Source organism: Enhydra lutris, unplaced genomic scaffold (assembly GCF_002288905.1).
Source record: "Enhydra lutris kenyoni isolate GAN:26980312 unplaced genomic scaffold, ASM228890v2 scaffoldscaffold49, whole genome shotgun sequence".
NCBI classification, from domain to species: Eukaryota; Metazoa; Chordata; class Mammalia; order Carnivora; family Mustelidae; genus Enhydra; species Enhydra lutris.
Genome location: NW_019154133.1, coordinates 11,739,058 through 12,027,415, shown reverse-complemented (window position 1 = coordinate 12,027,415; position 288,358 = coordinate 11,739,058). Strand labels below are relative to the sequence as shown.

At 38.5% G+C, this 288,358-nt stretch overlaps 1 protein-coding gene across 8 annotated transcripts; it reads right to left on the bottom strand.

Moving 5' to 3' along the window:
• Window positions 1-101,978: 101,978 nt before the first annotated feature.
• Window positions 101,979-273,171, bottom strand: LOC111156802 (EYA transcriptional coactivator and phosphatase 1). 8 transcript variants are annotated; one of them, XM_022517864.1, is made up of 18 exons: window positions 273,062-273,171; window positions 267,864-267,913; window positions 266,196-266,323; window positions 242,861-242,938; window positions 231,097-231,166; window positions 230,632-230,777; window positions 226,858-226,980; window positions 209,527-209,609; window positions 208,920-209,106; window positions 182,926-183,065; window positions 181,501-181,584; window positions 156,343-156,432; window positions 127,890-127,948; window positions 127,617-127,777; window positions 126,503-126,617; window positions 126,255-126,376; window positions 121,519-121,619; window positions 101,979-102,797 (listed from the first exon to the last, which is right to left on the bottom strand). In XM_022517864.1, the coding sequence occupies exons 3-18, from the start codon at window positions 266,317-266,319 to the stop codon at window positions 102,717-102,719; spliced, it is 1,764 nt and encodes a 587-aa protein (XP_022373572.1). In that variant the 5' UTR covers window positions 266,320-266,323; window positions 267,864-267,913; window positions 273,062-273,171; the 3' UTR covers window positions 101,979-102,716. The 8 variants fall into 8 exon arrangements, with proteins under 8 accessions (XP_022373572.1, XP_022373576.1, XP_022373580.1 ...); XM_022517868.1 differs by lacking the exon at window positions 273,062-273,171 and having other exon boundaries at window positions 226,858-226,995; window positions 267,864-267,907; XM_022517872.1 differs by lacking the exons at window positions 266,196-266,323; window positions 267,864-267,913; window positions 273,062-273,171 and adding exons at window positions 196,287-196,294; window positions 203,371-203,387 and having other exon boundaries at window positions 208,942-209,106; window positions 226,858-227,019; window positions 230,632-230,774; window positions 242,861-242,930.
• Window positions 273,172-288,358: the final 15,187 nt, after the last annotated feature.

The window sequence follows — 288,358 nt, the reverse complement described above, 5'->3', positions numbered from 1 at the left end:
TAAAAATGGATATCTTTGTCTTGTTTCTAATATTAGTGATTAATCACTCAGTCTTTTACCATTAAGTATTAGATTTGCTGTGGAGGTTTCTTTTGTAGATGTCCTTTATCAAGTTGAGGAAGTTTCCTTAGATTCCTAGTTTGAGTGTTGGAATATTGGATTTTGTCATGTTCTTTTTTTATGCAGGATTATATGCTTTGTCCTTTATTTTACTGATACGGCATGTTATATAGATTGACCTTCAAATGTTAAACAAATCTTGCATTCATGGGGTGAATGACACCCCTTGGTCATGATGTATAAATCTTTATTCCAGGTCTAGTTTGTTAGGCTTTAGTTAAGAATTTTGGCATCTATATTCATAAGAGATACTGGCTTTATTTTCTTCTTTTTGTGCATCTGATTTGGTAACTAGACTACATAAAGAACTCTTACAAAACTCAAGAGTGAAAGACTAAAATTAGGTGAAGGATCCAAATAGACATTTCCCCACACAAGATATACAGGTGGCTAGTAAGAATGTGAAGATGCTCTACCCATCCCCCCATCGTGGAAATGCAAATCAAGACCACAGTGAGACCACCCTTCATTCCCACTAGGATATCTAGAATCAAAAAATGTTGGCGAGAATGTGGTAAATATTCAGAAAGGCATTATAATAGCCCAAAACTGGAAACAACCTCAATTTCAGTTAACTGATGAATTGGGAGATGAAATGTACATGCACACATTGGAGTATTATTTCTCAATATAAAGGAATAAAGTACTCACATATACTACGAATTGGATGAACTTGGAAAACATTATTTTAAGTGCAAGAAACCAGTCACCAAAGACCACATATTATATGATTCCATTTATATAAAAGGTCCAGAATAGGTGAATGTATAGAGATAGAAATTAGACTAGTTTTTGCTTAGGGCTGCAAGATGGTGGATGGGGAGAGGGGCTGGGGGAGAGGATTGTGGGTAAATACAAAGTGATTGCTAACAGAGACAGCTCTTTTTGATTGACAGGGTTTTAGACTTGATTGTGGTGATGGTTGCATAACTCTGAATATATGAACATACTAAAAGACACTGGAGTGTATACCTTAAAGGGCTGAATTATCTCAGTAAAGTGGTTACGTATATATCTTTAAAAAAAGATTCTGTGAACTAGATATCTTGCCAAGTCCCTCACATGTTTTAATGACTACAGCAACCCTGCTAGAGGGGATTGTTATTACCCTCACTTTACACATCAGAAAACAGGCTTAGAGAGGTTAAGTAACTTGTCCCAGGTCACATACCTTGTAAATAACAGATTTGGGATTCAAAGCAGGAAGTGTGCTTGTAAAGCCCAAAGTTAACCACGGACCTCTCCTAGCTGAGAAGACATCTTATTTCAATTCAACTGACCTCTGTCTACCCCATTTTTTCCATCCTATGTCATATATTTTGTCTTAGCATAGGGAAAGAAAAATGGAGGCTAAAAGCTGTTTAAATAACGTGAGTAGCCTTATAAATTTGTACCTACTAAAGAAGAAACGGAATGATGGATTCTGGCAATTTAAGATGACAGTTCAACTCTCCATGTGTTTTTTCTGTATAGACACATTCTTCAAGAGAATTCACATCTATGAACATTAAAAAAAAAAAAAGACTGTGGGAGAGAAAAGCTAGTTTAAAAACACTGATTTGTGCTGCAATGAATTAAATCAGGGACATCGGCCCTGTTTAACTTTTCAAAAACTTTTTGCCATCTGGTTTTCAGTGTCCCCTTAACATAGTTTTCAGGCCATGAAATTCTGTACATCTTTATGAAGCTCAAGAATTGACCTTTGAGAGGGAAAAGTCTCATTTTATTATGCCGACACCACACATCATAACTCTTATTTTGCTCGGAGATCTCATTCAATGTCATCACCAACATGTGCAACAAGAGATACGTCATGTTTATGGCTAGAATATTCCTTTTACTTCCAGTTATACTTTTCCCATAAAATCTCTATTGAAAATAATCTCCATGCAGTCATTGAATGTTATTGCTTGGAACAGAAATGCTAAAACAATTTGCTTATTTAGGATCTTGAGTTTTTCCCAGCATTTTGAAGTGTCTCGATCTCTCATGAAATATCTTTTCAGCCAGAGCAGTAGTAATGTAAGTCTGTGGCTTTTCTTGTTGCATATTTTATGGGGTTGTGTTACCTCTATAATATATTTTGTATTCCTCCCATGTGTATCAGAGTAGGTAAATAATTCTATTTGGACTCTTTTCTTCCAAATATTTTATAGCTAAGATTGGCATTTTCTCAAGAGTTATTCATTAAAAAATAGAATAACTTTTGTGGATCAAAGGGTGGTAAAAGGCAGGATATATAGAACCCCCTCATCATACTAAGGTCCAAAAAATACTGGTACACATCTTAACAATTAGATTTCATTGGTCATCTATCTGTCTTCTTTTTCTGCATATGTAAGCCCCCTCTTGAACTGGGTAAGCAGGCTGGGAGGCAGACCTTGCCCCAGGAGGTCAAGAGCAGGAGAATCTGAAGGTCCCCAGAAAACTCTGAAGATCAAGTCTTGAAAACAAAATCCAAAGAGTTGGTAGGGGTGGGGAGGGGAAGGTTGCAGGGGAAGAAGCTATTAGAACTAGCAGGATGGGGGGAGAGGAAAGAATGATTTGGGTGATTTCCATAAATGCAGATGAAATGTGTAAACTTCGTACATGGGATCTGGTGCACTGAAATGAATATGGTATTGGAGTTAGGTCTAGCTAGATTCAAATCTTGCTTAGTAAGCTGGCTTGGATAAGTTATTTAACCTCTCTACTTTCTAACCAATGAGAATCCTTCTCACGTCAGTATCATTACAGTACCTGTCACTTTCCAAATGCCTGCAATATGCTAGATATTTTACATAGATAATCTTGTTTAATCGTCCGTACATTCCAATGAGGTATTTTTTGTTTTGCAGATGGGGGAAACAAGCTTTTGTTTTGCAGATGGGGGAGAAGTTAAGTAATTTGCTCAAGATTTTCTACAGCTGGAAAGTGATAGAGCCAGGATTTTTAATCCAGGCTTGTTGGACTCCAGAGCCCATTAGACTCCTGGATCAGAATGACCCGGAGCACATGTTATCAGGGGAATTCTAGACTCCACTGCAGACCTTCTGCATTAGCCTTTCTGGGATTAGGGCCCAGGAACATGCATTTGAATTCACCACTTAGGTGACTCTTATGCAGAGTCCTATGAAGAGTCTTATGTTCTATGTAAGAGTCCTCTACACTCCTGCTACTCAAGGTCTGTGGTTCAGGACCAGCAGCATCAGCCTCACCTGGGAACTAATTAGAAATGTTAATTCTCAGTCCCTACCCAAGCCCTGCTCAATTTGGATCTGCATTAAGTCTATCAAGTTCCAGAGGTGATTCAGGTACACATTAAGGTTTGGGAATGTCTCATCTATAGGGTTGTTGTGAGAATTGAAGGTAATAGATAGGAAGTGTCCATTAAATCACAGGTACCCAACAAATCCTCTTTGGTACCATTTTGGTTTTGATCAAGTAGAAGGTGGTGGTTTGGGAGGGCCCACAAGTGTAAGATTAGGGTAAACAACTGTATTGTTCTCCCCTTCCTTTGAGTTCTATGTCCAGTGTTGTTATGCTTTTCAGCTTCCCAGCATATTCTACCTAAACCCTTTTTTCTTGAAAGCACATCATGGTGGTTTTCTTCTACCAATATATCAAAAGGCTGTGTTGTTGTCCCTCCCTACCAACACTTCAGGCTGCGATCAGGAGATACGGGTTTGACTCTTGGCTTGACTATTATCGGTGACCTTGGGTTAACCTTTTTGAGTCATAATTGTATCAATTATAAAAAGAGGATAATGATGAAAATGATGTATTTTATCATTCTAAAACCTAAGAGTCCTCTCTGCCCCTAATATCGTTGGGTTACCAATTGGATAAGTAAGCAGAGGATAATAGAGAAAAAAGTATTAGAATCAATATTTTCTTTAAAATTTTAAACACTTCAAAATAAATAAATAAAATAAAATTTTAAACACTTCAATTCCATGAGTAAATTTCATGAAATTACCTATTGTGCTCCAGTGACAAAACTCTGCTTTTAGAAAGAGGATAGTGGCACCTGGGTGGCTCAGTGGGTTGCCTCTGCCTTCAGCTCAGGTCATGATCCCAGGGTCCTGGGATCGAGCCCCGCGTTGAGCTCTCTGCTTGGCAGGGAGCCTGCTTCCTCCTTTCTCTCTGCCTGCCTCTCTGCCTACTTGTGATCTCTGTCTGTCAAATAAATAAATAAAATCTTAAAAAAAAAAAAAAGAAAGAGGGTATACATAATCTATAATTAAAAAATGAATGTAAGTGTAAAATCTCAAAACTTTAAAATTTGCCAGGATCCTTAGGAAACCATGCAGTCCAAATTCTTGATATTTTTTTCTTTAATGCAACAAAAACAACTAAGTGTCTTTGAAAAACCATACCAAGCTGGTGAATTGATGTGCTTGATTTTAATTGGCATAATCGTCTTTGCAAAAAGTTATATTTCACGCTATGTTTCTTAAGTCAAAACATACCGCTCTTAATGAATGTTTAGTTCCCTACAGTACAATCTGTTCATTCATTAGTTCCAACATTTAACTGGCTAGAGCTAACAAGTCTATAGTGAAATTTGATTCCATCAGTTGCAGGAAGGGCATTTTGCGATCATTTTCTCTTGGAAGGATGTTAGGAAGTTCATTATTCTCAAAGGTGTGCGTGGCTGATGTTTTTGATGGCCTTTTCGGTGCCTTTTACAGGATGCTCTTGGCCCTGGGTGGACTGTGTGCTAGAGTGGATGCAGAGAGCATTTTGAGGAAGAGACTGGCCCAGTCTGGGGTCCCCAGTTCACTTCTCTGTGGAGAAAAGGGTTTTTTTTAAACCTCTGTTTCCTGTAATTTTTACACTTCACTTCCCCAAGAAGGCCTTTGTGGTCCCCCAGACTGGGATAACCTTCTTCTTTACATTCTCTCAGTACCCCCTACTTCCTCTCAGAATGGATTCATTGTAGTTTCTTGTGCTCAATTCTCTCTCATCACTGGGTTTGCAGGAGACATTTAGCAATATCTGGAGACACTTTTGCTTGTCACAACTGGTAAAGTTGCTACTGATTCATGGTAGATAGTGGTCAGGGATGCTGTCAACCCCTGCTTCCCCCCCCTCCCGGATGCACAGGACAGCCCCAACAAAGAGTTATCCAGCCCCAAATGTATAGAGCTACAGTTGAGAAACCCTGTTCTAGATTGTATGGTGGCCTCCTTGAGGACCATAGTGGTTAAGCCTGCCTTAGTCACCTCTGTTTTCCTAGCACATGAACAAACCTCCAGGAAATAAGAAGCTTCTAGTACTTGTTTGTTGAATTTTTTAACTCATTGCTTAAGTGAATGAATGGAGAAGGATAGCAACCTTTCATTGAGTACACTAAGTGCGAAAATATACAAATTTGCTTCCAGCTGCAAATATTGGTATCAGGAACTATTGTATCAAGTTTACTGCAGCACTCTGCTTTTTCAAGGTTTGGTTGGCAGAATTCATAATGGAGTATTTAAAAAGATAGGCAGTTTGTGCATTCCTACATATAAAAAAATTATCTTAAGTTTAAGTAAAATCATTGAGCTGTGAACCTGGACCACTATGGTCACTTCTCCACCTTCTGAGTTACTTAAATAAATTGTGAATTGGGATGTCCATTTCAGCCAACACTGTGAATCATTGTAGGACATGGCTCCATCAACTTGAATGTCCTGAAGGGGATCTTGTTGAAAATTTTGCTCATTACATCACTAGTTGCTCTCATTAGGGATTCACAGGATAAAGTATCCTTTGGCTTCTGCTGTAATTCTAACTTGTCTTTATCTTAGGAATATTACGAATTATAGAATTATTGTGTTTTGTTGGTGGCACTGGCTACTAAGAAGCTTAAATACAAATTTCTGGCTCATTTTTATCAAGCATGTAGGGCATCATGGTATGCTAATCTCACCCCTGATTGTCTTATTTATTTTATTTTATTTTTTCTTTTTTTAAAATATTTTTATTCCTTCTCCTCCCTTTCTTCCCTCATTCTTTTTCCCCTTTTTTCTTGTTCTTTCTAAATATGTTTTATAAGTAGTGTTCTTTCTCTTCAAAAAGGACATTTTGAGAAGTAACTAATTTAGTCTATAAATATTTGAGCGCTTATTTTATTATAACTATAGCTTTTTGACAATGAAATTTACAGCATGCCTAAGACACATAAAACTTTACCAAAATGGTCATCACAAATAATTGCAACCAGCATTTCTATAAAGTTAAGACCATGATACATTCATGGCATTCTGTACTAGCTGTTTCTGGACCCTAGTCCCAGAAAGCCCTCCAAGGGATGTCCTGCAGACATCTGAGAAGAGAAAAAATGAGGGGAGCAGTAGGTCTACAGTAATCAAATTGTCTCACAAGTAACACAACCAATTTCCTGTCAACTCAGCACATACCATGGTTTGCCACACATTTTAACTCCTTTCTAACCTTTTGAAGTTTTGTTGAATACAGCTGCTTTGGCTGTCCTGTCCTTACATTGTATGTGAATGTGCCTCTTGCCAGTATTTCAGGATTCTCCTTGCCTCTGATAAATAACAATAATAATTTAAAAATTACTATTGAAAAATAACAGATTTTTACTTCATCTTTTGTGTGTGTGTGTGTGTTTGAGAGAGCAAGTGAAGGGGGAGGATAAGCAGAGGGAGAAGGAAATAGAGGTGGAAGCAAGCTCCGGGCTAAGCGGGGAGCCTGATGCAGGACTTGAACCTGAGCCAAAGGCAACACTTAACCGACTGAGCCACCCTGGTGTCCCGAAAAATAACAGATTTATAAATGCAGCACATTCAGGGAGCCCGGGTGGCTTAGTCATTAAGCGTCTGCCTTCCTCTCAGGTCATGATCCCAGGGTCCTGGGATCAAGCCAGGCATGGGGGCTCAGCAGGAAGTCTGCTTCTCCCTCCCCCACTCCCCCTGCTTGTGTTCCCTCTCTTGCTATCTCTCTCTGTCAAATAAATAAATAAAATCTTTAAAAAAATTAAAATAAATGCAGCACATTCTTTGTAAAATTTGGGAATGGGCATGGGAAGGTGCAAGCAAAAAACAAACAAGTAAAAATCATTCACCAAATCACTGAGCTGTACCAACTACTATTATTCTGATAAATTCTTCCAACTGTTTTATCAGATGCTTGTGTAAGGACACCTGTTTTGTTGTTGTTGTTGTTGTTGCTTTTTGTTTTTAGTGGAAATGGAATAATTTACATGTTCCTTTGCAATATGGGTATTCTCTTGTCTGGTATTTTCTTTCCATGTCAGTGAACATCACTTCGGTCTACATTTTTGGTCTTGGTGACTGGATGGTATTCTGTTGTATGGATATGTCCCAGTTTATTAACCAATCCAACATAGCTAGACATTTGTTTCCATTGCAAATATTATTACGGGATTTGTGTAAGTACACATGTTTTTTAAACAGCTTGATTCTGTAATCTAAAGTCAAAACATTTAACAACTTTAATTGAAAATTTACTTGAGACAAAACACAGAATTAGTACCAAAACAGGCTGATACAACAGGGTAGCTTTATAATGTACATTTGTGTTAATAGTCAAATACTTCATATTTAGTTGGAGAAATAATTGTTTAAGGAAATCGAGGGAATTGAAGGAAATCAAACAATGTAGGTAGCCTAATTCATCTTTGTATATAGCTGTTTCTCTCTGGGCTAGGAGCATGAAGTAAATGCTAAGTCTTAATTTAGAGCAACATTAGCATCATAGCTTATAGACCAAGAATTTCAGATGGACGTTTTTCTTTTTAAAGTAGAATGTGGGGAAAATCTCTTCGAGATTGAATTTCAGTGAGCAAATTGATCAAAATTAATGTGCCACTTTCGGGGCATAACAACCCAATCTTCTTTCACATAAAAGAATTAGGAGGACTATTTTATTTTCACAAATAACCGAAAAAGAGGTAGAGATAAAAGAGATGGGGAGGGAAAAGACCGACAAATCCCTGTAGACATCCCTGATTTACAGGTGGGATTCAAAAGTGCCTGCTGTGTGAAAAAGGCACCATTATGAAGAAACTCTCCTCAAATTACTCAGTCAGAAAAAATAAAAAAGGACTCTGAGTCCACCCTTTCAGTATTGTCACACCGCCACCGCAAATTAAATTCATTCGGGTTGACTTCATGGTATGCATCACTTAAAAAACTTTCTCTTGCCTCTGCCTCCGCCCCTCAACCCCATGAACTGGTTGCCTTGGAAACGTGGGAAGAAGAAAGTAACCAATTCAAGTGCAGTATTCATAAACAGCATAGCTAAAATACAATAGAGGAACATTCCAGGTTACTCTGCTTCTATCTTGGTTTCAGGGTCTGTTTCCAGCTTTGCAACATTTGGTAACTATTTTACTTCTTACATTCCCATATGAAGAGTGAATAAGAACAGTAGGAATCAGAAAGTATTGTTTCAATGCTACATTAAGATTGGATTTTGACTGACACGTGGGTTAGCTGGAATGGGTTTTAGGACCAGGTGTTAAAAAAATTTCCCTATAGGACCAGGAGCTCAGGAAGGACCATTTCTACCCCATGCTGAGATTTGTAAGCAAAGGCTCTAGGAGGTTCCTCTTGTTGGAGCCTTTACTGCTATTGATTTGCAACAGGAGAGTGAGGTCAACATATGGGCCTCGTTCTGGAAGCTCTGAGTCATTCGGTCTGCCCTCTGCTGTACCTTTTCGACTTAAGTAGCATTTTTCCTGCAGTGTGGTGATTAGAACTGCATATCTTCACCTGAAAGTGAGTTCAGTGGTGCCTATGCAGGATATTAGAACAGTCCCCGCTGCTTACCTTCTCCATCCTGGTCATTACTCTCACAGAGAAGCTGGTGGCCTTGTAGAGTGCCTGCTCGTAGGGGCCTCAGGCGGATGTTCGCTGTTTTGGATGACACAGAAAGGCCTTGAGTGAACCAGGCATGCTGTGAAGGGGCTTAGCTGTCAGACTAATTTTTAAAAGGTCTTTCAGCACGCTATACTCCTTAAAGCAAGGCCCGTGGCTTTTGGAGAGGCTATCAAGCCGTTTCAGCTTGGCCAGACAGGAAAATCCATGTTCAATACAAGGAAAAGTCTGTCTTTCTGACCCGTAGTTGATTCAAGCTTTTCTTCAGTGAGCCTGAAATGTGGGGAAGTAGCCTGAAGGGAAGCGTTTGAAGACTGCGCTGTGTGTGTCTTTATACATATTGTGTGTGTGTGTGTGTGTGTGTGTGTGTGTGTGTGTGTGTTATCTGTCCTGGGGCCTGAGGGCAGGAGCGGGCCTTCCTGTGCCTCCCGGCTCCAGCTTCTGTTGGAGAGCAGGTACACAAAGCCTTCTTTAACTCGCCCTCCAGGAGCGGGGAGATGAAACGTGCCCGCTGATGGTTAACAGATCTGTCCCCTAAGACACCTCTCCTCAGAACTTGGCATTTGTTGACTCTGGGTGAAGCTTTTAGTATTTTCCGTCTGTGAGATTTGGCCCACTAGCCTTTCTGTTGGTTGTCCTATTCCCTAGCCAGAAATGTCAGTTCCCAGTTTGCTTTCTTCATCTGTTCATTAAGGCTTTTGCATATTTTTCTCTCTGATATCCCAGGAATTAGCGATGACATATGTCATTTTCATATCCTTGAACTTACTTCAGGGGAAGAAGGAAAAATCCTTAGCAATTCTCAGCTAGGTAAGTAAGGTAAGCAAATCTCCGTGAGGGTATTGTTTCTTTTGAACTGAGAGCAAGTGAAAATGGGTGAATTTATAGTATTGTTTAACTCACTGTACTCCTATTTATTATAGAAGTAAGAACCAGAGTGGTTGTTTATAAGCAAAATAAACCCACAAGGTTATTTCCAAAAAGCTCATTATAGGCAATAAGTTTATCCTTTAGCGGTTTTGTTAGAGGTAATAAAATTGGATGACGTGTGTTTCCTATCTCCTGCTCCCATCAGAGAATGACAGCTCTGTGGGGAATCTTCTTCCATCTGTTAGGGTAATGAGAAAAAAAGGAGTCAGTAGGGAGGCAGAAAGCGAAGAACAAGTCGCCTAGGCCATCAACAGGCAGGGAGATCACTTTGTGACGAGTTATAAATAAGTTGTGGTTCGGGAGAGTTGTCACAGTCTTACTTCTACTGGATGGTTAGGCAGCGTGTCCGTGATTGTTTTCCCAGATGTCTCTAACGGCTCTAAATCTCAGCCTTGGGTCCCAGGAGGACCCCTTTCCATAAGTGGTCCATTTTTGTGCCCCAGTCAGGTTGCCCGGTCTGTGGGTCTCCAGAGGCTTATATCCCATATCCCATAGATTCTCGTTTTCATATAAGAGTTTTCAAACAGTTGCATTCTCTCCAGGGGAGAGTGGACCAGGGTCTCACCAGAATCTTCCTTTGTGATTCGGAACCACAGAAGGACCTGAAATAGGCTTGTTTGGAACCCCACATTGTATGTTTCAAAATTTCCTCTGAGACCCGTCTTCAAAGAGACTATAGATCTCAAAATTGGATAGGGATCTGATTAGTGAAAATGTCCCGCTCTGCTGCCCGTTGCTGACTTCTCTGTGCAGTGGGATCTTAAAGAGGCACTCTGAGTGAGTTTTCTCCTTCAGTTTCATAACCTCTTGAGGTAGAAAGACTTTTACTATTTTTTTATTTTATTTATTTATTTACTTACTTATTGATAAGGGACTCATCCTGAAATGCAGACCCATGCTGCCCACTCCCTGCCTCCAACAATTACTTCAAATTTAACAAGAGCAAAACGAAACTCCTCCACTTTTCCCTAAATTTCCATTTCCTTCTCCTTTGTTTCCTGTCTTGCTTGATGGAATCCCTGCCCATCCGGCAAGAACGGTGAGTGGTGTGCAATCTTGTCCTACTTAGAAGCTATCAGATGTGCCTCCCCCAGTTTCCTGGATGCTGGCAGAAGACCCAAGTCTCCTGGGTCAGAGACAGTGGTCTGGCTTGCTCCTGGCTCAGCAAGCCGCATGAGCCTCGCGGTCCTGTAGCGTCCCCTTGCCTCCAGGGTCCCACAGAGGTGACGTGGAGCACCTCACTCTCTGTGCCTTGCTCTCCTCCTGACTTTTATCTTCCTTCTCCTTTGGCTTCCTGTCTGGCTGAAGAGCTCTACTCATCCTTTAAGGCTTGGCATCGTCGCTTGCCACCCATCTACCCATTCGACCGATTTTCCTTTCACAGGGATCCTAAGAAATTCCACCTGTTCCTTTACCAGTGCTTCTTGCACGACAAATGTTTATCCATTTGCCTTCTCATCCAGCTGGGAGCAGCGGGGGAACATGTCTGACATCTTTGTAGCCCTCACTGAGTGTGCTGGCAGGTGTCCAGTGGAGCTCCGTGTCGCCCAGAGAACTGCGCAGTTCACACCGGCCTTCCTCCACAGCACTTTCTCTCTTTAGAAAAATCAGTCCTTCTTTTCCTTCTAAAATGGTCTATAATGCTAATGAAGTCACCACATCTGTAGTGTCAGGAGTCACTCTGACATCACAGGACTACTCAATTGTGGGAGCAACTTTAGTTAGTTGAAAAAAGATGGCAAAATAACCATTACTCTGTGTGTGTGTGTGTGTGTGTGTGTGTGTGCGTGCGTGTGTGTACACACCTGGTATTAATTACCTGAGCTGATGCCAGGTAGAACGTCTATTTCTATTGCCCCAAAGAGAGAAATTAATCTCAACCTTTTACCTGGTTTCAGTTATTTTGCTTTTCTGTAAATAATATTGGAGAATGTACCCATTTTTATTATAAAGATTTAAAAGGGTAAGTTTGGAGTAACTGGTCTTTAATTGAGTTTGGGCTACTTTTTGAGAGATTTTGCAGCTGCCAAGAAGAGTACTTGGCAAACACATATACACAGAGATTTCAGAATAACATCCATCCCCATTTTTATTCCTTGAGCAGAATTCAAATTTGGTTAGGATTCTTTCCATTTCTGCCAATTCTAGAAATTCCCAAATCCTTTTGTTCTAACCTCATTGGGAAAACCATGTAACTACTTTGGCAATGAACTGATGACCAGTCCAGTATTCTGCCATATCTTTCAAATAGAAACACAAATCCCACCCACTGGAAGATTAATGAAGGAAAAGCATAAAACCACGCTAAATCCCGAACAATGGTGACTTTTATGAAATTGCTTTGGATTTCATAGAAATCTCCTACCAATCTGTTATTCATAAAGCATATTACCTGGGTTTTTACAGATACAATGACTCGGATGGTGTGTATTAGGCAGAGCATTTGAGTCAAGTTCCTGGAAAATTGCTTGACCACTATTAAAGCTTATTAAAACTAAGGTTTTGTTTTTAACCAAGAAAATGTATAAGAAATTGAATTTGTTTTATGCTTCACAGAGGGAGACATGAATATTAAAATCAATGCCTTGACAAAGGTACTACTTAAAAAGATAGTACAAAATCCTACATGGGTTGAATTTTGTTGAGTGTATGAACATTTTTAAGGTTTCCTTAATGAAAGACCATGCAATGAAGATAAATTTCAAACTTTGTCTGTTAGACTGAGTCTATGTGATATGGGTGCCAATTAATAAGAGGAAATTTAGGTTGCTCAGGTCTCTTCATGATGAACCTGATCATCTTTCTGATGATCTTTCTGATGAATCATAATTTGATTACGTTTTTTTTTGTTTTCCCTATACACAGATAAATAAACTGTATAAATTCTACCACACATCTTAGAAATATTAGCTTTTGCTGTGACCTGTGTTTCTCACCCTAAATCCTGTGAACAGTGTTTAAGTTTTTTAAAACAACTCTGTGAATGAGTAAGTGAAAGAAGGAACAAAGGGAAGGGCAGAAAGGGAAGGAGGGTTGCGTATGTCAGCTGGGAAACAGTCAAGACATTTTGCTTTTCTGAGTAGCATTCAGAAATATTTGATGTATGCTGTTTCTGGACTTTTCTTTGGTATTAAAAAAATAATTCCTCTGCTTTTACTCTTCTCTATTTTGAAAAGCCATATGTGTGTGTTGTAGAAAATTTGGCCAGTCTATAATGAAATTGACAAAATTGCAAATCTTTGCTTTATTTAAATTTAAAGAAAAGTATCTTTTTAACCTCAACATACATTCTAAGATCCTGGTTATCTCTGTTGACCCTGTCCTTGGAGACAGGTGTTCATAGCTTCAGGTTCCCTGTAGGTTTGTTTGTTTTCAGGCCCTGCCGAGAAGCTATTTTGAACATGTGCATTCTTAATCACCAGGGAGATTTACTTAGAGAACCTATAATGGATAAAAAGTGATCATGGCCATTTCTCAATTCAAAGATTCCTTTGATAGTGGATAAATAGTTTAATCCCAAACTATAAAGTTGATAGTACATTATCTTCTATGGTTCAAGTAATGGACTAAGTTTATTCCTTCTTTTATGTGTCTGTCTGCAAAATTTGCTGTCACATAAAGCCAGCTCAGTGGAAGACTGTTAACCCCCCTAAACATTTTAGCTGTAATTAAGCTGGTTACTTCTATATGTACGGTGCCATGGCTTAGAATGTGTGAGCAAAAAGGCTAGGATTTCCTCAGCTGTGGCCAGATGAGGGACTTAATAGAGCATCTAATCAGTTCCCATTTTGGTATAAGTATGGAATTCTCCATTAACAGTTTTAAATATTTAACCATTTATTATAATTAGAAACTTGGATACTACATAGATCCAGACCAAGAATGAAAGACATGCAAATGTCAAGGTACAACTTGGTTTATTTTTCTTTCTGCTTGTGTAATCACTCTTAGTGTCCAGTTTGGGTCCTACTTACAGTTCCTTGCCAGATACTTGGAGTTCTCAGGTTAACTACTACAGTGGAGTTTTGCAGCTGGTTGGCTTTTTTTTTTTTTTTTTTAAAGATTTTATTTATTTATTTGACAGAGAGAGATCACAAGTAGATGGAGAAGCAGGCAGAGAGAGAGGGAAGCAGGCTCCCTGCTAAGCAGAGAGCCCGATGTGGGACTCGTTCCCAGGACCCTGAGATCATGACCCGAGCCGAAGGCAGCGGCTTAACCCACTGAGCAACCCAGGTGCCCCTGCAGCTGGTTGGCTTTTTAATGCTACTTATTGCTGATCCCAGCTGATTGGTCTCTTTGTGGCTAAGAGAGAATTGCTCTCTATAACAATTAGTGTCTCCTCTCTGTCTTTTTCCCCTCCTGAAAGCTAAAAATATGGATGCCATGATTCTCCCCCTTTTAACCAATAACTACCCGCACTTAATTAGTGTGTTCTTCTAGCTTCCTCTTCCTTCTTCAGCAATATTCAATTAATGTTGAATAACTTATTCACATAGCTCCTGTAATTTTCTGATATCCCTTTTGTTTATTGAATCTTCTGTCTTTTTTTTTTTTTTTTGGATTTTTTTTTTTTTTTTTTTTTTTGCTTTAATCTGTCTTGTCTTTTTTAAAAATTATTTTTATTAACATATAATGTATTATTTGCCCCATGGGTACAGGTCTGTGAATCATCAGGCTTACATGTTTCAGAGCACTCACCATAGCACATATCTTCCCCAATGTCCATAACCCCACCACCCTATCCCTACTCCCCCACCCTGCAACAACCTTACCTTCAGTTTGTTTTGTGAGATTAAGAGTCTCTTATGGTTTGTCTCCTTCCCCAGTCCCATCTTGTTTCATTTTTTTCCTCCCCTATCTCCCACAACACCCCACCCTATCTCTCAAATTCCTCATATTAGAGAGATCATATGATAATTGTCTTTCTCTGATTGACTTGTTTTGCTCAGCATAATACCCTCTAGTTCCATCCATGTCATTGCAAGATTTCATTTCTTTTGATGGCTGCATAGTATTCCAGTGTGTGTGTGTATAATTACATCTTCTTTATCCATTCATCTGTTGATGGACATCTAGATTCTTTCCATAGTTTGGCTATTGTGGACATTGCTGCTATAAACATTCAGGTGCATGTGCCCCTTCGGATCAAGACATTTGTATCTTTAGGGTAAATACCCAGTAGTGTGATTGCTAGGTTGTAGGGTAGCTCTATTTTCAGCTTTCTGAGGAACCTCCATGCTGTTTTCCAGAATGGCTGCACCAGCTTGCATTCCCACCAATAGTGTAGGAGGGTTCCCCTTTCTCTGCATCCTTGCCAGCATCTGTCATTTCCTAACTTGTTAATTTCAGCCATTCTGACTGGTGTGAGGTAGTATCTAATTGTGGCTTTGATTTGTATTTCCCTGAAGTTGAGTGATGTGGAGCACTTTTTCATGTGTCTGTTGGCCACTTGGATGTCTTCTTTGCAGAAATGTCTGTTCATGTCTTCTGCCCATTTCTTGATTGGACTATTTGTTCTTTAGGGGTTGAGATTGATAAGTTCTTGATAGATTTTGGACACTAGCCCTTTATCTGATATGTCATTTGCAAATGTCTTCTCCCATTCTGTCAGTTGTCTTTTGGTTTTGTTGACTGTTTCCTTTGGTATGCAAAAGGAAAGCTTTTGATCTTGATGAAGTCCCAATAGTTCATTTTTGTCCTTGCTTCCCTTGCCTTTGGCTATGTTTCTAGGAAGAAGTTGCTGTGGCTGAGGTCAAAGAGGTTGCTGCCTGAGTTCACCTCAAGGATTTTGATGGATTCCTGTCTCACATTGAGGTCTTTCATCCTTTTGAGTCTGTTTATATGTGTGGTGTAAGGAAATGGTCCAGTTTCATTTTTCTGCATGTGGCTGTCCAATTTTCCCAACACCATTTGTTGAAGAGGCTGTCTTTTTTCCATTGGACATTCTTTCCTGCTTTGTTGAAGATTAGTAGACCATAGAGTTGAGGGTCTATTTCTGGGCTGTCTATTCTGTTCCATTGATCTATGTGTCTGTTTTTGTGCCAGTACCTTACTGTCTTGATGATGACAGCTTTGTAATAGAACTTGAAGTCTGGAATTGTGATGCCACCAACTTTGGCTTTTTTTTTTTTTTTTTAAACATTCCTCTGGCTATTTGGGGTCTTTTCTGGTTCCACACAAATTTTAGAATTATTTGTTCCATTTCTTTGAAAAAAAAAAAAAAGGATGGTATTTTGATAGGGATTGCATTAAATGTGTAGATTGCTTTAGGTAGCATAGACATTTTCACAATATTTGTTCTTCCAATCCATGAGCATGGAACATTTTTCCATTTCTTTGTGTCTTCCTCAATTTCTTTCATGAGTACTTTATAGTTTTCTGAGTACAGGTTCTTTGCCCCTTTGGTTAGGTTTATTCCAAGGTATCTTATGGTTTTGGGTGCAATTGTAAATGGGATTGACTCCTTAATTTCTCTTTATTCTATCTTGCTCTTGGTGTATAGAAATGCAACTGGTTTCCGTGCATTGATTTTTATATCCTGAAACTTTACTGGATTCCTGTATGAGTTCTAGCAGTTTGGGACTGGAGTCTTTTGGATTTTCCATATAAAGTATCATCTCATCTGCAAAGAGTGAGAGTTTGACTTCTTCTTTGCCAATTCAGATGTCTTTTATTTCTTTTTGTTGTCTGATTGCTAAGGCTAGGACTTCTAGTATTATGCAGTGGTGATAGTGGACAAACCTACTATGTTCCTGACCTTAGTGGAGAAGCTCTCAGTTTTTTCTCCATTGAGAATGATATTCGCTGTGGATTTTTCATAGATGGCTTTGATGGTATTGAGGTATGTACCCTCTAACCCTGCATTTTGAAGAGTTTTGATCAGGAAAGGATGCTGTACTTTGTCAAATGCTTTTTCAGCATCTATTGAGAGTATCATAAGTTTCTTGTTCTTTCTTTTATTAATGTATTGTATCACATTGATTGATTTTTGGATGTTGAACCAACTTTGCAGCCCAGGAATAAATCCCACTTGGTTGTGGTGAATAATCCCTTTAATGTACTGTTGGATTGTATTGGCTAGTATTTTGATGAGAATTTTTGCATCCATGTTCATCAAAGATATTGGTCTGTAATTCCCCTTTTTGGTGGAGTCTTTGGTTTTGGAATCAAGGTAATGCTGGCCTCATAAAATGAATTTGGAAGTTTTCCATTTCTATTTTTTGGAACAGTTTCAGGAGAATGGGTATTAATTCTTCTTTAAATGTTTGGTAGAATTCCCATGGGAAGCTGTCTGGCCCTGGGCTCTTGTTTGTCAGGAGATTTTTGATGACTGCTTCAATCTCCTTACTGGTTATGGCTTTGTTCAGGCTTTCTGTTTCTTTCTGATTTAGTTTTGGTAGTTTATATGTCTGTAGGAATGCATCCATTTCTTCCAGATTGTCAAATTTGCTGGCATGTAGTTGCTCATAGTATGTTCTTATAATTGTTTGTATTTCTTTGGTGTTGGTTGTGATCTCTCCTCTTTCATTCATGATTTTATTAATTTGGGTCCTTTCTCTTTTCTTTTTGATAAGTCTGGCCAGGGGTTTATCAATCTTATTAATTCTTTCAATGAACCAGCTCCTAGTTTCATTGATTTGTTCTATTGTTTTTTTGGTTTCTATTTCATTGATTTCTGCTCTGATCTTTATGATTTCTCTTTTCCTGCTGGGTTTAGGTTTTCTTTGCTGTTCTTTTCTACAGCTCCTTAAGGTGTAGGGTTAGGTTGTGTACCTGAGACCTTTCTTGTTTCTTGAGAAAGGCTTGTATTGCTATATATTTTCTTCTTAGGACCGCTGTTGCTGTGTCCCAAAGATTTTGAACTGTTGTGTTTTAATTTTCATTTGTTTCCATGAATTTTTTCAATTCTTCTTCAGTTTCATGGTTGACCCATTCATTCTTTAGTAGGATGCTCTTTATTGTCATGTATTTGAGTTCCTTCCAACTTTTCTTTTGTGTTTGAGTTCTAGTTTCAGAGCATTGTGGTCTGAAAATATGCAGGGAATGATCCCAATCTTTTGGTACTGGTTGAGACCTGATTTGTGACCCAGGATGTGATCTATTCTGGAGAATGTTCCATGTGCACTAGAGAAGAATGTGTATTCTGTTGCATTAGGATGGAATGTTCTGAATATATCTGTGATGTCCATCTGGTCCAGCATGTCATTTAAAGCCTTTATTTCCTTGTTGATCTTTTGCTTGGATGATCTGTCCATTTCAGTGAGGGGGTGTTAAAATTCCCTACTATTACGGTATTATTGCCAATGTGTTTCTTTGATTTTGTTATTAGTTGGTTTATATAGTTGGCTGCTCCCATGTTAGGGGCATAAATATTTAAAATTTTTAGATCTTTTGTTGGACAGACACTTTAAGTATGATATAGTGTCCTTCCTCATCTCTTAGTATAGTCTTTGGCTTAGAATCTTATTTATCTGATATAAGGATTGCCACCCCAGCTTTCTTTTGATGTCCATTAGCATGGTAAATTGTTTCCCTCCCCCTCACTTTAAATCTGGAGGTGTCTTTGGGTCTAAAATGAGTTTCTTATAGACAGCATATCAATGGGTCTTGTTTTTTTAATCCATTCTGATACCCTGTGTCTTTTGATTTGGGCATTTAGCCCATTTACATTCAGGGTAACTATGAAAGATATGAATTTAGTGCCATTGTATTGCCTGTAAGGTGACTGTTACTGTATATTGTCTCTGTTCCTTTCTGGTCTACTACTTTGAGGCTCTCTGTTTGCTTAGAGGACCCCTTTCAATATTTCCTGTAGAGCTGGTTTGGTGTTTGCAAATTCTTTTAGTTTTTGTTTTTCCTGGAAGCTTTTAATATCTCCTTCTATTTTCAATGATAGCCTAGCTGGATAGAGTATTCTTGGCTGCATATTCTTCTCATTTAGTGCTCTGAATATATCATGCCAGTCCTTTCTGGCCTACCAGGTCTCTATGGATAGATCTGCTGCCAATCTAGTATTTCTACCATTGTATATAACAGACCTCTTGTCCCAAGCTGCTCTCAGGATTTTCTCTTTGTCATTAAGACTTGTAAGTTTTACTATTGGTTGATGGGGTGTGGACCTATTTTTATTGATTTTGAGGGGGGTTCTCTGTGCCTCCTGGATTCTGATGCTTGTTCCCTTTGCCATATTAGGGAAATTCTCTACTATAATTTGCTCTAATATACCTTCTGCCTATCTCTCTATTTCTTCTTCCTCTGGGATCCCAATTATTCTAATATTGATTCATCTAATGGTATCATTTATCTCACAAATTCTCCCCTCATGGTCCAGTGGTTGTTTGTCTCTCTTTTGTTCAGCTTCTTTATTCTCCATTACTTAGTTTTCTATATCACTAATTCTCTCTTCTGTCTCATTGATCCTAGCAGTAAGAGCCTCCGTTATTGATTGCACCTCATTAATAGCTTTTTTAATTTCAACTTGGTTAGATTTTAGTTCTTTTATTTCTCCAGAAAGGGATTTTATTTCTCCAGAAAGGGATTCTCTAATATCTTCCATGCCTTTTTCAAGCCCAGCTAGCACCTTGATAATTGTCATTCTGAACTCTAGTTCTGACATATTACAAATGTCTGTATTGATTAGGTCCTTAGCTGTCAGTACTGCCTCTTGTTCTTTTTCTTTGTGGTGAATTTTTCCATCTTGTAATTTTATCCAGATAAGAATAAATGAATGAGAGAACAAAATACTAAAAGGGTGGCAAAGCCCCCCCCCCCCCCGCCAAATATATCCTAACCAAATCAGAAGAGACCCAAAACTGGGAGGAGAAGAAATGGAGGAAAAATAAAAAGTAAAAATATGTTATATCAGACTGGTGAATAGAACAGAGCCACCCACTTGATTTCCCAAAATTTTAAAGAAAGAAAAACTTATATATATTCAAAAATAAGGGTAAACATGATGAAGGGATGGAATATGACTGTTAAGACAAAAATTTTAAAAGATTGTAAAAAAAGAATTGTTAAGACAAGTTGGTTGGAAAAAGGAGGAGAAAATGTGATCAGGCTGGAGCTAGATTTAGGGTATATTTTGATCTATTAGAAGAAATTATATACCAAAATTTTAAAGAAGAAAAACTATATGTATACAAAAAACAAGGTGAAATACAATGAAGGGATAAAATTTGACTATAACAATGAAAATTTAAATTTTTTTTAAAAAAGATATTGATAAGGAAAAAATAGTTAAAATATGTTAAAAGAAGAAAGAGGAAAAGTTTAAAAAAATAGAATAAGAAAAAAATAAAATTAAAATAATTTAACTTTGCAAGGCTAAAGAATCATGGGGAAAAAGCCATGAATTCTATATGCTGTATACCCATAGCTCTGAAGTTTTGAATTTCTCATTGATCAGTGACCTTGGTCTTGGCTGGATGTACTTACTGATCTTCTGAGGGAGGGGTCTGTTTCAGTGATTCTCAAATGTTTTTGCCTGAGGCAGAATTGCATTGCTCTTGCCAGGGGCCTGGCTTAGTAATCTGCTCAGTTTCACTTTCGGTAGGTTTTGTTCCCTGAACGCTTTCCGTAGATCTTTGGAGGATGGAAATGAAAATGGTGGCCCCCAATCTCCAGCCTGGGGGAGCTGAGAGCTCAGGGTCCCACTCCTCAGTGCGCCTGCAGAGAAAAGCAGTCAATCCCTCCCAGCTCCCTGGTTTCTGGCCTCGCTCCATGCTCACCTGGCCTGCAACTGAGTGTTTCTATCTCTGGCGCACAGCCCCATTCGGAGTCTCCAAACCCAGCAGATTACAGCCATACACTCTGGTGCTGCTCCTCCTGAGGAGGAAGGAGACGGTCTCTCTGGATCTTCCACTTGTGGGGCCCGTGCTGGAATGGCCACTACCATGCCTCAGATCACGGTTTAAGGTAACCCTGACCTGAGAGCTCATTCCTCGGCTCCGTCTCTGCAGCTGGCTTCCCCGCTCTGGTATCTGACAGCTCTGCCACACTCAGACACCCTGGGTCTTTCTGTGATGCTGCGGTTCCTGAGATCACACTGTCCCTGTGAGGGTTCCACCCCTGCTTAGCCCCTGGAATGACGTCCCTCATTGGAGCAGACTTTTAAAAGTTCTGTTCTTGTGCCCCGCTGTTCCACCATTTACCCCTTCGGTTTATCTTCCGGTCATTTTGGATTCACTTCTCCACACATCCTACCTTACAGGAAGTGGTCAATTTTCTGTTCCTAGAATTGCTGCTCTTCTTCTCTTCTATCTCCTGTTGAGTTTGTAGGTGTTTGGAATGGTTTGATAACTATCTAGCTGAACTCCTGGGACCTAATGCTATTTTAGTTTCCTATTCCCCCACCATCTTGCTTCCTGTCCTTAATCTGTATTTCCAAAGGGACTTCTATCTATCTCTTCATCCACCCATCCCACTTGAAAATAATTTAAGGCAGGGCATCTAGGTGGCTGAGTTGGCTAGGCATCTGACTCTTGGTTTCAGTTCAGGTCATGATCTCAGGGTTGTGAGGTTGAGCCCAGGCTCAGGCTCGGTGCTGGGCATAGAGCCTCCTTAAGATTCTCTCCCTCCCTCTGCCCCTCCCTCCCCTACATACATGTCTCTCTCTCTCTCTCAAATATAAAAGAATTTAAGGCAGACTCTTAAGGGAGTATGACATTTTTATTCTGAAAGTTTTGAAATACAAGTTGAATTTAAATCAGATAGTAGCTTATTTATGATAAATTAACTACTTGCCTCATATTTTCAAGCAAAGTATGAAATGGGCTATTTAATGATTCAAAACATGAAAGTAACATCCTTGTAAAGAATGTTTTTCTGTTATTAGTAACAAATCTGATATTTTTTGAATCAATAGGGAAATGACTAGCAGCCAAACATAAAATATAACACTTTTGTTATGTAAATGACAGATTCAAACATTGGCCTTTGATATTTGAAGGAAGTAGAAATTACGAAGTTAAAAAAAAAAAGGATTTGAGATCAGTAGATCAGAGAATAAAGTGACTGAAGAGGGAAAATGACAGCAGAATGGGGATTATTGCAAAGACAAGTGACCTTTATAAAAGGAAAATTTCAGTTCTCAGAAAGAAAAAGAATTCAGGCCAGAGCAGCAGGAGCAGCAAAAAATGGATGTGTCAGACAATTGTACCTGGCATGTGGCAGCATAATAATGTTTAACCGTTCACTGTAAAAGTAAGCAAATACATCTGTCCTTGAAGAGCATATTGATTAAGTGAAGGTACATAGTACCACTTGAGCTGAGTAGCTGTTTTCTTCTCTAATCTTACCAACACTGCTTTAGAAAATTCTATTGAAGGGATGAGTGTAGATTTTGACAGGTTGGAAACTGCTACTTTGCTGGGAATTTTCGCAGCTCTACCTAACCAGTATATATCACTCGTTAAAGCACAGTGTGAATAGTTGTTTGGCACGGTTGATTAGTACCTTTAGAAGAATGCACAGTTTATTAAGAGGCATAATATATAAAATTTATAATCTACATGCACATGCATAATATATAAAAACACATATAGATTATTATCTAGGACATGTCTGTATTTTTACCTTCCAGAAGGTTCCTTGGGAATTGCATTTCAATAGTTCATTTATATTCAAAACAAAAGAACATTTACTTTTAGATAATACATATTTATCAGCTGTCATCAAGCTAGCATTTTTCCAATCTGTTTCTAATAGAGTGATCTTACCTACATGATACACCCTCCTTCCTTCCTTCACCCAGAGGCACCAACAGCTATGTGTTTAGGGGGAGAAGTCTGGAGGGGAAGATGAGGTGGTCCTGGGTGATTCATTTTTCCTGTTTCCAGTAACCCCAGATAATTTGCAGATCCAAAAGAGAGCCATTGGAGAAATGGAATCCATCTAATTACTGAGGCTGGTGCTATTCATCATTTCCTAGAACCATTTAATACAGCACCCAGAAAATTACCCATTTAATTATGACAGAAAAGTAACTCCAGGACACCTGGGTGGCTCAGTTGGTTAAGCAACTGCCTTTGGCTCAGGTCATGATCCTGGAGTCCTGGGATCAAGTCCCACATTGGGCTCCCTGCTTGGCAGTGAGTCTGCTTCTCCCTCTGACCTCTCTTCTCTCATGTTCTGTCTCTCAAATAAATAAATAAAATCTTTTTTAAAAAAAGGAAAGAAAAGTAACTCCATACCCTCTCTTTCTAGCCACTTTAGCCCTGGATTTTGTCACTGGCACAGTAGAACATAAAATCAGGTCATCTGAGGCACATGAAAAACAGCAACTCTTCCGTGAAGATGACTCTCCTTGTCACTTCTTGAAACTGACATTTTCTTAATCATAAGGAAACCTTAAAGATTTATGGCAGGCAACCCAAGTAAATGTGAAATGACAACAATATGAGTTAATTTTTTTCTATTTAATGTTGGTCCAAAATTATGTGAAAATTAATGGATTTAAAATCAAAATGCCTACAGACACAAGCTCTTCTTTGAGAGTCAGTAACTCTTGATTTGTCCTCAGATGCAATGTTCATTTTTGATCCCTGGGAGGAAAAAAAAAGGGGATTCTTACACCTTCCAAAGTTCTTGGCTCACTTCATTTGTGTATCATTGGCAAGTCTTCTTACTATAGTCTGTATATCCACCATTCTAATGTGCTTATGTTTACTTATATACCACGAATCGAAAAAATTTAGAATAAATTTCTGAAAGTTACCTGGTCAGAACATGTCTTCTTGAGAGCATGCTCATACTAGTGAAGGAAAGTAACCCTTAAACTTTGATTTTTTCATGCTAAAGGAAAGCCTAGACATATAAAAAATAACATTCTCTCCCCCCAGTTCTTGGTAAAGAGGAAACCAGTTGATTTGATTTCATAATTGACAATGGGTAAATATGTCACAAATGGGTAAAAACAACAGAGATGTCTAGAGTGGCATTAAAAACAATAGGTTTGGGTTTCACTGCAAGGTTTTCTTGCTATATATCTCACTAGGAAGTTGAAGGCACATGTGTGGAATGGGGGAAAGGAAAGTATTTTCCAAATCATAAGTTCAAATTTTTGAAAAACAATGAACAGAAGAAAAACTATGATTTGGGATTTACTTGGATTTTGCAATTTCCATCCTCAGATTTTTGCTGCATATTTTGCCATCCTGGCTACATCATGTTATTCAAGTCTGAATAGCTGGGACAGCTAACAATTCTGCTTGTACAGTAGAACTAGGGGAGAAGCCCAAGACACTCTGCCAGTTTCATGGACGTTAAAACAAGTTTGCCTATAAAATAAGAAACCATAACTAATTAACACCAGGCAGGTGGTCTCGATGGAAACTTAAAATCCCAACTGGGTCAGCAGGGAATACAGACTTGGCAGTTGACACTGAAGCTGAAGTGGTCCCCTCCGACTCGCCAAGCAAACCTTGAGCCAGCCGCACTTTGAGAAAGCTTCCTATGCCAGTCATTTCTGGGAAAACTGAGCCAAGGACAAATGACTGTAGATATTAAAATGAGTCTGATTATATTAGGGTTTCAGGGCCTCCACCCCTGCTCCCCTGCCCTGCACTCACACGGAGTTTTCTTAAATGCCAGTGTCATTTTGTGAGAGTTGAAATGGGACCAGAGTGGATGCTGGCCCCCATGCCTGGGTTAAGAGCAGAAGGACGGCCATAGGGAGGGGCAGACTAAGCTTTCAACAAAGGAGATGGTGTGAAGTTTTGCTGGAATGAGCTGGAGTTTAGCGGAGGAACTCTGTAGACCCCCCGTGACTGCCAGAGCAAAATCAGATACCAGACAGGATTGAGCTATCTGAGGAACAGCCAGGATAGCTCAAGTGTTGGGAGTGAAAAATAAGTTTTACGGCTACATGATTGGCAAGAGCAAGAAGCCTGAGTATGTAAGATGAAATAGAGAAATACAGAGAAAAGGGGGATGCTGGAGGTGTGATTTCTATCACGATGCTGGGTTAAGATGACTCAGCAATGCATCTCTGCTTTGCTTTCTTTTCCTCCCCGAAGGGACCCATAAAATGGCGGGATGTCCATCCTAGATGGGCCCTTAGAGATGCTCTTGTTCACGGCCCCTGTTTTATAGCTGAAGAAGCTGTGGCCTGGAGGGGAAGTGTCTCACCAAAGGCCACACAGTGAATTCTTTAGCAGAGCTGCCTGGAAATCTGAGTCTTGAGTCTTTCCATTTGTTGCCCTTTCCACCTCAAGACAAGCACAAGCTATTACTGATACTTATTCATTCACTTTATTTGCTTTTACAGTTCAAAGGCAAACAGATGTTCTGAAAACAAAACAACTAGAACCAGCGTAGCCTTGAAACAATGGATGGAGAATTCCACAGGAATGGATATTAATATGAAATTGTTAGTAACGGTTTTAAGTGGTCAGCACTATGTGAAACTGAGCATGGGCCTGGTGAAAAATGGCTCTTTTTCAGGAAGATTTTACTTGAAAAAATAATCAGCACACTTATTGGAGGAAGTAGAAAATACAAGACTGCTGAAAATAAGCATCACTTGTTTTCCTACTACTGAGAAATATCCGCTGCTAATGGTTTGATAGTTCTTTCCAGATTTTTTGAACGTACTGTGTCTTACAAAGATGTAGAAAAAAATAAAAATAAAAATTTAGATCATAACACACATAACTTTTTAAGATCAACTTTATTGGGTTGTAACTTATATAGAATACAGTAAACCCATTCTCAGGGAGTACTTTAATGAGGCTCTGGCAGGTGCAGTTAAAACCCCGTCAGCTCTTCCTGTCTCCAAGAACTCGCTGCCTGTCCTGCTGTGCCCAGCTGTGCTGTCCCCAGGATCCTTTATGTCTGCTATCTCTTGTCTCCCCCCATCTCCAGGCTCTGTCTGAATGTCTGTCCGTCTGTTTCTTTGGGTGACTGTCTTTTCTGTCCAGTCCTCCAGATTGTTAAAGTCTTCATGCTGGGAAGTCAATAACACCCCTTCACCCTCCTTTGTTTTAATCTGGATTTCTTCCTAGGTGGGTAGTATGGAGGGAGGACTGGGTGGAGAAGAAGAGGAAAGAGGCTTTATTATTTACAGCTGAAGAGGTTATGTAGGCATTTTGCTTATCGAAAGATACTTTTGTTCCTGAAGGGGAAGGCTGCCTCTCTATTGTACACACTATGAAAATAATTTAGAAATTTTCAATATGTAGTCTTTCCCTCCTAGAACCTGGCTTGTTTCACCATGGTTTTACTTCTGTAGTATCCACCCACCCACCTCCCAGAAGTAGCTACTTCTTATTTCCTTTTTCACTCCTACATTGCAGACTTACCATTGCCCTCTTCTGCAGCTTAACACCATTACAGGTGCCTGTCCAGTAATAACACTGATGAAGGTGCTGATATTCAGATCATAGTGCATATAACCTATCACATCACATAATTCCTTTAGCAACATGTGAAAGGTCCTCGCCATTCTCTTTTCAGAGTTGAGAATACTATAGCTGGTAAGAGCTATAAGTATTTCTTATTTTGTTGTTCATATGTTTGTATACATACTAAATAAGTATTTTTGTTTTCACTTTTTCTTGCCCCCTTACCATCTAATATAAAGCTTATTAATAGGGAACGTTATTGCACAGTATTTAAGTAACAGGATGTCATTGGAGAAGCGTGAACTTCAGCCAAGAACTTTGCATTCCCTTTTTGGGAAAGGGCTAATGCGTTGTCAGTTATGTGAAGTAGTTACATCATGGTAGGCAGAGGTATGACTGTTTCTTATTTGGAGATTAAGTATGACTTTATTTTTAAAAAGGATTTATTTATTTATTTTTAGAAAGAGAGAGTGCCTTAGCATGGGGGAGGGGCGGAAGGAGAGAGAGAATCTCAAGCAGGCTTCCACGCTCAGTGCGTGGAGCCTGATGTGGGACTTGATTTCACAACCCTGAAATCATGACCTGAGCCGAAACCAAGAGTTGAACGCTTAACTGACTGAGCCACCCAGGCACCCCTAAGTATGATTTTAAGAGATAGGGATAGGTGCCAAGTTGACAAGGGGTGGTCTGTGATGGTCTTTTGGTATGTCAGCTTGGCAAGGTTAAGTCCCCATTATTCAATCAAACATTAATCTGGGTGTTGTTGTGAAGGTGTTTTGTGGACGTGACTAAAGCCCCTAATCAGTTGACTTTATTAAGGCAGATTATTCTAGATAGTCTGGGAGGTGGGTGTCTAATTCAATCCGTCCAAAGGCTCTAAGAGCAGAGCTGAGGCCTCTTCAAAGGAGAGATTCTGCGTGTGGAGAGAGTGATAGCCCATGAGTAAGACTTCCAGGTTGCCTTGCTTATGTCTTGCCTGATGAATTTCAGACTTGCCTAGCCAGGTCCCATCATTGTTTCAGCCAATTTCTTGCAGTAAATTTCTTAATCTACATTTCCTACTGGTTCTGCATTTCCAGTGGAACTGTGATTGATTGATAAGAAAAGAAACTTCTCCACAGTCAGACAGCTAATAAGTACATAGCATTGCCTTGCTTCTTTCTGTCAGAATGCCTAAATGCCTTCCCTCTCACTTGGTCTTCTCCTCTCTAAGCCCTGTCTTAGATCTTGCTTCATGTCTTGCTTGACATTCACTCTTTGTTGAGATGTATATTGTTGATCACATGTTTGTTTTAAGTACTGATATCTTTCCAAATGGCTTTAGAGTTGTGCTTTTCACTTTAACCAATGACTAGTCAATGATTACTTTATTAATTTTTTGTGAATAATTTATTGCACCAAAGTAGAGAATATGGGGTTTTCAGAATCTTACTTCAAGTTAGTTACTAATGTGTGTGGAATTCAATTTGCTTTCCTTAATTTCACTGGAAATAACCATACATGTTTTTCTACCTTATGTGGTAAGACTTTTCATTGGACCTGGTTTCTTGAGGAAGTGTTCCTCAAATTCATTAGACTTATGGGGACTGTTTTAGAAGGGGGGAATTTGAGGCTTTCTTTGGAAAACTGTTGAGGAAGAGAGTTTTCACTGGAGGCTGGAAGGTTGAGTATTTAAATGATTATGAATCAATGCCTTCTCAGAGACAGTGTCCCCTCTTTGTAAGAAAGGCACCTCCTTTTTTTTTTTTTTAACACATTACATTTTTCATCTTGGAATGGGATTCATTGGTAATATAACCAACCACACGTTCAGCAACAACAACAACAGCAGCAGCAGCAGAAGCAGCAGCAGCAGCAGCAGCAGCAGTGTAATACCCTAAGTAGAATGTAGCTAAAACTAAAGTATAACAATTTATAATAATAAAAAAAACTCACTTCTTCCTGATTGTAAACATTTGGACATAGCTATGTGAGAGAATATAATAAAGGAGTCAAATGTTGGCCTCATCAGAGTCCCTGTCAACGGCTCAGCTACAGCTGTGGATGGGGTAGACCAGTTGTCCTGGTGGCTTAGATATTATGAGGAATCATGCAATTAGTGATGTGGTTTTCTGATGCCGTGAATAAATCTGGGTGGACTCAGAACAAAATGAATTAAAATTTTCTCTTGATGTGCATGGTGGTTGCATTTCAGGAAACATAAGGTATCTTAAGAGAGGACAAAAGTACTTTCTGTTTGTATGTAAAATTGAGTTAGGTTCCAGGCTCAGACAATTAAAATCGGTTTTTATAAGTGCCAGAGAGCAGAGAATTTCATTCACCCAGAACCCCTGAAAGCATGGTTAGCATGTGGCAAGCATTTTGTTAGTATCTGTATGAATGTATGAAAGTTTTTCATCTCTGTGAAATTAGGTAGGACATCTGAAAATCATGCAGGGTGAGGGACAATTATCTGTTGTATGAGACTACCCCAGACATTGTGTGATGGCTGTCATCCACTACCCTTGTTCACTGGAGCCAGTAGTGCTTCTGACTATTGCAAGAGCCCAAAAAGCTGCCACCACAAATTTCCAGATCGTCCCTTTGGGTGGCACTGTTGAGAGCCACAGAATTAAGTAACAATGTGGGTATCGTGTCTGTCTATCAGACGCCAGGGAAAACCCACTCATAGGAATGATGCCTTAGCAGTGGTAATGGGGCAGCCCTGTTAAAGGGACTGTCTGCTGTGAAGTATATGCACGATAACATAGATGGAGCTCTGAAGGAAATGGGAAGTTGGAAAAGTGGTGTGTGATGCAGGTCAGAGCTGTTGCCAGCTCACAAAGAACTTGGTGTGAATTAAAGAAAAGGGCCTCCTCTGGGCAGACCTGAGCTCTTCTTCTAAGAACTGTCTGGTAGCCGATGAGAGCCCGTGGAAGTCACATGTCCTGACAAGTGGAGTGCTTGCTTGGAAGTCAGGTGCCTCTCCTGACCTCTTGGCCCCAAGCACCTTTTGTCAGGACTCAACTTACACACACCCTTGCTAGGTTTCCACAGGAGACAGAAATCAGGGTTTAAGAGCAGAAGATAAATTGCTGGATGAGTGATTAGCTCAGTGTGGCCTAGGCAGCTTGACCTTATTCTGGGAAAGTTAATCATAGCCTTGGTTAGAGGACTTGTGAGTAGTAAAGAGACTGAGAAATGAGTAAAATGTATCTGTGAAAAGAGGATATATTTAGTGAATTCCATCAAGTTAAGGGAATCTCTTCCCTCTCTTTTGTGAGGTTAAAATGGATAAACTGGTGGCTTCTGGCAGGTGGGTTTCTTCATGGAGGTTTGGAACTTCAGTAATCAGTGCACCTTGGTGTCATGAAGTCTTGAGGTATTGTCAGAATTCTACTTAACTAACATGGACAGGGAAAGCTATTTATAGCTTTCTATGGTGTTTTATATTTTTGTGGGAAGAGATATTCTTGTTGACTATCCAGGAAATCAAAATCTCGGAATCAAAGAGCCTTTCTGGTGAGACTGGAACCAGAGAAGGTCTTGAAGGACATTTCCTTAATGTCACAATAGGACCCATTGACTTATCCTGCCTTATGCCAAAACATGAACTCTTTTGTCCCCAACTGCTCATACCCTCAAGATTGTCTTCCAACCTGACCTGGAAAGCACAGAGAAACATTGCCTCTTTCCTTCATCCCTGGTTTGTAAAGGTGCCACTTGGATTAGCCCCTTCATCTGAACTCTTCATTTCATTGTCAGTTTTTCATTTTCTCATGATTTTGTTCTTACTTCATAGCTGGCCCACAAAGAGACACCCCAGGACCACCTTATCCCAGATTTATGTGGGGTGGGCACATCAGTAAGGCTAGGCTAAGTCCTGCTGTGTAAAAATAACATTAGAAATCTCCATGGCTTAACAGAAGAAAGCTTTATTTCCCTTTTACATGATATTCCTTGCAGAGCCAGGCCAATTTTCCAGGGAGGTACTGGTTTAGCATTCTGGGCTACTTGAATCTTCTGGCAACTGCCTTTCCACATGTTCTCTGATCACCATGGCATGGGCAAGCGCTACACGTGTTTTGACCAAGCAATTTAATGCTTGGGCTCAGAAATATGATAATGTCCCTTCTGCTTACAATTAATTGTTTAGATTTGAGGAAGTGGTCCTCTTGTGTCCAGGAGAGGAGGCCCAGGTACGAATGAGCACTGGTAATGAAGTGATACCTACCATGTACTCCATAGTAGGTGTATCTGTCTGCTGGGGCCCCCATGACAAAGTATCACAGACTGTGTGACTTAAACAACAGAAACTAACTTTTCCCACAGTTCTTGAGTCTAGAAATCCAAGGTCAAGTTGTCATCAGGTTTATTTTCTCCTGAGACCTCATCATCTTTTTCCCAAGTTTCGAGGAGTCGCTGAATTTTGGAACTTTCCTTATTTGTACAAGGGAGGTTCCTTCATTAGGGTAATTGATGATGGCTGACTTAACCAAACCATACTAAAGGAATAAGCTGGATATAGACTCCGGTCATGTCCTCAAAGACTGTGGGTGGGTTTGGGCAGAAACTGAAGATTGGGGAATATCGTCTCTCCTGTCTTCCAACTGCTGTCACCAACACCAACAATCTTTTCGGATTTTCTTACGCATCTTTCTCCTGGTGTTCCCAAAGTGGGCTCATTCCTGTCCCTCTCTCACAAAGAGGTTTATTTTTTCCCTAGTGGTTCCCTTCACTATGGAATTTTCATACCACATATTACATATACATACATGTAAGTTTAGGTACTTCATACATATCTGTGGTTTATACAAAAAGTAAGTTTTTGTCATGCCCCAAGAAACAATTGTTGCTTCCTTTACTGCCCCTATTGAGAATGCATGTTCTAGGGTCAACTGAATGAAACAAAGCTTGTCCAGGAGTTGATCTAACTTAGTAAGTGAAACTGACAGCTCCATGCCTTTCTTCTGCATGCTTAGATGCCAGCCAGGCACGCAACACCATGGCCCTACTCTGGGGGATATATCATCCTGCAGTCAAATGCTCCCTTTTCCTTGACATATTTAGTGAAACAGAACAGGGATTTGTCATGGTCCAGGATGTCACAACCTCAGGTTTTGTAAAATTCCTTCTTCTGCAATCGATCAGCTTCATGTTCAAGAGTATGGTAGCCTCTGGCCCTTCAGGAATGGGGTCGTTTATATGAGGGGAATGGTCACAACCATTCTGGGCTTCATTTACATGGGCCTACTTTTGTTTTTCCTCCTAGTTTCCATCAGGAAGGACTCTTACTTTGTTTAACTAGCTTAGGCACCAATTCCAATACTAACTCTTCAACATCAAACGACCCCATCACCCAAACTATGGATAGTGAATGCTAAAGCTATGTGGGATTTTAAAAATATTTTCATCAGATTTCGTGTATTCATTTTCCTGAAGGAACTAATCTAGGAGTGAGGCTGCTTCTCCTTATTCTTTTTGCCTCAGTTTGTACCGGCTTCCTTACATACCATGACCTCATCAGAGAGCTTGCTGACCAGGGTCTTTATGGGTCTTTAACTATACTCTTAAGTTGTACCCATGTGAGTCATTTTACCAACAGACATCCTGTACTTGAAACTACCTTTGCAAATGCAAAGTTATGGGCTTTTAAAGATAGATGTTAATCTCTAATGTCATTACTCTTTCACCCCCCTCTATAAGCACAGGTTCTAACAGCATTTGGGTGTCCTAAAGGAGGCAACCTATTAGTCTAATAAGTGGTAGATCAGGTACAGGAACATTTTCTGAGGTCTGCCTAGATAGATATTCTTACTATGGGGGAAAACAGCCCCACATCCCGACCATTGCTGTTTGTGATGATATGTAGGATGCATGAGCTCTGGTTTGAATCCCTTAAGATTCAAGGGAGAATCTTATGTGAGACCGTAAGAATTACTTAATTTTGCTGTGCCTTAGTTTCCTCACCTAAAAATGTGGAAAGAATAGAAGCACTTTATATTGGTTGTTGTAAAAGTTAATGAGGTAACACATGTGAAGCATTTAAACTAGTGTCAGTACTTAAGTGCTTGATAAATGTTGGCAGCTCTTCCTACTGCTACTGTAATGATACTTCTGCTACGGTGCTGTTCTCCCCAAGCATTAGGAGTGCTGCTTCGTGTATGGGGAATGGAAAGAGTGTTTTGAGTACTTATTTTTCTCTCCTTTAACTGTGGCTGTAGCATTATAGACTCTGGATCCAACTCATCCAAGTAGACAAAACCATAACCCAGAAGCATATAGGTATTTGCCTCATTAAATTCTTGCTGTAATTTTGTTTTATTATTATATGGGGCTTTGATATCAGTGGTAGACTGATGGGTTTTGAAATTAGATTGGAAACTCCATTGTGTCTCATTCCTTCATCAGACATTTCCATGTACCATTAAAAGGACAGAGTAAGGTTGTCCACTCTCTTCAAGGAGCTTAAGATCTAAAGATGGGGTAATGCATGAATACAAATCATTTTAATGATAATAGTAGGCATTTGAAAATTTGCTCCTTGGCAGGCTATGTTGAGTACTTCTGTATTTGTTATGTAACTGAATTCTGAAAACAAGCCTATGGTGCAGGGAGACAGAGGTCCTAGAGTTTAAGGACTAAATAGAGTGAAGAATTGAACTTTAGTTCATCTGACTTCTGAGTTTGTCCCATTCCATGACACAATCCACAAGAGGGAGTCCCAAGGCTGTTTGGGGGTTCAGAGGAAGGAGAAGTCACCTCTAGCTGGTTTGCTAGTGGTACAGCTGTGCTTTTGAGGAAGCCTGGGATTGGTGGGTAGAATTTACATTGGAGAGAAGCATCCCGAATCAGAGGCCCAGAACAGAAATCTCAAACATAGGATGGGGCTGGGTATTTCCAAGGACCTGCATGGAATTTGTTTTGACCAAAACAAAGGATGGGTAGGAGAGATCCAATTGGAGACATCTGTCTTGTCCCAATTCTGGAAGGGCTTGAATACCAATTAGAGTTTTCATTTTTTTTTTTTTTAATGGGGCAGCCTGGGAGAGTAGAGAGATCCCCAGGATTCAAATTGGATAGATCTGCATGTGAATACTAAGATGACCTCTTATGAGTCACTTGGGAAAGATTGCTCAAACTCTCTGATCTTCAGTTCTCTCATTGATTACTTCAGTGAGGATTCATTCATGTTTATTTATTGAATGACTTCAGGGGGGCACCACCACCTGATATTATTGTGAGAATGACAATAATCAAGGCAAATTACTGAAACCCAGTAGTCAGTAAGTGGCAGCTATAATTATTTTTTTCTTTTTAAAGATTTATTTATTTATTTGAGAGAGACAAAGAGAGAGAGAGAGTCGGGGGGAAGGGCAGAGGGAGAGAGAAAGGGAGACTCTTAAGTAGATAGACTTCATGCTAAGCACCCAACACAGGGCTCCATCTCAAGACCCTGAGATCATGACCTGAGCCAAAACGAAGAGTCAGACACTTACCTTTGCCACCAAATGTTATATTGTTACATGTTATATTTGGTAAGGATGAGTCCTTGATGATGTCAGACAAGTGGGTAGCATGAACAGAGTCTGGTTTTTAGAATATTACTCTAGCTCATGTGTCTATGAGGAAGAGGAGATACTGCAAGTTGGGAGATCAGTAGAAAACCTCTGAGTAACACAAGGGAGAAAGAATGAGAACCTGAAGGAATGGTGCCTGGTGTAAGGCCGCTGACATGTTGGGGGCAGTGTCAGTGCTGTTGGCTGCCTATTAGTGACCAAATGTAAGTCCAGAAGCCCCTGTGTTATAGTGTATCGGGGTACCCCCAAATATTTTCTAAGTCCTTTTTAACCCATTGGATGTTTACAGAAGTAGTTTTGAGGCAGAATCTAGTTCTAGATGATTCTGACTTCTCAGGCATCAGATACTTCCACTTTAGCATTTTGCCTTGTATATATCATGGGATAGAGTTCCCACTAGGCTAATGAAACTTCAGCTGTATGGGGTTCTGCCAGCTCTGGGTTTTCTCCAGTGTAGTGGAAGCCACATAATGATCATGACTCATTGCTTATAGTTGGGGAAAATCATATGGCTATGTTAGAACCACTAATACATCAAAATTATGACCAAGAGGATCTCTGCCAAAAAAAGGTTTACCCTAGCACTTCACTGATTTCCAACCAAGCTACTATCTAGCCTGCCCCTTAGATGGACTATTTGTCATGCACAATTCCAAGTATCAGAGGGGAGACAGTATATTTGATCCCTGCCATATTATTAGTACTATCTATCAAGATTGCATATTTTTGATGAAAAGAATAAATTCTAAATAATTATTTAGTTTTCCCTTATCATTGCATCTGTGTTATTTATGTTGAGGCATTAGCCACTGCATTTCTCTTTGAGACTGGGTCAGGCCTCCCACACTTCAACTGTTTTGCTCATGACTCAGTCACACAGAGCTCGTTCTGCAAAAGCAAGGGGGAGGATTGTGGGACAGGCCGGGAGAGCTCTGTGTGCCCACATATGATGGGGGACAACTTTGCCAATGAGAAGTCAGGTTCTTTTCATGATGAGGCATGAAATACCAACAGCTGGAATTTTTGCTCTTAAGCCAACTAGGAAGGAGGTAAGGCATGTTAAGACAGTTTTTTTTTTTTCCTTTTTCTTTTTAAAAGCAAGACTGGGAATGTAGAAAAACAGCAGCCTGGATAAATAAAAAGAAAGAATAAACATATACCAGAAAATCAGGATCTTGCTAGAGCCCTGATTCAATGGCACTTGGATGCCTCTAGCTGAAACCATTCTGTATTATCCCAGACTTTGGGATCTGTAAAGGTAGCTAAAGGATTCCCTGAGTCCAAAGCTATGTGTTCAGTATCCCAAGCCCCTTGCCAGATCTCCTCCAGACCATTAATTTTTTTTTTAATTTTTATTTATTTTTTTAAAATTTTTTATTTCTTTTCAGTGTAACAGTATTCATTGTTTTTGCACCATACTCAGTGCTCCATGCAATCCATGCCCTCCCTAATACCCACCACCTGGTTCCCCCAACCTCCCACCCCCCCACCCCTTCAAAACCCTCAGGTTGTTTTTCAGAGTCCATAGTCTCTCATGGTTCACCTCCCCTTCCAATTTCCCTCAACTCCCTTCTCCTCTCCATCTCCCCTTGTCCTCCATGCTATTTGTTATGCTCCACAAGTAAGTGAAACCATATGATAATTGACTCTCTCTGCTTGACTTATTTCACTCAGCATAATCTCTTCCAGTCCCGTCCATGTAGCTACAAAAGTTGGGTATTCATCCTTTCTGATGGAGGCATAATACTCCATAGTGTAAATGGACCACATCTTCCTTATCCATTCGTCCGTTGAAGGGCATCTTGGTTCTTTCCACAGTTTGGCGACCGTGGCCATTGCTGCTATAAACATTGGGGTACAGATGGCCCTTCTTTTCACTACATCTGTATCTTTGGGGTAAATACCCAGTAGTGCAATTGCAGGGTCATAGGGAAGCTCTATTTTTAATTTCTTGAGGAATCTCCACACTGTTCTCCAAAGTGGCTGCACTAACTTGCATTCCCACCAACAGTGTAAGAGGGTTCCCCTTTCTCCACATCCTCTCCAACACATGTTGTTTCCTGTCTTGCTAATTTTGGCCATTCTAACTGGTGTAAGGTGGTATCTCAATGTGTTTTTAATTTGAATCTCCCTGATGGCTAGTGATGATGAACATTTTTTCATGTGTCTGATAGCCATTTGTATGTCTTCATTGGAGAAGTGTCTGTTCATATCTTCTGCCCATTTTTTGATATGATTGTCTGTTTTGTGTGTGTTGAGTTTGAGGAGTTCTTTATAGATCCTGGATATCAATCTTTTGTCTTTACTGTCATTTGCAAATATCTTCTCCCATTCTGTGGGTTGCCTCTTTGTTTGGTTGACTGTTTCCTTTGCTGTGCAGAAGCTTTTGATCTTGATGAAGTCCCAAAAGTTCATTTTCTCTTTTGTTTCCTTTGCCTTTGGAGACATATCTTGAAAGAAGTTGCTGTGGCTGATATCGAAGAGGTTACTGCCTATGTTCTCCTCTAGGATTCTGATGGATTCCTGTCTTATGTTGAGGTCTTTTATCCATTTCGAGTTTATCTTTGTGTACGGTGTAAGAGAATGGTCAAGTTTCATTCTTCTACATATAGCTGTCCAGTTTTCCCAGCACCATTTATTGAAGAAACTGTCTTTTTTCCACGGTATATTTTTTCCTGTTTTGTCGAAGATTATTTGACCATAGAGTTGAGAGTCCATATCTGGGCTCTCTACTCTGTTCCACTGGTCTATGTGTCTGTTTTTATGCCAGTACCATGCTGTCTTGGTGATCACAGCTTTGTAGTAAAGCTTGAAATCTGGTAACGTGATGCTGCCAGTTTTATTTTTGTTTTTTAAGATTTCCTTAGTGATTCGGGGTCTCTTCTGATTCCATACAAATTTTAGGATTATTTGCTCTAGTTCTTTGAAAAATACCGGTGGAATTTTAATCGGAATGGCATTAAAAGTATAGATTGGTCTAGGCAGTATAGACATTTTAACAATGTTTATTCTTCTGATCCAAGAGCATGGAATGGTCTTCCATCTTTTTGTGTCTTCTTCAATTTCTTTCATGAGTGTTCTGTAGTTCCTTGAGTACAGATCCTTTACCTCTTTGGTTAGGTTTATTCCCAGGTATCTTATGGTTCTTGGTGCTATAGTAAATGGAATGGATTCTCTAATTTCCCTTTCTGTATTTTCACTATTAATGTATAAGAAAGCCACTGATTTCTGTACATTGACTTTGTATCCTGCCATGTTACTGAATTGCTATATGAGTTCTAGTAGTTTGGGGGTGGAGTCTTTTGGGTTTTCCATATAAAGAATCATGTCATCTGCGAAGAGAGAAAGTTTGACTTCTTCCTTGCCAATTTGGATACCTTTTATTTCTCTTTGTTGTCTGAATGCTGTTGCTAGGACTTCTAATACTATGTTGAACCAGAGTGGTGAGAGTGGGCATCCTTGTCGTGTTCCTGATCTCAACAGCAAGGCTGCAAGCTTTTTCCCATTGAAGATGATATTTGCTGTGGGTCTTTCATAGATAGATTTGATGAAGTTCAGGAATGTTCCCTCTATCCCTATACTTTGAAGCGTTTTAATCAGGAACAGATGCTGGATTTTGTCAAATGCTTTTTCTGTGTCAATTGAGAGGACCATGTGGTTCTTCTCTCTTCTCTTATTGATTTATTCTATCACATTGATTGTTTTGTGAATGTTGAACCATCCTTGTAACCCAGGGATGAATTCCACCTGGTCATGGTGGATAATCTTTTTAATGTGCTGTTGGATCCTGTTTGCTAGGATCTTGTTGAGAATCTTAACATCCATATTCATCACTGATATTGGTCTGAAATTCTCTTTTTTGGTAGAGTCTTTGCCTGGTTTGGGGATCAGGGTAATGCTGGCTTCATAAAAAGAGTCTGGAAGGGACGCCTGGGTGGCTTCGTTGGTTGGACGACTGCTTTCGGCTCAGGTCATAATCCCAGAGTCCCGGGATCGAGTCCCGCATCAGGCTCCCAGCTCCATGGGGGGTCTGCTTCTCCCTCTGACCTTCTCCTTGCTCATGCTCTCTCGTACTGTCTCTCTCTCAAATAAATAAATAAAATCTTCAAAAAAAAAAAGAGTCTGGAAGTTTTCCTTCTGCTTCAATTTTTTGAAACAGCCTCAGGAGAATAGGTGTTATTTCTTCTTTGAAAGTTTGGTAGAATTTCCCAGGGAATCCATCAGGTCCTGGGCTCTTGTTTTTTGGGAGGTTTTTTTTTGTTTTTTTTTTTTTTAATAAACATATAATATATTTTTATCCCCAGGGGTACAGGTATGTCAATCGCCAGGTTTACACACTTCACAGCACTCACCATAGCACATACCTTCCCCAATGTCCATAACCCCCCCCCCCCCCTCCCCACCCCCCCCCCCCCATCAACCCTCAGTTTGTTTTGTGAGATTAAGAGTCACTATGGTTTGTCTCCCTCCCAATCCCATCTTGTTGCATTTACTCTTCTCCTACCCCCTTAACCCCCCATGCTGTATCTCCTCTCCCTCATATCAGGGAGATCATATGATAGTTGTCTTTCTCCGATTGACTTATTTCGCTAAGCATGATACCCTCTAGTTCCATCCACGTCGTCGCAAATGGCAAGATTTCATTTCTTTTGATGGCTGCATAGTATTCCATTGTGTATATATACCACATCTTCTTTATCCATTCGTCTGTTGATGGACATCTAGGTTCTTTCCATAGTTTGGCTATTGTAGACATTGCTGCTATAAACATTCGGGTGCACGCGCCCCTTCGGATCACTACGTTTGTATCTTTAGGGTAAATACCCAGCAGTGCAATTGCTGGGTCATAGGGTAGTTCTATTTTCAACATTTTGAGGAACCTCCATGCTCTTTTCCAGAGTGGTTGCACCAGCTTGCATTACCACCAACAGTGTAGGAGGGCTCCCCTTTCTCCGCATCCTTGCCAGCATCTGTCATTTCCTGACTTGTTAATTTTACCCATTCTGACTGGTGTGAGGTGATATCTCACTGTGGTTTTGATTTGTATTTCCCTGATGCCAAGTGATGTGGAGCACTTTTTCATGTGTCTGTTGGCCATCTGGATGTCTTCTTTGCAGAAGTGTCTGTTCATGTCCTCTGCCCATTTCTTGATTGGATTATTTGTTCTTTGGGTGTTGAGTTTGCTAAGTTCTTTATAGATTTTGGACACTAGCCCTTTATCTGATATGTCATTTGCAAATATCTTCTCCCATTCTGTCAGTTGTCTTTTGGTTTTGTTAACAGTTTCCTTTGCTGTGCAAAAGCTTTTGATCTTGCTGAAGTCCCAATAGTTCATTTTTGTCCTTGCTTCCCTTGCCTTTGGCGATGTTCCTAGGAAGATGTTGCTGCAGCTGAGGTTGAAGAGGTTGCTGCCTGTGTTCTCCTCAAGGATTTTGATGAATTCCTTTCTCACATTGAGGTCCTTCATCCATTTTTAGTCTATTTTTGTGTGTGGTGTAAGGAAATGATCCAATTTCATTTTTCTGCATGTGGCTGTCCAATTTTCCCAACACCATTTGTTGAAGAGGCTGTCTTTTTTCCATTGGACATGCTTTCCTGCTTTGTCGAAGATTAGTTGACCATAGAGTTGAGGGTCTATTTCTGGGCTCTCTATTCTGTTCCATTGATCTATGTGTCTGTTTTTGTGTCAGTACCATGCTGTCTTGATGATGACAGCTTTGTAATAGAGCTTGAAGTCCGGGATTGTGATGCCACCAACTTTGGCTTTCTTTTTCAATATTGCTTTGGCTATTCGAGGTCTTTTCTGGTTCCGTATAAATTTTAGGATTATTTGTTCCATTTCTTTGAAAAAAATGGATGGTACTTTGATAGGAATTGCGTTAAATGTGTAGATTGCTTTAGGTAGCATAGACATTTTCACAATATTTATTCTTCCAATCCAGGAGCATGGAACATTTTTCCATTTCTTTGTGTCTTCCTCAGTTTCTTTCATGAGTACTTTATAGTTTTCTGTGTATAGATTCTTAGTCTCTTTGGTTAGATTTATTCCTAGGTATCTTATAGTTGTGGGTGCAATTGTAAATGGGATTGACTCCTTAGTTTCTCTTTCTTCTGTCTTGTTGTTGCTGTAGAGAAATGCAACTGATTTCTGTGCATTGATTTTATATCCTGACACTTTACTGAATTCCTGTACAAGTTCTAGCAGTTTTGGAGTGGAGTCTTTTGGGTTTTCCACATATAGTATCATATCATCTGCGAAGAGTGATAGTTTGACTTCTTCTTTGCTGATTTGGATGCCTTTAATTTCCTTTTGTTGTCTGATTGCTGAGGCTAGGACTTCTAGTACTATGTTGAATAGCAGTGGTGATAACGGACATCCCTGCCGTGTTCCTGACCTCAGCGGAAAAGCTTTCAGTTTTTCTCCATTGAGAATGATATTTGCAGTGGGTTTTTCATAGATGGCTTTGATGATATTGAGGTATGTGCCCTCTATCCCTACACTTTGAAGAGTTTTGATCAGGAAGGGATGCTGTACTTTGTCAAATGCTTTTTCAGCATCTATCGAGAGGATCATATGGTTCTTGTTCTTTCTTTTATTAATGTGTTGTATCACATTGATTGATTTGCGGATGTTGAACCAATCTTGCAGCCCTGGAATAAATCCCACTTGGTCGTGGTGAATAATCCTTTTAATGTACCGTTGAATCCTATTGGCTAGTATTTTGGCGAGAATTTTTGCATCTGTGTTCATCAAGGATATTGGTCTGTAGTTCTCTTTTTTGATGGGATCCTTGTCTGGTTTTGGGATCAAGGTGATGCTGGCCTCATAAAATGAGTTTGGAAGTTTTCCTTCCATTTCTATTTTTTGGAACAGTTTCAGGAGAATAGGAATTAGTTCTTCTTTAAATGTTTGGTAGAATTCCCCCGGGAAGCCGTCTGGCCCTGGGCTTTTGTTTGTTTGGAGACTTTTGATGACTGTTTCAATCTCCTTACTGCTTATGTGTCTGTTGAGGCTTTCTATTTCTTCCTGGTTCAGTTGTGGTAGTTTATATGTCTCTAGGAATGCATCCATTTCTTCCAGATTGTCAAATTTGTTGGCATAGAGTTACTCATAGTATGTTCTTATAATTGTCTGTATTTCTTTGGTGTTCGTTGTGATCTCTCCTCTTTCATTCATGATTTTATTTATTTGGGTCCTTTCTCTTTTCTTTTTGATAAGTCTGACCAGGGGTTTATCAATCTTATTAATTCTTTCAAAGAACCAGCTTCTAGTTTTGTTGATTTCTTCTATTGTTTTTTTGGTTTCTATTTCATTGATTTCTGCTCTGATCTTTATGGTTTCTCTTCTCCTGCTGGGTTTAGGGTTTCTTTCTTGTTCTTTCTCCAGCTCCTTTAGGTGTAGGGTTAGGTTGTGTACCTGAGACCTTTCTTGTTTCTTGAGAAAGGCTTGTACCGTTATATATTTTCCTCTCTGGACTGCCTTTGTTGTGTCCCACAGATTTTGAACCGTTGTGTTTTCATTATCATTTGTTTCCATGAATTTTTTCAATTCTTCTTTAATTTCCTGGTTGACCCATTCATTCTTTAGAAGGATGCTGTTTAGTCTCTATGTATTTGGGTTCTTTCCAAATTTCCTCTTGTGATTGAGTTCTAGCTTCAGAGCATTGTGGTCTGAACATATGCAGGGAATGATTCCAATCTTTTGATAATGGTTGAGACCTGATTTAGGACCGAGGATGTGATCTATTCTGGAGAATGTTCCATGTGCACTAGAGAAGAATGTGTATTCTGTTGTTTTGGGATGAAATGTTCTGAATATATCTGTGATGTCCATCTGGTCCAGTGTGTCATTTAAGGCCTTTCTTTACTTGTTGATCTTTTGCTTGGATGATCTGTCCATTTCAGTGAGGGGAGTGTTAAAGTCCCTACTATTATTGTATTATTGTCGATGTGTTTCTTTGATTTTGTTATTAATTGGTTCATATAGTTGGCTGCTCCCACGTTAGGGGCATAGATATTTAAAATTGTTAGATCTTCTTGTTGGACAGTTCCTTTGAGTATGATATAGTGTCCTTCCTCATCTCTTATTATAGTCTTTGGCTTAAAATCTAATTGATCTGATATAAGGATTGCCACTCCTGCTGTCTTCTGATGTCCATTAGCATGGTAAATTCTTTTCCACCCCCTCACTTTAAATCTGGAGGTGTCTTTGGGTTTAAGATGAGTTTCTTGTAGGCAACATATAGATGGGTTTTGTTTTTTTATCCATTCTGATACCCTGTGTCTTTTGATTGGGGCATTTAGCCCATTAACATTCAGGGTAAGTATTGAGAGATATGAATTTAGTGCCATTGCATTGCCTGTAAGGTGACTGTTATTGTATATTGTCTCTGTTTCTTTCTGATCTACTACTTTTAGGGTGTCTCTTTGCTTAGAGGACCCCTTTCAATATTTCCTGTAGAGCTGGTTTGGTGTTTGCAAATTCTTTCAGTTTTTGTTTGTCCTGGAAGCTTTTAATCTCTCCTTCTGTTTTCAATGATAGCCTAGCTGGATATAGTATTCTTAGCTGCATGTTTTTCTCGTTTAGTACTCTGAATATATCATGCCAGCTCTTTCTGGCCTGCCAGGTCTCTGTGGATAAGTCTGCTCCCAATCTATTATTTTTAGACTTCTTTTCCCGGGCTGCTTTCAGGATCTTCTCTTTGTCATTAAGACTTGTAAATTTTACTATTAGGTGATGGGGTGTGGACCTATTCTTATTGATTTTGAGAGGGGTTCTCTGAACCTCCTGGATTTTGATGCTTGTTCCCTTTGCCATATTAGGGAAATTCTCTCCAATAATTCTCTACAACATACCTTCTGCTCCCCTCTCTGTTTCCTCTTCTTCTGGAATCGCAATTATTCTAATGTTGTTTTGTTTTATGGTGTCACTTATCTCTCGAATTCTCCCCTCGTGGTCCAGTAGCTGTTTGTCCCTCTTTTGCTCAGCTTCTTTATTCTCTGTCATTTGGTCTTCTATATCGCTAATTCTTTCTTCTACCTCATTTATCCTAGCAGTGAGAGCCTCCATTTTTTATTGCACCTCATTAATAGCTTTTTTTATTTCAACTTGGTTAGATTTTAGTTCTTTTATTTCTCCAGAAAGGGCTTTTATATCTCCCGAGAGGGTTTCTCTAATATCTTCCATGCCTTTTCCGAGCCCGGCTAGAACCTTGAGAATCGTCATTCTGAACTCTAGATCTGACATATTACCAATGTCTGTTGATTAGGTCCCTAACCTGCGGTACTGCCTCTTGTTCTTTTTTTTGTGGTGAATTTTTCCGCCTTGTCATTTTGTCCAGATAAGAGTATATGAAGGAGCAAGTAAAATACTAAAAGGGTGGCAACAACCCCAGGAAAATATGCTTTAACCAAATCAGAAGAGATCCCAAATCATGAGGGGGGAGAAAGGGGATAAAAAGGGGTTCAGAAAAAAAAAAAAAAAGAAAGAATTAAAAAAAGAAAACCAATAAAGAAAAAAAAAAAAAAAGAAAATATATATATATATTAGATAAACTAGTTAAAAAACGTTAAAAAAGAAAAGGGTAAAAGTTAAAAAAAATTAGCAGAAGAAAAAAAATTGAAAAAGAAAAAAAAATTAAATTAACTGCAAGGCTAAAGAATCATGGGGAGAAAGCCTTGAGTTCCGTGCTTTGCTTTCTCCTCCTCTGGAATTCCGCTGCTCTCCTTGGTATTGAAACTGCAGTCCTTGGTAGGTAAACTTGGTCCTGGCTGGGTTTCTTGTTGATCTTCTGGGGGAGGGGCCTGTTGTAGTGATTCTCAAGTGTCTTTGCCCCAGGCGGAGTTGCACCGCCCTTACCAGGGGCCGGGCTGAGTAATCCGCTCGGGTTTGTTTTCGGGAGCTTTTGTTCCCTGAGCACTTTCTGTAGAGCTCCGGAGGACGGGAATGAAGATGGCGGCCTCCCAGTCTCCGGCCCGGAGGAGCCGAGATCCTGGGGCCCCACTCCTCAGTGCGCCCTCAGAGAACAGCGCCCAATTACTCCCGTCACCCTGGCCTCTGGCCGCGCTCCGAGCCGACCGAGCCTGCGACCAGTTCAAGGCAACCCTGAGCTTAGAGCTCACTCCTCAGCTCTGTCTCTGTAGCCGGCTTCCCCGTTCTAGCACCTGTAAGCTCTGCGACACTCAGACACCCCCGATCCTTCTGTGACCCTGCGGGACCTGAGGCCACGCTGACCCTGCGTGGGCTTCACCCCAGTTTAGCCTCTGGAGTGATGTCCCTCAGCAGAACAGACTTTTAAAAGTCCTGATTTTGTGCTCCATTGCTCCGCCGCTTGCCGGGAGCCGGCCCCTCCCCCCGCGGTCTATCTACCCATTGCTTTGGATTCACTTCTCTGCCAGTCCTACCTTTCAGAAACCTTTCAGAAAGTGGTTGATTTTCTGTTTCTAGAGTTGCTGTTCTTCTCTTCGATCTCGATCTCCCATTGGATTTGTAGGTGTTTGCAATGTTTAGATAAGCTATCTAGCTGATCTCCCGCTATCTGAAGTAGTCTCAGCCTGCTACTTCTCCGCCATCTTGACTCCTCCCCACTTTTTGGGAGGTTTTTGATCACTGCTTCAATCTCGTTATTAGATATTGGTCTATTCAGGTTGTCAATTTCTTCCTGGTTCAATTTTGGGAGTTTATAGTTTTCCAGGAATGCATCCATTTCATCTAGGTTGCTTAGCTTATTGGCATAAAACTGTTGATAATAACTTCTGATGATTGTTTCTACTTCTTTGGTGTTAGTTGTGAGCTCTCCCTTTTCATTCATAATTTTATTAATTTGGGCTTTCTCTCTTTTCTTTTGGATTAGTGTGGCCAATGGTTTATCGATCTTATTGATTCTTTCAAAAAACAAGCTTCTAGTTTCATTGATACGTTCTACTGTATCTCTGGTTTCTACCTCATTGATCTCTGCTCTAATCTTATTTCTCTTCTTACGTGTGGAGTTGGTTTGATTTGTTGTTGATTCTCCAGTTCTTTAAGGTGTAGAGACAGCTGGTGTATTCTGGATTTTTCAATTTTTTTTTGAGGGAGGCTTGGATGGCTATGTATTTCCCCCTTAGGACTCCCTTTGCTGTATCCCATAGGTTTTGGACCGAAGTGTCTTCATTCTCATTGGTTTCCATGAATTGTTTAAGTTCTTCTTTGATCTCCTGGTTGATCCAAGCATTTTTAAGCAAGGTGGTCTTTAGCTTCCAGGTGTTTGAGTTTCTTTCGAACTTTTCCTTGTGATTGAGCTCCAGTTTCAAAGCATTGTGATCTGAGAATATGCAGCGAATAATCTCAGTCTTTTGGTATCAGTTGAGTCCTGATTTGTGACCCAGTATGTGGTCATTCTTGAGAAGGTTCCATGTGCACTTGAGAAGAATGAGTATTCTGTTGTTTTAGGGTGGAATGTTCTGTATATATCTATGAGTTCCAACTGGTCCAATGTGTCATTCAATGCTCTTGTTTCTTTTTTTTTTTTTTAATTTTTTATTTCTTTTCAGCGTAACAGTATTCATTGTTTTTGCACCACACCCAGTGCTCCATGCAATCCGTGCCCTCTCTAATACCCACCACCTGGTTCCCCCAACCTCCCACCCCCCACACCTTCAAAACCCTCAGGTTGTTTTTCAGAGTCCATAGTCTCTCATGGTTCACCTTCCCTTCCAATTTCCCTCAACTCCCTTCTCCTCTCCATCTCCCCTTGTCCTCCATGCTATTTGTTATGCTCCACAAGTAAGTGAAACCATATGATAATTGACTCTCTCTGCTCTTGTTTCTTTATTGATTTTCTGCTTCGATGATCTCAGACCATTACTTTTATCAACTGGTTTACTGTTGTATTGTCAATTCTGACTGCTATAATCACCACATGATACATATTAAGTGTTTAGTCAAAGGTTTCTAAGTGAAAAGTTTCAGTGCCTGGCCTCTTGTCTTGTTTCTCCTGACCAGACACTGTCCTCATATTTTGATCCAGCATTGAGTTCTCTAGTTTCTTTCTTTTGCTTTGGACCATTCTTTGATTCCTTATATTTCTTCTTCCTCTGACTCAAATCCCGTTATTCCAATGGCTTCCTTTGTTCTGCCTCTGCAATCTCTCTCTTATGGCTATGATATGTAGCTTGACACAGGGTATCCTCCATTTGCCTGCTCTCCATACCCCTCCACACATGTCTACCCAGCATATTTTCTCTGCCAGTGAGACCTGCTCTTCTTAGCCGCCCTATAGAGTGTGGTTATCTAACCCCTGGCGTTGGGCTTTCCCATCTAGCCCATCTCCACACTGGCCATGACCTGATTTGGCAATTACTTGAAAATCTGTGGAAGACAGTTGGAACTAGGGAGGTGGATGTCCAACCAATGTAAGATCTTTTGATGAACAAGATTTATCTGTCACTTCCAAATTAAAGAATATTTTAAATCCTTATTAAGATCTTCTCAGGACATGTGCTGTAGTTCCCTAGTAGCAAGTCCATCTTGGTAATCCACAATTTGTCTTCAGTGGACTGAAAAAGGGCAAGATCAGGATTAATACTGAGATCGAATTAAGGAGTTCCTATTCTTTTCCTCATTTCCCACAGTACCTGACTCCAAGCAGCAGAACAGTGTCCAAGGATAAATTTCAATCACTTTGGTGCTTCTTTTGTTTATTTCCTCAACTAAGTTTGAGTTTTTTTCCCCCTTGTACCATCTCTAAAACTGGCAAAGGATAGAGCATCCAATACTTCTCGCCCAGCCCCAGGATGACAGAGGAATCTGATTAATACTGCCCTTTGGATTGGTAACTAGAATCTGGAGAGTTAACCCAGCGTGGCAAAGGATAGGTGGAGTTTCATGCTTTGACCCAGCAATTGCACCCCTAATTGGGCACACAGTTGCACTTTCATGGCATTTAAACACTTTAAAGAGCTCGTACTCAAGACAGAAGGCCACTGTGTGTTTTCCTGAGGGTATAGCCAGGGACTAAAGAATGCAGGGGCTCTTTAAGCGTAATTAGGCATTTAATTGCATATATAGACTTCACCGATGGTTTTGCACATGCATGTGATTGTGATTCACTTGAAAGCACCCCACTGATGATAGTCTGTGTTCCATTTTTCTGCAAAGCAAATTAGGAAGGAAAATATTCAAAACATTTAATTCTTAAGTCCTATTTCTTTAGTTTCTTTTTAGTTATAACTTCTCTTCAAGTTTCTAGAGAGTTAAAACAACCACCACCACAGGGAATTCCACATCTGACTCTTATAAAGCACATAAAACAGAATGTACATAACTGTGGGTAGTTTGCAATTAGAGTGTAAGTATAGTACAAATGTGGTGTTTCTCATCTACCAATATTTCCCTTCTTCCTCTCTACCCAAATTTTCAGATTGAGAAATCAAGGCAGTGGAGTTAAATCTTTTGCCTAAGTCACTGAGTAGTAGAGACCAGTTGGGAATATAAATTGCCCTTGGCATCCTGTTCTTTTCTATCATCAAACCGAGAGCACAGTGTAACATGTTTAATTCCATTGTTCTATTGCACATTTAAGACAGTAAACAATGGATAACCTCTGAGACTTGGCTTATACAGAAATATGAACCTGGATATTTTGGTCTCATTTCTTTTTTGTACACAACTCCATGATGGCAGCACTGAAAAATTTTTAAAGATTTCGGAAATGGACTGGTCTATTTTCTTCATCCTTTCTGCCTTCCTATTTTGAGCATTTTGTAAGGATTTATCTTTTGGGGATTTTTTACTTTTAGTCCAATATATCTTCCATACTTTAAAATCGACACATTCCATTTACCAAAAGCCATTTGAGTCGAGCCTGCATTGCTATACCTACACCTCTTGCTGCTGCCTCTCCCTCCAGTTTTTCATAACTTGGCCATCTCTTGAACATGGATTTGGCTTAATCTGACTTTGGATTCTTGCTGTAGTCAAGAATGTGTCACCCAGAGTAGACATCAATGACTACAAAATCCTGAGAGGTGGTTAGAGAATGCCTGAACCACCGCCCTGGACCTAGAGCTATTTAGCCATTACTTCATGTTCATCTGTGGTGGATTTATTTTGGGTAGACAGCAAATGCTTATTGGTAATATTAAATGCTGATTTTTGAATCCCTCCTCACTAAGCAATAAGTAGAAACTCAACCAGATACAACAGGGTTTGTCAGGAAGTTCTTAATAGGAAGTATGTATGGGCCCATCTGGGTGGCACAGTCGGTTGAGAGTCCAACTCTTGGTTTTGGCTCAGGTGTGATCTCAGGGTCATGAGCTTGAGACCCACGGTGGGCTCTGTGCTCAGTGTGGAGTCTGTTTGAGTTCTTCTCTCTCTTGCCCTCTGACCCTCCTGCTTGAACTCTCTCTCTCTCTCTAAAATAAATAAATCTTCAAAAAAGGAAGTGTGTATAAGAATCACCAGGGCAGGGCAGGGAGCTTCTTCCAAATACAGAGGTCCAAGCCCAATGATTCAGAAATTGTAGTTTGGGGTCCAAGCACCTATAATTTTCAAAGCATTCCTTTGTGATTATGATGCTTTTGCTGTGAGGAATCAGAAGTCTGGGAGAATAGTCTCTGTTATGCTCCTTCCTGAAATAAGTTTCTCTTGCTATGATGTGTTGTTGGGAATTATGGATTTGGACAGTACAATTTATTAGAGGTTGTGTGAACCTGGGCAGTTTTCTCTGCCATGTTTTCAGCCCCACTGTCCTTACTTGTAAAAGGTGAGATGGTAATTGGGGCTGTTGAGGTGAAAAGAGGATCTTTGCAAAGGCCCTTAGCAGCATGTCCAGTATGTACCAGTCATGAGTCACTCTCATCATCATAGACCATATCTGTCATGATTCTGATGAACTTATGCCCCACACATCTTGTCCATGGCCACTTTGTGTTGGAGCAGTTAGTCTCCCATTGAGGTCCTTATTATATTTTGCCGAGAGGGGCTCTGCCCTGCTCCTAAAGTATAGTGTAAAATTCATAAAGAAGCGTAACTTCCCTCTGATAGCTTTGTGCAGTGCATGCTCCCTGCTTTTACTCTGCCCCAGGTCTCCTGTGTCTTTCTCCAACCCCAGCATTGTTTGGTCAGCCTACCTAGGAGGAGTAACTGACTAATGGGTCTGAGCCCAAAGTGGCTCCTCCCCCTGGGAAAAGGCATGGACGGGTTAAAACTTCCTGTGCAAGATGATTCTACCTGCCTCCTGGAGGGCAACAGAAGATGTCCATTTCAGGTCAACGAATACGCTGCTTTGCGTAGGTTTGGGCCTTACACTTTTCTTTCCCAGCTATAGAGTCCGTTCCTCTGGGCAGCCTTATCCTGTGCAGAGGTCTGGGAACAGAGACTGTGTGTGCCAGGCAGCCGTCTGGCACAGTCTTGTCTTATTTACCATTCTGGTTTAAATTGCCTTTCTTATGGACGGGTATTTGTATGTATAATAAATGGGAGCTGGCTAATTACGTGGTTCTTAGTAGGAATCAGGTCTCCTTTGGAACCAGCCCAGTCTCTGCCCACTATTTATAGCCTGCATATGTCCCAAATTTTCCAGTTCTGATTTCAAATATTCTACCCCACTGACTCTAGAAGTACACTTTATGCTTGTCAGACCACATGTCAATTTATGGTTTGAGAAATATAGTCACAGTATTATAACTGCCACCCTAAACACCACACTTTCTGACTGTCAGATTGGAATCCTGCCTTTAAAAAAAAAGTTGGACATACTTAGGAAGGGCAAAAAAAATTTTTTCTTCTAGTGTTCTTGGTAGGCAGTTGACTCTAAGCTTCACTTACAAACGGCAGATTTCAGATTAGAGCATGAGGTAACACTAAAGAGCTTGATGACCGTTGTCCTTCTTGAGACAGTGTCTTTCACATGGAACATTACCAAGAGATAGTAGCATAAGCAAATGGGTTGAATGATTATATAGAGATTTTCATATTGTCGTAAAACCACAGAACTCTGATCTGGATCTGCTGTGTTTCTTCCCAACTATAAATGAAGGGAGAAATGTATATGCTGTATCAAGGGAGAAAGAAGCAGATTTCTAGCACTGTTTGGTCTCTATTTTGTATTGGGCACTCTGATGGGTGCTTTATCTTCACCCTCCAAAGATCACGAGGGCACAGGCAGCAGAACCTTCTCGTCATGGATGGAAGAACTGAGACTCCCATTAAGGAGTTTGCTGAGGACAGTCAGGTGACAAGCTGTGTAGTTAGAATTAGAGCTCAGGGGGTGCCTGGGTGGCTCAGTCATTTAGCGTCTGTCTTCGGCTCAGGTCATGATCCCAGCGTCCTGAGATCGAGCTCTGCATCAGGCTCCCTGCTCAGCGGGAAGCCTGCCTCTCCCTCTGCCCGCTGCTACCCCTGCTTGTTCTCTCTCTCTCTGTCAAAAAAATAAATAAATTCTTAAAAAAAGAAAAAGGAATTAGAACTCAGGCCGATGGGACTATAGAGTCTTTTTATAAATTAGGGTTTCTCAAATTATTCTTCATTTTTCCCAGAATGGTAGATGAAATTTAGCTACAATAATTTCCCATCATTTCTAAGCTCCCGTCATTTAAGGGATACATGTAAATGTAACTATCATGCTAATCCCCACTCCCTAGCCTGTGTGTCCACGCTGGGGCAGATGTCTTGGGGGGAGGGTGTGTGTGTGTAGATGGAAGTATAGAGAGGCCATGTGGAGAGATTGCATTATGCAGTTCTGTGCCTCATTCAGAAGGAAACTCTCCAGTGTTCTGAGTGACTTGACTCAACCTTCAGGTTTCTTATTTCCAGTACAACCCAGCCCCAGCCAGTGGAACTGTTACTTCCACATGTTTCTGAAACCAAGGGATGGCTTCCTACATGATTTCTCCTGATCCCACGTAAGTCAACAGGTATCACTAATAGAGCCCAGTATATGATGGCAGTGGCTGGCTACAGACAAGTGAACGTCTTTTCAGATATGCCAACCTCTGTTCAGTCTGTGTGAAATGATCTCAATGAAATGCTTATAAACGTAAGGCTGTGGAATGCAGCTTCTGTAAGAGGAATGGCTCTAGAACTAGAACAGTACCAGATCCAAAGTTGATACTCCATGTTGGATTAAGGACTTCGTGGCTCTTCTCTAAAATTTCTTACAGTAAAGTCCACAGGCTTTCATACACTGGCAGATGTGAAGCCCAAGACCGAGGAGAATCTTGATTAATCTCCTGTTGGTAGCAAATAGAGGTGGTTCTGTTTTCAGAGGTCCCTGGGTGCTGCAGTGCATGCTGTCCATGCAGCCAAAATATACCAGCACCTGGCATGGTCCTTACATTGAACACGTAGAGGATGGGACAGCAGTGGAACATGGCTGACCAACAGCTATGAGTGTGAACTGGAATTCACTCTTGGTTATGGGATAGCCTCAAGTTGAAAAACTACTAAAAATATTATTTTAAAACTGATAGGTGATGGAGAGAAGGGACATGGGGGGATGTGCAAAATGGGTTAAGGGAAATGGGAAGGACAGGCTTCCAATTAGGGAATAAGTAATTCATAGGGCTGAAAGGAACGGCATAGGGAATGTAGTCAATGGTATTAGAATGGTGCTCTATGGTGACGAATGGTAGCTACACTTGTGGGGAGCATAGCCTAATGTACAGACTTGCTGAATCACTATGTTTTACACCTAAAACTGATGTAACCTTGTGTGTTAACTGTACTTCACTAAAAAAGAAAAAAAGAAAAGACACAGAGTTCTATAAATCAGTTAAAGTATTTTTTAGACTGCATTATTGAGGGAGCCAAGTTCAATAATACGTGGTCTTCATAGTTGCAATGATCACCCAGTGGATACTGCTGGCAGCATTGTTTTGTGAAGAATTTCCTACCACCTCCCCGTGAGGATGTACTGAAGTGGCTTCTTGGGAAAACACTGAAGGATTTCATGCTCATGACTTCTAAGCTGCTGGAACAATCTAAATAAAGTGAGTTACCATTAGATAATGCAGAATATTCTTGAAGAAACTGGGGCTGCATTGGATTCAGCTATTGTATCTTTTCATGTTAAAACTAAAAGTATTCCTGCCTCTGGGGAGGCAAAAGAAGAAGAATTTGAGCATAAAGTCGAATAGAATGACCTTCAATTAATCGGGTATAGTTGAGGAATTGCACTGTTTATTTTAGAGAAAAAAAAATCAGACAACTAGGGGCTCGCAGAAGTTGTTGTTTGCTGAACTGTAAGACAGATTATTTGAGAAAAAGAATCCTAAGTTCTTGCCTTTCAAATACGGCTGGAAATCCATAATCACGTTGAGAGCCCTTTCCAACACATGGTCCTGCGCTGGTAAACTGGGAGCCAGCTGCTGCACAAAATACCAAGTCTCCAGTCTCCACCAGGTAGTTCAAAGGCAACAGTAAAAAAAAAAAAAAAAAAAAAAAATGGGGTGGCATCCTATTTTTATTTACTCTGTATTTGGTCTGGCAAGATATATTTAAAAAATAGTTTTGCCAGAGTGAAAAGTGAGTTATTGTGGATTAACTCTTAATAGAAGCTAAGTAAGCTTTACCTTTACCTCCCGGAGAGGAGTGCCCGCCACTAGATGAAGACGTGATCATCTACCTTGGGTTGGCCTTGACAGCTGCTGAAGGGTAGACACCTTTTGGTTCTCTCTCCAGCGGTCTCACGTAGAGGCAGTCACAGGATGGAGTTCCCTCCTGCTGGTAAACCACTCTTCCATCTGGCAAAAAGGTTAGAGGGAAAGAAAGGGAGGTGGAGGATGGGCACCAAGGAGAGGGGTTATGTGCGTTCCAAGCTGCACCGTGCACTAGCTGATGTCATCCCTTCTAAAGGAGCAGAATCAGGAGCCCACCTCTGTATTATTCCGCAAACCACAAGTTTGGGTGTCAGGAAGGTAGATGAGCAAGGAATGAAAAAAGTGAATGTTTCAAGTGTTTCAAGGAACATTTGTTTTTTGTTTTAAAAGATTTTATTTATTTGACAGAGAGAGATCACAAGTAGGCAGAGAGGCAGGCAAAGAGAGCGAGGGGGAAGCAGGCTCCCCACCGAGCAGAGAGCCCGATGTGGGACTCGATCCCAGGACACCGAGATCATGATCTGAGCCGAAGGCAACGGCTTAACCCACTCAGTCACCCAGGCGCCCCTCAAGGAACATTTGTAAGCAACACTGATTTGATTCTGTAAGAAGGAACTAACACATACTTTAATGATGTTTCTGAATTTCCAGAAAACCTAACTTCCTATCACCTAATTTCCTTTTCCCTTCATAATGTTTTGAAGCTATCGGGTGGATATACAAATGACAAACTGTCCCAGACTGTATTTCCTTTTCCAAGTCTAATTCAATAATACATCGACTAAATGTGAAATTTATAAAATATATACCATGCTTGATGTTTCTGAACTTGAAACGTGGGCTTTTTGAGGAGGAATGCTATGTTAATGATCCAGTGGATTCTTTTTCAAATTATTAAACAAAAATGGATCTTCTCTTTTTAAGTAGGCCCCATGCCCAATGTGGGGCTTGATCTCATGACCCTGAGATCAAGAGTCACATGCTGTACCGACTGAACCAGCCAGGCCCCCTGACCCCTGCCCCAGGTTTTCTTGTCTGATCCCGAAATGCTAACTTCAGATTTAATACACCGTGTTATATTTGTAGCATCCAAAGGAGTTTGGTGGAAAAAAATCACTTAAGTTAGGTTATAGCCCAGCACAGTGCTTGGAATATAGTTGGCGCTCAATCGATGTTTTTAGAATGAATGAGTGAATAGCCAGGAGCATTTAGCGTTCATTTAAGGACTGAACACATCAATACTCCTGACACAGCTATGGAACTCAATCAACTGGTGGCCTGAGGGAACACTTTACCATTATAATTTGTTACTGATACAACTCATGAGGCAGATGCTCATTATAAGACAGAAAATTAATGAGGCCAAGGATCTCCATTTAATGCCTCTAGGGTCCAGTTATTTTTGTTCTGTTTCATGGCTGCATCTACAACCCATAACCTTTGCCAGCTGTCACACACTCGGGCATGCTCTTTGTCACACAGAGACCCAGTAAGGAGATCGTGGGGAGATTAGCTCAGAGCCATGGCCATTTAGGCAAAATAAAGTGAACGGCATGCACTCTCTAGAGAGGTCAGTTTCAACAGTTGAGCAAAGGAAGAACGGTACATTTTGTAGCCGACTGGACCTAGTGCTAGAACGTGGTGCAGTCCTGTGTGTACAGTGTCCTGGCATGGGTGGCGATGGACAACCTAGCCACAATCTGCTGAACATGGAGTCATTCCAAAGCACTGACTGTAGCGAAGGCTCAACCCACAGAATTCAAAGTGGAGTCCGGCACGTTACAACCACAGACGCCTTCCAGAAGCCCCCTTTTGCTAAACCTGTATATTTCAGATTATTCCAGCATTACCTAGCAACATTCTTTGAATAATAGACTAGTATATTTTCTCCCTGGCAAGTCTCACCTTGATCTGCATTATCATTTAGGCCCCATCTGAAAACACCATTCATTTAAATAAGCAATAGAGACTAAAATAAAATTCCATTCATACTTAACTCTCCAGTGTGGTTTGGAAATGCTTTCTTCTTCAGCCAGTCTTATGTTACATGCTGGATGGTCTTTTCTTTGACCACCTCATAAAAAAGGGCTCATAAATACTTTTCATGTGTTATTTAAACTAGCGGTACTCCCTAAGGCACTGTGCTCCCATTTTTTTTTTTTAATCCTTTGTGTATTTCTAAAGTATTTCTAAACCAGTAGCAGAGGTAAAAGCATACTCTAAGTTGAGAGGGCCATGTTCTGTCACTATCAGGCCACAAATTTCCTTTACTGATAAAAAGAATTTACTTCTCAGCAAAATGTTGCCTGATTTATATGCCTTCTTTCTAAAAATAATCCTTCGTGAGATGTAAGTGCCAGGGCTAAAATATATGTGTCTTTTCTTGATGCCTCTGAAGCTGGAATCGTGACTTCTCAGCACAAGAACTGTCTAGGACTTTCTGATAAACAAGAGCTTTATTTTCTCATAATGATCTGTTAACGTCTGAATAATGAGGCAAGGAAGACAGAAGAGTAGTTGCCTAGTGTATAGGCTTGTTATGCTGTGTGCCATGTGGTCTTGGCTAGGAGCGGAAATGGTGCTTCCATTCTTTCTAGCAAGTTAGGGTGGGGGTATGGCCGGCACTTCACGAGTGCCCTGACTCACATGTGTTTCTTCTCCTTAGAGTATCTCAGCTCTTTCTTATATTTTTGTTATGCTTGTCTGTCCCACTCTGAAATGAATTTGGCTGGCCTCTACTGCTGTATCCAGGTACCACGGTCCTCGTTTCAATTTAACATGAATCCACTGTTGTTCCCTATTCCCTACTTCATAGAATTATGACATGTATTAGGGTTAGGAGGGAACTGAGAGCTCATCTAGTCCTGCTTCCCTCTAAGTACAGAAATTCTTCCCTCAATATTCCACATGCATGCCCTTCAATATTGTTTCCATAATTTTAGGATCAAGTAGTTTTCAAGCTTGCAGGTTGTGTACTTGCTGCTCAAACTGGGAGAGAGTCTAAGCATGGACACATCTTCACTTACCTGCAAAGTTTATGAACTCGGTAGACTTTCTTATAAGTGTTATAACAAGTATTATCAATTCCTTATAACTGTGCTAGACTTCTTAAGGATTTGAAAAAATGTCAGTTCTAATGATTTGAACTCCTTATTTCTAATCATCCTCCTCCCATCCGTGTAGCATAATCCATAGGAAGAGCCAAGACTTCTCCAAAGTTCATGGACCCATATTTCCAACTGCCTCTCGGTAGTCCCTACCTGAATTAACTTAATATTCTTTTGTTCATTTAGCAAGTTCTTATGGAGCAGCAGCTATGTTCTCGGCATCATACTAGGCACGGTGGTACAGAGATGAAGCAAACAATACCCTTGCTCTCTTAGTTTGTATCTGATAGGGTGATTAATCATGGAGAAACATAGGACATGTCCTACAGGCTCTTCCATTGATGCATGCTTAAAAATAACCCCTCAGTTTACTTCCTCTAACTGAAGAACTAACTCTCCACCTCCTCAAATCCTTCATCCGTGGTTCTCAAAGCATGTTCTTCAGAATGGCCACAGTGTCTCCTGTGAACTTGTTAGAAATGCCAACTCTTGAGCCCCACTCACAGCTACTGAACAGAAACTTTGGTGGATGGGGCCCAGAAATCCTGTGTTTCAGTAAACCGTCTGGATGATTCTGAGGCTTGCTCACGTTTCAGAACTCCTATCTCCATGGAGGCACCGTCAAGCCTCCCAAATTAGAAACTCCATAGTTCTCTTGGTTCATTGGTCTTTGTTCTTCTTCCTCAGTCATGAAGCCTTGCCAATTCTCCTGAAGAAATTTCTTCTGCCAGGTTTTAAATTCAGATATTTCTTCTGCATTAAAATCTTCCAGGTTTTAAATGCATACCCTTATGTCTTGTCTGATGTAACTTCCTTACTGGTATCTCTTATCATCCTTTACTCTCCCATGTAATTGTCCTGCATACAGCCAACAGAGTTCTCTTCCTGTTAAAAATCTTGTCCTGCTGAAAAACAAAAGTAATCAAACAAACACGTAAAAATTCCCACTGGCTGTTTGTTGCCCTCTGGATAAAATCTAAACTGAGTGAAGGGCATAGGGCCTACAAGCTGAACGGAATTGATCTCACAGCCTTACCTGTGTACCTTGGTGCAGTTACTCACTGCTTTCCCCTGATCCCTGAAGACACTGTGGCACCATCAGCTTTCGTGATCATCTCTGCAAATAGCTCTTATGATTGTACAGCCACCCCATCCTCTCTTATCCTCACATTCCTGTCCCTGGCTTTTCAGCAGGCCAACTCCACTTACCTTTCAAAGACAAGACCAGATATCACCTCCTTTGGGAAGCCTTCCCTGACTTCCCCTGGGAGAGTTACTGGCTCTTGAAATTCCCCCCAGCACTTTGTTCCCACTGAGCCAGAGAGGCACCCCTCCCCATGGTACCCTGTTCGTTCCTCATGGAAAACACTTATGTTCAACATTCATTTTAATAACTGAGAATGTGAAACCCAGAGATTGTATGATTTGTTCAGGGTCACACAGCTACATAATGGCAGAGTCAAGAATTAACCAAGGTCTTCTGTCTACTAGTTCAGGAAAATATCCTCTGTGTTTACAAAATCCTTCTTGGTGTGTTTGGTGATCTGGGTAGTGGGCAATTTTTCTTTTCTTTAGACGTTACCAGTGAAATCCAGGAGATTCTTTATAATCCCACTTAAAGTGGGAGCCTTTGTTTTTGCTAAGTTGAGAGCTGGGGAAATTTGAGGATCATTTTATGCTGCTGAAGTCTCCTGCTGAATTCCCATACTATCAAGATTCTCTTACAACATCTGGCTGCTTTACAGGGCATTTCATGGAGCAAATCAATTAACATTTAAAAAGTCAGGGCTGAGAGAAAGAAATATTTGAATGTAGCACAATACTCTCCAAATTCCCTAAGAGATAGCTGATGACTGAATTGCACAAAGCTTTATAACTAGTCACTTCTGTATAATACAACTTACTCTTAACCATTTTATTTTCAAATTTGTATCAGGAGCACCAGATTCTTTGGCTCATGGGCAAGACATAAATAGGTATTATTTAATATGAATACCTTTTGCCTTGCTATTTATTTATCCTCTCTCTGACAGTAGGGTCTGAGACTAAGACTGTGGGTTGAGAAATTACATTTAGCCTCTAAGGCCCTGGGGGTGGGTCTTTCAAGATTTAGTCATTAGATTTGGGCGAAACCATGCAGGGAAACCATGCCATGGCTCCTGCAACGACTTGAGCTGTGCTTGAAGTACGGAAAACACAGAAGCTATTTCCACTTGTAAAATTAAGTTCTGGTAAATTCACTCCAAATCATTCAAGCTATTCTTAGGAGAGCCTCAATAGGAATATGCACGTGTGCTCACAAGTACACAGACACAGAATAGTGAGGTCATTCACTTTCCTCCATTTTGAACATGCCAACATCACAAGATGCTGATCTGGTGAAGGTGCCTAGAAGAGCTTTTGACACATAGTAGGCACTCAAAGCACAGACTGTCAAATAAACAAAAGTGTGATTAAAGAATAGTGTTGGTGCTGCCGTGATCATGGTAACCTAGTGGAATCACCATTTTACCAATTCTGTGCTATTTTGGAAAGCACCTAATTTCTCCAATTCAAAGAAATCCTTATCTCTAATAAGGTAGGAGAGCCCTTCTCTTGCAGGGCTGGTGTAGGAATTAAATGAAGAGATATTTACAAAGTGCCTCTATTATTCATTAGCAGGCCCGTGGAAACAAGCCTTTTTAACTTGGATCTGTTTCTTTGTGAAATGGGGCCAAAAATATCTGACTTATGTTAAGATCCAGTAAGTCATAAATACAAACACACTAAATTGCAAAGGTGGAATGTAAGTGGTGGAATGTAAAGGTGCTCTTATTCTCTGCCTTTGTTAAGGGTGTGGTCAAGCAAACGTCCTTCCTGGGGGGATCTTCCTTTGTTCCAAGCAAAGCAAAATGAGGATCTTCAAATAGAGTGACTTGGAGATCACAAGTTTCGTCCTGTTTTAATCACCTCTCAAACATAATCAAATGAATTTGCTAGTAAGTACCTTTTTAGAATAAAAGGGTCTTCTCTATCATTTAACTTCTAGGAAACAATACAGAGAGTAGGGAGCTGAGAAAGACTTGGTCGTCTCCAAGTATTCCATGAAATGGTGGGGGGAAGGATTGCCTTTCTTCTCTCTACTTGGAACATTTTTGGATCACATTCTTCATTTAGTTATTTACCGTGCTCCTTTCCCAGTCCACCCCAAGACCCTCCCCTTACACACACACGGGCTCACACACAGATATGGAAGTGATATTGGCTTCAGACTTTATTTCTCTTTCTCCCTTCCCTAAATCTTTTCCCATGCTATGGCTGGTAATGGGCTCTGATCTGTTGGAAATGGGAACAGAGCAATAACTCCAACACAGAGCCCCACAAGTTTGAAAAATCGAGCCAAGCTGCAAGATTTTCTAAACATTCCATCCCATTAATACCTTGTGGGCCTATGGGGACCTTCATCTAAGTCTCTCCAAACACTTGCCTGAGTTTGGTTAATCCTTAGTATAGCCATGGTGAAACATTCCCACATTCTGGAGGGGCTTCGAGTGAAGCCCCCACTCAGCCAGGAAGCTGCTTAGGAACCTGGGTGAGAAAAGGAAATGTCTACCCTGAGTTCTGTTGTCTCTCAGCACATACAGGCACACCCGGCAAATTCATGGAGCAGGACTTGGGGAGAAGACAAGGAAGTTTGTTTCAAAGCAAAATAAACTTTCAAATGGAACAAGAAACATATTGCTTTATTTTTCATAGCTGAAAGAGTCTCTATTTGCCAAACAGTGGAATCAAAAGAATCTGTCTATAATCAGCTGCTCTCTGTGGCCTCTGTCTGGAATTCTCCCCATGACCAAATTAATTATTAATAACGTTGTTCATTCAATAAACATTTACTGAACACATTCCAGGTACTGGCTTAGGTATTAGGAAAAAAACCCATAAATGTGGACAAAATAGTTCCCCTTGCCCTCAAGGAACTTGCTGTGTAATAACTGAGAGAAATAGACAAATTATTAAAATATTGAGGTAATATATATATACACAAGCATATATTTCTTTGTGAGCTCATTCTTCAACTTAAATGACTTCTTTTGGGAAGCTTCCCTGGATCTTTCTGTGCCTAAAATTACTCCTCTGAATTGCCCAGGCATTATATCTGTACTTCCCTTGAGCTTTTCTCTTCTTACCTTGCTTTATGGTTATGCATATCCATTATTTTCCTTCATAAGGTCTAAGTCTCTTGAGTGTAAAGTTTCTGACTTAGGTTCATATGCCAAGCACCTAGCACAGATAGGGCATTTACTAAGCATTAGTTGCATGAGTGAATAAAGAATGAACAAGTTAAAACTTGGCCAATAACCTAAGAGCTACTCTGCTTTACAACAGAGCACTTAAAATTTTTGTTCCATAAATATCAGTAGTTGCTAGTCAATTATGGAAAGGGAGGGAGGGAAGAGGAAGGAAAGAGGAAAGGAAGGAAGGCTAAGTATGTAGGATCTGAGCATTTGAAGGCAGTTCTTAACTATATTAATGAGAAAGTTAAATAAGTCAGTATAGGTGACCCTTACACAATGCAGGGAGTTGGAGCACTGACCCTCATACAGTCAAAACTCTATGTACAACTTTTGACTCCTCAAAAGCTTAACTCCTAATAACCTACTGTTGACCAGAAGCCTTACTGAAACATAAACAGTCAATGAACACATATTTTGTATGTTACATGTATTATACTATATTCTTACAATAAGGTAAGCTAGAAAAAAGAAAGATAAAATCATAAGGAAAAGAAAATTCACCGTATTGGACTGTTTATTAAAAAAATATATTTAAATGGACCAGTGTTTAAGCCCATGTTGTTCAAGGGTCAACAGTACAACTGTTTAAATTGGATTTTTGTTTTTCTAATTCATTTCAGTAGATAAATTGAACAACAATCCTGGATTCCTAAATCCTTCAAAGTTAAACTCTGTGTGTGTGCACACATGTGCGCATGCACGTGTGTGCGAGATTTCTATCGTTCTCTTGCTAATTTGACAAACTGAAAAAATAAAAGTTTATTCCCAATATTCTCCCCTGCTCTAAATGAGCATCTGGAAAGTGGGCTGGGACTACTTCCTATTGGTAAATCTTTGTGCTACATGAGTCCACCTGGATTTATGTAGCTATGGGGGAACATTTGTGTATAATAGATGAAAAGACACGAGGAACAGTGGACATCACAACGTTGTACATATGAAGCAGCAAAGCTGAGGCATGCATATAGAAATAGGTCTAAACAAAGATGCTGATTGCTGGGAATAACCAGCAGGATCCAGGCGGACAAATAAATATCTCCACCTAAGTGTGCAGGCGAAGATACAAATTAGCTACAGTAGAGGAAGCATGCTAGAGAGAGTGTCCGTTTATTTCTCTGGAGCTTCTCACCAGTCTGGGAGCATGCCTGCATGAAGCTTTGTCACCGAATGTTTGATTTTCCTTACATGGATGCAGGCACACATTCGGAACATAAAACTGTTGCCGCCTACTTTGCTGGCCCTTCTCCTCTTACTGGGCCAGGGAGCCGGCTTTGTAATAGATTTTTGGCATGGTGGACTCGGTACCAGATCGGGTAAGAGAGAGGGGCTGCTCTTTACTGCTGTGAGGAAGGTTGAAGCTACTTCATATACTACTGGGATTCCCTTTCAAGGAATATCTTGGACTAAACTGTCTTTTTCCTGATGGATCATGGTTTGGATCATCCTTTACCAAGGATATAATCGTGGGCTGTTAACATTTTTTGGACTTTGATTTGGCTGGTAACTACAAAGTCTTTGGGAACCTGTTTTCATTTAATTTCATTTCCTTTTTCCTGTTAAGTACATCATTGGGCTAGAGGAGAAGAGCCTCAGATTTTTGGAAGTCTTTGTGTTTTGTGCTTGCTGCTCGATTGAGTTTGGATACCACAAGAGAAAAGAAGTGAAATACACTCATGACTTTTGTGGTCCCCTCCACTGGAAAGCCAGAATCCACACCCTGACCTGCCTTAGGTGGTTAGCATGAACATGGAAACAATGGTCACTTAATACTATCACAATATTGCGTAAGTCATTTCTTTCCCTTCTAGAATATGGAGGGATACGTGAGAAGCAAAGAAAAATCTGTGACCCCACTACTCATATTTTCCGCAGGCTTCCAGTTACCCTTTCATCTGTACCAAACTATGAAGGGTGATGTTAAAAACTTGTGTGAGAATCTGGCAGAGTTTTGTATGTTAACATTGTCTCTGGTCTGGTTTCTAAAACCGTTCTGGCAATTTGGAAAACTCGCCAGCAAGGGCTGATGGTTCAACAGGAATAGTCCGTTTAATACTTAGTGGCCTTCTGTGGTTGGTTTGGTGTTGTTTTTAAAGAATACAAAACACGCACAGCAGGATTCTGACTTCCTCCTCTTTGACAAATGTGTTTGGCATCCATGTGACAAACAAATGAGTAGCATTTTTAGCAAACATGGGAGTTTATGTACAAGAGAAACATGATAAAAAGGAATGAAGTAAAGTCTTAGTGAAGTTCATTCTCAGACAACCTTGTGAATCTCATGGGCGATACCTTTCCCTTGCCACCAAACAACTGGTAAAATAGACTAATTTCATTTATTCACTCAGCTAACAAACATCTGTTGAACATCTCCTATGTAACAGCCCTATTCCTACACTGATATGGAAGTTAGCTGTCATGAAGCTTTTTCTAGTGAAATCCTTAGCTGTCATGAAGCTTTTTCTAGTGAAATCCTGGGCTAGCGAAGCAGTGCCCTTTTGAACAGAAATCTGTTATTGTCGCTAAGCTTCCTTTTCAAAACCCACCATGAAAATGCTCTAGAGTGATGTGGTTCTTTAAAAAGAAATTATGACAGTGCCATGGTTACTGGCATTTCTTTTATCCTCTTTAATTTTAAAGCTGAGCTTTTCCAGAATAGCTTCTGGAAGAGGTAGAATGCAACATGATGATAAAAACAACATGTTCAAGAGACAAGATGTGAAGAGTGGGTTTGTGCATGTGCCCGCATGACAGCAAACACACTTTTAAGGAAGGATTTATTGGTCCAGCCAGGTGTGGGCTTCCATTCCTTAATGGACCAGCTGGACCCCTCTTACCAAATCTTGGCTCCAAGAGTTTTTTACCCAATCAGTGGGCTTTGTTATACTGACACACCTGCTCCATGCAAAAAGCTTATAACTGGGAAGAAGTAGGGGGTTCAAAGTCAAGTGCACCACCTTCTACCTCTTGCCTTCTCTCAGTGCCCTTGATCACCATTATGTTCCCCATAGACCCTACATCAAATCATAACATAAAGACTTCTCAAACTCTCTAAGTATATGTAGACCATTAACAAAGGTGAAAACATCTGGTGTTGAATATCAGCACAAGTGCTCTATTTTGCTTTAGCTTGCCAGTGATCAGAATAATTAGCTTTGTAATTAGCTTCCCTCAGCATCCCCATCACCGTGCCCCCAAATTAATAAATATACCCACACATGCTCACAGTTTTTCCCTCTTTTTTCACCATGTGCTAGATATTGGGCCAGATTTGGTGTCCAGTGTACTTACCAACCAATCATGTCAGTGTTACCATGTGTTTAAGAAAGAATCTCTGGTATATAATGGGTTTTACTAAAATACCAATGAATAGTACCCATTGTTCCATAACACTGTTCAACAGAGATGAAAGCCAATGCCAAATTTTCACAGCCTATAGCCCAAGTCAATGTGATCACTAAGTCAAAGTTTTCAGTGCATCAGAACAGTCAACATCAAGCTTGTGTTAATGGCTTTTAACATCTAATTTCCCATCTTAATCATAGGGAAGCAAAGTCCTACCAGTTCTTCTCCATTAGAAAAAAAAAGTGTCTCCTCATACAAGGGAAGGGGAAGAATAATTAAAAGGAGGGGGAAAAAAACCCTTCTTTAAATAGCATACTATCTCTTTTTTCCTTATTGACAAGAAATTGGGTTTCCAGCTTATTAATCACCTTATAAATACAAAAGTTTCCTGGTTATTCTCTCTTGGTTGCAGAGTGTGACTTTGAAGTCAGCCTTACTGTTGAGTGGCTGGACATTGAACTAATGAGATTTTACTGTTTTGAACAGCTGGTCAAATTTGGAGGCCCCTTGAGCCCAAAGGCAACTGCTGATTTACAAGAATCCTGTAATCTATGCAGTCTTGGCTGATGCTTTTGTTGTTGATTTAGGCTGGAGCAAAGGTGTAGATTTTGTGATGCCATAAAAATGTCAAGCAATTGATTTGAGAATATGTAATACCTACAGGTAGCCCCTACTAGCAGCCAGCATCTTGTGTGGCTCATACTGAAGGATGTTTTAATAATATTTGGGTTTGGGGCACCTGGGTGGCTCAGTGGGTTAAAGCCTCTGCCTTAGGCTCAGGTCATGATCTCAGGGTCCTGGGATCGAGCCCCACATGGAGCCCCGCATCAGGCTCCCTGCTCAGCAGGGAGCCTGCTTCCCCCTCTCTCTCTGCCTGCCTCTCTGCCTACTTGTGATCTCTCTCTCTCTCTCTCTCTGTCAAATAAATAAATAAAATCTTAAAAAAAAAAAAAAAGAATGTTTAGGTTTTTCAATGTGGCAATGTGTTTTAGAGAGGGAGGGTTTGGATGAGTTGGCTGTTTACAGCTGGGTAGAGCCAAAAAGAAGCCTTTGGAAATCAGAACTCCTATTTGCACCTTCCCTCCATCCCTCCCTTCCTGGTTGTTAAGATTGTAAAGCAAATTCCAGGACTCAGATGGTGTTACCTCTATATCAATGCATATATAAAAAAAAAATAAATAAATAAATAAATAAAATAGAGACATTTCTTCAAAGCATTAACATAATAATCCTTTGGTATCCTCTAATATTCAGCCATCTTCATTTTTCTTATTATTTCAAAAGTCCCTTTTTCAGTTGGTTTGTTCACCTCAGGATCCAAATAAGGTCACAGTGATTGTTTGGTTGTTATATCTCTTAATCCAGAATAGTCTGTCCTGAAGTAAATACTTTTATCACCATTTAAGGACAAAAAAACTGAGGCTGAAGAGAACCCACAGGTCATGAGAGGAAATGATGTTCTCTCAGGATCCAAATCTGTCTCTACATTGCTTCCCTCTTTCTCCTAGCCAACTCATTCTTCCTGTTGAGGTTGGATTTATCTCCTCCAGGTATTTTCCTTTCTGCCTTACTGTTTTATTCTTCACGCAGCTTGGTAGAATTTCAGATCAGAATTAGGCTTGTATTGCATTCAATATTTATGTTTTTTTATGTTTGTTATTTACATTTGTAGCTTTTTCCGAATTATTTCAGAGCAATGAGTGGCAGAATCCCAGAAATTGTGCAATAAACTCTAGAGCCTGGAGGTGAGGTCCCACTGATGTCTTCGGTATTTTCCAGAATTCTCCCTAGTGCTCTATAATGAGAGTCCTTTGACTCTGTGTGAAAAGGGAAGGCTCCTGATAAGGAGATAAATAGGGCATGTTTATTCTCTATTCTTTTAAATGGCGGTAAGACTTCAGTTTCAAAGCCAGTAACCTCTCCAGGTGCACATCAGAGACAGAATTTTTAAATTGTGTTTTCAATAGTACAAATCCAGAAAACCTATCTTCTTTTTAGGTAGCAGTGAGAGTACAGAAGATTCCCATACTGGTCCCCTTGCCTTGGTGGGGCCATGAGATCAAAGCAAAACACGGGAAACATTTCACACATCCATAAAGACCTCTGCTTTACCTCTGTTCATCTGGCCCAGCATTCCATCTCTCCCAGAGGCGATCCTACCTGATCCTACCCTCGGCCTGGCCCTTGCATCCCGCTAAGAACAGGTGGTTTGTTTGAAACATACAAGGCCAAATTCTTTACTGTATGGTGGTTTAGCAAGTCTCTTTGCTGTCCCCAGGTCTTATACCTGTGGGGCTCTTTTCCTGGCAAATCCATTAAAATATACTAGCAAACGTGTCATTCTGTAATCCTTCCCTATATCCCTTAATCCAGACAACATCACTTGCCAGATAAATGTATAGAACATTGGACTAATTCACCTAACACAGTACGTAGCACAAAGCTGACATGTAGTGGATCAGAAGTTTAGTCTGTGAACCCCCTGAAATCATATGTAAAAGTTTGCAGGTATGTTTGCATTTGAGTTTGGGTTGGGGGTCAGAGTTCACATATTTCTTCAGATTTCAAAGAGGTCTATATCCCATAAAAGGTTGAGGCTTCCTGGCCTAGATGAAAGTGAATTCTCTTCCTGCACACCACCACCACTAGATGCTGGACTATTCCTTTGTGAGCTCTAGGAGTTTTGTTTGCCAAGAGAAGGGGCTGCAAAGGAGACGGTGCCTGGGCTGGCAGTATAAGGGCACTTTTGCTATCTTGGTTTACAAGGCCTCTTGGGTTAATTCTAGAAGAATCAAAGCAAGCGTTTCTTCTGTCTTTCCTGTGCTCTGCGGGCCAAGAGTTTCTTGTGCTAAAATAAACAACTGGCAGTTTCATTAGACTCTGCAGAAGGAAGGAAGAGGTTTATGTTTCATACCTTTTATATTATATAACAACATTACTATGCGAACTTCAATTCTTCAATCTGTTTAGTTTATTTAAACTTAAAAAAAATGGTACTAATGCTATAAATGGAATAAACCATGTCCAATTCTGAGCACTTACAATAAAGCATGCAGTCGGTAATACAGCCCCTGAAATAATAAACCACTTACCTATGATAGGCACGCGCACGTGTATGTGTGTGTGTGTGTGTGTGTGTGTGTGTGTGTGTGTATCACCTTTAGATTTTATTAAGCTACAGCTGGCTGGGCTGGGGGCTGGGGGACATTGGGAAGAGGTTCTACTTGTTTTAAACTGTAGGGAAAAAAACCCCCACACTTTATTTTGCATCTGTCCAACTTCTTATATAACCATGGAAATTATGATGTGTTTGTACCAGCCAGGCCTCAACTTTGTCTTACTTTACTGAGAAATTAGAAGTCTGATCATAAAGAAGACACTGTTTCTTTTCAGTCTTGTTCAGTTCCTAAAATATCTTGGTTCTTACCAGATGAGGAAGTATTTGATGCTCTGTAATCCTGATTCCTTCAGAGGCATTAATCGAATTCTATCCAGCATGTGATTCAAACTACATTCTGAGGGAATTACAAATATGAAATGATTACCCTTGGAATCCTTAAAGTTTAGTGGGGAAGATTAGTGGCTCCCAACACAGCATTTTGTTGTAATTATTGATTTGCATGTTGTTATTGTGGACTCTTTCAAAATCCCAGCAACATTTGTTGTTGTTGTTCTTGTTTTTATAGAAATAGAGAAATCCATCCTAAAATCCATGTGGAATCTCAAGGGGTCCCAAATTGCAAAGTAAACAAGCAAACAAAAGCTTGGGGGAAAAAAAGAACAAAATTGGAAGTCTTACACTTCCTGATTTCAAAACTCAATACAAAGCTAAAATAATCAAAATATAAAGACAGAAATCTTGACCAATGCAATAGAATAGAGAGCCCAAATAAACCCTCACATGTCCAGTGACTTTCAGGAGAGTTCTAAGATCTTTCAATGAAGAAAGTACAGTCTTTTTTAACAAATGGTGCTAGGGAAACCAGATATCCCCATTGCAAAAGAATGATGCTCGACCCTTACCTGACACCATATACAAAAATTAACTCAAAATAGGTAAAAAACTTAAATGTTAAGGCAAAAACTGTAAAACTCTCAGCAGAAAACTTATAGGAGGGAACAGCTTCATGATGTTGGACCTGGCAATGAGGCTATGTTTTATGTCCTCATAGAGAAGAACAGTCAAGTTGGGGGCTGGAGTCAGAGACCTGGGTTCAAATTCAAGACCATCACACTCTGCCTGTGTGATCTTAAGCACACCATCTATCCTTTCTAAGTGTCTGCTTTCTCATCTGTAAAAAGAGGATAGTAAGAGAATGATGGTGGGAATTACATAAATTCATGGACCTCAAGAACTTATACCAGAGCCTGGCATACAGCTTACTATGAGCCATTACTATCCATTCAGGGGCTGAGGGCAGGGGGTAACATAATAGTTCAGTAGGTAGGTTTTGGAGTCAGATTTTCTAGGTTCCAATCCTAGTTCTGCCCTTTACCACTTCTGTGACTTTGATTAAGTGCATTACATTTTTATAACTGAGGACCTTTTTCTTTTTTATTCTGAATGTTATCTTCTAAAGTTGTCAGGATGAAATGAAACAATCCCCTTACCCAACTCTTAGAAAAGTGGTTAGCAGCCCCTAGCGTTAGTTCCTACAGCTTCTATAGTGCTTGGTACAGCATCTGGCAAACAGTATGTGCTCTTATAATGAATTATCATGCCCCCCTAAACGAGGGTGTTTAGGAAGTGTGTTTAATGACATGGGTAAATCCTGTCAGGAAAAAAGAGATAAAAAGTTGAAAATGTGGGATGCCTGGGTGGCTCAGTTGATTAAGCACCTGCCTTTGGCTCATGGTCATGATTGCAGGGTCCTGGGATCAAGTCCTGCAAATGGCTCCTTACTCAGGGAGGAGTCTGATTCTCCCTCTGCCTGCAACTCCCCCTATTGTACACGCTCTCTCTCTCTCTCTCATTCTCTCTGACAATTAAATAAGATCTTTTTAAAAAAGTTGAATATGCAGTTTGATCTCAACTGTGTAAGAAGAAAGAATAAAAGGGTTAAAAAGAAATGAGTTAAAATATTAACAGGGCTCATGCCTTATATAGAAAAATCATGCAGAAGTTTATTGTTTCTTTCTATTTTTGTGTACTTCTCAAAGCTATCACCAGTACTTTTTCTAATGGATAATATTAAAATGCAGTTAAATAAGCTGGAAAGCCAAACAGTAGTCAATGTCGTCCACTGTCATTGGTATGCTGGCTTCCAGGTATGGCTAGTAATCACCAGTGCCAAGACTGTGGCCTCAAGGAGATGGGATGTGGATAATCCTGCTGTTGTGTTGGTGTGTGTGTGTGTGTATGTGTATCTTGTCTTCCAAGGATTTCATGATCTCCTTGAGGGCTTGGACTCTGTGCCAGCCAATCCTCCATGCGTTCCTTTTGTCTAGTTCAGGGTCTAACATAGTTAAGATCCCACAGTCTAGGTCTAACATAGTTAGACCCCATAGTTCAGGGTCTACAACATGAATAGAGATTCACTGACTGCATGGTGAAAAGTAAATGGTGTTGGTGATACAAAGAGGTTTCAAGCCAAGGCTGTGGTGGCAGGGGACTAGCCTGCCTGGGTGACCCAGTGCTTTTCCACCCCACAGACTGGAAAGATGTATGAGAAAGCAGGGATTACAGAAAGCTTCACCTCTTGAACAGGGCATGGCTCTCAAAATGCCTAGCTTCAGAGAAGAAATCACCTCTTTGCTGAAGACATGGTGTATGAGCTAAATCTTGCTAAACATAGTGATTAGAAAAATAAGGAAAATTTATTTAAAAAATTAAAATAGCTTTTAAGTTATTTAATTTTTTTAAAAAAATTTATTTACATGTAATGTATTATTTGCCTCAAGGGTACAGGTCTGTGAATCATCAGTCTTACACAATTCACAGCACTCACCATAGCACATACCCTCCCCAATGTCCATAACCAAGCCACCCTATCCCTCCCTCCTCCCTCCCAGCAACCCTCAGTTTGTTTCCTGTGATTAAGAGTCTCTTATGCTTTATCTCCCTCTGCAGTCCCCTCTTGTTTCATTTTTTCCTTTCCTACCACCCATGACCTCTCGCCCTGCCTCTCAAATTCCTCATATCAGAGAGATCATATGATAATTGTCTTTCTCTGATTGACTTATTTCGCTTAGCATAATACCCTCTAGTTCCATCCATGTCGTTGCAAATGGCAAGATTTCATTTCTTTTGATGGCTGCATAGTATTCTATTGTATGTATATATACCACATCTTCTTTGTCCATTCATCTGTTGATGGACATCTAGGTTCTTTCCATAGTTTGGCTATTGTGAACATTGCTGCTATAAACATTGGAGTGCATGTGCCCCTTTCATATCACTACATTTGTATCTTAAGTTAAATACCCAATAGTGCAATTGCTGGGTCATAGGGTAGATCTATTTTCAACTTTCAGGGGAGTCTCCATGCTGTTTTCCAGAGTGGCTGCACCAGCTTTCATTCAGATATACCATTTGCTCATTGGTAGCTTAAGAAAATAAAGACATAATCAAGAAGTTAAAATCCTTCAAAATTCCACCATTCATAGGTTATCACTGTATACACTGGTATATATTCATCCAATCTGTGCCTTGATTTTTTTTTTCCTTTGGACTAAATAATAATTTGTGGGCAGTTTTCTGTGACTAAACTATAGCACTACATCATTTCTTTAATGGCTGCACATTATTTCATTAAATAGATGCACTTTATTTATTTATTTATTTATTTTACTTAATTCTCTCTCATGTGCTCTCTATTAGAGATGGGATGGACAAAACAGACATGATTCCAATCCTCATAGAACTAAGGGGCTAGAGGGAACTTGAGGCAATTAACCAACACAAAGTATGCTAAACGTGATGTGGGGGGGGGGTTGAAGATTCTCCTGGAACACAGAGGCACAATGTCCCCTGCTTATTGGCACATTGAAGTATAATTTAGAGTACCTTCATATTTGTCATCAAACATTCACTTTTTTATTGAGGTATACTTCCCACATAACATTATTTTAGTTCCAGGTGCACAACATGATTTCATATTTATGTATATTGCAAATGATCATCACAATAGATCTGATTAACACTGATGCCATACAGGGTTAAAAAATTGTTTCTCTTGTGGTGAGAACTTGTAAGAACTCTTCTTTTTGCAACTTTCAAATGTTCAGTGCAGTATTGTTAACTGTAGTCCCCATGACTTAATTATTTTATAAAGGGAAATTTATACCTTTTGACCCCTTCACCCATTTTGCCTGTTCCTTATCCCCTGACTGTGACAACCACCAACTGTCAACCTATTCTCTGTATTTATGAGCTCAGGTTGTTTGTTTGTTTTTTTCTGTTTTTAGGTTCCATAGATAAGTGAGATCATATGATATTTCTGATTTATTTCACTTAGCATAATGTGCTCAAGGTCTAGCCATTTTGTTGCAATGGCAAGGTTTTATTCTTTATGGCTAAATAATACTCTATTATACATGTATAATATATTTTCTTTTTTAAAAGTTATTTTAGTTCCAGTTAGTTAATAAACAGTGTTATTTTAGTTTTAGGTGTACAATGTAGTGATTCAACACTTCCATATATCAGCCAGTGCTCATCAGGACAAGTGCCTCCTTAATACTCAACACGTATTTAACATACCCCCACCCACCTGATTTTTTTTATAGATATACTTAATTTTACTGCTTTTGTGCTTCTTCCTTTTCTTACTCCTTGTTATGTTCTTTCCACTCACAGAGTCCCTTTTAACATTCTTAGTAAGGCTAGTCTAGTGGTCATGAATTCTTTAAATTTTTCTTTGGGAAACTCTCTCTCTTTCAGTTTTGAATAATAGCCTTGCTGGAGAGAGTATTCTTGGCTGCAGATTTTTTTTCGTTTTAGCACTTTGAATATATCATGCCACTCCCTTCTGGCTTTCACAGTTTTTGCTGAAAAATCAGCTGATGATCTTATGGGGTTTCCCTTGTATACAACTGTTATCTTTTCTCTTTCTGCTTTTAAAATTATCTCTTTATGATTATTCTTTGTCATTTTAATTACTGTGTGTCTTGCTATGGAACTCCTTGGGTTAATTTTCTTGGGGGCTCTCTGTGCCTCTGGATCTGGATTTCTGTGTCCTTTAAATTAAGGAAGTTTTCATCTATTATTTCTTTAAGTAATTTTTCTGCCCTCTTTCCCTCTCTTCTCCTTTTGGGATCCCTATTATGCAAATATTTTTATGCTTGATGGTGTTGCTGAGTTCTCTTAATCTGTTCTCATTTTTAAGTTCTTTTTTCTTTCTCCTGTTCAGCTTGATTGCTTTCCATTACTCTGTTCTGCAAGTTATTGATCTGTTCTTCTACTTCCTCTAGGGTACTATTTATTCCCTCTAATTTCATTTTTTATTTCAGTGGTTGAGTTTTTTTAAATCTCTGATTGGTTCTATTTTATGTTTTCTATGTCTTTGTTGAGAATCTTGCTGAGATCCTCCACTCTTTTCTCAAGTCCAGTGAGTACCTTTATGACCATTAGTTTAAATTCTCTATCAGGGATATTACTTATCTCTGTTTTGTTTAGCTCTCTTGCTATTGCTTTTTTTTCCTGTTCTTTCATTCAGGACATATTCTTCTGTCTCCTCATTATGTCTAATTCTGTATCTGTTTTTATGTATTAGGAAAGTCAGCTATATCTCCTACTCTTGAAAGTAGTGACGTTGTATACAATACAAGAAGAGGTCTTGTATTGCCATGTAGTACAATCTCCCCTATTCCCTAGAACCTGGTGCTTCAGGGGTGAGACATGTGTGTCTCTCACGTATGTGTGTTGCATGTACCCTACTGTTGTGCCTAAGCCACATTTTCTCTTAGTCCAGTCATTTGCAATGGCTTTCTTTGCCATTCATTGTCAGGGTTCAGTCTTTATGTTGTTAATGGGCCAGTCTTGGGCCACCCAGGGGTTGAGTTGGGTCAGAGTTGGGGTCTTCCAGAGTTGCCGTTGCACTGAACTGCAGTTGCTCTCTCGGTGTTGTCCCGTGAGAGGCTTTTATTGATGGGCAGGGCCCACAGTCAGACCAAATGTCTTCTTAAAAGAAGCAGCACACTACTGATCCTGCATTTTAATGAGTGTATATGGCTATCTTCCCCTTTCCCCAGGCATGGGTCACTTTGAAGTGGTACCAGCCCCTGTTAGGAGTGTTTGCCCAATACCATGCTTGTGGTGTTGCTTTGGATGGACTTCTGTTGAGGGTGCTTTGGTGGGTGCATCCACAGGAGAACACAGGCCTGGGGCATGCATTATCAGCAAGGTTTGTGCTGGCTTACTACCGGAAGGGACCTAGAGCCCTTTTGAAGAACTGTTGAGGTTGGATTGACAGGAGAATGTGGAGGTGGGGTGCACTGTTTGTAAGGTTTGCACTACTCCACTGTGGAGGGGAATTGGAGCAGCTATGGAGAACTCCTGCCAAGGGTTCATAAGAGAAGGCAAGAGTGTAGGAGAGCATGGGGCAGAGTGCATTGTTAGCAAGCTAGGTGCAGTGTTCATGCTCATTCCTGCAAGAATGTGTGTATCCAGGCTAGAGGTTGGGGAAGGGAAGTAGATCCCCACCAATTCTTTTCTTCTTGGAGAAGTTTCCCTAAGATTCCTGCCTCTCCCTCCAGTTCATGTTCTGAGTTTAATAAATAAATCTCCTTCCCATATATTCTAGGCATTTTTCAGACTGCTACTTCTATGCTGTACCTTTGTGAAGTTGTTTGTTTTGTTGACTCTTTATGGCTGGGGGTTCAGTTTCCTATTGCCCTCCTGGCTCTCCCAGAGCTGAACGTGCTGATTTTTAAAGTTCCAGGTGTTGGGCCCCACTGATTGTAAGAATTCATGTAGTTAAGCCCCTCTGGTTTTCAAAACCAAATGCTATGGGGATCTGTCTCTTCAGTGAGGGTCCCCTGTGCCTGGCGTGCCTGGGTGGATTTTGCTCCTATCCCTTCTCTGTGGTTGCCATGTCCCTCACTCCCACAGTCAGTTTCAAGTATCTGTTTTGTTCCTGACCATGTCTCTGTCCTTCCTATCATTTTCTTTTTACTTTTTTTTTAAGATTTTATTTATTTGACAGAGAGAGATCACAAGTAGACAGAGAGGCAGGCAGAGAGAGAGAGGAGGAAGCAGGCTCTCTGCCGAGCAGAGACCCGGATGCAGGACTCGATCCCAGGACCCTGAGATCATGACCTGAGCCGAAGGCAGAGGTTTAACCCACTGAGCCACCCAGGTGCCCCTTCCTATCATTTTTAACGTGGGCTCTTCTCTACACTCAGCTGTGGAGAGTGTGTTCTGCCAGTTTTCAGGCTGCTTCTGGATCATTTATGTGTTGTGGGTGTTACTTAGATGTATCCATGGACTGATCCTCCTATTCCATTATCTTCCCAGGAAGTCTGTTACTTGTCTTTGTGATACTAGCCATTCTAACAGGTATGAGGTAATAGGGTTTTGATTTATGTATTTGTAATGATTGGTGATGTTGAGTACATTTTAATGTACCTATTAGCAATCTGTATGCCTTTTTTGGAAAAACCTCTTCTCATTTTTAAATCTGATTGCTTGCTTTTTGTTATTGAGTTGTATGAATTCTTTATAAACTTTTGATAGCAACTCTTTTATCAGATGTGATTTCATTTATTGTCTTTTATTCAGTAAGTTGTCTTTTCATTCTGTTGATGATTTCCTTTGGGCAGAAGCATTTTAGTTTGATGAAGTCCTGCATGTTTCTTATTTTGTTGCCTTTGTTTTTGGTGTCAAATCTAAAAAATCCTCAAGAGTGGTGTCAAGAAGCTTACAATCTGTTTTCTGCTAGGAATTTCATTGTTTTAGATCTTACATGCAGATCTTTAGTCAATTTTGAGTTAATTTTTGTGTATGATTTAAAGTAGTGATCCAGTTTCATTCTTTGCATGAAGCGGTCCAGTTGTCCCAACATTTATTGAAGGGAGTGTCCTTTCCTCATTGCATATTCTTGGCTCCTTTGTCATAAACTAATTGATCATATATGCATAGGTTTATGTGTGAGGTTTCAATTCTGTCTTATTGATCTATGGGTTTATTTTTATTCTGATACCATACTGTTTTGATTACCGTAATTTTGTAACTCAGTTGAAATCAAGGAACATGCTGTTTCCAGGTTTGTTCCTCTTTCTCTAGATTACTTCGGCTTTTCATGGTCTTTTGTGGTTCCATACAAATTCTGTATTATTTGTTCTAGTTCTGTGCAAAATGCTATTGGTATTTTGATAGCAATTGCATTGGATCTGTGAGGTGAAAAATTCTATTGATATTTTATTATTGATGGCACCGAATCTGTAGATGTCTTTGGGTACTGTGGACATTTTAACAATATTAATTCTTCCAATCCATGTGCATAAGATATCTTTTTTTTTAATAAACATATAATATATTTTTATCCCCAGGGGTACAGGTATGTCAATCGCCAGGTTTACACACTTCACAGCACTCACCATAGCACATACCCTCCCCAATGTCCATAACCCCACCCTCCTTCTCCCAACCCCCCTCCGCTGAGCAACCCTCAGTTTGTTTTGTGAGATTTAGAATCACTTATGGTTTGTCTCCCTCCCAATCCCATCTTGTTTCATTTACTCTTCTCCTACCCCACTTAATGCCCCATGTACCATCTCCACTTCCTCATATCAGGGAGATCATATGATAGTTGTCTTTTTCCGATTGACTTATTTCGCTAAGCATGATACCCTCTAGTTCCATCCTAGTCGTCGCAAATGGCAAGATTTCATTTCTTTTGATGGCTGCATAGTATTCCATTGTGTATATATACCACATCTTCTTTATCCATTCATCTGTTGATGGACATCAAGGTTCTTTCCATAGTTTGGTTATTGTGGACATTGCTGCTATAAACATTCGGGTGCACGTGCCCCTTCAGATCACTACGTTTGTATCTTTAGGGTAAATACCCAGTAGTGCAATTGCTGGGTCATAGGGTAGTTCTATTTTCAACATTTTGAGGAACCTCCATGCTGTTTTCCAGAGTGGTTGCACCAGCTTGCATTCCCACCAACAGTGTAGGAGGGCTCCCCTTTCTCTGCATCCTCGCCATAATCTGTCATTTCCTGACTTGTTAATTTTAGCCATTCTGACTGGTGTGAGGTGATATCTCATTGTGGTTTTGATTTGTATTTCCCTGATGCCGAGTGATATGGAGCACTTTCTCATGTGTCTGTTGGCCATCTGGATGTCTTCTTTGCAGAAATGTCTGTTCATGTCTTCTACCCATTTCTTGATTGGATTCTTTGTTCTTTGGGTGTTGAGTTTGCTAAGTTCTTTATAGATTTTGGACACTAGCCCTTTATCTGATATGTTGTTTGCAAGTATCTTCTCCCATTTGTCAGTTGTCTTTTGGTTTTGTTAACTGTTTCCTTTGCTGTGCAAAAGCTTTTGATCTTGATGAAATCCCAATAGTTCATTTTTTCCCTTGCTTCCCTTGCCTTTGACGATGTTCCTAGGAAGATGTTGCTGCGGCTGAGGTCGAAGAGGTTGCTGCCTGTGTTCTCCTCAAGGATTTTGATGAATTCCTTTCTCACATTGAGGTCCTTCATCCATTTTGAGTCTATTTTCATGTGTTGTGTAAGGAAATGGTCCAATTTCATTTTTCTGCACGTGGCTGTCCAATTTTCCCAACACCGTTTATTGAAGAGGCTGTCTTTTTTCCATTGGACATGCTTTCCTGCTTTGTCGAAGATTAGTTGACCATAGAGTTAAGGGTCTATTTCTGGGCTCTCTATTCTGTTCCATTGATCTATGTGTCTGTTTTTGTGCCAGTACCATGCTGTCTTGATGATGACAGCTTTGTAATAGAGCTTGAAGTCCGGGATTGTGATGCCACCAACTTTGGCTTTCTTTTTCAATATTCCTTTGGCTATTCGAGGTCTTTTCTGGTTCCATATAAATTTTAGGATTGTTTGTTCCATTTCTTTGAAAAAAATGGATGGTACTTCTATAGGAATTGCATTAAATGTGTAGATTGCTTTAGGTAGCATAGACATTTTCACAATATTTATTCTTCCAATCCAGGAGCATGGAACATTTTTCCATTTCTTTGTGTCTTCCTCAATTTCTTTCATGAGTACTTTATAGTTTTCTGTGTATAGATTCTTAGTCTCTTTGGTTAGATTTATTCCTAGGTATCTTATAGTTGTGGGTGCAATTGTAAATGGGATTGACTCCTTAGTTTCTCTTTCTTCTGTCTTGTTGTTGCTGTAGAGAAATGCAACTGATTTCTGTGCATTGATTTTATATCCTGACACTTTACTGAATTCCTCTACAAGTTCTAGTAGTTTTGGAGTGGAGTCTTTTGGGTTTTCCACATATAGTATCATATCATCTGCGAAGAGTGATAGTTTGATTTCTTCTTTGCTGATTTGGATGCCTTTAATTTCCTTTTGTTGTCTGATTGCTGAGGCTAGGACTTCTAGTACTATGTTGAATAGCAGTGGTGATAACGGACATCCCTGCCGTGTTCCTGACCTCAGCGGAAAAGCTTTCAGTTTTTCTCCATTGAGAATGATATTTGCGGTGGGTTTTTCATAGATGGCTTTGATGATATTGAGGTATGTGCCCTCTATCCCTACACTTTGAAGAGTTTTGATCAGGAAGGGATGCTTTACTTTGTCAAATGCTTTTTCAGCATCTATCGAGAGGATCATATGGTTCTTGTTCTTTCTTTTATTAATGTGTTGTATCACATTGATTGATTTGAGGATGTTGAACCAATCTTGCAGCCCTGGAATAAATCCCACTTGGTCGTGGTGAATAATCCTTTTAATGTACCGTTGAATCCTATTGGCTAGTATTTTGGCGAGAATTTTTGCATCTGTGTTCATCAAGGATATTGGTCTGTAGTTCTCTTTTTTGATGGGATCCTTGTCTGGTTTTGGGATCAAGGTGATGCTGGCCTCATAAAATGAGTTTGGAAGTTTTCCTTCCATTTCTATTTTTTTGGAACAGTTTCAGGAGAATAGGAATTAGTTCTTTAAATGTTTGGTAGAATTCCCCCGGGAAGCCGTCTGGCCCTGGGCTTTTGTTTGTTTGGAGATTTTTGATGACTGTTTCAATCTCCTTACTGGTTATGGGTCTGTTCAGGCTTTCTATTTCTTCCTGGTTCAGTTGAGGTAGTTTATATTTCTCTAGGAATGCATCCATTTCTTCCAGATTGTCAAATTTGTTGGCATAGAGTTACTCATAGTATGTTCTTAACATTGTCTGTATTTCTTTGGTGTTCGTTGTGATCTCTCCTCTTTCATTCATGATTTTATTTATTTGGGTCCTTTCTCTTTTCTTTTTGATAAGTCTGACCAGGGGTTTATCAATCTTATTAATTCTTTCAAAGAACCAGCTTCTAGTTTTGTTGATTTCTTCTATTGTTTTTTTGGTTTCTATTTCATTGATTTCTGCTCTGATCTTTATGGTTTCTCTTCTCCTGCTGGGTTTAGGGTTTCTTTCTTGTTCTTTCTCCAGCTCCTTTAGGTGTAGGGTTAGGTTGTGTACCTGAGACCTTTCTTGTTTCTTGAGAAAGGCTTGTACCGCTATATATTTTCCTCTCAGGACTACCTTTGTTGTGTCCCACAGATTTTGAACCGTTGTATTTTCATTATCATTTGTTTCCATGAATTTTTTCAATTCTTCTTTAATTTCCTGGTTGACCCATTCATTCTTTAGAAGGATGCTGTTTAGTCTCCATGTATTTGGGTTCTTTCCAAATTTCCTCTTGTGATTGAGATCTAGCTTCAGAGCATTGTGGTCTGAAAATATGCAGGGAATGATTCCAATCTTTTGATAATGGTTGAGACCTGATTTAGGACTGAGGATGTGATCTATTCTGGAGAATGTTCCATGCGCACTAGAGAAGAATGTGTATTCTGTTGCTTTGGGATGAAATGTTCTGAATATATCTGTGATGTCCATCTGGTCCAGTGTGTCATTTAAGGCTTTTCTTTCCTTGTTGATCTTTTGCTTGGATGATCTGTCCATTTCAGTGAGGGGAGTGTTAAATTCCCCTACTGTTATTGTATTATTGTCGATGTGTTTCTTTGATTTTGTTATTAATTGGTTTATATAGTTGGCTGCTCCCACGTTAGGGGCATAGATATTTAAAATTGTTAGATCTTCTTGTTGGGACAGATCCTTTGAGTATGATATAGTGTCCTTCCTCATCTCTTATTATAGTCGTTGGTTTAAAATCTAATTGATCTGATATAAGGATTGCCACTCCTGCTTTCTTCTGATGTCCATTAGCATGGTAAATTCTTTTCCACCCCCTCACCTTAAATCTGGAGGTGTCTTCGGGTTTAAAATGAGTTTCTTGTAGGCAACATATAGATGGGTTTTGTTTTTTTATCCATTCTGATACCCTGTGTCTTTTGATTGGGGCATTTAGCCCATTAACATTCAGGGTAAGTATTGAGAGATATGAATTTAGTGCCATTGTATTGCCTGTAAGGTGACTGTTGTTGTATATTGTCTCTGTTTCTTTCTGATCTACTACTTTTAGGGTGTCTCTTTGCTTAGAGGACCCCTTTCAATATTTCCTGTAGAGCTGGTTTGGTGTTTGCAAATTCTTTTAGTTTTTGTTTGTCCTAGAAGCTTTTAATCTCTCCTTCTATTTTCAATGATAGCCTAACTGGATAGAGCATTATTGGCTGCATGTTTTTCTCGTTTAGTACTCTGAATATATCATGCCAGCTCTTTCTGGCCTGCCAGGTCTCTGTGGATAAGTCTGCTGCCAATCTAATATTTTTACCACTGTATGTTACAGACTTCTTTTCCCGGGCTGCTTTCAGGATTTTCTCTTTGTCACTAAGACTTGTAAATTTTACTATTAGGTGACGGGGTGTGGACCTATTCTTATTGATTTTGAGGGGGATTCTCTGCACCTCCTGGATTTTGATGCTTTTTCCCTTTGCCATATTGGGGAAATTCTCTCCAATAATTCTCTCCAATATACTTTCTGCTCCCCTCTCTCTTTCTTCTTCTTCTGGAATCCGAATTATTCTAATGTTGTTTCATCTTATGGTGTCACTTATCTCTCGAATTCTGCCCTTGTGGTCCAGTAGCTGTTTGTCCCTCTTTTGCTCAGCTTCTTTATTCTCTGTCATTTGGTCTTCTATATCGCTAATTCTTTCTTCTACCTCATTTATCCTAGCAGTGAGAGCCTCCATTTTTGATTGCACCTCATTAATAGCTTTTTCGATTTCAACTTGGTTAGATTTTAGTTCTTTTATTTTTCCAGAAAGGGCTTTTATATCTCCCGAGAGGGTTTCTCTAATATCTTCCATGCCTTTTTCGAGCCCAGCTAGAACCTTGAGAATTGTCATTCTGAACTCTAGATCTGACATATTACCAATGTCTTTATTGATTAGGTCCCTAACCTGCGGTACTGCCTCTTGTTCTTTTTTTTTGTGGTGAAATTTTCCGCCTTGTCATTTTGTCCAGATAAGAGTATATGAAGGAGCAAGTAAAATACTAAAAGGGTGGCGACAACCCCAGGAAAATATGCTTTAACCAAATCAGAAGAGATCCCAAATTGTGAGGGGTGAGAAAAGGGATAAAAAGAGGTTCAGAAAGAAAAAAAAAAAAAAAGAAAGGAAAAAATTAAAAAAAGAAAACGAATAAAGAAAAAATATAAAAAAGAAAAAATATATATATATTAGATAAACTAGTTAAAAAACGTTAAAAAAGAAAAGGGTAAAATTTAAATTTAGCAGAAGAAGAGAAAAAAAATTTAAAAAGAAAAAAAAATTAACTGCAAGACTAAAGAATCATGGGGAGAAAGCCATGAGTTCCATGCTTTGCTTTCTCCTCCTCTGGAATTCAGCTGCTCTCCTTGGTATTGAAACTGCTCTCCTTGGTAGGTGAACTTGGTCCTGGCTGGATTTCTTGTTGATCTTCTGTGGGAGGGGCCTGTTGTAGTGATTCTCAAGTGTCTTTGCCGCAGGCGGACTTGTACCGCCCTTTCCAGGGGCTGGGCTGAGTAATACGCTCGGGTTGCTTTCAGGAGCTTTTGTTCCCTGAGCGCTTTCCGTAGAGTTCTGGAGGATGGGAATGAAAATGGCAGCCTCCCTGTCTCCGGCCCGGAGGAGCCGAGAGCCCCGGGTCCCACTCCTCAGTGCGCCCTCAGAGAATAGCGCCCAATTACTCCTGTCACCCTGGCCTCCAGGCCCGCTCCGAGCTGACCGAGCCTGCGACCGGTTCAAGGTAACCCCGAGCTGAGAGCTCACTCCTCGGCTCTGTCTCTGTAGCCGGCTTCCCCGTTCTAATACCTGCGAGCTCTGTGACACTCAGACACTCCCGATCCTTCTGTGACCCTGCGGGACCTGAGGCCACGCTGACCCTGCGTGGGCTTCACCCCAGTTTAGCCTCTGGAGTGATGTCCCTCAGCAGAACAGACTTTTAAAAGTCCTGATTTTGTGCTCCATTGCTCCGCCGCTTGCCGGGAGCCGGCCCCTCCCCCCGCGGTCTATCTACCCATCCCTTTGGATTCACTTCTCTGCCAGTCCTACCTTTCAGAAAGTGGTTGATTTTCTATTTCTAGGATTGCTGTTCTTCTTCTCTTCGATCTCCCGTTGGATTTGTAGGTGTTTGCAATCTTTAGATAAGCTATCTAGCTGATCTCCTGCTACCTGAAGTAGTCTCAGACTGCTACTTCTCCCCCATCTTGACTCCTCTGTGCATAGGATATCTTTTCACTTGTTTGTGCAACTCACATTTTATTTCATCAGTGTTTTATTGTTTTCAGAGTACAAGTCTTTCACCTTCTTGGTTAAGTTTATTTCTAGGTATTTTATTCTCTGTAGTACAATTGTGAGTGATTTTTTTTCTTAATTTCTCTTTCTGCTACTTCATTGTTAGTGTATTGAAATGCAAGAGATTTCTTCGTGTTAATTTTGTGTGCTGCAACTTTACTGAATTCATATATTACTTTTAAGAGTAATTATGCTGAGTCTTTAGGGTTTTTTGTGTATAATACATGTCATTTGCAAATAGTGTCTATTTTACTTCTTCCTTACCAATTTGGAGGCCTTTTATTTTTCTTGCCTGATTGCTATGGTTAGGACTTCTAATACTATGTTGAATAAAAGTGGTGGAAGTGGACATCCTTGCCTTGTTCCTGATCTTAGAAGAAAAGCTTTCAGTCTTTCACCATTAAGTATGATGTTAGCTGTTGGTTTATAGCTATAATATAACTTTTATTAAGTTGAATTATGTTTCCTATAAACGTACTTTGTTGAGAATTTTTATCATAAATGCTTTTTCTATATCTATTGAAATAATCCTATGGTTTTTTCCTTTATTTTGTTAATGTGGTATATTATATCTATGGGTTTGCTGATATTGGGCCATCTTTGCATCCCCTGTATAAAGTCCACTGGATTGTGGTGAATGTTCCTTTTTATGTATTAGTGAATGTTGTTTTATAATATTTTGTTGAGGACTTTTGCATCTATGTTTATCAGGAATATTGCCTCGTAGAGAGAGAGAGAGAGTGTGTGTGTGTGTGTGTGTGTATGTGTTTGCTTGCAGTGTCTTTATTTGATGTTGGTGTCAGGGTAATGCTGGCCTCATAAAATGTATTTCCATCTTCTATTGTTTAGAATAGTTTGAGGAGAATAGGCATTAACTGATCTTGAAATGTTTGCTAGAAATCACCTGTGAATCCATCCTGTCTTAGATATTTTTGGGAGATTCTCGATTACCAATTCAGTTTTGTTACTAATAATCCATCTGTTCAGATTTTCTATACCTGATTCAGTTTTGGAAGATTGCATGTTTCTAGAAGTTTATCCATTTCTTCTAGGTTGTCCAATTTGTTGGCATATCATTTTTCATAGTAGTGTCTAGTAATCCTTTGTGTTTCTGCAATGTCTGGTTACTTTGCTTTTTATTTCTGGTTTTATTTGTTTGGGTCCTCTCTCTTTTATTCTTGGTGAGAATAACTAAAGGTTTATCAATTTTGGTTATCTTTTCAAAGGACCAGTTATTGGTTTCATTGATCTTTTCTATTAATTTATTTCCACTCTGATTGTTATTTTTCTCTTCCTTATCCTAACTTTGGGTTTTGTTCTTTTTCTAGTTCTTTTCAATGTAAGGTAAGATTGTTCAAGACTTTTCTTGTTCCCTGAGGTATGCCTGTATTGTATTAATGTTCATCTTAAAACTGCTTTTGCTGTGTTCCAGGATTTTGGACATTTGTGTTTTCATTTTCATTCATTTCCATGTATTTTAAATTTTAATTTCTTTCTTGACCCATTTATTGTTTAGTGACATGTTGTTTAGCCTCCATGTGTTTGTGTTTTAACCATTATAATGGATTTCTATTGTCATACTAATGTGGTTGGAAAAGATGCTTGATATGATTTCAATCCTCTTAAATTTATAGAGTCTTGTTTTGTAGCCTAACTCATGATGTATCCTGGGGAATGTCTCATGTGCACTTGAAAGGAATATATATCCTATTGTTTTTGGATAGAATCTTCTGCATATATCTGTTAAATCCATCTGGTCTAATATGTCATTCAAAGCCAGTATTTCCTCATTGATTTTCTGTCTGGATGATCTTATCCATTGATATATATGTTTGATGTTAAAGTGTCCTACTATTATTGGATTACTCTCAATTTCTCTCTTTATGTCTGCTAATATTTGCTTATGTATTTAAGTGCTCCAATGTTAGGTGCATAGATATTTACAATTGTTATATCTTCTTGTTGAATTGGTATTTTTATCAATATATGATGCCCTTTTTTGTCTTTTGTTACAGTCTTTGTTTTAAAGTCTATTTTGTCTTTATATCAGACAAAAAAAGTCGGGGGTAATACTTATAGCGTATTACCCCCAAATTTTTTGTTTTCATTTGCATGGAATATCTTTTTCCATCCCTTTACTTTCCATTTGTGTGTATCTTTAAAGCTGCAGTGAATATCTTGTGAGCAGCATATAGATGGGTCTTGGTTGTTTGTTTTTTGTTTTTGCTTGTTTTCTTTTTTGTTTTTAATCCATTCCTTCACTTATGTCTTGATTGGAGTAATTAGACCATTCATTGTTAAGCAGATATTGATAGGTATTTAGTGACATTTTGTTCATCGATTTCTGATTGTTTTTGTAGTTCTTTGTTCCTTTTTCTCTTGTTCTCTTTCTTTGTGATTTGGGACTTTCTTCAATGTTGTCTGTTGCATTGTTTCTCTTTTTGTTTATCTATTACAGGTTTTGCTTTATAATTACTAAGAGTTTCATATATAACATCCCATCTTTTAAGTTGATGGTCACTTAAAACTGAGCACATACTAAAAAAACCTTCATATTTATTTTCCTATGTTTTGCATACATGTTGTCATAGTTTACATCTTTTTATTTTTGAGTCCCCTTATTTTTTATAGTTGATTTTTCTACTTTTGTCTTTAACCTTCATACTAATTTTATAAGTGATTGCTCTACTATGTTTATATTTACTCTTGCTCGTGAAATTTTGTCCTTTCATAATTTTTGTACTTCTAATTGTGGTCTCCCCCCCCCCCCTTAATAAATTCCTTTCAACATTCCTTGTAAGGTTGGTTTAGTGCTGGTGAACTCCTGTAACTTTTGTTTGTCTGGGAAATGCTCTCTCCTTTAATTTTGAATGATAATATTGTGCCACAGAATATTCTTAGTTGTAGTTTTGTTTTTGTTTGGTGTGTTTTGTTTTGTTTTCTTTCAGCACTTTGTGTATATCATGTCACTTTCTTATGGCCGGCAAAATTCTGCTGAAAAATCAGCTGATAATTTATGGGGTTTCCCTTGTATGTAAGTAGGTGCTTTTGTCTTGCTTCTTCTAGGATTATTTTTCTTTTATCTTTGACATCTTAATTTTTATTTGCCATATTATGGACCTCATGGGGTTTATCCTGTTTGGAACTCTGTGCTCCTTGAATCTGGACGTCTGTTTCCTTCCCCAGATTAGGGAAATTTTAGTTATTATTTATTCAAGTAAGTTTTCTGTCCCTGTCTTTCTTTCTTCTCCTTTTGAGAGCCCTATCATGCAAATGTTTGTTTGCTTCTACTTTTGAGACCCCTATCATGCAAATGATATTATCCTGGAAATCCTTTAAGTCTTTAACCTATCTTTTTCTTCTTTTTGTTAATAGTTCTTTTTTCTTTTGCTGTTCAGTGTGGATGCTCTTTTGATATATTTTTCATTTCATTTATTGTATTCTTTAACTCTGATCAGTTCTATTATATTTTCTGTCTCTTTGTTGAAATTCTCACTGAATTCATTCACTTCTCCCTCCAGTCTGGTTGGCATCTTTATGACCATTACATTGAACTCTTTGTCAGGTAGATTGGTCATCTCCATTCCATTTAGATCTTTTTCTGAGGTTTTGTCTTATTCTTTCCTTTTGAACATATCCTCTGTTTCCTCACTTTGCTTGACTCTGTGTTTGTTTCTATGAATTGGTTGGAACAGCTATTTCTCCTAACCTTAAAGGAATGGTATTGTGTATGGTCATCCCCTGTTGACTGTGTGTCCCTGGTAACTTGGGCTGGCTAAATGGAGTTGTGACTAGCATGGCTGTGAATCCCAGGACACTCAGTGCTGTGATTGCCTTGGTGATATGGTCTGAGCTGAAGCAAGTGTGAGTTGGGGTGGTCCCAGGGCTCTCCATGCAAGGGGTTCCCTTGTAGGACAGCTGAAGTTAAAGTGTGTAAAAGCTGGGTATCCTGGTGCTCTCTGTGTTGAGGTTTCTCTAGCAGAACAGCTGAAACTGAGGTGGGAACTAGCCAGGTCCCAGTACTACCTGAAATGAAGGCATCCTGAGATTACATCTGCAGGTGAAATGAGTGTAAACCAGGGAGGCTCAGGGGTCTCCATGCAGAGGGCACTCTGGCAGGACAGCTAAATCTGAAGTGTGTGTAAACTGGTGTGTCGTGTGGCATTTCATGGAGAGGGCACCGTGGCCATGCTTTTGGAGTTGAGTTAAGCACAGGCCAGGTGGTCTGGGGTTTTCTGTGCACAGAGTGCCCTGGCAGGGCAGCCAGAGTCAAAGCGCTCTGTGCCAGTGGTGCCCTGACAAATCATCTGGAGTGAAGATAATGTTTTCCTGGAGTGTTCTGAGGTGTTTTGCACCTTTGTTACCTTAGTGAAATAGCTAGAGCTATAATGAATGTTCACCAGTGGCGCTCCAGTGCCCATCATGTTTAGGCCACATTGGTGGGATTACCGGGCTGGTATATGCTAGGGTCCCTGGGCTCCCTGGGACAGCAGGTCAACTATGGTGCCTGGCACCCCATCCTGTCTGCTATCAAGTCTGAGGAGGAATGTAAGTTATGGTGCTTGTCAGCCACTCTGAGCCAGTGTGAGTTTCAGCAGCTCCTTCACTGTTTGGTGTAGTTCTAGGGCTGGATCCTTTATATTGTAGGTACTCTTTTAAACCGCAGCTTTATTTATTTATTCATTCATTCATTCATTCATTCATTTATTTTCTGTGCCCCAGAGTGTCCGGGGCTGGTATGGACTAGGGATCCAGGGCTTGCCAAGGTGTCATGTCAGCTATGGCACCTGGACCTTTTTCCTATCTGAGTTATCAAGGTGGAGGGGAATGTGGACCAAGGTGCTTGTCATCTCCTCTTACCTAGAGAGTGCTTGAGCAGCACTCCTATCATTTTCTGGAGTTCTAGGACTGGATCCTTTATATTCTAATTGCTCTATTGAAATTTTTTTATTTCCCCCCTGTGTACTAGGATGTTCAAGGTCAGTGTGGGCTAGAGGTCCAGGGCTCTCCAAGGCAGCAGGCTAGCTATAGCTTGTAGACACTGCTCCCATGTGGGCTGTCAATGTGGAGGGGGACCATAAACTGCGGAGTGTGCCTGCCCCTCCAACCCATGGAGAGTTTCAGTACCTCCCCTGCCATTTTGGAGGGTTCTAGGACATGTTTCTTTATATTCTAGTGGGCCATTTAGACCACAGCTTTTGTCTGTGCCCTAGGGCAGATGAATCTCTTTGTAGTTTCTCAGTATTATCCCTCCCCACTGTAGTTGGCAGCTTCGGGGGGGGGGGGGTCCCTTCATAACTGTGTCCCTATTTCTCTTGCCATTTTCTATCTGGTCTATCTTTCCTTGTGCAGAAGCTGTTTAGTCAGCCCCATAGTCCTTCTTCAGGAAGAACTGCTTTATAAATAGGTATAGAGTCGGTGTGTCCATGGAGGAGGTGAGTTCAGAGTCTTCCTACATTGCCATATTGGTTTGTTAACTGTTTTCTGGCTCTTTTGTAATTCTTCCGTCCATTTCTTCTGTGGCTCTCTTCCTTTGTGGTTTGAGGACTTTCTTTAGTGGTATGTCTAGATTCCATTCTCTTTCTCTTTTGTGTATCTTATATAAGTTTTTGTTTTGTGCTTACCATGATTCTTACATATAACAACTTATACTGATAACATTCTGTTTTAAATTGATAATAACTTAAGTATAAACACATTCTAAAGCTCTGTTTTTACTTTCCACCACCACATTGTATGTTTCTGATGTCACATTTTACCTATTTTCATCTTGTGTATCCCTGAATGAATTATTGTAATTATAGTTTTTTCAACTTCTGTCTTAAACTTTATGCTAGCTTTTGAAGTAATTAATGCACTGTCTTTACTATATATTTACCATTACCAGCAAGAGCTATACTTCCATAGGTTTTTGTTATTGTTGTTGTTACTTATTAGCACCCTTTCTTTTCAGTGTAAAGAAATTTCTTAACATTTCTTATAAGCCTGGTTTATTCGTGATGAATACTTTTAGCTTTTGCTTGTCTAGAAAACTCTCTCTCCTTCAGTTCTGAATAACTTTGACAGATAGAATATTATTGGTTGGAAGTTTTATTCTTTCAGTGCTTTGAATATATGGTGCTACTCTCTTCTGGACTACAAATTTTCTGCTGAAAATTCCGGTAGTCATATGGGGTTTCCCTTTTATGTAACAAGTTTTCTCTTGCTGCTTTTCAGATTCTTTCCTTTATTTTTTTTAAAGGCTCATTTATTTACTTCAAAGAGAGAGAGAGAGAGAGAGCATGAGGGAGAAAGGGAGAGGGTCTCAAGGATCCCAAGTAGATTCCATGCTGAGCGTGGAGTCTGATGCAGGGCTTGATGCCACGACCTCGAGATCACAACCTAAGCTGAAACTAAGAGTCAGACACTCGACCGACTGCACCACCCAGGTGCCACAATTCTCTCCTTTAATTTTTGACATTTTAAGTATAAGGTTTCTTGGTGTAGGCTTCTTTGAGTTTATCTTCTGTGGAATTCTCTGGGCTCTCTCCATTTGGATGTCTGTTTCCTATCCCAGGTTTGGAAAATTTCCACCATTACTTCTTTAAATGTTTCCTGCCCATTTCTCTATCTCTCTCTTCCTCTTCTGGGACCCCTGTAATATGAATGTTAATCTATTTGATGCTGTCCTGTAAGTCCCTTATGCTACTTTCACTTTTTTCATTTTTAAAAAATTTTTTGCTTCTCTGGTAATGAGGTTCATTGCCCTCTCTTCAAGTTTACTAATTCCTTTTTCCTGCTCCCTTTAGTATGCTATTTAACCCCTCTAGCATGTTTTTCAATGCAGTTTTTGTATTCTTCAGTTTTATGACTTCTATTTGGTACTTTTATTTCCTAGCTCTTTGTTGAAGTTTTCACTGTGTTCATCTATTCTTCTGAATTTGATGTGCATCTTTATGACTATTATTTTGTACTTTTTATCAAGTAAATTATTTATGTCCATTATCTTTCAAGATATTTTCCCCTGAGGTCTTATCTTCTTCCTTCATTTAAAACATATTCTTCTGCTTCTTCACTTTCCTTGACAATCTGTGTTGGATTTGTGCGTTAGATAAAAGAGCTATTTAGGGATGCCTGGGTGGCTCAGTTGGTTGGGCAGCTGCCTTCGGCTCAGGTCATGATCCCAGCGTCCTGGGATCGAGTCCTGCATCAGGCTCCTTGCTCATCAGGGAGCCTGCTTCTCCCTCTGCCTCTGCCTGCCATTCTGTCTGCCTGTGCTCACTCTCTCTCCCTCTCTCTCTCTGACAAATAAATAAATAAAATCTTTAAAAAAAAAAAAAGAGCTATTTATATCAGATGAAGCAGGGGTCTCATGTAGGAGTTATGCCTCATCATTTAACCCTGTACTAGCTTTTGGTTTCTCTCAAACCTCTACAACTGTCCAAGGAGCCTAGTGTTTTTCTCTTGTATTTTATTGAAGTATAGATCAGACACAATGTTACATTAGTACCACGTGTACATAATAGTGACTTGCCAACTCTATATGTTATGCTATGCTTGCCATAGTGTAACTACCATCGTTCATCATGCAACACTATTACAAACCAAAGTACAAAGACTGTACTTTTTATGCTGTACTTTTTATTTCCAAAACTTATTCATTCCATAACTGGAAGCCTGTACCTGCCATATCCCTTCATCCTATTTTGCCCATCATCCCCTCCTCTGGTAACAATCAGTTTGTTCTCTTGTATTCATGGGTCTGTTTCTGCTTTTTCAGTTATTTATTTGTTTTGTTTTTTTAAATTTTCCATATACATAAAATCATATGGTATTTGCCTTTCTTTGTCTGACTCGGTAGTGTTTGGTAGTATTAGTTTTGTAGTTATTTCTACCCTTCAATACATTTATTTTCATTAAGTATTTATTAAATACTTTCTTAAAAGATTTTATTTATTTATCTGACAGAGAGAGCACAAGCAGGGAGTGGCAGACAGAGGGAGCTCCCCACTAAGCAGGGACCCTGAAGCAGGGCTTGATCCCAGGACCCTGAGATCATGACCTGAGCCAAAGGCAGATATTTAACTGACTGAGCCAATAAGGTGCCCTATATTTATTAAATACTTAAAAACTTTAAAAAAATATTATGTGAAATAAGGAACATTGCTGTCTTTTATATTAAAGTAATTAAAGAAAAAATAGCTTAGTGGTTGAAGGTGTTCCAAGACCTATCAGTTTCCCAAAGGGGAGGACCTTAGTCAGCACCTAGATTCAGACCAATTGGAGCCAGACCCTCAGGAAGCAGCTTTAAAAGTTTTCAAGTAATACAGTCATTTGGAACCACAACTGTATGCTCTGCTGGCCACCAGAGCTGGGTGATCTGGAAGTGTCCCCTAAGAAGCAGATGCAAAAAGTGGGGCTCCCAATGAATGCATAAACTCCTCTCTGGGGACACCAATGAACCATAGTGAGGCAGCGGGAGAGCATAAAGATGGCATCCATCAGCCTGTTTCTTGAGAGCACTTTTTCTGTTGGCCCTCAGATATGTGCCAAATCTGAAACCCATCCTTCAGGCCAAAGCTCTAGGACAAGCAGATAGACCTTTTTCACAGAAAGACGGGGGGGTATTTTTAGTCTGCTCTCTGTGCAGTGCCCTGGGGGTGGCAGCCAAGACCTGTCTATCATGGTCCCATGGGATGCAGGAACACCAGCTCCCCCTTGTCACCAAAGCCAGACAATTAAAGGGCAGTGCAAAAACTGGGGCACCAGAAATAAAAGCCAGGGTACTAGATGTATATAAAAGCCCCCCTCTGGAAGATACTGGCACTCTGGAGCATAGCAGAGAGGGATTATGAAGATAGCAAAGATAGACACTTTCAGGTCTCTGGAAGGGATTTCAGTCAGCTCTTAGCTGTTTTAGTTGGAAGCCTGCACCTAGAGCTGAAGCTCTGCTGATAACCTAATAGTCCTCTTTTACATACAGACCAAAGTCCCAGGTTTGTTGCTTCTCAGTGTGCCCTAAGAATGGTAGCCATTTAAGAGTTCTTTTTCCATTGGTTACAGTTCTGTGGGCTCTAGGGCCCCACAAATGTAAGCCCCACTGGCCACCAGAGCCATGTGATGCAGAGGTGTCCTCTGATGGAGCACGGCAAGTAGAGAGTGCAAGTATGTCACTGGAACATGAAGTTGGTGCCTGCGAGCCATTAAACCTCTAGAATTGTGTTAAATTAGATGTCTGCCCGTTAGGGGGTAGCCAATGTGCCAATGAGCCTTTTTCACAGAAAGTCTGGCTACCTCTTGATCCCCCACATTTGCAGTAAGTGCTGGGGCTGGTGAGTCCACACACAAGTGCTTGAAGAGCCATTTCTTAGATTGTTGTGGCCTGTGGTTCTCATGGCCATGGGCCATGGGTGTAGTTAAAAGTTGGAGTGCCCGCTGTGAGATTTAAAGCATTTGCTGCTGCGTGAAAAGCTGTGGGTTTTGAGTTCTCCCAATTGTGGGCTCCCATATCAGGGATGAGGTTTATGGTAAGATTGTGTCCGTCTCTCCTACCTGCTTCAGTGTGGGTCCTCTCTCTCACCTGATACATAGGATTCACTTAGTTTTCAGGTTTTGTTAGAGGGAGTTGTTCCATACATAGCTATAGATTCAGTGTATTCATGGAAAGAAGTGAGTTCAGTATTCTCTTATATCATCATCTTACACCAGAACCCAAGCATTCATTTTTATGGTCTGGTCATGATTATTTCAACCAGGTATTCGTTTTTGCTCCTGTTTTGTCCCCAGTGACTAGCACAGCTTCTGGTGGATAAATAATGAACAATATTCTTCTGAATAAGTTCCTAGAAATGGAATTAGAGCAGATTTTAAAAATTGAGATCTAAGACACTAGCATGCTTAACATATAGAAGATATTAAAGAAAAATGAATCCGTTTTTTGGCAACATATAAAAGGACTTATTGATCAACAGTGTTAATTAATGCCACCTTCAACCTATCATTCTTTATATTTACCATATGATGGACTAGATACTCTAGTGGTATAAGAAATGAGGCATTATTCCTGCTCCAGGAAGCTTTAAAATGCTGGGTAGAGGGTTATGAAATATATATGTGAAAACTAACCATTGTTTTTCAAGGCAATAGGTAATACTAAATAAATGGCATCAAGATTATCTTCCTCCATAATTCAGAGGAGTGTGGCATGATTCAATTTAGTAGATAGTGTCAAACAGTTTTACAAAAAACCTGTTCTTATTTATACTTCCACTAGCACTATATACTGGTATTATCTTTTTTTTTTTTAAACTTCAATCATTATTAATTTGCATTTCTTTGACAGCCAGTGAAGTTGAGCAACTTTTCCTATGTTTATCAGTCGGTTGGATGTCCTCTTCATATGCACATTTTCTTATATTGGGATTTATTATCTTTTCCATATTGATTTACAGGAGTTTAAAAAAATAAATTATCTTTAAGAGTATTTTGCCAGATATCTATATTATAAATATTTTTCTCACTCTGGCTTGCCCTATTATTCTCTTAATGGTGTGTTTTGATGAGCAGAACATCTTAATTTTAATATAGTCCAATTAGTCATTTTAGAAATGGTTATTGCTTTTTGTGTCTTCTTACAAAACCTCTGTTTACCTGAGGGTCATCAAGATGTATTTTTCTAATGTATTTTTCATATGTATTTTTCTAATATCTTTATTATTTTACGTCTGAGCTCCAATCTTTCAGGATTTTATTTTTGTGTATGGTGACAAGTAGGGGGTCAAGAGTCATTCTTTTTCCAAAAGGTAATACAATTGATCAGCACCATTTATCAAAAAAGCTATTCTTAAAAAAAAAAAAAAGAAAGAAAAGAAAGCCATTCTTCTGTACTCTCATCCTTGACACCCATGATAGTGTATATTCTATTCCTTATACTTTTTTTTTTTGTCTAGTCTAGTGCCAATACAATATTGTCTAGTTTCTGTATCTCTGTGATTGGTTTTGACACCTGCTAGTATGTCTTCCTGCTCTATTTTAAGAAATTAGCTTGTGTTCTCTTTCTCTTCTAGTTCTTTGATTGTGGTTACGTTTAATCCACAGATCAATTTGAGAATTGGTATCCTTGCAATATCCAGTATTCTAATTCATGAACATATTATACCCTCCTATTTATTTAGGACTTCTTCAATTTCTGTCGACAATGTTTCTTGGTTCTTACATTTTAGTTGCAGTTAGTTAATATATAATTTGATGTTCATATTGTACTTAGATCAATGGTTTAAAAGTTGGTAAATACTAGAGTTACCTATAGAGTTTTTTAATAATACTGATTTCTAGACCCTATCACAGAACTACTGCATCAGGATTTCTGGAAGTAGGGTTCTTGGAGTCTAAAAAAGCCTTTTAGCTTCCACAACACTTTTGGTGGAAGTATAAAAATTGGTGCAATCTTTCTTTTTGCAGAATTGGGCAAATTTTATTGCATTTAAATAGTAACATCAATTGACCTTGCAACTATATATATCTAGGAATTTATATGAAATATTTGTGCAAATTTATAAATATATATAAAGGAATATTTATTATAGCATAGTTTGTAGAGGAAAAAATATAGCAAACTCCCTCAGTTTCTATCAATGAAAGAGGCATGCTTCTTACATGTAGTAGAGCAGTAGACAGCTATTGAAAGTGAAGGATTAAATCTGTAAGTACTGAAGTGGGAAGATATCTAAGTTAGTTAACATTTTTAAAAATCAAGAAGCAGAAAATTAAGTAAAATAAGCCAATATGGTTAAACATATTTATGCACACACACATTACACACAAACATACACACAAATAAAGATATTCACATGACTTTATTTTCTGGGAACCCAAAACTCAGCTGCTTTCTCTCATCTCTCTTCCCCCAAATCCTATAAATGATCAATGAATCAGAATCAAAGCGTATGGAGCCCAGGATCGTTCTAATGGAAATAGTTGGGGTTGTTGCCTGTGAAATATCCAATGTTGAAAGGTAGGAGCCCAGTGGGATGAATTTCTAATAGTTTGAGGGGAGTGATGGGAAGAATTGGTTGGTTCATTGCAAATTCATTTGACAACAGGTTTAGAACAAAAATCCTTTATTAAAATGACTTTTTCTATACTCTGTGACTAATGTTTATAATAAGAAGACATGACTTGGGTTACATAAACTCTTCTTTTTTTACTATGATAAAGTTTCTTAAGTATATAATTCAGTGGCAATAAGTGCATTTAAGATATTGTGCAACCATCACCACTATCCATCTCTAGATACTTTTCATCGTCCAAACAGAAATTCTGTATGCATTAAACAATAACAAAAATTTCCAAGTTCATTTTGGTATATAGCCAAGTTTGGGACCTGTGAATTATGTGACTTTCAAAAGTATGAGTTATTCTGTCACTTGAGCCCTTTTTCCTTTCAGCCTTCTCTGTGAGGTTGTCAGTTCTACCAATAACTTTCCCTAAGGCTCAGCTTCACCAACAATTCCTCCATGAAGTATTCCTAGACATTCCAGACAAATATTTCCCATTATTGGAATGTTTTAAACTGTGCCCATGGTCTTGTTTTGATCTGCCTACACAATTTTTAATTTTGATCCATAATTCATAAAGTTTAAAATTCTCACAACCAGCTTTTCCCAATATTAGTATTTCTGGCTTCTCTTGAAAACTGGAAAACCTGACACCCTGAGCCAGCATTCCTAGGTGGCAACAACTGTTCAGAGTTGAGAAGCAGCTGTCCTCTTTCTAGGGCCATGCACTTTTCCTCTGACACAATCCCCACCACTTCCTACTGCCTCCTCCCCTCTGAGGATGAATGCCTTTTGCTTGTTCTGATGTTTTTCTTACACTGTAGAAATATTTTTCTGAGATCCTGTCACTACCAAAAGAGGATCCCTATACTAGGTCTACATCAATTACTAATTTATATTACTTTCTGTCCCCTGTTGTCATTTGAGTTTGCAATTCTTGGTGAACTTAATCCTAGGCATTTATGTGCTTGGCACATCTCCCTTGCTGTTTTGTGAATTTCTCACGACATGCAGAAAGAATGCCATAAGTGGTTGTAAATGACTATCAGGTCTTCCAAAGTCATGCTTAATTTTTATTGTAATTTCTAGGCTCAATTTCTGAAAGTGTTTTAGACATTATTTGCTTTCTTCCTAGCTACCTTCTTTCTGTAATCCGTAGAACTCCTACCTGTTCTTCACATACAAATTAAATGTTAGATTTTGCTAGAAGTCTTTCCACAGTATGTCCCTCTTCCCTCTGTGTCTGAAGCCTTCAGCTCATCCCATGCCTCAGTGGTGAAGCTGAAATCACCCACTCGCCACCTTTATCCCCTCAGCACCTCTCAAGGCACAGAACCTGTCAGCACCTAGGAGAGGCCTGAGCACACAGTGGGTCTTCAGTACAAGTTGAGAGATTACATGTCAAAGGGAACTCTTTTTTGAGCCTCTCATTTTCTTTAAAGTCTGTTCATGTAAGGCTGTTTGGAACGGTCTGTTGTTTTTCCTGATTCCTGCATTTTCCTTTGTTTTTCATGGAACACATAGAACTGATTTCCTGTAAGGCTTTGCAAATAAATATCAAGGTCAAGGGCTGGAAGCATTTCTGGAGCTATCATGGCACCTCTTGATTCCACTGGGCCAAGAAATGCTTTCAACCCCAGAGGGCAGAAGTTTTTCAAAACAAGACTGTTCCAGTAAGGGCGTGTGCTTCCTCCATCAACTCCTTCTCCCCCCTGCTTGCATTTTAATGACTTTGGGAAGAATGGAAATTCTGCAAAACCTTTCGTATTTTTGAACCACTAAGTAGGCTAGGTGATGGGGCCTGTGGTGGTTTCTCAGTGAGAGGTTTGTACAGACAGGAACATGCAGAGGTGGTGAAAGAGGCCCTTTCTGAAGAACCAGTGGTGGGAGCATTGCCTCCTCCTGCTCGACCCCCTCCTCCTTCCTCTTCCTTCCCAGGGGTTGTCTGGACTTAAGTTCATGGGGACTTTGATCCCTGTGACAGCGGGTGGCTTCTGGCCAGGCCTCCTGCGCTTCAGGGCTAGAGCAAGTTCAGGGGGAATCTGTTCAGTGGTTTAGTCTTTTTCATTGTCCGCGTTGACACAACCAACCTTCTCACTTATTTTGTCCACATTCTTAGTCTCAGTGTTTCTTCTCTTTATTTCTTTTCATTTCCTTCTCTTCAACACTTTGCTGTTTGTCTGAGGTGGGCGGCCTCTGTGCTTATAAACAAGAAAGTGCAAGGGACATAGTCAAAGGAATTTTGTATTAGGAATCTTGGGATAGCCCCTGGGTGCTTGGTTCATCTCAAAGGGTGCAGCATCCCCTAATAGGAGGTGTGAGGGGTGAGCATTTGTGGGGACCCATGTCCTCCTAGAGATGCTACAAAAGCCATGCAGGTACTGCTGAACTTGGGCCTGGGTACCCCCCCCCCACCTCCAGATCATGTTTTTAGAAAGTGGATAAAGGGACTTCATAGGGAGGCTTTAACTTCCTTGTAATCTCCTTTAGTCAGACAGACATCTTTCTCCTATCTGCAATGGAAAAAGTGATATTTTCTCAATTTCATGTAAAGGGCTTCAGCCTGATTACTACACTTTCTGGATCCATCAGGGAAACCAGGTTGTTCTGCTTACCCTCAATAGTAACTGTAACATACACACACACACACACACACACACACACACACACACACACACACTCAGCTACATACAGACAGTCCCTGATTTACAATGTTTCAAATTACTATTTTTCAACTTTATGATGTGCAAAAGCAGTATGCATTCAGTAGAAACTATGCTTTGAGTTTTGAATTTGGACCTTTTCCTGGGCGAGAGATGTACAGTGTGATACTCCCTCACGATGCTGGGCAATGGTGGCAAACTGCAGCTCTCAGTCAGCCGTGCAGTCATGAGGGTTGACAACCAGTATGTTTACGACCGTTCTGTACGCATATAACCATTCTGTGTTTTACTTTCAGGACACCGTTCAGTAAATTACTTGAGATATTCAATACTTTATTATAAAATAGGCTTGTGTTAGATGATTTTGCCCAACTGTCAGCTAATATAAGTGTTCTGAGCAGTAAGCTATGATGTTCAGAAGATTTCATTTATTAAATGTATTTTTGATTTATAATAATTTCAACTTAGGATGGGTTTATTGGCATGTAATCACATTATAAGTCAAGGAAGATCTGTGGAAAGATGGTTCCAAAGAGAAAAGCCTCCTAGTTCTGAGTTAGAAGATTTAGAATGAACCAAACCCTTCCCAACCAGACCCTTTCTGGTGTTGGGTGTCAAATGGAGGTGGGTAGTAAAAGGGTTGTGGAAGCCCACCTTATCCACTCATGACTAGCTCTGCCTCTGGGAAATCTACTATGTTGGTTCCATATTTCTGTCTTCAGGGCTGGCATGGGACAGACCCTCATTACATTTCATTTGGACTATCGCACTCACCCCCCACTGTCTTTCAGCCTGTGGTTACTACATTTCTCTTATTAATCAAGGGAAGGCCTGAGTTTAGGAGCCCATCAGCATCTTTTCTTTTTTCCATTTAGGCCAACAAAAATATCAGCTCTTCAGTGTGACTTCTCCTGTCTCCTCAGCCAACATCCACTGGTATACCCTCTGGGCTTCCATCATACATTAAAATTATTTGCAACCTTTGCCCCTCTCCCCTCGCTCCCCACCTCCCCACCCTGATTGCAAGTGTTCTACAATCTAGTGAGGTTCTCATCACAGTCTGCCTTTTTATCATGTATCTCTGTGTCCTCACTACATGGCCAGCCCTCTGGGGATACCCCTGAAATCCAGCAGAATTTTTAGTCATAGTAAGAACTCCCCAGGTGTTGAATTGGAGTCATAAGGATTTCAGAAATATAGGCAAGGCCAACTGGGAATCAGAATGGATTGGAAAGGAAAAACCAAGAGCTGGAAAATGCACTTCCCAAATTGCCTGGATCTGCCAGGAGGTGAGTACAGTGGAGGTCACTCTTACATACACCTGATTGTCATGAAACAGTGACTTCTTACCTTGGCTATTGCATAAGCTCTACTCAAGACAAATCAGAGTCTCTGAGGTAGGGTTCAAGCATTACTATTTTTCAAAGCACCTAGGTGATTTCAATGGGCAGCTAATTGAAAATTACTGACATAAGGAAATTAGAGCTTGCAGAGAACTCCTTTCTTTTATGGAGTTAACCAAGAGGTCCCTGTTGAGTCCTGCCACACCGCACATAGAGGGAGGAAGTTAGTGGGTGTGAGTTGATAGCACTAACATGGAAAACATCAGGTAGTTTATCTCCTTTTACACCTTGTACACACTCCATTGTCTGTGGGCCTTGGAGCTTTATGTCAAGCGAAGACAGAAGATGGGACAGGCCTTGGAGTGCTTGTAGCAGAAGCAGGACTCCCAACTTCAGCTGACTGGAGGAAATCCACTTTCAGGGTTGTCAGCCTAGCCATCATCCCCATGCAGAAAACTCCCCAAGTCAAACCAGCCCACAAAACCAGAACAGAACCACCATGCAATTGTGCAGTCACACACTCAGTAACTCTGGGCATGTCTTGTTCCCCCACTGGAGAGTTCTCTTCGAAGGGCTTTCCTCTGGCAGAGCATCCGTTTTTCTTCTGTTGCCAATAAAAATCCCCGGGGCTGTTCTTTCTCCTTCGCTTCCTTCTATTGCTTCTGACAGAGTTTGCCAGTGAGCTGAGGTCAGGATTTCCTTTTTACAAACAACCTGCTTTCAGTCAGTGGGGCCAAAGGTTTCCTAAATTACAAACCCTTTCATTTCTTCTGCCACAAGTTATCCTGTCAGTTTGTATAATTGCACAGAATAGAGAGAAATGGAAACATTCTGAGACACAGAGAGAAGTGCTTTTACCAACTCTATCCTTTTGGGTTGTCAAAAAACTCTCCTAAATGGGATGGACAGGACTATTCCAGTGGAATCTTTCAGAGCTGCATGTTGTATGAGTAAGTTCCAGTGTCTGGAAGGAAATTTCTCACAGGTCTTAAATGAACACACAATGTCTGTGGCATCATCTCCACATTCTGTTAAGCAAATGACCTCCTTTATAGTCATTTGAATTGGGAAACACCCATGTCAGATTCAAGTATTTTTTAAAAACAAATTTTGCAAGTTATTGCTAAAAGTTGACATTTGTAAATACCAATTAGAAGATAAATTTTAAGTCAATCTCTGAAAAGATGACATGGAATTGAGGGTGCTTGCTAAGGTTTTTAAAAAAAGACATCATTAGGAAATTGTACTAACTGGGTGGACAGGACACTGAATATGCCTTAAAAACCGAGAGGGGCTCTCTAAGTTCACCCTGGTATGCAGTGATAGAGCAGGGAGGCAAAGCCAATGTTTGCTGCCCTTGGAGCTCTTGATCTTTCCATGATTCTGTGTTGTATCCAAGAGTTGGTTGGGGTCGTGACTCTGCCTTATTTGGCTGTGACCCCTGGCAAAGCATTTAACCCAAGTTTTGTAATCTCTAAATTAAAAGGGGCTCAACTAAGCACTATTTAGACAGAACATTTTAAGTCTCCTAGAGAATCACTGCCACAGTGAAAGTTTCCAGGCTGTGTGTGTTAATGCAGGAGCCTGAGCGAAATTTCTGTTCCTATTGCACTAAGCCTGAAATTTACTCTGAGATGAAGGACAGGTAAAGCCTGTGCCCCTCTCCTCTTCTGGTCACTTCCACCCTCACTCAGTGGACTACTCATGTAGTCCATGGCTTTCCTTTTCTTCTCTCCTTCCCTTGCCACATTCTGTCCAATCAAGGCTTCTTTCATATTCACCTTCTCTCCCCTCTCCTCAGACCAACCCTAGCCTTCAGATCTTGGTTTAGAGGTCAGTTCCTGGAGGGAAGCGTTCCCCTACCTGCCTATGCTGCCTATGCCAGCCCCACTTCACATCCATCCCTACTGCTCACAGAAGCCTGTTTTATCATTGTAACTGATCCCTTTTTAAATTACCATCTGAATGCTTGAGGTCAGGGACAGGACCGGTTCTTTTCACCTTGTTTTTTTGTTTTTTTTCTTTTTTTGGTTTTGGTTTTGGGTTTTTTTTTTTTTTTTTTTTTTTACTAAACCAGAATAAGGCAATGTCTTGATAAATGGTCTGTGCCATCAAGGACCTGGCTCTGCCCCATTAAGCTAGTAACTTGTTGTCCTACCTCTTTTCTTGCTCTTTGACATCCCATTCTCCACCCAGCAGCCAGGGTCATTATGTCAGAGTGTGTCAGATTTGTTTAAACCCTCAATGGTCTCCCATTCCATTTAGAATAATATCCAAATCCCTTGCCAACACTTCAAGGCTTCAAGGTCTCCCTCCTTTTCCAAAGTCATCTCTTCTTGGACCCATGGGCATGATTTTTCACACCTAGAACACAATAAATAGAAGCCTTCTTCTCTGAGGACCTTTGCCTGTATTCTGTGCCCCTGATCTTCACATGCTTCTTATTTCTCAGCAGTTGATTTCAGTTCATACATGATGGTTCTGTCCATCCTTTCCAAGGAAACTTATGCCCTGTCACTTATATTCCCTGTCCCAATTTTCCAGCATGAGTGTTTCGAGTATTTCATTCATTCTTTCATGTCTTGTATATTCCTACCTATGTTAGTGTAAAACCCCATCCTCAGGGGCAGGGACCTTCCTTAGCACCTAGGACAATGCCTCCCATAGTGGGGGCTCAGAGAATCTTTATGGAAGGCAACAGTATGAACTCCAATGAGACTATAGACATTAAGTGGGAGAAGGTCAGGAGAGGGGACTAATGCTGGGTGCCATGATGGGAAAGAAGGCTCCAAAGAAGAATCCTGCACTGAGAGTGGAGGATGTCATTGATGGAAATAGGAATGCTCTGAAAACAGGTGAGGCAGGGATGCTTATAGGTGGTTTGGTCCATGAAAGAGTCCAGTTAATGTGCACTGAAGGTTTGTTCATAGCAGTAATGAGAGATTATGGTGGGAAGAAAGTAGATACTATACTTGGAAACTTGGGAATGCCAAGTAGAAAAATTTGGGCTCTAATCAGTGGTCAAAGGGAAACCCTTTACATATATTAGTCAGGTAGTATCATGTTAGAAGTGTTGCTTTAAAAAATTATCTTTTGAGGATATAACCTCCATTTTGCCCATTTTCCTTATTTTCTTTACCTGAGACTTAAAAATCCTTCCACTCCCCATCCTTGCCCGTCTCTGAAGACTTTATCCAAACTTTTTTACTCTCAGGCTGTCCAAACATGCTCACGCACTTCATCACTCAAGCCACTTGCCTGGGTGTGTACCTGTGAAAAACGAACATCGTGGTCCTGATAAATAAGGCCTATAACCACATGTTTGATTTTTCATGTGTTTGTGTGTATGAATGTTGTTTCTAAGGTTGAATCCCAAGAGGAAGCAAGTTGTACTGTTTTATAGCTCCCTGTCAGTGACTAATCTGGCCAAATTTTAGAGGTAAGTGTTGTGGATGTTCTTTATAGATAGAACTGCTTTACTTTGCTATCCCTATGGTATTTGAGTGGCTAAATCGATGCTCTGTCATCCAAGATTCTTGATGCTGAATTCTGTTCTATGGTAAATTTGAGTGAGGGTCCAGTTTATATAGTTTTAAAGGAAGTGTAGAGCCCTTCTGTTCATCTGTTCTTTCAGTGATCAAAGAAACAGATGTTACCCTTCTGGTTTAGTCTCCTCAAGGACTGATAAAGCCATTATTACTACAATTACTTCATACCACTTCCTTTTGTTGGACCAGAAGCATGCTAATGCAACCAAGATCCTATTTCTCACAAACGAGAGATAAGAAAATGTATTCAAGGAGATTACAGTACTTCACAAATCAATTTTATTAATTTAAACACAAAATTAATGAAGAAAAATTCTGTACACAATTGTGGACACAACACACCTTTATACAGTAAAGCCAGGATAAACTTTGCTTTCCAATCTGCAGAGTACAAAAACATAAAATGAAAAGGCTAAAAAATTGTCTTCTGTTTGCTTCAAGCAAAAAAAGAAAAAAAATACCCAAATTCGATTTTTAAGCAATTTGGAAAACTCACAACTAATTTTAGCAGCAACATGAAACTTCAGGAAAAGATAAGAGCAGCTCTTTAGCTACTTTGGGTTAAAGCTGGTGTTTTTTTTTTTTTCTCAATGTAATATTAAAATTCATCCAAAAAGTAATTTCATAACAATGGAAGGTTTTAGATGAAAACTAGTGCCCAAACGCATCACTTTTAGAGAGACTGTCTTATGGCATAACAAAGGTGACGATTTTTATTCCCCAGATTTATGCTTTATAGATAATGCAGGTGAGGAATAACCTTGGTGATGATTCTTGGGCCATGTCCACTGCCTGCAATGAACTTTCCAGGGAGGGTGGGATTGAGGGAAAGGTGTGGAGGAAAACAGAGGGAACTATCAAAAAGTTTTGCTCATTTCCAGATAGGTGATAATGCCTTCCTTTATCTAAGCAAGAAAATACAGACCCTATAATCTGAGCACACAAAACTTGGCTAGTCTCCAATTCATGAATCATTTTATTAATAAAATATATCTAATAATCTACATTCTTTCTGTGGGAAGAAGCATTTGCATAATCATTTTTTTCAAGTAGTTACATATAATACATTAGTGTTGAAACTGCAAAAGTGAGGTTGTAAGAGGACTGTTTTTTGTTTTTTTTTTTTTTTTTCAGATTATTTAAGACACTGCTGTATTTTACCAAGGTCCTCCTAACAGCATTAAAAAAAGAAGAAAAAACTGATGGGAAAAATAATTTGGAAAACAAATTTCTATTAACATCCATGCTTTTGGTCTTGACAACATTATCTAAAAACAAAAAAACAAAAAAAAACCTCCATTATCTACATATTTATACCCAGTACTTCGATAAGGCACTGCACAGGACTTTCTGCACACATGGCCTCATACTTCACTATCAAGGCATCGCTACCTTTCAATATCATTTTCTAAACAATATGTAAAAGAATCATCCATTATTACAAATTTACACCCAAAATTCTCTGTACATGATTGTCTCAGTGATGTACATATTATACGTTTAAATTAGACATACTTTAAACTACTTTGCAATGTGCTAAGATTCAAAGTACTTGCTGTGTCATGAGGCAAAGGCCTTTAATCGCTTATTATGATGCTACTGTCTCTTCAGTTACTGGATGTCAAAAAAGTCTGGTTGAGTGAATTGTATGGTGCTGGAATCATACCTCAATTAAAGCTGTTTTTAAAAAGTCTGTTCATAAATAAGTAGAGATGTACAGATTACCCTGGGTATGAGACACCAAAAAAGTAAACTTTCTTTCCAAGAAGATCCCCTCCCTGGTATTCGGGAAACACATTTCAGTCTTTGTTGTGCAATCAAGTTTGCTGTATTGGAAAAGCTAATGTTTATGTCACATTGAAGATGTGAACAATGGAAGCGTCTGCAGGTCCTTTCTTCACAGGTTTGAACCATGTAGTTACTGTGGCAAAGACACATCACACCATACTAGAACATTCTCATGGCTTCTTCTCATGGGATTCACAGTACTAGAGTCAACAGCTGGTCTGAAGAGATTGATGTGGTCCTTCATTTACCACAAGGGCAGAGGTGAAGACCGCCGGCAGCTGTGCGTCCACATGGTGAAATCGCGACATTGGGTACTCCAGCGCTGACACAGGCCTCAGGCCTGCTGGATTTGTTCCTGGTCACAGGCAGTTGTGCGGTTCCAAAGTGCTAGGTGGCTGTTACAGGTACTCCAGTTCCAAGGCATGATGGAGGGCCATGAGGTCCGAGTGACTGGAGATCCTCCAGAAGGGCATGGCGTGCTGTGAAAGGGGCAGACACACGGTGAGGACAGGCCATGCTCCCAGCACGAAGCCTTAACCCTGCTTTTGAAATTCGCTACAACGCTCATCCCTTTTTCTCAGCATTGTGAGAACTGCCAGGGAAGAGCTTAACATCACATCTGTTTGAAACAAAAATTCAAACTTAATCCTCCCCGAAGACTACTGGACCGCATTTTAAAATATAATCTGGAGTCTGCTTCTTTTAAGAAAGTGATGGATATCTCTGAAGTCAATCTGTACTGTGACTTGAATGCCAATTCCAAACTGTACATAAAACACAACAGCTATGAAGGAAACTGTCAAACACGGTTGCCTTTCAAAATATGGATCCAGTGGATTTACAATGCTATAAGTTTAAGCAGTTTTCCTTATATGGTAGCATTTTACATTTTTCAAAACTTAATTTTGCTCATGTAAGAAGCAGCTTTTTTTCATTTACTTCCATTAGGCATTCTTCACATTGACCTTATAATGGCTTTACCATATGGGAAAACTTTAAATGACAATTGAACGGTTTTTCTAGTAGTTGTTTTAAAAAAATCAGCCTAAAAATCTAGTTTAAATGATGAGACTCTTTGTAAAACACCTGAATCAGTCAGCGATAAGAAAAACAGGAAAAGAAGAGAGATGACCTCATCCCTGAAGGATGAAAACATGATTATAAACTCTTACTGCTCAAAGCTCTACAGTAAGTACTTACGCATCAGCAAAATCTTTTTTCAAATAAAGGAAAGGTAATCCTTGTTTTTCAGAAGACAACATTCTACTTAGCCCATAGAAAAACTGCTTTTTAAAACAACAATAAAAGAAATAGTGTGAAGGCCTGACTATACTTTGCAATTACGGTGCAAAAGGATTTACAATCAGACGAAAAGAAGAATTTGTCATGGAAGCAAGCAGAGGAACATGAGAGTTTTGGGTGGGGGGGCTTATCTGTACCTAAAAGTGGAAGCCAGTAACTCTTTTGATGTAGATCACAGAACTGTTGTATTCTGAGAATGCGAACTATTAAGTTATTAACAATGCCTTTGTCTCAAGCAATCTACTAAAAGCATATAGCACAGTCCACTATCAGTTGACCTTTCTGGACTCCCTATCTTTCAATAGTCCAGCATTGAGTCCCAGAAGACCTCTTTCCAAAGTTTTAGGATGGATCTACTTGTCAACTTTTGACTAGAAAAACAGACTGGACTCCTTTGCATTCATTCACTCCTTTTCCGCATCTGCAGGGATGGTGCAGTCTGTGGGTGAGATGTGGAAACGCACAACAGTCACGAACCTTTATCTGTGTGTCACAAAAGGACTAGGAGGAGCCAGTTCCTCTGGCCTGGGAAGCTGGGGGAAATTCCTGGTAAGAGGAGGTAACGGTGAAGCTATGTTATGAAAGGATGACCATTCAGAAGAGCACCTGAAGGCTGCATGTGTTCGGGGCAGAGAAGGAAAGGGAATTCCATTGTTAAGATACTGGCCATATCTGTGAGAAAGACATGATTGGCTGCAGGAGCCACATGGAGCAGGGCCTACAAGGAGGTCATTGATGATAATGATAGCGGTAATTTAGGGAGTATTTTGTCAGGCACTATCCTAAGCACTTTATATAGAGTCTCAGATTCAAGCCTCTCCATAACTTCAGGGATAGATACGTATTACCATCATGGTGTCACTGAAGAAAAAACTGAGTCTTGGAGGAGGAGCGGAGAGGTTTGAATAACAGCTGGTATGGAGTGAACACTTGATTCACATCAGGCCAGGTCTGAAGCTTAAGCCCAGAGGCTGTAATGCCTCCTGACTCTTCTCAATGGGTTTTTAATCCAGCAGTATAAATTATCAGCACTATAGTATATAGCTTGAAACACAAACACTCCCTTCCCATGTTCTGGTGAGTGAGGGACACTGAGAAATTATAGGTCAGATCTGAAAAATGTTAACACAGAAAGCTTTTTTTTTGTTATTAGAATAAAAGTCTGTGTACTGTAAAATATTTGTATAATGTAGAACTTGTTTTATAGGGAAAAGCAAATCATTTCTAATCCTACTATCCAGATAACCTCCATAAATCTTTTTCTATATCTTTTATATGTGCACGCTCATATTTGAAATTGTGTATATGAATAGTATGTACCATTTAGCAACTTGCTCATTTTTACTAAATTTCAAGTCCATGTTTGACACATCATTTTTAAGGAAAATTATTCATTATTTTAAAAGTTTTCAAGTGTTCAACTATATACATGCATGCATATATATATATATATATATATATATATATATATATAGCATTCTTATATATTTAACCATCTATTTTAATATCCTTTTATTTTTAATTGTGTATTTTTCTTATTTGCTTTATTTTCTCTAATGTGTCAGAGATTTGTTATCCTTCCCCAAAGCTGTTTCTCATGAACAACTGAACAAAAGTTGCTGTACAGTCATTCTGTTGCTCTGTTATTTCAGGATATGGCAGAGAATGCTTAAGGCTCTTCAGATAGCTATCCAGAAACTAACAGGACAGCTACCTTCATAAATATACATCAAAATATATCACTTGTAAGAATGGATGCCTTTTTTTTTTTTTTTTTTTTTTACAAAGTAAGTTCAGCCAAATTCTTTTGCATGTTGATTATCTGAAGTTAGATAGGTTTCCCATTGACAACAAAACACATTTGAGAGCCATTGGTGTACTCAGCCATATGTACTGTAGAATGGCAGAGAAATTGGAAAGGGAACTGAAAAAGATCCAACTAATTTCTTGGGTACATGTTAAACATTAGGGATTTAATTCCGTAGTAAACAAAGTCCTACAATGGTTATGTGTCTTATCTTCACAGTTCTGGGAGTTGATTGAGCACAGGTAATAGAAATTGTTTTAAACCATCCTCAAAACAGGTTATGGAAAGGCGAGGTTATTCACAAAGAGCCCTGGAGTGGCTTGTTCACAGAAATAGTAATAGCTTCTTCCTCCTATAGAGTATTATTAAGAACCACTGATCAAGTAGCACCCTGAAACAAATTCAAGTGATGAAATATGTCTGTGGTATATTACAGACACAACTCATTACAAGACAGTGATGATGGGGTCATTCATTTGAGCCAAAGTGCAAAAAGCTCCACAGTAATACTGGCAAACCTTAGGTATATATGAAAGGGAAGAGGTACTCTCTGGAAGCATCCCTATACAAGGACAGCAACTTCATCCTCAGTACTATTTCATAACATGAAGCCTAATGATCTCTGTTAGAATCAGCAGTTTCAGTCTCACAAAACTCACTGGGCTTCTACTTTAAGAAAAGCGTATTTAATATTAAGTGAGTCTTTATAAGCAGACTGAATCCAGGGGAGAGGAAACTCAAACTCATGTTCACAAATAATTAGAACTAATATTACAAATGCTTTCCCTAATTCACCACAAACTGATGCAAAGAGTTTATGAATGTACAAGAGCTTCCCAGCACAACTGGGTGCAAGAAAACAATTTTTTTCCATGTCAGTATTAAAACCTGGAACACATATTTCTTATATGAAGTCAGAGAGCTAAGGTGGCAAAAGAAAAGCAGGTGCCAGGATGAGGAGAACTAGGTTATGCTCTCAACTCTGACATTAGATATAGGATTTTGAATTATGAGAGTTTTCCTGAGCCCCAGTTTATTTATCTGTAACATGAAGGTTTAGGGGAAATGACTCAAGGTTGCTTCTAGGTTTAATAAAGTCTTTGACTTGAATATTGTATCTACTACAGATGTATAAAATAATCTGCATGACCTATGACACCACTGACAAGAACCAGCAGGCAAGAAAAAAGAGGCATTAGAATTGAAAAGGACAAAAAACTATTTGCAGATGACATGATTTTATATAGAAAACCCTAAAGACTCCATACAAAAGAAATGGTAGCTAACCAACAAATTCAGTAAAGTTGCAGGATACAAAATTAACATACAAAAATCCATAGTATTTCTATGCACTAATACCAAATGACCTGTAAAAAATAAGTTAGGAATTAATTTAACCAAGGAAAATAGCTACACTAAAAAACAGAAGTCATGAATGAAAGAAACTGAATATATAACAAAAGGAAAGGTATCTCATGTTCATGGATTAGAAGAATTAATACTGCTTAAATGTCCATGATACCCAAAGCCACCCACAGATTCAGTGCAATCCCTACCATGATTTCAGTGGCATTTTTTAGAGAAGTAGAAAAAACAAATGTAAAATTTATATGGAATTGCAAATAACCCCAAATGGACAGAGCAATCCTGAGAAAGAAAGTGGGAAACATCACATTTCCTGATTTCAAGGTATATTTCTAGCATAAAAACAGACACATAGATTAATGGAACAGAATCAACCACCCAGAAATAAAACACATGTATATGGTCACATAATATTTGACAATGGAGCCAAGAATACTCAGTGGAGAAAAGGCAAGGTCTCTTCAATAAATGGTCCTGAGAAAATCGGCTGCAAACATTTAAAGACTTAAATGTAAGACCAGAAATCAGAAAACTCCTAGAAAAAAACATCAAAAAATTCCTTGACATGGATCTTGATAATGATTTTTTTTTTTGGACATGACACCTAAAGCATAAGCAAAAAAACAAGTGGATTGCATTGAAAATATACTTCTGCATAGCAAAAGAAATGGTCAACAAAATGGAAAGACTAAAGAATGAAATCTAAAGAATGGGGAAAAATAATATTCGTAAACCATTTATTGGATAAGGAATTAATGTCGAAAATATATAACAAACCCATACAAATCAGTAGTGAAACAACAAATAACCTGATTAAAAATGGGCAGGGAGCCTAAATAAACATTTCTCCAAAGAAGATATACAGACAGCCAAAAGATACATGAAAAGATGTTCAACATCACTAATCTGGGAATTGCAAAACCACAATCTCATGTGTGTGAGGACAGCCATTATCGAAAGGACAAGAAGTAAAGTGCTGGTGAGACTGTGGAGAAAAGGGAACCCTTGAGTATTGCTGGTGGGAATGTAAAAAGAAAAAAGAATTACCCTATGATCCAGCAATTCCACTTCTCGGTATATATCCAAAGGAAATGAAAACATTGTTGAAGAGATATCTGTACCCTTATGTTCATTACAGCACTATTCATAATAGCCAAGACATGGAGACAACCTGTGTCCACTGATGAATGAATAGATAAAAGATTTATGGCATCTATATATGATGGACTATTATTCAACCATAAGATAGAAAATCTTAACATTCACAACAACATTGATAGACCTTATGCCAAGTAAAACAAGCCAGTGAAAGATAAATACTGTATGATCTCACTTATAGGTATCTTAAAACAAACAAACAAACCCAAAAACCCAGACCCCAAACTCACAGGAAAAAAAAAAAGATCAAATTTGTGGTTACCAGACACAGGGAGCGGGAGAATTAGATGAAGGTAAATGAAAGATATAAAGTTCTGGTTGTAAGAAAAATAACACTGCTTTATAGTATGTTTAAAATTTAGGAGTAGATTCTAAGACTGCTCAGTGTAAGGAAAAACATTTTTAAAAAACATTTTTTTTTGTAGCTATGATGATAGTTGTTAACTAAACCTATTACTTATTGTGGCAATCACTTCACAATATATGTAACCAAAATTGTTATGCTGTACACCTTCTCAAATTTATATAGTGATGTCTACCAATTATATCTCAATAAAACAAAAAATCAATGAATGCATTCAGAGTGAGGAGAACTCGGTTATAAGCTGGAGAGGGTAAGTGGGCCTGCACTGAATTTGAAGAATGGGCAAAGCTGGTTAGCTAGATAGGAAAGAGATGGGACTCCAAGTCAGGAGATCGTATATAATAAGGCTGATAGGTGGGATGAACAGAGCATTTTGTGACGTGATGGGGCTGGGATGGTATGCTAAAAATAAAGACTAGTAAGGAAGGAGCTTTTTCCAGGTAGAAGCATTTGGAATATCTACCCAGGAAGGATGGATTGGAGGTGTGGCTGCCCAGTAATAGAGAAATTATGCCAAGGGATAGTGGAAATGGAATGTGTACAATGGATAGGAGCCACGTGAAGAAACAATAACATGTCTTGGTGATGGGTTGGAGGAGGAGAATACCAGGCAAATTTAAGGGGCAAACTGAATTACTTTATTAGCTGATATTCAGATGGGATGACTTAGGATGCCTAAATGGAGTTACTCCATCAGGTAATGAGAGCCATGGGACTAAAAACAGAGCTAACCACAAATATAAACAGAAAAGATAGCTGAAACTGATGAGTATATTATTAGTTTATCAGATTAGGCATATATTGAGAGAAATAGATACTGAAGCCAATATCTTGGAAAGTAGCACACATTTTTGGGTTATTAGGACCAAAATATTCCGTAATGGGAAAATGACACATCCTTCCTGCCCCTCTTGTCCACATGTGCAACTTTCCAAATCCCTCTATTTTTCCTCCTCATCTAGTATTTTGTATTTATCCTTTCTAGATATACATAAAATTACTAACATAAAAAAAGCTGGGTGCATGAATACTCACATGTAAAATGAATTTTGCTGAAGAATATATTAATAAAATGTTAAAAACCACAAAAGGATATAACCTTTGGCTCAGGTACTGTACTTCTAGGAATTTATACCACAGACACACTTGCCCATGCATGAATCACATGAAGACCATTCACTACAGAACTGTTTGTAATAGTAAATATGGGAAACCACCTAAATATTCACCCCAAGGGACTCATTGAAGTGTAGCACATCCAAGTAATAGAATGCCAGTGCTGCCATTTAAAAGAATTAGAGATACAGAACTCCATGCACTGATATGGAATGACTGCCAGAATATATTGTAAAAACAAACAAACAAAAAAACAGGTACAGAAAAAAGTTTATAGTTACAATTTGTATGGGAAAAAATGAACATAGCTTTGCTTTCGTATTATGTCAGGAAAATTTGCATATGGATGTACAAATACTTCCCAAATTATAAATAAAAAGATCTTGGAAGATGGATTATTCTAAAACTTCAGCATGAAATTTATTGCACAGCATTGCTCTTTTATTATTTGCATATCTGGTCCTACTCTAGACCGAAGTGAATTCTTTAAGAACAAAGATGAAATCCAATTCAAGATCTGGCATATATAATGTTCTCATTAAGAACTAAGTGAAATGGCTTTAGAATAATAAAATTCTCTGTACTTGGTGTTAGTAATCCCCATATCTCAAAATCTATGAGAAAAAATTTCATTAAAAATATTATTATTATCATTTATTTTTTTTTTATAAAAGCAGCTCTCATTTTTCTCAGTAAGCTTGGAATTGAGCATTATTAATCAGGTTCTCCATTTCATCTTGGATTTCAGCAAATTTTGGAGTTCACATTTAAAATGGACATATTTTGTTTGTCTAGTATGGATGGCAATGCAGGAAGACCCTGAACCTACCTCCTCCATGAACACACTAAGTAGGCACTTATTTAGTAATATCTTCTGAAGAATTGTGAGCTGACTGAACAGCTTCTTCACAACCAAAGACAGACTACAAAGAGAATGGCAAGAGAAACAGAGTCATGAACCCTCCCTTCCAGTGCTGCGAATCACAGCAGGGTGGGATAGTACCAAGAAACCCTGAACACATTTGTCTGTCCTGGGGCACAAAAGCTGCAGGTTAAAGGGCAATTAGGATATAAAGGATCTAGCTCTAGAACTCCACCAAACAGTGAGAATGCTGCTGAAAAATCTCTCTGCAGTGGAGGGGTGGGCAAGTGTCATGCTTTATGTTCCCTTTCTACCTTGATAGCCTGGACAGAAGCAGGGGCTGGGCAATAGAACTGACCCACTCCCTCAGTGAGCACATAGCCCACTGGAGCCCCAACTGTCCCACAAAGGTGACCTGATGGCAGTATACCCATGTTCTCTATAGCTCCAGTCATCTTGCCAAGGTGACACAAGCACAAAGCAAAACAAAACACTCCAGGCCTGTACCACTTTTGTTGTAGATGACTTTCCAGGGCACCCTGAGAAGCCATGGCCCATGCCTACCTTGGCCACAGCCACCCTGCCATGGCACTTCTACATAAAATATTCTGAGATACACTGGCTTACATCCACTTCAGCTATCCTGCCATGGTGCTCTCTGCACGAAGAGCACCAGGGCAACCCCAGCACTGAGTAATAACCAAGACCATGCCAGCCATAGCTCCAGCATCTCAGCCAAAGTCACCAGGCATACACAGTCTACATAGAGGATGACCATACATAGGACCATTCCTTCGAGTTTAGGAGAAATTGCTGTTGTGCTTAATTCATATAAACAAACACAGAAAGTCAAGCAAAATAAGGAGACAGGATTATGTTTCAAAAGAAAGAACAAGTTAAAACCTCAGAACACAAACTAACTGAAATAGAGATAAGCAATCTATCTGATAAAGAGTTCAAAGTAATGGTCATAAAGATGCTCACTGGACTGAAGAGTGGATGAACTCAGAATTTCAACAAGAAGAAAATATAACAAAGAATCGAAGTTGGAGAATATAATAACTGAAATGAAAAATATACTAGAGGGAATTAGCAGCAGATTAGAGGATGCAGAAGAAGAGGACAGTGATCTGGAAGACAGGATAATGGAAAGCACCCAAGCTGCATAGCAAAAAGAAATTAAAAAAAAAAAAAATGAGGATAGGCTGAAGGATCTCTTAGACAACATCAAGCAAACAAACATTTGCATTATAGAGGTACCAGAAAGAAAAGAGTGAGAGAAAGCAGCAGAAAACTTTCCTAATCTGGGGAAAGAAAAATCCAGGTTAAAGAGGTGTAGAGAATTCCACACAAATGAATCCAATGAGGTCTACACCATGACACATAATAATTAAAATGACAAAGTTTAAAGATAAAAAAGAGAAGTTTTTAAAAGCAGCAAGAGAGAAGCAATTAGTTATATATAATGGAAACCCCATAAAGCTACAGGCTAATTTTTAAGCAGAAACTCGGCAGGCTAGAAGAAAGCGGCATGATCTATTCAAAGAGCTAAAAGGAAAAAACCTATAACCAAGAATACTGGGCAAGATTATTATTTGGAGTTGAAGGACCAATAGACTTTCCCAGACAAACAAAAGTTAAAGGAGTTCATCGCCACAAAACTGGCCTTATAAGAAATGTTAGAATCTTTAAGTGGAAGCAAAAGGCCATAATTAGAAGAAAATTATGAAAGGACAAAATTTCACAAGTAAAAGTAAACATACAGTAAAGGTAGTAGAAAAGTCCTTTATAAATCTAATATGAAGGTTAAAGACAAAGGTAATAAAACCAAGTATACATATAAAATTAGTTAAGGGAACTCACAAAATAAAAAGATGTAAACTATGGCAACATGCACCTAAAACATAGAAGTTAAAATGAAGTTCTTTTACTATGTGTTTGATTTTAAGTGACTATCAATTTAATATAGGCTGCTATATACTTAGGATAGTATATATAAACCTCATGGCAACCACAAACCAAAACCCAGTAATAGATACTTAAGAAAAAAAAGAGAAAGAGAGCCAAATGTAACATTAAAGAATCCATTAATCATAAAGAAAGAGAGCAAGAGAAGAACACAGGAACAGAGAAGAACTACAAACACAACAGAAATCAATGAACAAAATAGCAGTAAGTACATACCTGTCAATAATTATTTTAAATGGTCCAAATGCTCCAATCAAAAGACACAGGGTGAAGGAATGGATTAAAAAACAAGACTCATCTATGTGTTGTCTACAAGAGACTCACTTCAGATCTAAAGACACATACAGGTTGAAAGTAAAGGGATGGAAAAAGATATTCCATGCCAATGGACAGAGATAAAAAAGCTGGGGTAGCAATGCTTATATCAGACAAAAATAGACTTTAAAACAAAGACTGTAGGGGCGCCTGGGTGGCTCAGTGGGTTAAGCCGCTGCCTTCGGCTCAGGTCATGATCTCAGAGTCCTGGGATCGAGCCCCGCATCGGGCTCTCTGCTGTCTAGGGGAGCCTGCTTCCTCCTCTCTCTCTGCCTGCCTCTCTGCCTGCTTGTGATCTCTCTGTCAAAAAAAAAAAAAAAAACTTAAAAAAAAAAAAAAAAAAAAAAACAAAGACTGTAAAAGAGACAAAGAAGGGCATTACATAGTGATAAAGAGATCAATCCAAGAGGAGGATATAATAATTGTAAATATCTATGCATCCAACATTAGAGTCCTAAATACATAACACAACTATTAACAGACACAAAAGGAAAAAAATGACAGAAATACAGTAAGTATAAAGGGCTTTAACATCCCCTTTACATGAATGGGTAGATCATCCAGACAGAAAATCAACAGGGCTCTGAATGACACATTAGACTCAATGGAGTTAATAGATAGAAGTTAATATATGGAGTTAAACCACAGAATACAAATTCTTTTCAAGTGTACTTGATATGTTCTCCTGAATAGTTCACAAGCTGGGCCGCAAAACAAGTCTCAATAAATTTAAGAAGATTGGGGCACCTGGTTGGCTCAGTGGGTTAAGCCTCTGCCTTTGGCTCAGGTCATGGTCTCAGGGTCCTGGGATTAAGCTCCACATTGGGCTCTCTGCTCAACAGGGAGCCTGCTTCCCCCTCCCCCTCTGTCTGCCTCTCTGCCTACTTGTGATTTCTCTGCCAAATAAATAAATAAATAAATAAAATCCTTAAAAAAATAAAAATAAAAAAAATAAATTTAAGAAGATCAAAATCATTTCAAGTATCATTTCAGACCACAATGGTATAAAACTAAAATCAATTAAAAAAAACTGGAAAAAACACGATGTGGAGGCTAATGGGTCAACAAAGAAATTAAAGAGGAAATAAAAAATACATACAGACAACTGAAAATAAAAACACAAAGGTCCAAAATCTCTAGGACCCAGTGAAAGCAGTTTCAAGAGGGAAATTTATAGTGATCCAGGCCTACTTCAAGAAACAAGGAAAATCTCAAAAAAATAATCCAACCTTACACTTAAAGAATTACAAAACACAGTGTGTGGATGGAAGGAAATAATAAAGTTCATAGTGGAAATAAGTAAAATAGACTTAAAAAAAATAGAAAGGATCAATGAAACCAAGAGCTGGATCTTGGAAAAGTTAAACAAAACTGATAAACCTTTAGTCAGACTCATCAAGAAAAAAAAGAGGACTTCCATAAAATCAGAAATGAAAGAAGAGAACAACATACACCATAAATACAAGGTATTATTAGAGGCTACAATGAAAAATCATATGCCAACAAATTGGACAATGAAGAAGAAAGGGATAAATTCCTAGAAATGTATAATCTAAAAATAATTAGGAAAAAACAGAAAATCTAAACAGACCAATTACTAGTAATGAAATAGAGTCAGTAATCAAAAATTTCCAACAAATAAATGTTCAGGATCAGATGGATTTATAGGTGAATTCTGTTAAACGTTTATGTGCTGCTAAAGTGAGTAGTCTATCAAACATTTAAAGAAAAGTTAATACCTGTTCTTCTGAAAGTACTTCCAGCAATAGAGGAAGAAAAATTTCCAAATACATTCTATAGGACCAGCAAGCACTACCCTGTTACCAAAACCAGGCAAAGACACTATTTAAAAACAAAAACAAACAAAACAAAACAAAACAAAAAAACCAACTACAGACCAATATCCCTGATGAACACAAATGCAAAAATCCTCAGCAAAAATTAGCAAATCACATTCAACAATACATCAAAAGGATCTTTCACCATGATCAAGTATGATTTATTCTGTGGATGCAAGGATGCTTCAATTTCTGGAAATCAAACTGATACACCACCCTAACAAAATCAAGGATAAAAATTATCTCAATTTGCAATCTCAATAGAAGCAGAAAAAGCATCTGACAAAATCCATCATACTTTCATGATAAAAACTCAACAAAGTGGATTCAGAGGAATATACCTCCATATAACAAAGGCCATATATGATAAACCCATAGCAAACATCACACTACATTACGGAAGACTGGGAGCTTTTCCTCTAAGATCAGGACCAAGACAAGATAGCCATTCTTATCTATCTTATTCAATGTAGAAAAATTAGAAATAAGAGATAAATAGACTAAAATAGAAGTCCTAGCTGCAGCAATGAGATAAGAAATAAAAGCCATCCAACTGGTAAAGAAAAAGTAAACTGTCACTATTTGCAGATGACATGATACTAATATAGGAAACCTTAAAGACCCATGCAAAAGAGTATTTGAACTCATAATGAGGTAGCAAAAAGAAATCAAGAAAACAATTCTATTTATAATTGCATCAAAAAGGATAAAATACCTAGGAGTAAACTTAAGATGATGAGTGAACTATACCTGAAAACTATAAAACATTGATGAAAGAAATTAAAGATGACACAAATGAAAAGACATTCTATGCTCATGGATTCAAAGAATCAATACTGTTAAAATTCCCATACTACCCCAAGCGATCTACAGATTCAGTGCAACCAATATTGAAATACCAATAGTATTTTTTCGCAGAACAAGAACAAATGGGGATGCCTGGGTGGCTCAGTCAGTTAAGCATCTGCCTTCAGCTCAGGTCATGATCCCAGGGTCCTGGGATTGAGTCCCACATAGGGCTCCCTGCTCAGCGGGGAGTCTGCTTCTCCCTCTCCCTCTACTCTCTCTCTCATGAACTCTCTAATAAATAAATAAAATCTTAAAAAAACAAACAAAAAGAACTAGAACAAAAGGTACTAAACTTTGTATGAAACCACAAAAGACCCTGACCAACCAAAGTAATCTTGAGAAAGAAGAACAAAGCTGGAGGTATCACAGTCTTAGATTTCAAGGTATGCTATAAAACCTGTAGTAATCAAAATAATATGGTGCTGGCACAAAAACACACAGATAAATGGAACAAAATAGCCCAGAAATAAACCCATATGCATATGGTCAATTAATCTACAACACAGGAGTCAAGAATATATAGTAGGGAAAAGGCAGTCTCTTCAATAAATGGTGCTAGGGAGATTGGACCATTATATGTAAAAGAATAAAACTAGACCGCTTTCTTATACCGTATACAAAAATAAACTCAAAATGGATGCACAACTTGAATGTGAGACCTGAAACCATCACAGTCCTGGAAAAAAACATAGGTGGTAATATCTCTGACATGGGCTTTAGCAACATTTTGCTAGATGATGTCTCCTAAGGCAAAGGATACAAAAGCAAAAACTATTTGGACCACCCCAAAATAAAAAGCTTTTAGAACCATCAACAAAATGAAAAGGGAACCACCTGTATGAGAGAAGATATTTGCAAATGACATATCTGATAAGCAGTTGCTATCCAAAATATATGAAGAATTTATATAAGCCAACACCAGAAAAACAAATAATCTGATTAAAAAGTGGGCAGAGGACCTGTATATACATTTTTCCAAAGAGGACCTACAGATGACAATTAGACACAGCAAAAGATGCTTAGCACATCACTAATCATCAGGGAAACGCAAATGAAAACCCCAATGATCTGTTACCTTATAACAATTAGAATGGCTAGTATCAAAAAGATAAGAAATAAGCGTTGGTGAGAATGTAGAGGAAAAGAAACCCTCATGCACTGTTGGTGGGAATGTAAATTGCTGCAACCACTGTGGAAAACAGTATGGAGGTACCTTAAAAAAAAAAAATTAAAAATACAAAATGCCATATGATCCAATAATTCCACTACATTTACCATAGAAAACAAAAACACTAATTCAAAAAGGTATCTGCATCCTTAAGTTTATTGCAGCATTATTTCCAAAAGCCAGGATATGGAAGCAACCTGTGTCCACTGATAGCTGAATGGATAAAGAAGATGTGGTGTATATATATATACGAATATTAATTCAGCCACAGAAAAAGTGAGATCTTACCATTTGTGGCAACATGGACAGACCTAGAAGGTATAAGTGCAATAAGTCAGAGAAAGACAAATGCCATATGATTTCACTTATGTGTAGAATCTAAAAAACAAAACCTATAAACGAACAAACAAAAAAGCTGAAACAGGCCCATAAATTCAGAGAATATACTGGTTGAGAGAGGTGATAAGGGTCGGGGGGATGGGCAGAATAGATGAAGCACAGTGACAGGTCTGGAAGTTATGGAATGAATAAGTCATGGTGATCAAAAGCACAGCAAGGGGATATAATCAGTGGTATTGTAATAGTGTTGTATGGTGACAGATGGTAGCTATCCTTGTAAGGAGCACAGTACAGAGCTGTGGAATAACTGTGCTGTACATCCGAACCTAATGTAACAGAGTGTGTCAGCTATACTTAAAAATATACATACATACTTACAAACATACATACATACATAAAATGGACATTTATTGATGAAGCCTTTGCCATTATACAGAATAATGGATGCCTGTCACTTTCTCCCTGGTATTCACCAGCAACCTATTTCAAGTAAGTTTAGTTTGGTTGTGGAGTTCTAAAACAAGGCCACTTTTATCCAAGAATCGAAAATTGCTACTGGTATGCAGAAGACGATCACTTACATTTTGACTTTTAAAAATTCTATATATGCCTATCGTTGTCATGCAAAGGATGCTGTATTAGGGAAACATGGAATCCTATGCTAAAAAAGAAAGCTTGGCAGATCTTGACAACAGAAGACCCAGGTCAGAGAAAGTTATCCATATGGCTCGTCTCACATTCTCTGCAGTCTTTCTAGGAACAAAGAGGTGCTTGCAGAAAACTCTTTCATGCAATCTTTTTGGAAGAAAGTTGTTCTTTTAAATAAACAAATGTATTTTCAACTTTTTCTCTTTGATGGGATATGTTTTAATGATATGAATTATAGAATTAGATAAAATTACTAAAAGCCCCAGGACTATACTGGCAAAGAGAACAAAGATGACAAAATAGACTTCAATTGACCATAACGAAACAGATGACTGGCAGAATACTTACTGGTTTCATTTCTGAGCTTGAAAAAAGTAACTACCTCAAGCAAAAGAACATTATTTAGAGAGATGAAAGACATCTCTACAGGGAAAAAGAAAGAATGTTCTATTAGATTTTTAAAAGGACTTAGGAAACTAGGAGAGACAAGCTAAATGGTTAAAATTGACTTAGAAAAACTGCAAAATGTTTTGATTTTGCAAAGCATTTTAGCGTTCAAACTTGCAGAACTTGACTGGTTCACTATTTTATTTAATAATCGAAAATGCTCACAAACGGTATTAGAATCAATGATTTATTTTTTACAATTTTAATGATGAATGTAAACTTAGGAGGAAGAGAACACTTAAATAGTACTATCTGCCTCCCAAAAGGAAAGAAGCAAATATTGTACACTTTATTCTAATAATTTTTTTAAAAAGCATGAAATTCTTTTTTTTTTTTTTTCAAATCGAATAATATTTAGGATATGTAAATCAAGTTTATAATTTAAAGGAACTATGTGCTTCATCTCATGGATATAATTAGCCTCAAATCCTAGTTTGGCTACTTCTAAGTTATGTGGTCTTGGCCAAATTATTCACCTTTCTGCTCCTTGGTTTTCTCATATATAAAGTGGGTTGAAGAACTCATTCCTCATAGAATTACGATAAGGATTTAATGAGATAATGGATAGGAAGGGCCTAAAAGAGAGTGTGGAATATAATTAAGGGGTTTATCATTGTAATAATTCTTCTTTCTCACCATTATGATTATTAATCTTTTGACAGCATGGATAACCATCTCTTAATTTATTTCTTTAGCTTGAATTTTTATATAGTTTTTAAAATGGGATATTGCTAAGTAGTATTCTTTTCCCCCTAAATTAAGCATTTTCCCTAAGTTAAATATTCTCTTATTTCTCTGCGGAAGACAACTTAGACTCTTCTATTGTGAATTATTAGTTTCCTGTTGTTTAACTCATGCACAGAATACTGCTATTTAAATACTAGCTGACCTAACAAGGTTAGACAGAATATAAGACAGGAATGGTCACTTTGTCATTGTGGATGATAGACTGATGACATCTGAATTTTTTGTGAGATTATCAGGAATCTGAACTTTCTGAAAAATCTGTACGTTGTATACACACACATAAACAGTCTTATAACTCCTGCTCACATTTTTGTCAGAGTCCCCACACGGGTAAGACTCAAGGTGCAAAGAGTTTGTAACATATACTACTGGATCCTTACAACATATACTCATCCCACAACATCAAACCAGAGAGCTGAAGCTAAGAATACTCATTCCAGTCAAAAAATTCACCATTCTGCCAAGAGAACAAATACTCTTAGCCCCATTACCACTTCCAGTTCTAATATCAAACCAAGAATTCCTTTACTTTTTCCATGTTATGTTCACCCCTGACGAACATCTAAGAAACCTGCTTCTCTGAAAGGTTTAGGAAGTGACTTACCCATAGCAAGAAGCCTTGCTAGGGCCCAAAGGATTCCTGGCATAATAAGTCATCACTTTTATAAGCATCCTTCTGCCTACCACAAGCTGGAAAGCTGTATTTTGGCAACTTTCTCCTGAAGCTCAACTTTTTGGTGACTACTAGAGGGAGGATGACCAGCCAAGCGGGCAGAGTCACATCTTTGCCCCTGGGCTGTAGGGGCATAAGATGTGGCTCTTCATTTCTATGCTGTTCAAAGCGTGCACGTCTATCCCACTAGCCAGTAGGGGGTCCTGTCTAGGAAAGGCATGGAGGATTCCAGAGGCTTTTCCCAGGAAGAAGACTTGAGTCTGGATTCCCGTTAAACATCCTCTTTAACCGGGGCTGAGTTTTAGGTATTCTGATTTAGTCTGGGAAAAATTTCACTTTATGGAAATAGCCCAAAGGGCTGACAGATGTACCTAATGATCATGGTGGTTGCTCCCTGGTAAAGTTGGAATGTCAGAACTCGGGGTTGTATGTAGCAAATGCAGCTTTGCATCAGCCTCTATTGGATCTGAAGTGTGTGTGGGTTTCCGACCACACCGATCCCACTTGGGGAAGCATGTAATTCTGGGCACATTGTGTATCAATGGGTATAAGTGACATATTATTTATAAAATTAGGGTCTGTTTCTCTGCTTTTATTAGAATTCAGAGACCCTGAAGGTGAATTAAATCATCTTTAGGCTCTCTAAGAAGGCTGGCCACGTCTCGTGCTGAATGCTGAATCTATGTTCTGGTAACTTTATGGGTCACTTCTGTTATATACTAGAATACTCCAGAAGAGCTGAATTGTTGCATCCTTCATGGAAATCTGCAGTGGTTTCTGTGAGTCAGTATGTGGGGAAAGGAAGGGAAAATAATTCTATTGGGTAACCTTATAAAATACTTAAAGCTCTTCAATTTAAAAGATATTTAGAGAGTATGACCGTGCTAAGATTTAGGGAGTAGTAAAAAAAAACAAAAACAAAACAACAAAACTGAAAACAAAGTCTCAAATGACAAACTAAGCAAAATAAGATTCCTACCTCTTGAGCTTAACTTTTACTGCTGAAACAGGCATATCCACAAATAATTAATAACAGTTTTAACACTTATTGTACACTTTATAAGTACCGGGCTCTGTTATATGTTTTACATCTTAAAAAAATGTAATTCTTAAAATAGCCCAATGAGCTAGATGCTGTTATTACTGCTATTTATAGATAAGGAAAGAGAAAGAGGAGGGATCCATAGCTTGTAGCTTGTTCAAAGTCACAGAACTGGTAAGCAGTGGAGCTATAATTCAAACCTGGGCCGCCTGCTCAAACAGCAAGCTATTTACAACTTCTCCAATTAAAGTGTGAGTGAGTACTATAATTAAGCTCTTATAAACAAGGGAAATAGAAGAGGTGGTATAGGCACTGGATTTTGAAAAATAAGTAAGACACTGACAGTAGGGTATTAGGGAAAAGAACATTCTAAGCAGAGGTGACAGCTGGGAGGGGTTGCTGGGCATGGCTGGAGAGATTGCAATGCCAAGTGCTGGGGTGAGAAAGATGGTCCAGGTAGGCTGTGTCTATCTAGACCGTGAAGATCCTGAGTGGTTCCGGAGGGAAGAAATGTGGTCCCTTTCTCCTCCCCTCTTTTGAGATGCAATAAAATATGCTAATGAGCAAGCTTTTGCTGAGGGAAATGGCAGAAGGACACTTGCAGGGATGCAGAAGAAAGGGTGTTTGATGGGCATACTGGGAGTCAAGGGACTCACCGTTGGCTCTGCCCCCTGCTTCTTTTCCAGGTCTCCCAAGGGAGGCGAGAGGTTGACCTTGTGATACAAAGAAGGCACTCTACTCTACCGCGGCAAACAGTTTGGCAAACCAGCTCTGACCAACTGGTAGAGTCTTTCTGAGGTGATATTTAGAAGGTTCTTAGGCTGAATTCAGGCTCAGGTAGGTTTTAATCACTTGGCAATGTCTGCCATGGGGCAGAATAGGACATGCTCACATGAGCACAGCAAATGTGTTATCTCTGTTCTGGATGATGGCTACAGCATGAGACCTTCCTTTCTGCTCAAAAGTCTACGTTCTGTGAAGACCAGCCATCCATGACCTTTGAGTTTGCACACGGCACTCTTAAAAAAGACCATATTTGTTTAATTGTACTCTTTCCTTTTTCATTACTTACAGTTCTGAACACATTTCTGATTTGTTTCAGAGAAATGGAACTTGTTTAAATGATCTAGCAATGAGCATTCTGAAGACAAAAAATTAAATGGTACGAGATGCGCTATCGAGGAACACTGACCTTTTTTGCTCCTTGTTCTTCTTCCACACCATCTCCTATAACGACGTACACCACTTTTCTTCCAAACCTTTGAATTATCCTTTCAAAACAGCTTTCCTTTCCTAATACATAAAAATAAATTATAAAAGTGTAAAGTTTGGGTAACTCAGTGCTATAGCGCTTGAACTTTTTATACAAAATACTTCCTTTACGCTTCTGATTCAACTCTATCCTACTTGTACAAACTGGAAAAGAGTGCTTATAGATGCCATTTGGGTAGAATGTGGAACAAGGTAAATTATAAATTGTAAATTATCCATGTGGTGACTTGTCCCTTGGAAATTGTCGACTTTATTTTTTATTTTTTAAAGCTTATATTTTTATTTATTTTTGCGAGGGAGAGAGAGAGAGCATGTGTATGTGAGCATGAGCAGGGGGGTTGGGGGGTAGGGGGGCAGAGGGAGAAGCAGGCTTCCTGCTGAGCAGAGAGTCTGATTTGGGTCTCCATCCCAGGACCCTGGGATCATGACCTGAGCTGAAGGCAGATGCTTAACTAACTGAGCCACCGAGAAATTGTCAATTTTAATATTCTTTTCCCAATGGCTCATTTATTACAAAGTAGGATCTAGTCGATCATAGTATAGCATTTGGGAAAAAAAATAATGTTTTGCAGCTGTACTTTTTTTTCCTACCAGCTGAGACTTAATGAAGGCATGTAATTCTGGCATGCCTTCTGAACTTTATTTAAAAAATGTTTCACGATATACCAAACTCTGAAAATAATATCTGATCCCAAGTCTATTGGGAATGAAAGAAACTGACTGGTTTTGTTATAGCAGGAGAAATCAAACAGTGGAATCCCTTTATTCGTTCGTTTTCCAGTTGGGAGTCTATCTGAATGAAAGACCACCGCCCCCAGCCCCCGCCAAACCTAATGTGTTTACTTGGAATTTTCTGGTAAAACTGTTTCTGAAATAAATGTCAGGTAATTTGGGGCACTCCAGAAAGATCACACCTGCCCTACTCAGGCATCTAATGTCCAATAAAGCACCTTCCTAGAGGAAAAATGGGATAAAGGTAACAGAATACCTTTATCTAATCTTTCCCAAGTCAAGACTTGGGTTTGGGCTCTCTGGGGGCCCATCCCTACAGTTAACACAGCCACTGTTGCTCCTTTAGAGAAAAAACTGCTGTTCCAAGTCCTGGGCTGCCAACAGGACCATTTTAATGGACAATGGGATAGTTTATAGTTTTCAAATGTAAATGACTGAGCAGGCCGCATCTCTTTCAAATAAGGATCAGATATACTCACGAACAAATTGCTTGTTTGCTTAAACAAATGTCTGCTTTATATTTGTATTTTGCACTAAAATCTCTGGTTTGCATCTGACAGAATGAAATCTGGCCAGCCTTATTCAAAGGATGTAATTTCAATGCTTCTTTAGATGCCCACTAAACTGTGAAATATTAAATCACTTTAAGAAACAAATACAAAGGGTAGTTTCCACTGTAAAAATATACAATCAAAAATTCAGATGTCATGAAAGTTTTTTCCTCCTTAGAGGGAAATGTTAATGTGTTTTTGCCAAGTTTCCCTTTCATGGGAAAAGGAAGGTAAACTCAATGTTATTTAAAGGTGAGGCTGTGGTGGACAAAAAAATTTCTCACCTATATCCTATCTTCTATAGGCTTCACTGTAAAGTCTGGGTCACATAGATTCTTCCATAATAAAGACTGAGAAACTGAAGCTGACTTTTAGAAGCTAATGAGAGATCCTACACGAAATTTTCATTTTGATGAATCCATTTTATCTGGAAGAACATCATAGCCTTGCTAAAAACGAGATACCAGTTATCTCCTTCAATTACTGCCACTTGCCTAATAGGAAAGTTCCTGGGTTTTCTGCATCGACTCCCAAATTATATCTCATTTGATGGCAAAATTAGCAAAACTATAGGAGTTTTAATCTATACTTTTCTTCTTATTATTTTTTATTTTTTGAGAGCAAGAGAGTACATGCCTGAGGGGGGGAGGGGCCAAAGGAGAAGAAGAGGGAAAGAGAGAATCTTAAACAGGCTCCATGCCTGGCCCAGAGCCCAATATGGGGCTTGATCCTGGGACATTGGGGTCATGACCTGTGCCAAAGTCGAGTCGGACACTTAACTGATTGAGCCACCACCAAGGTGACCCATTTACTTTTATTAAAAATACCATAGAAAATTGGTTCTACCTCTGGTTTTGAGGTAATTTCTACCACCTTTTTTAATCCTCATTTTTAATTCTGTATTGATAAAAATTAAAGTTCAGTATCATAAAATACCCATTAACAATACCTATTATACACTTAATTGTTATAATTTTCTATTATCTTAATATTTTCAAATTATTTAAATTTTTTGGGATTAAAGTTCAATGCTCATGACATGTAATACACTACTTGTTCTTTCCTTCTGGGGAGTTAAGCACTATCCCTTCCATTCTATAAACTTTTTTGGAAATTGTTCTTTCATGTGCTGATAAATGTTTACCATGGACTCCTGTTTATAAAACACAATATGATTCCTCTTTATTGTTATGGATAACATAAATATCTCACTTAATGTAAACAGTTATTTTTACGGACTTGAGAACATATAAAATCTGGTTATATTGGGCTACCAGGAATTCTATTTGGAACATTCTTTTCTCTTAGTCTCTTTTCTTTTCTTTTTAAAAAATTTTATTTATTTGAGAGAGAGAGAGAGAGAGAGGTGTCGGGGAGGATCAGAGGGAGAAGCCGACTCCCATTCAGCAGGACTCTATCCTAAGACTCTAGGATCATGACCTGAGCCAAAAAAAAGGCAAACGCTTAACTGACTGAGCCACCCAGGTGTCCCATTCCTTTCTAAATATTTTCTAGCATTCTGTTCTTAGTGCTTCTCAGGAGGCATCAGTCATTCTCCAACTCCAGCTATTCCAACTTGACAGGGCTATGTGAATATCAGAGGGTCTTCACACTCAACATTGATAAAATCTAACTCTTATCTTTCCCATGACACCTGATTTTCCCCATCAGTTAAATGTGGAAGTACTGACCCAGTATTTAAGAAAAACCTCTGTCAATCTTCTTCAGAATAAACAACCGTTTGCTCATCCATTTTATTGAACAGACATTTACTGAGCACCTAGTATGTGCTGGGCACTATAGCCACAATGACGAGCAACACAGACAGAACCAGATATCAAGGATATTACAGTCTGATAGGAAAGTCAGACTATGAACAAATAATTATAAAAGTAATTCTTTAGCAAATATTTAGTAAATGCTTTTAAAAAATAGTATTGAAAGTATACAAGTGTAGTTAGATGGAGACTAGAATTCTATTTTTGCCCTTTTTTCTTTACACAGAATTGAGCAGCCAGAAACAATCTTCTTCCCACCTACTAGGATCCTCATCCCCCTTCCCCAGGACTCACTAAAATAATATCTCATTAGGATGATAAACAAGGCCACATACATCTAGACCTAAGTCTCTACCTTTCCAGCTTCAGCTTCCATGACCCAGGATGTCTTTCAGTCCTTCAGCAGGGAACGTGTTTTAATGTCTCCGTCCCTTTGCTCTCACTAGCCCATCTGCCTATTAACTCTTATGTATACCTCTATACCCAGCTCAAATGCCATTTCTTCCTTTTCGTGTTCACTTTATGCTTTCTGCCTCCTCCTGGGTGGGAATGAATGTTTCCTCGTTCAAGAGCACATTCAGGCATTTAGTGGTAGAGAGCTCCCTAGGTTACAGAAAGGAGTATGCCCTGGAATCAGACCTAGCTTGACCCTTACCTTTACCAGCTGTTAACTTGGACAATTAAGTCTCTGAGATTTAGTGTCCTCATTTGTAAAATGGAAAGGTTATGAAGATTGATTTTAGTATGTAAGATGCTTAGTATAGTTCTGGACATCTGCTAAATATGTGGTAACTGCTCATTTACATACTTCTTTGTCATGTTATAGTTATTTAGATGTCTGCTTCTCCCACTAGATGGTGAATCAAATTTCACACCAGTCATCTTTCTCCAACTATGATTACTTCTTTCAAACACTTAATTTTTTTTGGTATCCCTATAACAAAAATGAGAACTTGATTGTTTATACACGTTGAATTAAAATAAAGAAAAAAAAAAGATGGTTCCAGTGATAATAATTTAAAGAAAGCTATTAGAATTGTTTCATTTATACTTTGTAAATCTCCATATTACTATTTGTCTTAGCTTATTAGATATTTTTGGTGATGTTATCTAAAACACAAATAAGGTAATAATCCAGAACTGATGCTCAAGTGACAGTGGCTAAAGTGCATAGTATTTTTTTTTTTTAAGATTTTATTTATTTATTTGAGAGAGAGAAAACATGAGAGGGGAGATGTTGGAGGGAAAAGCAGACTCCCTGCAGAGCAGGGAGCCCAATGTGGGACTCAGTCCTGGGACTCCAGGGTCATGACGTGAACCGAAGGCAGTTGCTTAACCAACAGAGCCACTTAGGCGCCCTAAAATGCATAGGTCTTAACGTTAACCAGTAGAGTAATATTTTTTGAATTAAGCTGCATGGCTTATGATTTATATTTCTTTTGATGTCCAAACCCAATTCCAACAACAAAATTAGATTGTTCCTCTAGTTTTCTGACACCTAGTATAATGAAAAAAGTCCCATTTTCTTTTACACATTCACTTCTACTTGCCCGAAGAGAAAGAGACAGGTATAAAACAAAACGAAAGCAGCTCACCTATTTTTGTTGCACTGTAAATATTTTCTATTGGAAATACAATCCCTAATCCATATAACAGGACTTTTGCCAACGCTGGGATAAGTTGAGTAGTTGTGACTAAAATATTCACACAATTCGTCCTGTGAGAACCAAAAAGAAGAAAAAAAAAAAAGAAAACTGATGAAAATGAATCTCCAAAATGAACAAATATGAGCAAAGGCTGCTTTCCAGCAAAAGCATCATGGAGGGACTTGGGGACAGCCTACCGGGAGTGAATGAGCGTGAGTGCTTTCAGGGCCAGTGTCAACCAGGAGTCCGTCAGGGCTTCAATCTCGGCCCTCAGCTGTAGCCAGGCTTCCCTCTTGGCTGGACCAAGCAGGCCTGTGGATTTAAAAGCACATGAATTCCTTCGTTACCAGTGTGTCTGGCCAACTTTATAAATAATAAACATTTAATACTACTCCTGATATCATCCTCAAGCTTTATAGCATATCAGATAATTTTTCACATATTAGCATCCATTTGACAAATATTTATTTAGTACTGTAGGAAACATCTGTTGATTTTGCATTCCTTGCATCCTGGTTATAGAAGTCATCTCCTCTTTTTGAGGGGCCTGCTCCCACCATTCCTCAATCCTGAAGCCTGGATAGAGCCAACCCTACCCTCTGGCTCCCAGGGCAGGTGTATGATCGCAGCTTGGCCAGAGCGAGTCAGTCTTGGAACTTTTCCTGAATCTACTGGGAAAGGTATTTTTCTACGCCGCCAAGGTGCTAAACTCACAGAATATAAACTTGGATCTGTCAATGGTTGGGCACCTATACCACCTTACGGGAGGGACTGATCCAGAATAACTCCCACGCAAAGGAAAGCCTAGGCAGGATATTCTGGATGTCATCTTTTTAAGCATGTGGATTCAGTCATGCTGGAAACCAAGACACCCCCAAACTTTTCATTATTAAGTCAACATATTCCCTTGTAAGCTAAAGCTATTTTGAAACACAGTTGAATGAGCTTTACAGTCCATCTCAAGTGTTTTAGCCAAAGGTGGTTAATCCCACATCTCCTTGGAAGGACAAATGAGTATCAGAAAGGTCAAGAAACTGACTCTAGGTCCCACACACTACAAAGTAATGGAGCCAGGACTAGATTAGGCTAGCCAGGGTGGCTGGTTCAAGTTCAATATTCCTGTCACTAAATCACAACCGAATAATCACGGGTCAGATGAAACCATTCTAAAAAAGCTATGACATTAAAAAAACAAAAACAAAACAAAAAACAACAAAAAAAAACCCATGATGTGTAAGTGTGTGTGGTACTTGGAGAATTTTTCCTCGACTATCTCAGTAACCTGGTAAGATACTGGGGGTAGTTACTTGCCTCCAACGTTATTTTTGTAGGTATTGTAGATCTCTTTTACCCGTCTGTAGCGGAAAGCCAATTTTCTCATCCAGTCTACGCCACCTCGCACACCGGTTGCCAAGCATAAATTAGCACTGGTGGCTGCAGCAGGAAAGCCATCTGTTCCAAAGTTATATGTGCTATTTAGATGCAAGAAAAGCCCAATGTTAACCAAACAGAAAGTTCATCTTCATTAGCTGAGCCATTAAACTATAAATTGGAGAAAATCACTTCACATTTCAACATGCTCACCTTAGGTCTTGCCCATTATCATCTGAAGACACATCATCTATATGAACTTGGTCACATTCCTAAAATGCAATTAAAATGAGACAGGTTCATTCTCGAGGAGCATCTTCTTTTTTTGTTAGTTTTGTTTTTTTTTTTTTGAACAATCACACACAACTGTTTAACCTACCCCCCCAACTTTAATTGGACTATTTTTCCACAATGTCAATCAGTAGGGGTCAGTCTTGTGAAGTTGATATTTTTACCTACTCCAGTCCCTCTTTTAACATAAAAAATGAGCAATGTCATTAAGGACTACTGTTATTCAGCTTCAGAGAACACATTTTTGTGTTCAGAAAGGAAAGTGATTGAAAACAATTAGCATATGTGTTCCATAAACCTCAGGTACCTGAAGACATCACGCTGCTCAAAGCGGATTCAGTCAGTGCCCAGGCATAACTGAAACCAGACATTTCAGTAAATGTAACATGCTAGAAAAATTAAACCTGATGCTAACTGCCAATGAAATTATGACCTCTGATTGCTGTTGAGCCACACACCAACAGAGCCTGAGGCCAGTGGGCTGAGGAGCCCAGACGAAAAAATCTGTTACTCGTTTGCCATTGATTTGAGAGATGTGAGTTTTATTCTTTGTGTGTGTGTGTGTATGGGTGTAGGAGGAAGAAAGCATGGGAGGCTTCAAAACCCAAATAAAAACAATCAAACCATGGAGTGTTTTTTACTTTTTTTTCTTTAACTGTTTCACTATTATATATTCCTTTTAAGTGTTGGATTTATGGATTTATTATAGAATGAGGTTGTGGGAACAGACCTGATTTTTAAATCCCCAAACCAAAAACTGTTCAGAAGAGGAAGCTCTGATTTTTGAATACAGCTCTGTGAGACTGAGCTGATGATTATGCACCTGTTTGCATATGAGCACCCCAACATCCCACTGCGATATCCCCAGCCCGGAGCACAGATGTGTAAGGAGCAGACAGGTAAACATTTGTTGAACGAATGACAGCATACTAATCTGGAGACACACAACTAGGTCTCCTACCGATAGACAAGGCACCCACACCTGGTGTGCTTTAATATTTCAGTCATGATTCTCTGCAGACAGGCTCCGAACACCCCAGAGCCCTTCATCGTACTTATTTTTGTTAAAAGTTTGAGTTTAAAAATATTATTAAAAGATTTCCAGGTATGTACCCTGTATTTTAAAAGTTTCTCTTGACTAAAGTGCTGTTGTATTTCCTGTATAATTTTGTAAAATCTAGTCTGTCTAGTGGTCAACATACAATTTGTAAAAGAGACAACAGACATAAAGCACCACAGTAATACAAGGTGTATTTTTATGTTGCGGGTTCCTTCTGAACAAATTTTTTTCTCTCCACGGATTTGTGAGGAAGGGAGCAAGAGATAGAAGGGGAAAGAAACTCAAACCAGCTGTTGCTTAACAGAATTAAAATCGTGACCCCCCAACCTCTTCTCTAAAGCATCTACTTTCCAGGCAACCGCCTCCCAGCAAGCAGCAAGTTCCAAGGAGGAAAAGACTTTGACCTTGTAACCCTCCCCTGCTCTCCTGAGGTCCATAACCTCAGATAAGAAAGAGGAAAAGCCAGTCTAGGAGGCCGCACATGTGGGCTATGAATTTAACGTTTTAAAAAACAGGTCATTCCTGGAAAACATGTTAGAGGACTTCTCAGAGTTATTAATTTAATCACACTTCAGAAGATGAATGGTAGCTGTGTTTCCTCAACAAGGTACTTATCCCGGGTTTAAAGAGTGACTAAATCATGAGTGTAGACATTTCTGCCACTTATCTAGTCAGAAATACATTTTTCATGTTGTTGGTAAACAACTCTTTTGGGAGGCATGGTGAGTGTACAAAACAGATGAGAAAACTAAGACAAACCAAAAAAAGTGTACTGCAAACCACCCCCAAACAAAGACAAAGACAAAAACAAAACAGAAAAACTCAAAAAGCCAGAGCGCAGCCGTGGAAATTTTCTCTCTTTGGGGAGAAACAGGAGGTGCAAAGTGAGGAAGTCCAAGAGGAAAAGCTATGTTCAAAAAGGGTTTAATTTGATGAATCACACCAAAGCTGACTTACAAGTTACTCAGTTAACTCTAGGGGTGGGGAGAATTCCTTGAGAAGGCAGGGTGTTAAGAGGCTTTTCTTAAATGAATGCAGTTGTAAATCTCCATGACTAACAGAGAAGCCAGTTATCTTCCAGTGCTGTTAATGACTCCATTGTTGCTATTGTCCTCTCACATCCTGTATTTGTTTTCTCCCAGAGCTTTATCCAAGTCTTTTTGTTCCCAGGGCTGAGGCCCTCCTTTGAAGGACGGTTCAGGATCTCTGTTAGCTCTAATTGAGTGTCAACAACTTCGAGCTTCTACCTGCAGACCCCACTCACTTCTCAGAGATCTGATCAATTCTGGTGTGTTGGCAACAAAGAAATCGTCATTCTTCATCAGGAGAGGTGTTTTGTAGAATGATTTTCAGGAAAATAGATGCAACCATCAGGAGCATTTTTTAAAGGGCCTAATTAGCACCCCAGGAATAGAAGGTTTAGAAACCATGAAAATGTCCAAGTACAATATGTTTTCAGAACTGTCCGTGTCATTTAATGACAGAAAACTATTATGCTGCACGAACTTTGGGTAGATAAGATACATACTAAAGGTCTATTCACTGAGTCTTGGTGTGAGCTTCTACATCTTAGTAAAACTGTCTCAGGAAATAGGTTTTATTTTGATGAGAAACTATATTACTATTTTGATGTTTGCCTATTAACATTTTTAATTCCTCAAAGAACAGAGAATATGAAAATACAGAAGTATCTCGATACATGTGGAACGTGTAAACCTTTCTAAGAAGTGCATCTATTCTCAAATTAGAAACTGCAGTTCCCCGCATCCTGACATCTGAAATTCTCCATCCACTGGGATGAGTCTCTCCTTCCCCACTTTTCTTCGGAAACTATCTTTTGCTTGTCCTCTTAAGAGCCTAATTTTAGGTTTTCATGTTTGCTTTCCGAACTTTGTTGTTTTAGTGTCTAAATCTGTTTTAAACTCAGAAAATCAGATAATTGAAGGAGGGGAGCAGGCGTTCTGGACTTACTGAAACAACATGGCAAAATTTAAAGCCCCCTGGTTGAATCTATAGACATAGAAAACAAGAATGAAAGCTTCCCATATTTCTAGGCATCAAGACATAGTCCTAAAAACCCTATTTTGCTGCTTAATAAACAGAGTTTAGAACATGTAGAATGCCATGGGGAAAGGAAGTTTTTCTTCCAAAAAGACTGAATATGTTGAAGATGTATTTTTGAAATAAACCACCAAAAAGTCCACGACAGGGTTTTTAGGGCATTGAAGTCATTACTGAGCCAAGTCTTTGGCTAGCATTCCCATGTCTCAGGCCCACCATGGCCAGGTCAGCCAGTCTAGCAGGTTTTATGCATTAATATGCCCTGTTGAGATTGGAGATGCCCCAGGTAGCCCTGCTGTGTCTGGGGATCTGGCTGGGGTCCTCATCTGGGGAGAAAGTACTGCTTCTCAGGACGCCTGGTAGATTCCACACTCAATACACAACTGAGCTGGCTAATGGGTGCCTTAGCTTAGAAAAGTAGTCATTTATTCATTCACGTGTCCTCTTATTTATTAAGAACTTATTATCCAGAACTATGTTCTGGATGCTAATGATGCAACATTTAACAGACAAAAACCCTTACCATCTAGGTAACATTCTAGTCAGGCCAAACAAGAAAATACGCAAAATGTGTAATATGTTAGATGCTGATAACTGCTAAGGTGAAAAAACAGAGCAGGCAAGGGAATGATGCAATGCTGTGTGAGGTCTGGGGAATGGCTCTGCAGGCCAAGGATCGAGCAGGTTCAAGGGTCCTGAGGCAGGAGAACCCTATGTGCTGGAGGATGAAGCAGGAAGGAGGCACTAGGAGGAGATCAGCCATCAGTTGGGAAGAGTTATAAGGGCTCGCAGGTGACCTCAAGGCGCTGGTTTAGGGAGTAGCATCCAGTTTCCAGCCCCTGCCCTCAAGGCACATACAGTTTAGTCAGAAAGAGAGAAGTTAATTAACTCCACGTGAGATAAATTACAATGGGAGTAGATGCTCCCAACTGCCTTGAGGAGCATTTAAAGGAACATCCTCCTGCTGAATGGCTGAATTCTATTTAGTCTAAAAGAGCTTCCAGGTCTGAAAAACTTCAATTGTGTTTTGCTAGATTGGGGAGGGACAGCACCGCCCACCGTTTATCCTCGGTGCTTTTGTGATGAAAGCAATCAAGAGATCAACAGCAGACTCAGACTGGAGATGGTTCACAGTCCGTGAAGCTGTGGTAACCGAAACAAAACACAGCTTTTTGATCCCAGACTGTGGACGCCAGACCGCGACTTATGGTGGTGGTGAGGAGGGGGTGGGGGAAGGTGGCAGTTGTTGGGCAAGCCGGGGGAAGGTGGCAGTTGTTGGGCAAGCCGTCCTTCCCTCTAGGAAATAGCCCAGACTTCTTTCGCAGACATGCAGGGAACTCTATGGAGTTAGCAAGCAGGTCCCCTTCCCTTACTGGCTGGTTTTTGTTACCCTCTCAGTAACAGATTTGAAATTTGCTACGGCAGCTGGCAAGGGATCAAGAGGCGGGAAAAAGAGTTATTTTTTGATAATGGCTTTTCAAAGGGAGGTCAAAATCAGCAATTTTGATACAGATAATTTTGATACAGAGCATACAGAGCTCTGTATCAAGTCAGTGATGGAGAAATATATAATTAACAGTTTTATTTCATCATTTTGCATATACACTCACATAACACAAATTCTCAGAAAGAGTCAGGGCCAGTGCTAGGCCAAGTTGTGATTATCCTTCACGAGGAGAATTTTACAATTAATTACCAAATTTAGATTACTGCTAAAGCAACTGGAGGTTGGCCTCTCCCTTTTCGGAAATCCTAAAGCACCAGGGATATAACAGCTATTGATGGCACTTGATTAAATATCCTATTTTGACACTTGGTATCCCTTGAAGAGTATATTCCTTCCTCCCCAAAGGGGTGGCAAACTACTCAATAAGTCATTTCTTACACTTCTGTGGAGATCTTGTGGAGGCAGGCACACAGTTTCTCTCCCTCACAGACATTCCTCCTTCTTGTTGAGCTGAGTTAGGGTCACCAATTTATGGTCAAAGTGGATTAGTATGTAATGGTATAACCCATTTCGCAGATACAAAACATGAAGACTCAGAAAAGTTAAATAGGTTAAAGTGCCAAGACACTTTGCCTTTGACCCCTAACTCATGGTCTCTTCCCTCACCCATTTCACAGGACGCCCACAGCTGCCGCTATCTAGATCCTTTGTGGCTTGTGAGTCGTTTGGAGCCCAGGAGACTTCAGGTACAAAACATATCCTCCCCTCCTGCTGTGCCCAGCGTCTGTCACCACGGCCCTCTCTCCCAGCCTTGAGCTCAGATGGGAGTCTTCCATCCATCTCGCAGTGCGCCCTCCAATTCCTGGCCCTTCAGAGGGAAATCATCCTGGAAGGAGAGCCACTGTGGTCACCAGGACTTTGCCGGGGTGGAGGGTACAGAGCACAACTGTGGGTGGTGAGAGCATAGGTGTTAGAATGACTTTGACATAGCGTGTCCTAAGGAGGAGGCTGGAAGCCCAGGAAGAAGGATCTGGCCAGACAGATGGCAACAATCAGAGGCGCAGTGTTGAGCCCACAGGTGCAAGACCTGTGTAGAACCTCTGTTCCACATGACAGGATTCTATGATCATCTCACCAATAAACACCACAAACCAAATGACCAGAGTTTTACCTTCGCCCGTCTTCCCTTTAGGTTCCAAGGCCTGTGCTTTGCAGAGGAGTAAAATAAATAAAATTAACCAGCTTTAGTTACTACTGGCCCTCCGCTAGCAGACATCTAAGCGCTTACGGGCTGGATCTCAAATGCTCACATGGATGGCTAGGGAAAATTGCCAACACATGGAGCAGCTGAATACCAGCCCTGGTGTTGGGAGTATGAAGAAAGCCACATGGGGTACGATCTCATAGCCAGGCGGCAAAGGCACATTCCCTCTCAGAACTCTGGCTGCACTGTTATTCTGCCTTTTTGGTCCTTTCTGTCATTATTTTTGGCACTGCAACTCAAGCTGACCTTTTTCTGATCCATCATCATCTCTGGCCTTCCAGGGCCGGGCCACAGACATGTTCTTTTGGACCAAGCCCCAGGAATAACTCCGATTTTGTACGGGGGCTCATATGCAAAATATTAAGTTATGGCAGAATTTTTCTGCAAATATTTATTCTGCTTTGATACCATAGTGGTTGTACTTCTCCTCCAAGCCTTTCACTTGTGCCATAATTATGTAAAAAAAAACCCATACCATTCAAGTTAGTTTAGGAAAATTAATAAAAAGAATTAAGACAGTTACAATGGGGCTTATTATCTATGCCAAGCAGTGATGTAATCGCGAGCCTGTTCAGGAACTATACCTCTGAACACGACACTAGAAACATAAACTCCAAGTATACCTAAAGTCTTTGAAGAAACAGAGACTCTAAGAAGACTTTGAGGTAGACTGCGTGTTATGAAAGAGAACAATATAAAAATGTTACAAACACATCTTTGGAGAAGTTGAGTTACACAAGCCCAAATTCTGCCGACCGGGGCTCCATTCGCTCCATTTTCCAAATTTACCAGGAGGAAACGAACACCATACCACCAACTAATTGTTTCAATACCTTCCTTTACAAAGTAAAAATGAAAGGAAAAAGAGAGTCACTAGAGAATGAGCTATTTTCATTGTGTCCGTATATCAGTGTGCCCACGGAGACCAGCTGGAGCTAGCCGAAGCAGAGGAAATGATCAGGGGTCCTCCGTCCCCTCCTGTCATCAAGCAATTACGTCTACTGTGCCCACCTCCCCACTGAACAATATAGATACTCGCTCAATACCTTAGACATCCACAAGTGACAAAAAGAAGTTTTCCTCTTATTTCCCTACACGAAAATATTTAATTATACGGAGTACATAGTATGTCCAGTACTTTAGAGACAAACATACAAATTGTCTGAATGCTTTGACAAGTGATCAGCAGTGCTTTAAAAAGAAAAAGGTTGGGGGAGGGATGAGACAGCCCCCTTTGGGTCTACCCACATTATCCTTCCTCTCACAGAAAGTCTAAATTATACAGATGGCATTACAAGGTGATCAGTATTTGAGGGACAGAGGTATAGGGAGTAATTTTCAGAGTGGCTTTTGGAGATAGAACTCCTGACTTCCTCTATATTTTTATAATTTCTCTGGGAAAATAAGGTTAAATGGATCATCCTAGAGATCCTCTGTGATTCAGAAGTTGAGGGGGAAGAGGTGGTCCAGAAACAAACCGACCTGATGGCAGAGATGTGAAGAATGCTGCTTCTAATTCACTGACAATTAGAATGAGTTTGTTAGTCTCTGTAGTTAAGAAATTCTGTCTACGAGTTAGTCAATTTGCAAAAGCCAGGTTTTTACTTGTACATTTCTTTCTGTAACAGGGAGACCGTCCAGTCAATGTACTATGTTTTTCTGCTTACTGATGTGGAATAATATGATTGCAATGTGTTTTCTAAGGGTGTGTCAAAGCCCTCACTGCACTTTCAAACAGACATCCTGAAGACCTTACGTGCTACTGTGCCCTTGTGTTTGCCATCGACGACTGGATGCAAGCTTGTGGCCCGGCCAAGTGCAAACGGAGTGTGCCATTCGCAGCCCTGCAGCCCCACACATGGCTGGCCAGGACCCGTCATGCCTTGTGGCCCTCCCGTTTCCCTTGCTTTCCCACCGCAACACTTTCTTGCAAAAGAAAAGGGTGCATGGCTAAGGCACAGGAGTCTTTTGAAATTGGCCTCATTCTGTTTGACAATTTCGGGAAATGCAAGTTATTGAACTAGAACATACCTGGACAAATTCATCGTTAAGTTCTCACTCTAGATTATCCACTCAGCACAGCATAGGTGTCAATGTATAGTCTAAGTCAGTATCTAAATATCTCTATTTGTTCTGAAAGGCAGAGGGCACAGCCATAGCAGCCAATGGGGAAAAAAGACAGAATTTCAAATCTCAGAAATCAGTAAGAGGCACTCTAACATCTGTTTTTGAGATTTGGTCATAAGGTGCAACTTGCAGAGACATACGTGGCTTTTAATTCCTGTGTCTTACTTACAAAAACAGTATTTTAATATATTTAATTTTACAATATCCTGTTGAGGTTATCAGAATGAGAGAGAGATTTTACTAGTATCATGTTTACATTTGCTAGGAGACCTAGGTACTCGTATTTGAAACTCAAGATTTGAATTACAACAGCTTCAACAAAGGTTTAAGAAGACATTAGCAGTTTCAGTCTGATTCTGTTGAGAGGAATATTCGTAAAATATTTAGAGAATAAAATCTTTACTGAAAATACCTGAAGACGGCATATTAAAGCAAAAGATAAACAGAAGCGCTAAGTCATCTATTTGTACACAAAATTATGATAACTACTTCAGATCGCACATAAAAATTTACAGGAAGCTCAGGCTTACTGTTAATAAAGAAGAAAGTTTCAAAATGTTACATATTTTTGCATTAATTTCTTTTAAAATCTTACAAATAAGATGTCATCATAATACCACTTAGCACACTGCCCCAAGAATCCCAAAGGAATTACATGAAGACAGTTCCTTTCTAGTGAGTAAGTACAGTGTTAATAAATACGTCAACTTCACTCGGCTTGGAGTTCCTTCTTTCTCACTATGAATACCTTCTTTACCCCATGATTAGATTAAATATATTTGTCTTTATTCACACTCTCAACATTAGGATGAGAAAAAGAAAGAAATGAAAATAAAACAAGTTTTTTAAAAACAAAATGGACTTACTTAAAATTGCTCAACACCAAATTAATGGGTTAATTTAATTGGTAATTTTGGCATATATTACATGTGATCTAATGATATCAGTATATCATTTCTTTCCTTTTGAAAAAGTTAAGGGAGTACCTTCTATCTAAGGCCATAAAATCCATCTTTTATTGTTTAAGTTATGTTCAGTGCATTCTATACCCCTACGTGGTATTCTACACAAGAGGCATAAGCCCAAATATATAGCTTCATTTATGATCCAACTACTGTCGGAAGATATGGCATTTTACAAGTTTGTGTAGGACCCTGTGAAAATGTTGCAGACCTTCAAAGACAAAATAGGGCAGTAGCATTAGTGGTTGATAATACGTCAAACTGCATTATACAATTTTATCCTAAAACTATTGTACATATTTATAATAGTACCATGTGATTTTTCATGTGTTAAAAGATTCAAGGCAGACTTAACATACAAAATATTTCAAAACTTAAAAAAAAAACAGCATGTATGTAATATAAATGTCATCCTTTTGAATGGTGAGTCGGAACTACTTTTAAGAATAAGCCTTTGATTTACTGCTGAACTGATTTCTCAGTGTTCAATGGGTTTGCTCATCGTTTGGCAAACATAATTTGTCACCGGCAACAGTGTTCTGTATGACTCCTATGGCCTTTCTTTTAGATTTATTATTCCTGCTGAGAGCATCTACTGAAGAAGAATTTTTCATACTGACACCAACTCTCATCTTGCTGTGAATAATCACATTCTCATAAAAATCATGCCTTTTACTACAACCTTGCTGCCAGAAACATGGAAAAATATTCCAACCAGGAGCCCTTTTATCCTTTTCTGCAATCACTTTCTTACAGCCCTCACTGCCATTTGAGGAAAATGAATCCCATACCAATTTATTCACAAAGCATTTAACTGGAAGTTTTAATTTACACAGGATATTTCTGTTGTGATCACAAATAAAACAAGGAGCTAAAGTTGTGATATTAAATAGGTCATGTTTGAAGAGAGTTTTTTCCCCCTGGAGAAATTTTTAATCTGAAATTAAATATCTGCAAGAAATATTAGTTCTAGTTTATCACTATTCCATGCCTAACAGTTCACCTTCATTTAACTGCAAACCACACCTCAATATAATTTTTAAAGAGATATTTGAAAGTCATTTTTTTAGGTGACTCCTTTCTGCAAGGATGGGGAGTCAAACTCGAATTTAAAGGAGCTTATGTATTAATTTAACTTCTATCATACAGCCAGATAATTTTATAATAGTAAAAAATCCTCAGTTTTCTATAGGAGAATGTGTAGCTCAGAATAATATCCTTAGTTAATAAGTTGATGAAAAGGGGCGCCTGGGTGGCTCAGTGGGTTAGAGCCTCTGCCTTCAGCTCCGGTCAGGATCTCGGGGTCCCGGGATCGAGACTGCGTCCGGCTCTCTGCTCAGCAGGGAGCCTGCTTCCCCCTCTCTCTCTCTGCCTGCCTCTCTGCCTACTTGTGATCTCTGTCTGTCAAATAAATAAAATCTTTAAAAAATAATAAGTTGATGAAAAATCTGCAAGCTCATTTCTTCTGTTATTCCTGACTCTAGAAAGAAATATGCAGAACCAGATACAGGCACTTAAAAAAAGGGTTTTGTGAGCTCCTGGAAGGTTCCATGTCCCCTTTCATATCAGCCCCTCATGAGGAAGTGAGGATTTCTGAAAGGGCACTTTCTTACTCAAAAAATTCTCTAAGTATTATCATCTGAAATCTGCACCCCAAAATCATTCCCTTTGCGTCTTCTTTTATAAGACAAAGACTTCAAATGAAAGTAAATTATTGGGGCGCCTGGGTGGCTCAGGGGGTTAAAGCCTCTGCCTTCAGCTCAGGTCATGATTCCAGGGTCCTGGGATTGAACCCCACATCAGGCTCTCTGCTCCGCAGGGAGCCTGCTTCCTCCTCTCTGCCTGCCTCTCCGCCTACTTGTGATCTCTGTCAAATTAATAAATATTTTTTTTAAAAAGTAAATTATCTAAGCTCTATTATTTTGGTGTGAACTATTCTACCATAGATTTCCTCCACCCTGGAAAGCTCTGGTGTGCCCCAAACCAGTGGGTGTCAATGGGGGTAGGGGAGAAGGAGTGGGTGCCCGAAAGGAAGACTAGGGGAAAATTTCCTCCTTACTCATATTCTCCCTAGCAAACCACCCCTTTTGCCATGAATATTTAAAATGACAGATAATCATGATTTGGTTGTTAATTATAAATTTGGTTGCTTATATTATTTAGGAAAATACTATATTATACGCCACTAATAAAGGATTTATGTTACATACGTTGTATGTTAACTGTAGAACTATAGGACACCAATTCTGTATTCTTTTATTCGGTTTGTCATGCATTCAACTACTAATGACTGACTGCCTATTTATATACCAGGCACCAAGCACACAAAAAATAAATCAGATACAGATATCACCAGGAAGGTTGATGAATCTGACAGGGTGAAAGAGAGAGGGCACAGGTGAGTGTCACTATAATTTTCTCTCAGGGAAGGAACAAGAATTCTTATAAAGCTATGAGAGTGTCAAACTGAATTTATCCGCTGCTAGTCCTTCTTTCAACCTTCACCTTCGGATACATTTTTCTCAAAGTAGGTTTTGCTCTATCCAAATATAAAATTTCCGACATGGAGTGTAAGTTTCTTGGAAGCAGGCAATACATTTCGCTTTCTTTTCTGTCTCTGCCTTTTAACCAGATAGTGATCAATATGTACTTTGGAAAAATCAAGCTGGAACCAATCTATTCTGAGGCAGCTGGGCATCTGAGGGCCTCTATGATGAGCCTTCACCTTGCCTATCCAATGCCATGTCCATCTGTGTACCCCTCACATCCCACTGCGACCCTGTGTGTTTCTGCCAGGCTAGTCCCAGATAGTTGTGTCTTATTTGCCACCAGCCCGCCTTCCCTCTCCTTTCTCTCCTGTTCAAAAAAATTCCTCTGTTAAACTTGTGGTTGCCTTTTGTTTTCCCCCCCAACCCCTGATGTATGCTCTGTAAGCCCCTGTCTGAAATAACATTAGTGACAAACACTGAGAACCTACTATGTGTTAGGCACAGTATTACATGTGATTTCCAATCGTCCCCAAAATACACTTGCTGGATAAGGGAATGAAGACTGAAACAGGTAAGTAATCCAGCAGATAATAAACTCTTTGAAGGAAGAGAGAACTTCTTCTCATGGGTCTTTTTCTCCCTATTTATTTTCTAAACAGGACCCTACTTCTCTTTTGACGCAGACCAAACATACAGATGGTACAGAATGAAACCCTTCTGATCATCAGACAGAACTGAGTTATGACAGAATTGAGGACCAAGCCAGAAGGGAAGTGATAATGTTGCTGCCTTAGGTCACAGAAGTGTTAGAAAGCAGTCTTAGGAGAAGACATTTATTTTGTCTGATCATAATACGTACTCATGTAGAAAATTCATGCAAACCTAAAAAAGCATATGAAAGAAAGAAACTTTAATCCCATCCTTCAGAAGTAACGTTAAATTCATCCTTCCTGCCCTCCTTCTACTGACTTAACTGTCCAAAGTTCCTCACAATCTTCACAAGGCTTATACTGTCAGAGGGGGAGATACACCCAAAAAGCAGGTCAAACCAGACATGTGTTATAGCTACTGTCTCCTCCACTCAGCAATATGGAATAAAGATCTTTTTATATTAATCATCTGTGTTATCTTTTAAATTATTCTAATATTCCATGTTGTGTATGTTTCATATTTCTTTTAACCAAACAATGACTGATCATTTCCAATATTTTTTTTGGACTATCAGTGTTTGTAGAGCAACAACTATCAGTTCTCCTTATAATTCTTTTTTTTTTTTTAAGATTTTATTTATTTATTTGACGGAGAGAGACAGAGAGACACAGTGAGAGAGGGAACACAAGCAGGGGGAGTTGGAGAGGGAGAGGCAGGCTTCCTGCTGAGCAGGGAGGCCGATGTGGGGCTCAATTCCAGGACCCTGGGATCATGACCTGAGCCAGAGGCAGACGCTTAACAACTGAGCCACCCAGGCACTCCTCTCCTTATAATTCTATTTTAAGCATCTAAAATCATATTTGGTGCATAGCACAGTCATTGTTTAATAAGTGTTTTAGTGGCCACTGTGAAGAACCTACTTTGACGGGTTTATGGCATGTATATATATCCTTAGGCAATATTATATTTTCCTCAACTGATATCTTTTATCACTCAGAGCGTTGTTCACGATACACCTTCTGCTTAGACCACTCTTCTCCAAAACCCACCCCATGCAGCTCTGCGGGTCCCTGTTGATCCTTCGATGGTAGTTTGAGTGTCAGCCTCACCTTTCTGCACACCCACGCTCCATGCCCCTCTTACCCTGTCTTCCACAATGCTAAGCTCCTTGAGAATGGGACTACCTTCATCTTGTTTGCCATTATCACTAAAAATAGTTCCACAAAACCAATTCATTTCTTGCCTCAACTTAAATATTAAGTCTTCCAATATTCTCTTAGATTTGGGGAGAGCCCCTCTTGTCAGTCTCTGTAAGGCCTTCGGCCAATGAGGAGTGACTTCTGCTTATGACCATTTTAACAGGTACGTGATCATAAGTAGAAGGAAATATTCAGGGGCGCCTGGGTGGCTCAGTGGGTTAAGCCTCTGCCTTCGGCTCCAGTCATGATCCCAGCATCCTGGGATGGAGCCCCGCATCGGCATCGGGCTCTCTGCTCAGCAGGGAGCCTGCTTCCTTTCTTCTCTCTCTGCCTGACTCTCTGTCTACTTGTGACCTCTGTCTGTCAAATAAATAAATAAAGTCTTTAAAAAAAAAAGAAATATTCATTTTTGCCCTTTAGAATTCAAGTGATTTTTGTTACATTTTAAGACAAGTAAATGTTATAATTCCTACTTGAAACAGAGAAAATGTTCATAGTTCACCATCTCTCTACAGGTTCTTATTATGTACTTGCAAAACACTATCTTTCAACTGTTAATTTTCCAAGCTACTGATTTTTTTTTGCTTGACTCATCCCAAGTCCAGTAGAGTGGAGATATGTGTTTAAGACCAACAATTCCCACTAGCTGAAGAGATACCTTGGACATAAGAGCTCCCTTGAACTTTCTGACAGAATGCCAGAATGCCAATACCAGGAGATAAATCTTAGTCAATTATTTTTGAGGAGGCGAACAAATTTGCAAAATAATGAGGATGAAAACAGGATCCTCTCCCCTGCTCCCAACCCTCCACCTGTCCCACAAAGGAGTAGCACACAATTAAGAGCGAGAAGAATCCAGGATTTAGAAAGCGTTTCCTTAGAAATGCTGTTCTCATAGAGGCTCTATTGTAACTGCACTGAAACAGGAGAAGTCTCCAGGGACTGCAACTTAGACACATTTTGGGGAAGTTGAAGTCACAAGGTTTTCTCCCGAACTAGTCAATCTAAAAGAAAAGAAAAATTCCTTTCTGTACTAAGCAAACTTCCTACGAAGGTAACTGAGTAAAATCTGATTTTACAAAATAGTGACTCGCTCCCAGACTGAAGATTAGCGAGCACCTGTCAAAATCAAGACTTTAAATGAAAAGCCTGTCATATGTGACACCAACAGGTCCGTTTCACAGGATTTTTAAATAAACTGACAGCCATCCAGCCAGCTCTGGGAAAGGTGAAGTAGTACTTCCACTCAAAAGAGGATGGTACTCCTGTTTATTGACCGCGCTCCCCCCAGGGGGTCCTCACTGCTCCGTGTCCCTTGGCCACCTCTGAGGCTTGTTGGGTTGACTGTGTGAAGGTCGCACATGAGTCAGAAGCAAAGGCGAAACTCCAGTCTCTCCATCCCTGAAGCATCCCCTCTTTCCTCAGAGCCCCCCCACCCTCCGCAGCTTCATCTTCAGAATAAAGAGACGGCGGCCAAACCAGGAAGACCCTTTGTTTCAAGGGCAGCTTAACCATGATGGTGCTAGCGGGACCCCTCTTGCCTTACAAGAGTCATTCATTCCATTTTTCCAAATCAGGAATCTCCAACACACGCTTGGAGCCTATGTTTCCAAACGAACATTTCACAGAGGGACCCCTGCTCTGAGATAACTTTTCTTTTTTATCCAGTACATTCCTTCCTGGGAAATCTTAACTACTTTCAAGGGTGATGACTTCCAGCTCAGCTGTCTTTTCCAAGCCTCAGACCTGTACGCGGTACTGTGTGCGGATTCCATCTGTCTGTCCAACCCGTGCTTCAAGTCCAACACCTCAAAACCAAATTTGCCACCTTCCTTCCCAAGCCAACTAACTGTCCTGTGGTTTTATACCTAATTACTGAAGCCAGAAAGTAACCTTCTTGCTTCCCTACCCCCTATGTTGAATACATTCCCCACTTTTTCCAAACTAGTTTCTGAGCTTTCACATCTGGCCCCTACTCTGTTTCTGCAGGGAAACTGGTGATTTCTCATTTAGATTACCGACACCTTTGACCTCATGATGCAAAGCACATCCTTGGTCATGCTAGACATTCTTTAACGATCACTGTTCACCATTGGCATTCGTGTCAGCAGAGTCTACAGAGCCTTTCATGACTGGGTTCGAGTCCCCGTCTCTACCCTCTGACCTCACAACTGCCACTCGCGCACTGTGCTTCATACCTACTAAGCTGGGTTGCTAAACGCCATGCCCTCTCATGTCAAAGACCCCTTCTTGGGAAGCCATTTCTCTGACACTCACAGTCTTGCCACCACCTCTCCCTCAACGTGAGTGACCCACCCTGCCTTTGGGACTCTAAAGAATAATGTCCTTACGTGTCCCCATCCCTGGGGAGATCATTCTGTGATATAACTGGGCTTTTGCTTTTCTGTCATCACAGAGCATCCAGGCTCCTTGAGGGCTGCAAATATATTTCATCTCTTCTCCTCTATGCCTCATAGACTGTCCAGAATGGAGGAAGCATGCGTGCGCTTATAGCACATCGGCTCTCTTTCTCTGTAATACAGGGGCTGCAAAAGCAACATTTCTCTCTATTCAACAGCAGGGATTTAAAACCACACATCTGTCCACCTGCTGACTGCCTGCCTCTCTGTTTATCTACCTACCACTGCTCTCCCAACTTGCTCAGAACAGATTTTAGATTGTTTGAGTAGCTACCGTTCAGAAGACATGGCGGAAAGCAAAGCTTTCAAAGACTACATCAGAGAAAATGCTATTATTGGGCTCTGCTACTACCTCCTCTATGTTGCTGACAAGCAACTGTCAGCTTGTAAGACACAGCTACCGAGGTTTAGCGCAAGGAGAGCTGTGGCAGGAAACTCCTGCTTCGACCCCAGCTTTCCCAAAGTGGCTCTGGGCAAAAATCCCTTCACTTCAATTGCCCACAAGATAAGCCAGAGATGCTTAGATGGAGTTCACAGGGCTGAGGGAGCATCAAAGTCAATGCTTTCTGACGGATGGGAGGAGTTTCTCTAAGTCCTGCTGCCCTCCAGTCTTCCCTACTCGACCAAGGGTGGACCAGCAGCCTGAGCCCAACAGTGCAGCCCCACTGTTGTGAGGGGGTGCCCCCAGGGAGGGGCTGCTCTGCGTGGCCAGGAGACTCCACACCCAGCAAGGCTCTGCTCCACACTGTGGGCTACCAGCAAGCTCCATGAGCCCTCCTTCAGAACACAGGGCCGGAATTGGACAAGGAACGGAAAACTTATCCACATAAGCGAAGACACACGTGTCTTCTTGACACGAAGCCAGCATCCTCATTTTCTATGAAGGAGCAGCACAGTGTGATGGAAGCCAGACACAGTAGCTATTTAACTGCTAACAGTGAATCTCCTGTCATGGAACTGGGGGCGGGGGGCGGGGTGTGGATGAGGAGCGAGCCGGAGAAGTACCGTGTGATGTGATGTGCCTGGAACGAGTTGCATTTGCAAATTAAACACTGGCAGATGTTGCTGTTGCTTCTGGTGGGATTACTCTTGGAGTTCTACATGGGAATTTTGGCAGCAACCCAGCTACGATCTCATTCCCTAACCCCTCAGGTCACCCCTCTTCTTCCTCTATAGCTCTACTATCCAGGGTTCTCGACATGTAGAAGATGCCCATAAGCAATAATAGCAGCTTAGACCTCATCAGCGCTTCCTGTGGGCCAGTGCTGGTTCTATGCCCTTAGCAGTACGGAAGCACTGAATCTTCTCATGAGCCACGTACTCTCATTATCCGATTTTACAAACAGGAAACTGAGGCACAGAGGCATTCCTCCATGAATGAGTGAATTCACGAGTTCAAGTGCTGGTACCTTAGCGCTATAAGATAACAAACCACATAAATACTGGACTTTGAGTCAAGTTGGAATAGGTGATTCATTGATTATAATTCAATCACTTGCTAATTATAAGAAATAGTAACTAAAGAAAATAAAAAATAAGACTTGCTGGGCAATTCATGGTAGTATTATAGCACTGTTCAGAAATAAGTCTTTTTATTATAGAAATTATTTTTGTAACATTTTTAATGTAGAAAATCTTTAGTCTTTCTTTTCACATGTTAAAACTTAACCTGGAACCATACTGTATGTGATTTTATATCATACTTCTTCCATGTATATTGTATTTTGGCATTAGAATTTTGAAAATAGGATTTTTAAGAAAAGGCTATCAACAAGTAACATCTTGGACAATCTCAATTGTTTTTAAGACTGTGATTAACCATTTACTTGTAAAAAGATAACATGGGCAAATTATAAAAGCAGGGATGCTGGGGCACCTGAGTGGCTCAGTTGGTTAGGCGTCTGACTCTTGATTGTGACACAGGTCATGACCTCAGGGTCTCTCCCTCTCCCCGCTCCCCACCCACCCACCCCATGCTTACATGAGTGCTCTCTCTCTCAAATAAATAAATATAAAAGCAGGAGTGCTCATTATAGACTATCAATTTGAAAATTTTGGAAAACATTTAAGAAACAAGAGCCTTCTATGTACCAATTCCTGTGTTAGAAGCTTAGGATTCAGGTGGCCAAGCCATGGTCTCTGCCATTAAGGGCCTATCTAGTAGGGAACAGAGAACAGTAGACAGAAAATCGTAATAATAGAGTGCTAAGGGTTGTTATAGTGAGAACAGCCTCATCTTACCACTGCCGAACTCCCAGCTGCCAGGCAGCATCTGGACCTGTCAACCCTCCCTTTCTTCTTATCTTGTGTTCCAAATGCCATCCAACTTCTCTTCTACCCAAGAAATTCACTCGTGCCGTTGTTCTCTCTCCTTGTCATACCATGTATCTTTTCCTTTCTACTGAATCATTTCCACTGGCATCCAACATGCCTAAATATCTTACACTGAAAAACTACACAGTCTCCCTCGATCCTCTGATCCCCTCCACACACCACACACACCACCCCATCTCTTTGTATTCTATTCCTGTGGAAACTCTCAATCCTTCTTGTCTTTACTTTGTCAACCCTCATGCTCTCCTCAAATCACTCTAATTGGGCTCTGTCTTCCTGCTTCATGGAAATGGTCTTATCAGACTCATTAACCACCAAGATTCTTGCCAAATCCAACAGTCTCTTCTCTGTTCTCAACCTGCTCAACATTGGTGGGTTCGACACAGTGCATCACTCCCTTGTTCCTGAAGTGCTATTCTCTAGACTTCTGTGGCACCCCATACTTTTCCACCTACTTCACTACCTATCCCTTAACACTCTCTCTTGAAAGTTCTTCTTTCTTGGTCTTACTTCTGCTTATTAGAGTGTCTAATACTCAACCTTAGGCCCTCTTCTCAACTGGTACTCTTTCCCATATAAGACACTTTTATGACTTCTAAAACTGTATCTCCAAATTTGCTTCTCTCCTCTGAGAGCCAAACCTATATATGCGCGCACGTGTGTGTGTGTGTGTGTGTGTGTGTGTATAATCTCTTGACGTGGATGTTGAGTATGTATCTCAAACTTAATATGCTCAATCCAGATACTTGAGTACAACTCCTTCCACACCCTCATCACCTCAAACCCACTCTTTCTTATCTCAGATAATCCACCCCCATCTAGTTGCTCAGGTCAAAACCAAGTGGTCATCCTCGACTCAGCTTTCTTTCTCCTCCCACCTCTGATCCCTTCTGCAAATCCTGCCAGTGCTTCCTCCAAGTTATACTGTACATCCTACAACTTCTAACCATGTCCAGGACTGCTACAATCTCAGCTCAAAGCTCCCTGGCTGGTTCAACAGTCTCCTAATTGGTTTCAGTCTTGCCTTATTCCTCAAATGATCATCAGACTGACCTTTTAAGACTATGAACACTGATCTATCATTATCGTGCTTAAAATTCTCCAATGGCTTCCTACTGAAATTAGAAAAACAATCCAACTTCTTCACTACAGTCTATGAGAACCTTCATGATCTGGACTTTGTCACTGTCCCCCCATTCACTCTGTTGTAGCCACACAGATCTTGTTTATTTCTTGAAGGAGTGAAACACACTTCCACTTTAGGCCCTTTGCACTTGCCATTCCCTTTCCAGAATGTTTTTCTGTAGTTGCACCAGCTTCCCTCCCAACCTCCTGGTTTCTTCACAAATATCCTCTCCTCAGGGATACCATTTCCTGAACATCTCAGCTAAAGATGCCCTCCTTTAGCTGATCTACTCTAATCCAGTTACTCTTTTTCTTTATACCACTTATTTCTACATGAAATGATTTCATTTACATAGTTTTTATCTCCTTCTTCCCCTCCAGAGTGCAATTCCACAAGAATAACCTTGACTCAATCATCACTATATTCTCAGCATCTAGAACTGTGTCTGACACTTAATGGTTGCTTGATAAGTATGTATTAACTATTGAATAAAGGACAGAAGCAACAAGATATAAAGAGATTACAAAATGCTGTGAGCATTTCAGTTTTGGAGCGTCAGAGAGAAACGGCATTTGTGATCCCATCATCCAGACTGGCGACTTTTAATATATTTACCTCTAGTTATCTTTCAATGTCATATACATTAAAATAGGATCATATAGTATGATTTATTTTGCAGACTCATTTTTCAGCTTGAAGTTTATTATGGTAGCTTTTAAAAATATTTTTTTCCTCCAGTATTTTTAATATGCCATAATTTTAAAAAAAAAATTAACAAACTTTTATTTCTTAGAGAAGTAATAGATTCCCCCAAAAATGGACAGTGATTTTTCCATATGTGCCCTGGCTGCATGCATGCATAACTTCCCCTACTATGGACATCTTACATCAGGGTGTTACATCTGAAATAATCGATGAATCTACACTGACACATCATCACTGCCCATAGTCCGTTGTTTACAGTAGAGCTTACTCTTGGTGGTGTACATTCTATGGGTTTTGACAAATGCATAATGTTGTATATCCACCATTGTAGCATCACACAGAATAGTTGCACTACCTAAAAAATCGTCTGAGCTCCACCTACTAATCCCTTCCTCCCTCCAACAAATGGCAACCAACTTTTTTCTTTTTACGATCTCCATAGTTTTGTCTCTTCTAAAATGTCCTATAGTTGGAATCACATGGTATGTAGCCTTTTCAGATAATAATGCTGTACATTTTAACATTACGTATACACTGCATTATAGAGCCTACTTTTTAAACTTGAAATGGACCATGAATATTTTCTCTGTATTTAATGTAGTCTTAAAACAATTTTCAATGCAGAGGTATTATCATTTATTTCATTATTAATCTATTTTTGGATATTAAAAACATTTCTGTATTTAAGAGGTAGAAAAAAACCACCATGGGGAGATACAGAGTGGGGTGAGTAGACTCCTAGAAAGCACCAGTCCTGCATTAGAATCTGTCACTCAGTAGCTGTATGAGCTTAGGCAAGTTTTGGTTTAATCCCCCAAACTTCATTAAGCTTCTCCATCAAATGGAGATAATGCTGGTGTTTCTATTAGAGAAACCTCAGGGTATGAAGTGGAATAATGTATGCAAAGCATTAGGACAAGTGGTCATTGAATGCTTATCACTACTGTATGTTATCTGTCTACAACTCTCCTTTCTTAGAATACAAGCTAAAAGTACAATTACCAAGCCAAAAAAAAAAAATCACATTAAGCTACTGAATACATATTATCAAACTGCTTTTCTGAAAACTTGTACCAATTTATATTCTTATCAGTAATGTACACAAGTTTTTATCTTACTGCAATGCAGACCATTTTATTGATTTAAAATCTTTGCTGATATAATGGGCAACAGGCCGAACACTTACTCTCTGACATTTCTAATTACCAAAAGTGAACCTTAACATTTTTCCTTTTTGTGTGTGGATGATTTGAATGTTTTTCTCTTGCGAATGATCTGTTCAACGTTCTTTGCTCATTTCTTCCATTGAGATATTTCTTTCTTAGTTTTTCTGAGTTGACATATTAATTCCTTATTTTATCAATTAAAAAGTTTATCTTTTATTTAATGTTTTCAAAAACAGTATTTGTTTTCTACCCTGATTATAAAAGAAATAAGCATATTTTATAGGAAATTTGGAATATACAGAGAAGCACAAATAAAAATAATAATCCCCCAAGTCGCAAATATAATCAATGTTAAAATTCTAGGCTGTATCTTTCCATATATTTTTTTGTTCTTCCATTTATTTTGCATTCAATATATATTGACTGAGTGCCTTCTATTGGGTCAGATTCTCTGCTAGAAAAATAGCTGTTGAATATATTATACATAGGACATATAATTTTTTTTTAACAGAATTGACAGCAAACTGTATGTGTGGGTCTATTCCTTAAAACAGTACTTTTTAAAAATGAACATTTTTGAAAAAAATATATACAGCTTGATGAATTTCATGAATGGAATACCCATGTAACCAGCATCTGGGTCCAGAAACAACTTATTTCTACATTTCATAATTCAGAAATGTTTACTATTATAAATTATAATTATATTTATATATTATAGTTATATATAATATATAATTATATATAATTATAAAATATAATTATATATTTATAGATTATACTTCTATATTATATATTATAAATTATAAATATAAATATTGTTATTATAAACATTTGCCTTTATCTCTGATAAAAGTAAAAAGTCTAGATACAAAATGTGTGCAATTTTTTAGGGTCTTGACGCTTATCATCAAACAGCTACTCAAAAATTTACTTCCTGTAAGCAATGTGAGATCTTTTTTGATCTATCTATACTTTCTCTTTTATTCTTTTACATTTTAACTCTTTAATTGACTTGTTTCTGCATACAAGTTGAATAATTGATTCCTTCACCATTAGTTTGCTTGGATTAATTTAAAACACACAGAAGTTTTCTAGAAGTTGGGGCGATGCCTGTGCGATCTTTTCTCCCCATAGTTAGTCCAATGCCACTGTAGGCCAACACAAATCTTCAAATCATTGTAGAATTATAAAATATTTAATATTCGGGTGAGCTGGATGCTATTACTTTTTGTCAAAAACTTCTGGTTATTTTTTGCCTATTTATCCTTTCAAATGGACTTTAGGGACAATTTTACAAATTATTAGAATATGTTACAAAAAAGAAAAGGAAAGGAAGACACTTTTATTCAAATCTTCCTTTAGATCTCTCAGTAAGATGTCAAAGTTTTATTCATTTATTTCTTACAAATACTTCTTGCATAGGTTACTCCTTATTTCCCCTTTTTTTTGTTTTGGTGTTACAGTGACTGCTGCTACTTTAAAATTACAATTAAAAGTTTTGCATGTCTGGCTATAATAGAAGAAAGTTACACATTTTTAAATTTAATTCTATAATCATTCACTTTTTTGAAGTGCATTATAAATTCTAAGACTATTCCAGTAGGTTCCCTTCAGTTTTCTATGTATATCAAATTTTCTGCAAAAACAATCATTCCCATCACTTTCATTTTAATAGTTATAGCTCACATCTTATTGTGCCTCAAATTCCTAAAATAATGCTGAATAATAGTGCTGAGAGAGGGCATTTTTATTTTTTTCCTTTTGTAATGACAATGTGCCTCTTTCATTGCTAAGTACAATGTTGGCTGTCATGGTAGGGTTAGTATCTTTTATTATGTTAAACAGTTACATATAGTTTGACTCCTAACTTTCTGATGAAATTCAGAATTAAAGAAGCCCTTGACTATATTTTTTTTTATTTCTCTTTCTTATTTTAGATGAAAGACGACAGAATCTTGTAAGAAATGATGAAACAGGAAGAATACTTCAAATGACTCATTAGTAATAATAATAAAATATGGACATTGCTTCTTTTCAGCCACCAATTACATCATCAAATTCAGTATTCATTTATTATGTCTAATAATCATTCATTACTTGAAAACTGTAGTTTGCCCTCTACACTGAGAGTTTTGCTGTTACTCTTGGCAACTAAGGAAATGGAGAAGGCCAAACAACTTACATTAAAACAGAGGAAGGCCAAGTCAACTCTATTGTCTTCCATGGGGAAGGAAGTAGGAATTGCTATTCTATTCTGAGATTACAGGTTAAGAATGCAGTCTAGGGATGCCTGGGTGGCTCACTTGGTTAAGCAGCTGCCTTCAGCTCAGGTCATGATCCCAGCATCCTGGGATCGAGTCCCACATCAGGCTCCTTGCTCGGCAGGGAGCCTGCTTCTCCCTCTGCCTCTGCCTACCACTCTGCCTGTGTTCAAGCTCTAACAAATAAATAAATAAAATCTTAAAAAAAAAGAAAAAAAAGAATTCAGTCTAATTCATTTAAGGGTCAAAAGGTAGAAGGAAATATTTGGGGTGTTATGAAACATGCTACTAGGAGTTTAAAAAAGGTGATACTACTGGTTTGCTTAATTCATAAGGAGAAAATAAGTATAAAAAAGTCTATGTACAGAGCTGAAAACAAGTGGCATATTTGTGTATGTGTATATGTGCCTGGGTTCATTTACATTTGGAGTATAATATTAATGTGTGCACACATTTTCATATAGGTGCTCTTGGCTTGTGGAAGGGACTGGAAGCAGAAAACAGCTCTAGCCCTTCGTGAAATGTCCTCTTCTGCAAGCACCCATGAAACCCTTTCTGTGGCAGCAGACAACCAGGGTTTTCAGCATCCACCAGAAAAGCTGGACTCTGGGACTGAGAGTTTCTTCCTACGTATAGAGAATAAGGCACTTTCTAGGTGCCTTATTTTTTCAATTCAAATCAACTTCTGAATTAGCTTAAATCTTTACATTCTTGGAAACGTAAGCATTAGATCACTACAGAATGCACCACTTGAAATTGAAGTTACCGAGCATTGGCAAGGCTGATACTTTGAAGATAGATTTTTCTTTCCTAGCTAAAAATAAATTTACAAACAACATATATTAAAATAATTTTATTAAACTCCAATGTTTGGAGTAACAAAATACTACTAGAATTTTAAAGGCTGAATTAAACCAAGAGGCAAACTAATTTTTTTGCTTCATAAGGAAAATCATAACAGGGGCGTCTAAGCACCTGCTTTTGGCTCGAGTCATGATCTCAGGGTCTTGGGATTGAGCCCCATGTCAGGCTCCCTGCTCAGTGGGGGAGTCTGCTTCTCCCTCTCCCTCTGCCCCTGCTCTTGCTCTCTCTCTTTCTAATAAATAAATGAATAAAGTAAATAAATAAAATCTTAAATAAATAAAATAATAAATTATAAATTATAATAGATTATAAATAAATTAAATAAAATCTTAAATAAAAAAATCTTAAATAAATAAAAAATAAAATCTTTGGGGGAAAAAAAGAAGAAAGAAAGAAAAAAGAAAAATCATTACAGCTCCCTTCCTTTAAACCATGGCAACATTTAGAGAACTATCCAACTCCCTTCCATGGCCTCTGACTCACCAAACGCAGGCTAGCCTCTACCGACACCAGAACCTCCTATCCCAAGCTTTTTCTTAGTGGAAAAGGTGAAAACAAGGTGCTACCAATAGCAGGTGCTTAAAAATCAGGTCTGGGACAGGAATCTATACATCGAAGACTGAAGAAAGGACTGAAATATTTATGTAAATCCTAACACGAAGGAATCCTCTGGTCTGTCCCCACCGTCCCCACAACACATGAGGAGAAGGAGAAGGCTCCAACATAGCTTCACACTTAACCAGGTGAATGTGATGTGTCCAACACCTGCACAGGAAGAAGGAAGGGTGGGGAGCATTCCTGCCACTTTCCAACCCTGATCCTTGCAGCTGGGGAGTGTGGACTGAGACCAGAGCCTCTTGAGGCCCACCACGCCAACACCACCAGTTGGCATGGCAACCCTCATGCCAGCGAAAAGATACTACCTGACACCACACAGAGAAAATTCCACATAAGCTTGCACCTTATTTTTACTTACTTCTTTCTACCTTGATGTAATATTTGCCTTAACTGTGGACAAATCTAGCAGGAGAACTGACCAACAGCAAGTTAAACTGAAACATTATAGTACACGGAAGGCCTTTCCTCACTCTGCAAGTTGCCTTTCAGTAAAAAATCCAACAAAAAGAACCCTTTCTCCATTCACTCAGAAAGAGTCATACTTTACTAAAGAAGCTGAGGGGGAGAAAAACCACCTCTAGTTCCATACTGTCATTCATAAAAAATGATTTCCATATAAGCATCATCGTACTGCACGTGGAGACCTTTTGGTAAAATGATACGCAGGACGTTAGTCAGACTTAGAAATAGGAAAGGCAGAAGTACACTATGGAACTGAAGTCTAAACCCTTCTCTGGTGGGGGAAGATATTATTTCCTTTGATAATTATGTCTCCCTGTCACTCCTGTTCCTGAACATGTCAAATATTTCTAATGATACAAAAAACCTCCAAATTTCTTCTTTTCATTACCCCCCGAGTGTCAGCACAACTAATTTAAATCGTGATTGCTTTTATTAAAAAATATTACTAAACAATAGGTGACAAAACTTTGAGAACCAAAAATGATTAACTTTGTTTAAAAAAAAATTATAGTATTTCTAAATTATTTTAAAAAGATATCCTAAATTTTCTAAATAATATCTTAATAACAATTTTAAGCATATAATACAAGACAATACAAGAGCTGTTCCGGAAAGCCTCTCACGTAGTGTGCTTCATTATTCAGACTCTCTTACAAGCCAGAACTGTGAATTAACCAAATTATACAGAGGGGTTGCTGGCAAAAAGTTAACATTTAAAAAAAAAAATGAGGCCAAATGTCAACAATTGGAGTTCAGAAATCACACTTTAAGCTAACCAATACATCATTAATCTCCTTGAAATTACTTATATCAGAGGTCTTAGAAAGCTAAAAACATGTAATTTAAATATATTAAAATATCCATGCCTCCCACCGCAGCACATTGCTTATTAGAGTGTGAAATCAAGCATTACCGCACCATTTCTGCCTGATGAGATAATTTTGGTTTCCTTGGGAATCTAATGCCAATACATTCATTTTTCCCAGGAAATAATTTTGCTTTTTATTTTGAAAGAAACTAATATTTGCAATGACCAGTCCCAGGTTTGTTGAATCAGAAAAATATAAAATGAAAGATTGGAAGAAGCATAAGAACCAATTTATTTTTAAAATATAGTGCAAACCTGGAGCAAGTAAACAATTTTCAAAGGCAGAGGCTCAATGGATATTTCATTTTGCTGAACCTTTATATTATTCTTAAGTAAAGTAACTTAAAATCAACTTTTGTAAGATTGTCAGCCTAAATAATGTTTCTACCATTGATTTTTGTATTTGGTTTATTCCCTTCTCTATTTTACATAAAGAAGAGTCCTTATACCAAGAACAGAATCAGATATTTTAATGACCGCATAGAACCCCGGACTTCTTCCTTTTCTTTTTGTTTTAATCTGGGCTTATGGAAAAACTATATCCCCTACATCCCTAAGCTAGAACTTTCAATATGTATTTTTCATGTATTTGTCTGAGCACTATTTCCAGACACTCTCTGTATATAGTTCACTGTGAATAATGTCCTTAAATAAATAAAAATCCAACTATATTGTATCAAAACCAAGTTTGGAAGTTTTTTGGTCTATATTATACAGAATTATTACTTTGCCCAACTTCTCACTTTTCACCACATAGTTTTGGCACTGCATAGATGGAGCTTTGATATTTTTAAGAAGGTAGAATTTAAAAGCAATAGCAAATTACTGCTAATTTCTTCTTGATGGGTGCTATTAACACCTATTAACATCAATAAGAGTAACAAGGTTATACCCAAGACAAAATATCAGCTTGGTCTGAATCATTAGAAACAAATGGAAACTTGGGGAAGGAATTTTAACATACTAGTAAAATATGGAATTTTTTGTGTTGTTATGAAGCGAATCACAGCCGTAAATCAGAAACAGCTTTTGAAAATAAGAATGATTATTAAGCTCTCCTAAAGGCAACTCTGAACTTGTCACTCACTTGGAATATTTCTACCCTAAAAAACAGTAATGCCTTACATGTAATTTCCTTAAGAAAAGCAAACACTTTAAAATGCAAAAAAAAAAAAAAAAATTTTGTATTTTATCCTAAGTGTAAAAATAAATATTTCACTAAGGAATGGGGAAAAAAAACGAAGCACATTTAAATAATTTTATTGCACTGGAAGTTGCCAATTCGTCTATGAGTAGTTTCATTGCAGATGAAAAGAAATCAAAATACAGGACAGATGTTGAACAAACCGCATTTAAGTTCTGTCACACACTGGCATTTTTCAAATGATTTTGGCTCATCTATTAAATAAGGTGTGTTTTGCTTGATTTTGAAAAGGGAAACATCAGGAAATATTTAAAGACCAATGGCCACCAATTAACTTTGATCAGTAAAAGTTCTATTTGAATCTTTCAGATTCTTCTCCTGTCTGAAATAACATACATTTATAAAATCTACCCAAACAACAACTTGATGATTAATGCCTGTTGGCAGGCCTACCACAAACTTACTTAACAGCAGGATTTAAATAAACAACTGTCTCTATTAAGAAAAGAGTGAAGCGTAGTGATTGTTGTGTGTTCTCATAATGGAGATAGGAGAAACAATATTCATTATTCTTAAGAATGCTGCTAATTGAGATCATCATATTTGACAGTGCCCATGACATAATTAATTAACCATCTTACAAAAGTTTCCCCCCAAAAATATAACGGGCAAATAAAATCATCAGCAGTTTGACCTAAGAAATCCCAGCAAGTCTAAGAGCAGAAACCTGGCTGAAATGATATACAACTGGGCCAGGCAGAAAGACAAGCAGCTGACCCAATAGGATGAAAGTCTGATGCGGACAGTGGATGCCACCATCACAGCTTTAAGGGATTCGGAAGGGAGCCCATCCCAACAGTAATTATGAAGCTGAGGAATTGGTAGCCTCTGATATCAACACAGTTTAATATTTAAAATTCTTGACATCAAATTTGAATCCTTACCAAGGGTCATGAGGAATCTAACCTCGAAAGGCAACAGTCAAAATAAAGAAGCCAAACATATTACCATATAATCAATAATCAATTTATCTCATAATTCTAGTTATAGATTCATAAAACAATATCTCATTGATATTTCAAGGCCACTTATCAATTTTCAGACATGCACCATGAAGTGTGTATATAAAATAATCAGAACTTACTTCTAAGTCATTGAAAAACAGATGTGTGTCTGCCAAGTTGAAAATCATTTCTTCCATTCGCAGTCCAAGGGAAACTGATGTAGGTGGATCCTAAAAGAAGAATTTTTCAGGTCAAGTATATCCTTCAGGTTCATGGACTACACTGTCACAGTAAGAGGGAACCAGTGCCAAGAAGGGCTGAGAGTAAGAGAGTCATCAGGAGATCGGGGCTCCAGCTGCTCTTGGTCTACGTGATCCAAACTTCAGCATGCAAACTTCAGTGACTTATTTAACAAGTGACCCAAATGTTGTTGGTACTTTGCATAATGAAGAAATAATCTGCTGCTTAAACTATTACAAAGATATAACACCTAGAGTTACGTAGACATACAAAGTAGAGGAAATTTAGTTTCATGTGCCTGTTTCAGGAGCAAGAAATTCAGTGACTGGAGAAGACATTGTTTATATTATGCCACAATCCATTAAGAGTATCTAAAAGCATTGCCACAAATACCAGAAAACAGATACAATGTAGATTAATTTCAGAGGGGTAATAAATACTACTTCTATTTCAGATGATAATTATCATTATTTCTTATTTATTCAGACCGTCTGCCAATTTTGAGTATACTCAAAGGAAGTGATGGCCACTTCTGACCACCTGGCACCATGCCCAGCCCGGGGAGCTGATCCTGACATTCATGTGACACTATCCCATTAACAAACAGCCAGTCCCATACACAAAGGGGAATACCAGCACTCTGAAATGGCTTCCATCCAAAACTTCAAGCCTTGGACACTAGGGATGAGCAGTCTGTCTCATCTACCCCATATCCTGATGACATTTACTGACACTAGATAAACTCAGGGGCTATGGAAATATTTGCAGTTTTTATGGTATTACTGTATTGGTAATGTATCAAATCCAGGAAACAACATGGTTCGTGGTGCAGACCCTGCATAATTAGTGAGGAAGGAAAAAATGTCCATAAAGGACACAAAGATATAATGTGAGTTTCTGAAGGTTTTTACCAACATCCTAACAACAATATTGGCTTTTACAAGTATGACATTTTAAATATTTCCAAACAATGATTTCTGAATACTATCTTATTATTTCAGCAGACCTTTGGAATAAATATAGATAGAATCCACCTGTATCATCGTCGAATTAGGGAAGTTGTAACTGGATAAATTATGCCTTCACATGTCACCTACTTGTTGGTGTACTCTCTCGTGTATCTACATTGTCCTACATAAACCTTGTATGCTTTGTGTATCGTCTTCTGAGCACACTGTCTTCATTCCAAAACTCAAGACTGGTCTGTGTCCTGCCCCCTACTCCCCACGTATTTATAATCTATCAAGCCCTTGAGTATTGATCTCAAGTACCATCTCCTCATGGACTTTGGGAAAGAGCAGGACGTGCTAGAAGAAGAGACCTGGACCCAGGCTCCAGGCTTGACCTTTCCTCTCTCACTTTGGTGTCCTTACTTCCTTCATCCTTAGTTTGCTCATCTAATAAGTCAGATGGCTAACTGACAAGCACTTTATTCTCATGTGCAATTAAAACAAAATTTCTCATCTCTTAATTGGGCACAACCATACCTATTCCTACACCTTGAAGAGAGCAGGGGCCTGGGACGGAGGGATGGGGGCGGAGACTCATGGCTATCAGGGCCAATCGGCTGGCTAGGGAGGAGGAGTCAACACGGCCCCTGCACCGCCCACTTCGCCAGCAGGGCTCACACCCGGCCAGCAAGTCAATGGTCTATCTTTTAGGAGTCCCTCCTTTGGAACTCCTGAAAGATAGATAGCGTTTGGGGAAGTAGAGCAGGATGACATTGCTAGTCTCAATTCCTGCCTTGTCTAGGCCTTCTCTTCTCACTGACAGTGAGGAAGAGACAGGGAACACAGTGTTGCCAAAAGTCAGGGATTAGATTGGCAAAGGGGCAAAGAAAAACACCCCAGGGTTTATAACAGGGCAGAGAGGGAAGAAAGACAAACTGAATGTTCAAGAGCTGGGTAGAGAAGGACAAATAACACTGTCCTCAGATTTCCTGTTTGATGAGTTTAAATTATTGCTGTTTGGGGCTCCTGGGTGGCTCAGTGGGTTAAGCCTCGGCCTTCCGCTCAGGTCATGATCTGAAGGTCCTGGGATCGAGCCCCGCATCCGGCTCTCTGCTCAGCAGGGAGCCTGTTTCCCCTTCTCTCTCTGCCTGCCTGCCTCTCTGCCTACTTGTGATCTCTCTCTCTCGCTCTCAAATAAATAAATAAAATCTTTAAAAAAAATAAAGTATCCCTGTTTAATACCACCTTAAAATCCATGCAATTTTGTAGATTGCAGAAGAATTAAAAATAGTTCACAAGTAAAGAAAAACTTTCACTGAATCTCAGTTTTATAGGAAATTGCTCACTCACTCAGATTCCAAATCAGTAAAGTGTGCTGGAAAAAGCAATTGCTCAAATATACCCTAGAGCAGAACTAACCAGTAGAAGTTCAAACAGCTGTTTCTAAAACAAAACACCTGACTAAGGTGTTTACTTCCTCTAGCTCAGGCCAATAAAAATACACTGACTTGCCTCATAACCATGTCAATGAATCTTTTTATGTGGCCAGGTGGAAGAGACTCACCACATTTATTTAATTGCCAATTTTGGAATTTATGTGCCATGGTATTGTTACTTTTGAAAAAGTATGATTTCTCCTTGGTAAGGTTGCTTACTTATACCACCATCAAAAGAATTACTCCATTGTTTGTTAATATATAGCATACTTTAACTTTACTTCATAAATTATAGTAATGACTTGCTAGTTGGAATACTAATAAATTTTAAAGGCTTGTTCAGACTTGTGGTCAAATACAACACAGATGTTGGCCTTATTTACCTTTTCATGTTTTTCTCCTTTGTTATTAGCTGTCCTTCCTTCACATTTTTTATACCTGCCGCTCCTCTGTATTGTTATGAACCATTTACTACACCAAAAAAACAGTTTGACAGTGAACTGGAATGAGAGATTTTTAGAATAGGAAGGGGTTCTAGTTGAGAATACAGTTTCTCAAACATTTTAAAATCACATTCCATGTTCAAAAATACATTTTCCATGATGGTCTAGTATTCTCTCTCTCCTTCTTTCTTCCTCTCCCTCTGTCTCTCCCACAAAAAGAGCCGAAATGAAGATCTGTCAAAACAAGACTTTACCCACTATGCAGAGTGCACTCTGATAATTTTCCATTTCGTGGCCCACTCATGTATCAGGACCCACAGTTTGAAAAGAAGAGATCTGGAGTATACCCCCTTGTGATTTTTAGAGACAGGGAAATGGAGTTGTAGCAGTGATCTGATCTGCTCCTGGTACAGGGCTGACTGGCTGGCAGAGTGCATGGGGCGCCTCGCCCACAGTCGTTTACCTAAGAGGAAACTAGCAGAAGAGCAAACAGATAACCGTGTTCACAGGTTTGCTTACACTGGAGTGCTCATATTGAGGTGAAATTTATTTTATAAAAATCTTTTAATACCTTCAGATTTTTCGACTATATCTGATACAAGTCAAATGTGACAAAAGCCAACAGTGAACAGTTAATAAATTAGTCATAGCTTGATGGCTTATTTTGGCATATTTAAAGGAAGAAAAAACCCACATTTTTTAGACCAAAACTGAGACATTAAAATCACCACGTCTTTGGCTTAATCTTACTTTTCTTGTGCTTTGCAATAACAAATTCCAGAGCAACAGTTATAAAATGGATGCTTTTATAAAACCATTTTTTTTGTTATATCACTTTTGAAAAATTATTTAGAACTTTGCCTCCACTTCAAAGAAACATGTCATTTAAGTAAACCTTGGGGCCAAATGTTCCCATTTTTTTTTTTTCCCCCAGAACTTGACCCTCTGGGGCTCTTGTCACTGTTGTTCAATATCTTCTTGACATTTCTCCTTCCTGGTACCTATAACATCATCACTATTTTTTGAAGTTATCTTTCTAGAATCTGAGTACCCATCATCAATCCCTTAAATGATATGGGCCCCTGGGACTGTTTTATCCATTCCTCACTGTTGGGGTCTGCCTTACAGACCCCAACACACTCATGGCTTCAACAATCACCCCGCTCCCTTCTACTAAATCTTTGATCTCAACTCGTATCAGTTACCTGTGGGTCATTTCTAGCTGGATGTCCCATATAGCATCTGAAACTCAGTGTGCTGCATGTTGGATTCATCATAGTTTCTCTGGAAACCTACTGTTTTCCTTCTTTAGGAGAATGGCAACCTACCAGCCCCAAACCTTGGCATGCTTTTAAAGAGCCTCTCTTTACCCCACATCAAATCAATCATGACATCTTGCCATTTGGATCCGGAATTCGTGCCTTTCTTGTACTCCCTACTCTCCAACACTCCCCCTCCCCACATCCCAGCCATGTGCCTCCTCTGTGGATATCTGCAATAGTCTCTTTTCCTGGGTTCTATGCCCAGGCTCTCACTATGACAATGTCACTCTCCCATCAATTTTAGAAAACATCCAAACACTTCAATAAGTACTAAAGGCCCATAAATGTCAGACTCTTACTTACCTCCCTAACATGTGACCAATTTATAGTTTTTCAAACTATTTATCTTGAAATCTTTTCTTCAAAAGTTGACTAAGCAGAGGCCTTATATGAAAGAGGAGGGTCTTTCAGACATCCATTGACAAATGAATGGATAAAGAAAATGGATAAAGAAAATGGATAAACACACACACACACACACACACACACACACACACACACACAGTGGAATATTACTTAGCCATCAAAAAGAACGAAATCTTACCATTTGCAATGACATGGATGGAACTAGAGGGTATTATGCTAATTGAAATAAGTCAGTCAGAGAAAGACAAATGTCATATGATTTCATTCATATGTGGAGTTTAAGAAACAAAACATATCATAGGGGAAGGGAAGGGAAAATAAAATAAGAGCAAAACAGAGAAGGAGGAAACCTAAGAGACTAACTATAGGAACAAACTGAGGGTTGCTGGAGGGGAAGGTGGTGGGGGACCAGGTAACTGGGTGATGGGCATTATGGAGGGCACTTGAAGTAATGAGCACTGGGTATTATTTGTAACTGATGAATCACTAAATTCTATCCTTAAAAGTAGCAATACACTATATGTTAATTAAGTTGAATTAAAATTTAAAAACAAAAAAAGAGAAGGAGCTCTGATGGACATTCGTACCAAAGCCCTTAAAAAAAATTAGGGCAAACCATCAGTTTCCATTGTTTACCCACACTAGTATGATGAGGTCATCGCCCCTTCATCAGCTAAGAGTCTCATCCCTGACTTTTCTCAGCCTGGCTGCACTGGGTACCATAGCTGCGTGTGCTCTTGTCTAAGGAGGGCAGGGCCATATCCTTATATCCTTATCTCTATATCCTTGGGATCTAGCACAATATGCCTGGCACAGAGATTTCCCAAAGTTTGGGGGAATAATAAATGAATGAAAAGCAATATAGAGAGTATTTCAAATAATTACAATGACAAAAATTAAATTTGTTCTTTAGTTAATTGTTAGCATTCAATATTGGTAAAGAAAATTCCTAGATACCTAGCTTAGGAAAAGAAAAACAAAAACCCAGACATCTGAGTCCTAAAATGATTCTATCTAAATAATATAGTATTAAACATATTAGGAATGCCTGATTAATTTGTAGTACCTGATGAAAGAGCAGCCCATTCTTAGAACAGCTGCTTATAAAGCCTTTCTTATCCGCTTCATGTGGTAGATAAGATTAGCGTAAGATCAGCATGCAATTCTTTATTTTTTAAATTCAGTATTGGTATGCATCACAACATTCTACAAAATATATTCTTACGTGCTCTGCAATTCAGTTCCCTAGTAAAAATTGAATAATACAGTGAAGAGGCTCAAAAAGAGAAAATACAGTGAGATACTTTATCTTTTTTCCTGGTTTACCAAGAAATAGTGTCAATTTACTATAGCTCTTATGCCCAGGACATCCTATGAGCGGAAACCTTCTTCTCAAGCTGTTCTTACCAAAGCAAAACAGACAGCCTCCAACATCCCATATACACACAGAGAACTGAAATTTAACTCAGCTCCTAAATTATTTTGATAGGATATTAAATTGCAAATGTCTGCTTAAAGTCATGAAAATAAAGTGAAGGAACTTGTTGCAATGTGAGGTTACCCCTGGCTATTGCATGTTAAGTCAAAGACGATTATGTCTCCTGAATGGAAAGCAGCATTTAGCTGAAAAATTAAATAACAGTGAAATCTGCTGAGGACAGACCCAGGCCTAAAACGACTGTTTTGCCTTCATCCTTTATCAAGTGATCTTTAATTATCTCACTGCCTCAAGATCTTGTTCTCCTGTTTCTGGGACACAGAAAGCCCACAGAAACTCAAGTTGTTGTCATCCTATGCTGAAATCACCGGCAGCATCCCTGGTCCATTGTCATTTTTTTCTGTTTCTTGATTTTTTTTTTCAGCTTGATCACTGTTAGTTATACTAGATGTTCATGTCATGAAAATGCTTGAAAGGTAAAAAAAGAAATTCTAGGCAAAATTAATACGCAGAAAGGCTGAAATGCCGTTAAATTCAGCCTTTACAGAGATTTGTGTCTGTTAGTCTTGAATTCACATGTTGAAAATCTATGATCTGTTTTGAATAAAGGAAAAGAGTAAATACATGTGGGTATTGGGCTTTCAGAAGACTATGATACAGCCTCTTGTCACCCTGTTTTCAAAGATGAGCTATGGCATTTGATAAATTATCAGGGCCATTAAATATGCAATCATTGCAATTTAGAAATTTGATGTTACTGAGATTCAGGCAGATGAAGACACTGTTGCTCCTGCAAGGCTGTTCCATATGCTTCTACGTGTCAGTCAAGGAATTCTCTTAGGATGGCTGGTATTGAAATTGCCTTGTCCACAGTACTGATGATATAGTCACCCAGCTGATCTCCTGACTGAACGAGGTCTAATACTAACTAGGTCTAACACAAGGCATTCTCCAGGCAACTCTTTCATGACATGACACAGAAATTAAAGGAGTTTCTTCTAAAAATAATTGTGTTCATAACCTGTGGGCAAAAAACTCTTGCATGAAAGTGCAGAAGTGCATCAGAAATGCACACTCTCATAATGGTCATACCACAAGCTTTGCAGTTACAGAGTTTAGACTGGGATTCTGAACTTTGTCATTGACTAGCTATGTGGTGGTCAAGGTCAGTTACTTCACCTCTGAGCCTTAGGTCCTTCCTCAATAAAATGGGAATAAAACCAGTGTGTGTTAAAGGTTAAATTTGGTAATTTAAAATTCTGAACATAGTGCCTGCAGGAAGCTGCTGTCAGTGTTACTATTCCTGGTAGTGGTGGTGGTATTTCTACCATTCCTATCACTACTACACCAATAGCTGTAGGTCAATCCAGACATGGGACTCCACATTCCACTACAAAAAGATCATTAACATTCTAAATTCAAATTGGATGTGAAGTTCAGGCTATTTAATGATAAGGGTAACCATAAATTCCCCATGCCAGTATTTTTGAGATGACCATGTTTTTAAGAGCATAGTCATCAGTGAAGCTGATTTGCATAGAAGCTAAACTTTTAACACCCAGTGTTATAACTCCCAGGAGTGTCTACATTTTATTCTCACAAAAATAGCAACCAAGCTGTTTGGTACAAAGCTGGTTCTTATCACTAGGAGAGATGACCCAACCCTAGGAAACCAGCAATATGTTTCATATACTGAAGATCAAGAAGTTGAGTAGGAGGTAGTGTCATTCAGATAGGGTCAAGGCACCACACCAATTAAGCTGAAAATTACAGGTGTTCTTTAAAAACAAAACAAAACAAAACAAAAAACACATGTCACTTTCATAGCCAAGCAGTGTGATCTTGAGTTAGTCACAAATACCTCTTAGCCTATGCCATTAATCATTAAAAAGTCAGACTTTGTGAATAGGCAGGTAAGCATAGCCCAAATCTATCATTTAAAGCCAGTTAGTGAATGACTTGGGAGAACACATCTTGGCAAAAATCTTAACCCTGCCCAAGTTTCAAAAAACCAAGTGGCTATGGTGATGTATGGCAATAATCGGTAATTACTGAGGTATATTACAAATTTAGTACCTTCAATGTATATAGTCCCTGAAAATGTTCAGTGCTCACAAAATGCTGCTATACTCCAGCATTTCAGGAATAACATAATATCTTAGAGAGTTCTTGCTTGTGGTAGGGTTAAAGGATAAATTGTGGAAGCACTTTAAGAATATCAACACGACATATCATTATTAGCTACCATAGTAAGAAAGAAAAGTAGGGTCTTCTAGTATCAGTTCTTCCACAAATAGTAACTCTGATTGAATCAATCATCTGACTGACTACTGGGAAAACGAGAACTCCACGATGTGGGCATTCTTTCCCTAATGTAAATAGTTAATTACTTCCAAGTCAAGATAACATTGTATACACATTATACATAAACCTCTGTTAAATATTATTCTTACACTACGATTAGCAAGGAAACCACCTGCAGAGAAAATGCCTAAGGCTAAACTCAAGCCTTCTGGAGGACAGTAGGATTTACTTTTAAAATTAGCTGCCAAATGCCAAGCACATCTACAGATTAATCACATTCGTTCACTGGCTTGAAACTATGTTTGATAAACTAAAATTCACCATGCTACTGAAAAGATTAAATAAAGAAATGTAGCACCTGCCAGATTACTCAACATGAGCCACTGAGATTATCTCTCCGTTCACTAGAAGTGACCAGGAAGATTTAATCAAGCATCTTCAGTAATACTGGAGAGCTATTCAAGAAGAGATATTTGAGAAAATCTCAAAATTAAGTAAGTGGTTTAGATTCACCTCCAAACTTGGCCTCACCAAAAATAGTTACAATCTAGGTATTTGCAACAAGAACTGTTAATCATTTTATTTCTCACAGTGGATCTGCATTTACTAGCTGAATTAATGAACTTATATTTTAACCCCCACCCCCACAACTCTTGAGTTTCTTCCTTCCTAACCACCTGTCTTTGAGCCAAGAAGAAAGGATATACAGGATAAGTAAGAACATCCTATAATGGATTGCTAAAGGGGACTGTCTAACCAGAATGCTGAAGTTTTAAAAATGACAGCAACCAGACATTATACACCTCTTACTAGAAAGATATACCCTTCTATGAAGTCTTCACCTTCCTACCTCCAACAAAACAAATAAACAAACAAATAAATAAATAAAAGGATCTAGCTCCTGTATTTGTAGGAAGTACAGGGGACAAGAAATATGTGACAAAGGGACACAATGGGGATTTAATGAAGAAAATCTAGACTCCTAGGAAGTGTACAGGACCAATGGTCTGGTTACTTCAACAAAAATGCACAAGGCGAAAAAAAAAAAAGATTGAGTGAGACTCCATAGATTAAAAGACACTTGAGAGACATACAGTAAACTGTTAAAAATTATAAAACCACTGGAGAAAAGACTTTACAAACTAGTAAGAGAAGATAGAAGAAAACCATCTCAGTACAGTAAAGACCATATATGAAAGCCTACAGGTAACAGCATAGTCAATGGTGAAAGCCTGAATGCTTTTCCTCTATGATCAAGAAAAAGACAAGAATGCCCCACTTTTGCACTTCTGCTTCATGGAATACTGGAAATCCTAGCCAATGCAGTTAGGTAACAAAGAAAAAGAAAGAAAAAATCATTCAAATGGGAAAGGAAGAAGTAAAATTATCTGTTTACAAAGGACACAATCTTATATGTAGAAAACTCTAAAGATTCCACACACATACACAAAAATCTGTTTCATTTCTATATACTTCTATATACTAACAATGAACAATCCAGAAAAGAAATGAAGAAAATAATTCAATTAACAATAACACAAAAGGAATAAAACTTAGAAATAAACATAACCAAGTAGGCAAAAAGCTTATACACTAAAAACTACCAAAATGTTGCTTAAATCAAAGAAGGCACAAATAAGTGGAAAGACATTCAATGGGAAGACCTAATATAAAGATGTTAAAAGTACCCGAAGTGGTTTGTAGATTTCATTCAACGTCCATCAAATTCTCGATGGATTTTTTTTGCAAAAATAGAAAAATCCATTATAAAATTCATATGGAGTCTCAAGGGACTCTGAGTAGCCAAAACAATCTTGAAAAAGAACAAGGTTGGGTCTCATATTTTCTGGCTTCAAAACTTATTACAAACCACAGTAATCAAAACAGTGTGGTACTGACATAAAGAAAGAGATACAGACCAATGGAATATAACAGGGTCCAGAAATAAACTCTTATGCATATGGTCAAATGATTTTCACCAGGGGTACCAAGACCATTCAATGAGAAAATGATAGTCTTTTCAACAAAACTGGGTACTGGGGAAATGGGGATATCCAAATGCAAAAAGAACAAAGATGGATTACTACCTTATGCCATATACAAAAATTAACTCAAAGTGGACCAAAGACCTTAATTTAAGAAAGTATAATACTTTTGCAGGAAAAGCTTCATGACACTGGGTTTGACAGTAACTTCTTAGATATTACACCAAAAGCAGAAGCAATAACAGAAAAAAAAAAACCCAGATAAATGAGACTATATCTGAAAACTTCTGTGGGTGAAAGAACCCAGTTAGCAGAATAAAAAGGCAACCTATGGGATGGGAGAAAGTATTTATAACTCATGTATCTGGTAAGAGGTTAATATTCAGGATATATAAAGAACTCCAACAACTCAACAACAACAAAACAATTCGATTTAAAAAATGGGCAAAAGACCTCAACAGGTATTCATTCCTTCAAAGAAGACATATGAAAAATCAATAAGCAAATGAGAAGATGCTCAATATCACTAATAATTAGGGAAACATGAATCAAAATCACAATAAGATGCCACTTCACACTCATTAGGATGGCTACTATCAAAACAGGGGGAAGAAAAAAAAAACAGAAAATAACAAGTGTTGATGAGCAAATGGAGAAAATGGAATATATTTACATTGTTCATGAGAACATAAGATGGTACAGCAGCTATGTAAAATAGTATGGTATGGTAGTTTCTCAAAAAATTAGGCATAGATTATTATGTGATCTAGCAATTCTACTTCTGCATATATACTGAAAGCAGGGTCTTAAAGATATTTGCATTTTAAAACCTTTAATTGGGGACACCTGGGTGGCTCAGTTGGTTAAGCGGCTGCCTTCGGATCAGGTCATGATCCCAGCGTCCTGGGATCGAGTCCCACATCGGGCTCCTTGCTCATCAGGGAGCCTGCTTCTCCCTCTGCCTCTGCCTGCCATTCTGTCTGCCTGTGCTTGCTCTCTCTCTCTCTCTCTCTCTCTCTGACAAATAAATAAATAAAATCTTTAAAAAAAAATAAAATAAAACCTTTAATTGAAGTATAGTTGACATATTAGTTTCAGGTGAAAAAAAAAATACAAAAGAGAAAAAGCTATTTGTACACCCATACACACCTTATTCACAATGGCTAAAATGTACAAGCAACTTAAGAAGTGCCAGTGATGGATGGATAACCAAAATGGGATATATCTCTATAACGGCATATTTTATTCAGCCTTAAAAAGGAAGGGAATTTTGACACTTGCACACAACATGAATGAACCTTGAAGACATTATGCTAAGTGAAATAAGTCATTCAGAAAAAGACGAATTCTGTATGGTTTTACATGTATGAGGTATTTAAAGTGTTAAAATCATAGAGATAGAAAGCAGAATGGTGGTTGCCAGGAGCTAGGGGCAGGAGAGTAGGAGGAGGTGTTTAATGTATAGACTTTCCGTTTTGCAAGGTGAAAAGAGTTATGGAGATGGCTTGTACAACAATGTGAATAGATCTACTACTACTGAGCTATACATTTAAAAATGATGAAGGGGGTGCCTGGGTGGTTCAGTCGGTTAAGCACCTGACTCTTGGTTTTGGCTCAGGTCATGACCTCGGGGTTTTGACACTGAGCCCCGAGTTGGGCTCTGGGCTCAACAGGGAGTCTGCTGGAGATTCTTTCCCTCTTCTTCTCCCTCTGCCCCTGCCTCTCTGTCTCTCTCCAAAATAAATAAGTAAATCTTTAAAAAATGCTTTAAAAATGACCAAGAAGGTAGAGTTTACATGGTATGTACTTTATCACAACTTAACATAAAAATGAATTAGAATTAAAGAAATGTACCTGTTAATTATTCATTGAATAACAAAGAAATTACTATTAATTTGCTAGATAACTAAAGTACTGGGTACCATCTACTATTTCTATTCTAAAAAATTCTTTTAATGGAGTCTTAAATATATACTAGAAATATACACAAATGAAATAATATATCTGGGATCTGCTTTCAAAAATAATCATAGGACAGAGCAGGGCAGTGGAGGGATGTGGTGAGAGGCAGATACAGGAAGATTCACTAGGATTTGACATTGTTAGTTTAGAAAGGTTACAATGAGTTTCATTATACTATCCCATCTCCTTTTCTATATGTTTAGAAGTCAGTATAATAATTTTTTTTTAATATAGAAAAAATACTCACTAAGATAAGACTGGTTGCATTTTGGTGATGAAACTATGGCTATTTAATTTGAAAACTTACAGCACACTCAAGCCATATTATAAAACGTCAAAAAATTTTTTTAAAAGTCAAAATTACAAAAGCCTGGCAGAGTTCCTCAGCCTATCACCATTTATTGTAAAGAAGGCACTAGGCCTTGCTTGGTAATCCTTACCCAGGCTTAAGTGAGCTTTAGAATATACACAAGAATCTATGTCAGACACTGCTTTGCCTGTATTAACTCTCCTAATTTTTATCACATGGGATGTTCGCTTCCAGAAAACCAGGGGAACTTCTACATTTATAATTGAAGCCACAGGACCTCCGTCTCATGCACTGAGGAATGACGGTATCACATTGCAATGCTGATCGGCTGCGAAGGAGAATTCCCAGTGTAATTTAAGAATAGCGGTAACCCTAGAAGCATCTCATTTAGGGCCTCTGGCATTTATGTTTTGGTTGTACGGCTCCCGTGGATCCTGATTTTTTTTTTTTTTTCTCATCCACAAGACTAGTGTTATCATTTGACATCCTATTATTGGCTATTTCTAACTAGTTAAGTGATTATTGCTACTGGAAGAGAATGCCTGTCATGAATAACACAAGGAGACTTGTTTCTTTTGTAATATTGTTATTCCTTTGGAGATCTTGTGGTTTCATTCTTTGTGGATTTCTAGTGGCATTCCTTCAGAACAGTCGTGCCCCAGGGAAAGACTACTGTTGAAGAGTTACCCCTTCTCTCCCAGCAGCCCCCTTTATTAATTTATAAGCTCCCTGAAAGCAGGAATTGTGGCTAGCACCACTATATATACAAATATATACTAATTACAAATATATACTATATATACACATTTGTTCCATATATATATATATATATATATATATATACACACACACTATATATATATACACTATATAATATATATATACACAATATATTATATATACAAATACATATTATAAATATATTTGCTTAAGAAATTATGGAAGACTGACGAATAACTTATTAGTGTCAGGCCAGGAAACAAATAGTGTCTCAGGCGGGAGAAGGGTGGGTAATCAGGTGTGTGTCTTGGGTACTATAGCCTGTGTAACATAGGAAATTTTGTGTGTGCAACTTGAGAAGGGTGCCATTTGCTAGTACAATTTTCTGAATTATTTCATGGATGTTTTCAGTGATCATTACCCACAGCTAAACTACTGCCAGAAGGATAAGGTACTAAGTGCCTCCTATTATGACAAATTCTTTTGACAGAGTCTTAAATCTGGGGTAGTCCCAGCATGGAGACCACACGGTATTAGCAGGGCACCTTAGCCAATAGGGACGTCACGGTGAATTCCTCTAGGTCCCCACTGGTGGGGGGCAGTCGGTAATTTCTTACATGACTTTTGCTTTCTTCCAGTGACCAGGTGGAAGTTCATGCTTCTCAGTTTTTTTTTTGCCCATTTATGTTGAGAAATTTTGTAGTTGCAACTGCATTGCTAATTCCATTATTTGTATATATTTGGTTGGTTGTTTTTTTTTTCTTTTTAAGATTTACTTGAGAGAGAGTGCATGTGTGCGTGCACAGGGGGAGCAGCAGAGGGAGAGGGAGAGAGAATCTTAAGCAGTCTCCCTACTGAGCACAGAGCCTGATATGGGGTTCAATCTCACGACCGTGAGATCGTGACCTGAGCCAAAACCACGACTTGGATGCTCAACTGACTGAGCCACCCAGGCGCCTCTGTATATGATACTTGATCTTAACTATCTTTTAAGTAAGTGCTGCAAAAAATATTTGAAGGGTCATATGCACTCATCCTCAAGTCTCACTCCCTAGCTTCAAATGGCAATTTAATCTATTTTTAATGTCAAACATGAATCACCCCCCACAAGCCCACCCCCCACAGGCAGAACTGAGCCTGATTTAAAATTATTTTCTTAACCCATTTTCACTTACTGTCTCAAAAATTCTACTTCTCTGTGTGTCTCAGAGTGTCCATGGTCCTTTAAGCCTCAAAACAGATAGTTTAAGGAAAACCTATTTATCTTTGCTTGGGTTTTTAGAACAGGAGCTAGAATGTTTCTCTGAGTGTAAAAATAAAAAAACTTTCTTCTTTCTCTAGAAATCTTAAAACTAGCCATTCAACTAACCATAAAAATATCTTCCTTTTATGTAATTGTATTAAAAGATACCTCCCTAGATTTTTAGTTTTGGCTTAAAAATGTCACAAGTGCCAAATATTACATCAGATCATGTATAGTCCAAAGAGAGTAACAATCTCATTTCAGTTTTACTATAAGAACAATAAAAAATAGTGCCAAATATTAATAAGGATGTAAGTTTTCTTTTTTGCTTAGATATACCAGTAAAGCATTAACAGAAAAAATTGTTCTTATTTAAAAAAAAATTTTTTTAAAGTATGTTCTACACCCAGTGTGGGGCTTGAACTCATGACCCTGAGATCAAGAATCACATGCCCTACTGACTGAGCTAGCCAAGCACCCAAAACTGTTACTATTTAAAATGTAACTCTGGTTCCTACTGACATACCCTGGGGCATTTGCCTTTCTATTCCTTTCCTTTTACTATCTTATTTTTCTAAACTGAAAAGCAGAAAAAATAATGGTAAGATAAACCAAGCAAGCACAAAAGTCAATAGACATTTGTCCGATTTAAATTCTTTAAAGTTGAAACCTTTAAGAAATATTTTAATACCCAAGTCATTGTTCCAATTTTTAAAATTTTTTAAAAGATTCTCTTTGTCTATTATTTGAGAGAGAGAGAGAGAGCTTGAGAGGAGTGAGGTCAGTGGGAGAAGCAGACTCCCTGTCAAGCAGGGAGCCCAATGTGGGACTCGATCCGGGGTCAGACCTGAGGATCATGACCTGAGCGGAAGGCAGTTGCTTAACTAACAGAGCTACCCAGGCGCCCCACCAATCTTATTTTTTTTTTAAAGATTTTATTTATGTAAAATAAATAAGTGGGTGAGGGAGGAGGGAGGGAGAGAATCTCCAGCTGACTCCACACCGAGCTTCAAGTCCACCACAGGGCTTGATCTCAGGACCCTGAGATCACAAACTGAACTGAAACCAAGAGTCTGACACTTAACCGAGCCACCCAGGCACCCCTATTGTTCCAATTTTAGATAGTCACAGCATTCTGAATTAGTAATTGGGTTCTACAAAGTACCTATGGTGTTGGGGATTTATTTTTCTGAAAGTTAAAATATATATAAACACATATATATATCACATATATGTTATATATGTGTATTTACATGTGTGTATATATATATATATAAAACTTTTAAATTTTTATGTATTCTATTTTCAGTTTATAAGCACATTTTAAATATATGCTAAATGTCTTCTGTGTCTCTCTTTTTTGAATGTGTGCCCCATTATATCTATGAGATCAAATCTATACCAACTCTTAGCAATTGCTATTCTGCTTTGGATCAAAAATAGAATACATCATATTTAAGAAAATGCTGTTTAAAGAAATAATCTTAGGCTAGAAAGAGTTACTAGAAGATGGTTCAACTATTTCAAAAGCACAACTAGTTCTTCAGGATATGGTACTTGGATTTTGAATTTGTAGAACGAAGGATACGGTTCCTAAACCATATCTGCCCTGATCCTATGTGGGCAGCTAAGCCTCCCTTGGCAAGCAATCATTCCGTTGTAGTGGCCCAGTGAGGTGTGATGATAACAGTGTGGACAGGTTTAGGAGGATTTGTTGGTCAATGGGAAAATCTTGTAAAGTATGCTCAAGTTGACAACACAGCTTTGGGAAGCACCATCCAGATGAACACAAAAATACCTGCTTGGGACCCCTTCAACAAGTCCTTATTTAGAATGCTAAGCTTGCAGCCACAAACAAGGCCTGGATGTCATTTAAAATAAATTCTCATTCAGGATCTTTTGTTTGGGGGAAAAGAAGCTGAAAAACAGGAATGGGCACTCTGAGTACAGGAGGGACCTATTTTCCCAGCCCCATGCTGGCTGCTCACAAGGGAAGGATTAAAGAGAAGATTAGGAAAATTAACTTCCTTATCTGAGAAGAGAAAAAAAAATTATGCAAAAATGTTATTTCTTTCAAAAAAAAAAAAAAATCACTGAAAGTGTTATGTAAGTGGTCTATATAACCTGTGAGACCCAAAGTTTCCACAGTTTTCTTTCCACCTGTCTAAAGTCATCAATACCATCAATGGAATATTAACTTCTTGCAATTTTAGAAGCTCCTATCACTGAACAGCTGGCATAAAATGCCACGTTTTAGGAGCTGGGTGTAGTTCTGAAGCCAATGAAGGAATAATCTGGATTATCATGAGAGAGTATATACATGTGAAAAATAAACCATGCTTGAACTACTGACTGAATGATTAAAAAAGAACAAAACAAAACCAAACCCAAACTTGTGGTGGGGCTAATCAGGTCATTTCTACTGATTAGATATGTGACACCCAACTGCTTTAATTTTCTCCTTAAGAGACTCCCTTTCAACATCGTGAAAATAATACCCACGCGGAAAGTAAGAAAAAGAACTTCACCATTCCAAAGATTAATTTTGATTGTGGAGAAAGCCCAGTGAATCCCAAACATAGGACAACTGCCAAGAAATGGTACAAAGTGGGAGGAAAAAGAAGAAAACCAGAGCAGACCCAGCCAAATTGGCCTGGACACATAAGGACCCACACAGAGCCAGCAAAAGCCTCAAGAGCTAATCCAATCAAAAGACCTATCTAGATTTCATCTGTAACCACTCTCCTATCTCTCTCTTTCCTCGTGTTACAGCCATTTTCTTAGGCCTTTATTATTTCCTACCAGGAGAACTGTGATGATCTACTCTGCTATCAGGCTAGTCTTCCAAATTGTGTAATTCCATCAGGTCCCTCCGCTGTTTTTATACTGTCCGTGGCATCCCCACTCCTACAGCACAAAATCTTGGCACTCAGTGCTCCCTGCCGTCCTCCTTTGGGGGCAATGGACCCATCACAAGACTAGATTATGTTCCTGCTGTTGTCAGTTAATAGATGTGCTCCCTGAAGCTGATCATTTAATTTTTCTGAGACCCAGTTTTCCCACTAGAAAAAAAGAAGAAACCAGCTGGATAATAAATGTGAGATAGGTGTGTAAACTCTACAAGCTCAACAAAGGTACGGTATTTTTATCGCCATTTCAATACATTATGTGCTGCTCATCTTCTGCCGGTCCAGTCCTCTAGATGTATTTTACAGATCGATCTCCAGCCATTTGGCCTATGGTTTCCCTAAATGGTTATCTTTTGCTTCCACCTCTCCCTCTCTGCTACCTGCAACAACAAAATACTGCCTCTCTGATTGTCCACCCCCCTCTCAGAATCCCCAAGGAAGCAAGAGCTCTTATTGATGGAATGCCTCTAACTATTTTTCTAGTTGGTTTATACTGTTCTCCCAGCAGTGCTGTGATTGCTTTCATTTTGTAGATGGGAAGATTAAGACAGCAAGTGAGACTCGGAGAAACAAGGAGGCTATCCTACGGCCACAGAATGAGGGAAGTCCAAGGCTGGTGGGGGCAGGTCAGTGTTGTGTGTGGAAAGCTGTGATCTGTGCTCATTCACTGTGTTCCCTTTCACAGGTCTGCAGGAAAATAAGGCCACATTCAATAAGGTAGCAGGAATACACATTTCACCGCCCGCCACTTATGAGGAAGGGGCTGGCAGTGAAAGGGAGAGAACAACTGTCAAGATAAGGACAAAGAAATAAATGGAGGAGGATCTTTCAGCTGGACAGCCCTCTGACAGTCAAAAACACTATCTTTTTGAAACAAAAAACTAAAAGCCTTTTGTTTGGAGAGTTTGGATTGTAGGTCATTCCACAGTATCTAAAAGTTCTGCTTGGAACCATGAATTATTTCATCATTTCGGTCTAACCCAGCATTGATATCCAAAGAAGAAAGTAATAAAATCAGGAAACCATGCTCTGGGATTGAAATGGCCACTGGTTACTCTGCTGCACACCTGTCACATTGCCTTTGGGCGCTGCTCTGCTGTGGTGAAAAGTGTGTTTTGGGTTTCACTCATTTATCGAATAGTTCTTCACTGAGAACCATGGTTGCTATGGCCACCTGTCCACCCAAACTCACTCTCTGTTTTTTCCCCGGCACACAGCTGGGCCATTTCTGCTTTCCCAGCCTCCTTTGTCCCGGGCCATGTAAGCAGAAGTGTGTGCCCCTTCTAAGCCTGGTTTGTGTAGCCTTCTGTTCTAGCTCCCCCTGCTTTTTCACTCTGTGGGTTAGAAAGCTGATGACAGTGATCACAGAATCCTAAGAGCTAGACGGTGAGATGGCACAACCATGATCTGTGTGACCAAACCTTACCTAAACCAAGTAACCTGGAAGATCCACTCGAGACCACTAAGAAAGAGACAAATTTCTATTGTCATGACATATCGGGCCTATTTGTTACAGCTGCTGCACCTACCCTAACATATTCATGTGCTGGCTTGTGCTTCAGTGGGGACCCAGACACAGACACATGATACCTGCACTGAGTTTACAATCTAGTTGGCCACAGTGTGTATCATTGAACTGTCCTGATGTCCCAAGGGCAGGAGCAAAATGAAGCACCACCAAGTTCAGAGCACGATCTAGAGTAGAGGCTGGCATGTTTTTTTTCTAAAGGGAGAGACAAAGATATGAGGCTTCGCAGTTCATAGGAAGTCTCTGACACATATTCTCTTTCTTCTCCCTCTCCTTTTTCACGATCCTTTAAAAATTTAAATAACGTTCATAGCTTGAAAGCCCAACAAAAACAAGCCACAAACCAGATATGGCCTATGGAATACAGTCTGTCAATTCCTGGCCTAGACCCTTAGTCTTGATTTTTAAAACCCAATGGAAGAAAAATACTTCCTGATGGATGAAATTTATGTGAAACTCAAATTTAGGAATTACAAGTAAACTTTTACCAGAATACAGATACATTTATTCATTTGCCTATTGTCTGTGGCTGTTTTGCACTCCTAGGGCAGAGGTGAGCAGTTATGAAGGCATATGGCCCATAAAACCTTCATTTTTGGTAAAGGGTCAGCTAATAAATATTTCCCAGCCTCTGGTTCGGAGCTTCCTAAAGAGAGATTATTCTGTTTAAGTAACCAGATACTCTACAACCCAAGGAGGACATTGTGTGTCTGCTACTTTGGTGCTATGCCAAGAATTCGGCATCTATACCAGCCACCCCAAAAGAAGATCATCCCTCAAAAGATTTTGTTGGAGTTTAGTGTTTCTCTCTGAAACACTAAAGGTAAGGGTAAGAACAGCAACCTATACTGGTTAACAGGCATGTTCGAATGAAATTGGCTCTCTCAATTGCTGTCAATTTTTTCTCTACTCAATGTCCTAAATGATTAGTCAACGCTCACTAGGGAGGGCTTAGTTGATTTAAATTCACACTGGTGACTAGCAACCTTCTAAAAGTCTGGCGCATTATAAAACAAATGTTTAGAGAGCGGATACATGACCAATCAGTGACACATGCTGTTTTCATTATAGGGTTATTGTTATTAATAAGACATAGTGCCAGGCTCTTTTGATTCAGGATACAACTTAGATCTTTCTTCTCCTGGCTTTACCAAAATATATTTGACACAATTGAATTCTCAAAACAATTTGGCAAGTCAAGTCGCCAATTTTATAGATGAAGAAACTGGACGTGAATAAACAATTTACTCAGGGTCAAAGAACTGAAAAGTCCGAGCTTGGGTTTGAGTCTAGATCTATATGAATTCAATTCTGATGCTTTCTATCTCATGATAGGTGGATCTCCATTGGTACTTCATAAACTTAAAGACCATACGACATATTACTCCCTGGCCACTACGTCCCAGATTCAAGGTTGTGTTTTGTTGGTTGTTTTGTGTTTTTTTGATAGTCAAGGTTCGATCACACTAAAACAAAATTAGTGTTTAATTTATGTCAGACATTTGGTCTCTAACCCTTTGAGTTTCCTTATCTGTAGAAGGGGCTTGGTAATAGCAATTTCAGAGCACTAATGTTGAATCAAATGAGTATTGGGTACATAGGAAATTCTTAATAAGTAGGGCCTATAGTTAAAAATGTTATGTTTTATGTTATCTCAAGTGTTCATGTTTAAGTTTTTGTGTAAAATGAGGAGTGAGGCTCAATATCTTTAGGACCATTTCTAGCCCAAATCCATGAGACACAGGTGTTAAACAACAATAAAAATAAGGTATTGAAACAATGAAGCCATTGGCTATAGGTATCGTGGGGAGTCCTCCCACAAGAAGGGAACCAGGCTTGTGACATCAGCCCAATACTTACTTGGAATATAAGTTTGGGGTATATGATTTGATATTAACAGGATTATATTGTCTAATTTAACAAGGGCATTCAATGGAAAAAAGATCATGATTTGTTTTCTTCAAAACTGGGGGATATGGATTAGTTTGAAAGCAACTTTTAAAAATGCATTAAACAAAAAAAGCTAGGATAGACATGATTAACAACAATCTAATTTATGGTAACACACCCATGGACTTCATTTTCATGCTAATATGTTCTTTCTTTTCTCTTCCCTAGCCAGACCTGTCATGTACCTAGCATCCTTTTTGTTCCCATCACCTTTGTTATAAAACACTTCCTTATAATGCCCAACATGCCTGCTTCCCACAGCTAGGATTACATGGAAGGTGGGACATTCTCAAACTTTTTTGTACATATTGCTGTAACATGCCCTAATTTTGCATTATATCAACCAGATCCTGTATCCCCTTACTGAATGGCCTACTCATTGAGTTGCCTAAGCTACTGTGACTAAGCTACTTCTCAAGTATCTGGTTCCCATAGAGACAGAACAGCTATCACATTGTCAGGCATTCATTTCTTTATATGCCTGTAGAGTAAGGCCCAACCACATGCTCCCTTAACAATGCTCAGAGACACCACCAAAACTATGCTCCGAGAAAAAAGGCTTGCCCTTCAACTGCTTTAAGACTTCTCTCCTTAGTGAAAGGAATGAAAGGGAGGAAAGGTGTTCGGATCAGCTTGGCTATTATTATTGTTTGGAAGAATCCTTGTTGAACCACGTATTTTTACAAGGCGTGATTATCAGATTTGAGAGCAAATTCTTCCTGACTCTAAAGTTCTCTAATAAAAAGAACATTAAGCAAGCCTCCTTGCATGCTGCAGGCTACAGTTCAACATCCTCAGCAATGTGTCTTTAGAAGGGATGCCTCGTGACATTGAGACAACAGGTGTTCAGTGCAAAAGAGGTGTTCGCAAACGTTGAGTATGAAATCATACTAAGAGTGTCTGAGGACCTTCTGATTCAGAGCTGTGTACTGCTGACGCTAAACCTGTCATCTGAAGACCTGTCCATTCCCACATGTCCCAGGCTCACCTTCCAACCACCTTCTTGCCTGGTCCAAGTAGATGTCTTCCTCATCTCAACAAATACACAACTAGCTTCCCAGCTGCTTAGGACAAAAACCTGGGAATGTTTTTTTCACTCCCCTCTGTTACTGCCCACCAGTACAAGCCAAGTCCTTTACAAATCCTATTTTTCTACTTCCAATACAATCCAAAAGCCAGTGAGTTCTCTCCATCTCTACTGCTAGTACATCGGGTCACCCCAATACCTCCTTTCAGTTCCCCAACCCTCTTTCCCCATCATTGTTCTCCACACACAGCCAAAATAATTTGAAAATCTAAATCAGATCTTGTCATGTCCTCCCTTGAAGTCCTTCAGTAAATTCTTCTGGGATGTGCAATGAGATTAACCCTCTTGACATGCTGTGTACTTGCCCTCATCCTACCACACATCCTGACTCTGCATCTTCATCGCTGAGCTCAGCCACACTTGCCTCTAACATCAAACCGTTTCCTCCTTCTGTGCTCACTGCTTTCTCTGCTTAGAACTCTCTTTCTCCTGATGGCCACATTATCAACCAGCCTCTTTTATTCTGACCCTGGTTCAAAGTCATACTCAGGAAGACCTTCCCCAAACATGCCTTCCAAGGTTACTTTCTTCCCAACCCCTGCCAACTTATAAGTGAATGGTTAACTTACATTTAAATATTTCAGATCACCCATAATAAAGAATATATATACATTTGGTTTTGAAAATTATAGGAGATAAAACTTTTTATCATATGCTCTAGGATGAGAAAACTAAACAAAGTAACAAAATACTATTTGATAAAACCTCAAAATACTGATGGCTGATACTTTTAAAAATAAAATTTGTGGTACTTGTAATGCTTTGTTTAGATATTGTTGAGGGTCTGGATGAAAAACCCTAAGCTGCCAGTGGTTTCTAGGTTAGGTGTGAATTCCATGTGAAAACCAATGATTTATGGCCTGGGATTGACACAAGGTCATTAGGTCATGGGGATGCTCACCACCTCACCCAAAGTTGGTCCCTTTCAGTGGTGAACAGAGCCCTGATCAAGACAGCTCTCTTTGCATCAATCTCGCCCTTAATGAGAAAGCTTTCAAAGATTCGACACTTTCTGGATGGTTTTCAAATGCTGGTGTTCTAAATGCATGCTCATTTCAATGCTTTCTTCCTTAAGAGTTAGTTGTAGGGACATTAAAATTGTTTGATTAAGAAGATCTTCAGGGTTCTTCCTACTAATGATACATTGATATTTCAGCTACTAATCCTTAGTTTGTTAAGTAGTAGTCTCGTGGAAATACTAGTAATAATATTCATAGAAATACTAGTAATTGTATTCATAGAAGGAGGAAGACCAAAACATGCCACAGCTAATATTTATCGAATCCTTATTATGTGCTAGTCACAGCGTAGAGACTTTCTTTGAATGATTGAGTCTATGGCTTTATTTTTTTTTCTTAATAATAATCATACTGTACTTTTGTTCACTGTCTCCTTCTCATAGAAAATCTAACAATAAGATAGGGCATTTTGTGCTTTACAGATAACTTATTTCTGAATAGAAATTCAAAGGGTGGAATATTCCAGAATATGTTTGTTCTTACAAATGTGCATTTTTTTCCAGCCTTTTTTTGGGGTGGGGGGTTAGGTATCTTCAGGGTTAAGATAAGGAAAGCTGCATTGTGAAGCTCAACTGATAATTCCTCAACTTTCACTGACAAAGTATACCTACATGGCAGCATTCAATATGTATGTATCGAAAGAATGGGTGCCTGGATAAAATCTGTATCGAGAGAATATGTTTTATGGGTATCAATTTTAACATTTAGTTGTGATAAACACCTGGAGTCACCAAGACACAGAATTCACATCCTAAGGCTCTGAACCAATGGCTTCAATGATGTTAGACTTGTAAAATGATTTCAAGTTTAAAAAAATGAAAAATACCATATTCACAGGATAACTTCAGAAATTACCTATCACCACTTTAAACAACACAGTTTTTGTGTAGGAAAAGTTTATGAAACCACCAAGGAATAAATCAAAAAGATTTTCTCAGGTTTTTGAGAAGCCCAAAAGCAGAACATGGAGGCTGAACTTCTACTCATAAAAGGTAGTCTCTGGGGCGCCTGGCTGGCTCAGTGGGTTAATAAGCCTCTGCCTTCGGCTCAGGTCATGATCTCAGGGTCCTGGGATCGAGTCCCGCATCGGGCTCTCTGCTTGTCAGGGAGCCTGCTTTCTCCTCTCTCTCTCCCTCTCTCTCTGTCTGCCTCTCTGCCTACTTGTGATCTCTCTCTGTCAAATAAATAAAATATTTAAAAAAAAAAAAAAAAAGGTAGTCTCTAATATCCTTTCTTTCTTCCTTCCTTCCTTCCTTTCTCCTTCCTTCCATCCTTCCTTCCTTCCTCTCTTATCTATCTATCTATCCATCCATCCATCCATCTCACAGAGAGAGAGAGAGAGAGACAGTGAGAGAGGAACACAAGCAGGGAGAGTGGGAGAGGGAGAAGCAGACTTCCTTCTGAGCAGGGAGCCTGATGCAGGGCTCAGTCCTAGGACCCTGGGATCATGACCTGAGCTGAAGGCAGATGCCCAACAACTGAGCCACTCAGGCACCCCTGTAAAGTTCTTTTTTATATACCACACCAAGGTAAGTATTGTAACAACAGTATTTGTCCAATTGCCATTCAGAGGCCCAATCTTACATACCATTCACGTAATTTAGCCTCATGACAAAGGGATTTATAAAGACATTCATAATGTGTGTTTTGAAAGTAAAATACTAAAACTGCTAATCACTGAAGACAAGAACATGTAAAATACTTGCTCCACTGAATATATTATGAATAATAAAAGTAAAAGAATGGTGCAAATAAAAAAAACAAAAATTGTTCTATGTCTCTCTATATTTTATTTTTTCATCCTAGAACAGTATCCAAACACTTTTATTCATTAGGGTCTGAAATCAGAATAAATTTAATTGCATAAACTTTTTCTCATTTTTAAGGACCTAAAAAAACTCCTTTTGTTCATTTATATATTTTTGCCTTACATATATATTGGACTCTATCAATAAATTAAGACGTTCCCCTTTCATACTTTAGATTTATTATTTAAAGTTAAACCACATTCCCATCTGGACAAAAAACTCAGTTCCAGGCATATTTATTCTAAAGAAATTAAAAACTGATGTCTCTTGGTACTCACCCTCCCATATCTGTTGGCATAGGACCCAGTGAGCAAGGAATGGAAAACGATGATTGTCTCATCCAAGTCCCAGATGAACACCCTCTACAAAGGAAGAACCAAATCAATACGTCTTTCCCTTGGTTGAGAAACCTGTTATTCAGTGAACTTCAACATAAATAAGCACTCTTAAAATAGAAGACAGAAGAAAAACCTGAATTTACTGTGTTTTTAAAATACAACTGTTCCAAAGAGCATCCTCTAGCTTTTCTCCAGAGTATAGCATTAGGTGAGATATAAGAGAATAATCATATTAGTGACATCAATACAAACATGGGCAAGAAATAATAATATATGTCCTTTCTACTTCTGAAGTATATTCTTAGTTTACTCTTCTGAAAAAATGAACAATGAGCTAAAACTAGTCTGTTTATAACTTCTTGAGACAGAGAGAGGCCAATGAATTAAAACTCATACATTTTTCTTACCTCTTCTGCTTATTAAGAAGCATTAAAATAGTGAATCTTATGTTTGATTTTCATCAAGCCAAGTATTAAAAAACTACACCTAAAACCTAAACTTCACATCAACTATTCACCTTATGCTACCTTTGGACTGTTATCACATGGATGGGTTATGTATGACTCCTGTCTGGTTTTCTTCAGACTGCAGACAGTTAACAACTTAAGCAGACACATCACACAGGCTCTTGACACACTCAGGGTATTTGGAATCAGATTTACAGGAATTCACTTCAAAAACACCTTCGAGATACCACAGAAGCCTCCCAAGCCTACTTGTCTTCTTCCCCTTTCCACTCATACCAATATATATTCAGACACATGGGTTCTGCTGGGAAATTTCCATCTTTTCAGCCAAAATAATCATGTTTTCCACCATCAGATTTCACTGGGCAAAATGCAGAAACTAATTGCAGTGGATTCAAGGCTATGAAATCTACCCTTCAAGGTTTTATTTAATCCCTCCTGCTTTTGAACTCCACCAAAACAGGTCTCATAAGGTTCAGTTATGAACCATTCAGTTTAGAACATCCCAGGTTTTCCTTTCTCAATATATATGAGTGTGTCTTTAATTTTCAAAGTGGATTTTAGTAAGTCTTTTTAGTATGACACTTAATTAAAATGACAATGATATAGAACAGTATAAAAGAATTTTCCTCATGCAAAAGGATATAATTTACTATATTAAAGAGAAATAAGCAGATGCTTTACATGTAGTTAAAATGGTAGAGAAAACAGAAGTTATTATTTTTAACTATAAGTAAAAGAAAAGAGAAAGAAAATGCTTTACTTATGATACAGAGAAGAAAGCAGTTACAAAGCATTTGGACATATTGATGACGGCCATTTACATTACAGATGTCTAGAACCACCCTTTAACTACCAAGATACTTTGTTATTTACCAGGGCACTGGCAATGACGTACCTCGAGGTCAGAATCCGGGGGAGGTGAAGGATTATTGTTTCTTCGGCCCCGTCCACGGGACTTCCCATCTGAACTTCGGCGCAATCGATCAGAATCTGAGTCTTTAATGGGTGTTGATGGGCTGTGGATTGTACTGTACTCTGTAGAAATACAGAAAGGCCTTTCATCTTTTGGTTCTATTACCATGGTGTCAAGATCAACCTTGTTTTAATTTTGGAGGAAGCTTGAAGAGTAAAACACATTTCATTCTGTTCCCTCTCGTTGCTGTTTACCTCCATTGATAAATAATTTATGAGATACTGAATACCAAGAATCCATTCTTTTGAAAGAATGTGTGATCAGAAATGAAAAAAAAATTAATTGATAGTGCAAGATTGGAGGCTGTAGGAAGCTGCCTAGTTTTTCTTTGTGGTTCTCTATGATGAGACAAAGCTTATCCATCCCCACTTCCATGTATGTGTTTTTCTTTTATTCCACACAAGCAGGGCCTGGCCATACCAAGAGAGATTCACACAGGTGCCTTATCAGCCACTCTCCCACCTATGAAAGGCTTCTGGTTCACAGAAAGAAAAGAAAAATCAACTCTGGGACAGGAAAAAACCGAATCCCAAGGCAGATGTTTCTTTGAAAATTTCAAAATCTCCTTTTCTCCCTCCTTTTATGTGAGAACAAAGGAGTGGCAAGATAAGGAAGAACATACATATGGGCAATACCCATACCTTGAGAGCATTCATCACAGATTCTTACTGTATCTTAGTCTCTGAACCAAAAATCCCAAACAGCACATTAAAATTGCTCACCTGGGTAACTCAGAGAAATCACAGAAACAGTTATACAGAAACGACAAAATAAAGAACCACCCCTAATGAGCTACAGGAAGGGCTGAGTAGTGGTGACTATAGAGTTGGGGTGGGGCACTCTTACCCTGTTCCAAAATGAACAAAAACCCCTTATAGTTTCTTTTTTTCTCCAGTCCATGCATTAAACAATTTCCACCTCCCCAAATGCTTTGCCAGATTTCTTTTCTGGATACAGTTTGGAATTTCCCAAGGTGGTATAAGGAATGATAATTCTTATTGAGATGTTGTTGATATTACATTTCACCAAACAGAAAAGTATTGAGAACAGCTGAATATCTGGTAGCCTCTGTTAATATACTATCATCCCTAACTGTATCCAGAAGGCCAGCTGTGTGTCAAACCATGTGGTCTCAGTATTACTTCCAAGTTTAAGGCTTAAGCCTTAGGAGGTGGGGTGGATAGGAATGGACTTCAACAGAGTAAATTCCACTTCTAAACCACATAGAACAGCCCTATATCTTCTGTTCAACTTTAAAATCCAAACAGATTCCTATCACTTTTGGATGAGACTTTTGCATGTCTTCTGCCATAGAAAACAAGACAGCAAACTTCTTCATATAAGCCAGTCATTGGGTCCTTGTACCCAGGAACCACCATCGTAATGTACAAGCTTGTTAGTTAATTATGGCCAGAAAGTCCAAAACAACTTTTCACTACGTCAGCATATGTAGTACCATGGGATGCATTTCTGAGCTAACCCATCTTGTAGAACTATCAAAATACAGTGCTGGCTGGTCAAAGTTTAACATTCTCCAAATCCACATGTGATCCTTTTCTTACAGAAGCAGAGGACTGTGGCATCCTCTCCTCAAAACGTTCGAAGCCAAGCATCTGCCTTCCATGTTTTATAGAGAATTAGGACCTCTGAAGAAATACATATTTTTAAGGAGCTCAGAGAATTCAAAGTTGTGTTTTGAAGAAAAAGTCTTGACCTCCTTCTTCTTTAAAAACTCTGCAACTACATCTCTGTGCAAACCTGCATAGCCACCATCTGAGACAGAACACATGCCAATTTCTTTACCAGTGTCAAAACAACATTTGCTTTGCAACTGGCATAACTGGCATTTAAATTTGACTCATACTTCAAGTATTTGACTGCAAAGTCCATCTTCAGTTGTGAGTTCTCCACCTTTTGCGGTTCATATTTGAGAAGAAGCTAAAAGATGTGAAGCAATGTATCATATTATATCATGTCTTTTGCTTTGACTTCTAGCTAGTTTAGGGCGAATTTTTTTTCTCCAAGTGTTTCATCTTGCCAAGGTTTTCTTACCCTAGATTTCTCCTATGGATTACCCATTCCTTTAGTTTTTGGTGTATATTTCTTTATTCCTGTGTTAAAACCCAATCAAATCTTTTTAAAAATGTACTCCATCTTTTTTTTCTTGAAATAAAAATGAATATTAAATTGATTACTCAATTCTATAAACCTATCCCCAAAGAAACTAAGTTCAATGAGCAAAGTATACAGGTAGATTTCTTAATTATCTTATCTAAAGATTTTCCAGGTGGAAAAAAAGCCCTAAAATATGGACAATCTGATACCTCTAAATATTAAAACACACATACACCCCTTATAGGCCTCAACTTATTAGAAGTAATATAAAAGTTAAATGATGCAAGCTAGATTTAAAAAAATCTCTTCCTCTTTGTTCTATGAGGTAGGAATAAACACTTCTATTCTCCTAACCAGTTTTCCTGACTCTATTCTCCTTCCTTCTATTAGTGTAAAACAACTCAACAAATAATTTTATCTTCTAATCCACTGAAATCTCATGTTTCATTAAAATCCTTTCCAAATTATTCAACTTTACCCCCACTAAGATAATGAATGTGAAAATAGAAGAGCATTTATTCCATTTAACAAACAATGACTGCATGCCCATACTATTTCAGGCACTGTACCAAGAGCTTGAAGTATGATGATGTACCATACAGATATGGTCTTTTTGGAGCTTAAAATTCAGAGGAAGGCACTGATTTATGAACAAAAATAAGAGATTAGAAAACAATAGAGAAAGGGTCATGACATGAGAAAGGTAGAGTGCTGGGAGACCATAGAGCAAGTCCACATAACTTAGATTTACAGGATTATAGAAGCGTCCTGAAGATGAAGAACAAACTGCTTCTAGTAAAAAATGGAATATAAATGTTCTCCAGGCAGGGACATGAGCATGTGTGACAGTGGAGAAAGAGAGAAAGAGAGAGGAGGGGAGAGGAGAGAGAATGTCAAAGAACTGGAAAAAAAAAAAAATTAATCTGACCCGATTCTACAGAGGAAGAATACAGAGATGAGGCTGGATTGGCAGGCAAGGAATTTAAGAATGGAGGGATGAAATCAAATTTCCAACTTAGATAGTTCTAGCTCCACTATGGGGCAGGTGCTGGAGGCAAGTCAAGAGTGAGAAGCAGAGACCAGCCAGGAGGATAATTCAGTGGGCGATTGGTGGCCCATGTAGGTAGTGGAGATAGGGAGAGCTACAGATACAAAGTGTCATTGGGAGGGAAAGGAAGAGAAAGAGGGAAGTCAAGGATGACACTGATGTTAATGGTTTAACAATAGGGAAGGCGAAGGTATAAGGCACAAGGCATGGGTTTAGGAAGAAGGGATTATGGGGAAGTGTGTAGATGAGAATTCACATTCAACTTTGAACATACTGAACTTGAAGAGTCTGTGGTATTCAAGATGTCCAGTAGGCTGCTAGACTGCTCTGAAGCTGAGGAAAGAAATGTGGGCTGGGTTTAGGTTTGGAAATTGATGCCATACATAATGTGATTAAAGATATGGGTATAATTAAAGACATGGAGAGTATGTAGAGGGACAGGCAGAGAAAAATGGGTAGGACATGAGGAAAAAAACAAAGGTTAGTGTGTTGTAGAGGAAAGAGTATGTCCCGAAGGAGAGAGTGATCAATAACTTCTGATCAGCCAAAAGATAAGCTAAAGTGAAGACGGACTCCAAGAGTACTTGGAGATTTAGAGTCGGTGAGGTCTTTGGCACACATGGCAAAAGTATAGATTTGAGAAGTATTGATGTGGTGGACTAGTGGGATAAAAATGAGATAGCAGAAGGTAGAAGAGTAAACAGGGGTTGTTACTGAAGACCCTATAATGGCCAAATTCAATAATTATATTTTAGTTCTTAGTCTTATTGTACTTTGCTGTGACTGTGCTGACCACTGGCTCTTCTAAACTGGGTTCCATTAGAGTAACTGACTTCTCGTCCTCCCACTTTTGCTTCTCACCCTCCCACTCACACTATTACTTCCGTCCCTTTAGAGTCTCTTCCTCTACCCAAAGCTTAAATGTTAGTGTTTCTGTATTAGTGATACTCAAATTGATCTGGGACAAAATAAGAAGCTTGTATCAGGATGTTAATTAATGCGATGCTTCCTTCATCAAAAGTCTTGCTAAGATTAAAAACAGAAGTTGAAGTACACAGTGTGCTCAGTGATGCTGTTGATTATATTTTGAAGCAAATCCTCATGTCACATGGACTATTACTAAACAAAGTGGATAGGTGGCCAGTTGGTGGAGTATATCTTGAGCAGCAGTACAGGAGAATTTTCTCTATGGCTCTCTTATCTCACTACAAGCTCTCAGCAGTTTGTAGTATTTGTAAGAGGGATTTCAATGATAACTTCAAGGCTGATGATTCTAAAGCCTCCGGATCTGTTGACCTGAACACCTCAGTGTTAGCTAACCCTATCTACCCGAATACTCCATGGGCACCACAACTAAAGCTGTCTCCACATGCAAGAGCCTCCTTCTCTCTTAATGAGTCTGCTTAATGGTACCAACATCTACCCAGTTTTTCAAGCCAGAAATTACTTGTTAGCTCCATCATCTAGACTAAGTTTTGTGGGTTTTACCTTTTGAATACTTTTTATTTCAAGTTCAGGCTCTCATCATCCCTGCCTTGATTCTTGCAACAGGAGGCTTTCAAGCTTACTACCCACAACCTTTCAATTACCACCTACACCAACATGACAGAAAACTTTAAAACTCTTCAATGCTCCAAACTCCTAGGGTAGAATAGGAAGGACAGTCTAGATTTTAGGATTTTAGGACACTGAGCTATGGACTCAACTGCTATGTTTCAAGTCACAATCCCACTCCTTATGAGAAGTATGACTTTGGATAAGTTAATTACCTTTTGTATGAGTCAGTTTCATCATCTGTAAAATCAGAATAAATGAGAAAAGTAAAACCAATATACATATAAAGGTAGTTAGAACTGGTGCATGACACTAGCACTCTACTATGTTAGCTACCTTGAAACACAGAGAAGTCCTACCAAGTCCAACTTCTCTCTCCCCTTCATACTCTCCACTTCAGACAGTCACACCTAATTTTCTGAGTTCTCTGAACATGTCATGCTCTTTCATGACATTGAACATGCTATTCCACTTTTTTAGAATGCTCTTTCTTTATACTTACTACCCCTCCCCGGTCTGTGAAATTCCCATGAACACCTAAAGTTCACGTATGTTCTTCATGAATTTTCTATCTAAATCTGAGTCCCTGTTTTACAGTTATGTTTATCTCTGTTGTAGGGTTATACAATATTTGCAATCATTTATGTCCATAGTAGATAACAACTTGAGTTATTTTGAGCAAATGTCCATTACTCCCGCTCTTAGAGGAAAGAAGCTGGTGGTGTTCATTTTATATTCTGAGAATGCAGTGAGAGTCCAGAGCACCAAGTACACATTTAAAAAAAAAAAAAAAAAAAAAGATGACTGAAAGAATGAATGTTTCTCAAGTTTGGCTGTTGCTCTATTAAGTCTATGAAGATTACCTACCTAATTATTCCTACTAGCTAGTCAAAATATTTCAAAATGAGAAATTTGTTTTTAAAGCTTATTTAAACATTAATGTTTACATATTCAATCATAAAATTTTAGAATCTACATAAGATCATTAACATTCTTACATTTGTAAGTATTACTGAAGAGTTCCACAAATCCTTCAATATTGCAAAGGAAAACAGAACTGGAACTCAGAAGATTCCATTTAGTTCCTCTTGGCTCTCTCTGAGCTGAGTTCATAACTCCTACTTGAGTCTTAGGGACATTTCTTCCATGTTTTTTTAACCTCCTGGTCTGTCAAATTGAGGACACAGCCTAGATGATTTAGCTTTAAAGTTTTATTATCTGTGACATACAATATTTACCACATCTTTCTAGCTGTTAGCTTTTATTCTTTCCCTCTTACATAGTCACCTTCAGACTAATCTATACAAAATACCATGGCAACACCAACCATCAGAATCCATCAGGGTTTACTGCTTACTGTACCTAGTACAAATTCCTTATCTGGTTTTATTTCTCATGCTATTCCTGGACATGTTAGCTACTTTCTTATATACATTGCCAAATAGTTTTCAAAAGGATTGTATCAATTTAAATTGGTTCAATTTTACCACAGCATTACACACAGTGGTTATTATTGTTTTAAAGAAGTCCTTGCTATTTTATTCGGTGTAGAATAGTAGTGGTTTTAATTAGGACATATTGGAGATACTTACAAATATGGGTTTCAAAATTATACTTCCCTTTATGAACTATCAAAATCCTTGGCAATTATTTATACTCCTTTACTAATAAATATAAAAGTTTTAACCTCTTTTTCATATTTGTAGATACTTTTTCACTCGATAGCTCCTCAAATCTTCAAATGATGCTGGTATTTCCCTAAATTATGTTTTCCTTCACAGTTTTTTTTTTTTATGTAGTCCTGCACTATATAAATCACAGCCTGTTGGCCTGGTTGACTCCTTGAAGATTTAGGGATAAGAATTTACATTTATTCTAAGTGGAGCAGAGAACTTTTGATCTAACTTTACACTCCTGGGACTATATATGCCAGTGGTAGTTGTAAAGGAAGTAGAATACAGGGTTCCTGCAAGCGCACTTCTCTTTGCTTTGGGAGGATGGAAGCTCTCCTTCCTTGTTTCTAAGTTTAACTGAGGTGAAAGACTACTCCTCTGAAACAGAATCAAGTAACCAAACTCTGTGTGGACAGGAAGCTCTTGGCACATATATAATGATAATTGGGTTGAGGCCAGGAAAGCTATCATCTCTGGCTAGACCCTGAATCTACACTAAGACAATACCAATTACAAGAGGAAGTAAAGAGCTTTGTGGGATAGCCTTATAGAGATTACCTAAATTGAATGAACCTGATACATGGCAATCAATAGTTGTATTCCATTTGCTGCTATAGGGGACTCGGACAAAAAGAACAGGGTGTCTTACTTTCCTAAAAGCAGGTTACTGTCATGTTTGAGACTCAACATTTTAAGTATATGGACAGTTACACAGGTTGAGTGTGAAGATGTCAGAAACTGACCATGTGGCACCCCCAAACTTTGAGACTCTCAAAATCAACATATGTATATGTAAAAATCCTCTCAAAAGGGATGAATCAAGCCAAAATCAGGAAGACTGAGAGAAAGAATGCAGAGAGATTAATTCTGATTCCATGAGGAAAGGTTATTCTGATTACCCTGACATTTCCCATAGGGAGGCCACAAGCCCAACAAATCCTAAACCACCATTGGGTTTATTTCTGTTTATAATTGGTTTTCCTATGAGGTAAAAAAAAAAAAAAAAAAAAAAGAAAAACAAAAACTACTCTATAAAGCTGAGTTTGATTACTTTAAGGTAAATATGGGGTTGCATCTTACTCCAAGGATGGGTTCTGTAATCAATGAGCAAAGTAGGAAAACCACATATACTCAAAGTTTCCAGAAACCCTCTCTCAAATGGCTACACTGTGAGGTGAAAGGGCAGTGAAACCCACTGATGGGATAGCGAGGTACAGATAACATAGGTACCCAGAGAGAGGCATGGAGCCGACTTGCCCACAATATTTTTTTTTCTGTCTCTATTCACTAATGAAAAAGACAGCAATTTTTAAAAAATGGTCAGATAGTAAATATCTTGGGCTTTGTGTAACTTAACTCTGCCATTATAGTGGAAAAGCAACCACAGACAAAATATTAATAAAGGAACAGGGTGCTGATGTCTCCCAAAGCAGGGGAAACAAAGGCAAAAATTAGATATTGGGACTTATCAAGATGAAAGGCTTTTTGCACAGCATAGGAAACAGTGGACAAAACCAAAGCACAGACTACAGAATGGGAGAAGATATTTGCAGATGTTTTATCAGATAAAGGGCTGGTTAGTACCCAAAATCTATTAAGAAATTATCAAAGTCAACATCCAAAGAACAAATAATCCAGCCAAGAAATGGGCAGAGGACATGAATAGACATTTCTCCAAAGAAGACAGACAAATGGCCAACAGACACATATAAAATTGCTCAACATCACTAAGTATCAGGGAAATACAAATAAAACCACAATAAGATATCGCCTCACACCAGTTAGAATGGCTAAAATTAACACGTCAGGTAATAACAGATGTTGGTGAGGACACGGAGAAACTAGTAATACTTTTTTAAAATTGATTAAATTGAATTTAAAAAATAAACAAGTATGGTGGTGTTCCAACAAACCTTTATCAAACAGATTTGGCTTGTGGGAGTATATAATTGTATTCATTAGGGAAATAGTGTGTTAATATGAGATTCCAGTAAGTGACTCCCTTATGACTATACGATTTAAGTGACTGTCACCTTACTTCTCTGGGTGATATTGCTTCTTCAACATTGCTGCAAACCTTAAATGTTAACATCATGATACAAATAATAAGTGAACCATGTTGCCAAACTAACTGGAGAACAAGGTCCAAAACAAGGTGCTTATTTTTTTGGAATTGATAATAAATAGAAAAGGAATTTAATATGTACTTTTTAAAAGTACATATTATCCCAGGTGGGAAGTGACCCCCAGCAGCCATGGTATCAATATATATCTACTTTGAATATGCAAACAAGGTTCTGTTTTTCTCATGAACACAGTAACTTGGCATGCAAAATAGATCAGAGTCTCCTTGGGTTGGTAGGAACACCGGACGCATATATCGTGCGAGTGATTTTGTATCCTCGTCTCTAGCAGAATGGCTCTAGGCAGGCACCAAGCCTAAAGAAACTGCTGTAGGTTGGGCACCGCTCTAGGTGTGTGGCCTTGGGGATGCTTTCTTACAGGGCTCTTTGTAGTTGACAGAATCTGGAGGACACAATCACAAGCTACCCCAGCAGGCAAGCACATCAGGGACACTGGGTGATGAGCTAAGCCGTCTTTCTAAGAAAAATTCAAATGCCCAGCCATTTTCCACACAGGAAAATTAGGAAATTTAGGTGAAAGATCCAATGACAAAGGGGCAGGTAGGCCTTTCCCACTGAGCACTTAGATGTCCTGGGCTAACGGTGACCTCTAATAACTGAATCTGAAGAACATTCCTTCGCAGGCTCACCTCCTGATAGCTCTACTTTCCAATCTCTCTAAAATCTGACCACATTCACCACCTCCTCCCCCGTCATCTGAGCGAGCCCAAGCTCCCTCTTCGTGGGCCACAGGAACCATCTCCTGCGTGACCACCATGCCCCTTCTTCCCTTGCTTATTCTCAGTCCAACAAGCAGACAGATTCTATTTTAAATATAAAGACACCATGTCACTTTTATGCTTAAACACTTCTCACCTCATTCAAAACAAACAAAAAATCCAAAGTCTTCCCAGTGCCCACATGCCTTCTATGATCCGGCTTCTTACCTCCCTATCCCAGGCCCCTCCCACTCTCTACCCCAGAGTGATCTAGTGACACTGGCCTTCCTGTTGCTGCTCCATCCACCAAGCACAGTCCTGCCTCCAGGCTTGGGGAACTGCTGTTTACTCTCCCAGAACTCCCCCACCCCCCTCCCCCGCCAGGACTCAGAGGTGGCGTGCTCTCTACTCAGTAATTTTGGGTCTCAGCTCAAATGTCACCCTGCCAGACCATGCTTCTGAAAGAATCTGTCTGTCCTAACTCTGTTTTACAAACTGCTTCATCCTTCCAAGCACTTCTGACAGCCAGAGGCATTTTACATTGACTTGTAGTCTGTGTGCTGCCGAGTGCCCTGTGTCGAGAACAGTGCCTGGAATATACCAGAGGCTCCATAAACATCCAGTGTTGAATGAGCTTAACAACCCAGCATGTGGGACATCCCTGGTTCACAAGTTGCACGTGATCATGGATAATCCTTCATGCAAATCTTATTTCACCATTCTCATAAAGAATGTATATCACAGTTAACTACTTATCCGTGTGCCTTCATGCTCATACTGGGAGGAGCTGACAGGAAGGGAACTTGGGTGCATTGGTTCCTGATTCCATATTCTGGATTCAACTTATTTTATGCAGTGCAGAACTCGGAGTAGACCTTACCCTTCACTGGAAGAGGCCACATTACGGTTGACAAGTAGACAGGTGGATTGAACGCGGCTTCCTCTAGGCTCTGAGATTATTTCTCTCACTCCATCTGCCTTCTCTGGCTTCACACACCTGACTGAACCAGTCTTGACTTTTCTCAGAGAGCATGTCACTTCCCCAAGCCAGAACCCTTGCTTCACAGCCATGAAGACAAAGAGACGACAGAGTCACTGAAGGGCCCCTGCCTGGGGAGGTCTGGGGTCAGAGAGGGAGCTGCCTGGAACTGAGGTTTAGCAGCATGGATTACAGAACCTGTACAGACTCCAAAAATGTGACCTCTTCCCTTTCAATTTTTGTGAAATAACCCACCTGTGGAGGGGATGGATCTTGCAAACTTTGGTCCATTTCCACATCCTCCTTAACTTACTGAACATGGAAAATTGAGTAGTTCACATTTCACTGTGGTAGACAGCATAACCTACAAATTCAGACAGTAGGATCTGTACAGGCTTGGTAACTTGTCATTTGTAGAATTAGCCAGCATGTTAGTGTTGTGGTGGGAAGTAAATTGTTCAAAGTCATCTCTCTGGGCTCAGTTATCTTACTCATAAAGATGATCACAAAGTGATTTGTCGGCTCAAAAAGGATTTCATTCTTCAGTGACATTTATATATAGTGTGTTTATTCTGATGGAAATGATACCACCGACGAGCCCATTTAAAAGGGTCTATTTCTCCAGCCTTGAATAAATACCCCATCTCTATCCTCTGTCCCTCACCCATTTACATCATTCAGTGCTGAGGATAAATTTCATTCCTTTCATTGGTTTTTTTCTCCAAATACTTTATATAAGAAATCTCTGTTCTTATATTCTTCCAGAGCACTTTGCTGCTTCTAGCATGGCATTTTTAAAAATGTAACGTTTGTTAGGTTTGGCTATTTACAAAAATGCTCCTTGAGGATAGGGAAGAACCGTCCTATTCTCTGTATCCCTTCAGAACCTAAGACAACTTTATAATTAAGAGCTGCTCGATGAATACCTAATGGAATGTTGAGGAACATCTTTAAGCCCTCACTCATATTTGAAAGGAGAAGAAACTGTGTTTTCGGCCTTTCCTTCAATTAGGGAACAGGGTAATGAAATTTAATAGCAAGATTAAGGAATAAGTCTCAAGAGAAATGTGCTTCCTCGATAACCTTTATCAATATTAAAAGTGAGTCAGGGGAGGTAATTAGATGAACAAATGTACTGAAACAGACGCTTTAGGGAAAACATTAACTGGGAAACTGGAAAGCAAAGAGACTCCACAGAAAGAACATTCTTAGAATACTGAAAGGGAGAACATTTAAAATGTCATCAGGGATGGAAAAGAAAATAAACTGCACAAGTTGAAAATAATGTCAATGGTAAAGAAAATGAATTCTTACATTTGGGAGCCATTTTGCAATTCACAACGTGTTTTTTATATAAATTAGCTGGATTGAAACACATAACAAGCCTATTAGACACGGCAGTTTGGGGCTTTGAGCAAAGAGAAGAAAAGATGAGCAGGTGTGTGCTCTTGTGAAGTTGTAATTATGAGAATCTTGAAGTGGGTTTTTGTGCACATATTAACCAAAATGGCGACATTTACAAACACGGTGATAATGGAAGATTTAGAAACTAAGTGCTTCCTGAATATGGAGCGGATGGGGTAAATCGATTTTTCTCACTCCTATTCTTATTGAATAAAACATTTTAGTTCTTAATTGTATTTTCCAGATAATTTATATCTTACCGGTATCCAGAATGGGTTTAAGATAATGCACGAAATAAGTACACAATAACTATATGGAAATTTAAAAAAACGAATGACTACATTAGAAAAAAAATACTGAATTGGAAAAGGTAAAATAAAACCAGGAGACAGAGTGGTCAGCACATGTCTGCTCGCCCTAAGGTCTGCAGTCAATGGCACACAGAATTCTAAGACTCAGGGGTATATATAATGAGACTGTCAATTTTTCTATAGAAACCTAGGTATTTCTAGCACAGAGATGAGACAGAAATGCCTCCCAAGACTGCTTACTGAGAGGATGTTAGTGTGATGCCAGGAACATACCCTCATGGTAAAGGAAAACAACAGGTTTCATATGATTCTTACTTCTCGGGAGAACCACAGCAGACTTCATAGGGCTAACTCAGTAATTAGATTGCAGAGCTGGGCCGGGGGGCGGGGGGACCTTGCTTATTTTAAGGGTAAAACTGAAAATATCTAGAAGAATGAAGCTTTATGTGCCCTTCTGGTAGCTGACAGAAGCGAGTATCTCCTTGAGTGTTAAGAAGCAACGAGGTAAGATGTTATACTCCAAGTTACCTGAAGTGGAGCTCCTCTTGGTTGCTCAGTTGAGTGGAGACGGATATGTTTTACTAAGTTACCTGTGTTGAGAATAGAAACGATATTCTCTTATGAAAATAAAGGGACCTAACCAGGGAAGATTCCCATGTGGAAGTCCACAGCCGAAGGGAAAGTCTCACGATAGTCCTCAAAAAGCTGCTTGGGATTCTTATAGACCTACCAAGTAATAGGCTATCAAGCCTTCAAAATTATATGCCACAGAGTGTGACCATGACAATGTTATACTGGGAGATGTTTTAAGTGGGAGTTTTTGCGGTCTTGGACAAACAAACAAACAAATGAACAAAACCCAGAAATCTCAGCAAGGTCTTGAATAAATTACATTATACTATATTATATTATATTCTCAGTAAATATTACCTTATTAAAGAGGAGAACACTTAAAGGAATCTTAACAACTTTCAGTTATCAGCTAGAGAACTCTCCCATAGAAACTTGGGTAAAATAAACTAAACACAAGTAGACTTGTTGACTAATGTTATGGGATTAACCAGAAGTCAGAGATTAATAAATATTATTTGAACTAAGGTTAGAGAAATGTTAGACTTCTCTATCTGTATTCTACAACCATTACTTCCCTTTCACACCATCACTGATTGTGGTCTCCCTGGTAAATTAATTCTTCAGTCAAGGTCTAGTAACTAAATCAAGAGAGATTTCTCACTCCTGGAATACAGCCATTGTCTCCAGTACTCTGTGGACAACCTCATAGAAACTTCTATCATCCGTCCTCACACGTTTCAGCCTCTCCCAGTCATACTACGTGGAGGAAACTGGTCAACCACACTTCCGGGGCTTCAGCATCTGAAACAACTACAATGCACAATGCGCCCCGTTTCTTCCCTTCAAGATGGAAGAAAACACACTGACTCCCTATTGCCAGGGATCTTGCCCTTTTTGTCCCCCCTATATCCCCTGGGCCAGGCACAAGGCCTGGCACAGCTTAGCTTTTATAAATGTCTGCTAAACGCACACATGGAACAAATGAACACTTGAGGGCCCAGTGGGCGTCCGTCACTTTGCGGGCCACTTACATAACGTCATCCTCACATTCATCCCATACACATGAGCAGAGTTATCCTCATTTAATGAAAACTGATATGCTGAAGCGCTAAGTGACCTGCCCAGAGTAAATAATAGAGCCAGGATTCAAATCCAGGTTAGCCCAACCCCAAATCCTTAGCCACCACTCCTTTTTCTTAATTAATACCCTGAGGCGGTGCAGTCCCCAAGTTCACAGGTATCCCTTGTGGGGGTGGGGGTGGGTGGAGACTGGTTCTGAGACCATTATGATTGGGAAGCATGTCCATTATGTGCAGTTCTCGGTGGGTATTAGTATCAAAGGATCCGGAAAGACCTCAGGTACAGGGAAACCCTGATAATTTTAAACCTAACAATTTGTCTCCCTAACTGATCCTGCTTGTGAACTCATTAAGGGCTCTCTGTCCCCATCTTTCGCAGACAGCAGTGCTGCCCAGAGCAGTGGGGGAAAGACCACGCCACATCATGCTGCCTTCCAAGGCTGCCACTCCAGCGTGCCATTAGGAGACGCTGGCAAGGATGGGTGATGCCGCTTGGGAAAGATGTCGTTATTTCCAGATTCCTTATTCATAATCAGGAAAGTGAAGGTCTTCAGCAAAAGAACCTGTAAGGTCCCTTATAACTTTAAAATTCCCTACTGCCCAATGGCTTCATGATAAAGTTGCTCAGGTAGATTTGTAGAGACAAGAGAGTTGTCAATTTACAAATCAGCCATGTTTTATGTTTTTTGGTCTTTTGTTGTTGTTGTTGTTTTGAAAGAAAGAGTGCTTGAGAGCAGGTTGTACATGGGGAGGGGCAGAGGGAAAGAGAGAATCCCAAGCCGACTTTATCCCTAGTGTTGAGCCCAAGGTGGGGCTCGATGCCACCACCCTGAGATCATGACCTGAGCAGAAATCAAGAGCGGGTGCTTAACCAATTGAGCCTCTCAGGTTCCCCTGCTTTACATATATTTATATTGGTTTTTGGAACCCAGAAGCTATTCTCCACAGAGACAACGGAAGACGTGATTGCTAAATCAATCCATCATGTCAGTCAATAACGTGATTATCAAGTCAATCAATAACCCAGGTGATTACTGCACATACACATTGCAAAATATTAGAAAATTATACTCAAATATCAGCACTTACATAAAAGGGAACAACAGTAAAATCCGTCCTAACTACTGGTACTGAAGAAAATGCAGTTTTAATTTTATGAAGAGATACTTGATAAAGTTTCTGGAGGGGTCATATAAATATTTTTAAAAGTGTTAGAAGGTGACTGTACTAGATTAAGATGCCTACTTACACTTTAAGATGGATGGCTTCCCTTTTCCTTGATAAAATAATAGCATCACCCCTACACTTACTGCTCATCACCATGAGATCCAAGTGGAAAAAGAAGAAAGAACTTGGAAATGTAGAGAACCAGATCCTCCGGGAAGCATAGGGGACGGTAGAGATGTTGTGAGAAACTGTTCTCTAAGCAAGTCCATGACAGATAACTATTAAATAGGATAAAGAGGGAGTGGAGAGAGTGCACATTCAGGAAAAGCATGCATTTGGTTGTTGGGTTATTCAAGATATCTACAAACTGATCCTATAATTCAGGAAATACTATGGGGTGCCTGGGTGGCTCAGAGGGTTAAGCCTCTGCCTTGGGCTCAGGTCATGATCCTAGGGTCCTGGGATCAAGCCCCGCATTGGGCTCTCTGCTCAGTGGGGAGCCTGCTTCACCCCCGTCTCTGCCTGACTCTCTGCCTGCTTGTGATCTCTCTCTCTCTGTCAAATAAATAAATAAAATCTTAAAAAAAAAAAAAAAGAAAAGGAAATACTACAAGATACCTTAAATATACTATATACCACTTCTCTGTAATTTCAGACCTATACTATTTTGCAAGCAAAGAGAGCCTATTCAAATTATTTAACACATATTTAACTGAATATCTGCTAATACATGCCTTTGCTGAGTTCTTTGAATAATTTAAGAAAATGAACACCAGATCGTTTCTGCCTTTTCTTTGTTTACATTTCCATTATTTTGCTTATTTGAAACCTCAGACACAGTGGTTTCTGGAACCAGCCTGCCTGTCTAATTAAGAATACAAGTTTGGGGTGCCTGGGTGGCTCAGTGGGTTAAGCCTCTGCTTTTGGCTCAGGTCATGATCCCAGGGGCCTGGGATCGAGTCCCACATCGGGCTCTCTGCTCAGCAGAGAGCCTGCTTCTCCTCATCTCTCTCTGTCTCTCTGCCTACTTGTGATCTCTCTCTCTGTCAAATAAATAAAATCTTAAAAAAAAAAAAAAAAGAATTCAAGTTTGTAGTCAAGTTCTGGAGGTTAAATCCTCATGCTGCCATGGAACTCTCTACTTAGCTTATCCATCTGTAAAATGGGGATAATGATAACACTACCTATCTCTTGCAATTGGGTGAGAATGAACAAAGTTCACACATGAACAGTGCTTAGAAAAATGCCTGGCACATAGTGTGTACTCAAAAAAACCAGCTATTATTATACTTACTTATAAAATTCATATCAAAAATACCTATTAATTTTTCTCTGTATATTGTTAAGTAAAAAAGTAAGGGACAAAACAGTATGTATTCTATTCTCTTTAAGGAAAAAGAAAAATAACAAACTATACATACTTGAATGTGAAAAAAAAAAAAAAGTATCCGGGGCAAGTGCTTTGTATATGTTTATATAAGGAACAGGTATCCCTGGAAAATATACAAGGAACTCAGCTGAAAAAAACTGGCTACAAAAGATTAAGGGAATTTTATTCTTCTCTGTAAATCCTCCTATACTTTTATAATTTTGTCTCATTTTCATATGTTCTTTAGTAAACTGTAAAAATTCACTAAACTTAAATTTTTGGCTATCAAACTGGGACTAAAAATGATAGCCATCAATTCAATCTTTACTTATAAATTAATCCAAATAAATCACGGAGATGGAAGGTACAGCACAGGGAACATAGTCAATGGTATTTTGATAGTGGTGTATGGTGATAGATGGTAGCTACATTTGTGGGGAGCACAGCGAAATGTACAGACCTGTCAATTTACTATGTTGTACTCCCGAAACTCACGTAACATTGAGTATTAACAATATTTCAATAAAAATACATAAATAAAATTACACCGTCCCCAGAAAATAAATGAAAGTCAACCCAAAACTTACCCACTAAACAAATCAATCCAAATTAAATGAGGCACAGGTAACTTTGTATGTTCTTTTCTCAACCATCTCCAAAGAAAAAAAATTTATCAGTAAATGCTGATGTCCTCCAACTTAAACAAGGAAACTTATCACATTGATCTGTCTTGGTCCCACAGGATGCTTAAGGCTTTACAGAAAGAACGAATCAATTAGCTACTAAAGAAGATAAAGTAATAAACGGGAAGGACAGTAAACGAATTTAACTAGCTCAATGATATATGCTTTCTTATTTGGGGTAGTTATACACAAATCATATGTTAAGTATAAATAGAAGAAAGAATGACATATTTGAATCCACGCATACTAAAACGGACTCCAAACTGAAAAAATTAGTCAAACCAGTAATGAGGCACAAAATGGGAAAATTCTAAAACACTGAATTTTTCACTTTTTAGAAACACAATCCAAAACTCAAAGATAAGGCAGCCCACTTTTATGACTTTCCTCACAATACAAAATAAAAAATGAACTTTATTTTCAAGAATTTTATAATCTCATTAGGGTTAACACTGTTTCCTCTGGGGTGGGGGAGAAAAGCAAGAAAGCAAGCAGATGCCATCAAGACAAACAAACCCAACAACCCCACACAAACATCTGTTTTGTTTTCTCACATCGTAATAGCCTGACTATTTTAGACACAAATATTTGTTTTGCCGACAAATGTTTCCAGAATGTTAGTTAAAACTGTTTCAGTAAAAGAGTTTATTTTTGAGCTGAACAAATTGCAAACTTCTCCAAAGTCCACAAGGCATCAGCGAAAAAGAGCAAGTATGGCCTAAAGATTTTCAGAACTGCTCACTCGGCAAAATGGAGCAATTGAGACCCATGCTGTTGCAAACCTCAGGATCATTTCTGCAGTGGACAGATGTAGGAGTGTTCGGTTATAGAGACGTGGCCCAAATTTCCTGCGTTTATAAGGCAGACGGCCTGCAGTTTCGTTTTTCATCCTGTCACACTGAATTCCTGTGAGAGCTCAGAGTTCCCCTGCAACTTTGCACAAGAATGTTCCCGGTTTTCAGGCGCTTTGCTCTACTTTCGTGTGCCTTGGCAAGGATCAAAGAAGCAGAGGGAACAAATGGTTTCCCATGCATATTGAATTCCCTCTTATACTGATTTTTCCTCTGTCACTTGAAATTCAATATCGGCAAGATTCCCGTACATCACCTTAACCAGTAAATCGTCTGCATGTAGTCAGAGCATGAAAAGGTAGACTTCAACCGTCTACCTTTTTGGTAAGAATTCAAATGAACAAATCCTTTGAAAACCTGACTTTTCTATAGCATGCATACCAAAACTCATTCCTAATGAACAAATAACTAGTTTTATTTTGCATTCACCTAAAATATTTTATTTCCCATTTATTTACTCTTTTCTCTCTGATGGCTTTGTAGTATTTCAAAAGTAAAATGTTATAGGTGATTAGTCCTTCCACAAAAATTTGGCCTCAAAATTCTCAATTAACTCAATAATATTTATAGTTTATTGAGCATGTAAGAGCTATGTACCTCATTTTCCTCATCTGTAAAATGGGGACAAATAGTACTACACCTCATGGTTATATTATAAGATTACATGTAATGTAAAGTTCTAAAAACATCAATTACATTTGTACTATGTATTATTATTACGATAGCTGTCGTAATTATTATGAAATGTTCTAAGATTTTTGACAAAAAATATGTGTTCAAGCCAAATTGTTTAAGCAAAGTAAATGAATTATAAATAAGTTCATATTTTGATCATATAAGGAGAAATCATACAATAAAAAATATTTTTAAAGAATGGCTTAAGTACTTTTCTAAGAAAGTCAAGTTAGAAAACTCCTTCATGACAATTATTCTCAAATGGTAGTTAAATAGTTTTTATCACCTTTTTGAAAAAATGTATTTGGTTACTTTGCTAATAATACGCCTTAAAATTTTTAGGGTTTAATATAAGAAAATAGCATTCATCACATATCAGTGGCTAAGAGATGATACTATGTGAATTCAGATACTATCAAAAAAGAAAAACATCCTAAAATGCTTTTTTCTTTTTTCTTACCTCTATATGTTTTTGAACATAGAAGAAAACCATTTGCTTTGTAAAGAATTGTTTCAAAAAAGAAATTTAAAAGAAATTTCAAATGAAACCCATCACTTAAAATTTAATGTAACCATGGGTTTAACTGTGATATGGTCTTACAAGACTTAGAATGGAATAAAAAAAGAAAAAGAATTGATTCTGATAAAAATTTTCTCTTACAGATACTGGAATTTGAATTTGCCATGAAATACTCTTCTTCTCAGAAACTAAATACATTTCTAACAACAGAAAGCCATTTAATTGGAAAGATATGAAAAATTGGACAGCTGTCACAAATAATACATACTGTACTGCTATCAAGTTTCTAATATTTTTCTCCAATAAAATGTTTATAAATATATAACTCTTCAAAGGGGAGGAGTTTGATGATAATGGAAATAAAAATATTTTGACCTAAATAAAAATAAATAGAAATATTAAATTTTGTGGGATACAACAAAAACAATACTTAGAGGAACTTGATAGCACTTACGCATGTATTAGCAGGGAAGAAAGATTTAAAACCAACAACCTAAACTTCAAGCTTTAGGAAACTAGAAAAGGAAGACCAAGTTAAATCAAAATAAAGCAGAAGAAATAGTAAAAATCAGAGAAGTCAATGAAATTGAAAATAGGAAAATGATAAAGAAAAATCAATGAAATGGAAAGTTGGCTCCTGAAAAGATCAATAAAATTGATAAATCTCCAGCTAGGCTAACCAAAGCAAAAAAAAAAAAAAAAAAAAAAGAAGACACAAATCATTAATATCAGAAGTGAAAAGGCCATCACTAGCAATCCCTTAGACATTAAATGGATAATAAAAGAGCATTATGAATAACTCTATACGCATCAATTATAATGGTAAGAACCATTCCTTGAAAGACAATCTACTCACACAGAGAGAAATAGATAATCTGAATAGCTTTATATCTATTAAAAAAATTTAATCAATAATTAACCTTTCAAAACAGAAAGTACTAGGCCTAGATGGGTTCACTGGTGAATTCTACCAAATATTTAGTAAATAAATGATACTAATTTTTTACAATCTGTCTCAGAAAATAGAAGCAGTTAAAAACATTTCCTAATTTAGTCTATGAGGTCGCTATTACCCTAATACCAACACCAGACAAAGACATTATAAGAAATGGAAACCCCAGGCCAATATAGCTCATGAACATAGATGCAAAGATTCTTAAAATATTAGCAAAACTGAATCCAACAATGTATAAAAGATTAATACACCATGACCAAGTGGGATTTATTCCAGGTAAGAAAAGCTGGTTCCACATTTAAAAATCAAATAATGTAATTCATCATATCAACAGGCTAAGGAAGACAAATCATATGATCATATCAACAGTGCAGAAAAAGCACTGAACACAATCCAACACATATTCATGATACAAACTCTCAGCAAACTAGGGGCAGAGGAAAACGTCCTCAAGCTGATAAAAAAATATCTACAAAGAACATGTAGCTAACAACACACTTAATGGTGAGAAACCAGAAGTTTTCATGGGAACAAGACAAGGATGTCTCCTCACCACTCCTGTTCAACACTGTATTGAAAGTCCTGGCTGATGCAATAAGATAAGAAAAGGAAAACAAATGATATTCAGAATAGGAAGAAAGGCATAAATCTGTCTTCATTCAAAAATGACATAACTGTTTACGTAAAAAAGGAAATACCAAAGAATCAACATGAAAAACTTCTGGAACTCATAAGTGATCATAGTGAAGTTTCAGGACACAATATACAAAAGTCAACTGCTTTCCTAGATACCTGCAATGAGCAATTGGAATTTGAATGAAAAACATTATATGATTTATTAGTACCAAAAAAGAAAGATAAATCTAAAAATATGTATAAAATCTATATGAGGAAAACTATAGGACTCTGATGAAAAAGTAAATTAATGGAGAGATATTCCATGTACATGGATAGGAAGATTCAATATTGTCAAGATTCAATATTTTCAGTTCTTTCCAATTTGATCTATAGATTCAATGCAATTCTAAACCAAATCTAAGTAAGTTAGTTGATGGATACTGACAAGCTGACTTTAAAGTTTATGTGGAAAGGCAAAAGACCCAGAATAGCCAACACAAAATTGAAGAACACAGTTAGAAGAGTGATACTCCCCATCTAAAAGACTTATTCAAAGTTACAATAATCAAGATAATGTGGTAATAGGAAAAGAATAGACAAATAGATCAATGAAAGAGAACAGAGAGCCCAGAAATAGACCCACACAAAGTTTGCCAACTGATCTTTGACAAAGAAGTAATAAAGCAAATGGAGCAAAAGATAGACTTTTCGACAAATGGTGCTACAAACACTGAGCAACCACATGCAAAAATAAATAAATAAGTAAAAAGGAATCTAGAAACTGACCTCTACTTTTCACAAAAATTAACTCAAAAAGGATCAGAGACCTAAACTGAAATAGCAAAACTATGAAATTGTAGATTACATAGGAAACAAACTAGGTGACCTTGGGCTAGGCAATGAGTTTCTAGATATAAAACAAAAAGCATAGTCCATGAAAGAGAAAAACGCCTAAAATTGACTTGATTCAAATTAAAAACTTAAGCTCTTTGAAAGATACTGTTAAGAAATTAAAAAGACAAGCCACAGAATAGGAGAAAGAACTTATCTTATAAAGGACTTGTATCTAAAACATACAAGAACTCTTAAAACTCAATAATAAGAAAACAAGCTCATTAAAAAGTGGGTACAAGATTTGAACAGGCACCTTACCAAAGAAGATATACAGAGCAAACAAGCATATGAAAACATACACAACATAATATTTCATTAAGGGAATGCAAATTAAAACAACTAGATACTGCTACATACCTATTAGAATGGCCAAAATCTGAAATCCTGATGACACCAAATGTTGACGAGGTTGTGAACAACAGGATTCTCATTCGTTGCTTATTGGTTCACAAAATGGTGTACACTTTGGAGGACAATTTGACAATTCCTTATAAAACTAAACATATTCTTATAATACAATTCAGTGATCACGCGGCTAGGTATTTACCACCCAAGTGATTTGAAAATTTATGTCTATACAAAAAAAGTTGAGCATAAATATTTATAGTAGCTTTATTTATAATTGCCAAAATTGGAAGCAACCAAGATGGCTTTCAGTGGGGCAGGGGGAGGCTAGCATTGCTAGTTGAGGGGTAGGTGTGATTTTCTTGAGCCCAGTAAGTAAATTACACTGTTGCTAAATAATCAGATAAACCTCACCATATTTCTCAAGGTAGGTGAATACTTACATATTTCCACCAGAAGATGTAAATTTTATTTTATTAAGATAGTCAAAACATGACTAACAAACTCATTTTTTAAAATAAAGATTTATTTATGTATTTGAAAGAGAACATGTGAGACAGCCAGGGTGGTGGTGGGGTGGGGTAGGGGAGACAAAGGGAGAAGGAGAATCTCAAGCAGACTCCCCATTGAGCATGGAGCCTGATGCAGGGCTGAATCCCATGACCCTGAGATCGTGACCTGAACCGAAATCAAGAGTCAGACACTTAACTGACTGAGCCACCCAGGTGCCCCAAAATCATTTTATTTATTTATTTATAAAAAGAATTTTTTTTATTTGACAGATCACAAGTAGGCAGAGAGGCAGGCAGAAAGAGAGAGGAGGAGGATGCAGGCTCCCAGCTGAGCAGAGAGCCGGATGTGAGGCTCGATCCCAGGACTCTGGGATCATGACCTGAGCCGAAGGCAGAGGCTTTAACCACTGAGCCACCCAGGCGCCCCCCCCCCAAATAATTTTTAAAAATGAATGCAAAGGATTTAAATTGCCAAGAGTAGATCTTAAAAGTTCTCATTACAAGGGAAAAAATCTGCAACTACATATGCTTGTGGATGTTAACTGGACTTACTGCAGTGAACATTTCACAATACGTACAAATATCATATCATGTTGACACCTGAAACTAATCTAATGTTAAATATCAATTATATCTCAACAAAAAAAAGTTGCTGTTTTTAGTTTTTAAAATGAATTGAAATTTTAAGATTAAACTTTCATGTTCAAGTTATATTATTTTGAATGTATTACACATATCTACGCAAAGGAGACTATAGTTTTCAATATTTAATTATAAACACATTAAAATAATTTTTGAACTTAAGATTCACGAGGAGATACATGTTTCTAAGTGATACTGCTTAATACCATAGACTTAAAAGCTAGCTATTCTTCATAACTTTAAAAATGCATAACACCAAATAATCAGTCCTTATATGTATGGCCTGAAAAATCCTTGCCAGATTATCTTTACATATTCATTATGACCTAACAATTCCATGAACAATACAAGGACAGGTATTATAAAGCACGGGAGGAAGCCACATGTATACATTGTGCATTCATTCTGTACTGTATAATTCCTTGAAACTGAAAGGCAGAACCTTGGCCATACAGAAGACCAGATCATACCTAGAGTCTAATTTTCCAATGTAGAAAATAATGACCTTAAACCTAATAGACTATTAAAAGAAAAACATCTGAAATTATTTCAACAAAATAGACATGATTTTAACCATTTTTTATTTCTATCATAAGACAAAAACATTAGGTTATATGTTATAAATCATTGATTCCTTCTAATTCTTCAATGGTTTTATGGATTCTATCATTCAAAACTTCCTTTTTATCAAAGACCAGTCTACAATCTTACATAATTAGTAAGAAAGGAAAATTAACACCAAAAGACTTAGGCGGAATCCACAGTTATACTGTAAATATAAATAATCAAATGAACCCAAACCTCTAAAATCAGACTAACTCTTCCTTGAATTTCTCAAGTAATCTACATTTCTTTTTAATGTGGAAACTCCCTGAACCTTCTACTTCATAAGGAAGGGTGATCCATACATTTATTTAGTGGGAAGTGGTAAATAAAGAAACTTGAAAAATATTATTTTCTCCCCAGTTCAATTCATTCTTATGCTGTAGCCATACACTGAAATTGAAATGAGTACCTGAAACACTAAGCACTGATTCAAATAAAATCTAAAATAAATAATTTAATATTGAAAATCATATAGACATTTTGAGGGGCGCCTGGGTGGCTCAGTTGTTAAGCATCTGCCTTCGGCTCAGGTCATGATCCCAGAGTCCTGTGATCGAGTCCCACATCGGACTCCCTGCTCGGCAGGAAACCTGCTTCTCCCTCTCCCACTCCCCCCGCTTGTATTCCCTCTCTCACTGTGTCTGTCAACTAAATAAATAAAATCTTTTAAAAAAATCATATAGGCATTTTGAAAATCATACTTTTGCATTGTTTCCTACATGACAGGGCTTTGTGCCTAGCCCTCCCCACTCTTTCACTTGGTACGCCTTTGATAAATAAAATTCACTTAAAATAATGGCACATTTCAGAGACAAACTTTTCTGATAGGACTAAATTGGTATTTTTCAGAAAGAGCTAATCAACCTTAATTTTTAAAAAAACATGATTAAGTTTTCACTACTTTGTTTTGTACTGTACTCTTCCCAATCAAAATGTCATGATGAATTAAGTAAAATTACTCTGCGGTCTTTTCTCATTCTGTTATTCCACAAATCCTGAAGAGTTTCTCCACTTGTTCACATAGCTATTCTAATTCAAAGTTCTTGTTAGTCCTCAAGAAGTTGGGATGACCCAGATGGCTCATACGAATACATGAGATCTCTCTGAGATTGGGACAAGCCATTATCTTTCCTCATGATGCGATATGAAATTAATGGAAGTGGAGAGAAAACTCTGTAACAACTTCTATAATAAATCCAATTTTTGACAGCAATTATATAGATGCTAACTCTAAAGGACTTGTATACTAGATTCTGTGAATACTGTATTTACACATGTGAATGGAGTAAAAAATATACCAAGCTACTTTTTAAAAAATAAAGGGAAACAGATTGCGATAATCAAAGATTAGAATGTTTGGAATTGAACTGTGCAGAAATAGTATTTATAGTTCACTGGAATACAAGTTTAAGAATGATGTAACTTCCTGCTGTAGAACAAAATAGTGTTCGTCTACATTTAAGAAAAAATGTGAAACACTAAAACCTGAAAGGAGATTTTTTTTTCTTATGGGGGACATCTGGTAATATTTGCAAGACAAATCTATAGTCAAGATTGAAATTAGCACCTGTTCCATAAAATTCGTTTTCATGATTTAAAATAACCAACTAGAATTAACACACTATGATCGCATTGTGATAGAAGTGTATTTCAGCGGAAGACCATTTTAACCTGGCTTGTAGCAAAGAGCAGGCTTTGGCTCTAAAAATAAAAGGCAAAAGGAAGCAAACTCTGCAATTGTTTGAGGATAATAGCTCACTTCATAATCCATGAAAGGAGAGACTACATTTTTAATAGGACAAAGGTGAGACGTACAAGAGAAAATATAAGAAATACAGGTAAGGATCAATTCAGGAAATTAAGCCAACGATATTAAGAGTTTCAGAGAAAAAAAACTAAAGGAGGGAAAGAAATGTCAAAAACTTGGTAGGAAAATTTCCAGAGATGGAGAGATGTTCACTGGAAAGGGCCTATCGAGGTTTGTGCAGAAGTATGAAAATTCTCATGCCTTATGAAATTCAGAGTAGGACTTGAGTGGGAAGGGTGAGCCAGAGGAATCATGATTTTCCATTATTAACTCTGATTTTTTATTTTATTTTGGAGAAACATTAAATATTTAATGATAATAAACATTGAATTTGAGGTAATATTTATTTTCATATTCAATACATGGGCAAATATTTATAATTATAGTTAATAATTATAGCTCAATATTTCTAATTATGTATCCAAAACACCGTCTCTCTTGAAAATTGAGTATATTTACAACTAACTAAAATCTCAGTTTCAAGGGCTTTTGAAGTTACATAATTTATACTGAAATTTTTCAGCAAATAAAAATAAATAAAGTTAATGCCACAATCCTGCTGTTGGACTTACATGTAGGCTGCGCCAAAACTTGCCAAAACTATGAAACCGCTGCATGAATATAGGACTGTCAAAAAATGCATTTAAACCACCAGAAATCTAGCCTGCAGGATTAATAAAGTGCACATAGTTACCTGCTGTGGGATCTGTAACCGCTTGGCTGGTGATGCCAGATGGTGGCTCCTGAAGCTGGTAAGTGGCGTTTGTGGACGGTGTGGTCGGGCTGGTGTTGCTGCTCGTCATATAATGGGCTGGATACGGGGAGCTATTATAATACTGTGCATACTGACCCTGGCCGAAGCTCGGATAAGACGGGTAGTCCTACCAAATCAAACCACACAAGAGTAATCCATCAGAGAATGTTGCTGCTTATTACTCCCTTTTCAAAGTATAACTATGTTTGTATTTCTGGGTCTTCTCTGAATTCACAAAGGGGCACACAAGTACACGCAGACAAAGTGCCCAGACTTGCCAACAAATCTGACGTAAGATCAGACACACTCTCCCTATGCCTTCTAGTCCATGATGCATGACCAGGTAAAATGAAATGAATCCAAAAACCAAACGCTCACCATGGAAGACTCTTAAAGTGATTTTTAAAAGAAAAAAATATATGTATTTTAAAAGGCTTAGGTAAAATGTCACTCACAGTAGAATATAGACAGATCTTTCTTTATATAAGAAAATCATCTCGCATTTAAAAAAAAAAATCTCTCAAGTTAAACTGGCTTTTAAAATTACCTGCTGTGAGCTGTTAAATCCAGAGGAATTTGTGAGTGAATTATTTCCTGTATATAATCCTGATGATGTTGTAAAACTGCTACCTGAAACAAAATGAAAAGAAATATGGTTGAAAAAATATGCAAGAATAATGTACCTGTAAGAAATCATTATTTAGATAACACAGAGTTGAAATTCATTGCAAATGCATTTGGTTTCTCTTCAAAACCAGAATCCACCACCATGACAAAAACAGTGTTTTCTTAAAATCGTTGACAATTTTAGTTCCACCATATTGCAAAACATTAAAGAGTAGAGAGATTTAAATTTCTAAGGACATGAGTAACTCATATAAAATTATGGGCAAAACGATACATTTGTGCAAAAAAATATTAGACACTGGGCTTTCCATTTTGGTTTGTGAGACACGCCAGGATTTTTTCATGGCTTTACATTAAATATGCTTAATGAAAAATGATGGGACCTGATCAAAGGATCTTGAAAGTTCTTGCAGGCTCAAAAACTACAACTACTTTCAAATACTTTCAGACCTGTGCTTGTCACTATAATGGCCTACTGAAAAAGCTGATTATTTCATTACACAGAAGAATAAATGGCAGCCCTTAAAGTATTTGATAAGACAAGGACCAAAGAGGGACATGATCAATGTTTTATGTATTACATGTGCTCTCTAGGTAAATTCTATTTGCTGAATGTCTACATGTGTTCAACAATAAACAGTAGGCACTGGGCAGGATACAAACATAAAAGCAAATCTCCATTCCCTCTCTTGTTTTATTTATTTATTGTTAAACTACTCAAAGCAACACTTTCATTTCATTTTATTTTTGAGAGAGAGTGTGTGCATGTGAGTGGCAGGGAGAGGGAGAAGAAGAGTCGTAAGCAGGCTCTATGCCCAATGCTGAGCTTGAGACGGGGCTTGATTCCGAGATCCTGAGATTTTAAACCGACGGTGAAATCAAGAGTCCGACGCTTAGCCAACTGAGCCATCCTGGTGCCTCAATAATATGCTATTTCTGATGATCATATTAGCAAAGATTTTGAAAATATGAGGGATTGGTAAATGTGTAAACCAAGGCATCCATACGCTACAAAGCAGGAATTTACGTACAAACTTTCTGGCTGGTCTCTTTGGTCAGTGATAAATAACTTAGCCCGACATTTGCTGTAAGAAAAGAATGCATGGATTTATACAAAGAGATCATTAGCAAAGATGTTCTTCAGTGCTGTTTTTAATAACATAAGAAGCATTCCCAAATCCTTAATACATGTAATTCAGGAAAGGGAATATTATGAAGACATTGAAATGGTATCATAATGATGTTTAATTACATGGAAAATTTCTTCATATTATTTTGCTAGAGTAAAAATGAAAACAAGGAAAATGTTTTGATGATTTCATCTGGAATATTTTTGAAAGCATACAACATTTTTAAAAAGCACAAAAATCTCAGAAACATTATCTATGGAAGGGCATAGCCGTTGGTCACATAATATTCAAGAAGCCAAGGCACATTTCAGACTTTTCGACCCAGAAGCTGTGTTGCTTCTATAAACAGAAAAACCTTTTCTTTTAATTAAAATTTTATGGCCAATGAATGTGTTGGCAGTTGAAGGAGAAAGTCTTCAGTGTGAACTAGCTCTTCACAGATGCTTTCAGGTATGGTGCACGTGTGAATCCAAGCCAATTACTTATTTGCTACTCAACAGTTAAGTACTACCTCAAGAGTCAGAAAACAGGGTTTCCAGTCATCACTTACAAGCTGTTTGGACTTTGGACAAATCACCCAACCACTCTAAGATCTAACTTGCCCATCCATGAAAACTCTACTTCGTAAGGTTCTTCAACAGATCAAGTGAGGTAATGTTTTGGAAAGCATCATGCCCGATCTACAACAGCGCACCAGTGTTAGAAGCTGTTACTGTTTATCTCAGTAAACATTTCTCAAATTCTCCACTGCATTTCTGTATCTTTTCTCTCTCCTTACTTTCCCAAACTAGATAAATAGGACTTAATCTCTTTGCATATCTAAAATTCTTTTCCTACTTATTTATCAGACATCTCTGAACTTTGAAAACCTGATACAAGCCTTTGTTATTTTTATTAAGGGAAAATATTTCCTAAGATAGTTTCAAATTTGGTTATCACAGACTCATATTTGAGGTTTCTTTCTTTGTGACTTTCAGGAATACCAATTGTTCAAAGTTCCCATAACACCCATCACAGATAAGCAAAGAGCTCCCGCACTAATATTTATTCTGCCATGAAAACTGGGGCTTCAGGCAAGCTTCCCCTATTACTGTCATTAGCATGGGACAATCACAAACTTCTAAACATATATTAAGTGCTGGACTCGTGGTGGTAATTACATGGGGATAAAAGAATGACTGAGACATAGTTTGGGACCTCACAGGACTTATCAGGATGACATCAGTTTTGTTTTTTTTTTTTAAGTACTGGACCTCATGGGCATGTGACTCACTCTGTATTTATCAGCAAATAATTAATCAATATTGATATTTTATATATAAAGCAAACTTACACTGAACAGCGTAAACTTGCCTTGTAAAAATAAAATTTAAATTTCTTTTGGATAAGAGTGCAATATCAATACTTTTTTAAACTTTACTATATACATTTAATAGGAAACATTACTTTGGGTTATGACTTGTTACTTTCATTTAAAACTGCACATTTCTAGGTTATGACTTGCTACTTTCATTTATACTACACATTTTTGAACAATAAATACTGACCTCAACAATCCCTATCCACCAAGAAAATGAGTACGATATAGAAAATATATTTTTAAAATGGGTGTTTTCATTCCATAAGTTATTCCCTGGAACAGAGTAGAAAAGGCCACGGAAGCTATATTGGCACATAAGGCCACTGAGGTATGACCAAGTAAATCACAATTCAGTACTTGAAATGGTACCCAAGTGACTTTCCAGACTTAATGCTACTTCTAAGGCTATACATTAGCTGGAGTTCAACATAAGTTATAGTCATTTACTGGCTGACAGCTGGCTGAGATTCCATTCCATTTAGTACACTGCAGCAGGCATAATGGCACTCCTGAGGCCTAGGAGACTTAATGCAACTTCCAAAAGGGTCTAAGTTACTTCAGGGAGAGGGGTACATACTAGGGACTCAGGCTCAGGCAATACTCATTTTTCACCACCAGCATTGGATCTGTAGGGCCACACCACCTGCCTTCACGTAGGACTTAGGCAAAGAGGGCAGCTAACTTTCAGTCTAGGCCACCAGCACTGGCTTTCTGCAACAGCCTCCTTTACTGGTTTCCTGCCCATTTTCCGGCCCCCTCCAGTTCATTTTCCACAAAGGTAGAATATTTTCTCTAATGTGCATATCTGATCTTCTCACTCCCCTGTTTTTTTTTTTTTTTTTTTTTAACGTAACTGTTAGTGGCTTCCTCTTGCCCTCAGGATAAAATTCAAACTCCTTCCCAGAGCTTATTTATTAGACCCTGGTCTGGTTCCAGTCTATCTTTCGGACTTCTCTGGTTTCATCCCAGGAACCTCAACCCAATCCAGCCAGATACACATTCCAACCTAACTTCACACAAATGAAGCAACGTGTGGTTCTCTTAAGGCGGCTTTTTGCACCTCTTACTTCCTCCCCATTGTATCCTGACTAATATCTCATCAACTTCATAACTCAGCATGGACTAGAAACCTTTCTTCTCAAACACCTTCCCCAAATTCCCCTCTTCTCTTTCCTCCTAAGCCTGGATTACTGAATCTCCTGTCTGTCTGTCTACCTACCTACCTACCTCCGTAATGTATACATAGTATTATATAAATTTATATATATTTTGATACATTATATATTTCTATTATATAAATTTATATATAACTTACATGTATAACATATATTTATATATTTACATTAGTACGTTTGTGTATAATTTATTGTATAAATTTATAAAATAGGCACACAAATTTATATATATTTATATACATCTAGGACTACTCATCAGTGTTTTAAGCTAATTAGTATTAATTAGAAAATTGATACAAATCAAATACTCGTCATGTTTTTTTATAAGATTTTATTTAATTTGTGAGAACACACTTGCATGAAGGAGAGGAAAGGGGATGGGAGAGGGAGAGGCAAACTCTCCATTGAGCACAGAGCCCATGTGGACAGAGCTTGATCTCAGGGCCTTGAGATCATGATCTGAGTCTAAATCAAGAGTGGGACACAACCGACTGAGCCAGCCTCAAATAATAATTACATTTAAACTCATTAGTCCCTTCCCTATTAAACAGGCTAAAAAGAAATCTTAGAGCTTATAGAATTGGATGTTTGTAGTCAACCCATACAAACATAACCAGAATACAAAATAGAGTAACAGTAAAGATGGACAATGTCCCTGAGTACTTACTATGTGCTAGGAGTGTGTTCCTCTGTTATATGCTTTATCTAAACCCAACAGCTTGATACTATAGGCAGTATTAATATTCCCACTTTGCAAATAAGGAAACAGAGGGTTAGGTCAAGATCATACAGCTTTAATGGGGTAAAAGTGAAATTTGAACCCAGCTCCGTCTGGTTTCAGAGTCTACACAATGCTCTCTCACAACCTCTTACCTTCTCTATATAGCTTTATAGAAGCCCTGAAATTCACTCTAGTTTTCTACAGGACTAAGAAAAACATCAGAAGCAAAATAGATGTGCATAAGTACAACTGATAGCACTTAAAGGTTACTGAGCGCTGGCTCTGAGCCAGTAGTTTCCATGTTACAGCTCCCTGGGCCCTCCTAACTGCCTCATGAGAGGAGAACTTACACCCCACTTTACAGATGGGCAAACCACCAAAGATTATGAAGAGTATCCAGGGCCACCTGGCCCCAGAGGCTATGTTCCTAATCCCCACAGTAGATTACCTCTCAAAGCAATTGGGACCAGGGTGGTGGGGAGGAGAGAGGGGTTGGAGAAGATCTTGGAAAAAAATTATTTTTTAGCATATCCAACCTACAGCCACATGCCAGGCAATTGTCGGGAGGTGTCTGTTAAAAGGCACATATCTACACCCCGCATTAGACAGAGGAATCACCAACCATCTCACTGAGGTAGAAGAGGGAGGGTTTGACCTAAAAAGCCACAGGTTTATCAAACTCCTCAAGTACCTGCGACTGTATTTTATACCAGTTCAGCGGGTGTTTCCATAGTCGCTTCAGAAACATGTAACCAGTACAGGCTTGCTTTTTTCCTCTAAGAAAGGAATCACACTCACCAAGCATTTCTAGAGTAGAAGTTTAAGGAGACTGTTTAGGGAAAGTTTGGGTCCTTAAGCTGTGGGAGAGCTCGTAAAAGGAGGTGAGGGTTCCAAGGCGACAGCTGATCCCAGGCAGATCTGGTGCCCATACCACCCGATGAATTTCACCAGGTCAGAACACCAGAAAGCAATGGCAACAGAACCACCACAATGCTCCTGAGAAAGTTTCAGTGTGTCACTGCGAAACCCACCTCCTACCCTGAGCAGCCCCGGCAGGAGAGGCGCGTTTGTGGAGAAGGCTGCCCTACCCCAGGCTTGAACATGGATGCCGGAGGGGGAGAGAGGGCAAGATGTGACGAGGGAAAACAGACCTCCTTTGTCCGTTTGAGGATCCATCTGCTGCGAGTTTCTATTTGATTCATGAGTCTTCACTTTTACCTTAGGTCAGAGAACTAGACTTAATATTCAGAATTTCTTTATCAAAACAACTAAAAAGTATTCTCCTTCCTAGAGACAAACCACTATACGTGAAAAGCCACTTCTAGGTAAATAAAAGAGCAAATATATTGTGTAATAAAATGCTGTGTATTTTATATAACAGAACGTTACAAAAATTCGCCAAAGTAGAAGGAATTCCCACTTAGAACTCATTTCTTAATTAGGGAGTATGACAGGGATAGGTTCCAGTGAAGGTCCAGTAATGCACAGTATTAATTCTTGGTACAGTTTGGAATTAAGTCACACTCCAAGCGGGGCGGCAGTGGAGGAAACTTGCTACCCAGTTGTTAAGACAAAAATCTTATCTACTTAAATAGTTCACTATTGTGAAAAATCATAGCGATACTTTTTTTGGCAGGGAGGGGAAAAGAAAAGAACACTGAGATCATTTTTCCTTTCAGAACACCTCTAAGACACAAAGCTACTCAAGGGAATGAAAGCACCAGGTTAGTTTGGGAAGGAAAATATAACTGCACAAAACAAACAAACAAACAAAAAACAAGTAGTGTGTTTCTGGCATGCAGTGAGGGAAAAGTGCCCAAAGGAGAAGTTCAGAGAGTGAAATGTTCTTAGAAAAGCAGGGGGAGAGATGAGAAGTAGATGAAAGAAGTTTCTTGATCATTTAAGAAAAGATTAACAGTTCAGGGAAAGACATGGCATTCTTCAACTGAAAAACCCAAGAATGTGGACACTGAACATGCCAATAGGAACATGTTGTGGCCCAGGAAACGTTAGAGGGTGGAGGGGGTGGGGGGAAGCTGTCACACATGTAAGGACATGTATGTGCATATAACTGGGCCTGGAGAAGGGACATGGGGTTTGGGGAGGAGAGTTTGGGATGGATCCTGCCTAAGCTTCTTCATCCACAGTCCGCTCTATTAATTCAGGACAAGATCCCTGGGATCCTGGAAACACATCAGACTCATTCTTCTGGAATGAGAGGAGAAAGCTCCTCTCCTCTCATGCTTCCGTCTAATAGTCTGTTTCTCATCATCCTGGAAGGCCTGGTTCAAGTCCTAGCTTTCCAATAAGCTTTCCCTGACAAGTCTTCTCTGCATGGATTTCTCTTTCTGGGAATCCCAGCTTGCTAACGGAAGCCACGGAATTTGCCTCTTTGCTAGTCTTGCTTCTATCCTTTGTTCCTTAGATTCCTGTGTGGTATTTCTCCTGCCTGCCTCACATGGAGACGGATAAGCCATGGCTGATTCATGCCTTTGAGGGTTTCATCCAGGCTCATGTGAGAACCAGTGCTTGAGAATTTTAGTTCAGTGTGGTAAGTGACAAAAGGACCCGGTAATAATACACCTGTCCTAAAAATCAGGTGTATGGACTGGAGGAAGACTTTTAATCACTTTTTTTTTTTTTTTTTTTTTGGTGATGATGATGGTAATTATGGGCACTTTGGAAGGGCAACTTGAAAGCCGATAGACATCACAAGAGAAAAACTTGTTTCAACTTCCTTATTTGTTCAGCAGTGAAAAAAAGAGGGAGAGGAGAAACAAATTAATAACAGCTTATTTCTCAGATTTTATCTAAAGAACACACACTTTAGTGGTTTTTTTTTCCTTAAACTAAATGGTGTATAAAGGCTTATCTTCAAACACTAGATTACAGACACTACTTTAGATTTAAATTAAAGAAAATTAAATTCAGGCTTGAATAAACATCCTTCTGGAAGGATTTAAAATATTTCTAAATCTCCAAAAAGAAAATCTATCAGAGTTTTAAATCAAGTAAGATTTTTAAAATTTATTTTTAAGTTTTATTTATTTGAGAGAGAGCATGAGTTGGGGGGGAGGGGTAGAGGAAGAAGCAGACTCCCCGCTGAACAGGGAGGCGGATGTGGGGGCTCAATTCCAGGATCCTGGGATCATGATCTGAGCCAAACCAACCACTTAACAGACTGAGCCACCCAGGTGCCCTCTGTTTTGTTTTGCTTTTTAAATGATCAAACAAGATTTTAAACTGATTAAACTTCATGGATTTTGAACAGCTCATAAAATCTCACCGGTTTCAGATGTTCAGTACCCCTGGATCCCAGAGATGGTACAAGGATGTCATATCCCTATAAATACCACACAGGTGTCCTAATAGAACACTGATCTTACCACACAAACATGGGCCTCCTAAGAGGCTATTATTAGCTCAGATATTGGCATCCCGTGGGTATATAATGAAATTAAGAGTCTTGCTTGCATATGAGAAATTTTATATTCAGAATGCAATAATATTCTGTTTTTACAGTCCATTTATATTTTGGTATTTCCACCCCATTTTTTCTCTGGTTATTTCCACCATCAGACGGTGAGGTAGCTGAGGCAGGGATCCTTCTCCTTTGCCAAGAAGCAGGGTGAAGCTACTTTCTCTCGTGCAAAAGGATTCTCAGTTAGGGAAGGACCACTGTCTCCACTTTCAGGTCACTGTACCATGCCATACCCCACCGTTCAGATTTTCTGATTCAGTGACTTTGAAAGTGAATTGTATATTCTGAAAAGTGGTCTTAATTTCTGGTTACACTAACATCGCAGACGGTAGAGACAAAGGCACCTGAAAAATTTAATGAATACATTTGCCATCAAACCATCTCATTTCTAAAAGATTTCCTCCTTAGAACTCTCCTGTAGGCTAGCAAGTATTTTGAAAAGCCCTTTATATAAAGATGCCCACAGACCATGGATCACAAAGATTTTGCTTTCCTCTTGTCACTGTCAGGGGTTCCTACAGAGAAGGGTGGTGGTCTCCTCAACCGTAACAAACATGAAACAGTCTTGCTAGAAAGCCCGGTGTGGGCCACGTCATTCTATAGGTACTAAGCAACTATAGTTTAAAAATAAGCCAACCTCTCAGAACCTTGATTAATAAACCCCTACGAAGTTAGCATGTTAAGAACATAGTTGATATTGACACACTCCATAATTTAAAGTATCGAAGTTTCGGATGTGATTTAACCTGGAGAATACTGCCCAACTAGAACTTCAAAACGCTTAGGAAAAGAAAAGGCTAACTAACATGTAGGTCAAAGGTCTACTTCACAGAGAACAAGGACTCACATTAAAAACCAGAATCCCAGCCAACCTAAGAATGCTGGGACCTGCTGGGGCCTGTCTGTACTCCCCATGTCTGAGAGTGTTTCCTAGCACTTCCTCGGCAAGCAGGATGCTATTTGCCCCTCGTGTATTTTCACAGAAGTCCATTTGCTTTCCTTCTCTGGCCTCTTTGCCATGGGCTATGTCCATCATCGGGCGCGATCTATGTGGCAGAAGTTAGTTCAACTCCCCAGGGACAAGCCTCTGAAAGCCAGATGGGTTATTTAATACCAAAGTTTTCCCCCTTTCTTACAAGAAGGACTTTCAGCGACCAAGCTTTCCTTTTTATCCCGGTAACAGTTTTTATATTCCAAAGAGCGTTTTTAACTTAGGCAATAAGAACTGGAAAGCCTTTGCGTTTACCTTTCTTGATCTAGTTCTATATACTTTAACAATCCCTATAAAAAACAAATTGGGTACTGATCACTGATGACTTATGGCAACAGCTGGATTTCAACAAAATTTGGTACAATTTTCAATACCCTTTAGTTGAAATAACACAAAAATGCCAAAAAAGATAAAATGGAACATTACTTTAAAAAAATCAACGTAAGCATAAAAAAGTCCTAGAATGCAAAAAAGGCCATGAACTAAAATATCAATGTGAGTGGACTGGCAAAGAAATTAAGGAGAAATTCTGAACACCAGCGCAAGCTGCAGGAGTGATTCCGCAGTTCTAACTGTAACATGTCCTTTCATGTCAGAAAGTATAAACCTCAACTGCTTTTATCATAGAAGATTCTAAAAAAAGTTTCCTTAAAACCATGCAGTTTGGAGTTTGCTATTTTTTTCTTTTTGAAAAATACCATTTCTATGGGCAATGAAAAACTTTCAAAGTACATTTTACTAAGCAATTTTGAGCTTCTAAATGACTCGTACACGGAAACACTTCAGCTATATGTTTAAAAAGCCCTGGACGGGCAGAACAAAGGAAACAAGGATGGTTTCCCTCATTAGGTTATTATTAGATCATTTCCACTGGATAATGAGCCCCAGATAAGGCAGTGTGGAAAGCTGCACAATAGTGAGCCCTGCCACGTACCTTTTAACAAACCCCTGCCCTCCTTTTTTTCTTCCTCACGGGTTTAAACCCCAATCTCTTTAACAGAATGAACAACACCATATACAAAGAGGCAGTCAGAATTTGTGTTATTTTCTTCTCTAAGTGAGAGCAATAAAGCCTAAGGAAAATAAACAAAGCAAAGTTTCCAGAGCCCTCCGGTTTTCAGGCGTGTGTATCTGGGTAGCCCCTCCTATCTATCACGGCCAATCCTGACACCTTCCTGGTGCAGAATGACAGGAATGCCCCGCACCACAACCACTATTCTGGGGCAATAAAACACTCAGAAAAGCACTGGATACCCCCACTCTCATTCTGTGATGTCCCCAACCAGCTCCTCCAACGAGCATGAACACAAGGGAAGATTGCTTTGAACAAACCACGATCATATACTAACCAAGATTTTTATTATGCTAAATTCCAAAATCACTTCTCCAAATGGAGAGAGCGAGGGTCCTCAATCTTAATCTCTAACCTTCTTTGTGGCATTGACCTCTCCACCTTTAACAGACATTTGCATATTCTATAACTGATACCAGAGATGAAAATATGAGTAAAGACGATGACTGCCTGTAACCATTAAGAATCAACGGGACTAAGTTATTATGGAACACTGGGTTTTCCGCAAAGCTGAGGTTCAGTTCATTGAACCGGTCTGATCTTAGTTTTTTTGTGTGTGTGAAAATGTTTACTCTTCCTTACCTTAAATAAACTGCCAAACAAACTGTCATTTTCTGTATGTGACTCACCCTCCGAATTATGAATGCGGTTTCTTCTTTTCTGTGCTGGATAGAACTCTGAGCCTATGCTGTATGGAATGCAGGGGCAAAGGAAGGGCGAAGCAAACAACTCTGGAACGTGTGTTTAAAAAAAAAATAACAGTTTGATTTCAGGTCAATTGCCTTTTGTACATAAAAGCGTGAATAAAACCAGTTTATGACAAACTGAGCAGATATTCTGGGAAATTGGTCAGTAAGCCAAACGTCGAAGCAGTTTCTCCTGGGAGGATTTTTATATGGACACATACCTACTCATACATACTCCTCCTCCCCCCAACACACACAGGCACACACAACACCCCCGCTTCACCATCTCAGTGCCGTCAGACTGGCCAGCAGCACTGGAAACACTCCCTACACCACCTGCCTCACTGACCCAAAGTCTCCAGGCACCCTACGTCCATTCACACTCATCCATTCAGCTAATTTGCACAGACTTTGTCAATGGTGTGTGATGGAAAACCTCCTCACACAATTCCAAAGTGTCTTCTAGAAATACTGAGGCTGATCCTGGGAGCAAGAAGGTATCAAATTAAAAGCAAGGCTTTCACTTCCTCAGGGTGAACCCTACGGTTGTCTACAAACAGTAACGTTTTGCTTTCCTCAGCTAAACTTAAGTTTCTAATCCTCCACTGGAGGTACAAGAGAGACAGAGAAAAGATAAGTAGAATTTTCTAGCAATCCTGCAGCAAAAGCAAAGGCTACCGAATTTCCCAATCCATGAGGTTATTAACATCATCGGTCAAAAAAACAAACAAACAAACAAAAAAAACCCATCATGAGTCATTAGCATCAGTGCATATAAAACAAAAATTCAATCCTTGTTTGGTTTACAATCTGGTATGTGCATGATCCATGGAAGCCTACCATATCAGAAGTGCTAAATGCTGAAGCTAGAAGGATCCAGAAAGATCACCTAGACCAAACATGGAAGCAAGAATGACGTAAGTTCATAAGGCTTGGCAGTGGCACGTACCCACATATTACCAAATAAATCTGTCCAGTAAGTACCGTGAAAGTGTTAAAGTACAAATAGTGCTGAGAAATGAATTATCTAGGGAGGTTTGGGTGGCTCAGTCGGTTAAGTGTCTGCCTTCTGCTCAGGTCACAATCCCAGGGTCCTAGGATCGAGTCCCACATCAGGCTCCTTGCTTAGCAGGGAGTCTGCTTCTTCCTCTTCCTGCTGCTCACCCTTCTCCTTCTCTGCCTCTGACAAGTGATTAAAATCTTTAAAAAAATGAATTATCTGAAATTTTTTTTTTCTAGAGATGTTATTTTTGAACATTTATATACCTAGTTTTGTAATGCAATGTCTCGGTTAGTTAAAGAGCAAATCTGTGCTTCAGAATGTATACACTGTAAGCAACTACATTTTGGGTTTTTTTTGTAGTTTTCTCTAAGAGGCTCCCCTACTGGCACTATAATTTCAATGCGTTACAACACAGGAGGGCCTGACAGTTCTAAACCATTCTCCATTTTGAGGCATTCTTTGGCATTTTCATATTTTTATCCTTTAAAGTCATTGTTCAGGGTTTTCAGAAGGATTGAGACAACAAGTGTAAAATAATTAGAATAGTTGTTGGCATTAATCATTGTTGAATGTTATATATATTATACATAATATATTTATATCTATATACACATATATATAATGAATAAATATTAAGTGTTATTTTGATGTATGGGAACTAGAATTTTCCATCTGGGTAGCATAGTTTGTCATGGTCCTATCTTCTTCCTTAAGCTTGATTTTTTTAAGATTTTATTCACTTATTTGACAGAGAGAGAGAGCACAAGCAGGGGGAGCAGCAGGTAGAGGCAGCGGGAGAAGCAGGCTCCCCATTGAGCAGGGAGCCTGATGTGGGGCTCCATCCCAGGACCCTGGGATCATGACCTGAGCCGAAGGTAGCCACTTAACTGACTGAGCCACCCAGGTGCCCCCTTAACCTTGATTTCTGAATAAAAAATTTGCTGTTTATGGCTGCTGCCTCTTCTTTTGCTAATCTTCTTGCTCAAAGTAGAGAGATGATAGAGGGATTTTTGAGACATAAACAGTTGGTTCATGCCTCCTTCTCTCCACCTCTGCAGAACTGAGCTCCTATCTTTGCCAGCAGCCCTTCTGTGTGTCCCACTGCTTTCACTTTCCAATGTCTGTCCCCACTCTTGCCAACACAGCGTCCTCTCACTTCTGGGTTTCTTCTTTATGCTCCTTTTTCTTCCAGTCTTTCCCCTTAGTTTTTGTCTCATGTACAAACAGCCTGACTTTTACTGACAGTGACTTTTCTTTTTGCCACTACATTAGGTTAGATCTGAATTTTTTTTTTTTCCTATGCTTACCTGGTTACTGGGTTCTTGGAAATCTTTTTGTTGGAGAGATATATGTATATATATGTATATATATATACACACATATACATATCTTTAGTATACTATGTCTATATTAAATTTATATATTGTTTGTTTCCTCCTGGGGAATAGGAACATTTAGGTAGTGCTTCCTAATTTGGAACTACTTGAAAAAGCTGGAAAATTGCAGTAATAATAGTAACCACATCACCACCACAGTGAGAGCGGTAACAATGAAAACAATCATTACAGTCCTTACTGTGTTGGTCAGAGTGATTTACCTGGATGATCTCAATTATATCTCACACCACCACTATGGGAATAGACAACAATCCCTTAAGTCCTTACTGCGTTGGTCAGAGTGATTTACCTGGATGATTTCAATTATATCTCACACCACCACTATGGGAATAGACAATAATCCCACCTGAGGGTAAGGAAATGCAGGTGTGAAGTCAGGGGCTGTGCTGAAGGCCCACTGACAGCAACAGCAGAGTTGTTCAACAGGCAGTCTGACTCTAGAACCTATGCTGTTAACCAGAGAGCAAGATTTCACTGGGCCGTTAGTCTAGATCTACCATGTCTGCCAGAATCAAAGAAGGGATCACCGTACATTCTCTTTAAATCAGCATAACACAGTGAGCACACATGCCACATTTCAGTCTGAGTCATCTAGATTACTAGAATATTTCTTCTAGTGTTGTGAAATTCTAGTAGCTAAATCTCTAGTAGAATAACTAATTATTGTACCTTATATTTTAAAGGTGAGAAGATCTTGGGGAGAAAAAGCTAGGTAAAACACTCCCAAATCACTAAAATACATATAGCTTCTTCCAGGATTCTAAGAATTTTTAATAGCTCTAAAATGAGATTGACGTAAACAAAAATCACTGTTATTCATTAAGGATAAAAGAATTCAGAGAATTTTGAAAATAATTTAAGACATTATAGAAATTTTTATATTAAAGCAAGATATATTGAGAAGATACTCAAAGGCCAATGGACTCCCACAACTGGCTATACAAAATCATTTAATAATAGTGAAGCATTTTTCATGATGCACTTAATATTTGTGAAATACATATTAATCAGATGTTATTTATTCAAATCTGGCCATAAGGAGTTTATAGCATATTATGTATCACACTAGCATGTTTCAAGTTAATAGCATATAATTATCTGGCTTGATCTGTGGAAGTTGTATTATATCTAATAATCTAAAATTGAGTCAAGTGCTATTATAGAAATATCCATACAAAATAATATCTTAAGCATGGAAAATGGGTTCTGAAATTCCACTGGAAAGACCATCTAACCAACGGCTGCACAAAAACACAAAAACATTTTAATGCAATATCCAATATGCCCAGATGCAATGAAATCTATGAGTAGAGAAGCAATGCTGTATTTCATGCTGTGTGTGTCCTTACTTCATTAACATAAATAGATTTTCCTTCTCCAAACTGTCTGTCTTTTCTCCTCCGTTTCCATACTTCTCTCTATTCTAACACTATGCTTATACTCTAATAGCTGGTTAGTCCCCTTAGGAATTGTTTCTGCTGTGCAAGCTTTCAATCTGAGAGGAAAGAAAGAATAAAAATAAATTTCAAGTGCATTATTTCTCAAAGTCTCTGAGATATAAGACCAGTTTTTTCCCCAGTCCTTCCAGGACTGACAAGTCAGCAAAATACAATAGCAATGTATTACAAAAGAAGAAGATGAAAAAAGAGAATATAAGTCCCATTTCTTGAAATTATTATTTGATTTAACCAACCTGAGTTTTACTATTGACATACTATATAAGTTTCTAAACACTTAATTTGAAATTTCTGTACTTTGCTCACTGTGGAAAGGTAGCCAAGAGACTGAAGATGGGCTTGGGCCCAGCAATCACACACAATGAGGTAGCTCTCACTCTGACGTGCTTCACCTGTTTCCTTCTCACCTTCGGGACCCAAAGACCTTCTCCTCAAGGAGACCTGGATGCTCAGTAGAGAATAGGACCTACCAGGGTGCCCTATGTACTTCTCTCATAGCGCTCAGGAGACTCTGCCCTTCACCAATGAAAGCTCTACCAGCCAACGGACCTTGTTTGTCTTACGATTTGTTTCATTACAAGGCTTAGGACTATTACATGCATTAATAAAGTCTTTTCAGGGGCGCCTGGGTGGCTCAGTGGGTTAGGCCTCTGCCTTCAGCTCGGGTCATGGTCTCAGGGTCCTGGGATCGAGTCCCGCATCGGGCTCTCGGCTCGGTGGGGAGCCTGCTTCCTCCTCTCTCTCTCTCTCTGCCTATCTTTCTGCCTACTTGTGATCTCTATCTGCCAAATAAATAAATAAAATATTTTTTAAAAAAATAAAGTCTTTTCATCACTCTTCCTTTTATTCCTTTACTCAACTGATACTCAGTTGAGTTGTACATGCAGAAACCTAATTCTTTCCTAGGCAGCTTTAAAGTTCTGGAATCAGAGATCCAGTAACAGCCCTCTAATAACACATACTATCTGTTCTAAGACGGTTTTTATTTTATAGCCACCAAATATATCAAACCTTATAAATCAGGTTTTTTTTAAGAGAGAGTCTAAGAGAGGGATGGGGGAGGGGCAGAGAGCAAGAGAGAAAATCTTAAGCAGGCTCCACACCTAGCACACAGTGCAATCAATGCAGGGCTCGATCTCACCACTCTGAGATCACCACCCAAGCCGAAATCAAGAGCTGGGCACCTAACCAACTGAGCCGCCCTGGTGCCTGTATAATTCAGGTATTTTTATACCAAAGGCAAAACCAAATTTGAAAAGATTAATGGAACTGGTCCCATAAAATTTTAGTTTACTGAACAGGAAAAAAAAAAAAAAACCTAAAAATGATAAGCTGGAGATCTATCTATAAAATATTACAAAAGTTTAAGAATCTTAATAAATGAAATAAGACAAAGATGAATACTGCCATGAAAAGAAAAAATGATTTATCTTCTCAATTAAAAATGTATATGAAAACAATAAAATCTTGTACCTGCTAAAATGGCACTTTTTAAAAAGATATTATCCAATGTGTTCATGCTAATATGTAGCCCTTCCTTGTGTAAATATATAACAAATCTTTAAGAGTCTAAAACAGTTTACTTAGCAATTCACAGTTAAATTCATTCAAAGGAAGTAATTAAGAATGTAAACACTCATGGTATTGCTCTAGCTGTCTAATAAAAGGGAGAGTAGTTACATAAGATATACCTATCAAACTGCACAGTCATTAAAATGATGCTGTAGAATAGAATTTATTGATGTGGAAAGATGTTTACAATGTATTCACAATCTATTGTTACCGAAAATAACAGGTTGCAATACTCTATTATACAATACGGTCCCATACTGCCTATCTAGAAGAACATATATCAAAGTAATAATAAATATATGAGATCTTTAATTATTTTTTATTCTGTTTTCTAATTTACCTGCTATAACTATTTTAATGCAATGAAAAATAAGATTAAAGATATTAAAAAGATAAAAATACAAAAAGAACATCTTCAGTCAAAAAGCAGTGATAAGGGAATTAATTCAATTAGTGGCACTAGTAAGCGTAGATTGTGATTGAAAGGATTTGCAGTAAATTAGGAGACTATTTCAATTAGGAGACCCACTTTCAGGTATTTTTCAGGCACATTTGCATGATAATGATCTGCTAATCACACTTATGCCTGTGTATTCCTAAAAACAGTACTGACAATGTTCAACTTTCAACTTTTCTTCTATCTGACTTGCATTTACATTATGTTTTGTCCACAGTTTAAAAATTAGAGCCCAAGAACTGGTTCTTAGAAGTAGTACCTCCAAGATGCATGGAGTGGTTGTCGATTTGATCTCTCCATCCTTGGTAGGTCGTTTAGTTCACGTCTATCACACAGTCTACTTGTATAGCTACGATAATTACACTGAAGACAACAGCATTATCAAAAGGCTGTCCAATGCCAACAGTTTGAGCACTTCTCTCTCCAGCCTCTCAGGTCATTGACTTTGGGTTTGTCATTCCTTTTTGAATGGACAGAGGCCAAAGCAGAAAACTTCAACTTCAGGGAGCATTTCAGAGCTTTTTGAAAAGAACTTCATTGATGATTGGGTCTAACCCCTTGATCTCATAAATATGGAAACAGAGGCCCAGAGAATAAGTAAGTGAAGAGCCAAACCAGAACCAGGTTATCTTGTCTCTCGGGCCAGTCTGCCTTCAGCCCCCATCTACTACTTCCACCCAACAACTGGGTTTCAGTCTAGAAAGTCACTGTCAGACTCCAGGGTTGTTGAAAAGAGCGTGTATACAGACCTTGCATCTGGTAGCTGTAGGGTGCCTGTCCGGGTTGAGGGGTACCGAAGCTTGTGCCGTAGCTGAGAAATCCTGTCTGTCCGGGTGACTGAGACTGTGACAATCCACCTTCGGTCTTGATGCCTGCCCACAATGCACCTAAATCAGTTAGTGATAGCTTATCTATCTGTTCATCTCCAAAGCTGGTCAATACACAAAAACACTCACACAGCTGTTGAGTCACAAACACTTCCCAATGTCATCTCAGTTATCAAGGGTGTACAGGCATAGACTAGAATACCCGAAACTAGAACTTCCATTGAAAAAAACCAAAAACAAAAACAGAGGAGTATTACAGATTTGACTGATTATTCACATTGTCCTTTCCTGTTTTTCTGGTTTACATTTTCTATAAATTTTAACTTCTATGCTATCGTGTCTATATGTAGTTTTGTTTTATAAGAGATTAAAAGAGCATCTCTTGTAGTCAAGAGATGGCCTTAATTAAACTTTAACTAGATTATTCTAAAAGTCACTATGTTGATTAGTGTCAAAATTCTCTTTTCTGAAAAGAGATTAGTCTCTTGCCTTGCAGCATTCCCCCCCTACCCCGTCTTTTCCTTACTCTTTCTGCCCAAAGTTGATGTTAGCACACAACTCATTTTGAAGTCAGAATAGGCACAGAAGTAAGCAAGCCTAGGGTTCCTTCTCCCAAATACCCAGATCCTACCGGAAAGGAAGCACAAAGAAAGGAGATTATTAAAAAACCGAATCATGAAGAGTTGCACAGTGTTTTATAAACAAGTGAAGCTGACCAGGAGATTCCTTTTTGTCCTTGTAGTTTCAAGAATTTATTCCAATTTTACTGTTTTAAGTGTAGCCTAAAGTTCACTTTTCTTTCTCATCATGATAATATAAAAATAATGTATTTTTGGCCCTCAACTACTTCCTGAAGCACCAGGCTGACATCCGAATTTCAGGACTTGGGGGTTGGCAGTAGGGCTGTGTAGGGCTCGGCCCTGGATTATAATTAAAGACAGTCATGAAAGTTCACAACTGTCCTTAATTTCCACAGAAGGAAGGGAGAAAAATTTCTGCCAAGCGAATTCACGTGTTTGAATAATTTTACTTTGCACTTAAGATAAATGGTATCTTTGGGATCTAGAATACACAGTAGTCTCACTGTTTATTTCCATTTTAGGGGAATTTCATCAGTAGAATGAAATTAGGTAACTTTCCTAAGGCGGTGGAAGAATCTGACTCTTGGCCGAGAGAGCCTATTACAATTCCTGGAGTATCTCTAAATAACCTCATAACGACCTTAACATTTAAGTCTTAACATAACCTTAACATTTTTTTAAAAAAGTGTGTTTCGGTTTTTTTGTTTTTGTTTGGTTTTTTTTTTTCATGTGCAGGCAATCCCAAACCAATGAATAACCCCTACTTATAAATGGTCCCTGGAAAAACACCTGCCTAAGGCAGGTGGTTTGATGGCTCTAGAAACTCCCTTCCTTTCCTTGTCACCAACAGGGATTTCCCCTTCTCTCTTTCCATTTGAGACTCTTATTAATCTGCTTTTAGTCTTCCCTGGTACCATCTTTGGTTTTAGCCTGGAGGTTCAATCTTTGTGATAAAAACAGATAAGGAAGAACAAGAAGAGGCAGAAAACACCCTTATCTGCACCCTTTCCAAAGGCTTCCACTGACAAGCCTGTGAACTCATCTTACTGTTAAGCTCCATATAGATCAAGAGAATAGTAGAGTTCTGCTTTCCCACCGATCTATTGTTCACACCATGAGAAGATTTGCTTATCTTTTCTTACAGGGTCTAAGTAAAAAGTAGGGGGCACAAATCGTTGGAGAGAGTCTTCTTAGACCATCTGGACCTTGACTATCAGCCATTAAAAACCCAAATGTATGTGTTCCTCCTTCACAAGCAAGCAGAGGGGAGAAGGTGGTCATATTTTTCAAAGCACTGGGCCAGAATGCCTGGCCAGAAGCCCTGGGAGCATCTCTCTGTACTCAAGGCCCAGAAAGAGAAGAAAGTGATTGGGGAAAACACTAAGGACTCAGACAGATTTGTAAGCACAGACAGCCCAGAGGCCAAAGCCCTTGACCAAAGTGCCATGCTCTTAACCATCTCCTGACCTATCACATTAAAATGCCCATCCTCTACTAGTTGTGATGGGAATCTCAGCACCTCTGCTCATCTTCCTCTCCTGGAACACTTACTGCAGACAACAAGGACATCTACTAATGGTTCAGAACGGGAACAGTCCCAGACCACAGGCAAGAAAGAGGCAAAGAGCCCTACCATGACTCCATGGGGAGAAGAAAGAACAAGAGAGGAGCTGTGTGCGTGACAGCCCAGGCCGTGACATGAACGAATGGCAGCTTCCCGGGGCAGCACTGGTAAGGCTACAGTCGTTTAGTACTGTTTGGGCCGGAAGATACATTTACACTTCAAATAATCAGCTTATCAATCCATTTTGAGAATATAAATTGGCACCGCCTCAACTCACATTATAGAGTTGAAGGTATGCAATTCAAATCAGAGATCCTTTTTCCTCTTTTAAGGCAAGAATTGTTTAAAAGTAAACTACAGGTAAATTTGATCTGTATCTGATAGTATTTTCAAAAATCTTGAGTAAAAGTTATGGAAATAAAAGAATTCTAGCAAGTCCGTTTTTTGGTTGTTTCTAAAAACTGGCTTAAAAATACCTACCTAGAGAACTTTCTGTTCTGGATAGTTTTGAAGTGAAACTATCGAGAGTGAAGTCATATATAATTTATATTTTAATTTACATATATTTTCTAAGAAATTTATATATAGTTGATTGGTTGGGATGGAGCTAGAGAATAAAAATAAAGTAATTTGCCTTTCAATTATTAATGAAATGTTTAAATGCTTATTTCTTTCAATATACTGCTATAAACACAGAATTACTTATTCTACCTGTCTTTCCCCCCAAACTCTCATGTACTTTTTCTTGATCACTCGATTTTATTTTTCCTTAAGGGAATGTTAATAATTCGTATTTTTTCTATTCAAAGTGCAATTTGCTTAAATTATCATTGTAATTCAACTGAAGAAAAGGTATCATGAAATTCTAGGATTTCTTAAAATTAAACTTTGGGGTTTTACTGGATTTATTTTTAACTTACAGGTATTGATCCTTAACAACTGAGTTAAATTACACCAAGATAAAGATAATCTCCAGGTGGGAAGGAACAAATAGGGATGTGAGCTTTCCATGTCTCCTGCTTTGCCTCTTTCAAGTGCAGCCCAAGCTGTGATATATAGATCATTTTTCCTAATGGCTGATCCTGCTGAAATCTGAAAGCACTGCCACCCTTCAGTTCAGAGCAAGGGCTTGTTGAATTCTGTTTGTACTTCCCTAATCATAGGTAGGCATCTGAGAAATAGGAAATGAATCTTTACCCCCAAAGACTCCATTCACTGAAGTTTTATCGCAAATATGCACCAAAATACTTTGGATTCCAGAACCAAGTGCTCAAGCGGCAAATTAAAAGTCGAGCTATAAATGGAAAACAATGAGAGCAAGAGGGCTTATGACCCGGGCAATCTAGTTGCCACTGCTGACCTCAAGATAAGTAGCCACCACTTCTTACAAGGCTCATTCAAAACAAGTGTATGAAGAATTCAGACACAAAAGGTGGTAACACTTTCTAAAGTGGCCCCAGATGACAGTCTTTGGGTACCACTCCTGTGAAACGTGCACACACACAGGCCTGCCCATTCCATCCCAGCTACTGCGGTAACAGGATTACTCACCATATGAGGAAATTCCATATGGCTGTCCCGGCTGTGGGTAGGTGGCGTACGCTGTCGCTTGTTGCATTCCTGTGGTAAACTGTGTTTGCCCATATGCAGCCATAGTTTGTGAGGAAGGGGTAGGGAGAATATGTGGGTATGGTCTGCTATTTGTCAGAAATGACAGAAAATAGAAAGCCCATGCATTAGATGGAAACATGCAAAGTAACTGATTAACAACCATATTACAAATTGCAGTTAAAGACTATCTCCTTAAGTATAACTTTTGAATATAATATACAAAGTACTGAGATGCTTCAGTATCTCTTCTAGGTGATGCTCCAAATAAATCTGGTAAACACACTGAAGTCTCTAGGAAATGAGCTTCGGTTTAAATTAAGACATAACATGTGGGCACAAAACATGACTTGAAATAAGGTAAAGGTTACTCAAAAAAGTCATTTATTAAGAGAAAATACATCTTACTTGGAAGGATATATCTGTGGTGGGGAGAACTGGTGAGGTGGTCTTGGGCTGAAGCTACTGCTCCCAATTGCTGAAAAAAAAAAAGAAATGCACGATAATCACAGCAAAATACAAAATATGTCGAAAGCATCGGTCTATTTTTGAACTACACGTAGAGACCATACGAAATTGCAGATATTTGGCCTGGAAAAAAAAAATGGCACTTTCATATGCTCAACCTAAGAGAAAGTTAAAAAATATTGAACGACCTATGAGAACTGATTAAGGGGTTCGAATGTTAAACTAACTCTTAGAAAGTAGTCCCTGTCTTCTGAAATACCGGTCAGTGGCAGTTCAGGAGAACAAGGCGTCCTGGCTACTGTTCCGAAGGACCTGCTCAAAGGGGTGGGAGGAGGGTGAGTTTGCAGGGCTGGGCGGGACCCAAAGGTCTCCTAGCCTATTGTGTGGGCTTCGAACACACACACCTGAGAATGGATTACAGAGCACCACCCCCGCCCAACCCCCCAACCCCCCACCCTCCATCTAATCTGCTCTCAGGTGAGTACAAATAGGGCCAAGCCTCATTTGCCTGTACTGCTTTAGCAACATTTTTTAGTAAAAATGCATTCCTATAGCGCTCTTAAATTTCTCAGGTTGCAAACTAAGCCTGTTTTTTCTTGCACTGAGGCGGTGTTCCTGCACCTTTCAGTTAAATGTGCTCAACTTCAGTTAATTCCACTAAAAAGGTTTTTGTTTTTTTTAATTTAAAGACGTTATTCAAGCATTCAAGTAGAAGTTCATCTCTTTATAATCACATGGACTTTATTCAGTAGGTCTCAGAAAATGCACTAAACTCTATCAAACATTCTTTTACATCCATTCTGAACTAGAGCAAAAATCCATTTTTGTGAAGATAAGGCATTAAAATGGTAGTTGTTTTATTTATTGTAAATAGGAGCTATCTCTTTCATGTGCATATATATTACATACATTTACACTTTATATATTTATATATATACACACAGTATATATATTTATATATACACATGTGTTTCTAAGTATACGTATAATATATGTAAAATATATATTAAAAAGATACCATATCTATATATATATCCCCCCCACCCCAGACTCTTCCTATCCTCTACCTATCCTCTACCTCTAGCTGAGAAGCATATTCTTTGGGTACAATTATAAGATATAATATGCTTATCTTTTCTCCCACTAATAATCCTGGTGTTCACAGGCTCTATTATTCAGTAACTATACTGTGTATTAAAATCCTTCCGTAAGGTTCCATGCACTCAAAGTTGTATACGTTTTTCATGCCATCACATCAGTACATTTATATTTCTCAAATTTAATTCTCCATTTGTGTTTGGGAGAAGAGTGATAGAGTTGGACCAGAATTGTAATCGATGAATAATTCTCTCCATGTAAAGCAGGGAGGCCTAACCCAGGACAGCAGAGTAGCTCAAGATGAGCACAACTCTTACACATAGGCTGCCAGACGTCCCCCATGTGGCTCTCAGTTTGGCAGAGCCAGGGTCTGCATTAAAGTGAAGGCAGGCCAACTTGGGTGGTGCCCCTCCCCCACCCATCAGCGGGCCCACATTGAGTCACTGCTCTGTACCAGGCACCAGGCAAGATGCCGCAGATGCAGACATGCAAAGACAAGTTCTCTCTGTCCCATGTGGGGAGGTTGACACACAAACAGTCGTGAGGGGATTAGTTAAATATTGCAATTTATAGAAGGGAGGGATTAGTGAGAGAATACTTGGACAACAAGGGCTACCACTTGCCCAGGTCATCCACAATGACAACCTTTCCTGCTCCGCTTTGCTAAGCCTGGAAAGAGACCAAGGGCAAAGGAGATTTACCCCGCAGAGTAGCTGGGGAGGACTAATACATTCCCTGGACAATCACAGTTAAAAATAAGTTAAAAAAATAAATAAATAAAACCAGAACAAAAACCCAGTGCAACGCGATGATGGAAGCCACAGAAATCCCCTTCATGCTTTTCCAGCTCTATCCCCATTTTTTTTGTTTTGTTTTGTTTTTTTCAAATTGTGGGTTGGGACCCACGAAAACATCATAAACTCAACTTCACAGGTTATACTCAGCATTTTTTTTTTTTTTAACAAACAAACAGAATAACAGAATGGTGCATATCGGAGTTGTTACAGAGGGTAAGGGGAGCTCCATGATGCCTTAAGAGCAAATGCATAGTTTAGGTGTGTACACATTAAAGAAAGATATTTGGGAGGCTGCTGAGTGTGGTACCTAAGCACAGGTTCTGGAGTCAGAATTTAATTTCGGTTGACACTGAGGTTCCAACTTCTTGGTTATCTTGGTCAAGTTGCCTGACCCCGCTAAGCCTTGCTGTGTTCCCCTGTATGATGGCAAGAACACCACCTACCCCTTCCAGGATCATTTAAGGACTAAATGGGATCATTGACAAAGTGAACAGTGCAATGGGGAATGTTAATTAGCTCAGATCTCCAGAGTCCCATGATTTTTGCCCCAAATTTGCCCTCCCTTCTGCATTTTTAATTCTACTCAATGGACAGCATCACCATCTGTCCAGCAAAATACTTAAAAGCAGGATTCTTTGTTCCCATTGTACATCTGGGGCATAAAAATGAAGTAACACACCCAAGCAAACAAATGGGAAAGCTGGTATTTGAACCCATGTCTGCCCGACTCTCTCCCTCAAACATACTAGCTCCTGACCTGCTACACAGAAACTAACACCCTCAAAATCATCTCCTTTCCTCTCTTCTATGTCATGAGTCAAGTCACCATCCCAACTCCAGATATTGCCTGTTGAGCTGTCCTGAATACTCCACACCCACACCCCAGTCCTGGCTCAGGTTCTCATTAGTCTCAGTCCGGTTCCCTGTAGGCCACTTGTCACCCTCCACACACTCCTGCCACAGCCACCAAAGTGATCTTCCTTCAACAGAAACTTCAAGTCCATTCTCCAACTCGCCATGTCTCAGCTGTGCTCACATTATCTCTAGGAAGAATTCCAAATTCCTTGGCAGAGTACACGAGGAGATGGAGGCATCCACCCTCTCCTGGGTTTAGTAACCTGTAGCCTCCTTGGGCTTGAGGATGGCCGGTCGGCACTGTGTATTTTCGTGTTTGGCTCGTGGCTCTTCCTACCACATCCTCTGCCTTGTAAGACCTTCTTTCCCCTGCTTGACAAACACTTCCTCCTCTGCTGGGACTGAAACATAATTTTCTCTTTAGGATAATGTCTTCCTTCTCTTACTTTCTTGGAGTGTTGTAAACATTGGCAATGTAGCACTTAACCACATTGCATTATAGTTAGCATGTGTAAGGTAGAGATGTTAGTTTCCTCTGCTAATTGTGAGCTTCTGGGGCCCAGGACCTCTTGTTTACCTTTATTTCCACTCACCTGACAGGGCCTGGTATGTGGTAATTATCAATAAACGATATTTGTTTGATTACAGTATGAGATTTAGGTCATTACCAAAGCAGATTTTTTTTTTTTAAACCTTGATGATATGAAGGGTGGTTAAATTATTTTAAGTCATATATAAACATATATAATAAACCTGATTTAGCTCTTTGGCAATATAATTAGGAATGAATAGTATTCCTTATAAAATACATGTGAGTAAGAACCTGTAATGCTGCCCAAGTATCTTGCTACTAATTACCTAACCACATGCCCCTAAAATGATTATTTAATGCCATAAAATAAGCTGTATCTTTTGGGATTTCCCTAAACCCAAACTCCTACAATTTTGTGTGGCCTAAAGTCAAGAATCTTCCATCTCATACCTCAAGTACTTCTCCTCCTAATTGCCTAAAACACCTTTTACTTTTTACGTAATAATTTAGGAATTCAGATTGATTTTCATTTCATGAGATCAGAATAACCAGAATAAACCCAGATCATTTGTCATTCTTCAAAGTAAATAAGATGGTTATTTTGGCATAGTAAATCCCAAATTACACTTTAGGAACACATGGGCAACTAATACCTCTCTCTCTCTCTCTGTTTTAGCACATTTGTTTCCTATTATTCCATTCTTTCTCTTCCTTCTAACATAGAAACTAAAGAAGTTCCCCAAATCTTGTTGTAGGGAGGGAAGGACCCAAGCTTGAGGAACTACTGAGAAAGTCAACAGAAATCCCCAAAATAGCACGTCTTCAGCTTACTACTCGCATCTTGTGAATGTCAACATCACTCAGCTGGATAAGCAAGTCCAAAGATTAAATGTTTTGACTCTTGGGGCACCTGGGTGGCTCAGAGGGTTAAGCCTCTGCCTTCAGCTCAGGTCATGATCCCAGGGTCCTGGGATCGAGCCCCGCATTGGCTCTTTGCTCAGCAGGGAGCCTGCTTCCCCCCCTCTCTCTGCCTGCCACTCTGCCTACTTGTGATCTCTGTTGAATAAATAAACAAAATCTAAAAAAAAAAAAAAAAAAATTTCACTCTTCTCTTTCCATTTTATCATAAATTCAGCCAGCTCTCCCTTCAGAATATGTCCTATACCTCACTGCTCTCCTTTACCCCTCTGTTCTAATTGCCACAGTGGTGGCCACCAGACGATGGCAGTCAGGACACCCCCCCCCCCACTTGGCTCTCCTTCCCACTCTTCTCCACTCCTTTCTCCTAGTGGAATCCTAACACATTTAGTCCTGCCTCAGTGGCTCTTCTAAGAAGGACATGAGCTAACACAGTCTTCTCTCTCCTGAGCCAGGGCAACATTGGTCAGTTTCTATTTACCCTCCTCTCTCTTCCCATGAAGCATTTTCCACACAAGTGATGATCTCTCAAAAGAAATACAGATTATGTCACAACTGCCTACAACTCCAAGCCCCATTATCCTTCTGTTACATTTAAATGAACCCAAACTTATAAATAAACACTTGCATACATAAACCCAAACTTATTCCCTCACTTCACTAAGATCCCTGCTCATATGATTTCCCCTCAGAGAGGTTGTCTTCCCTCTACAAGAGACCCCCAACCACTCTTCACTGTATTATTTGAGCTGCTTTGGGTTTTTGGTTTTTGTGGGTTTTTTGGTAGCCTAGTTACTTACACTACCACTTACCTCTTTATTATCTGTCTCTCCCACAGAATGAAAGCTCCATGAAGGCAGGGACCTCATCTTCTTCATCACTGCTCTATTCCCACTGCCTAGAACACTATCTTACATATAATAAGTACCCTATGCAGAACTGTTGAATGGGTCAGACCCCAAAGTTACATCTTTTTAGGAACAATTAAAAGACAAAAGCCCTATTCGTCAGACATGATATTTTTTTTCTCCTCTAGAAGCATTCCTGTTCCTATTTCTAATTTTCTTTTCTCTCTCTTTTTTAAAGATTTTGTCTATTTATTTGACAGAGAGAGAGAGAGAGAGATTACAAGTAGGCAGACAGGGAGAGAGGGGGGGAAGCAGGCTCCCTGCTGAGCAGAGAGCCCAATGTGGGGCTCCATCCCAGGAATCTGGGATCATGACCTGAGCTGAAGGCAGAGGCTTTAACCCACGGAGCCACAGGTATTTTCAAATACCCCCAGACATCAACATTGTATGATCAATATTATCAACTGGCACTTCCTGTAATAAGTTAATAATAAACTTAAGCTTTATGGAAATGGAAGAAACAGAAGGCAAAGACAGTTTGCAATTGCTAAACACATTATTTTCAATCCCAATTATTCTTAACATTTAGATCATTAAAATATTACTTTTCATTGGTAAACAATAAATGGGCAGAACATTAAATTTTAAAAACATAATAAACGGGGCGCCTGGGTGGCTCAGTGGGTTGAGCCGCTGCCTTTGGCTCAGGTCATGGTCTCGGGGTCCTGGGATCGAGCCCCGCATCGGGCTCTTTGCTCTGCGGGGAGCCTGCTTCCCCCTCTCTCTCTGCCTGCTGCTCTGCCTACTTGTGATCTCTCTCTCCCTGTGTCAAATAAATAAATAAAATATTTTTTAAAAAAACTATAATAAACAACCTTGCAATTTTCAGTTCAGCAACATGCCTTTGAAAATCAGCTGCTTTTCTCTAGTCTCCCCAAACCAGGATACCTGGTGATTTCCCTGGAAAAGAGGGAGTCTCATTGCCTCCTTAATGCTTTAAGAGCCTCACATTCCACAGAGGAGGAGACAGCTACTACCAGTGTCAGAACAGCTCTGTTTCCTCTTTATTCTTGTTGCCTATTTCCTTGAGACACCCAGAATGGTTGGGATGTGCATTTTTAAGCCATCATGGAGAAGCAGCAGAAGTGACTACAGAAGTGAAGACCATTTCGGAATCAAATACTTGGAGATTGGTTTCTCGTTCCCTTATAAACCCTAAAGCCTGGCCATAGTTTTTGCATCTTAACTCAAGGAAAGACAAAAAGAAAGAAGGAACAAAAAAATTAAGAGAAAAGCTTTATTTTTCCTATACCTGGACCTGATGCCCCAGCTCACTCTACCCCTCTCCACTGCGCAACACGGAGAGTCAATCTACCGATAACAAGATCCCCTATAGCTCCAGTCTCTTCACCAAATGATCCTTTCACCTTCAGCTAAGCCTTTTTCCAAGGACCTGCTTCTCCTACATGTCTTTTTCAAGTAGAGCCTACTCACACTCTCAGATTCCAGATACTACGGAGACCTGAAAAACATAACCCCATTGCTGCTTCTTCCAAATTGTTTTTTTTTTTTTTTCTCTCTCCCATAAAACCCTTCCTTCTCTAAGGTCTATGACAATTCTTTAACATTTCATGAATGACCCACCTCCTACACACTGCTTTGCATTTATCAAAACCTTTATATTTAACTCTGTTCCCTAACAAGTCCCAATGTTATCTTGGGTTATGGGTCCAACCCTTCTCTCCTCCTGTCTAGGCCTCAACTCTGGCCTTCTACTCCAACCATCAAGCTCAAGAACACATTGTGGACCTTTCTTCCCCCCGCCACATTCCACAGTCTCATACCACAACAGCATCAACCAATTCATTTGTTTACTGAACCAACATTTACTGACCAGCATCCACGTGCTTAATTCCACGATGGCCACCGGGATAAGTGTGAACAAGCCAAACAAAATCTCTGTTCTCATAGTAGTATGGTTTAGCAGGAGGAAAGACAATGAAAAGAAACTTTAAAAGTAGTGATGAAGGCTGAGGAAGGGAAGTATGGAGGACTAACTACAGAAGCATGGGGTAGTGGCCTCAGTGAGTTCTGAGACTAAGGAAAGAACATCCTCTTCTGCCAGAATTTTCTTTCCCTTATTCCCATCTAATCTGTTCTCCAAACTTATCATAGATGCAGGACCCCTGACATCCTTATCTTCTCTCAATTTGTTATCCCTTACCTTTTTTTTTTCAATACTTATCCCAGGAGGTTATATGAATCATTATTTTAAACTCTTATCAATACCCTCAATTCTCTTACTTTCATATTCTTCCATGCCTGACCTGCAAAATCCTTAACCCTGGATCAAGAAGGGTGGTGGGGGGCTGGGTGAGCCTGGTGGTGGGTATTATGGAGGGCGCGTATTGCATGGAGCACTGGTGTGGTGCATAAACAATGAATTTTGAAACACTGAAAAAAATTAAATTAAAAAAAAAAAAAGCACACACACACACACACACAAAGAAAATTATCTTTTGACCTGGGTAGCAAAACACTTGTAGAGAAAAATTGCTCTATGATAAAGGCTCCACACTCATAGTTCTACCCTTGTGTGGACTCTGACTCTACTGCCAGCCTTCCTTTGTGTTCCAAGCAACCTCAGGCTTCCCAACTCCTCATGACATCTATTTCAATCTTCTCCATCTCTTCCAGCTCATAAGCCTAGCACTATCCTCACTTTGAGTTGCTTCAGAGGAAATAGTAGAAACCTTCATTCATTCATTCATTCATTCATTCATCTAGCAAATATCTAAGTGCCTAATATGCACCTCTTTCAGGTGTCAAGGATACAAATGAACAAAACAAGACAAATCTATACCATCACAAGCTTACATTTTGGTGAGTATGAAACACCAACCATAAACCTAATACATGAGTAAATGATATGGATTATAAAAGGCTGTGTTATTGGTGTGTGTGTGGGGGGGGGTAAGGTTGTATTTAGCACATCAGAGAGGCTGAAAGCCTATAGTGAGAGTTTTGCAACACTGAGTAGGGTGGTCGAGATGGGGGCTGAGAGTGCTTCATAGAGAAGGGGAGATGAGAGCACAGACCAGAAGGTGGAGAGGGAGTCAGACAGGTATACAGAGAGGTGCTCCAGGCAGCGGAACTGCCACTGCAAAGGTCCTGACTGGGAATGTCTGGGATGTTGAAGGACTAGTGGGAGGGAGGCAATAGGTCCAATGGGGCTTGTGGCTATCGCAAGGACTTAGCATTTATCCAGAGATATGAGAGATATGTGGGAGCTACAGGAGGGTTTGAACAGAGAAATCAGGCAGGAATTTCCTGAACATATTGACTCCTCCTCCACTTCAAACTCATCTGCATTAATTCCCATCCAGTCATTCCTGATGTTTTCGTGGGAAAGTGATTTTTTTCTAAGGCGATCCACTTCTGTTTTGAATTTAAGCCATTGCTGTCCCAGCAGGGACCTCCCTGCATCAATTATCACCATTTTCTCTATACCTTTAACCCCTACCTCTATAAAATTTGTGTTGGCAGCCAAAACTGCCCTGACCTTCTAAATGTCATCCTCAACCGTAGGTCCCGCTTTCTAATGGACTACCCGCTCTTCTCCTTTTACCACTTACGTGCTTGAAAGACATTTTTCTCCTCCCTTATTGGTGAAATCATCCATTTACTCAGTGCACTTTATGAACACATGTATCTGCTAGGAAATGTATTGAAGACAACAGAAATGGGGCATATGGGCAAGTGGGCATGAGGGAGAGTAAAGCACCACCCACTGAAACTGCTGTAGGCTAAATCCACTGATGTTTCTCATTTAGATTTTATTTTGACGTAACTTGCCACTGCAGAAAAGTTGCAAAGATAGCAGAAAAACTTCCCAGATATCCTTAACCACAATCCTCTAAATGCTAACATCTTAGTATATTAGCTTTATTCTCTATTCTCTTTTTCCCTATAGATGTGTATATGCATACCCATGTACTCTTTTTGGAACTGCAACTAAGATGTCCCTTTACAATTACTAGTAAGAACAAGGAATGCCTTTACTATAGGTTTTCAGTATCAGGAAAAATAGCGAAGCAGTACTATTATCTAGAGATACTTAAATTTACCTCTTTTCAGTATGTGACTTTAAACTTGCACTTCAAAATTACTACTTTTTAAACATGAGACTGTTACACAAATACACTGTGAAACATTTTTGAAAAAAGGCAGAAGGAATAAAATTCAAATTATATTCCATCATCCAGGGAAAGCCACCATTAATTTTTATACATATACACAAAGACACATAGGCATACACATAAATGTTTGAAAACCCATGGGTTATACTGAGCATATTACTCTTTGTAACCTGCTTTTCACTTAATATAGTTAACATTTGCTCATGCCATTTAATTTTTTCCAAGCTATCTTTAATAGCTGTATACCAATCTATCCTACAGACAACATTTCCGTGAAACTCTTCCTGCCTTCACTCCCAACTCAACTCTCCTCCTCCTTGAAAAATTAAAACCCGTATTTTAATTTTATGCCCTGCCTGTCTCTCTCTATTCGTTTTTCCTGGATTCTGTCTTCAGCTGTGCTGCATGTAGCCCACTACCTTCAACTCCCCGCACACTTCCAAAATTTCCATTCCAGATCATTCCTGAGCTTCAACATCTTCAGGTGGATGTTACCTACCCTTCAACATGCCTTTCCCTCTCAGTCATGCTCCTCTTGCATTCCATCACCTTAACCTGTCTCTCTGCCTCACAGACCCCCTGTAACTCATTGGTTACTATGCCATAAATTAAGGTGTATTTGCAATTGAGGTGTATTTGCAAATACACCTTAATCCACCATCTTTCCATAACACTGCCAGCACCTTATGTCAGGTCTTCATGATTTCTTGCCCAAACTAAAACGAAGATACTGTACCTGATCCCTCTACTTCTGTTCTCTAGCCCCCTCCCTCCTGCTATGGTCAGGATTCTGTATGTGAATTGATCATGCAACTCCTTTCCTCTGACGCCTCCCACTGTACTCAGGATACAATGCAAACATCATGTGGGACACAAATGCCTCTTTAGACTCTACCCTGACCCTGTCCGGCATGCCATCACCACTCACGCTGTGCACACCTGGAATGCTGAACCATTGGCAATTCCAAATTCCATGCCTCTGTGTCCTGGTCTCCTCCCATGGAATGTTCTATCTGTCCAACTTCTCCTTCCCCAGGTTTATGTATGCTTTATTCCTACTCCTATTTGAATGCTGAGAGCAGGCATCTCCTCCAGGAAATTTTCCCTGATCTCCCATCCCAACCCAGTCTCTGTTGGGTCCCTTCCTGGGGGACCCCTTCTTGGGGATCCTTGGCCTTCCCTCTGGAAAGAGCAAACCATAATATGATGGTCTGGTCATTTATTCACCCTACTGAGCCCCCAAACCAGGGCCATTCTCATATACCTATTCATCTGTAATAGCAGCAAGCACATTCTCTGGCATAAGTCAAATTCTAGTAAGTGTTTTATAAAAGAACTCATGGGTATAACACCCTTTTGTAATTTCGTTATTGTTTCCATCTGGTATCATTAGTATAAAAGTTAGGCATTCGTATTTCATGTTATATAATATGTATAATTCCTTTTAGTTGTAGTGTGTATTAAATAAGAGACCCTGAGAGCTGAAGTAAGTCAATTACAAACTTTTGTAAAGTATAGCATTTCCATTCAAGAGGTTTGGTAAACACAGCAGAGGATAAGAAAAAGGTTAAAAATTTTAAGAATTACATATGATAAAAATATTTTTTTTATTGAAATAGTCCAAGCTGGGGGTGCCTGGGTGGCTCAGTGGGTTAAGGCCTCTGTCTTTAGCTCAGGTCATGATCCCAGGGTCCTGGGATCGAGCCCCACATCAGGCTCTCCGCTCCTCGGGGAGCCTGCTTTCTCCTCTATCTCTGCCCGCCTCTCTGTCCACTTGTGATCTCTGTCTCTCAAATAAATAAATAAAATCTTTAAAAAAATAAATAAATAAATAAATAGTCCAAGCTGGGTAATTTGGCAAATATATAATCACAACCTCACCATTACTTTATTACCACAATGACTTTATCAGTAATTTCATTAGCAAAGATACAAAACTTGGGTATTTTGTTTGTTGGAGGCAAACTTTGTTAATGTGAAAGAGATAAAAATGAAAAAGACTGAAAGCTGCTTTATAAAGTTTAATATAGATTTATAGTTGACATGATAGTTACTTAGGAGGATGGTTTGATTAAATCTGCTTAAAGAGTTAGCAGAAGCCAAATTTTGCCTACCTAAACTTGCATAATTGGTAAAAATCATACAAATGAGGGGAAAAGGGCAGGAGTCATTAACATAATAAAGATAATTTAGTAGAAAGAAATATGAAAAACAAAACTCCTTTTGATTTTATCTCCTTTATAGGATATCAACATTTTCAGCAAATACTTTGTAACATTGGATAAAAACAAGAGAATTGCAGGTACAGGACTCTGAGTAAAGCTATTTACAATTTTATGCTACATACACACGTTTATACACACATACATATACACATAGAGATATACTTGCATATATAAATAAACTAAGAAAAACTATGTTTTGAATTAATGTGAAAATCTAATATTTATTCCTTACCTGAACCTGAGAAATTGTCTAAAGACCCGTCTGCTGTTGTTGAAACTATTTCACTGCTGCTCATTGGCTCTGTTTTAACTACAAAAATAAACAACATATATGATATATCCAATTAATAGTTATTTGTAAAGGCATGGTAGAGAAGTTATATTCAAAAGAGTTACAAGAAAATCATTTTAAAAACTAGTGTTTCAATATTTGAATGTAATTCAGATTAATACTTACAGAATTTTTTTAAAAACATACACATTAACTATTTAATCCCTAAGGAAACAACCCATTATAACAAGCTATCCTTTGAAAGAAACACTTTAAAAGTAATTAAACTCATTACCTTACATATTAATTGAATTGCTTATTTACAAATAATTTATCTCTTAAAATTTACATGATGAAGATGTGAGTGTTTCCTTGGTTATATAGCCATTTAGCCAAACAGAGCCCAAAGGGTAGAATAAAAAGACTTGGAGTAGGAAATAATGCTGGTAGGTTTTCACCATGCTTAAGGACAGGCACAGGCACAGACATGCATGCGTGTGTGTGCACACCCACACACTCATACATGCACACAAACACACACTCTCTTGGTTATCCAATATGGCTAAAGAACAGAGTGCTCAGTTTAATGAGTAATTATTACCACTCAGCCAAACCTGGCTGCCAACATGTCAATATCTGATGTACACTTAGTACAAAACCACACTAAGTGTAAATGAGGCAGAAATTAACTTTTTCATTCCAAAATGAAACAAACAGCAGATAATTTGTGGAAAACATTTTGATCTTTAGTAAATTCCTTTGTGGCTATACAATAAAAAATTTAGATTTATGTTGCAGGTTTATGATAGCAACCCAATCCATTGATATAGTGATGGTATTATTGACCCTATTAAGCAAATAAGCCAGACCACAGAACATTTGCCTTTTCCCCTAGATTTAGTTTTGTTTTGTTTTAATGAAGAGATAGCATTATTGCTTTCCTTAGAAACAACTAGTGATGTGCTATCATTGGAATCTGTGGCCCACTTTGTAGACATTATACATTCCCACTAACGGGGTTTCAGAAAAAAATGCAGTAATACCTCAGAGGCTACTTAAAAATCAGTAACATGTTTTCCAAAACAAGGTCCTACACCAAGAGAATATTTGGGGTGGATTCTCATGAGTACGTACATTCTGAAATGGGAAAGAATGATGGAGAAAATGCAGCTTTTTCCTTCTCTCAACATTGCCAATCTCTTACAAACATCAAGCAAAGAACATTCACCCTCCTTGACCCGTGAATCTTCTACTAATGCATAATGAGTTTTCAAATAGACATTATAAATAGTTGCAGCAGATAGTCACTTCCAAAAAATTAATTATTTAGACTGCTTCTAAACAAAGTTGAAAAATAAAGCCAGTGAGCCTACTGGGAATCACTCCAACTGATTGTTTTAATGGAGACCAAACAATAGTGTAACTGGTTGTTAAAAGTCTTAGTTGATGCTAATAAATTCTGACATAAGCCTGTGTTTCCCTTTTCTCTTCACACCTCCAGGCAGTCGAATGACCTTGCTCTTCATAATCATTACACTGCCATAGATTGTGGAAAGCAGGTCTTCTGGTGAACAGCTCCAAACCATCCTACCCAGTTATCCACATCCTATCTACCCTTCCTGAAAGAACTCATACAGTGCCCTGTACCTATAAGGCAATAGCTCTATTTTACACTCTGTACTAGTCAGATTACCACAGGGATCTGAACTCAGAATCGAATACCATATACCGATCAAAGATGAGAAACAGACCCAAGGAGAAGAGGTCATATAAAGTGCCTACTATTGTCAGACTACAGACATTATGATTAATTCTTTTAAATAATTCTCCAAGTAGGTCTCAGAGCACAACTCACAAACTCCTTAGTTGGTTGGGTACTGCCTTCTTGTTTCACATGCAAAAATGGAAACCAAAGGTATTAGGAAAATTGCCCAACATCACAAGTGGCAGAAATAGAAACTGATTTTGGATGTTTTCAAATCCAAGGTTTGAAGAAATGACAATACTTAGCACTGCCCAATAATCAGCACTATTCTACAGCAGAGCAAGGAAACTGAGGCACAGTGCCACACACTGTGGATGTTGAAGGAAGTAAAACCCCAGCAGTCCACACCCTCCTCTAGAGTGTTAACACTTCCAGGCTAGTGCACTCAAAGGAAGATCTCAAGTAGAAGCTCCACATCTACTTGCCTGAGAAAATGGTGAAGAAGAAATTTTCTAGTTGTACAAGATGTTAGCCCAGGTTACTTCTAAGTCTTTGCCAAATCTCAGATCTATGATTCTGTAGATTGGACTATAAAATTACTTGGTGAAAGCTTGACTATGCCAAAACCACTCCTACTCTTGTACTCCAAAGACTTACCCTAGCTATTCTCCATATTATTAGCTTGATCAAATATAGCTTCCAGTCCCAGGAGACATATTCAATTATACTTGAAATTCCATTAAAAATAGGAAGGAAAGAAAGAGGATACTTTTGCTTTTAGGCCCCAAGTACATTGCCTTTTGCCATTGTTCAAATATACCTATCTATTCTCTAAGGAATAAAGATTCCATTTCCTAATGAATCCAATTTTTTAAAAGGCTCTGTTGAAGAGGATACACATAAAATAACTACCAGGATATTCATGATTTTTATCAGGTACTGGAATTGAATACTTTGATCACCAGGGACCTGATGCTAAAGAGCCTGGAGATTTATTGTGATGTAAAATAGTTTGACTGAAAGCCAGATGAGAAGGGACCACTTCCCCTGTTGTTGCCAAGCATACACCCACCAGAAAGTAAAAAAGATAAGACTAATCTCCAGCCACCAAACTACCAATCCTCACAAGCACTATCACATTTATAAATATGCTATAGATGATGTCATAGAGCACCTCTCCAAGGCTTTGAGTTTAAAACACCACATCCTGAACTTTTTTTTTTCCCAGTCTTAGAGATTCAAGGTACTGTTATATCTGAGAACAATGATCCCATCTAAGCCACCCATCTGAAAAGGAAAATCTATGAAGCACCTATTCTCTTCTAAATAACTATACATTTCTAAGGGTCCTTGGTTGGCTCAGTTAAGCAGCCGACTCTTGGTTTCAGTTCAGGTCATGATCTTAGAGTCCTGGGATCAAGCCCCAAGTCAGGCTTAACACTCAAAAAGGAATCTGTTTGAGGATTCTCTCCCTCTCCCTCTGACCCTCCAAACATCTGTGCACACACTCTTTCTTTCGCTTGTTCTAAAATAAGTAAATAAATCTTTAAAAATAAATAAATAAGTACACAATTCTTTTATCTCTACTGTACTTTTTCTCTCATTGCAAGATTTCAGTCTATTAGAAAACAGAACTTTTATTCTCTTCTGCCCTCACTCAAGAGTCTCTCTTTACCATTCCAAGTCTTCAATCTTCCATATGATACTTTAAGCACCTATTCATCTCTAAAAAATATTCAGAAACTCTCCTTTAGCTCTTCAGTCTCCACAAGCCCCACCCCAGCTCTTTTGCTCAGCCATGTACTGTAGGCCCAAACTATACAGGGTAACCTGCTACTCTCCAGGGGTGCCACAAACTCCCATCCATCTACGCCTTGGAGCCTTGGTTCCAGAGTCAAAGACTCCAGTTATCTGCTATATGCCTTTATAAAGGCATTATTTTTTTATATAATTATTTATATATTTATATATATAAATTATATATATATAAATTATATATATAAATTATATATATTTTTATATATTTATATATAAATTATATATATAAATTATATACATATATAAATATATATATAAATTATATAAATATATAAATATTTATATATATAAATATTTATATATAAATAAAAATAATTATTTATATATTATTTATATATAATAAATAATTATTTATTATTTGATCTCCAACCTTAATTATCTCACTTACAAAATTTTTTAAATGATAACTAGATTATAGGAATGCAGGAAGGATTCATAAAAATGTATACCAAGTACCCGGTATAAAGTAGGAGCGGAAACTGTATTTATCATCATCATTAGTAGTGGCAGGATTCTGCTACACTGAATGGCTTTCTCCTGGGGAGTAGTACCAGGGAGCAATAGCAAATACAGATTGTTAAAAGCACCAGCTTCAGAATTATCAACTGAGTTTCAATCTAGCTTTGCTATTCACAGTACAAACCTGGAAAAGTTACTCAATTTCTGTGTGTCTCAGCTTCCTCATCTGTTAAATGGGGGTAACCTACTCATGCAAGGATAAGAAAAAGAGAATGCTTAGAAATCGCGGAGCACTGTCCAGTGGTTTACAAATCATTAACCCACTACAAAGGCCCTACTTATATAGTCATTGTATCATCAATTAAGAGAAATCAAAGTTTTATGGGATGGAATCTACTATAAACTTTAAAGTTAAGCTTATCCTTTGGAAAGTAAATTAAAAAGATAAAGTCGGGCGCCTGGGTGGCTCAGTGGGTTAAGCCACTGCCTTCGGCTCAGGTCATGAACTCAGGGTCCTGGGATCGAGTCCCACATCGGGCTCTGCTCAGCGGGGAGCCTGCTTCCCTCTCTCTCTCTCTGCCTGCCTCTTTGTCTGCTTGTGATCTCTCTCTGTCAAATAAATAAATAAAAATCTTAAAAAAAAAAAAAAAAAAAGATAAAGTCAAGCGACTTACCTAAGATCCAACATGAGGCCATTTTACTCAGGATGGCCAAAATCAAATCAAGATAACTTGAATGTAATATAAGAACGTAGAATTAATCGTGATTATATAAGAAAACTTACACGGTAATCCCCCTTCCTCTGCGGAGGCTATGTTCCAAGTCCCCCAGTAGATGCCAAAAGCATGGATAGCACCAAATCTTACACATACTATGCTTTTTCCTATAAGTATGAACTTATGATAAAGTTTAATTTATAAATTAGGCACAGTAAGATTAACAATAAAATAGAAAAATAATATACTATAATAAAAGTTATGTGAATATGGTCTCTCAAAATATTTTATTTTACTGAACTCACCCTCCTTCTGATGATGCAAGATGATCAAATGCCTACAGGATGAGGTGAAGTGAGGAAAAGGACGTAGGCATGAGACATAGTGTTAGGCCATTAGTGACCTTCTGATGATAGGTTAGAAGGATTGTCTACTTCTAGACAACAGTTGGTAGAACCAAGGAAAGCAAAACTGCATAAGGGAGTACTACTGTACTTCCATCACTACAATCTGTGTAGACAGTATCTGAAGAAACAGGCTAGCAGGAGGATCATGATGTACATGGCAATGGACATCGAGGTTTCTGGAAGAAAACCTGGGCTTCTCTCTCTAGTACTATTTAGGGGGAATATACTGTAACTGGCTCATGGAAAAGAAAAGTTGGTATTCCTTGACCAAGAATTTAAGTGGAGACATCTATCAGACCATTGGAGCTTGGTGACATTGCTATCAAGATCATCCAACGAACCCATTACAGCATGATTCTGTGCTCGTCAAGCAAATTCTGGTTATACTTTGAATGTTGTGGCTATATAGTCTCCAGAAAGACGATGGGTTGATTAGAGGAGTCACATGTTAAATCCATTTAGTTAATTTTTTACCATAAATTAAGAGTGCAGTTAAAGGGAGTTCACTACCAAAGGATAGCTTTGCCTGCTGGAGTAGGAGGCAGCCTTTGTGTTATGAAGAATCTGCCAAGGATTACACAGTGAAGACATGGTCCCAAGTGAGCAGCAGATCCTCCCCCAGCAGTATCTAAGCTAATTCTGTAACTTTTTTTTTTTTTCCACACTGTAATAGCATAGCTTATCTTCACTTGGCATACACTTGGTCTTCCTTTCTATTTTGTTTCCCATTATAATGATCGAGAGCATCAAAAACCCAGTTCATTACACCTCTACTAACCTCTGACTCCTTCATCTCTTATATTTTAAGGAGACTGGCCTTCATTCCCTTTTGGTTATTAAATGATTCAGCGACACCACTGCCTACAATTGTATGACCTCCAAGAAACGCCACCTTTTACTTCTTGCATTCGCTCACTTATACTGGAGTTGCTCCTCAGAACATTGTGTCTTTCCAACTTCACTGGCCCTGTCTGCAACCCAGAGCTTCCAACTTAGAGTCCCGGATCATCTTGTTTTTCCAGGCATCTCTGTTGCCAGCTCTAATCCTAGCATTGGCAAGCCCTTGCTGTTCACTCTTCAACTGCTATTCTGGATGGTTGAGCATGGGAGAGGAGGCCACAATATGCACTCTGACCAAATTTGTTAAATTTATGCTTTCTATGTTCTTGTGAGACATCTTGTTACTCGACAATCTCCCTTTTACATTTTTTGTGCCTGAGACAGTTTCTGTGGAGTCTTTTCCACTTTCCTCAAGCCCCAATCCTCACCTCATTCCCCATTCTCTTTAGCGCAACTATCTTATAAAGAATGTTGAAGCTACATTAAATCTTTCAGTGATCTTCCTGCAACATCTCCCAGTTTCCTACTGGTTAATCTCAATGGAGGTTTCCTTTCCTGTAAGAGGATTTGACCTCTTAAACCTTTATTCTTAGTGCCACTGCCATATCTCCTTTGCAACAAAACTTCATTATTTGATCTCCCAGAATCCTCAATAATTCCATCTGAAGAGGCTACTTCCCTTCTACTGACAAAGACAGGTCTGAGGTATCACCTTGTGCCTCTCAGAATGGCTAGAATCAAAGACAAATAACAAGTATTGGCAAGGATATGGAGAAAAAGGGAACCCTCATGCACTGTTTGTAGGGATGTAAATTGGTGTAGCCACTGTGGAAAACAGTATGGGCGTTCCTCAAAAAGTTAAAAATAGAACTACCATATGGTCCAGTAATTCCACATGTGGGTATTTATGCAAAGGAAACAAAAACACTAATTTGAAAAGATATATGGTACCCTTATGATTATTGCAGCATTATTTATAACAGTCAAGATATGGAAGCAACCCAAGTGTCCATGGATAGATGAATACAGGAGGTGTGATATGTGTGTATAGAGACATATATATACATGTGTACATACATACATATCTAACATATACACATCTTTACTCATGTGCAGGTTCTTGTAAAGTTTCTCTTTTACAGGATATATGGGATTACGTTGTTCTGAACAAAGTAGTCTCTGGAGAAGACACATTAACATGAAATAGTGTCTACCATTGGAATTCTGTTTATTAAAAGAGGGCCCTGCTTGGAGCCTTCAAAAGAGAGGTAAATTACAAGGATTTGAATAATAATGCATGGGGCACAACCGCTCTAAGGCAAATATTAGCTACTGCTATAAATCAGCCTTAAAAGAACCCTTTTAAAAGCTATACTGCATAAGACTATGCTGTATAGATAATATAAACATGTGGGACAACACACATACACATTACTCAGCGGTTAAAAAAAAAAAAAAAGCTGAGATCTTGCCATTTGCGACGACATGGATGGACCCAGAGTATTATGCTAAGTGAAATAAGTCAGACATAGAAAGACAAATACCATAGGATTTCACTTATATGTGGAATCTAAAAAGCAAAACAAAGGAACAAACAAACAAAAAGCTGAAACAGAGCTGTAAATGCAGAGAACTATGGCTGCCAGAGGGGAGGGAGGCAGGGGCAGGTGCAAAACGATGAAGGTGATTAGGTAATAAACGCTTCCCGTTGTGAAATAAATGAGTCAAAGCAATAAAAAGCCCAGCACAGGGAATACAGTCAATGGTACTGTAATCATGCTGTATGGTGACAGATGGTAGCCACACGTGCGGTGAGCATAGCATAACAGGGAGACTTGTCAAATCACTATGTTGTACACCTGAAACTCACTGTAACATTTTGTGTCATGTATACGCTAATTTAAAGAGCAGGTTTCCCTAAATTTTTAAGTCTTCCTTCAACCATGATACTTTTCGCCCTTCTTTCATCACCGAGTTTCCTAAAAATTTGCCTTGAAATCTAGAACATCTATTCTTTCTTTAGTCTTTTCCATCATCCCTTTATAGCTGCTATTTTACTAAAAGGACTTTCCTAATTGCCCACATCATACTTTTTCCAGTTCTGGTTTTCCTTAATTCTTTTACAGAATGGGCCTTCCTCTGATTCTCTTATCATTGACCAATACAACACGGCGACATTTTCCCCCACTCCCTTAGATCTATCTCCTTCTCTGGATTTTCTTCCCTCTGCTTATTCTGTGGTTTTTTAATTCTATGCTATTCTTACCTGTCTGAATGTTTCTCTAGTCCTTCCTTGCCAGAGGTTTAAAAAATCATCTTTAGGGGCGCCTGGGTGGCTCAGTGTGTTAAAGCCTCTGCCTTCGGCTCGGGTCGTGGGATCGAGCCCCGCATCGGGCTCCCTGCTCTGCGGGGAGCCTGCTTCCGCCACCCCCCCCCCCCCCCCCCGCCCCGCCTGCCTCTCTGCCTGCTTGTGATCTCTGTCAAATAAATAAATAAAATCTTTAAAAAAAAAAATCATCTTTACGTGAGGACTCCCAAATTTCTATCAATCAGCGCATCTTTTTCACAGGAATCAATCCCCACATCCCACTTACACAAGGCTCTTGCCTGGATCGGTGTGGAACTCAACCTACTCAAACATAAAATCTTCATTTTATTCCTCTGTAATGGTCATGTCACTTAGACGGAAAGTTTCCTTTTCGCCCCATGTTCTCCCAGATCCCCTCTCCTCACACCCTACTGCCAGGTCTACAATTTCTACCACTATAATCTTTCCCAACCATCTTTTTTCTAACTTCACAGCCACTATCCCAATTACTTTATATCTCTTCTCTTGTAAAAGTTGGCAATTGGCCGTTCTACTTTAAGCAGATGCCGATCTCTCCATAGCTTAGATTTGAGTGAGTCACTCATTGCTCTGAGGTTTTCAGCTCTCCATGTTCTCCTGAATTAAGCTATCAAGTTACATCCCTTGACCATGTTTTAAAGCCCCCTTATACACTGTAACACCAAGATGGTTTTTTGTTTTTTGGTTTTTTTTGCTTTACTTCCTATTTGTGTAATAACTAGTAACTTACAAGAACACAAAAGTACTACAAAATACATGGTCACATCTAATTGTCCTAACTTTTCTTTTTGAAACTATTATCCCATTTTGCAGATCATGAAACATGATTGTATATATTCAATATTTAAACCAAACTGGCCTACTGAGATGCTTAATACAACCCCAAACCCATGGTTTTGCTAATACCTTTCTCTTTAACAAAATTTCCATCTGACTAAATCCCACAGTTTCTTCAAGGTTCAAAGTTGCAACTGCTTTGCTAAGTCTTGCTTGATCTACTACTCGGGACTGATTTTCCTTTTCTTGAGGTACTAAATCTGAGTTTGTACCTCCTTTAGAAAATACATCCTATTCTACCTCATTTTACATTTCAGTCTTATCCATTTTAATACATTATAAATTTCTTTACGGTAGTAACTACTTCTTTTTATATCCCTACGGAACTTAGCAAAACACCTGACACATAGTTGAAACTCAATATTCATTGAGAGAATAAGTAAAGGTAAAAATGTACAAATGACTTACATCTGACTTTATACTGCTAGGCACATTGCACAGAGCAATTAACAATAATACTATATATGCTCAAAAGTAAGATGACATTTTATTCCTCCCAAATTATCATCAGCAATTTATGTGCAGGTTCTTGTAAAGCCTCTCTCCTAAGACACATTGTTACATTATGTTGAACAAAATAATGGAGAAGACACATTAACATAAAATAGTGTCTACCATTGGAATATTTATTTGTTGAAAGAGGAACCGGCCTGGATCCTTCAAAAGTGAGGTAAATTACATGGCTTTAATGATAATGCATGGGAAGGGCGCCGGGGTGGCTCAGTTGGTTAGGCAGCTGCCTTCAGCTCAGGTCATGATCCCAGGGTCCTGGGATCAAGTCCCGGATCAGGCTCCTGGCTCAGCGGGGAGCCTGCTTCTCCTTTTCCCTCTGCCTGCTGCTCTGCCTACTTGTGCTCTCTATCTCTGTCAAATAAATAAATAAAATCTTTAAAAAATAATAATAATAATGCATGGGGCATAACCATTCAAAGGCAAATATTAGCTACTGCTAATATACAGACCTTAAAAAGAACTTTTAAAAGCTACACTGCACAAGACTATGTTGTTTAGATAACAAATATAAACTTGTGGGACAAAATAAAAACATAACCACCATAATATTATGTTACTGTTTGGATTCAATGACTATATCACTCATGGATTTAATGAGTACTCATTCTCAAACCCTGAGGCAGAAGTGCAAATGTAGGTTTTTGAAAATTGTGTCAAATGATGGAAGTGGCATCAAGGGATACCAAATGCCTACGTGAAGAGAATGAATAAAATGAATGAATAAAATGATTACATGAAATAAGAAAGTGGAAAACAGCAATATTCCTAAATTTATACATTTTATGTGACACTTTTTAAAGATATAGTATTAAATTAATAAATATTGTAAGCAGCCACTTAACCATTTTGTATCTAAAAATGTGTATGTCCATGAAGCAAATGTGTTGCTTTGGGCAGTTCCCATTTAGAAAATGAGGCATTCCTTAATAAGTGCTTGTTGGCCCTGGCGTAGGATTATTATCCCTCCAAAATTTTATAGTTCGAGCCACCCATGCTCTTTTGCCTCAAAGAGGGTAGAAAAATATCAGTTTTTCAAAATGTCACACCTTATACAACCCTATGAAAAACCAAGCAACATGTAGAGACTACAGATAGAACCGGAGTGTATACAGGGCCCATAAGAACGGTCAGTCAATTTCAGAACCTGTTATTCACAGAAGTGTAGCACGTGTAGTCTACTGGAGCAGCACCGTGCAATGGCTTCTGCAGAGTTGACCCTTTTTAGTAAAAGAAATGCCACATGGTAAATGATGACGGCTCCTTTGAAAGGTCTCTTGAGACTTTACTTTCCTTTTCTGAGACTCTCCTCCTTGCCACTCGAGCTCAGATCCCTGACCCATAAAATCTGGGCAGATGACATGAGCCTCTGTAGGACTGTTCACCTCTCCCCCATTCCAGGCTTTCCTTGAAATTGCTGCAGATTAATACCTAAAACACTTTCACCCTACCAAGCCCTTGCTCAAAGTATTGCGTGGCTTCTTTACTGGCTCCAGGATGAAGTCCAAATTCCTCAGTCTAATATTCAGAGTCCTCCACAGTTTGGCTCCAGCTGGTCCTTCCACCCTTATCTACTATCAATTCCTTCTTTAGCTAAACTAGTCTCCTCACAGTCTCCCAAACTATCCTACCTTTGTTCAGATTGGTCCCTCATTTCCAATGCATTCCATCTCTTCTCAACCTATTCAAATTCTACCCATTTCCCAACACTCAGCTCAGATTCCATCTTCTTCTTGAAGCCTGGCCAGACCTCAGCAAGCTGAAGAGCTCTTTTTCCAAACTCTGAGAGCACTTTTGTTTGGATCAGTGGCTTCTAACCTTCTTGAGAATGAAGCCCTCTTTCTAACACCGAAATATTTCGGAACACGAATGACAGACTACTTTTAATCTGCTGATAGAGAAATCGCATAATGACAAAAAACCTACTGTGAATTTTCAGACATGAGAACGTGTATTTTAATGAAGATAACAGAATGTCCCCCTGTGAAAAAGAGTTAAACATACATGTGGCCTGTTAATTTCCTCATCCTACAGACAAAGCTTTTTACACAAAAGCATTTGCAGAACTCAATACTAGCTCTACAGCTCCCAGGGATCTCTCAGCCACACATGGAAAATTCCACCTTCATAACTCAACTGACATTAAGTGGGAGCTTTGAATTTGGTCTCAATTTTCAAAAAGTCTTGCCTCCCCCAACCAGACTGTGACTTCCTTAAGGCAGCAGTCATGTCATATACTTTTTTGTATTACTGCTAGATTCTGGAATAGTTCTTTGTACAAAAATAAGACAAAACAAAACAAAACAATAAATATTGTTTTTTGTTAACGTTTTCCTCCTAAGATACGTTAAGTATTGTAGCTTCACTTTTTTCACCAATATTTTATTATAACATTTTTCATACATATAGAAAAGTTAAGGGGTACCTGGGTGGCTTAGTCAGCTAAGCATCTGTCCCAGGATCCCAAAATCCAGCCCCATGTCCTCCTCCTCCCTGCTGGGCAGGAAGTCTGCTTCTCCCTATCCCCCTGCTCTTGTTCTCTCGCTCACTCAATCAAATAAATAAGAAAAATCTTAAAAAAAAAAAAAAAGTATATGGTGAATAGCCATAAACCAACCACCTAAATCTCATAATTAACATTACCATATTTACTTTTCCCTAACTACTTCTTACAAAACCAACTTATTTTTTACGCATTTCAAAATAAGTTGCATAAACAATATATAGTCCCTCAACACTTCACCATTTACATAATCAACTGGAGTTCATGTGTGTTTCTGATTCTTCTTTCTATTAAGATGTATACATAACTCAATATACAAACTTTAAATGTGTCATGTAATGACTTTTAACAGATACCTAGTTTCGATTTCAAAGTGGGATCTAACTATTTTGATATAACTAGTTTGTTATAATAATGGAAGCATGACCCAATAGTATGAAAAGGTTGCTCTAATATAAAAATTAAGGTAGTAATATTCTCATTTTATGACATAGGTGATATTTAACTAGAATTTTAGAACGGAAAAGGAATAATTTAAATAGAAGTTTATGTTTATTGAGCACCTATTATAATGTTGAGCATTGTGTTAAGTATTTTATAAGCAGTAGTTCTTTTGTTCCTCATGGTGAATTTATGAAATATTTATTACAACAGTCACATTTTAAAAGATGAGGAAACTGCAGCTTAAAGGTATCTAAACACTAGCCTAAGGTCACATAGCTAGTTTCAATTTTTTTTTTTTTTTGATTGCCATCTTCCATGAAAACTTTAAAAAGTGAAAACTCAAACATTTTCTAACTAGGGCTTTAACATCCTTAATCATTGTTCTGATGGAAATCTGAACAATCAGCAAACCGAACAGCCATAGGAAAAGTCCTAGAATACCAGGGCACTGAATAAAACTGTATCAGTGTATGTTGCAAATTAGCGGATGGTAAAATAAACTAGTGTATGAAGATTGGAAGCAGATGAGCTGGCTCGGACTCAGAACCTCAATCATATCAATCTGGAAAAATGGTTTACTTGCTTAAAACATAATCAACCTACCAAATTTACATCTCAGATCATGCTTTTCCCCCATGTTTTCCCATTCTTCACCAATTTGCAGGAGTACCCAGTACCCTACCCTTATTATGTATTAACTGAGCAAGTACTTGCTGAGCAGCCCAGGTACTCAGGGTACCTGTAACAGCCGTTAGACAGTGTGAAGGACCTCAGAGGAAGAGAAAATATCCCTCCTTCCATGGAGACACAGTAGCCAGTCCCAGCAGATTTTTAAAATATAATATTTCTAACTACTTAATAACAGCTTCTGTTTCTTGAGTGTGTAGTAGATGCTAGGAAGTATGCTTAGTATTTTATTTTACTTTTTATTTTTTTCTTTTAAGACTTATTTGAGAGAGAAAAAGAGCAGGAGGAGGACAGGGAGGGAGAAGAGAGAATCTTCAGCCAGACTCCCTGTGGAGCACTGAGCTCAATGCAGGGCTCTATCCCAGATCACTAACTGAGCTGAAACCAACAGTCAGAGGCTCCACTGACCACATCACCCAGGCACCACAATGCTCAGGATCTTAAATAGACATTGCCATAATACCACGATAATACTGCAACCTCCATTTCATAATGGAGAAATAACAAGGTTCAGAGATCATAGATGATGATGATCCCGGTAATAATAATAATAACCAATGACTATTAATCACTTCCTAGGAGTCACATTGTTTTCAAAGTGCTTTATACCAATTCATGTAACCATCCTTGCAACCCTACAGATAGGTGCTATTTTTATCTTCATTTTACAGACCAGGAAGCAGAGGCAGAGGAGTTAAGTAATCATTCAGCACCACACTAGCTAACTGGTGTATGGCAGAGCCCTTCTCAAAACCCGCATGTTACATTGTTAGTAAATAGCTAACCTGCAATTTTTTTTTTAGCCAGGGTTAGTCTGACTGCAAAATCCACATTCTCCCCATCATACAATACTGCCTTTCTATATTTTTAATATTATGCCTTCTCCACTTTCTTTAAGGCAAACATCAGATGTAAATTTGTACTGAAATAACATCTAAGTACAGTACATGATTTCAGACAAAAATGTCCTCATAGCTTTTCACCTGGAATCTTTTCTCACCACCCACCATACCTTGAATACAGCTGCAGAGGACCACTGGAGTCAATTTTTGAAACACAGACTCTACCATCTCACTCTCCTGGTTGTCAGCCTCTAGGTTGTTCAGCTCCATGGGATTGAATCCAAACCCCTGAACCTCGTACATAAGGCCTTTCCTCATCTGCTTTGGGCCACTCTCTTAGCCCCGTTGTTTTTGACTCTGCACATGTCCCTCTCCAAACATCTCTCTCTCTCACACACACACACGCACACACACACACACACACACACACACAATACCCCTGAGATTAGGGTTATCTTTGCCACAGCTCTGCAATTCATGTTCTTTCTTCCTTTCTGGCTTGACACCCAGTGTTTTTCCACTTCTTTTTCAAGACCCAATTTAAGTATTACCTGTGTGCAGAAACCATCCTCGAACACCCCAGTCATAATTAGGTCCCCATTTCTCTGCATAATATAGCCCTTGTTATAAAGTATAGTGGTCATCTGATTATAGGTCTGCAAATCACAGTAGACCATAAACTTCTCCTTGGCAATTTGATATCTGGTAAATTTCTAGACACAAATCACCACGTATTCCTTGAATGAATGAACAATGCAATGCTGAATATACAGTGTGATACATATTCTATTTTTATAGATACATACATGCAGACTTTCTCACTATAGTATGTCCATATCCTTATTCTTGAAATTTTTCATCTTTTAGAATGTTCACCTCCAATCATGACTCCTTACCACCTTGTAAGGATACTAACCCTAAGTGTACTAACCACCTGATCTTTATATAATTCAGTCATTTCTTGGCCTGTGGGGAAGGAAGTTGCTTCATTATTCCTAAATACTATGACGTCCAATAGGAGTAGTTTCCATGAGTAAGTGAATTAATTAGTACAGGTCAAAGGCAAGTCAGTTATGTAGATCAAGTTCAAACTCAGCAGCCACGTTGACTGTGGATGTCTGGGAGGATGACCTATATAACGATAATAGAAATTGGTCTGTGAAGTCATCCTTTTCAAAATTTTAAAAACAGGCTTTAGATACTTACTGGATCTGTTCATGCCTTTAAATAAAATGAATGGTTCTCTTCTCTTGTAATCACTTGCCTGCATTATTTGCTTCATCATCTGGGGCATTCATTCAACAAATATTTGTTGACTGCTTAATCACTGCCAGGACTTCCGCTAGACGCTGAGGACACAGCAGTGAACAGGTCTATCCTTGCCTTTAGGGAACCTAGAGACTCTACTACGCAAAACACATACAAACAGATGTTGCCCTTCCTTCACTGAAGCATATGCTTAGACAGCGTAACATAAAAATTTCTTAAGGCAGATAAATTATGTCAGTAAGAACCAAGTTATTTGGCTATGGGGGAATCCACGTTTAGAGTGTAAAGAAGGTGGGTTTTGAAATCATTCTCACATGAGAATCTCTTCTCCAGAACAGTTACTATGCTGTGTAAACTCTTTTAAAATGAGGTACATAAAATGCGAATAAAATATGGTATGCAGAGGGTAGAACGATGTGCTCCATAAACAGTAAGAACTTAGTCGATCATTTCAGTCCTTAGCTTGTTAATGAGTATTCTTTCCACTCACAATTGCCCTGAACAGTAACAGAGGCAATGATAAAATAGGTAAGCATTTTAGATTTTGATTCATTGTATGTAAAAGAAAAGTTTCCAATTTACCTTAAAGGGTGTACAGAAACATATCACCTTGGGATGTGTTTGGTAGAGTTCATCTACCTTTTTTTGGTATAATGAGATATTGTAGGCACGAAGTGAAATTTAAAAAGCCAGCCAAACCAACAAATTACTATAAACATAACAAGATTTCACTTGTAAAAGGGGTCCTAAAACTTAACATAAGTCCTCAGCACAAATCCTCGATTATTTAGCAGTCGCTGAAGACAGCAATGTGTCAGATAACTTTGCCTACCCAAAGAATGGAAAATTTGTAATTATGTATTTTTCCTATTGTATTGTATATTTGGAGCCAAAAATGGAAAATGAGAAACTCTTGGACTTTACTCCAAGTCAGCAAAGTGGACACACAGAGACACACCTCTTTATCTCTATACAGCTCACTCCTGGGTGTCCTTGGCCATCGTAACAAATTAGGAATTACTTAAGGCAAAGAACCCATGAGTGAAGGATTAAGAATTAGCCAAATACTAGCACTCACTAAAGTTTCACACAACTCCCTGGAGGGAACCAGAAATGCTTCCCGGAAGACAGGACGTTCTAAAGGAGATAGAGATTTCTGATCATACCAAACTTCTGGCCCAGCCAGGGAAGGGAGGTCAGAGAAATGGGATTCTCTGAACTAATAGGCATTGGGAGTTAGGTGTAGATGGTTTCCAGAGAGCCATGAGTTTATCTAGAACCTGGCTCTGGCTCTCCAGACACTGTGAGCCTAGTTTCAGGCAATAAGCACTGGAGTTCCTATTCTTACTACGAAAGCTATTTATAGTAAATTCTAGTATATCTGCCCACCTGCAAGGCCCTACGCATACCCACCACCCCTTTATCCTCGGAATTCACTTCCTACACCTCCTGTTCGTTTCCCTCCACCCACACTGTCTGCACAGCAACTTGCCGCTCCTAGACAACAGCATGCATGCTCCCAAACCCTGGCTTTGGGAACTGCTGTTTCTATGGGGCCCCCAAAAAATGCTACTGAAGCTGCTTCTCTGAGTTCTACTTGGGCAATACAACCTGGTTCTCTAAGTCAAGGGAAATGTGACCAAATTTATCACCCACCCACCCAAACTTTCTGACATAGAAAATTGTGACCCTGAGCAGTAGCAAAACTAGAACTGCTTTTTTAAATTTCACAGTAACACTGCTCCAATCCAAATGTGCATATAATAATGACTATTATAATGAAAAGCAGAGAGGACTTCCCATCTCTGTTTGATCCCAGAGAAGCCTAACAGAGAGAGATGGCTGATGGAATTATAATTAAGTCTAAGGCTTTGAAAACTAGTAAGAGACAATCCCTTAAAACTCAACCTATTGATACAATATGTTATGCACGGGTGACACCAGGAAGAAATCTCATACGCTCATGCACGTGAGAACTTAAAGACCAGAGTATAACTGCCCTGGGGATGTGTCCTCATAATGAAGTCATTTCATCATCAAAACCTCTGCCATAGGTCCTTTTACAGCTCTGGCGTTTGCTAGGGAATGGTCTTCTCCAGTTACAAAGGCATCCATGTGGCAGTGAAGGCACCAGTGTTTAGTATAAAAGTATCAGAAAAGATATTGTTAGGTGATGGGAATCACATGTTCTCTCCAAAGATGAATACGGTGATTTTTTTTTTAAAGATTTTATTTATTTGAGAGAGACAGAACACAAGTCGGAGGAAAGGGACAGAAGGAGAAGCAGACCCCCCCACCGAGTGGGAAGCCCGACATGGGGCTCAAACCCAGGACCCTGGGATCATAACCCGAGCTGAAGGCAGACGTTTAACTGACTGAGCCACCCAGGTGCCCCAAATATGGTGATTTTAAAACCCAGGGTCTGTACTCAGAACTTGACTCAAATACTAAAATCAGATATCAGTGGTGCCAATTACAAAGTCTGTGCCTTTAAACTTGGCATTGAAGTTTCTAAGACTCAATTTTCAGTGTGTAAAACAACAGCAATAGTACTGTTGAACTGCCTATTTTCTAGACACGGTATGGGAGTTAATAGATACAGAGCACTTAGTAAATTCCAAGTGTGCTCCTGGTTTTACTTATCCTCCTCACAGCCAGCCTGGGATAAGTTCTGCTATTATCCCCATTTTACAGATGAGGAGACTGAGTCTAATGGAAGCTAACACAGCTAGTAAATCGAGGAGCTGGGATTCAGATCCAGCCTCTTAACCATTATGCTGGTAGATCAGGAATTTTCTGATGATTAATGAAATAAATCATGGAGAATGGTCAGCATTATGACTAACAGTAAGTTATTTATAAACAGTAGCCATTATTATTAATTAGTAACAGGCATGTGGAAACTCTTCTCATACACAATATATAGGCAAATACCGAATCCAAAAAATATTTCCTTTATCCTTTCATGGCCTTTGCTTAAGAACAATTTTTAAGAGACCAATTATGTGGCTACAGGCAAATTTAAAAGATGTCAGTTAGAAATCCTTTTACTCACAATGTCCTCTAATCTTCCAGAAAGTAAATCATGTGCAGAATGTAAACAATAATAAAATTAGATTATCATGTTTCTATTGACAACAGAATATTTGACCACAAATATACAAATATAGCCTTGAAAAAGCAGCCTCAAACCATAATTTTATACACATTCACTCCAGTTTATATATTTCTTGTAAATAAGGTTTTCTCAAAAATATCACTCCAGTTTATATATTTCTTATAAATAAGGTTTTCTCAAAAATACTCTAGTTGGATATAACTGTATTTTACTAAATTCACATTACAGTGAGAAAAACAAATCCAGATAATTTGTTAGTGTCCTAAGCTTTGTAGAAATGATAAAACAACTTTAAAATAGCTTCTGATAATATAAATTTGTAAAATTGAATTAACCTATCATCTTAAAATATGCAATACAAAATTAAATAAATTTTAAAACGCAGAAAATTTAGCCACCTAATTCAAGATTGTATCTCTTATCATCTTGGAAATCTGATATACCAATCCAAAATTACTATTTGAATTACCATCAGAATTCCTGAAACCCTATTTGTAGTGAGGAGTCCAACTACATCTGGTTTTATGTCACTTAAATGCAAATTCATCTGCTGGAAGACAAGTTTAAGCTTCTTTCTGAGTTTGGATCTAAATTTACAATAGAGAAAACGCAGAATTAGAGCTCTTACTTCCATTTGCTCACACCTCTTTTTTGCCCTTTCCTACTCCTCATCCCCAGACAACCAAAAACAAACACTCAAACTAGCAATATATGAACTGACCAATCTTAGACTCCCATAGACATAAGACAACCAGAAAAAAACAAAGATGGAAAGAATCACTGCTTTTCAAACAAGGCCTTAATCAGGTACGTAAATAAAAATCCTTTCACTGCTATAACACTGAGTCCTTCCATAGGAAGGTTTCCCAACTACTTCTCACACTTACACAACACAGACATCAACACACAGACTCTACTGAACAGAGGCTTGAACATAAATCCACACATTAGAAATCCTCTCAGATTCAGCGCTTTAATATGGATATAGGGAAGCAACACCAGCAAGAACCGTAGGTCTTAAATATTATGATTTTACAATCTCTCTAATAAGAAGTTTCTATTCTTTCCTGTCTTGGAAGACTAACTACCTCTCCTCAAAATAGGCAAAACGGTTAAAAGAAAGCCACAATTGCTGTTTTCATAACTACCCATTAGTCTCCTCCAAAGCAAGCCTTAAGTGTTTAATAGTAACTAAAATATTTATTAATGCATTTGGAAACCTATCACTTCCACCAGTGCTTTTTTCTTTGCAACGCAAACATTCATGCATGCTACTATTTTGTATTTTTACCTATCTATGCTTTCTATCTCAAAGAATTTATAAAGTGTGTGAAACCAACAGTTAACTACAATAACGATTCACAGAGAGGTTGGACTAGAATATAAAACACGAGTGGCTGAAATTTTTGAAATATGAAACATTCAAACAACTATTCTAACTGAAGAACATTTCCTCTAGGAAATAAAAAAGCACAGTATTGGAGACTGGAGCTCAGGGTCTTTCTGTCTTTATCCCTTAGATGAACCATGAAAATAGGCACTAGTCTGTGAATACTGAACCTACAAACATTGAGTCTTATGATAATTTGGCAGCCGTCTTAAGAAGAAACTTAATATTCTCCGCCTCTCCATTCCATTCCCTTCTTGTTTGTTCTTCAGATGAAGTTATGGTTTTTGATACAGGAGATTTTCATGTTTTCTTAGCCTCATTATAGGGACAAGTGGTGGCAGGAAGTAAAAAAATGGCTGAGAGAGAGAGAAGACAACCTATAGAAACGTGGGCAAAGCCAACAACTGTGTAAACTAAATGGAAGTTTTGTTGACCTCGTTAAAGAAGCTCATTTCAACGAAGCTGAAGTAGAGTCAACTAAATATAAATCATGGCCAAGAGCCTGGGTGGCTCAGTGGGTTAAGCCTCTGCCCTTGGCTCAGGTCATGATCTCAGGGTCCTGGGATCGAGGCCCGCACCGGGTTCTCTGCTCAGCAGGAAGCCTACTTTCTCCTCTTTCTCTCTGCCTGCCTCTCTGCCTACTTGTGATCTCTCTGTCAAATAAATAAATAAAATCTTTTAAAAAATATATAAATCATGGTATATGTAGCTAGAGATACTTGTTATGGAGTTAGGGGAGATGACGGCTATTTCAAACGCGCTCCTAAATTTTAATGAATTTCTTGTTTTGCATTCTAATTCATGGGTGAACCGTGTTGGTTTCGAAATCAATAAGATTTTCAAAGAAGTACGAGGAAAATCCATAATGACTATATCCCAGGGAGGCTTGCCAGACACTCTAAGTTCACTAATTTTAAGCTTCACTCCTCTAGTGGCGACTGGGGGCAGTGAAATAAACACATTACGGAACATGTAAGCAGCATGATGAATTGATTCACAAACTTAATAATAACACAGAACTTTCTTATATAATTTGCATCTAAAAAGGCATGTAATGTGGATCATGAAGGAAATTTGGATCCATATTTCCAAACTATGTACTAAAATAAAACTGGGTATCCCCAACGTCTTGACCAAATTTCCCTTTACCCTTTGGATAATTTATATTGATATCTTCTAACTTCCCTCTCTACCATTACCCTTGCAAAGTACACCCAGGAATGATGGCTACAAACAAAGCAAGATGAGTAACTGCATTTGTCTGAAAAATTCATTCCCAAGACCTGAGATCATTTTTTTTGATAAGTAAGTAGTTTCTAACTATTTGCCAGATTGCCTGGCTGAGCGGATTCCACAGTTATCTAAAATATTGTATTCTTTTGAACTATTTTGGTTATGCAAAAATTGTATAAGATACATATTCTTGAATATGGACCTGACAACAAGCCATTAAATGTAAACTTTTAGAAATAATCCAACCACTCCACATGCCTTTAAAAAACAAGCCACACATCATTCACACAAGGCCTTCCTAGGGGGCAGTCCCCAACACATAGTCTGTTTCAATATTATGTGGTCCTTATTCTGTAGGAGACGATTTGCCAGGAAATGATGACAGTATGAAACCGCCTTATCCCCATTTCATTTCTTCATACGTAAATCAACTATTATTATTTTGTAATTACTGCTACTCCTATATATTATGGTTCCATGCAAAATGTATGCTTAGTGTAAAAATGATTTAACTAGTCTTCTTTATTTTTAAGTTCCTTTAAATGATTTTCTTCTTTGGACTTCTCAGCGAGGAGAACGACTACAGAAGGTTTGCACCCATGGCCCCCTTCGACCCTCCTGTCAGCAGCTACCTGCGTGAGAACACTGGCGCGGGGCCCATCAGCCTAGGGAGCTGCGCATGCCCCTGACACAGGGCAGCAGCCAGGCTTCTACCTGAAGCCAGATTCCAAAGGAAAGAATAAAGGACTCCTTGATTTTTTTTATTGGCTCTATAAAATCTACTTAGATACCAGAACTGCTTTCCTAAAAACCATTCCAATTTCTTTTTGATCACCTATCAAAATGGAAAGAGTTTCATATGAAAAGCCACCTTATCCAGAGATTTTTTTTTTTTTTTTTTTGCTGGATCAGCAAAGTTTCTACTTTGGTAGAAAATGACAGTGACCATTTTTCATAAACACTGGTAATGAATGTAGTTACTCAAAGAGTCAAAACAGACTATTTACATGTTAAAAATAATCACTGTCAGTATAAAAATGAAGATGTCTAATATCAGAAACAACTTACTTTGTATTTTTCCTATTATCTGAAATTTCATAATATTACTAATTTCAAAAGGCCTCACCAGTACACATTGGAATATCGCAAACAATTATATGGCATTTAGTTTTGTTTATTTTTTAAGAACTGTGACAAAAGATCACCATGGTGATGGGAAAATGATGGTTAAGGGTTTTGTTTATGGATAGGAGTCTAACATGGATAATTCCTTGAACTTCTAGTGAAACTTATGCTCTGAGGCTTAGTAAGGAGTATACACAAGTATCTGTGAAGAAATTTTTCAATAGGCTAAATTAGAAATAAATACAATATAATATGTAACATATCTTTCCATATGCTGAAGTTCTAAAATTACACATAGTACCTAAAGAAATGTGCATAACAGCTAACAATACATAGGGATAGCCTTGCTTACATATTTAGACTTAGGAGTGTATGGACTAAAATAGATATCTGCATAAAATTTACATATTCATATGTATCATTATACAAGATAATTGTAACAGTACTATGTTTAATGTATACTATTCAATCTTTAAGAAAGTAAATAAATTTCATGTATCTCCCAAAGAAGGCTGTATATTTGTAAACAAGTTTGTTTTCTTTTACCTATTTATATTTTCATGGTCATAGCCACAAGAACATCAAGCACACAATTTTATTGGTATTTAGAAACAATCCAGTCCAATGTTACAGTTAAGCAAATTTTACTGTATTTAGTAACAAGAGGGAAAGTAAAATAAAGGAAATATTTCCAAATTTTCATTGCTCATAGAGTAAAAACAATGCAAATTGATACTGTGCTCTGGAGAATGATCAACAAGGAGCTAAAAAACACTCAAAGGTTAGAAATGTTGTGCACACATGCGTATCATATGTATAGATACATACACACGCACTTGTACCAAATAAAACCAGCCTGTGTTAAAATAATTTAGTCCTCTGCACCTCCTGAGGATGAATACCCATTCACAAGTTAAATTACATAAAGGGGAACTAGAACGGCAGCTTCATGGGTTTGACAACTGAAATCATAACCACCTAATAACAAAGCATATACTGACGAAGAAACAAGGCGCAAGGTAAACAGGGAGAAGGCAGACACTCACCTTCGGTGCCATTGGGAGTCATGGAATTACTATTTCTATGAGAGTTATCGAGTTTGGGACCACTGGGGGGTTCACTACTACCACTCAGACGGCTATGCGGGCTGGTTAGATCCTGCATTTCCATAGACCTAAAGACAAGAAGCCTTCCGTGTGACAGATGTACCAAATTCATAACACTACTATTTAATGTGCTAACGACTTGACACCTCTGAAACCCATGCACACAAAAGTCCCTTTGTATCTATTTTCTTAGACTCCAGATAGTTCATCTTACATTTTAACTTCAGTCATGCTTTCATAACATGTGGTGCTCAAAGGTGTCATTTGCCTTACATATCCAACCAAACATTCACATGGCACTTTGAAAATCTTTTTTTTTTCTTACCCAGCTCATCAAATCACAATGAGACAATTGCATCTATTTTAATTTTCAAAGGAAGAAAAAATGTAGTCATACTTTTCTTTTTCTATTGAAAAAAAAAGAAGCATTATTTTTGTAAAAGATAATTACGTAAACGGGTATAATAGGAAAAAAAATCACTTCTCTATGGAATCTGTTCCATCTAATAAATTAGCACTAGGTACTCTCTTACAATTTACCACCCAATTGTAATTTAATGGGTCTCCAAACCAAATAAAACACTTGAAGCTTATAGTGTAGTGACAGGGAAAGAGATAGTCCTGATGCATGTGTTTACTCTGGCAAACTGCTTAATTGTTCCTCTGTTTCCCTTGAAACAAATGCAGCATTAAAACATTATGATGTCGGCTCACTTGTTTGCTTTGTGGATTACATACAGCGTGCCCAATTGAAAAGGGATAAGGCCAACATACAGTGAGTCCCTGCGAGCATTAGCATTTGGAATACCTCAGCTGTCACTTATTCAGGGAAACAACAATTCTACTTCAATGCTGCAATTTTGCATTCTTACCATTTTATAAAAACAGTTAAATTCTCCCCCAAAGTTCTCAGGCTCAGTAGTTACTTATTCTATAAGGTTATGGTATAGAAACCACTCCTCATGGTCACAGTTGCAGGATTAGCCATTTATATTTAATATTCTATTAATAGAAAGGAGGGGGCTTATTTCAAGTGACTCAAAGCACACCTAGATACCCTTCTGCAATTTTTTTTTTTTAAATCTTAGGCCCATTCGCTTTATTTTAAACTTCTGTGTTTTTCTTAAAAAAAAAAAAAAAAAAAAAAAGGGTGGTATTAATGTTCCACTGAAGTGAAAACTGTTTCTGCCCCCCAACCAGATCAATAAAAGCTAGTTATTTTAATTTAAAGGCTGCACTTCAACCTACTGTAAATAGTTTTTAAAACAGCTTAATATGAACCATGTAACTTCTAAAGTGAGTTTTTACTTGCCCAAATCTTCTAAATCCAAACTAGAAATGGCTTACAATCCAACTTTTCTCTCCTAATTCACATTACACATTCACAGTTTACCTAACACCAGAAACTATAGCCCATAATCATTTTCAAACCCAGGCTCCTATTCCCTTTCTACATACTTAAAATTTTTTACAAGCGTACACACACACAAATTGTTAAGTAATTTCCAACAGAGGCTGTTGCTATTAATAGAAATAATGAAGAAATACTAGACAAAAATAGATATGGGTCACAGAAAGGTAATCTCCAAAAATGTCAAATATCCTTACCTGCAACTTGAGGAAACAGCAACATCTGAACTGGTTTGAGATGTTTGCACCTGTGATCAGGGGTAAGAAATTAGAAGCTGTTGTTAACTCTGCTTCACTGTCAGCTCTTAATTATACAGAGCACATGGCTGAAAACGACAATGCTCTCTTTTAACCAAAAGAGAAAAAGGAGGATACTGCAGCAGTGAAAGGCATATTGTCTTTAAGTTGAGGTCTCCACTGTTGTTTCCTCCTGCAGGTCTACCCTCCTCCTCCCCTTGTCAGGGGGGAAGGCAGCCAAATGACGGGATAGTGATTCATCACTGGCCTATGACAGCTGCAAACGGGATTACCCCTCCCCCAATCAACATGCAAAGCAGCCTTGCCCAGGCAGCTTGGAAAAGGTACTGGTGGGGGGGGGGGGAATAGCTATTAGCAAAATGAGTGTGTTTCACAGCAGTTCAAGAATTAATCCTCCAGCATCCTCAGAAGATCTTTCATCTTTTGCTATCACCAGCTGAAACAGAGTTCCCGCCCACCCTTTTGACTCCTGACAGTTTCTTATCCTTATCATGATGGTTTTCTCCTACATTTACTATTTGCCATTTAACATTTACTGAAACGGCTTCTGGGCGACTTGCAGGTGATGCTGGACTGACCAAAATTGGCAAAGGCAAGTTTTCAGACCCCAAAATCACATCATGGAGCGATGTGCTCATTTACTCATGCAAGTTTGAGGAAAAAAAAAAAATCAGTGAATGCTTATTTGCCATTGCCTGCTGAAACAGAAAAAGCAGTTAGCTTTCCGCTTAATTTTCTGTCTTTCAAACCAACAAAGAGAATGGATGGCTTAATAATCAAGTCAATGTCCCAGTTAGCCAGTGTTTTGGTGCCTTTTGTCTCTGATAAATCAACTAAGTTAAAGTGCAGGCTTTGCTAGTCCCTGCCCTTCCTCCAGAGGCAGCGCAAGCTACCAGCAGGTGAGAAGCTCAGGTGAGGGTGGGCTGCTGGTTTGCAAGCTCGGGCTAACGCCTCCCAGGAAAGAGCATTCTGAAAAATGCTTAAAATGGCTCAGAACTCCAAATCTTTGATGTGCATTTTCATTCAACCTGAACTGACATCAATTAGGGCTACAGAACAAAGATGAGAACCGAAGCATCTCAAATGGCATCAAAGTGATCCAACCGAGTATCTGCTATTGAGTCCTGTTATTTTTTAATTATGATTTATGAAATTAAGAAATTCTACCTTTCTGGCAAGAACAGCTCATTGTTAGAGTCTAAATATCTTGGTGGAAGGCTCTGTGAAATTTCTAGGTCTGTGTTTTTAGAATAAGTGTAGGACGAAAAATAATTAAGAGACGCCTGAGTATTAAGTGAAAATGCAATTTTAATGCCTGTGGATATGTCATTTTGTGATAGCAGGCGTCCGCAGTTTTTGCTTAATGTTCTCACGCAAGATTAAATGTTTTCCTTTAGAAACTACAGCAATCTACCTCAAGGATAAATTTCCTTTTTTTCCCCCTTTTCCTGCTTTTATACACCTGGAATAAATTATAGGTGAGAACTAACTCAGTTTTAAGAACTCTCTTGGCCCAATTATGGGAAAGAGTATGTAAAACGCACTTTCTGTTAAACGTTAAAATGCATTCCTATTTTAACATTGGCTAGATAGTATAATGTTGGAAATATAATTTTAGTTTCATTGTATACTTTGCAAGTTTGATTATACTTATATTTGTGGCTTAGCCTATCATTAATTAAACCTCAAAGTCAAACTTAAAATGAACTTCAAAATAAGGTCTTCAAACTTCAAAATAAAGCTTAAAAAAATAAGAATTATTCTAACACGTTTTCTCACTGAAAAAAATGCATTTGCACATTTTTTTTTAACGCTGGCCTCAATCTCTACTGTACTTTCATACACTACAATTTTTGAAAGCCCATATCCATGATCTTCATTTCATTAAGTATACTTCAGATATATTCTTTTGTGTCTCAAGGATTATTTAAACCATGTGTTGTGTGTTACTGTATTTAAAAATGACTCTTTAATCAAAATAACTTTAAAACAACTAATCCTCACTTAGGCTGGTCAGCTGAATCCACATCGTGGTCCAGGAAAAATAAATCTACTCTCAAGAATGCGAATGCAGACAACAATTAGACACAGATGTGAGCAAAATTAGTTACAGTTTACAAAATGCTACACTTCACATGCTTTTAGTTTTTTATGTGTAGTACAAGATTACAGTCCAGTAAGGAAACATACTCTTAATAATGACTTATCTGAAAAGAACACCTATTTCTGATTGGTGCTGATTTTCTCTTATGTTTGACACGATCTTTGGAAGTTTCTGTGTTTTAAAGGTCTAAAAGCAAAAGGTGTTTCAAAAATCATTAACTAGGCATATTCCCATTCAAAAAGAGAAAAAAAATTATTTCATGGTTTTCAGAAAAATCCCATTAAGACATTCAGTAAGCTCACATTTTCTGCTTCACATCCATAAACTTAATATGTTTCTTGTATTCTTCTAATCTGGTATTTTTAATTCAAATGTTCCTATGAGTACAAAAATATTTCCCATAACATCACAAATAGTCATCTTCTATTACAATGGAGTCACTTCATTTTAATGCTTTTTAAAACTCTTTGTATAGAATACCCACAGCAACATACTGAGAATTGCAAAAATACAAAGAGGGAAAAAAAAAAGATAGTAGAATTTAAATTCAAGAATTCTAAACTAGTAACTTTGACTTCTGATTAGTTAATGAGGTCTTTTAAGTTTGCCTTTTTTCTAATTAAATTTCTAATTCTTCACAGATGGAACTTTTGTTGATGTTCAATTTGTCTCTCTCATTTTGTTAAACCTCACATAGTACTTCGCCAATCCATTGAATAGCCACATTAAATCTGTTAATACCATGCTCTTCAACCCCAGAAATTATTTCCAGAAGGCAAACTTGCTTTGAGAGATCATCAAACAAGACTTAAGGTACACATTTTATCACATTTTCCCTACCACAGAGCTCAGGATACCGAGCAAAATTCATGACTTTTGCACTGTTTATTATACTTTGCTAAATTACAAATCAAAAGCATCTGACAGAAGATCATGTATGAAGCCAAAAAGTTAATAATGTTCTGTGAAAAGTAAACTGTAAATGGAAAGAGATTCTAAATCTCAGCAGCACAGAGCAAATAAAATGTAGGTACTTGTCTAAATTATGGGTTTTCCATAGGCTTTTTTGCTTGCTAGAAGCAATTTTTATAAAATGACTATAATTTAAAACTTTTTTCCCCCCCAAAACTAAAAAGAAATTTTCAAAGTGAAAGTACTGAACTTATCTAAATAAATAGAGTTGGCAGGCAAGCTGGTTTTGCCCAACCACAGATCAACCTGAGGACTCCCAAATTTGAAAGACAATGGCAATTTTCTAATCAGAATGTATTTTATAAGACTGAGCCTTAGGCATAAATCTGCTTTTTAATTAGAATATATTCCTGCTAAAATTTTCTCCTCAACCAGTATTTCTTACTATGGTGTCAATGCTATAATAAAAACCTGAACCTAAAATCGAAATGAAGTTCTAGGAAGAGATGTCTTTTAAATGCTAACACTTAATTCCTTCTTTATCAAAGACTCTCTAAAATGAATGCTCCAATACTATTACTGATTTCAACATAAGATGCTGTATTTCAAACTTTCTCGTTTGAAGAAAATGACAAAAATCGAGACCCCGTGAAAACAAAAACAAGCATTTAAACGACACTGGTGCCACTATAGTTTTAAAAGATTTGTTTTCAAAATTAGCATTCATTCAAAATGTTGAATGAAATACTTTTGCTATCTGATTAAATGGAAGGGATTTTATTCTCGCTGCAAGTGTTTCTGCTTTTCCCAATGTATTCTAATATGAATTTTCTCATTCAAGTGGAAATTTTCTTTTGAGAAAATCATTTATCATGTCTATGAAACTCACATAGCAGTTGACTTCCTTTTGGCACTCTAAAACTGAACAGTGGCTCAATTAGGCTTCTCTGTCTGTCACCGCGAAGAATTTTCAGGATTGAAAACCCATGGCTGTTTGCTCATTTACTGAACACTCTGGGCCTTAGGAGAACTCAAGCAGCAAGAAAGTCAAATATCAAATATTTGATAATGCAAAAAAACATGACTATTCATGAATACATGTCCTCAAACCTCCAAATGGTGGGTGAAAAAACTCACAGAAGCCTAAAACAAAACCTACTCTGAAAGACACATTTAAAAAAAAAAACAAAAAAAAAAAACACCCAAACCCCATAAAACTACACTTTGGGCTTAACTGCTGACTTTTTGTACCCCTTGTCATTTTAAGAAATGCAACATAAAAACACTTGTCTAAATTCAATGACAGGTCTGAATTTATTGAATTCCTGCAAAAGCTACTTAAATGTGTTCAAAAACTCCTCCCAAGAAATATAAGCCCACGAGTCATTAGCAATATACTGATTTTAAATGACAAATACTTTAAATGGTCATTCAAAAGTTTAAGAATCTTGTTTTTATATTTCCAGGTCCATTCAAGTCATATAAAGTGTCAATAATCGAAAAGTACATTAATTTAGCAAATGTTTATTATTTCACCTTTTGAAGATGAATCTGTTTAATATAATGTTTGGGAAAATTGTTTATTGAAGCCAAAGGATTTCCTCCCTTAAAAAGTGGTATCAATTGATTTTTGTTACCTATTGGTCCTTTCAAAATGTTAATTCCTTCCTCGTTTTCACCTATCAACCAAAGGTGCAGAGGAAAAGTTATCTGTGTTGCAATGCACATTATTTACACGCCTTTATTGCTTTATTCAATATCACAACAATATTGGAGGTCTGTGCAATTCAGGAGAGATATGAAGTAATCTCCCTACAAGAATATAGCCCTGTGTTATATTTATATCGATCACAACAACAGTAATTGCTAACAATTAATTTGTAATTATCTCTTAATGATGCTAATCGCTCAGCTAATTTGGGGGTTAAGAACTATACTTTTATGATGGCACCCTGTGGCTGGTCAAGCACTACGTACAAAGTGTCATAACCGTGCCCGTGCCCTAATGTTATTTTAAAACAAATCCAAACAATACTAAAAGCGCTCCTGTTATCTTGGGCTCTGCCCACAGGACAGCTGTTGTCAGTCGCTACAATTTTTCAAACAGTCAGCTCGTACTTACAGCGCTTACATCCGCTGCATCCACCAGTTTAATGGGCTCCTTCGAATTTTCTGGTTTAGCAGACCTCCATTCCTTATGCAGTTTGGCTCCTGGGTAAGGACGCGTGAGGGCTTTTAGGAGCTCCCAGCGGAGCCCGGCGCTGCTGGGAGCGGGGCGCCTCGGGAGGGGGAAGCCGGGCCGCGGGGACAGCCGCCTGGCCGCTGCTGCAGGCTGGGGCTGCCGAGCGACTGAGCGAAAACGCGTTCCCCAGAAAGCAAACCGCCACAGTGGACGGCAACAGGAAGGCTTAAAGTCGGAAGTGGCACTGGAGAGTTTCTACCTCGCCCCAAACTCGGAGCCATCAGCTCCTACCGTTCTGTTTAGGAACCGCTTTGTGCCCTGCGCTCTTTCCCCACCAAACAGCAGCAGCAGATAGCATCTGAGAACCCTAGACAAAGAAACAGCAGAATCTCATCCCTCGATTTGTTTGCGCAGCCTTGTAGGTCTGCCCGTGGAGCCTCGGGGCTTTTTTTGTTTTTGCAACGCAAACCACAGCTATTCTCTTGTTCTAACCTTATTGGTTTAAATGCAACAATTGAAAGGAGCCCTGCTCCGTCTGACTCAACCTTGCTGCTTAAAAAAAAATTTATTATGTAAATGAACGCGCCCCATGCTATCTGAATAAACAGCTGTGAGAATAAGTTCTCTGAGACACTGTCAACACATATCTCCTGCTACAGAAGCTACCAATTACGAGCTTTGGGGAGTAGTTACACGTTATCTTTTATACTTTTCCAAAACTTTTTTCAGGCCTTGAAACTTGGGGAGTCAACTCTTTTCATTTTTTTCCCCCCCCGATATGTACCAACTAGCAGGTCTGGGAAAAATTTAAAAAAAGAGAGAGAGAGAGAGCGCGAGCGAGAATGGCCATTTGTATATTAAGTAGGTAAAGAGAGAAAACAAGCAAACGTGTAAACTATTATCAGTTTAACAACGAGAGCCCGGATGATGTTTCTGCAGTGATTTCTAGAATAGCTAGTTTTACAGGAACAATTTTTTTTTGGGGGGGGGATATGAACCAGATAATATTTCGGTGTTAATATTTTACAGTCATTTTTGGGAAAAGATTTATTTTATCTAGAACTTTTTCTTTACACTTTGTTCTCTTAAAAACTTTTTAAACTAAATTCACAGTCTATATATAATCCATAACACTTATCTAGAGAGTCGAGCTATTCATATTAGGATGAAATTACAGCTTCAGTTTAAAATGCTTACTTACTATCATGTTTTAGGCAAATAATAACTGCGGTTATTAGCTCGATGACAACCGTTATATTGATTTCAAATATTTAAGGAAGGTATCACTGATGTGCCTATTATATTTTAATTTGCCAGCTCCATACCAAAGTTCAAAGGCAAATGTTTATTTTCATACTACTCACTTATCATAACCAGTCTTGTACTCTAAATCAAAATCCTTAAACCCATTGGATTTTCTTTCAAACTATTTCACCATTACTGAAAATGCTATTTTATGTATTCGATCATTTATTCATAATAAAAAGCATCTTTTTTTTTTTAAGGCTCTTGCTTTGGTATGAAAGAACATTTTTATAAAAATCACAGTAAATTCTTAAGATTTTATGATACCTTTCCAGATCATGAACTAATAAAACCCACACACACAGTCTTACCTTTTCTTTGCTAATTTGTAAATGAAAGCACCATTCCCATGCAACCAAAACGAAAAGCTTCTAATGAACAAAATTCAGTATGGACTTTCTCCCTCTCTCCCCCCTGAAAGCATGCCAATCTAAATTCCTCAGAAGAGAAAGCTTTGTCAAAACTAAGAGTCAGCTTAAACTGCAAACTCACCTAGGATTTCATTTTGTATGGTACCAGCAAGGAATCATGGGTGAGTCATCTGCCATGTTTGGGAAGCTGGGTCAAAAATCAGTTGATTGCTATTGGATCTGTTCATATATGCAGCAGAAATAGAATTACATTACCACCTACAGCACTTTCTCAAACAGAAGTATCAGTTATTCAATATACTAAAGTAAATATGCAGAAAATAAAATACAGCACATAATGGAGGTTTCTAGTGCTGTGAAATGTAATGTAATGTTACATTACTTTAATCTGTGATGTCAGGCACCCGCATAGTAACTGCTTTTGCTATCATATTTATGTCTAAGATTCATAAAATAAAAATCTGAGGTGCTGGTTGGTTCAACCCTGTTTGAAACCCTATGTTAAGCTATTGTACCCAAGCTTCCCATAGTTTGAAACTTATTCTAGATACGAAAGGCTAAAATATTACTTTTCTGATCCACGAGAGATTGTATTTGCAAATCCAGGAGACACAAACTCTATGAAGTTAGAACAGCAGGAATATCATGTAAAGCATCTGACTTTTATATATAAATTACTTGCCTATATTATAATCAAATTTATCATATTACATTAGTTTTTATATTGAAATTCAATTATTTTTATTTATACAGCCAAACAAGATACCATTAAAGAAATGATGCATGTAATTATGGGGAAAATTATGAAAAGCATGATGAAGGTAATATGACCACTAATATGATTCAGGTCATGCTTTATAATTATGTAACAAAGAGCTTAGTCATTGGCTAAAAGAAATATCCATGTGCATATACGCCAATTCTAAATGGTTTCCTTTTCCTAAAACAAAATTAGATGGATTAAAAACAATCACATGCTTATCCATAAATTTTGTCTGGTTACTACTCCTGATTATCAAATAGGCAATAATCACCATACAACTTACACCAAAAATAAGTTATTCTCTGATAAATAGCCAATATGTAAGCCATTGCTAATAGGATCCAGTTTGTAGTATACTGCTGACTTCCTATTTCTAAATTTTCACTAACTATAATTATATAACTTATCCATGTATTTTAAGGACAAAGGTGTCCCTTAAATAAAGTCATACACATTACAACAGCAATTAGAAACATTTGCTGAAAATGTACAAGAAGTAAAGACAGGTAATAGTAGAAAGCATTATCTCCTGGTATTTCCTGAAGAAATTTCAGCACAAACATATGAATAGGAGTATAGAGATTTCTAATATGCCTTTTCCTCACTAAAGCAAAAAACAAATATATAATTTTATCAGGAAAAGGAAAACACTTGAAATAGGCAACTGAAACAAAGTGTTTGAATACTGTCAAAGAGATAGTGTCTTTCATCCACTGTATCTCCAAACAGGTTCTATCTTATAGAACAAGCTGTTGCCTAGATATGTGCCCGGTTATAGAGAAGTCCGCAATTTTAAGAGAAGTTGTTAGTGCTTTCCAATTAACAGAATTTTAAATAAAGGCATGATTGCAAAAATAAACAAATGTCCATAATTTTAAAAGTCTAGGGCAGATATAAGGAATTTATTAGAACAATCAAAAAGGGGGGGGGGGCGCCTGGGTGGCTCAGTAGGTTAAAGCATCTGCCTTCGGCTCAGGTCATGATCCCAGGGTCCTGGGATTGAGCCCCGCATCGGGCTCTCTGCTCTGCAGGGAGCCTGCTTCCTCCTCTCTCTCTCTCTGTCTGCCTCTCTGTCTACTTGTGATCTCTGTCTGTCAAATAAATAAATAAAAATCTTTATTAAAAAAAAAGAACAATCAAAAAGGTAACTTTCAACTTTTTTAACACTACATAAGTAAACAGTTGATTAATCAAATAAAATATAAGAAAAGAACACAGAAAACAAGTGATTAAATGCAAATGTTCCTTTCCTTTATTCCTTCCAGTAACAATAATAAAGATTGTGAGTAATTGTGGAGTTCTCAATAAAAAATGTACTCAGAAGTTATTTCTCTTCTATTTGTAGGTACCTTTTAATAATTTTACAATTAAGCGTGCACACTATTACTTGGCCTGATGTCAACCATCTTTTACTTCTGTTTCTACCATTCTTAGCAGATTATTGCTCATGAATAATGGTATAGTAATTTGCAAAAACATAATTAGCATGTAAAGGACAGCATTTTCTCTTCAAAAGCAAAATCCTAATTATTCTTTCTTCCATATTGGTAGAATCAGTAATATCTGATCAATAAGATCAACGTTTTGTGATTCTCACGGTTTGAAGTGGAATAGCAGATAGAGTATTCCAAAATATTGCACTTCTGGTCCCCCTGCTTCCAAAGGACTCTCTCTTCTCGTGGTTCATGCCATGGCATTACATTTCTGGCTTTTTTATGGAACAATTGAAGCAGTGGATGGCTGACATTAAGATCTCTGCTGGCATTTGGAGTGGTCACTTTCATGACCTCCTCATTCCCCACTGGCACGAGACCTACAATGAGGGCCCTGCTCCCAGTAGCCTTCTGCTGAAACACAACCAAGGAAAACATCCTCTATTTATTTTAAGAATGATATTAAGTCTGCCAAACTGAATGTCTACCAGTATTTTGCTAAATGTTTTCCATTCAAACTCCAACATGAATAGCTTTTAACAGTAAATTTCAGGAGGCAATTACTAGCTATTCACTGTACCATGGAAAATTATTTTAATAAATATTATAGTCTTTACACCAACACAATTTGGAAATATAATCTATTTCCTGGCCCTCTAATAAGTACACTGGTTATTACATATGAATAATAACATTTATTGAGGTAGGGTGGGAAACTTACCATGTGTAGTAATGACTGTCTATAGGATTTTTTTTTACAAAATTATTATTCTAACAGAAACTTTGAGGAGCACTTATCAAAACAAATAACGATAACAAAGGCAGTGGTAGATTTTTAAGAAAAGAGAACGGGATGATAGAGGTACTTTATCTAAAAAAAATATGACAGATGCCAGATTTTCTATTTTAAAAGCAACGGATTATCCAAAATGGCAAACATAGTTACTTTTTCTCCCTTCTGCCAAAAATATGTAAATAATTGTCTTGGAAGCCTATGCTTAATCTCAGCCGTAAGCTCTTTTGCTTTCTCACACTTTAAAATGGATTCCTATTGACGTGAGGTAAGCTCGAAAACCCAGATTTGTCTCCTCTTCAAACTTTTTATTCTCAAAGCCATGGACAAAACCAATCTTGTCAGCACCTCCCAACACTTGTAAGAGGATCTGGAAATTTGTTTTGTGTTTTCCAGATTTCATGACAGCTGAGTTCACAGTTTTTAAATTCTTCAGAAATGATGACTATCTCACAGAACAGGGAAGGAAATTCATATTTATTGAGTGCTTACTACATGCCAGGCACTGTGCAAGGCGTTTTACATACATTCTTCATTTACATGACAATTTATCTGTAGGAATCCTGAGTTCTAAAAAATATGTCCCCTCCCCCTAACTATTTGTTCAAGAATGTGCCTCTTTTTTCTGACACAATCGAAGTTACCACTAAACAGTAGAATGGAGCACTGGAACATCAATGTGTCCTGGGCTGTATCTTCCTTTTGGAGCAAGAGGACACCCACTAAAGTTAATAAATCCAGAAAGGTGTGTAACATGTTGAAATGATATATATTGAAATGGTATATTCACTACAGAATAGGCACAATCACTATATAATATAGGATTATTCACAGACATATATTGTAAGTTAGTGTGCAGGTTCGAGAATAAAAAATACATTAAATGATCAATAGGGATAAAAACGTAATGAGTCCTTAAACCTGAAATGGTCAAATCAGAGATACATTTTTTCTCATTATTTATCAAAAAAAGGTGAGTTATCTTTCTAAAATAAGGATTATTTTTCTTCATAATAAAAAAGAGACACTAAGGCTCTGAGTCTACCACAAGCAAATTATATGGACAACTTGTTTTACAGTTCTACCCATTTCTTCCCTTTTGTATTCTTAATTTCAGTTATCCAACGTGATATGCTTTGATCTTAATAGCTATTACATCATAAACACTTGATTCGTTCATGAGGAAATAATTACATTCAAAATGTACTCCAAGTGTCCTTATGCATTTGAAGGGATAGTTTAAGTATCCAGAATCAAGAAGCTCTCTTATTATTACAAAGGAATTGCCAGGAAGGGACAAAATAAAAAACCCCAACTTAATAACCTAGAGAATTTTTTTCCTCCTTCAAGCAGCATTAACTTTTCCCCCCTCCAGTCTCCCAAATCGGAAAAAAAAGAGTAACCTCTCAAGCTGTTTTAGACAGAAGGTCAGAATTCAAAGGATCGGTAACCTAATCCATGGTGTGCAGCAATCACACTGCTATTGGAAACACAACCAGAAGAACCCTTTTTCTAGATGTTTTTATGAAGCAATGTCAATAGGTATACAATCTGGAGGTTTCTCTCTACTGTAAAGATTCATACCTGCAGGCGATCAAGTTGCCTTGGGTCCTTGAGTTTTGCTTTAGAATGCTGTTGAGTTAGGGAAAAATAGATTTTGCATTATATGCTAAGGAAAACAACAGCTCCACTTTGAACATTCAAAGAGGGCACCTTTCCAGGACCAAAATGGAAATAAAGATGAAAGTTTTCTAGTCTTTAGACGTTCATAAATAATCAGAATTCTTACTTCAGATGGTTTAATATTGGGAGCATTATACTGATTTTTAAAAATCTATAGCTCATATTCTTTCCAAAAAAAAAAAAAAAAAAAATGGACGTCTGAGAGCGTCCACAGTTTCTTTCGAGGACTCAGTTTTAACATCATCAGAGATCTGGTTTACCTGAATTACAGAGTAAAACAAAGTCAAGATCTGGGGTTTTCTGAATTAGTGTATTTTAAATACGTATGATTCTTAAAAAACAATACCCCGGTTGATAGGGAGTTATAGACTGGTGGCTCGTTTCTTTAATCAATACAAGGAAAAACAACTAGTTTACCAAGAGGTCAGAGAGCCAGTAGGGGAGACCTCTACTGTGCAGTTATCATTGACAAGCTCTGCTGAAAGATCCGCAAAACTCCCATTAGCTCTGGCCTCCTGGGAGAGCTGTTCACTTTCCTTCCTGCCCTTGCCTGAGAGCACAGATCTTCCTCACCAGCAGAGAGTGGATGAGAGGGGTAAGGAGGAGGCAAAGGAGGGACAGAACAAAAACAAAGCAAAAAACAAGAAGTTACTCAAGACAATAATCAGAAAACCAGTTCAAGGATCTGAGCTTTTTTTTTAAAAGAACGAGTGTTGATGACTTAGAAATTCTAAAGGAAAAATATCATGTTTTTAGACATGCAGATTTTATATGTTTTAAATTTACAGTACCCTTACTGGTATATATGTCTCTTTTGGGAGGCACTTCATTTGATAAATATAAAAATGAAAAAAATATATAAAAGTCCTAACTCACCACAAATAAATGCTAAAAATCATTTATTTTTAAATAAAATCAAAGACCATTTAAAAGAACGACCCACATCACTAAGATCTTTATTTACAGTTTTCTAAAATCATGTCTATTCCCAACCAATGAATGGCTTAGTTTGAAAATAAATAAATAAATAAATTAAAAAAAAGATATTTTAAAGGAGATATTTCACATTAAGACATTCTTGAAGCAGCATATACCACATCTTTCTATACTTTTGGATTTTGTGTCTATCACTGTTCAAAGTTTAAATGCTATCCTCTTCCTTAAATTTGTGGAACTACCAAAATTTACCTATAATCATTAGACTAAAAAAAAAAAAAAATGCAATAGAGGGTCAAGTTCTAAAGCTGGCCTTAGCATAGGTTTTCTCTGTGCCCTTTGTTATCACAATATGAAGACTCTATTTATAATCTGTAACAGGCTACCTATAAAGCGGATGCAAGAATTGGGGCACCTGGGTGGCTCAGTTGTTAAGCATCTGCCTTTGGCTCAGGTCATGATCCCAGGGTCCTGGGATGGAGCTCAGCACTGGGGAGTCTGCTTCTCCCTCTCCCTTAGCCCCTCCCCCCAGCTCATGGGTTCCTTTTCTCTCAAATAGATAAATAAAATATTAAAAAAAAAATGTTTACTGCAAAGGTAAAGCTCTCATATATAGTAAAATAGCAACAGAAGACTGATTTTCAAATCAGTTTAATTAAGCAAGTGTAGAATGAGTGCCCAGTCAGGACATGGCAAGTTTCTAACATTAGCACAGCTTGGTACACATGGTAGGTGCTCAGTAAACGTTATGTAAATTAATTAATGCATGCACATTTGGCTACTTGACAGAATGGGACCCTGGTTTGTGAAAGAAAAGTTATTTCCCTGAATTTCTTTTGCTTCTATGTTTTTATATTCCTTACACATTGTTGTATTTGTCTTCCATTGGAAACTCTAAAGGGGACCGGCTAAGACATTATCATCATAGGGAAGTTAATCTCATTCTCATGTTCAAAACATATTTAAAACACTTTATAGAACCAGATTGAATAATTGAAACTGTGCCAGGAATTTGCCATCCTGACAACAGGAAATAACCAAATTCTAAGGAAATCAAAAAATTAGAAGAGACCTGAAATCACTGTACCCACATGGTCTATGTTTTTCAGTGGGACAAGAAAATGAAATAAAAAGTTAAGCTTCATTTAAAAAGAAGCTGTCATCGGCATATTTAGTTTTACCTATCATATTCCTTCCAAAAAACTCTTTACTCCAAAGCAGTTGATATTTCCCTTTTGAATTCTTAAAGGAAAAATGCAGGAAATTTAATAAAATAGTTTAAGGGGATACACAATAGAATGAAAATATTTAAAGAAACCCTACATCCTCACGTTTCAGAAATACTTCATTATAGAAACAGCCACAACCTCATCATTTCAATATTCTGCAGCTTGGAGGCTATGCAGAAATTTAACTAACCAAGTTAGTTAGTGGGTCTGTCAGCCTGTCAGTCACTCCACAAATATTTATCATGCATCTAGTATGTTTCAGGTACTGTGGGCACTAGGAGATGAAGCAGTAAATGAGCAGACAGAATTCTCACTTATCATGTGTGCCTAAAAGTATGTAAATAAAAGACAACCAATTGGACACACACATTTATTTTTGCTTTTTTCTAAAAACCCCACTAAAACAACAGTAAGTGGATTTTTTTAAATGGATTTTTTTAAAGCACAAAGCCCAAAGAAAGAAGAGGGCAGTTATCGAGAAAATGGTAAAATAAATAAATAAATAAATAAATAAATAAGAAGTAAAAAAATAGACCATTAGTAACTGGCTTAGCAGATCCGAGAAAGCTGCATCCAAAGTCGGCAGGGAGGAAAGCTGAAAAGCAATCCAATTTACACCAACAAAGCCCCTGACATCTCAGGAATTGGAGGTACCAAGTACTTTTGGAAGTAGAAATAAAAAGAAATACAAAAAAAAGGAGGACAAATCAGTGTAAGAAGCAGTTAGAATCACTCTTAGATGCCACTCCACATAGTTAGACAAACAATATGTTCAGGGAGGGGCACCAAACCAAAAACAGGTGGATTCTGTTTGCAGAATCCTGAATGCTGGGACACACTGAATTCTGGGACAACTGCCCCTGTTTCCTCCCACCAGACATTTCTCTATTCTAATTCCTAGAATAATGGCAGCTCTATCTAGGTTATCCAGGTAGTAGATAAGAAGAGTCTTCACTAAGAATTCTAACTAGCCCAAGAGGAAAGATTTTAGATACTTACACATGGAGGTCGCTCAAAGAAAAGACCCAGCCCAACTGCCCTACCCTAAAAACCATGGCCTATCAGTCCCCAGACAATAGTCAATTCTAAGGTACTTCACTTGTACATATGAGCCAATAGTCAAGGGTTATCTGTGTCTGAGGAAACCCTCTTGCAAGAAATGTAGAAACAAAATGAACAGAGAAAAGCAATTTGAGGAAACAGAGGTCAGGCAAAAGCTAGAAAAACAAAAACAAAAAAAAATCTCATTAACATCTACAGAGAAATAAAATAGTAAACAAGACAGGAAAGTAACAAGAATGATTTTTTTTAAAAAGAGAAAAACATCTAACAACAAGAAAGAGCCCTTAAAAATAAAAGGCAGAATAGCAGAAATTCAATAAGTTTTGAAAAAATAAAATTGAGGAAATTTTACAGAGAATAGAGCAAAAGACATGGAAAATACAAGAGAAGAACAGAAAATACAATAAGAAAATGAAGAAATATAAGAAAAATATGGTGGTCCAACAACAAAATAACTGGAGTTCCAGAAGGAAAGCAGAGAAAAGGAAGGGTAAAATTTAAATAAATAATTCTAAAATGTTCCAAAGGGCATTAGTTTTCAGATGGAAAGAGCTCAATGAATACTCAAAAAAATAGATTAAAAAAAAAAAAAAGGATAATGGACATTGTTGGGAAGTTTCAAAACCCTTGGCAAAAGGGTAGCCCCTAAAGTATCCAAAGAGAAAAAAACATATCCACAGATAAAACAGATCACATGACTTCAGACTTCTTAATTGAAACCTATATTTCTAGAAGGTAATAGAACAATGGTGTCAAATTTCTTAAGGAAAATAAATTCTCAACTTAGAATTTTATATCTTAAAAAACTATAACAAGTAGAAGTATTTAAGATATTTAAATCAAGTTGAGGATATCTGCAGACATGTCAGGTTTACACTTGATCTTAGCCAAAAGGCCAAGAAGCAAAGACATGTCAGGTTTAAAAAGGTTATTTCCAAAATATCTTTTTTCAGGGAGCTAACAGAAGATATGTCCTATAGAAATTTGAGAGCAAACCTCCTTCATGAAATAATTCAACCAAACAGGAAAGAGAAGAATCTAATCACTAGTGTTCATAATAAAGAGAATTTCTAGGATGATAGCTCTGCACCAGGCGTGGCTGTCCAAACGAGAAGAGGTCAGAAAACACCAGAAAAGTTTTTGAGATGAAAAGACTGATGGAACAGTTGATACATCTGAACATATGGAAAGAAGAGTTAAGCAATCAGGGGAGGGTATGAAATTGAATTATCAAAAGAAATTGTAGAATGCTATGTGCAGATGCTATAAAGAGCATACATATAGAAGGAGTGACACAAATGCCCCAAATCAGGAAATATCCATATTGGAAGGATGGCAGGACTGACTGTTATTGTGTGTATGTGTTGGGGTAGGAGTGAGATGAAAGAGGAACAAATATTCATCTTCCATAGTGGCAAATTAATAAGTAACACCTGAAAATGGGGGGAAAAATCAACAAGGGAAAATATAGCAAGATTCAGCTGAAAAGTTAGCAGTGGTTTTATCTGGGAAAGGCAAAGAAAGATTAAGGTTAGGTAGGAGAATCTCCGTTCCACAATAATTTTTATGGGCTTGTTTGACTTTCAAATTGATGTGCATATAATGTTAATTAAAATAAAAACAAAAAAACATTTTCTGCTGTATATACTACTTGTTGACAAGTACTAAAAAATATTTCAGATAAAATTTAGTAGAGAGGGTTATAGGGAAAGGAGTGGGTGCTGTGTTTACTTGTCAAGGAAAGCCTCTTTGAGGAGGTGCACTTGAGTTGAGGCATAGATAATAAAAAGGTAGTAGACCACAAGAGCTATTAAGAGAAGAACAAAGCCAGTAGAAGAAAGGAAATAATAAAGATTAGAACAAAAGTAGAGACTAAAAAAGCCCAATAGAACACATAAATGAAACCAGGAGCTAGTTCTTTGAAAAAGATAAAACAAAATTGATAAAACTTTAACCAGACTTACCAAAAAAAAAGGAGACAGAGGACTCAAAAAATAAAATCAGAAATGAAGAGGAAATAAAAACCAACACCACTGAAACACAGGTGTTTATAAGAGAATATTATGAAAAATTATATGCCAACAAATTGGACAGCCTAGAAAATATGGATAAATTCCTAGAAACATAACCTTTCAAAACTGAATAAGGAAGAACTAGAAAATTTGAACAGACCAATTACCAGTGACAAAATTGAATCAGTGATTAAAAAAAACTTCCAATGAACACAAGTCCAGGGCCAGATGGCTCACAGGTCAGTTCTACCAAACATTGAGAGAAGAGTTAATACCTATTCTTCTCAAGCCAACCCAAAAAATAAAAATGGAAGGAGAGCGCTCAAATTCATTCCACAAAGCCAGCACTATATTCTGATACCCAAACCAGATAAAGACAATACCAAAAAAAAAAGAATTCCAGGCTAGTATATCTGATGAACATAGACACAAAAATCCTCAACAAAATATCAGCAAACCAAATCTAACAATACATTAAAAAAAACCATTCACCATTATCAAGTGGGGTTCATTCCTGGGATATAAGTTTGGTTCAATATTCACAAATCAATGTGATACATCACATTAACAACAGAATGGATAAAAAACATATGATCACCTTAATACATGCAGAAAAAGCATTCGACAAAATACAACATCCATTCATGATAAAAACTCTCAACAAACTAGGTTTAGAGGGAACATACCTCAACATAATAATGGCTATGTGTGAAAATCCCACAGCTACCATCAGACTCAATGGTGAAAAACAGAGCTTTTCCTTTAAGATCAGGAACAAGAAAAGGATGTTCGCTCTCATCATTTTTATTCAACATAGTACTGAAAGTCCTAACTATGCTCATCAGAAAAGAAAAAGTAATAAAAGACATCCAAACTGTTAAGGAAGAGTAAAATGTTCACTTTTACAGATGATGTTATACTATGTATAGAAAATCCTAAAGATGCCACCAAAAAACTACTAAAACTGATAAATGAATTCAGTAAAGTCACAGGATACAAAGTTAATATATACAAGTGTGTGCATTTCTAAATACTGATAATGAAGTAGCAGAAAGAGAAATTAAGAAAATAGTCCCATTTACACTGGCACAAAAAAAAAAAAAAATGATAAAATACCTAGGAATGAACTTAACCAGGAAGGTAGAACACCTGTACTCCAAAAACTGTAACACATTGATGAGAAGAGTAGATGACAGAAACAAATAGAAAAATAATCCATGCTCATGAATTAAGGGAACAAATATTGTTAAAATGTCCATTCTACTTAAAGCAACCTCCAGAGTTAATGCAATCCCTATGAAAATACCAATAGCATTATTTTTGTAGAACTAGAAAAAATAATCCTAAAATTTGCAGAATGCTGAATCAGGAATCACAATTCCTGATTTCAAGTTATACTACAAAGCTGTACTAGTTAAAACAGTATGGTACTGGCACAAGAATAAACACATAGATCAATGGAACAGAACAAAGAACCCAGAAAGAAATCCATTATTATATAACCAATTAATCTATAACAAAGGAGGCAAGAATATGCAATGGAGAAAAGATGGTCTCTTCAGTAAATGTTGGGGAAATTGGACAGCTGCAGGCAAAAGAATGAAACTGGACCACTTTCTTACACCATATACAAAAATAAACTCAAAGTGGGTTAAGGACCTATATGTGAGACCTGAAACCATAAAAATTCGAGAAGAGAGCACAGGTAATAATTTCTCTGACATTGGCTATAACAATATTTTTCTAGATATGTCTCCTCAGGCAAGGGAAACAAACACAAAAATAAACTATTGGGACTATGTTAAAATAAAGAGCATCTGCACAGTGAAGAAAACCATCAACAAAACAAAAAGACAACTTACTAAATAGGAGAGAGCATTTGCAAATGATTTTTCCAAAGAAGACATACAGGTTGCTAACAAACATATGAAATGATGCTCAATATCCCTAATCACCAGGGAAATGCAAATCAAAATCACAATGAGATGTCACCTCACACCTGTCAGAATGGCTGAACTAAAAAACACAGGAAACAAGTGTTGGCAAGGATGTGGAGAAAGGGGAGCCCTCATGCACTGTTGGTGGGAATGCAAACTGGTGCAGCCACTGTGGAAAACAGCATGGAAGTTCCTCAAAAAATTAAAAATAGAATTAGCTTGATCCAATAATCCCACTACTGAGTATTTACCCAAAGAAAATAAAACAAATACACTAATTCAAAAATATACAACCACCCCTATGTTTACTGCAGATTTATTTACAGTAGGCAAACTGGAAGCAGCCTATGTGCCCACTGATAGATGCATTTTATATATATATATATATATATATATATATATATATATATATATCTCACACATCTTTTTTTTTTTAAGATTTTATTTATTTATTTGACAGACAGAGATCACAAGTAGGCAGAGAGGCAGGCAGAGGGAGAGGAGGAAGCAGGCTCCCGCTGAGCAGAGAGCCTGATGCGGGGCTCAATCCCAGGACCCTGGGATCATCACCTGAGCCGAAGACAGAGGCTTTATCCCACTGAGCCACCCAGGTGCCCCTCATACATCTCCTATATATATATAATATATACATAAATATGTACATATATCTCACATCTTCTTTATCCATTTATCTGTATATACATAGATATTCATATCTATACATATACAGTATTACTCAACCATAGAAGAATGAAATCTTCCCATTTGCAACAACACGGGAACCTAGAGGATATTATGCTAAGTGAAATAATTCATCAGAGCACAACAAATACCATATGATTTCAACTTATATGTGGAATTTAAGAGCAGGAACAAACAAATTAAAGAGAGACAACCCTGACTCTTGAATATAAAGAACAAACTAGTTACCAGTAACAAGGATGGGTGAAATAGATAAAGCGGATTCAGAGTACACTAACATGAGGAACACCAATAGCAATGTATAGAATTGTTGAATCATTATACTGTACAACTGAAACTAACATAACATTGTGTGTTAATGATAGCTGAACAAAAATAAAGTGAAATAGAACGAATTTTAAAACTCAAGAAGAAAAAGAAGTGATAGACTTGTAAAAATTTGAGAGGGAGGGGATGCGGTCCACTGAAAAAGAACAGCAAGTTCAAAGGGAACAAGCTTGGCAAGCAGACGGGAAGAAAAAAGAATTGTGGAGGATAGTGGTGAATAAGACGGAAAGAACAGGACCCAGGCTGGTTGTGGAGCATGGGGTACTGTAGGCCAGTTAAAGAGCTGAGATTTTATTCTTAGTACAATATAAAGTTACTAGCGATCCTGTTTGTTTGTTTTGTGTTGTTTTATTTTATAATTTATTTTTGATCAGAACAATGATGCTGTCTGATTTACATTTAAGAACGATCCCTCTGGCTGCCATGTGGAGGATGGCCAACAGGAAAGCAAGAACAGAGGCAGGGAGGCAAATGGGCTGAGCAATAGTCTAGGTAAGAAGTGGGGGTAATCTAGACTAGGGTTTTATCTGGGGAGATGATGACATATAGTCAGATTTAGGGCATATTTTTGAATTAGACCCAACAGGACTGGCAGATTGGATGTGGGTTTGAGGCAAAGAAAGAAATTAAAGATGACTCCAGTCTCTCCGCATAAACAATAAACATCGCTGATTTGACTTTCAT

What these genes read in the sequence shown, in the direction of transcription:
- LOC111156802 (XM_022517868.1), bottom strand. Translation starts at nt 266,319, where the DNA reads ATGGAAATGCAGGATCTAACCAGCCCGCATAGCCGTCTGAGTGGTAGT. An exon ending in GACTCCCAATGGCACCGAAG is followed by an intron (nt 242,939 to 266,195) that starts GTGAGTGTCTGC and finishes TTATTTTTGTAG; the next exon opens with TTAAAACAGAGCCAATGAGC. An exon ending in CTCACGCTCATTCACTCCCG is followed by an intron (nt 126,377 to 126,502) that starts GTAGGCTGTCCC and finishes TGGTTCTCACAG; the next exon opens with GACGAATTGTGTGAATATTT.